Source organism: Sander vitreus, chromosome 15, assembly GCF_031162955.1.
Source record: "Sander vitreus isolate 19-12246 chromosome 15, sanVit1, whole genome shotgun sequence".
Taxonomy (NCBI): Eukaryota; Metazoa; Chordata; class Actinopteri; order Perciformes; family Percidae; genus Sander; species Sander vitreus.
The window spans coordinates 12,852,644-13,141,001 of NC_135869.1; the positions used below are offsets into that span (position 1 = coordinate 12,852,644).

Genomic DNA, 288,358 nt, shown 5'->3' on the forward strand with positions numbered 1-288,358 from the left:
TGGTTTTAATAGATGGTTAGATTTCAGAGTTCTATGCTTTGGTTTTCTGCTTTTGAAAAATTTTGAAATATAATCGTCTATGTTAAATTACAGTGGGTATGAAACACAGTAACTATGGGCAAAATATTGTGAAACTATACATTAATATTGTTTCCTCCAATTATGTGCCACAAGAGGTACTACAATCTGAGGCTGCGACTGCCGATTATTTATATTATCAATTCATTTATTGCTTATTTCTTTAGTCTAAAGAATCAAACAACAAAAATCGCCATCAGTTTCCCAGACCCCCAAATTGGTATCTTTAATCAGACTATAACCTGGTATTTCATTTACAATATAAAACCTAAATAAAATCCTCACGTGTGGTCTTTTTTTATTATAAATTACTCCAAGATAAATGATTAATCGATTATCTAAATGAATCAACTGATCAATTTAACACTACTACAATCAAATTAGTTGTTGCACCTCCTGCATTTTTGATGATCTTATTGATATTAAGTGACAATCAAAAAAAGTATATTAAAATATTACTTTTATTATGAGCAAATTATTACAACGACAACTCAACTTGGTGGTTGGCAAATCGACAAATCGTTAAGCATAAGAAAAGCTTCATGTCACTTTCCTTATACCATGGCACAGATGCATTTAGCTTTCATTAAATAAAAACTTTTTTAAAAGTCATTGACAAGTGTTGGCATACAGGCCAATGACTATAGAAATAAAACTTTTAAAAGGCTGATGACAGCCAAGACAGAATATGTCGATCTCTGATCGTGATCAACATGACGAATAAGTTCAACCTATTATTCTTCAGCTGGGTGAAAGTACACAGCTGATTTTTCTTTTTCTTTTTCTGCTAAATACATGTCGGTATCTGTATGGAGGTCAACATTTTTTGATTTGTCATGAGAGGTGGGACAGAGTTGGATGAGGACGCTTTCTGCACAGGAGATGAGGAGGACAGATGTCAGTCTGCAACCTCTCCAGTGTCCCACTTAGTTTTGGGTTCTTGCCACCACTCAGCCAGGAAGGACTCCTCGTAGTCTCCCATACCATCAAACTCAGCGTCAGGATGCACCGTGTGAGAAGAAGCCATTTCTTCTGGACTTACCACGTCCTTAAAGATAACACAAAACACACACAGTCAACAGCAAGCAAGAATGTGACTATCTTACTTCCATTCTATCTGGCGAAACATACTTTATGCTTTTCCTATCTATAAATCTGTCACTTGTGCAGCCTGTAATTCAGCCTAAACTATCACAGTCCTCCCCAACTCTCAGTTCCAGGCAGTGTGTAGAGATGGGAGGGGTCGACCTGAGTTAAATGGATGTGGCACAGCCTCAGTGGCCAACACCTCCCAGCCACATACCACACGCTGCTGGCGGAAAACACAGCCCCCACCTCCTGCTTTCTCTCCCGCAGCCTTCCTCCCCTCTTTCTCTCCCTTTCATCCTCTGAGACTTTTTTTTTCTTGTGTTGCCATTTCCACAACCTCAACAACAGCTTGCACTTAGTCTGTTAGTTTACTCCTCTAAAGTAAAAGTTTATATCCCCAAACATGCTTTAGAATGTTTGATCAACTTAAATGAGAAGGTGGAATATGCACTTTGGAAAACAAGGGCCCAAACTCCAACTAGATCAGCCAATTTAGTTGTTGTTGTTGAGCCAAGTTAAAGTATCATTTCACAAAAACATATTTTTCTACATACCTACGTAGGGTTGTCTAGTCATGCAGACAGTTTAAGTTTTATCTGCTAAGGGTTTTGAGATGTCTGTCTCTGCCACCACCCCAGCACAATGGTGGATTTTGTGCAGTTAAAAGAAATCTCGAAACCTCGTCTGATGAAATCAGCATAGCAAGATAACGCTACTTGGAGTAAGAAAAAACATGTCTATTTTGATTGAAATGGTCCTTGAATCTGTCTATAATGTATTTTTTCCAACTAGCACATTACATATATAATTATGATATAATCTAGTGTCTTTAAGGACATTTCTATGTGTATAGACTTTGAATGCACTCAACAGTTTTGCCGCTACAACCTGTCTGGTAATACCAGTAGCTTATAGTGGCTAATGTTAGCTGAGGTTTGGGTAGATATTTGTATACACATTACTGAGTCGGTTCACTGACTGTGCTACTGCCACAATGTGTTTTAGCATTTAACGTTATTTTATAATTGTCACTTGTGGCTACAGTGACACTGTTTCAAAAAAGTTACATAGGCTCGCTTTAAAGAAGTTTTTTTTATTAATTTAATTCAAGAAATGTATATTCACAAGAGCTTAATTATTAAAAGGACAATATTATTTGCAAAGAGGGTTAACTAAATGTGACTTCAGCTGGACTTTGCGTCATTGCTGTGCTCACAATTTCACTGTGCTGCCCAAAACCAATGCTTCCTGTAAATTTGCCACCATCTCTGCCTTTCAACAACATAACAACATACCTCATCGTCAGTTTGTAGGTAGTTCAGTGCAAACTCCAGCATCTCTTTCTGCTTGGTTGTCTCGTTAAAGTACCTCAGGGCCTCCTGAAAAACAAAAGTGGCATCAGCTCTTGTGTTGACCTTTTGTTTACTGTTTTTTTTTTTGTCTCTTAGTTTGGAAGCCTTAAAGTGTTTACAGCAGTACCAAATTTATTTGAAGCAGGGGCAGCTTCTGAAGGCAAAGACGTTAACCACACAGAGCTGGTACACTGCAGCTGCTGACAACTCTACACCAAGCTGAAAAGATTGGAAAACAACTCTGCCTTTATGGGAGAACATGGCTTTCTAATTAAATTGAGTTAATGTTCACGCCAAGACCACTTTATGCTATAGATGCTAATGTATAGTTTTCCTGCTTTGGTTTAGTGCAGCCAGTGTGAACTCTTTCTGCTGCCTCTGGTTCACCCACTGAAGTACATAAAGTATAAAAAAAGAACAGTAATGAGGTCTTTGTTTTACTCACGGGCCGAGGCTGAAAGTCCCTTTCCTCGAGTCCCCACTGCTCCCTGTAGAAGCGATAGTACGCTACATTTTGCTGCATCACCTGGTCTTTACTGTCAAACAGGATGTAACTGGCTGCACACGGAGCAGCGTTCTTTACATCATTCACTGTATAGGATCACAAGATAATACATGTTTAAACAGTCTTACACAAATTGCTGTCAAAAGTCTGAATCCAGAGTCTTTGTCATGGTTCTTACATTTATAATAGGAAAACTGGAGGTAGTGATACATAGTGGCTACAAACTTCTCCACAAAGAAGCCTCCAACGCTGGGTGTTAGGTGCTCTTCGCATTTTACCTTACATTTCAGCACATCGGTGTAGAGATCTGAGGGAACAACAAGCATATTATTTTCTTCTCTTAAACACACTGGACTGAAACAGCTCTTGAATTGTTCTCTTCTTACCTGCCAGGGTGGGATAGAAGTCTTTGAACTCTACGATCTCGTATGAGCCCTCACAGCCTGCCAAGCAGAGACTGTATATATCAAAGTACTGCGTGATGGCCTGCTCCATGTTTCGGGCACTGCTGCTGAAGTCACCGTTGTTGTAAAGCGTTACACTCTTCAGGAAAACACTCTGGATAACAAAGAGTTGTGGTTAGAAAAGTTTGAATAGTTTAGCATGAGTTGCACACTGGATAAGGAAGAAGATGTTGATCTACGAACTTCATACGGCTGCTCCTCGTGGTCGATGAGATATTCTTCCACATCAAACAGCGTCTTGTAATAATTCATGTTCTTGGTCAAATAGGGATCATTTGGGTTCTTCTTCAGGAAGGTGTGAGCCGCTGACACAGCCTTCTCCAAGTTGTTAAGCTGAGGAAGAATAGATAGTTTTACAATCAATTCCACAGTGTTTTGGGGGATTTTTTAAATATGAAACACCATCTCTCCCACTTGCATGAAGGGAAACAGCAGCTCCTGTCATTAACGTGACCTCTGATCCCTTTTCTCCAACAACTACTGACAGATGCAGATCACTGATGTCAGAATATGAATTCTTGTGAGTCAGTCAATAGAAAACTAATGGACCTCAGCGCAAATTCTTTCAGGAAGACTTCTAAATAACTTCAGCAACGAAGTCTCTCCTGATTGAAATGTGCTGCTTCTCCCTGTTTAGTTCTGACTCTGGGGACAGAAAGCAGACCTGTCCCGGACGACCTGAGAGGTCTGGGTGGTTCATAATGTAGCTTCAGATCAGAAATGTATTTTGGCCCTAAACCAGTCAGTGCTTTATAACCCAAAAGATGTATTTTGAAATCCATTCTTAAAGGGACAGGAAGCCAGTGTAAAGACTTCCGAACTGGAGTGATGTGATCCACTTTCTTGGTCTTATAAGGTAGTCTTGGCCAAGAATCTAAATGTAATGAACACATAGAGTGTATGTCAAATAGAGTCAGCAAAATCAAAGTCATGTAAATCCTAAAAGCCTGCTTTGTTGATCTGGGTGTTTGATCACCAGACAGAGAGCTTTGATTCACCTTTTAATTCACCAGACAAAACTATAAACTGCTCCAATTTAAAGCTGTCAGTACTTTGATGTGGTGAGTGTAAAATAACACCTTCAGCACCTGAAGGATCACAGCAGTGTTAAAGGGTTTTGTGATGGTGGCTGTTTATTACACACTAATGTAATGAAGGTTGTCTACAATAACATGGAGATTATCTGGAGATCTTTGCACACTTTATGAAACCAAAAATGATTCAAAAATGAGATCAGTAGGCTATTTTAGCCAACGCAAACCTATAGTCCCCATCATCCTGCCTGACAGAGAAGAATAAGGGGATTGTTTCAGGGGGAACACTGGAAGAGACGTGGCACATGCTCAACTACTGCTTGGTCTGCAGGAGGGCGCAAAAAAACAGCAAGGAAACGGTACTGCACTGAGAGAAATTTCCTCTCGGTGAGTCAAACCGAGTCAATCTGCCTCGAAAATCAGACTGCAGATACTTTTGTTGTGCGATTGCGCCCGTTACGCACAGTTATGGTAATGCTAAATCCACATCCTACTGTATGATCCTTATTGTACAATGGAATATGGCCAACTCGCACTTAGCCTATATGTCACCTTATATTACATTTATACAACATCCACTTTGGGAAGTATTTGGTATAACTTCAGAATTTATGGCAAAGGCCTACATTTATTTTGCACTCTAGTTTTGGGCACAATTCGACACATCAAGCACATTTGGTCTCACCTGGTAGTGTGCATACTGTATGTACCGATACGGGACCCTTTTCTCGAAGGTTTCCAATAAATCCCTCTGTGGATAGGAGATGTTAAACACTGGAAAATCTGCCTTGCACTTTTTAAGGCAGGCAGCCCTCAGTAGGATGTGGCGCATGACGCGGAGGGTGCTGTCTGCGAATAGGCTTTCGTTGTCCCGGCTGACGGAGCTGCAGTTGCGGCTACAGAAAACCTCGCTGTCCCGCAGCAGCCGGTGGAGCCGCAGGCTGAGCTCCAGGAACTTGATGCTCTCTGCCCAGTTCTGTGCCCCGTACTGCTCCAGCGCGTAGCTGTAGGCAGAGTCCAGCGGCATGATGTCCTTCTGAGGAAAACTTTTAAAGCTATACTTTTCATACTGAGCCTCCACCAGTGTCGAGATTATAAGAGCCAGACTCAAGCTTTTCAGGAGCATCGTTACCTCCACCGGCTCCAGCAGGAGACTGTTCTTGTTTTGAATAGATCAGGAAACGTCCTTTTCCTTTACCAGGGAATGCTCATGTCTATCTGCACGTAGCGTATGCTGTAAAAGCGCGTCGAGCTAGATGCTGAAAACAAGAACTTCTGATCAGAGATTTCAAAATAAAAGCCCAATGGATCTTCTGGTATTTTTTTTTAAAGTTGAGCCCATTTTCGCCAAATTTCACATATTACTGCCAGCCGTCCTTCAAAGAATGCTGCAGTACATCATGTCTGCAATTATTTCTCGCAAACTTATTGTTTTGAGGTGCAATACAGAGTAGGCTAGTGTGTGTGTGTGTGTGTGTGTGTGTGTGTGTGTGTGTGTGTGTGTGTGTGTGTGTGTGTGTGTGTGTGTGTGTGTATGCTGCATGCATATTTGACAAAACAAACGCACATACAAGCAAGTTGTATGTGTGCAAAAATATTTTTATCAAAATGTAAAAACAAGAGGCTGTCATGTATGCAATGTCTTATAAATAAATATAGAAAGAAATATAGAAGAAAAATATAAGAAGATTAATCAACAAGTTAACTGGTGTCTGCATCTCTAGGGCTGATCAATGCGAATCTTGACAATTACCTTGAAGAAAGAAGTCCGTACTTCTGGTATAAATGGTGATAATTATGGCTTACTTGACACAGACCTCACAGTCTGAGTTTGGACCTCAGAAAAGCGGTCCAGCTTTGCCCGGTGTTTTCCAGGGTCATAACACCCAGTCCCATGAACCAATATTTAAACTTATTAACAGGGATCTGATTTAGTTTTTTAAAATACTTTTGGCTCCTGTTCTTAAACTCTAGGCAGAAGATATATTCATAAAATGACTGAATATAGTTATCTGAAGACATACGATTATTTTCAACTTGGTTACCTACATTCCGAGCAAAGTGACAAGCTGAGACATGGGTGGGTGAGCTACAAAATCAATTTGCATTGACACATCACTTCTAGGCAAATATAACCTCTGAGTCTGCAAAATCTCACATGATTAATGTTATAAGGCTCAGACATATTTTTGTATATATCTGAGTTGGATGGTTATTAGGACCCAGATACTTTTTTATGAGGCAGACAGATGTGTCCGAAAAGTAATTATGTGTGTAATGACTGTTTAAAATAGAATATAAAAACACAGGCAGTAGTAATGCTTGCCATGCGTTACTGTGACGAGAAAGAATAATTTCATATTATGAGGAGGCACGTTATAATTTTCGGCTCATCTCATACGTAAGTGAATTCATGGGGCCAGGCCTCTGGGCCAGGCATTACACGTTTGCAGAATTCCATTTAAAAGTGGGTGGGGGCCCAGGGGCCACTCCTCCTGCTGCTCTCTGGAGTGATGACCCAAGAGATGCGTTAAGCGAGACAGAGAGAGACAGAATAAGGCGGAAGTTTAGTCGATTTCCCATCCAGTATAAAAGCACTAAGTAAATGCATATTTTCTTTTTTACTTAAAGAAATATGTTATGTTGAATATGCATAAAGTACATGCTTGTTTTTCTATTCTATTTGAGTAATGTCAGCTTGTACATCATGGTGACTTTTCTCGAGCTGAAACTTGCTGATTGTTTATGGTGACAGACGATGTGGAGTTTTTTACCTCTGGGTCAGATAACCCATATTCAGAGTCACTTAATACTGTAGGCCTTTTTAGGCAGGATATCTGGAGACTGTTGGTTAATGCATCAACATTTGTCTGATAGGTTGTATTCTATTTCAAAAGCATATGCTGCACCACACTCCTAATAAATGGATCAACTGTGGCCTATGTAAGATCGAAAAAGTTAAGCAGAAAATAGTAATGCACCTTGTTTTTAGACCTCTTAGACTAAATTTTGAATCAAATCGTCTCATCTTTTCCACTTCCAATAATCGCATATGCAACTTGACCCCCTTAAAATAAAGGGTTTTTTTCTTCAGTACTGTGCAAAATTGTGTACATTTCTGGTTTTGCATCTGTCCAAAGTACTATATTGCCCCACCATTTTGCGTCACCTATAAAGTGTATACGTTATATATGAATGTATGTGTTTGTTTGTTTATGTGTTTATTTAAACGTATTTATAAACATTGGAATAGTCAGTTTCTTCATATTGTGTTACGTGAGAAGGCATTTATTTTGTAATCGTAACCGGAAGAGTCTATCTCATTCCAGCTCCACTGTCCCAGACTTCATTCGGTAGGCTACTTACTTCTCTCCACTTCTTCAACCTCATCACCCCTCTGGTAGACGGTCTCTCTCTATTGTTACAACTCTCCAAATGGATCTGACAACATTAACGGTTTTATTTTGCCTTCATGTAACGTTAGTTACTGTGAATTGCAACCCGGGGCCGTTAGAGGATGTAGTTATCGATCGATACGATATACCGAAAATTTGTCCTCGAGAAGTGCAAACAGAAGATTTTATCCGTTATCATTTTAACGGTACCTTCTCTGCAGACGGGAAAAAGTTTGACTCCAGGTGAGGTTACGATACACAATGTAATGTCAGTTAATCAAGAATGCGTTCATTTACAGCTTAAACTAGCCTGTGTGTCTGTCTGCATGTAACGTTAATATAAACACTTGCAGAAATTGTGATTTCAGTTGTAAAATGGTCAACGTGCTTTGAGAATGTCTCAGTAACGTTATTAAGGATCACACTAAAATAAGCATGGAAAGTACAGCTATCAACCATTTTCCTGATGGATTCACAGACAATTAACTACAGCTGAGATAACAATACGTGTCATTCCCCATTTTCAAATTAATTAGTACCACCTCAATGTTTTTATGACAATACATTAGTTATATTTAACAGTGATTTACTATACAACACTTAATTTTAGGTAGATAAAATGTGTTCTTTTTATGGTTTTTAAGGTGGTGGATATTTGTGTTGCCATTCCTCAAATAACCTCCCTAGAATTTCAAAATGAAATATTAAAACACATATTCATAATGAATGAATGGCATCATAATGAAGGGACATAATGACCTTTTGAATAATACTGGTGATGTGGATGGAACATTGGATGCAGACTTTAAAGCACCATAACTTTTTAACGGCCCCATGACATGAGCTTCTAGATTCCATTTTTCACCACAGTCTACAGTTTTGACACTTCTACCTACTTTGGTGGATTCCATTGATTATACACTCTCATCCATCCCTCCCTTTTGTTGTCTACGCAGTCATGACCGAGGCAAAGCCTTCATCAGCCAGGTCGGCTTGGGCAGACTCATCACAGGGATGGACCGCGGTCTTCTGAGCATGTGTGTCAATGAACGCAGGAGGATCACAATCCCCCCACACCTGGCCTATGGAAGCATCGGAACAGGTGCTGATAAACATGAGTAACAGCACTTTGTTGGATACATTATCTGTTCTAGTTTATGCCAATCTGTGTTGTTTGTCCGACAGGTGGTGTGATTCCTCCTGACGCTGTGTTAGTGTATGATGTTCTCATGCTGGACATATGGAACACCCAGGACACGGTCCAGATCCGCACACTCAGCAAACCTGCAAGCTGCAACCGCACCACTGTGGCATCGGATTTCGTCCGTTACCACTATAACGGCACCCTGCTGTCTGGTGCAGCTTTCGGCTCCAGGTGACGTTAGGTTTTAACATTAAGGTATGTCTCATCTATTTCTGTGATTCTCAAGAACTTTTGTCTTTTATTTTAGTCACTCGAAGAATTCAACCTATGACACCTACTTGGGACAGGGCGACCTCATCAAAGGCATGGAAGAGGGTCTTTTGGGCATGTGTGTCGGGGAGAGAAGGATCATCATTGTCCCACCCTTCCTGGCATATGGAGAGACTGGCCAAGGTACAAACTATTAATGTTTAAGATGACTGTGGCTTGTATATAATAATTTCACATAGTTTACATTTCAAACTTTCTGACCTACACAGTTTTTATATTCATTTCTGTTTCCGTAGACTTGGATTTGACCTGTTCAGTGTCAGAATTACTAGAAATCACATATGCTTTCCATTACTGCTGATCATTATCCAAAGTACACTAAGGGCCCTTTCACAACTACCTCGTTTGGTCCGAATTTTTGGACTTTTCAGTTTGGTCCGAACCAAAATTGCAGGTGTGAAACCTCCCCCTGACCAAACAACCGAAATTTGGTCTCGGTCCGGATCAAACTAAACCATGGTCCAGTTTGTTTCAAGTGTGAAAGCTATTTTTGGATTGTTCGGACTTTCAGACCAAATGCAAAAAAGTTCTGGCAGGCTATCGTCGTGTTATAAGACCGGAGAAGCTCTTTTAAGGAGTAGCTCAGTGCTTAGCGTGCACGCAGCGAGTGTGTGGTTGACCACAACATGAGAGTGACAGCGGATGCGCTCTGAGCAGACAGGTGTCAGCATTTGGAGCATTAGCATTAAAGTTGTTACTATAAGTGGTAATGTGTCAGTTTCAGTTTGTCTCTGAATAAATACTGCAGCTCCTCAAGACCAAAGTCAAGTTTGCGTGTCTTGATTCTCAACAACGCAACAAAACAAATCAGCCGCGGTAGCATGGGGAATGCAGGAGTCAGTTGGAAAAAACTCTGACACTAGAGAACGGATACGAGAGGACGGGGAAGCCAAACAAATCAATGTCAAGTATAGGGAGACACAGCCCACGTAGGTGATGACAACGGGAAGTAGGTATGTCACCTAAAGGTCTTTAGTGCGGTGGCATTATTGCGATGTGAAATCTTAACTAACTGGATCAAATGTATACAATGTAAAAAAAACATGCACTTTGGTTCAGACTTAAAGGTGTGAAAATGCCCTAAAAGCAACCGTTGGTTTCTGTTCATATTATTATGGTTTGACAAACAAACGTCATCTATTACAGTGAGCAAGTTGTCTCATTTGCTTTTATTGTTAAGTTACATTATTGTTGCATGGTACCACATTTGAGAGCAAAGACTATTTTGAAAATGCTTCTCTGTAGTTGTGTTTGGGTATATGTGTGAAACTGACATATGCGACAGTATTCATGTTTGATTGTTGTTTCGGTGCACTTATTTTTCATGTCCACGCTTACTGCACTATTATGCAATAATAATGTACATAAAAGTAATGCAAAAAAGGATTGCTAATGTCATACACGAGTCTCTGCAAGTTACTGCAAGGGGGAAAGTTCCATACCACACTAATATGAACAAAAAAAGGTCTGCCTGGGAGGAAGGAAACTAATCTCACGAGTAAAAGTATGCTTTTAGGTAAAGTATATGTGACTGGTATGGACCTGAAACTGTGAGATATAGACACACTGCATGTCCTACTTTTTTCCTCTAACAGGAACTCAGGTCCCTCCTCAGGCTACGCTGGTGTTCCAGGTGCTGCTGGTTGATGTGTTCAACCCTAAGGATGACCTAGTTGTGGAGGTGAAGGAGGTGCCTGAAGGCTGCATCCGCAGGACGGTGACTGGAGATTACATCCGTTACCACTACAACGGTACCTTCCAGGACGGCACAGCATTTGACTCGAGGTAAACCTAAACTTTCTCCATTCTTAGAAAGCAATAAAATGTAAAGCAAAATTACCTGAGTTTAAAGGGATGGTTAGGATTTTAAGTAGGGTTGTATGATGTACTTATTCATAGTCCTTTTACGTCCTTCTACATCCTGCTATGCCATGAAGTACTACAACTACTATTTCTAGTCACTGTTCCATTATCTTTATTGTGACTGTTATTGCCACTATTCATCACACCCCCAACCGGCACCGTCAGACACCGCCTACCAAGCCTGGGTCTGCTGAGGTTTCTTCCTAAAAGGGAGTTTTTCCTCGCCACTGTCGCACTAAATGCTTGCTCTTGGGGGATTTACTAGAATTTTTGGGTCCTTTGTATGTTATAGAGTGTGGTCTAGACCTACTCTATATGTAAAGTGTCTTGAGATAACTCTTGTTATGATTTGATACTATAAATAAAATAAAATTGAATTGAATAGTCAGTTCATTACCTACAGTAGATGGCGGTCAGCACACCCCAAGTTTGGAGAAGCAGACAGAAGTACTGGCACGGAAGCTAAGCAATAAGCAATGTACTGCTGTGCATTGAAATGTGAAATCTATCCATTTCAGTTTAAGTGTACAATATACTTAGCTTATTTTCACCACTTTACCTTGTCTTTAGACAGCCTTTTCGGACAGGGAACGGAAGCCGTTGTATACATCTATGCTCTTTTCAAAGCCACCATACTCCTTTGACGAAAATTGGTATTTTAAAGGGTTAGTTCGGATTAACCAAAGTCACACACACTAACACAAACAAACTAGCTGATCGAGGCAGCAGTAGACCGACATCTCCCGTGATGATTGTTTTGTCAAAAGAGTCGGGTGGGTTTGAAGATAGCATAGATAATGGCTTCAGTTCCCCGTCAGAAAGGGCTGTCTGACAACAAGGTAAAGCCGTGAAAATATTCTAAATATAGCATACACTTAAACTGATATTGATTTTTTTTTAATTTATTTTTTTAGGTGGCTAAAATCCATTTAGCTGCTGCCCCTGTCCACAGCAATACATTGCTTAGCTTTCATGCCGGTACTCCTGCCTGCTTCTGTAAACTGCGGGTCTTCTGGCTGCCATGTACAATAGACATACACTGACTATGGATAAGTACCTCATACAACCCCACTTCAAAAAATCCTTACTATCCCTTTATCACTTCCCTTGACAGCTACAAGCGAAACAGCACCTATAACACTTACATCGGCAAGGGATATGTGATCCAAGGGATGGACAAAGCCCTGCATGGGCTGTGCATAGGAGAGAAGAGAAAGATTACCATCCCTCCTCACATGGCGTATGGCCAAGAAGGAGTTGGTGAGTTTGACACATGAATTGGGAGGATTCAAAAGACACTTGGAATGGACCAACATCTTCTTAGTCTTGTTTATGTGTTAACACTGCCCTGTTTATTTTTTTTCTCCCGCTGTAGGAGACCTCATTCCTAGCTCTGCTGTGCTGATCTTTAACATTCACGTCATTGATTTCCACAACCCCGAAGACCCAGTCGACATTAAATCTACCTACAAGCCTCAGGATTGCAAAGTGACCAGTGAAGCTGACGATTTGATTCAGTATCGTTATAACTGCTCCATGATGGACGGCACCCTGCTGTACTCCTCGTGAGCGCCCTCTGCTACACTGCATCCTCCTCCTCCTGGTTTATGCATGTAATCATTGCTGGCTCCTTGTCTGACAGATTGCAGTGGGCCTAGAACTTCAGATATCATACCATTTTATGTATCCCTGACAACAGCACATATGTCTGCTTGGCTCAAGGTTTTGAAATATGGAAATGTTTTAGTGAGCATTTTAAAAATCCCCATTGTTAAGAGTGGTAACAGTTTATGTGTCCATTTCCAGGGACCATTACGAGTCACCTTCCATCACGACTCTTGGAGCGAATAAGGTGATCCTGGGTTTGGAGAAAGGTTTGAGTGGCATGTGTGTGGGCGAGAGGAGGGAGGTGGTCGTTCCACCACACTGGGGACATGGTGAAAATGGAGGTCAGTCATAGGAACTGCTCGGATTGCATTCTGAACAGACTTTCTTTTTACCCCAAATTATGTTTTCTCTTCTCTGTTTTGGGGTCTCCAGCTGGAGGAGTTCCCAGGAGTGCAGTGCTCTTCTTTGAGCTGGAGTTAGTGGAGCTGCAGAAGGGTGTGCCTGAAGGCTACATGTTTGTGTGGCTGGGAGATGGCCCTGATCCCCTCTTTCCTGCTATGGACCTCAATGGTGACAAAGAGGTACCTCTAGAGGAGGTAAGCAGACAACAAAATAGTTCTCCCTCCTAAATCTTATCTAAACAGCCTGGGTATAAACGTGCATTTAACATCGCGACGCTTTCTCCAGTTTTCAGCCTTCATCATGCTCCAAGTTAAGGAGGGCAAAGGTCGTCTTCTGCCAGGGTTTGATGCCGACACCATCATTAAGGACATGTTTAATAACCAGGACCGCAATGAAGATGGGAAGATTGTTGAATATGAACTGAAACTCAAGGTGGATGACGAGTCTGAACAAGTGAAACGAGATGAGCTATGAAGAGGACTTGTGCAGTACAGGCATGCAGTGGCTGAGGTCATACCGCCATCTTAGCAACTAATGTTTCAGAGATTGAAACATTGTTGAGCCTTTATTTAAGGCAGTCAGACAGTTCACTTTGCTAGATTCTGTTAAAAAATGTGCTGAGGAAACGTGTTTGAAAATGTGAAAGGAAGAAAAATGGCCTCTAGTGAAATTGTGTTCTGTTGAAAATATTTACATTGAACTACCTAAGAAACCATTTGGGCTGGGCCCTACCTTCAGAATATTACTTTATAAAACTAGTAGTCAATGCAGTGCCTCATAAAATTGATGAAAAACCACTGGTTGTACAGTATAATTAGGAGTGGCTAGTTTTTACAATATTATTATTATTATTATTATTATTATTATTATTATTATATATATATATCTCATAGAGAAAATGTATCACAAAAAGAGTGTTGTGGAACGTAAAATAAAATGTTTTATAGTAAAATTAAGACACCTACTTTATTTCTTAAATACTGTTTGTGTACAGACATGTATATGTGAATTAGTTTGGTAGACTTTAATTCAGTGGCCTAAATCTTTCATCAACATTTTATTCATTAAACCATTTGTAATAAAACATTTTATAGTTGGAACATATAATGAGGTAATGAGTTTAGACAAAAGAAGACAAAACAATGCATGACTGACTGTAAATGGCACATTGTCCACAAATGACAAAGGACATCTCTAATATTTTAGTACTTTTGTGTTATTAACCAATTATTAGGTTTTTATGAAACTTTTGTGCGTTGCATTGTGAAACTTTATGAAAATCATACAGTTAAAATGACTGTGAAGGGGTCATGTGGTCATGTGGTTCTGTTTTATATCTCAGTCATTGTGGAGCTTGGCGCAGATGCACTAGCTGCTATGGGTGTAGAAATGTCCTTAAACATCTGTTTGCATATCGATAGTTGCGTCCGCTCCACCACTCATTAGACCTGCTGTCAATGACAAGATGTTAAATGGACGTGGACTCTTACCTCAAAGAGCTTTACAACAAAAGCCAGCACCATGACTTTCTATGACATACTGTACTATACTATGACTTCTTTATGACATTTTTTATAGCATACTATACTATGACTTTTTTATGACATACTATATTAGTTTTTATGGCATACTATACTATGACTTTTTTATGACATACTATACTATGAGATTTTATGAAATTTATTATGACATACTATACTATGACTTTTTTTATGACATTTATTATGGCATCCGATACTATAACTTTTTTAAGACACTAAACTATGGCTTTTTTTGACATACTATACTATGACTTTTTATGAAATTTATTGTGGCGTACTATACTATGACTTTTTTTATGACATTTTTATACCATACTATACTGTGACGTTTTTTTAATGACATCATTACTTATTATTGCATACTAAACTATGACTTTTTTGATGACATACTATACTATGACTCTTTTTTATCATATTATACTATGACTCTTTTTTGTCATACTATACTATGACTGTTTTATTCCTTTTTTTGCATACTATACTATGACAATTTTCGACATACTATACTATGACTTTTTGATCATTTTTTTCGACACACTATGCTATGACTTTTTTACGAAAACATGAACTTTGTGTCATGTCAAGTAGCCTAGCTTGATAAGATAATGGTTGGGAAACAAAAGGTTGATATTTCAAATCTTACGTGTTTGAGGAAGTTTTAAGGATCAAATATACTGAGTGAAAGAGACAAATATGCCAAAATCATAAACTTGTTTGTCAGGTCAGATGTCTTAGAGTAATAAGAGGATGCTTGGAAGACAGAAGGATGAGTGTTTGAATCTTATGTTTGAGCAAGTTTTGAGGTCCAGTATACTTTGTGAAAGAGACAAATATGCCAAAAATATGGCATGGGTGACAGGTCAGGTAGCTTAGTCGGAGAAGAGACTGATTGGTGGACAGAAGGTTGAGTGTTCAAATCCTATATAGCGCACAAAGTTTTGAGGTCCTATACACTGAGTGAAAGAGACGAATATGTCAGAAACTACAATTTTGTGTCTGATCAGATAGCTTAGAGGGATAAGACAATGGCTGGAAAACCAAAGGTTTCCAGTAAGTTTTAAGGTCCCACATACCAAGTGAAAGAGCCAAATGACAAAAACATAAACTAAACATAAAACAAGAAAGATAGTTTAGGGTGATAAGTGAATGACTGGAAGAGTTCAAAACCTCTACGGTGCAATTGCTTTCAAGATGTACATTACAGGAATGAAGAATAATTTACTAAGTCAATGCAATACTATGACTTTTTTATCACTTTTTTCGACATACTATACTATGACTTTTTGTCACTTTTTCCGACATACTATGCTATGACTTTTTCGACATACTATACTATGACTTTTTAATAACTTTTTTCGACATACTATAGTATCACTTTTTTTTTACATTCTATACTATGACTTTTTCTTCACTTTCCTTGACATTCTATACTATGACTTTTTCTTCACTTTCCTTGACATACTATACTATGACTTTTTATCACTTTTTTCGACATAATATACTATAACTTTTTATCACTTCTTTCGACATACTATAATATGACTTTTTTGTCACTATTTTCGACATACTATACTATCACTTTTTTCGACATACTATACTATGACTTTTTATATCACTTCTTTCGACATACTATGCTATGACTTTTTTATCACTATTTTCGACATACTATACTATGACTCTGTGAAAGAGACAAATATGCCAAAAATATGGCTTTTGTGATAAGTCGGGTAGCTTAGCAGGAAAAGAAAATGATTGGTAGACAGGAGCTTGAGTGTTCAAATCCTATATGTCTCTCGAAGTTTTGAGGTATACACTGAGTGAAAGAGACGAATATGTCAAAAACTAACTTTTAAGGTCAAATCAAATAGCTTAGAGGGATAAGAGAATGTTTGGAAAACCAGAGGTTGAGTGTTCAAGTCTCAGTAAGTTTTAAGGTCTGACATACTAAATGACGAAAACATAAACATGTTTGCTAAGAAAGCTAGCTCGGGGTGGTAAGTGAATGACTGGAAGACAGAAAGTTGAGAGTTCAAAACCTTTATTGTGATATTGTTCTCAAGATGTACATCACAGGAATATAGAATACATTTTTATAGACGCGCAATACTCACTTTTTTATCCCTTTTTTCGAGATACTATACTATGACTTTTTTATCACTTTTTTCGACATACTATAATATGACTATTTTATCACTTTTTCTTCACTTTTTTCGACATACTATACCATGATGTTTTTCGACATACTATACTATGACTTTATTTTACATACTATACTATGACTTTTTTTTTCGACATACTATACTATGACTTTTTTCGACATACTATACTATGACTTTTTTTTACATACTATACTATGACTTTTTTTTACATACTATACTATGACTTTTTCTTCACTTTTTTTGACATACTATACTTTGATTTTTTTCGATTTACTATACTATGACTTTATTTTACATACTATACTTTGACTTTTTCTTCACTTTTTTCAACATACTATACCATGATGTTTTTCGACTTACTATACTATGACTTTTTATATCACTTCTTTTGACTTTTTTGACATACTATGTTTTGTATCACTTTATTCGACATACTATACTATGACATTTTTTTGACATACTATACTCTGACTTTTTCTTAATTTTTTTCGACATACTATACTATGACTTTTTCTTCACTTTTTTCGACATACTATACTATGATTTTTTATAACTTTTTTCGACATACTATACTATGACTTTTTTCGACATACTATACTATGACTTTTTTTTACATACTATACTATGACTTTTTCTTCACTTTTTTTGACATACTATACCATGATTTTTTTCGATTTACTATACTATGACTTTTTTGACTACTATGTTTTGTATCACTTTTTTTGACATACTATACTATGACTTTATTTTACATACTATACTTTGACTTTTTCTTCACTTTTTTCAACATACTATACCATGATGTTTTTCGACTTACTATACTATGACTTTTTATATCACTTCTTTCGACTTTTTTGACATACTATGTTTTGTATCACTTTATTCGACATACTATACTATGACATTTTTTTGACATACTATACTCTGACTTTTTCTTCACTTTTTTCAACATACTATACTATGACTTTTTCTTCACTTTTTTTGACATACTATATTATGATTTTTTATAACTTTTTTCGACATACTATACCATGATGTTTTTCAACATACTATACTATGACTTTATTTTACATACTATACTATGACTTTTTCTTCACTTTTTTCGACATACTATACTATGATTTTTTTCGATTTACTATACTATGACTTTTTTGACTACTATGTTTTGTATCACTTTTTTCGACATACTATACTATGACTTTATTTTACATACTATACTTTGACTTTTTCTTCACTTTTTTCAACATACTATACCATGATGTTTTTCGACTTACTATACTATGACTTTTTATATCACTTCTTTCGACTTTTTTGACATACTATGTTTTGTATCACTTTATTCGACATACTATACTATGACATTTTTTTGACATACTATACTCTGACTTTTTCTTCACTTTTTTCAACATACTATACTATGACTTTTTCTTCACTTTTTTGACATACTATATTATGATTTTTTATAACTTTTTTCGACATACTATACCATGATGTTTTTACATACTATACTATGACTTTTTCTTCACTTTTTTCGACATACTATACTATGATTTTTTATAACTTTTTTCGACATACTATAACTTTTTTTGACATACTATACTATGATTTTTTATAACTTTTTTCGACATACTATACCATGATGTTTTTCGACATACTATACTATGACTTTATTTTACATGCTATACTATGACTTTTTCTTCACTTTTCGTGACATACTATACTATAACTTTTTTTCATAGTATACCATGATTTTTTTCGATTTACTATACTATGACTTTTTTGACTACTATGTTTTGTATCACTTTTTTCGACATACTATACTATGACTTTATTTTACATACTATACTTTGACTTTTTCATCACTTTTTTCGACATACTTTTCTTCACTTTTTTCGACATACTATACTATGACTTTTTATCACTTTTTTCGACATACTATACTATAACTTTTTTTCGACATACTATACTATGACTTTTTTTTGACATACTATACTATGACTTTTTATATCACTTCTTTCGACATACTATACTATGACTTTTTATATCACTTCTTTCGACTTTTTTGACATACTATACTGTGACATTTGTATCAGTTTTTTGACATACTAAATTATCACTTTTTTGACATACTATACTATTACTTTTTTATCACTTTATTCGACATACTATACCATGAGTTTTTTCGACATACTATATTACTTTTTTATCACTTTTTTCGATATACTGTACTATCACTTTTTTCGACATACTATACTATAACTTTTTTTTTCGACATACTATACTATGACTTTTTCTTAACTTTTTTTGACATACTATACTATGACTTTTTATATCACTTCTTTCGACATACTATGCTATGACTTTTTATCACTTTTTTCGACATACTATACTATGACTTTTTTATCACTTTTTCGACTTTTTCGACATACTATACTATGACTTTTTTTTGACATACTATACTATGACTTTTTTCTTCACTTTTTTTTGACATACTATACTATGACTTTTTCTATCACTTCTTTCGACATACTATGCTATGACTTTTTATCACTTTTTTCGACATACTATACTATGACTTTTTATATCACTTCTTTCGACTTTTTTGACATACTATACTAGGACTTTTTTTGACATACTATACTAGGACTTTTTCTTCATTTTTTTCGACATACTATACTATGACTTTTTCTTCACTTTTTTCGACATACTATACTATGACTTTTTATCACTTTTTTCGACATACTATACTATAACTTTTTTTCGACATACTATACTGTGACATTTGTATCAGTTTTTTGACATACTAAATTATCACTTTTTGACATACTATACTATTACTTTTTTATCACTTTATTCGACATACTATACCATGAGTTTTTTCGACATACTCTATGACTTTTTTATCACTTTTTTCGATATACTATACTATGACTTTTTATCACTTTTTTCGACATACTATACTATGACTTTTTATATCACTTCTTTTTTTTATATACTATACTATGACTTTTTCTTCACTTCTTTCGACATACTATACTATGACTTTTTCTTCACTTCTTTCGACATACTATACTATGACTTTTTTTATCACTTTTTTCGACATACTATACTATGACTTTTTATATCACTTCTTTCGACTTTTTTGACATACTATACTATGACTTTTTCTTCATTTTTTTCGACATACTATACTATGACTTTTTCTTCATTTTTTTCGACATACTATACTATGACTTTTGCTTCACTTTTTTGACATACTATACTAGGACTTTTTTTGACATAATATACTGTGACATTTGCATCAGTTTTTTGACATACTAAATTATCACTTTTTTGACATACTATACTATGACTTTTTATCACTTTTTTCGACATACTATACTATAACTTTTTTTCGACATACTATACTATGACTTTTTATATCACTTCTTTCGACATACTATGCTATGACTTTTTATCACTTTTTTCGACATACTATACTATGACTTTTTATATCACTTCTTTCGACTTTTTTGACATACTATACTAGGACTTTTTTTGACATACTATACTATGACTTTTTCTTCACTTCTTTCGACATACTATACTATGACTTTTGCTTCACTTTTTTGACATACTATACTATGACTTTTTATATCACTTCTTTCGACTTTTTTGACATACTATACTAGGACTTTTTTTGACATACTATACTATGACTTTTTCTTCACTTCTTTCGACATACTATACTATGACTTTTGCTTCACTTTTTTGACATACTATACTATGACTTTTGCTTCACTTTTTTGACATACTATACTAGGACTTTTTTTGACATAATATACTGTGACATTTGCATCAGTTTTTTGACATACTAAATTATCACTTTTTTGACATACTATACTATTACTTTTTTATCACTTTATTCGACATACTATACCGTGACATTTTTCGACATACTATAATATTACTTTTTTATCACTTTATTCAACATACTATACCGTGAAATTTTTCGACATACTATATTACTTTTTTATCACTTTTTTCGATATATGACTTTTTTTTTTTACATACTATACTATGACTTTTTTATCACTTTTTTCGACATACTATACTATGACTTTTTTTATCGACATACTATGACTTTTGTATCACTTTGACATACTATACTATTACTTTTTTATCACTTTTTCAGTATACTATACTATGACTTTATTATCACTTTTTTCGACATACTTTACTATGACTTTTTTCGATATACTATACTTTGACTTTTTTTTACATACTATTCTATAACTTTTTCAACACACTATGCTAGTGTTCTATAACAATCATCAGAAACTTGCTTATTTTATCATAATTTCATTTCAGACAAGTTGGAACATGAGGTAATAAGTTCTGATAAAAGAAGCCAAAAAGATTCATGAATGACATTTTTATTTTGGATATTGCGTTATTAACCTGTAGTTGTGTTAATATGTAGTTGAGTTTTATGAATTTTTGTTTGTTGCAGTGCAGAAAGTATCAAAACAAATTTCAAAACCATAACGTTAAAATGACTGTGAAGGTGAAATAATGTAAAACACCAGCAGAAATCTGAAAATCCTGTTACTATAATACTAACACTTCTGCGGTAGCAGTTAGTTCTTACCATTAATTCGACCTTTCAGTTACCTCTACCATACTTAAAAACAGTTTTTTTTAAGTATGGTAGACTTTTTTTTATTTTTGTTTACCCATTTATTTTACTCTTAAACACAGGTGTAGATGTCATAGTTCAGCACCTAGCACAGTGGTGTTACACAACAAAAACAATAGTTTTCATAAAAAATACAACATGTACTGTAAGCTTGACAATATGGCCAAAAACTTGGAAGACTTGACAAAGTAAGAAAACATTATATCTTTTAAAAAAACTGTTTTCAGGTTAAAATTAGTGGGAAAGGAGCTTTATTTTAGGAGGCTGGAAATCAGTTTCAAACCAGATACCAAGTCAAGTACTGTCATTTATGTTTTTTCGTTTTTCTTTCCCTTTATCATTACATCCTATGTGAAGACAAATCTTATCTTATCATTTCCCCAAATAAACAAATTAAGAAAACATCCATATCCACACACTCTTTACATGCTGCACAGTAGGTAGATGTTGCAAATATGGCTTTCATCACATACAGTATGGCCCAAAAGCAGTTTAACCATAAACATGAGAGGAAGGCCAATGAACAAAAATATAAAAGGGTGACGTGGTGTACGTGAACTGTGGCTGTCAACTGGATTTGTGAATAGTTTTTTAAAATAATAAATTATCATGAAACATTCTTAGTTGGTTGTAAATATGCCTTCAACTGGCACTTCCTGAGCAGGGGCCTCCTCAACTGATGGCACTGGGGTGTTCAATACCAAATGGCCAATGGTGTTCTTAATTCTCAGTTCAATTATTGCCAGTAAGGTAGAGCATTATAGCATTAGGGACTTCCAAGGTCTCATCTTTTAACAACACAATGTCATATGAGTCCAAGTAAGACTGCTTCCTCTCCTCCACCTGAGAAAAAACAGATGAGTAGTGTATTAAAATGTCAGAATATGACTATTTAACATGGTAAATATTGGGAGTGTACTATAATCTTAGAGGGTAGATGTGAATGTATTGGAGTTCTGACATTCATTTCAGGGCAGCAGGTACTAAATACTATTGTCCAGCAGATAAAGTACAAAGTAGGAAAGAGCGCAAATAAACAAAATATAAACAATAAAAATGATTAGTAAGGTGCAAAAAAATTGTACACAATGTCATGAATGTAAACAGGTTAATGGTAAGTGTCATAAACTAGTTAACGGTATGGAGACATTGTAAAGACCATGAGAGTGTGAGATTGTATTGACCTTGTCATTGAGGAACCCGATCTTGAGAATGTTTTCCATATCCTGCACCCCGTCAGCCATGGTGAGATCTCCCAGAGAGTCTCCCAGCAGTAGCACGTTAGGCCGCGTCCGCAGCTCCTGGAAATGGCCAGTGTTGAACAGCGCACCTTCCCTTTTATTGTAGATGTGGATCAGCTCTCCCTTGAAAGCCCTCAACTCTCCCTGTACCAGCAGATCAAGAATCACATACATCAGTCCAATGCCTGGTGTGGGGATCAAATCATAGTTTGTGGTGTGGCTACTCACAGACTCATCAAAATCCATGTAGTTGGAGAAGACTTTGACGTTGGGGTGGAAGACTCCAGCTTGGCGAATAACCTCTTCCAGGATGTCTCCTATTCCAGCAGAGAAGATGAGCAAAGGGATGCTGTGCTCATACAGGTGGTCAAAGAGGAGCTTGTAGCCTTCTCTGTTTAAAAATATCACAAAAATGTCACAGTATTTTTTTTGTAATATAGTATGTCATAGAAAACGTCATAGTATAGTATGGCATAAAAAAAACTAATAATATAGTATGCCATAACTGTGTCATAAAAAGTCACAAATGTCACAAAATATATCATAAAAATTCACAGTATATATATTTTTTTATAATATAGTATGCCATAAATATTGGTAATGGGCATAAGCCATAGTATAGTATGTCCTAAAAAATGTGATTAAAAAAGTCAAGTATAGTATATGCCACATGTACAGTGTGCAGTTTATGAACCCATGCAAAAGTTGAATAAAAAGAGGAATAAAAAAAATCTTCTTTTGGAAATTGATCTTAATGCCCTAATTAAAAAAATGAGGAAAAATCCAATCTTTAAGGACACCAATTTTCTTTGTGAATGAATAATTTATCGTAAATAAATAAATGTTCTTCCTTAAAATACAGAGGGCATAAGTAAGTACCAATGGGGTGGGCTACTTTCCATAAAATCATCTCTCAATGCAAATCAAACCAGCTATTAGGCTGACTGAAATCAAACCATGCCAATCTCTAGGTATGGTGAAGGGTATGTGATGATGTGGGGCTATTTTAATTCCAAAGGCCAAGGGAACTTTATCAGGATGCATAGTATCCTGGATCCATCAAATAACTGGCCTTTAAAAATAAAAATCTGCCTGCCTCTATGGGAATTTAACATAGTGGTGTACTTACTTATGCCCCCTGTATTTTAAGGAAGAACATGTATTTATTTATTTATGATACATTATTCATTCACAAAGAAAATTGGTGTCCTTAAAGGTTGGATGTTTCCTAATTTTTTTTAATTAAGGCATTAAGATCAATTTCCAAAAGATGATTGTTTTTATTATTCCTCTTTTTAGTCAACTTTAGCATGGGTTCATAAACTTATGAGTGTGTGTGTGTGTGTGTATATATATATATATGTATATATATATATATATATATATATATATATATATATATATATATATAAGTCAAAATATTGTATGCCATAAAATGTCAAAAGAAAATTACATTAAAAATGTCACAATTCATTATATGAAAATTGTATAGTATGTCACCAAATTGTCAAATCAATATTAATACAGTATGTCATAAAAATGAGAAATAAGATTAAAAAAAGCATAGTATTAAATAGATGTTGTAGTCTTCTGACCTCAGCATGGCATCAGACTCCTGCACCACCATGGCCAGCAGGTCTTTCCTAATCTTCTGCTGTACCAGCAGTTCATGAGCTTTAGTCCACCTGTGAGATATAAGTGCAGCACAGTTTTATGAACACATTAAAGTACACAATATCGTATTTTTACTAAAAGCTGTATTAGATACTCACCACTCCACCATAAGGGGCAGCTTTTCTTCTATTGACCGTGAAGAGTCGATCTCTATAGGGTAGTATGTGTTGAGCAGTTCCTTCAGCTGACGGAGCAAGGATAATACTCAGTAAACCAACTGGCTTGTAAACATCTACAAAACGGCTGCATTTCACCCAATTAGAATGGGAGATGATCTTCAGTTTACAACTTGTCAGATTACATCCTAGGGGTTTGGGGATGATGTGTTTCTGTCTATGGTTACAATACTAACAAATTCCAGACAGTCTCTTGAAATTTTAATATTTTTCCTGCAAATAATACCTCAGCAATATGTGGTTTTATGGAAATAAATGCCCTATAAAAACTTACAAAAATGTACTGAGGAAAAAGATTTAATAGCATGAAGACTATAACAAGCACCCTTCACATTTCTGTTACTACTGAACAGATCCAAGTCACAGATCAATGTTCAATCTGTCTGTATGTTTTAATTCTTCATATTGCACACACAGACTGTATATTAATGGACAGCGCATGTGTGACGTCGTAGAGTTTGCCATTACGGGCCATAGACAGTATATAAGAATTGACCAACAGATCCCGTTGCTCTGGACGGAGACCAGTAAAGGCCATTAGAAGCACTTTTCCGGTGATGGCTGAGCGTTACTGCGCAGCCTCCAACTGAGAGAGACGACGTAAATGTGACGTGAGCAACGTGTCTGAAAGTTGTAAGTCTTCTGGTAGCTGTGCCAAGAGAAATCTCAATCATTCCCAATCTTGCAGAGACGGAGAGCGTAGGTATATGTAAGGAGACAACATAGGCACAGGCTAATTATTGCTAACTAAAATGCTAGTTAACATTAGTAATTACAGCTAATGTGAGACGAAACTGCCTGCGTGCTTCTCCTGTACTATACGGTAATTCCTCTACTATGCAACAGTAAGTCGCGTGGTTATGACACAATCTTTAGCCTATTTTTACAAAAACGTCTACTACAGAGCCATAACGTGAGGTACAAGGTAATGGAGCCTTTTATACATTGTCATGTTTTTTTTAGAAATAAACAATGGACAAATAAAGTCTTTAAATGCTTCAGATGTAAAGTTATTAGCATCAAAATGGCGCCATAGGAGGTTCGCGGTCCGAGGAGAAGCTTACCCCCTTATTACAGGCGCAGCCATCGTGGTTACAGATGTGACGATTTTAGACGAGAGGGAGGAGTGAGGGAGGAGCCCTTACAATCTACGTTAAGGCCATTTTACAGTTGTGCGTCAACTCCACGCCGTAGCTACGTCGTCGCTCCTACGGCGTCGTGACCCTTTCGGAGTTCTGTGTCACACTTTCACTGGCAATCACATCATAGCCACGCCCTAAAACACCCCCTGCTTTATCGCCGATTTTAAAATCAACGAGACCATAATTCAAAAAATGAAACATCATTCTGTGTTGCAGAAGACTTTAAACTAGCGATTGAGACCATAAACTCATTATGAAAATGTTTACTGAGGTAATAAATCAAGTGAGAAGTGGGTCACTTTCTCATAGACTTCTACAGAAACCAACCTCCTTTTGCAACCGCACGTGTCGCCCCCTGATGGAACTCAGACAGAATGCAGGTTTATGGCACTTCCGCATTTGCAGCACTTCGCAGTACCGGATGCTTTGTCCATTAATATTAACAGTCTATGATTGCACACTACAGGGAAGACAGACTAAATATGATTGACAGAATGAATGGATAAATAAATGATTCACCAAATTAAATGAAATACTGTGAATGTTTATAGGTAGTCTCCTGCTTAAAATCGGAACATAAACATTTCTAAAACTTTGCAAATAAAAGCATATAAACACGTATCTCACTTGTAAGATCTAAAAAGTTGAACATGCATTATGATGTCTCTGCTGTGGCTTACATGTGGAAAAAAAGACATTGGAAATTTTCTTAGTGGCAATAGTCCTACCAATAAAAAAACGGCTTTGGCAATAAAGTCTCATTCCTACCTCTATTTTGCAGTCATTGGAGATGAGATTGCTGTTGTCAAGGATATCTGAAAATAAAATACACAGACCAAATGACAACAACGTTTAGCTGAAAACCACAAACTACAGTTTAGTGGACTTACTGTGACACGTAGGGCACCTTTTGCCATTGTAAGCAAATCTTGTCAGGGTCATGTCAAAATCTGAGATCACCTGGATGAAAAATAAAAAATAATAAAACATCACTCACACATATTGTTCATATACAAATACTGAAAATACTATAGTGACACTGAAACCTTTCGTAGATCTGGATGTCGTATACCTGCACGGTGTTGGAGCCAGCCTTCACCATGGACTGTAGGATCTCCTGTACCCTCTGAGGGTCCTTCATACACACTGAGGGGTTGGATAACTCTGGAATCTTAGCATTGAAAATACGTGCGAGTGTCAATGCAACTTAGAGAGAAAGTGGGTAATACACCATATCTTAGACGTGCAAAACGCATTGTCCCTTCGGACATCAAACAGTAACGTTAGTCCTGCTGGATAGTTACAGTTATAATATTAATAATCTGTATGGTTTGTTGTAATTTACTGAGACGATACAGCGTTAACGTTAGCTAGCTAGCTAATCTTAGCCATTAGTGGTGAAGCTAACGTTTAGCTAACCTAGGTAGCTAGCTAGTATGCAAGTTTGTAGTTGTAGTGTGCATTACTTGTGGTGCTTGGCATCCCGCTAACAACTTTAATTTGAAAAAAAATATGATTACCATTTCCTTGAAATTGGTTGCCGCTCAGTTAAAAGTTAATAAAGGCGTATAATCATCAGTTGACAAGTGGCGTTACAGGGACAACAAAATCATCTGCTAGAGCAGTGATGCTGCCTTCCGGTACTGTCGAAAGTGTCGGGACTTTTTTAACGTGACAAAACAAAGTGGTAACGGTAGACAGTTACGTTTATTTTTAATGATTATCCCATGTGACGTCTACTCGAGACCATGGATGGAACCGTCTACTCAAAATATGATACAAGTAAAAATAGATGTCATGTATCCTGTGGCCTAAAGCGACTAAACATTTCTTTTCGCCTGATATCGAGCCTATGATAAACACGTAAAGGCAACACCACAACTTCTATGATCCCTGGTGGGATTGTATGTAATCTTCCCCCCAAGGCAAAAGCACTGATAGAAGGTTCCCACCCGTTTTTCTATTTTATACAGTCTATGCTCTCCACCACGGTTTCTCTGCGAGGTGAATGCAGCTATACATTTAAAATGAATAAAACGAATACAAAAGTTATATTTTTCATGAAAGCCAATACCACTGATTACATTACAGTGCGGTCTCCATAGTTTTCTAACCACTGGAGAATGACATTTAACTTTGTAGCTTCTTATTGTAACAGCTAGAACTGTGAGACTAAGCAGTTAACACTAATTCAACAGTCTTATAGTAGATGCAGGTTACATCAAGATTTGTGGGTAGCAACTCCTTTAACTAGTGAAGTCCAACACAGAAATAACCATTTGTTTTACAAAACAACTTTAATTGTAAGTGATGACATTAGCATTTCTTACATCCAATATAAGGTTATGTCAGGCTATCACATGCAAAGCAAATTACATAGCTTATTCCACTTAATATTCGCAGTGATATTTATGTTGGTCATAAAGTGGAAAGGACTGTAATTTCTGCGCTCTGTAACCTTTATAACTTAATAGGTGCTGCATGGACAGCGGAAATTTCTGAATGTCAGTCACAACACATTCTTACAAACAATCCTGTTTGTTTTGCCTATACGTCGGATTCCTTTTCATCTCATTTATAAGTCTCTTAACAGGGAAAGAGGAGACCACAGAACAACATAGCAGATCTGTAATATAAACCCAGCTGGAAGTTAAGTACAATAACACAAGGTGTACAACAAGAAATTTAATGTTGGAAATAAATCTGCAAATAATGATAACATGTTTTTTCAAAGAAAATGAGAACTTACTGACTTGCTGGATGATACAAAGCATTTCCAAAATACAATCACCTTGTTTGATATGAACAAATTAAATAAGCAAAGTCAAAGTGCAGTGGCAATTTATATCCCTAAGCTTCTGTAAGACTTTACAAACAATAAGATGTAAAAAGGTGCAGTTGTAGAAAAGCTCTGATCTGCAAACACAAATCATACACACTCCCGCACTCCCACATATATTTTCAATGTATTTTTCTTGAATGTATGGGAATATACTAAGCAATAGACTGCCAGAGTGCAAAAGAATGGAATGATTGAGCCATTGTCAGTGAGTGGAGCTAAATGCATTTGGCCAAATGTTGAGATAACTCAGAGGAATCATGTTATTACATCTTATCACATCTTTTCAACATCACAGTTCTCGCATAATTTCAACTTGCCAGAAACCTGGAGAAAAAGGTACTAGTTTTCAAGTGTTAGATGAGCAACACAAAAATAAATAATTAAATATACTCTTTTGAAGGGAAACTGCAATCTAGAAGTAAACTAGTCTACAGGATTTTAAGATTCACAGCCTTTCTGAATTAATTCAAATTTAGTTGTTTAGGCTGCACAATAACAAGCAGAGCCATTCTAATATAGCAATTACGATATCAGTTAGAGTTAAGACATTTTGACTGATGTTCTACTTGCATGAAGAGATTGTCACAGTGTTAAAATAGAATGAGACTTCAATAAGCGAGTTGGATTGAATGTAGGAATGCAGTTATTGGTAATGTCACATACTGTAGCCTCCCCAGTAGAGGCATACAATAAAGGAATGTAAAATATCCATATAAATGTTTACATATACAGATTTATACTATTTATATACAAACAGATAAACAGCATCTATACCAACATACTTGACAAAAGGATATTCTGTTGTTTGCTGCTATATAACACTCTTATTCACATGTTTACATTCCCTTATCCCTCCTGGCCTCCTCACAGACCACCAGACACTTCGTCCACACATTTCATGGCTTTCGACATATCAGCCATTAACAGAACAGCATGAGAGCTGATGGCACAGAGTTCATTTTAATGAAATCCAGTATGAGGGCAACAAGAGGGTTAGGGTTGAAGATGGCTGCAATGGAATGGATGCCTGCAGTGTATCCTCGGACAGAGCCGTTTAGTTCTTGGATTAAGCACCGACTTGCTCAGCACTCTATCTGCGACTGGAGCTGCCGGCGTAAAGTGAGCGTGCGCCGGTGAAGCTGCTGCATCTGCTGCATGCGATCTCGCTGGCGGGCCAGGTTCTGGGGCATGGGGTAGCGCTGGCAGCCATACAGGAAACGGTAGGGGATGCGGACATGGCAGGCGGTGGCTCGGCAGCGAGGCTGAGGCATGGGCGGCAGCAACATCCAGCGTTTTCTCTCAGCACAGTAGCGATAAGCCTCCTTGCGGTACTGCTTGTCCACATCATCACTGTTCTTCCAGCCTCCGATGATGAAGACATCCTCATCGAAGTGGCAGATGGCAGCACCCTCGATGCTGGTAACCTCTGGTGGTAGGCTCTCCAGGATCTCATCAGAGATGCGCACACTGATCTTTAGCTTGGCAACCTCATCCCGTTCTGTGTAGCTCTTGGGGCAGCAGGAGGCCGTGTGGTAGAAGTTAGTAGAGGCTACAGCCATCTGGAAGATGCAATAGTTGTCAATAAGGGGCAGGGAGTCAACATCTTGCCACTGGCGGCTCTCTGTGTCATAGCGAGTTGTCACCGTCTTCAGTCCATCATCATTATCTGTATCGACAGGTGTGCGTGCCGTGACGTACACATAGCGGTCCTCCACACTCACTGCCTTCACATCCCGCAGGATTTTGGGTGCAGATTCCAGATTGTGCCACTTGTCCTGCTCAGGCTCATATATACTGACGTCTTTAAAACCTGGACTGAAGTTCCCATGGCCACCAATGCTGTACAATATATCCTTAATACAGGTGAGGCCAAAAGAGTGCTTGCGTGTGGTCAGGTTGCTCACCTGTTCCCAGGTGTTGCGATTAGGATTATAACGTTCCACCGTTTTAGCAAAGCCTGGTTCCATAGAACCGGCTACGTAGACGTGAGACTCTGTGGCAGCGATAGCATGGCCGTCCAGGTGGTTGTGGATGTGCGGCAGGTTGACCCAACGGTCCTCGTAAATGAAGTAGCCCACACACTCACTCAGGTAGTCCCCTCCCTCTGACACACCGCCTACTACCATGATAACGTCCATGTTCTGGCCAAAGCGCGGCTGAAAGGAGGCCATGTGGGAAGACCAGAACTCCATATCAGTTGACTTGAGGTTCTCAAAGCGGATAGCGTGGCCCTCTACTGCCTCCGACACCAGCCGGAGGCAGGCCTCATTTGCGGACACCAGCTGCTCGGTTTTCACCACCCTGGTCAGGTAGGTGGGCTTTATCTGTGGCAGCCTCAGGAGACGGAACAGCTCCTCAAAGTAGCGGCTTCGCTCCCCTGGGTTCTTCTGCACCCACTTGACCACAGCCTCAAAGAGCACCTCTTCAGAATCCACTGTGATCTCTGCATCAGACAGCCAGTCACGAACCAGGTGAAAGGGCAGCGTGTAAAACTCGTCATCCTGGATAACCTTGTGGAAGTTGCGACGGATCATGTCTGCGGCCCGTAGAGCCAGCTGGTCCAAGGTGTACATATGGGCTAGACTGTGCACCGCCACACAGTTGGTCAGGCTCAGCTTCTTCTTAAGGAACTCACCACAGAAATCCTTCAGCTGCACCAGGAGGAACCTAATAGAGCCAACAGAGAAAATACAGTATAGGGTGTCAGATAGAATGAGCAGTTCTTGTAACTAGATAATCGACTACTATTCTGTTTTAACTGGTAGGGGCCAGGCCAGTCTTGTTTTCTGCAAGCAGAGCACAAAACAATACTTTTAGGCAGTCACAAGAGGCCTCATGCTTTTAAAATCTCACTGACACAAAAACAGAAATGTTATATTAAACAGACCATACCTGTCAGCTAGCTCCAGTACTTCATGTACATTGCAGGTGCTAACGCGTATTTCTCCAGTGTACATATACTGAATGACACTCTCCACCGTATCCGGGTCCGGCCCCAGTTCTGAGCTCCATTCCTTCATCTCTACCCGTCCGGACAAGGATTCGGAGAACTGTCCTCCAAGCAGGGGCGTGAAATAATCGGTGGCCGCAGCCAGGACAGACCTGTGAGCTGAAAACTCACAGCTTTGGACGCTCCCACTAGCCGCCCCGCTGCTGAAGGCCAGCGTCACGTCGCAGAACAAGCCCTGCTTCCTCTGCTCGTTCTGCCGCCGAGACAGCTCCGAGCAGTGGGAGGAGGAGGTAAAGTCCTCGGCCTCTTCCGCGTCCCCTTCTCCGGCAAGGACGCTGGGTGTGCTGGTGCCGCTACTACTGCTACTGCTGCTCCTGGCAGAGTCCTCCGGGTTGGGGGCCGCCGCTGCCATTCTGCTGCCGGCGCTGAAGGTGAGCAGTGGTGGGGAATGAGGTAAACTAGTGAAGGAAAGGAGGCGACATACGCAGCCACACATACATGAGTCAAAACAGAGAACGACAACGAAGCGCGTTTCGTATTTGTAGCTTCATACCAGCGACTTAAGGGAGAGCATGGGTCAGTGTAACCATCTTGACAGTTCAGTTTTCTAAATAAAAAAAAAAATGGAAAATTGAATAATTATTTTTTTAATTGCATTGTTCGTCAGATAAAAAAAAGAAGAAAAGATTATATATATATATATATATATATATTTCGTTAATATATATTAACGAACATTTTCGGAAATTACAAAAATGTGGACATGGTTGGATAGAAAAATGGAAAAACAGAAAATCTGAGAGTTTTATTTTTATTTTTGTCTTGGGCTGCCTGAAAGGGCTGTCTATAAGCGCCCAAATCAACTTATGTCTGATTGGCCAGCTGTGGCTGCCAGTCACGCTCATGTTCCAGTGGACCACCGTGGGGCCTCATGTTAGCTTTGTTAATATGTAACCAATGTATTGTAGTGACACATAGTTACAAAGTTGACCCTTTCTTTTTCCCTTAATACCTTAATCTTTTAGTGAGATATTATATTTTCCTTGAATGCCAGTAATCCTTGAATGCAGAAGTGATGAGTGTGCCCGGCCAACCAATCAGACTTAAATTAATTCGGGTGCCCAAGAGCCCGCCCTCTTAGGCAGCCTAAATAGAAATAAAAACTTGTTTTATTAATTTCACATTTTTAACCAACATTACACAAATAGAAAATTATAAATATAAAATCCAAAATGTTATTTAACATTTATCTGACTAAACAAAAATACAATTTTAGAAAAAAACTTCTGTTCAAATTTCTTTCTATTTTTCTTTTTTTTTATATTGAAAATTAAACTGATAACATGGTTTGCTTAAAAAAAATCGTCACAAAGATATCGTTTTGTTATAAATGCAATATTATTCTGAAATCAAACAAAAGGGGTCAGTGTATCTTTTGGTCATTTGATTTTCCTTTCATAAATGGTTATTAAAAAAGAAAAACAAAACGAGTGTTTGATTTTCGTTTTAAAATACAAAATTTTAAATTTAATTACAAAGCGTTTTTTCCTTTTCATGGTCAAAATGGGGTGAGATAAATAAAAAATATGCTTTGATTTTTATTTTATATTTCATTTAACAAAAAATAAAATCACTAGAAAACAGAAATAAAAAAAGGCCAGTTTTTTCATATTCTGAGATTGGATGTTGTCATTGCCAAGGCATCAGCGCCAGTGTACCAGTGTTTCCGGTGTACCCAGGCTAAAATGGCTTTGGATTCCTACTCTGATGTGATTTTAGACCCAAAAGGTACATTTTACGTCAAACTAGATATAACGCAGCAATTATTCAAGGGACATCAATAGCTACATGTGCATAATAATAACAACGGAATTACTATGCACAATGTCTAGGGTATTATTTTACATACTATTATTTGCATTCATAAACAAGCTAAGCACGTACCTTTCTTGTGTCAAAGTGATTGAAGCGTTGGGAAACGACGAATAAGGAACCAACTTCATCTTAGTAAACACAGACAGCTTCACTGACATGCGCAGTGGGTGAAAGGCGTAACCGCGTCTTTGACGTCAGTGGCTGGTTCCCAGTGCAAGCTGAGCTTTGCACATGGTGAGAAACTTGCACCTACACGCATAATGTTTGCTCTGCAGGTTCAGGGAAGGTCGAGCCACTCGAGCAATAAATGCACAGCCTCATACTGTACAACTTAGTATGTATAGACTCGTGTTCCAATCACTGCTGTATATTTTCTGCCTAACGCCTTGTAGCCTGAAATATGAGGCAGAAAAATCACAGGTGTAATTAATAGCAATATTGGTGGCTCTGTGATTAGGTGTGCTAGTAATTAAGTAATTGAGCCAGATGCACAATAGCATGATCTGGCACACCTACATGGAATGCAAACATTATCATGGTATTACACCTGTTTCAAACGTTAAAATGGCAAGAGGCATTTATATTTATGCATGGTTGCAGATTCTACTACACTTTTACACTTCATAAAGTTTGCATAAAGCATGTTTACCTTTAAACAGGTGGAGTGAGTCTAAATTGATAAAGGGTGTGCAGATTTGTTTATCTCAAATTGGAAATAAAACAATTAACCTAACCCTGACATAGCAATTAAACAATTAAATCTAGGCAGATGTTGACTATATATTTCAAAGATAACTCTGCACATACAGATTGTATAACATTAATTGCATTTTATTTTACTCAATTACACAGTTGTCAACATACAACAAATCAGTACAGAGGCACATTCAGTTCACATTGAGTAATAAGCATTGCGACAACACTGGTAAGGTTTCTGGTTGTCCGGAGAACTTTTCTATTTTTGTAACATTCACATAATAGATGACACTAGTGATGGTTGCCACACATTTTCTTTTGGACCTCACATTGTGGGGAAAATGTATAATTTTCTTTTACTTAAAAGACAATTAAAGAGAGTTTTGTCCTGCAATCAGAGTGTAATGATTATGAACAGATTGTCTACAGAAAGTTACTGTCCACTGGATATAAATATAGCAATCTGAAAGGGGTGTCACATTTCCTAAGGTGAGACTTATGCTGTCTGTCTCATACAATTGGTTTTATTCAAATAAAAATAAAAAAAGTCAGTGAGTAATAGATGGAGCAACATGTTCAATATTGGGCATGTAATGAACTTTAAAATCTCTAGTCTAACTGACTGAAAATTCACAATACACATTTAGACATTCATGTGAAAAAATACATTAAGATATTAAATATATCATTGCATTTAACTGCTAAAATTATATGCCATCTTATAGTGCTCATACAGAAATATTGTAATAATAATTCATGTTATTGTTATGGGATTAGTGCATTCATGATAAAAAAAAAAGAAGCTTTCTACTAGCTGAGAGAGAATATTTCCTGGGGACAGCAGCACCTGTCAGGAATTACTCATAAATTGGTCCCTTTCGCCACAGTAAGCAGACTTCATTCACTTGTGTATCAAAAGCATTAAATATAATCAAAACTATAACATTCTTGTATCATTTAATTTCCACTATTAATACACCTATACATAAATAAAGCTCTGATCTACAGTATATTCTCATGTTATAGGCATTATTGCACTACATGTTCACACCTTGTAGCAAGCTCATAATTCTCAAGTGGCACAATGAAGAGAGCTGCACAGAGACACAATAGTCTGTGATACATGCTAGGTTAATACAACAATGATATATGTTTGGGGTAAATAACAGTACTTCACTAGCTATGAGAGTGGTGGTGGTCAGTCGTTGAATAATTCTCTTTTCTCCCTCACCTGATTCATCTTCAAATCTCCCTCAGTCAGACCCCGACGTTTTACTGGAGCTTCACAATTTAGCACGTTTTACTTAAATTCGCAGCACTGACAACTTTCCAAAATTAAAAACATTCTCTTTCTTTTTAATATTTGCAATTTACAGCTATATTAATAGTAACATGTTCCCTATATTACGCCACTGCTTCCGGGTGACAGATCACAGTCTGTGTGAGGAATTGACGGCTGGGGTGAGGGGATTTCGGGGACAGAAGGCTGACACTCTGGTTTAGTCCCTCTGATTACATGGACATATGTTCTGGGAGCACATAGGAGATGTCATCCCAGGGGTGGCGATACAGACCCTGCTTCAGCCTCTTCTGGTCCAGGTAGTGTCCTGAGGAGATATGAAGAGGAAGGGTTGATTGTCATACAAGGTAGAAGTGTTTGCAATCTGGCATACGTTACCGTAGCAGTGTGTCAGCACACAAAAATGACTCACCAATAAATCCCATGCTACGTCCCAGGACAAAGATGCCATTCAGAGCTCCAATTTCCACAAACTCATCAGCTTCATCCCTGCGGTGGGCATGATGGACAACAAGGATAAGAGTTGATGAATTTAAAAAGATGGCTGCACACAATGTAGGCCTTAAGGCTGTTGGCTGCTTCTGCGTCGAATCGACGGCGTACCCACGCAGACCCCTCTGCATCTACGCCGGACCCTACGCCGTAGCCTGACGTGCACCTCTCGAAGCTAATCGCCGTCACTCTCTCACTATCACCCACGCCGGCTCGACGCACACACAAGTATAAACATCAGGCCACTTACGTAGGCTATGGCGAAAGCTCTGCGTGGAGCCACCGCAGAACCATAAAACAGGCTTTATACTACTTATATTATACCTAAACTCAGACATATTGACAATAAGTGAAGTGTAGGCAAACACTTAATTTATAGCAATTTTGGCATTAAGTGGTCATTTTTAGTATGGACAAATACAATGATTCCTTGTAGTCCCAGCATTTCATCCCACCAATTTATTATATGAATGTATAAACGACTACACTTAAGTACGTTTGGCTCTAAATTACTGCAAGGCATTATGGAGTAGAAGCATGAAAACAAAGATCTGAGTTGTCAAACAGCCTTGGATCTCCATTCTCCTGCTACATGGCTTCACCATATAACTGTAACTTGAATGCCCGTTTCTCTATTTTGTCTTAAATATAGTAAAGATGTGTGAGAAACAAGGTGTAAACTGTATAAAGACATTGTAAAGATCGACAGTATTTATTGGCTCACCGTGTAAAGCCACCACAAGTCCTGAGCAAATCCACAAAGGCCACACCAATGAAGCCGTCCACATTCAGAATCAAATTGGGTTTCTAATACAACAAAATCAACACACCGGAATTAGAGGATCATGTCATTTAAAAAATGGAGCACGTCACCGTTTACTAAAGGCTGTGAATGACAGGATGAAGTGATAAATCTTACTTTGGATGTGGTGATCTTCTCTACATCTAGAGCGTAGTCCAGCAGCTGGGTGGAGGGGAAGTGCTGCTTCACAAAGTCCTTCAAGATCTGGACTCTCATGTCTGGATTGTTAATCTGGGGAAGCATTCAATCAATCAATCAGGTTTTCCTCTATCTCTAGTATTTGTCCTTGACATTATATTTTTAGCAGTGTAGTACAGCCCTGTTTTCTGCGTTATTCAATAATAACTCTGATTTAAAAGATCATTCTGCTGCTGTCCGCACTGTATACACACATGCTGAAGATCCATGGTACTCACCGACTTGACTCTGTGTCCAATGCCCATGATCAGCTTGCCATCCTTCTTCATCTTGTTGACAAACTCCATGGGCAGCATGCTGCTGTCAAAAGCCTTGCTGAACTGCTTTGCTGCAGCATCCAGAGCACCTCCAAAGCGGTCACCCTGGAAAAGGAAAAACACATGCTCATGGTGGATTTTTGCAGGTCAGTAAATCAAGTACATGAATCACAGGCTAAGTGTCTTACAATGGTGAGAAGGCCGGAGGTGAGGCTGGAGATGAGATCTTTGCCAGCTCGAGCACAGACAATTGTGTTGTGGGCACCGGAAACAGCAGGGCCATGATCAGCGGTCACCATCAGGCACATCTCAATAAACTGGCAGGCATACCTCGGCAACCTGCACACAAAAGGGGCAAAAAACAATGGTTATGTGGTACAAGGATTTCTCAAGATTTTGTTTACCACAACTCCTGGGTTAAGAGGTTTAAAGGCTGACCTCCTCTGGAACCAGAGAAGCCCTAGAGTTCCTCCCAGGCCTATTTCTGACTTGAAGACCTCAGTGATGGGCATGCCTGCGTAGATGAGCTCCTGACCCCTCTCGTCACAGATGCTGGTCATGAAGGAAGCAGGCTTACGGATCAGACCCAGCTCCTGCAGGGTCAAGAAAAAAGGAAAAACTTTAATGAAGGGCCGGGCAATCAATATTATATCTACATCGACATATGAGGCTAGATATCGTCTTCAATTTTGGATATCGCAATATTGTGATATGCCGTGAAGAAGTGTTTTTTTCCTGATTTTAAAGGCTGCATTACAGTAAAGTGATGTAAATATCTGAACTAACCAGAATTACTAGCCGTTTTATCATTTGCCTTTACCCACTTAGTAATTACATTCATATTACTGATGATTATTTATCAAAACTCTCATTGTGAAAATATTTTGTAAAAGCACCGATAGTCAACCCTAAAATATTGACATTGATGTATTTGGACAAAAATATTGTGATATTTGAATCTTTCCATATCGATAAGCTCAACTTTACTGCGTATATTTGCTGCGATCCATCTGTCTAGTTTTAAAACAATATTATTCGTTTTAGCTTTGTTTTGCACTCATCTGATAGCCAGGAGCTTGATTCAAACTGTTCACAGGCTTACTCACTCGTGCCCAAGAGTAATCCATCGGGACAGTGGGAGGAGGCATCTCTTCAGCTGGCTGAATAACTCCTTTGGCAACAAGGTCATCATAAACAGAACTGCATGGATGACACAGAAGACTCAGGAATCATTATAAAAGAATTTTTTGTCATATGGTATATTTATATGAGCATGTTGAACTGAAGGAATGAATATGACAACGTGCACTGACTTGATGATCTCTCCCAGCTCATCAAAGCTCTTGGGGACGAAGGCACCAGCCTCCTTCAGAGCCAGGTTCTTAGCTACTGCTGTCTCAGAGGCCTGGCTGGCACAAGCTCCTGCATGGCCAAACTGAACCTGAGGAGGGACGGAACAAAAGGTGCAACATGGGTCAGACATTTTATTAAAAATCTCTCATTGTGCAATGCACCAGACTCCACACCTGCCCTCTCACCTCTGAGGAAAACATGGTAGCACAGGTGCCAATACACCAGCACACCACTGGCTTTGTGATCCTGCCCTGTTTGATAGCCTCGCAGATCTTGTACTCCTCTGTGCCTCCAATCTGTGGAAGGCAGAGACAGATTCAGGATGTAGCAAATCAATAAAGCTGCAGGCACCAGTGTGTGTAGATTTGTTCCTCACCTCTCCCAGTACAACAATCATTTTTACTCCAGGAGTATCTTGGTAGCGCAACACATGGTCAGTAAACACAGAGCCTGGGTATCTGCAGAAAAGACCAAAATTAAAAGGCTGATTCAAACCCACATGCTTACATACTTAGACAGATACTACTATACTATAGACAGATAAAAGACCGTTACATACCTGTCCCCACCAATGGCCACACCTTCAAAAACACCGTCAGTGGTGCGCGAGATTATGTTGTTGAGTTCATTGGACATGCCACCTGAGCGAGACACGTAGGCCACACTGCCTGGGCGATAGAGCTTGGAGGCGAGGATGTTATCCAGCATGCCTCCTGTGTTCCCGATCTTAAAACAGCCTGGCTTAATTCCTCCAACCTGGACAAAACACAGACGCAGAGAGTTGCTGGTTTGCTCAGATAAAAGAACAGTCAAATCACTATAAATGTAATGAGAAGTGAAACAAGACTAACGGTTGCTGGTCCAATGATTGTAACACCCTTCTCATCTGCAACCTTGATGATCTTCCTGGTATGGGCTTCAGGGATTCCCTCAGCAATGATGGCAATGGTGTGAATCTGAAAGCAAATGAATAGTAAGGCTCAACTTTATTCCTCAGCTGTTAAGTACCTTGCAGATGGTGCAGTATGATGGTGCAGTATACCTGTGGGTACTGCATAGTCTCCATGGTGCTATCAAAGGCTGAACGCAAAGAGGCAAAGTTGATGAGCACGTCCACATCTGGGTGCTTCTTCATGGCATCACTCATGTTCTTATAGACAGGGATGAGGATCTCTTTATGGCCCCAATAGTACTTCTGTTTGTGGTCTCCACTAAAAGGCAGCCATGCAGAAAAGACATTTGTCAAAACAGTAAAAGGACACAGTTTACTTAAGAGATTTTTTATTACATTAAATTAATTATAATGAATTAAGAGCAATGACATCAGAACAAAGTAAACAAACTAAAGAGGAAGGACAGAGCACACTTACGTGAACGGGTAGACCATGGCTGCGACAGATGGCTCATCTCTGGAGCAGACATAGTCAAAGTCCAGCATGCCCTGTACTGCCCGAGTCTGCATACCCCACACTATAGACTTGGTGTGTTTGCTGAAGAGGTTAGTTGCTTTAGCTACAGGGGAAGGAAAGATACTGAATTAAGTTAAAAATAATAATTATAACACCACTGACATGAGGATTAACAGAGGTCAATGAGGCCTTTTCGGGCGTCAAGATCAATAAAGTCGACAGAAAAACTGGTTCAGCACCATTAAGCTTCTTTTTTTTTAATTAAACATAATTACAGCAAACAAATACACGTTGAGCTTTGGATTAGGTGTGTATGTGTCTGTCTGTATATATCACTACAATGAACTTCCATTTTAATGAGGTTGGATTGCAGAGTCTTCCTGCTGTCCAAAGGGGGAGCTATAATACCTAAACTCAACCATGTTTGATCACAAGGCGTGCACCTATCATGCTGCCCTGCAGTGGACCCATGCATGAAAACACATCAAAGCCTTAGCATTCACGGTACAAAGATTTCCCAGTGCAATGTGTGTGTGTGTGTGTTTTTTTTTTTTGTTTTTTTACCAATGGGAGCTCCAGCTTTGACCTTCTTGGCTGGTGAGCCCTCAAGTCTGGCTCTGTTTTCAGAGAAAGAAGCAGTTCTGCTGGATACTGGGGTCTGGGAATGAAAAAAGAAGAGTCATCTATTTTTATTTTTTATTTATTCTGTTATGCACATTTTGAAAAGGTGTGTGTTAATGAGGACAGCTCTGTTGAGAAAATGATCTGCTTTAACTGTAAAAACTGGCACAACAGTGGTCCTTTATACAGGGTTGTACAGCTTCATAAGAGTAAAATTCAAGCACTTTGACTTTTGTTATTTCAAATATAAAAGTTTTGGTTTACATGAGTGATTATGTAGATGAAACACCAGATTATATTGAAAATCAAGCATTTTTTCAAGGAGTATATTCAAAGTCAAGCATATTCCTAACTTTAACCTTAAGCATTTCCAAACTTTCAAGACTTTGTAGGAACCCTGTTTATATAAGCTTGATGAAACAGCTGGGTAACCTCAAACCTTCAGGTTATTTTATAAGACAATACCTGTATTCAAGTTACACAGTGAGTCTTAGTGTTCTTGATTTGTCATGCCATCGGCCACACAAGTAGAGCTTCGGATGAGCAACTAGATGTAAGTGCTTTAAGCTTTAGAGTGGAAACTTTCATTCAATTCTTAAACAAAAGCTTTAACAAACTCTGGTCATATAATTTGATAATAAAAAATGCATACTTTTTGTTTATGACTTTTGTAATAGTCTTACTTTATCTGTACTATGTTACATTATACTATTATATGGAAGTATAATGTTTAATTTGCCCATGTCATTTTTATATCTACCTCTTCATTTGAAGCAAATAAATGCGTGTATGTGCAGACACACACACTCACTTTTTCTGAAAGCCTACGCACTGCACAGCCCTAATGGCTGCCTCGGGGCAGCTGCAGTGCATTACCGACTGCGGCCACGCAAGTATTTGAGTGAGAGCAGCCCACAATGCTCTGCAATGCTCTTATACAAAAAAGCCATTGGGCTTCTGACAATCCGGTTCACTAAAAGGACGAGACAGTAACTGAAACAGAGGCTGTTGCATGCAAGTCTTCTGCTCACTCTGTCACTAAACTGCAAAGCACTATTGGTGGAGTTGATAATGTAAATTCACTGCACAGTGAGCCAACACCACATCATGACAGCCTATTCGTCTCCGTGGAGTCAGTATGTGTCATACCGATGTGCTGCCACTGGAGTTGAGAAGGAAGTTGGCAGTGTGGGCTGCAACAGGAGGCTGGTTGGGGATTGGCCGGTGGCCCAGTGCCATGCCAACAATGGCAGTCATGTGAGTTTCTGTGCCAAAGACATGGATGGGGATCCCAGTTGTCTTGCCTGTGGAGAGCAGGCAGAAGCAAATTAAGTGCGGTGTATGAAAATCAGCAGTTGCTTGCAGATAAAAATGCACTCATGCCCTCGGAATAAGATAAATATAAATCCGTGTAAAGTACATCATACAACATACCGACTTCTCCCATCACTCTGAGACCTTCCTGGTAGTTGGGGCCTCCACGACGGACAAATATGGTGACCTCATGCTCCTTCAGTGGCACCTGATAGTCTCTGATGGCCCGAACAATCCCCTAGCAAAGACAAGGATCTGCTCAGTGAATAACTTGACATTGAGTAAGTAATATTAAGGCTACTACATAAACAAAAGGCAGGGCAATACTTTACCTTAAATGTTGCTGCAACATTTGTGAAGTTTGCAATGCTTCCCCCAATGATCAAAACCTTTCCTGGAAAACATTATTATAGAAACATAATTTATATATAAAAAAGACCACTTTGAGTACAAAGAAAGTTTGGACAAAACTGTTTTCCTACCATCAGGGTGCTTTTCTCTGGTCATCAGAGACAGAATAGTCTTGGCGTAGTCATAGGTCTGCTGTTCGCTTGGTGCTCCTGAATACTCCCCATAATTGGCCAGCTCGTTGACGCCACCCAGGTCACAGATTGTGTCACTAGGAGAGTTTTATATTAGTCACCCACACAGAGGAAAAAGCAACAGCAACAACAGCTGTGCGTCTTCTATGCCGGGACAGCCATACCAATATTTTAAGAAAAATGAAACGAATCAGCGTCTTAACTTGCATTTACCACTAAATGCACTTTTTTCATCTGCTCTGAATTAATACTGCACTGCAAACAGTCACAACAACTTAAGTGTGCCCAGAGGGAATAATTAGTCATGGCTGATGTACATGTCACGCTTTACACCTCCGACAGACGACACCGCTCATTCCTCCAGACTCTCACTAAAATGTCAACATCTAAGAATCCAATTTAGCAGTCAGCTGAACAGGCAGAATCTGAGCTGCTGCACCATCAGTCTCACTACTGCATTACTAGCATACACTCCTAAAGCTAAACTCATTTATGCGTCGTGTAATTATGTAATGAGGATAAAGTCAGGGGACAATTTAAGCAGCCAGAAGAAAACATCCAATTGAATTATTTTTAGATCCATGGCTACTGGCATCTTATTTATTCAGGCTTTGCTTTATGTAGTCCTGATCTAGCACTGTGACTGGGTACCTGTACACCACTGAGGCACCTCCTCCTGCCACCATGGTCCAGATCCTGCCTCGGGGGTTGAGCAGGGTCAGTTTGAGGCTGGCACCACTCTTGGCATCAAGGTCGGCAATGTAGGCCTCCTGCAAAAGTTAAAGAAAACAGTCGATGAAGAGGTGAGAGACAGGTTATATGAATGCTACAGAAGCAGGTGTGTGTGTGTGTGTGTGTGTGTGTGTGTGTGTGTGTGTGACTGCAGCCTTAATCAGAGCAGGACTTGCACAAGCACCTCTCCATTTGGCCACAATTAATTTCCTGTACTCGCATTGATTTTTAAAGACCTATTAGCTGGAAATATTGTAGAAATGTTCAGAGTGGATGTGATGTGCACCAGTGTTTGTTTGTGACTGTCAGGGCCACAGCTGGTGGCTGAGAGTAAAAAAGCTCCCAATCAAAGGCACCTGCTGTCCCTCATCGCCACTCTAGACTCACAGCAGCCAATTAGACCAGCCCGTCTGGTACACAGACAGTACATCTCAAACCAGCTCCTACGCGCATCAGCCAAACATAGAAAAAAAGTCTTGTATACATATTATTGAGCTCTGTCGTGCAGGTGATTTAGATCACATTGTTCAATAGTAGACACCGAGGGGTTTTAAAAGACAATCAAAAAAACACCACACAAACTCAGATCTTTTCTAACAAAGCATCTCATACAACTCATTACAGTATAGTAAATTACATCAACATATTGAGCTTTTTTCCCCTCTTTGGAGCTATGTAATGCAGACAGATTGGAATCTGGTGGATTGCTAGATCTGTCTTTCCATTCCTCCCTCACCTCAGGATAGGCCTCCCTGCCGAAGGGTGGAGGGAACTCCACATCACCCCACTTGGCCTTGCAGATATAGTCAGCTGTGGCATCGATCTTGGCTGCCATATCCAGCACGTAAACTCCATCTTTTGTGCCCACTGAGAAAAAAGGGAGAAAAAAAAAGTGTCAGGATCTATACTCCTACAAGGTTTACAAACATCCACCCACTGAGTTTCATTATGTTAGCCTGGGAGGACCGTACTTGGACGCAGGTGACCACAACCTTCCTGCTGTCCCTGCAGGAGGTGGAAGGAAAGCATAGATGGGGAGGAGGTTGTATGAAATCAAAGCAGGGACAGCCGGTCTTAGCAGCCCTGCTACATCAACAAAAACAGCTGCCAGAAGGCACAAACTCGTGCCCAATTACTCCATTATAAATACACGCCGCCTCCATCAAACAGGAAGTGCATGCATTATTTAATGGTTTCCTCCCTCAGTGTAAAAAATGGGGCAAAATAAACTTCTGCCTCTTGGTTTTAAGATGATGTTTTATTATGCATTGATGTTTTCATCTCCGATTTCCTTTTGATGTCCCCTTTCCAATTTCATAATCTGACAACATATTTATGAATCTGCGTTGGAATAAAATGTGTATGCTATCGTGATTGCTTGTTCAGACATAAAACATCAATGTACTAGGGATTTAAGAAAAGCAAACAAACAAACAAAAAACAACCTACCTAGTGGATTGATCTCCAGGTATGTGAAGAACAGGTCCTCATACAGGTTGAAGAGCCCAACAATGAAGCTGGCCAGGACCCTGCAGAGAGACAACATTCAACACATGAAACATCTTTGGATCTGTTGCTGCAGCACCAGAATTGACGGTGGATGTAAAACTAATCATGTTACAATATAAAAAGGAGTTATTGTCACGTTACAGCTAAAATAATTAGTTGATTAATCGATCGACAGAAAATCAATTTGTAACTATTTTGATAATTCACTATTCATTTGAGTCACTTTTCAAGCAAAAGTACCAAACATTTGTTGGTATTGGCTTCTTAAATGTGAATATATTCTGCGTCTCTTGTGAGGAATTGAATAGCTTCAGGTTTTGGGCTGTTGGTCAGACAAAACGGCTCTGGGAAATTGTAATATGCATTTTGTCACTATTTTTTTACATTTTGTGGACAAAACAATTGATTAATCGCGAAAATAATTTGTAGGTTGACTATGAACATAATTAGACTAGCTGCAGCCCTTAAGGTTTAGGATCACTGTCACATTAATAGTTAACTGAATGCACAAATGGCGATTTAATCATTTTCTAACTTGCTAAATATTCACAGTATTGAAAAGAGCTCCAAAGCGAACTGTACAAATAGTGTGTATATATATATATATATATATATATATATATATATATGATCTAGCACACACACACACACACACACATTATATATGTATATATATATATATATATATATATATAATTCTGAAATGTGTATATTTTTATACTGCTTATAGGTTTTAGATCAGTGATCTGCAAACCAGATTTCCCAGAACACCAACAGAGTAAAGTTGAAGGTATTTCTTTCTTAATTATAGTGCTCATATTATGCTTTTTGCCTTTTCCCCTTTCCTTTATTGTGTTATGTATCTTTTTGTGCACGTTATAAGTTTACAAAAGGGAAAAAGACCAAAGTCTACCCCAAAGGGACTTACCATCTCCAACAGAAAACACTGTTCACAAACTGCTCCAAACAGCTCTATTGTAGTCCAGCCTTTACTTCCGTGATGAACGTGTGTCACTTTGTAACATGCGTTATAATGCTCGCCTAGCTGCTAGCGTGGCACGCCCTCATACTCTGCTTCTGACTGGCTAGTAGTCCTTACCTAGCTACTGAACATGTGCGACTCCCAACGAAGATGGAACAGAAGTGAGATGTCTCACTCTGTAGCTAAAACAGAGAGCTCAACACACAGGGTGAAAAGAGGAGCTGCAGCAATGTGCAGTACAACAAAAACATGGTAATTTTTTGAAAATTAAACCATGTAAACCTATTTCTGGTACAACATCTAAATACAATTATGAACCAGAAAATAAGCATAATACAGTCAGGTCCATAAATATTGGGACATCGACACAATTCTAATCTTTTTGGCTCTATACACCACCACAATGGAGTTGAAATGAAACGAACAAGATGTGCTTTAACTGCAGACTTTCAACTTTAATTTGAGGGTATTTACATCCAAATCAGGTGAACGGTGTAGGAATTACAACAGTTACAAAAAAGTAATGGGACAGATTAACAATCATAAATCAAACTTTCACTTTTTAATACTTGGTTGCAAATCCTTTGCATTCAATTACAGCCTGAAGTCTGGAACGCATAGACATCACCAGACGCAGGATTTCATCCCTGGTGATGCTCTGCCAGGCCTCTACTGCAACTGTCTTCAGTTCCTGCTTGTTCTTGGGGCATTTTCCCTTCAGTTTTGTCTTCAGCAAGTGAAATGCATGCTCAATCGGATTCAGGTCAGGTGATTGACTTGGCCATTGCATAACATTCCACTTCTTTCCCTTAAAAAACTCTTTGGTTGCTTTCGCAGTATGCTTCGGGTCATTGTCCATCTGCACTGTGAAGCGCCGTCCAATGAGTTCTGAAGCATTTGGCTGAATATGAGCAGATAATATTGTCGAAACACTTCAGAATTCATCCTGCTGCTTTTGTCAGCAGTCACATCATCAATAAATACAAGAGAACCAGTTCCATTGGCAGCCATACATGCCCACGCCATGACACTACCACCACCATACTTCACTGATGAGGTGGTATGCTTTGGATCATGAGCAGTTCCTTTCCTTCTCCATACTCTTCTCTTCCCATCACTCAGGTACAAGTTGATCTTTGTCTCATCTGTCCATAGGATGTTGTTCCAGAAATGTGAAGGCTTTTTTAGATGTTGTTTGGCAAACTCTAATCTGGCCTTCCTGTTTTTTGAGGCTCACCAATGGTTTTACATCTTGTAGTGAACCCTCTGTATTCACTCTGGTGAAGTCTTCTCTTGATTGTTGACTTTGACACACATACACCTACCTCCTGGAGAGTGTTCTTGATCTGGCCAACTGTTGTGAAGGGTGTTTTCTTCACCAGGGAAAGTATTCTTCGGTCATCCACCACAGTTGTTTTTCCCGTGGTCTTCCGGGTCTTTTGGTGTTGCTGAGCTCACCGGTGCGTTCTTTCTTTTTAAGAATGTTCCAAACAGTTGATTTGGCCACACCTAATGTTTTTGCTATCTCTCTGATGGGTTTGTTTAGATTTTTTCAGCCTAATGATGGCTTGCGTCACTGATAGTGACAGCTCTTTGGATCTCATATTGAGAGTTGACAGCAACAGATTCCAAATGCAAATAGCACACTTGAAATGAACTCTGGACCTTTTATCTGCTCATTGTAAATGGGATAATGAGGGAATAACACACACCTGGCCATGGAACAGCTGAGCAGCCAATTGTCCCATTACTTTTGGTCCCTTAAAAAGTGGGAGGCACATATACAAACTGTTGTAATTCCTACACCGTTCACCTGATTTGGATGTAAATACCCTCAAATTAAAGCTGAAAGTCTGCAGTTAAAGCACATCTTGTTCGTTTCATTTCAACTCCATTGTGGTGGTGTATAGAGCCAAAAAGATTAGAATTGTGTCGATGTCCCAATATTTATGGACCTGACTGTATGAGCAGTTTAATACTGGGCTATGGAATACAATGTTCCTGTACAACATATGCCTGGTGATTTAAAAAAGAAATGACAAGGCCATCATACATTATTATATACTAGTAATTATATTATATTTATATCATCTAATTCCCACATAATTCAAACCGTAACAAACTACAGGCAATATCATTGACAAATTATTAAGGTTGAACTGAACAGGAAACAGTCCACCTGTAAATTAGCTGCATTAGAGAAGGAAAAATCTAATTTACTTCTTCCTTAACATGTCAAAACAGAGCAATGAGGAGAGGGGGGTTGCTGGAGGAGGTGGGGGAAGGCAGTATTTTGCTCTCCTGCCTGTCAAGTGTGCCGGCAGCTCTGATCCTTTGTAACCATGTCAGCTTGTTGTCAGGACTCCGACTGGCCTGTGGGGGGAAAACTATGACCAAATCCCTGAGTGACTCAGCTTACTGTGTCTGCTTTTGATTGGAGGGCAGAAAAACTGGCCAAGTGCCACTTTTGTTTTTAATCCAAAATGCGAGGAGAAAAGTGTATGGGGTGAGCTGGGGTTGGCAGAGTGATGTCAGCCAAGACAGTGAGTCTGGCCAGAATCTGCCATCTCCAGAGGACTGCTGGAGTGATAAATAGGAGGGGTTGAGCCACTGTATTGCACCCATCAAAATAAACGGACGTGCTCTGAATGTGGCTGTAGTGTTAAAAAAAAGGCTGGGGGAGGAGGCTGTACAAAGCAAGGCGAAGCAGAGGAGAGTCATTTGTCTAATGGAAATCCTCCGCCCATCTCCACCTGCTCCCCCCACATTTACTGCCAATATTAAAGTGCTTTCTCTCACTTCATTTGTGTGACCCTCTTATTTTCTGGCCTTTTTTTGGATCTTTTTTAGTATAAGTAGTTTAGTGTTGAGCTACCCAAATACATTGGTAGTGAAGTGTATCTAAAAATCTTGAAGAGTGCTTTTGTTTTGAGAGCACAGAGTTACTGCATCAAAATAAAATACCTTTTTTTATTTGTCATTTGATAATCAGTTTGACATGGAAATCTAAACGGCTTGAGCTTTCTGCATGGGCCAAATATGCACCAGGTGCAATCAATCAATATAAAAAAAGAAGATAATTCTATTAAATATTAAGCTTATGAAATGTAATTTCAATTGGGAACATTATCACAGAGCTCTTGGTTTAACTCTAGAGCCTGATTTTGATATATTAGACTCCGTTTATTATTATTTTTTAAAGTGGCCGATCTCCACCTTAGCATACGATGCAAGCAACACAAACACAAACTATAGCACCGAAAATTGCCAGTGCTGAATAAATACATCTCTAACACAGACCCACTATAAGCTTTAAATGGGTTATATTGTATTTGATTCTACATGTATTATATTGTCAATATTGTGTCCACTCCCAGTATTTTTTACTCTCTATCATTGACACAAAGCTAAAGTTTTGCATGCACTACAAATACTTTTTTTTTCTCCATCTAACTCACCCTTTCTTGTCTTTTGGGACGTGAGTCAGCAGCTCTTTCTTCACAGAGTCTTCACTGATCTTTTCATCCACCCCAATTAGCAACTTTTTCGCCTTGGCATCCACATCTCCCACATCCACCCCTCCCTCATGGTGAAACAGCACATAGTCGCCCTCGCGGCTGGCGTAAATGCACACGTAGAACTCCTCCTCCTGAACAATGGGCCGTTAAAATGACACAGACGTCAGTTACAAGTTTACAAGACATTTTTTATTATCACTGCTTCTAGAGTCCCCTTGTAGTAGTGGTGAAGTATAAATAAGGCATGATGAGACGGTAGATTTGTAACGAGTGCTTTACCTGCTTATGGGGGACAAATGGCTCGATGAGGAAGTTCTTGAGAACACCCTTGGCTTTTCCCACCTGAGGATCAACAAAATAATTACCTTAAGAAATGAAATGCTAAGAAGACGATGTATTAGCATTAACTTATTATTAATCATAGATTGTGTGCGTTTCCATATTAATGCATCAGTCCCAACACATATTTTCAGACATTCTTTCATGGACTGGTGGGAGGAGGGGACAAAAGGTATATTAAATCCAAATGATTAAATAGGTAAGTCAATTACCATTTCAAAAGAAAATAAGGAGACAGGTTGAGAAGCAGGAGAAAGAAAATGTCATGTACTACTCTCTGCAAAGCCCCGCTAACACAGCCATAGCTCATTTGGTGAGGCTGTCATCGTTCCTCTGTTAAAGGCCATAAGGCATAAAGTAACCAGGGACCAGCTGAGAGCAGCCAGCCGGAGAGAACAGAACAAAATAATAAAAAGCGCAGAGAGGGAGGTGCCATTTTGAAGTGTGGAAATAAGAAGGATATTGGTGACGGGTGAAAAAAAGAAAAAGAAAGCCTATCTGATTTAAAAACCCACAAGGGGCTCAAGCCAATTCAGATAGATGAACCGACACCTCCATTACTGCCTCAAAGAGGAAAAAAAGAAAAGCCATTCATGTTGGGAATGCAATTTGTGTATGAATGATTCAACTGAACCACTTACTGTGGTAACATGATTATACAAAATATGAAATACTCATTTAATAAAGTGAAGCATTATGGGCAACTGCAGCATAGAATAGCATTGAGCAACTTGTGAATAACACATGGAAAGAAAGGAAATGAAAAAGAAATGTAAAGTGTAAATGGCTGAAGTTATTCACAGCTGCTGGTATCTAGTCTGACTTCCTGACAGAACAACTCTGACGATTTCTCTAAGATAAGCTCAGAAGCCAGCTAAACAGAACAAGTAGACTAGCAGTAATAAGCAGTCAGGTAAGACACTTCTATGCAAGTGGAAACATGCTAGAATACAGCTTTCTAACCCATCATAAGACCAAGATGGCTGCATTAGGTTACAGATTCATTCATACCATACAAGCTGGAACACTGCCCGCAATACAGCTGTAGCCCTATGTATTCCTATATACTGCCACCAGCAGCAGCTGTCAGTTTCATCTCATCTGTGAAGAGATACATCTATGCATTCTCAGTGCTGCAACACACACGCTGACACTCAATGCTTTATGAATCATCCTAGTCTCTCCGTAACGTGCTTCTTGGTTTATGAGGCAAAGCAGCATCTCAGTGGCACAGTGATGTATCTATGTATTGTGGTTATGCTGACTGGATACATGGACTGACTGTATATCCACTAGCGCTTCAGCTGACTGGACTGATTTAGTACCAGCGGACTGATACTGAACCCCTCAGCAATCTGGGCAGCTGTTCAGGGAAACACACATCAGGCAAAACAAAAACACACAAACCAAATGCATCAGTGCAGAACAGGGAAGGGGGGTGAAGGAAAGGGCAACAGAAGGAAGGTCTGACTAAAGCTCTCGGATAATATTGATCGAAGGGGTGTAGAGGGGGTGGGTGAAGGCAATCGGCTAAGAACCAGCAGAGAGGGTGGATGACGTACTGTTGTCTCTTTCATGAAGCGGGACTTCAGCCACTCTCTGACGCCGTTCAGGTCCAGATTGACGCCGACCAGGCCCAGCTTCCCTCGCCTCTTGATCAGCTGGTCCGGCTTCACCACCAGCCTCTGGAGGAGGAAGATAAATAATGGTACATTTTAGCAGGACCAAAAGGTACCTACATTTAGCAAACAAAAAGGTGTTTACAGAGATGATTTCTAAAGCTGATCTGTTGCATCCACATCATGACAGAATATTTATTTGTTGAAAGTAACATGGTAATTAACTCAAACCATTATTAAAATGTAAAACGCTGTTTCACATTTCTGACATTTCACATAGGCCGTTCACTGCTTTCTTTAGATTCAACTAGAGCTGAAACGATTAGTCAATTAAGATTGATCAAGATTGCAAAATTAATCTGCAACCATTTTGATTAAAGATTAATTGTTCAAGTCAAAAATACCCAAAATTCATCAGGTGCAATTATCATATGTGAATGTTTGTTTGCTAGTTTTCTATTATAGTCAACCTAGTGTTTTGGACTCGTGTCCCGACAGAACAAGCAATTTAAAGTTGTCAACTTTGGCTTTAGGAAATTGTGTGATGTGCATGTTTTACTGGTTGTTTTTTTGACAATTTATGGTGCAATTGATTCAGCAATTAATCACAAAAATAAGAAGGCAGATTAAAGAAAAAAAAGATCATTAGTTGCATCATCACAAGACAGGACTCCAGCACGGAAATGTGTTTGATAAATTGCATTGACACAAAATCAATATCATTCAGAGATATCTGGGTTCAGATTCACAAACGATATCACCTGAAAGTTGAGGTGAATGTTATTTAAGTAGGAATCTCTCCCATCTGATGCACAAAATTACATCCAACCCCCACTGACTGAGCCTGCTTCCTCTCTTGCAAGGCAGATAAAGAGAATGATTTATGACAGCGGACCCATTAGTATCTGGATGCTCGCCAGTGAGCAAAGAAAGAGAGGGCCGAGGGTGGAAGTTAATGCAATTTTCTAATCAATTCTACCGCAGCACATATCTCCATGCATCTGCCCACCCCATCTTCCTCGTACCTCCCAGATAAAAACCTTCAGCCAGGAGGGAGACACAGGGGGAGAATGTCATCTTCTCCTTCAAGATGAGTCATGAAGTTATTCAATTAACTTCTATTACAGCCAGTCTATCTGCTAGTGCTTCGCTATGAATAACAGTGAGAGTTGATCTGAAAGCAGGGCGATGCGACTGTCCTGCACCTGGAGAACTGTTTGTGCAAGAAATCGGTCCCTAGCTGAACTCTGACCTCCCTGTTGATAGAGCGAGTGAGAATTGATCTGTTTACCAATAAGGAATGGAAGAGAAAAGAGCATTTTTCTGCCATGTTCTCTTCTGCATTTAAGCTTAATTTCTACCAACAATGTAACTGCTGGATCGCTCTGCTGTCTGAGACCTTGTCTGCCAACCTAAGTCATTTTATTTAATTTTTTATTTATTTTATTGGTTTATTTGATAGGGACCATGCATATTTATGAACACTGTGGTATAAAACACCATGTAAATATACCAGAATTAGTAACAATAACTACTTTTCATCTGCAGTCCCTAGGCAGGTAACATAGAGACAACCAGCAATCATACAGCACTCATTCACTATGCACTAAAAGGTACACATAATGGTGACATATACATTGACAAAACAACAATACATGATGACACATTTTCTCAATAAAGAGGAGATCATTTTCCACAACCTTAAGGAGGATGCGCTTTAGGCATTTATGGGCTATACATTTGTGATATAACAAAGCTAAAGAACATCTTATTCTTTTAAATCTAATTTTGTCATGACTGATTCTTCTGCCTCACCTGTGTGAGCAGCCACGGGTGATCTTGCGCCAGTCGGTCAAAGTCAGTCTCGGCAGTCACGTTGGCATAGCGGAATCTGTTCTGAACAGCTGCCAATGTGCAGATGTGCTTGTAGAGGAACTCCTTTCCCGTCTGTTCGGAGATGGCTTTGGCCGACATGACTGCTTAGGTTAGACTGGCCTAAGAGGAGGGATAGACAGACAGACAGAGAGAGATGGATTGGGAGATACACAGGTGAGCAGTGAGATGGATGAATACAGAAAAGCAGGCATACACAATGGGTAGAGAAAACAAAAACACCATGTTTGGCATCCTCTGCTGTCAGAACAGTCAAGAAATGGTCTGGTAGCCAGGTGAAAGACAGCATTGTAATTTGTATTGTCCATGAACTGCCTGGCATAATGCAGTTAAACTAAACTAAAATCAGATTACATACTAACTGCAGATTCAGGCCTTCTGTCCTTTTGCAGTCAGATTTTTTTAGTTTGCTGAACCCAGAAAGACACAGACAGTGAAGCCAATGAAGCTAAATCCAACACGATTAGCCTCATTTTGTTTGACCTGCACACTAATAAGGTAGAGAGCACTTATTTGCCACTCAAACAATCAGGTTTGAGTGTGCAGAGTGTAGTAACTGGACTCTTACCACCAGTCTACAACTGCAAATAACCTACAGAAGGTTGATGGTCTGATGTGAACAATTAGATAAACAGGGTTAACCCTAACCCTAAGCATAGACAAGAAATTGTTTTTGCAGGGCATGAACTCATGAACACGTGAATGTAAGAATGTGTCGGAAGTAAAGCAAGAAATTCAAGAAATTATCATGTAATAGCATCCATAAATTTTACTGCAAAAGGGAGGAGTTGTGACCTTTACACTTTGGCCACAAGCGTCACTCAATTTTAAAAACCGTGATATTAATCATTTCTCCCTACGAGGACACACCAATACACACAGAACAAAGCCATGTAAAAGGTTAATTCCACCTACGAGAACTTTCATATAAATAATCATATAAAACAAAACGTGAATAAATATTTACAGCTATTTTCTGCCTATATACAGTACAGAGGCTCCTTTATCTTTCTAGAGGATACACATAAGACGCAACATGGAATCATTTTTCTTCAATCACTTGACCAAGATCAAGAAAAACTGGAAAATCAGTTATGTTGGAATTTAGAACTACATCACTTGCAAAGATATGGCGCAGCCTTTAAGAATGCTACTTCACTGAACCTCATCCCTGATGTTTGTCGTTCTCTTTTAACATTTTCAAATTAAACACCATCCTAAAATCTGGCTACTCATTGTTGCCTTGTCGGATCAGCAAGAATATACTGTACATCCTGCAGAAATGCAGCTTTTGACCTGATCCAAAGTGTTTAGGTTTGAATGTACTGGCAAATTTAAACTTACTGCAATGCCATTATAACATGTATATCTGATAGTAAATACCATCTCTCTTAAATCAAACTCTACATTTTCTACGTGGTTCATGAAGCTGAAAGCCCTGATGTTGGCTCAAATAGGACTCCCTCCTCAACACTGCAATTTCTTAAATGGATTAATGGGACTGTCATGGACCTTTTACACTATTGCTCATCGTCCCTGAGTCACCACAGCGCTGGTTCCAGGCCAGGCGAACATTTATTATCCAAAGCTCAGGTTCCATGTATCATCCACATTCTCTGTACAACTGACCTGTCAGAGGTATTACATATCACTGCTTCACATCAGCAATAACAGATAACTGATGATGATGACGCACCATTACATCTAAAAAATATGGGGTGATGGATGGTCAGTGAGGCAAAAAAGATGAAAGTTGTAGCTCCATATTTCCTTTTAACTTGAACACTTAAAACACTGACCAACACAACACCTGCAGGACTTGGGTCATATAGAGAGAAAGGTTTCAGCCAACTGCTCATTCATTTACAAACCGGTTAGACAGGAATGCATTTGATTGGCAAATCCACATACCATTCCAAGAAATCTTTATTATATTATATTATTAAACTTGATCATCATGATGTAGCAGGAGTGCAGGTGTAACGTTAACGTTGGTTGACTAACGTTATCGTTAAGCAGTTCGACTTGTTTTACATGTTTTGTCAGAGAGAGACAGAAAGAAACAGAGAGAGTTAGGGGACACAGTAAAAAAAAGTATTTGCTTATTTTAAAAACGATAAGTAATTTACCTTTTTTCTTCCTTTGGCGGTTCTAGAAGTTTTTTGCGGTTGTGTTATGTGAATTTTCTCGGCAATGTTGCTTCACTCTTGCAGACTGTGGATACCAGAGGTGCCGGCGGAGAGCTTCCTGGGAGTTTTGTCTCCATAGCCCATCTGCCGATAGGCTTGGCTGATGTTTCCTTGCTTCTGATTGGTTCATTCCACACCATGCTCTATTGCTGCCTTCAGGGACACTGGGAAATATGGAAATTAGGAGGTGGGAAGCACACGAACACTGAGGGGCAAATCATATGGGCAAATACTGTAATTCTTATGGGCAAATAAGACAACGTTGTTGCAATCATGTTTGATCAAAAGCACAATCATTTTCCACAAACTTCATGTTTGATTACACACACACACGCGCACGCACGCACGCACGCACGCACACACACACACACACACACACACACACACACACACACACACACAATTACCAATTACGGAGAAAACAGGTCGGATGTTGATTGGCTGATATTGTTCTTTATCTACACAGCAGCCAATGAGTGAATCACTTCATATTGCACACAACCATCGAGTACGGACCTTGAGGTGAATGTAGAGCACCAGTTCATGGTCTTTTACATATCCTTAATTTAAAACTGAGCTAATCCAATACCAGTTATTTTTAGTTTATGTGGAGTGTAATCGCACTTGTCTCTTTTTCAGTCACTTTTTAAATTTGGAACACAATCAGATATTTCTGTAATTCCTAACCAGGGTGCCTCAGGTGATACTTCTGCTGTTGCCAGGGGGGTGTTTAGAAAGATTGTGGAGCAGCTCAACTAATTAAAAAGAAAAATAGAGATTATGATTTGAATTAAAAAAAACAATCAGGAGGTAATGAATACATCGTAGAAATAAACAGCTAAAAATATTGCATAAGTTGCTAAAAGGGCTAGATAAAAGTACAGACTAAACAGTTCCAACAGCAAGCTAAAAGTAATAGATACATGGTTGAAACATCTATCCAGCTTTAATCCAAGTAGTACTGTAGTACGATTTCTGGCCAAACCAACCTAAATATTGACAATTCAATTGTGTGAAAAAGTAACAATATCCACTTTTGTATAATGAATACTGTTTTACATTTGGAACACAATTGGGAATTGATGAAGGGGTACGTGAGGTCATCTGACAGGGCTGTGGGTGTACCTTCGACCAAAAAGAAGATAGGACTTTATTAATCCCTTGGTGAAATTCACAAGCTGCCTAGTACAATACACAAGATGAGTAATAAGTATATTTTGATGCTAATACTTTTGTACTTTTTCAAATTCTGAAATACTTTGACTTCTGTGTACTTCTCCCACTAGTTTTTATATGAACTGTAGTATAAAATGTCTAACCCTTTGTGTCTTTCCAGACAGCAGGAGCAGTATCTGTTGTAGGTTTTGTTGGAACTGTGGCTGTCACTCTAAGATGCAAATGTAATCTGACAATAATTATGTAAAGCACACATGCAGTATGATAGAATTTGTGGATGCTAACCCAATTAAATAATTAGAGCGGTGATGGGCCAGAAATTGTTGAGCACTTTCTCCATCACCAGTTCTTTTTTGGCAACTATACAGTCTATGATACATTTTGTATTCTTACTGTGTCAGATTAAGCAAGGGCAAACTGTAGGGTGATCAGACAAATGGTGCAATCCAGTCTGAGGTACAATGTTTGAAAATGCAGTATTTGAATAGTCCTGAGGCAATTATCCCTGTTGAAGCCAATTCTGACAATGAACAAGAAGCTAGATCAAATCTGAATGAAGAAAAAAAAATAAAAAAATAAAAATAAAAAAAACTTAGCACAGATGTCTTTAGAAACACGACACAAAGGATGAGTACCCTCTGCTGGTTTATATGGTCAACTACAATCACATGCTTTGAGAAAATGAACATATAAACTGTTGCGGTACAGTTTCTGAACACAGAAATTTGCATTACTGGAGCAAAGCATGTTCTTTTTTATTAAGTGTACAAAACAAGTGCAAAAATAGTGATTCATAAGAGCTACACAAAGTAGGAATTGTCCTTCAAAAATTACAGTCACAATAGTCGCAATACATGAAGTGCTGTTCAAGAGAATAAAAGGGAGTAGTCTTGCGCAGTAGAAAAGATTGCAAAACATGAATTTGGATTCACAGCATTAGATAAGTACTAAGTGCAAGCTGCTGAAACAAAATGCCAAATTCATCAGCATTCTCCCTTTCAAACTATGCACAGTGCAAAGATTTTACAAGGAAGGACCTCTATAAATGACAATGATTCTAATACACTTAATCAAACAGATAACTTTGGCCCATATGCTATTGTAACAATTATTTCCTAGACATCGCACACTGAAATGACAGCCAATCTTTTTCACTTACGACTAAGCCAAAAGAAAAACACCAGACACACTTTGTTCTAAGGCGGCAGAGGTACTTTTAGCAGGGCAGAAATGCGTTACTATGTGGATACCGTTAACCTGGGATGCATGCAATGACAAGTACCTATTTTTTTTTTCACATCTGAATACTGAGAGACACGGACATGTATAGAAGAGGAAATCTAAGTTTTTAGATTACTGTTGGGCTGTGGGAGCAGGCTATACTATCATAGTCTAAAACTGCAGCTAACACCTCAGCAAATAGCCAGGTTCTGCAACTCTGGCGCAGATATGTGAAACAAGATAGAACAACGTTGACAACAAGCCTAACTGGATTGAAGGCATCTTGGGTTGTGGTGCAAATAAACAGTAAAAAAGGCACACAGCTTGTGGATTTAGGGTGGCTATAACTGAAACCCTAAACACTGCACAAACACACAAACCTTGCACAGAGTAAGCCTAAGTTTTAATTCACCAGTCATCCCGGCCATACATCCCCATGTTTGCCATTTACAATATGGTGCACTTTTGCTTCTTTTTCTTCTCGGGTTCTTTTTTGGCTGGATCGAGCTCCTTGCGCCCATAGAAGCTGGAGAAGCAGGCTGAGGAGCAGATAGGCTCTCTGAGACTGAGCAGCCACCTTCCTTCTCCGTAATAGGTCAGCGAGCCGAGCTCCATCTCCTCGATGAGCTCCCCCTTATGGCCTTCCTGCTGCAGTGCCAGGATTTCGAGCAGATCCAGACCTGTTTGAACTGGCTCAACACCCTCAGCACATCCTAGAGTAACATGGGCGCGGCTTCCCAGAGGCAGGGAGGCGGACCCTACCTCCTTTTCAGCATCAGCTGGCCACAGCAAAAGCTGCTCCTCTGTGAGGGACACTCTGGCACCAACAGTGCGAGGAGTCACAAAGAGAGCACTCAGTGACAGCTCGAATGCAGAACCATATAAATCTTTAACAGCCTGGAGAGCAGAAAAGTGGAAATGATAAGGAAATCACAAGATTAACTTTAACATCGTCAAACATTACTATGCTAGGATGTTGCTCTTTGACATGTTCACTCAACAATACATGACATAAAATGAAAAGTAATAAATGAACATGCCTACAAACAGATGTAGCCATCAGATCTATATTTATCCAATTACTTACTGCAACATTTTTTTATAAGCACACAATTTAATGACAGGTTTCTTACTGGTTTCTCTGCATACTCTTTGGCACCCTCCGCTTTTCCATAGTCACAGAATTTTGTTGTGCAATGGAGGGTTCCTTTGGCTTCAAAGTACTCCTCCAAATCCACCTCCTTCTCAGCTTTCCCAGTGACTGTAAACACAAGGCAAGATCAGTTACATCTTAGAAATGCCAAAGCTTTTAGACATTAATCTGCTTAAAGACTTAATATTTGTAATACCTTTGCCATAAATGAACATAACTTTAAATACACTCACAGTCAATCAAGTGTTTCTTGAAGGCCTCCAAGGTGTCCAGCGTTTTAAGGAAGTCCATTGCTGTGCACCTAACCTTGTCCTGGATGGAGGAAAGAAGAAACCAGCCAAAGTAAAGAGGAAGGGACACTTCCTCAAGTTGACCTCTCATGGCTTCCAGTTGGGCTTCCTCCAGTCCACGCCTGGTCTTCTTGGTCAGCTGCGCTGGATCTCTGCTCCATTCAGTACGTGGCTCCAAAAAGACCGCAACAAGGTTGTGTTGCTCGGCAATCTCCCCCAGGCGGGCCAGTCGATCCTGGGTGTGGTTGCTGTCATCCACCACCATCAGCACAGAGGACGCGGTTCCTGCACTGCAGCAGGCCACCACAGCCTCATCCAGGGCCTTGTATCCTTCCACCGATGATTCTGGATTCTCTGGCTTTACCCCATGCTCATCAGCACAGATGACAGAGCAGTGGTCTTTGTAGGTATCAGCTATGGCACGTGCCAAGAAGCTTTTACCACTTCCTGGAAGGCCCCTGAGGACAACAAGGGTACGAGAGGTTCGCAGGGCGCCTATGGTCTGCTCTTGTTCCAGGAGAGCAAAGGACAGGGAGCCAGATGCAGGGACTGTTTCCTCTTCCTTTTGAAGCTCAGCATCATTCTTCTCAGATTCGACACTTTCTGCTGCTGCTTCAGTTCCCTTCAGAGTATCAGCATCACCTGATTTTTCTGGTTCAACTTCCTTCTCGTCATCTGCAGGTTCCACACTTTCTATTTCAGCGGATGCCTCCTCCTTTGTAGTCACCGCTTCTGTTGGCTTTTCTTCCACCTCCCCAATAGGCTCAGCTGCAACATCTTTTTCTGCCACTTTCTTTTTGGCAACTTCTTCTGTATCCATTGCAGTCTGCAATTCTGTCTCAGTTTTCACTTGTTGTGACACTTTTTCCTCTTGGCTGGGTGGTTGCGTATCTACTGCCTGCTGCAGCACAGTTGGTTTAGGGATTGTTTGCTCTTCTAGTTCAGCTTGTGGAACTGATTCTGCCAACTTCTCTGGCTTTGGTTTAGGGGCACTCTCGGCCAGAGGTGTTTGCACAGGCAAAGGTTCTGGGTCATTCTTTGGCGCAGGCTGCTGTTTAGGCTGGGCGTTTTCTGGTTCTGTGTCTAAAGCTGCAACTGGGTCAGAGATCTTTTTAGATGACTCATCTGGTTCTGGTGGTGCCACCGCAGGCACTGCCTCCATTTCAGATGTTTCTTTGGGCAAGCTGTCCTCAATCTTCATTTCTGGTTTTTCCTCAGACAGCGTAACATTTTCTGTCACAATCAACTGCTCGGTCTCTTCATCAGCAGCTGGTGGCTTCTCAGGCTCTGTGAATTCCTCTGGTGTCTCCAATTTTGACACAAACTCTTTTTCCATTTCAGTCTCCTCTTGCTGTGGAGTTTCTGACACACCTAAAACCTCGCCACTCTTTTCAGCGTCCATGTCTGGCTAAAAGTCTGACTTTACACACCACCATGTACCTTAAATACATAAATAAAACAAAGAGAGTGTCTATTTAGACCAATGATGACTGAAATTGTTTAAATACAAACAAACTTAAGCAACTTTTGCCCATGTGTCTAAGTTAAATGTGAATGAAATATGTTACTTTTGATAAAATAGGTTCTTTAACCAGCACTATTTAATATAGTCTGACGTACAGGCTTATTTTTACATAATAAATGTGTGAATATGCTCATAAATACTGTCACTTCTGCATGCCACATGCCCTTCTAAGGGCCAAAACCCAAATAGATTTATAAGGACTGTTGTAATTATTTCTCAAACAGGAAGTTACTCAATAACCATGATTTTAGAAAGAGTGGAGTTGTAGGGTGTGGATTTTTTTTATATACACACACAATACATATTTTGGAAGTGCAGGACATGGATACCATAATATACAGTATAATCTGATGCAATCCGATCCAATGACTCTGCAACAACCTTAGCCTATATTGTCAATTTGTGTTCAGTAGTGGTGTTGTACTCTTGTGCACACAGTAGGGGTGGTGTCAACATTTTGGCACTACAGCTTAACTAAATTTCCATTTGTTAAGCACACAAAGACAGTATGCCAGTGATACAGAAACACAAGCATGTATGAAAGCAAAATGCTGTATTTAAAACCTTGTTTTGCTAAATTAACTTCGCCCATCCTTGCCAGTAGACATACTGTATAGACAAAGGGTAGTTAAGAAAACGTGGCATCGCGGAAAAGTGATGACTCCATAGTATTACATTCTCCACCGTGTGGCAGGTTATTTTAAATATCAGTATAAAATGTGTTAGTAAAGGCTGGAGTAAACAGATGTGTGAAACCACATCGTATCATGAGACAGAAGGGGAAGCTCTCACAACGAATGCCAATGTAGCGACAAAGACAAACAAACAGTATTTTTCCAGCTAGGGAATACATAACCGAAACTAAACAGATGCAAATTGGGAATATACACTTTCAGCTGTATTAAACTTGATCTTATTCGATATAAAAAAAAAAAAAAAGCAGTGTACAGTAAATTGCGCAGTGAGCGAGAGGATGATTATTTTTGTGTTTATGGCAAGTTTGGACTAAATACATTACACGAATAAGGATAGTATGAATAAGTGTCAAATACTGCGTCCAAGTGTGCTAAAACGTTGTTTTAAAATAGAGAAAATCGACATTACATTTAATTAACTAGCACAATGTGGCCAGGCGGGGAGTGGCGTGCACCTAACGCTAGCACGCCAGACAAAAACAATTTAGCCTGGCAGCCAGTAAATTTGGCTATAACGTAACCAACTACAGCGCCACGTCTAAACAAGTTTGATGTTTTTCTGGTGATTATAAATCACTGTATGTTATGGAGCAACTTATTTTAGGCTGTTGTGCAAAAAAACAAAAAATATATGGACGAGATGTAGCATCCTGTATGAAGGGCTTTTGTTTGCTAAAAATGCTTACCAGTTACGTTGCAGTGGAGCTGTCGGTAGTGCCGCTGACCACGCGTTTCTTTCTGGATAATGACAAGGCAAAGCTTGGCAGACACATGCACCCGCTTCACTCTTCAAGAAGGAAAACGGAAATTCTCGGGAACGCGCAACTGGGCGGGCCCACGGGCACGCCCCTGAAGACCGGAAGGACGATACTGGAGAAGATTTTTTTTATACACCCCTACCACATATCTTTAAGTTGATTTGTTACCCATTTGTATTTAGCATTTTTAAACCTTTATTTGTATTTTTTTAAGAGCACGAATAAAACATAAAAATAAGGCTACAAAGTTCACAAATAATAAAGATGGGTTTACTGTATGTTTAGGGTTACTCTGACCTCGCCACCTCCTTTTGTAATGTTTTTCCATTTACCACTATTTACCAGTTTTCAGTTCATAGTGCATGTCTATTAATGCTTAATACTATTAGTATTTATACACCTTGAGCTGGTGAGTGATGCCAGTCCTATAACCAAAAGTAGGCCTGGCATACAAAGAGTTTCAAGACCACAGTGGTTTGGATATGCGCACAGCAATGTATCAGTAAAACCTTCCTCAAGATTCATTAAGACTTAAGCTTTGGAACATGACCAAACCCTTCTAATTAAAAGATACACAGTGCTTAGTTTCACATTCATTATCAAACTTTTAGACAAAATGAGGTACAACCAAACAGCAGGCAACGCCCATAAATTGTAGTTCTACTGTCTCTGATCTACACATAAACAATACACTCATTTTAGCATGAACCTTGCAAAGAGGCATTAAACTGTGTGTGTATCACCCCATGTGTGCCTGGTGACAGATGTAATTGAGATGTGGCAAGGGGAAGTTCCCTGCAGCAAGTAGAGCTCTGTATGGGAAACGTTTAAGTTATCAAAAGACAAAAGGACTTCATGGTTGGCAGGTTGCAGTGTGCTTGTCAAAAGTTTGTGATAAGATTCCCCCGCATCTTTGTATATAAGTGACCCATTTTCTAGATAAAAGATGTTTCAGTTATCATAGAATTCTGACAAAAATGCAGCCTCAGAAATGGATTTGGACTGTAATTGAATATATTGGCAATACTTAAAATAAGGATGCAGGTCAGATATTGAGCTTTGAATCACTTCCCCAAATACATGTTTTTTTTTTTTAACTTCAGAGAACAGTATCACTTTGCACAATTCACTACTGCCTATGGTCTATGACACTGTGAGACCAATGCTCTCATTATGAATTTCACAGTATGATTTTATAAAGAACAACCCTGAGATCCAGTGTGTTTCATACTGAACTGTTTTTATTTTGACCTTTGAGAAGTTACTACTCAAGCCTTTGTGCACTAAGACCTATAAGCAGATACTGGGTCTTATTTATTATTATTGAAAAACGTGTTTCTAAGGTTTTCACCAAAATGCATTCATGCATTTTAAGCAGTGTTTGCATTTATAAAAACTCAAATATTTCAGTTAACCGTTTGAGGGAGATGACTTTTATTGGTCTCTTTTGTTCTATTAACTTTTATTTGAAAATTGTTGTCTTCTGTAGGTCTTTTTCTCACTTAGCAGTCTGAATCACAACGTATCACAATGCATCTTGACTGAACATCCTCACTGTGGTAGGTGTTGCTTTGCTTCATCAAGGGCCTGAAAGCAGAATGATAAATGTCAGCAATAAAAAATGTCTTTAAATGGAACTACAAAGATGGCGAAGGGAAAGCTATATGACAACAAAGAGGGAACCTTCTGAATGACATTCATGGCAGAGTCGTCCTCTTGTAGTTGGGCCAGGGTCAAGGCTCTCTCAAAGTGGGAGACACAGGATTCAAAGTTTCCAAGTTTCACTGAGATGAAACAGAAGGGAATTGAGTGATCAGAGATCAGGTCTGTAGTTTGTACAATGACAACAGCACTGAAGCATAAAAAAAAACTTTCCAAATTTCCACCAAATAATCTGACATGTCACAGTAATTGGTTTTGCAAATATTAGAAAAATAAATAATTACATTCTGATTGTGCCACCAAAACATTGGCATTTATCTGCCATTTCTCATCAGCAATTTCATCAGCTGCAGCAACTGAACGGACGCCACAGTCTCGGGCTTCTTCATGGCGATTGAGCTCCAGGTAACACCAACCAATCTCATGAAACAACCAGGTCTTCTCCAAACCACCACGGACCAACGGAATCTTCTTCTCCCAGCTGAATTGAAAATATACAGAGAAAATAAAATGAACATAACTTTAAATACACTCACAGTCAATCAAGTGTTTCTTGAAGGCCTCCAAGGAGTCCAGCGTTTTAAATGCTCGTCAAGAGAGGCGTGACTATACAAGATTACCATCAAAATAACATGCTTAGCAAAGGACGGCAGTATCATATGTTACACAAGTGCAGCTGTTATTCCATTATTTACTTACAACTCAATGGCCTGTGAAAACTGTCCAATTTGAGCATAAACCCGCCCAATGTTGTCCAGAGCCCTGGACATTGCATCTGGGAGTTTGCTGTAAATAAGAAACATTACTGAACATTTGAACTGTTGTTGTATAACACATTCACTCCTATTGTGTACTTTTCTTCAAATTCTCACCACTGTTTAGCGAACTCCAAGTCTTTTTGATGATGGTCTAAAGCTTTGCCTAGGTCTCCCAGCTCGATAAAGGCATTCCCAATACAACTGTGCAGGCTGCCCAAAACCTCTTTCTTATTAGGCACCTCTTTCTCTGACCAGCCCTGCACAATCTTCATGACATCTTCTGCCTTCTTGAGACTACCTTCTGCATTTCCAGATGTCAACTCTACAACAACGAACACACAATAAACATTTGATCAACTAAATAGGACCGGAGTTCAGCCAGAAGCCTGCCTTACCTGCATCAATGTCATCCAGGCTCTTCAGTAGAAACTGAGCAGGATCAGAGGGTGTGCTTGGAAGAGGTTTTTGCTGCATTAGCTTACGCTCTTTTTCCTGTTCAGAGATAGGTTTCTCCTGGTTCCAGAACTCGGTGCAAGTGTCGAGGTATGTGAGGCAGCCCTGAATGACGTCCTGCAATCGTTCCCCACCTTTAGTCTTGCCTTTTACCAAATCTGCAGATCATTGTTTAACAGTTTTAATCACTTTAAAACATCACTGTAGGTGGGTTTAAGGTTTAAATAAATATATTAAACAGTAAGGACTGGTGGAGTAACATAAAGATAACACTACTGTATACTAAATCTGCCAGCGAATGAAAGAAAGAAACAAAAGCACAGTGAGGTGTGTAAAAAATATATATTGTGTGCCCTAATTGAAATACCACAGTACCTTCATCTTTAAGCAGGTTTTCTAGATATTTCTTGTCACTGTAAAACTCTCCCAGCAGCTGTTTGGTTGTCTTCTCACTCTTAGGGGTCTTCAGGGTCTGCTGTTTTTTCTTCGTCGTCAGATGCTGAATAGCAGCAATTGGCTGTGCCCTCTTTACCCGTCAGTCAAGAAACATAATATTGTGCATCAGAAGGGAAGGCCAGGGTTGAACTTTAAATACAAATAACTGTACAATCTAGGAAAGTAATCCTTTGTTACTAAGTCTTTTCCTGGCCAAGATTGTATGTGTACAATTATTCTTACCCCAGCTCTACTTCCAAGTTTTCCTGTTGAATACTGAGTTATTAAAGAGGAACACAACAAAGACTCACCTCCTCATCTTTTTGGAGAAATGAGAGGTCTCCCTTAATCTCCAGTTTTACAAAGGAAGGATCTAGAAGATGCCAGAGAAGAACAAATGGTTTTAGGTGTGAAGAGGATTTTCATATGCTGTGACTACAATTTAGTGTAAGCCACAAAATAGTATTGAATTACTTACTGCCAACAGAGTTTTCTATGGCCTCCTGTGCTTTCTGGATACCCAGTCTGAACTCCTGTATTTGTGGACGTAGCTTTTGTCCTCTGTGGTAAAACACCAGCGCAAATTCAAATTCTCCCATGTAGTACAATGCCTCTGCCTTCTGGTACAAACCCTGAAACGAATCATGAAAAAAAAAATTGCTTATGGGCTTTTATTTTCATATTGTCATAACTGATTTAATGTTCATGAACAAAAAAAACAGTACATAGATTCTATACTTGACATACATTATACTGTACATATAATTTATGTATTTGTTTGTCTTGCCAGTGAAAGGCAAACATTACTGTAACCTGCTGTTGACCTCGAAAAATGACTTGTCTTCTTTGAGTGAAGCCTCTGCATCTTTTAAAGCGTTGTCAGATTGCCCCATCTTCAGGTAACATTTGGCTCGACCAACAAAGCAGGTCTTGTCATCAGGCTTTAAAGTCAGTGCCTAAACAAAGACCAAAAACAAGATATCCCTACATGCTTTTAAAAGACACAAGAACAGTTTCTTTCCACAGGCTGTCACGCTCAGTCATGCACTAAAACATCCACATTCCATTATAGATTATATTTTTTATTATATTATATTAATATTTTTACTTAAAATGCACATTTTTAACATGCACGTCATCATGTACTGACACTGTCAATATAAATCCTACATGCTGTATAGACATGTATACATGCATACTGTACATATCCACCTATTCAATATTTATTACTTTGCACTATTTATATTGTGACCTTACACTTACAGAAACACTTGACTCGTATACAAATATTTAATTTATGTTGCTGGTCAAAAGGGTTTTATATACTGTATCTATATATAACATTATTGTAATTCCAAAATGTTCTGTAGCTATCACAATAGGAGGATGATAAGCTTCAGTTGGTCAGGATAACGTGCCATGCCTAGCTAGCTAGCCATGTAACGTTAACGTTAACCATGCCTAGCTAGGTAGCTAACCTTACTTACCGTTGTGTAGCTGTCTATAGCCTTTTTATACTCTCCTTTAGTGTACAGCCAATCCCCATCGGACATTAAAGTAGAGAATACGCCCGTCGGCCTCTGACCATCGTGAACTCCGTCTGTGTCTGACATTTTATGCAAACTTTTGTGTCATAACGCTTGCAGACTACTCAACTCATCTAAAAAGATTAGCTAGCATCTGCGGTTAACTGGTATCCTAGCAACCACACTAACAAACCAAGAGCGGGAAACAGTGCCATCTTCTGCTAACCCGGCGTAGTACAACCATGGATGTATTAAACAACCATCTCTCAAGTTTAATGCAGCAAAAAATAAATGACCATGTATTTGTTGTTGATTGTAATCAAATACTACTAATATTGATCTCATTAACACTATGCCACTAAAGCAAAAGAAAATAAAGAATTTAGGGGAAACCCAGAGGATGTCAACTTTATTGAAATGGCTGATACTTTTCAAGGATAAAGAGAGGATGATTTCACCATAAGGGCAAAAACAATGAGCAAAGATGAGGACGCTTTTCTTGTCATTAAGTGCACCATGAGAACAACACACTCATCAGGAAGTAACTGAACATACAGGTATCCATCATGCCCTAATTACTTTCTTCCACAATAGCAAACATCATATTTGTTCTATTCTTATGCTTATCTGTTACATTAAGTAAAATTAAGACAGCTTGCATCATATTTAAGGAACATACAGAGTATTATCTATTTCTGCACAATATTTCATGTAGACCAAACAAAACAATTATCTTCCTGAATTTGTGTCAAAGGGATTCTCATAATCAGTGTCTCTTTCAAACTTTTACATAACAGAAAGGTGTCCTCATCTTACATCGATGGTTCCATCAGACAGCAAAATTACAATAAATATACATATCAAAATAAAATAATGGAAAAAAACTATCATCACAAATGAACACTTTACATTCCAGTAAAATGTACAATGCAGCAATCTGTGAATGGCAACATCAAACATAAAACTTTTGAGAAAAAGAGGGAGGGGGACTTTGCTGGCAACAAAGCCAGCACAGCTGTCTCCACTGCCATCTTTCTAATGTGCTTCAGCTGTACTGTACGTGTAGGTATAGGCTCCAGCTGTAAAAAAAAAAAAAAAAAAGTGCTCTTGTTGGCTTATGACAAGGAGGCAGTTTTCAGTGCGAATTCGTAGCAGCCAACTGTCTGTCTGGCACATTCTTCAAAAGGGGAAGGTGCTGCTTGCCAAGTGATTTTCTTCAGAAATCATTAAGCAAGTTATTAATTTTCATGCAGAGAATGCCCCGTCAAGTTGAGACGAGCCAGATGATAGCTTGCTAAATGCTCAGTTGCATCTCAAGAGTTTCCCCAGGATGTCACTTCCTGCATGGATCCCTACAAGCTCTGATACAATAGCTGCACAATCTCTGCTAGCTCAAAAATTCAGAAAATATTTGGAACAGTGTTGCTAGCCATTACTGACTTTAAAGTTTGTTTGATTCTGAAAGGAAGAAAACCAAATCCAAAACCAGTAACACTATCAACTCAGTCTGTGCCGTCTTGGTGTCCTTGCTATACAGGCTTTAAATCATTTGTTGCATGTGGTCATTGGGTAGCATTCATTCAGTCAATGGCATAGACGGGAATCTGACTTGCAATCAGTCATTAAATATGGATGGTGGGTCTGGGGTTGACATTGTTGAAAAGTCCTGATGTAGTAACTGTTTAGGTAGACGAATCCTCCAGTTAACCAAACTGGAAGAAGAAATTTCCTGGTCCAGATGCTAAAACATACAAACAAGTCGATTAGTGATGTTATTGAACGTCACTTTAAATGGCTGACAGTAGAAAAGCATCATTTCTCACAGCTATGTAGTACCTGAGTTACCTTCGAAACTAAAACCCCCTGGGCCTCCAAAGAACGCCTTGAAAATGTTGTTGGCATCAAAATCTGGTGGAGACAAAAGGCAAGTAAGAATCAACATCAAAACAGAGAACTTTCCAGCCAGATTCTCACCATAAAAACAACAGCTGTTTAACAATAAACACGTGGTTCATTAGCTCAGACGTGACTTGTACTTTAATTTGTTCACCCTTAAGACCCCCACCCCCATCCAGGGCTTGCCCAGGTGCTGACCTCCCATGTTCATGCCGTCATCCTCCAGATCCTGACCACTGTCATAGCGAGACTTCTTCTTTGGGTCCGAAAGCACGCTGAAAGCCTCGCCCACCTCCTTAAACTTCTTCTCCTCTTCCTTCTGCAACTCAGGACTAGCTCCGCTGTGACGGTCTGACGGGAAAGGGAGGGGGGGTATAACAGTCATTTGGGTAAGTGTATATACAGTATTACATAAAATCGGACAATGATTGCTTTATTATTTCGGTTTGGTTAAGCACCTGGGTGATGTAACAGCGCCCGTTTGCGGTAAGCTTTCTTGATCTCATCTTCTGTGGCATTCTTATTCACCCCGAGCACTTTGTAGTAATCTTTCCGCTTACTTTTCTTCAACTCCAGCTGGGCATGTTTCAGAAAGTGCTTGTGTTCTAGAGAATAAAGAAGAGACAGGACATGTTATCAAACAATTAAGCATAAGGAGGAAATGTCTGTGCTGAGAGCTGTGTCAGCTCAGCCACGATAGAGGAGTCAGATTCTCACCTTTTGTCTTCTCTGTCTGGTAAACCTTCTCATAATCTCGCACTGCCTCTTCATACTGCTCTGTGTCCATGTAGCTGCAGCACAGTATGCACAAGTCTGTTACTGTTTCTCTACCCAGTTTGAACAGTAAAATATGAGTGCACATAAAGACACTTTCCTCCGTTTGTCCAGGTCTGAAAATCACAGAACCTACGGTCTTCTATTAACAACCAAGTTAGAAAACCTGGGACGTACCACTGTGCTCTCCGTAAATAGGCCTTGATGTAGGTCTCATCCAGTTTAATGGCCTTTGTGCAGTCTTCAATGGCCTGTTCTAGTTTCTTCAGCTTTCGAAAGAAAAAGAAAAAAGTGTCTGCATGCGCGGCGGAGACAGAGACTAGTGGTCTAGTTCTCTTGATGTGACAAAATAAGGTACAATATGGCAAAGATACCAAAACACCTTACACTATCAGATGGACTGAATGACAACTTTGAAAAGTAAATAACTTTGAATAACTAAATGAGGGTGTGTATGTATGTGTGTTATGTACATGGGGTATGTCCTATGCTAATATATCAATGTATGCCTGATTTATCTACCATTATAAAGACTAATTCATAGGTCGTGGTTTTGTCTGACTGTGTTCCTGTCCATTTAACAATCACTTTTTACCTTTTCTCTTCTCTGTATTTTGTTTGTCCCCACCGCAATATTTACTAATCTTATTTACTAATTTATGAATACAAGTATCCTAGCTTGGATAATCACTGAGCAACACATTAGCTAAGATGCTAAGATTCATTTTACAGTTGACCACCCAAAACAACTTGTCAGATGTTGTTGCAACCAATGGCATCTCTCCTGTGCATGTTCCTCACCTTAGAGCCAACAGTGGCCCTATTACAGTACAGCTTGGCATTAGTCTTGATGTTGTTGGGGTCTATTGTTAGTGCCTCAGAGTACAGCTCATAGGCTGCCTCAAAGTTTCCCTCCTTGAACGCCTTGTTCCCCTCCTCCTTCTTGGCTTTTAGTGCTTTGGCATTCTGGAAAGACAATACATAAATACATAAGACAATGTAAAAAAAATAAATAAAAAAAAGCTACTCTACCTTAACAGCAATGTCAATCAGACTTAAATGGATGAGAAAAAAACCACAATGTTGAATCTTCTTGGGCAATTAACACTCGCTTTTAGAGTAAAATGTTTTATTAGACATAAATGTAATGGTCGTATTCATAGGAATTTACTTCTTTTGTTTACATTTTTTATTTATAAAACTCCTATCTACTGAATGACTCACTCTGCATGCGAGCCGAGCCTTGTCGTGGTCAGGTGCCATGCGCAGGGCCTGGACAAAGAACTGGACAGCCTTGTCAATGCAGTCCTCATAGTACAGACAAAGACCACGCACGTACAGTGCATCTGCATTAGTGGAGTCCATTCGCAGAATATCACTAAACAGGATCAAATAATACATATTAATGCTAACAGAGAGCAAAAGATTTATATGCTTCCCTGCAGTGATGGGACAGTTAACAAGCAACTGATGGATCATTAGCAACACACATATTCATAATGTTGTTGGTTTTATTTGCTGTTGACTATTAAAATCACATGCTGGTACACAGTGGTGCAGTCTATATGTTTAATGACAGCTTTTCAATAATGGAAGCTGAGCAGCGGCCAAAGATATTAATTTCCAGCTTTAAATTGTGAGAATGACTCTGATCTCTCTGAAAAAAGAGCAAGCTTCACACAGTTCCCGAAGGAACCCCCCAGAGAATATTTATTTGTAAGGCAAATTAACAAGGTTGGGGGGGGGGGGGTCAATTTAAGGATGTCCCATTTTTCGGGAGCTTTAATTGCAATTTTTTGGAAAAGCTTATACTTCTTAGACCCATGTTTTTAAAATCATCAGGGGTGAAAGCCCACAGCTTTTAGTAATCTGGTATACTTGTATTCACTTAAGAGTCAGCTCAAGAAATTGTAATATAAGAAGTAGTAAACCTGGTGCAGTCAGAGCCTAACATTTATTAACATATTCTGGCTCTATTGCAGTGTCTTACTTTTCAGATCTGTGTATTTTACATTACGTCTCTCAGTTCATATATCATGATTTTCCTGTTTCTACATACCTGGGATACAGGATTACTCATTTGTTGTGTCTAACTGATAAGCATTTCACTAACATGTCATAACGAGAGCTGCATGGCACATGCACACCCCTGTGTGCTATTCTGCTTTCACCCTGCGCTCATTGTGACAAATTCCAATAATGCCAAATAAATAAGTGAATTACCAAGTACTTTGTCAAATATGCTGTCTTACCTGGCTACAGACTGAGCCTCAGGGTAGCGTCCCAGCAGGGCTAAGCACTCTGCCTTCAGTATCTTGAACCTGTGACAGGCTGCGGCAGACTCCAAGGCACGGTCCATGCAAAACACAACCTAGAGACAACCACAAAACACCCGCAGTCTGTGTGTTGCTTGACATTGCTGTTACTGTTGACTGGCATACCACACAATTGAAAAAAAATAATAAGATTGTAACCACTGTGTAGCTTACCATCCTGAAGTCTCTCTTCTCAAATCCAATCTCTGCCATTCGCTCATATTCAAGGACAGAGTCTGCATTCTTCAGCTGAAAGGAATTTGTGGATTTTGTGGAATTCAGTGACAATTTCAAGACATGTAGTAGATTTGTTTATTTACCGCTACCACTGGCCTCTCTTTTGTGCCATGCTTAGTGCTTGTAAAACCAGGTCAATGCAAGCGGCAGTAAGTCTGTGAATAACCTAAGACTTGCCCCCTGGCCTTCTCATTGAGAATTAACAGTAACTCTAGTTGATCTCCCCTTAAACTGTTAAGTATCAGACTTTTTCCACTTTAATTGCACTTGCTTGGCCAAAGTTGATCCGATAGTGGATAGTCATATCCAAGTTGTCAAATCATGCTCTGTCAAACTGAGGCCAACTCACCTCCTGCTGGACCTGGCTGTTGTCAGGCTCCAGCTCCAGAACCCTCTGGAAACAGCGGCTGGCAGCCATAGCATTGCCAAGGGACAGGTGGCACTTGCCCTCTCGCAGATGGCCCTGTGGGTAAAAAACTTACGGTTCACAAACTGCAGTGATAAAGTCCCTCAATTTCCTGGTTGAAAGCAGTTGGGCACTATGTACCAAAAACTGGAAAAAATACTAGCTCTAATTTACACGTTTGTTATAGGACACACCTTTTTCTGCCTTTGGCAACCCACTGAACTACTATAGGGATGTGCTATAGCTTATGTATGGAGGAGCCACATAGCACTGTAAACAAAAAATGTATACATGCATAAAACTGGTCATTCTACAAGTTAAACATGTACATAACTCTGTGATGTAGTAAACAGCTACACTCAAAGATCAAGATCTAAAACCACCTTCCAAGTTAATTATATCTGATGATATTATAAAGCAAATGCTATTTACACAAATTACTGCTAAATCAAACACACATAAGCGACTTTGAGTTCGTGAAAAGCGCTATATAAATTCAATTTATTATTATTATTACATGCCATGTCCCTTCTCTAGTAATTGTCCAGAGCATTCTAGAAAACGTAAGAAATCATGTACCAAAGTATTAGTAGTGGAGGCAGACTGAGTGAAAGGGTATACACAAAACAAAAATAACACTCAGATCAAATTGCACATTGCAGAGTGAAAATGCTCAACAATGTAAGACATTACATGAGTACATGTTCCCCCCTCTACCTTCATGAAGTCGTTATCTAGTCGTACTGCTTGCTGGGAATCCTCTAAAGCCTCTCTGTACCGACACAACATCATTAGCGTGGCTGCCCGGTTTCCATAGTAACTTGCATTCTTTGGACACATGTCTGTATAACAAACAAGTTATTGACATCCTATCAAGGACAGACAGAATTCAAACTTTTATTTCTTATCCAAACAGAAAATCACCATAATCCCATCGACAAACAGGAAGAGTGACTCAAATTATTTAGGGATAATTACCTATGGCCTTGGAGTAATAATTGAATGCTTCTGCATAATCCTTTTTGATATAAAAAGCATTGCCTTGCTCTTTGAAGCCCTCCGCTTCCCTGTGTAAAAGTGGACAAAAAGTCATAAAAAAAGGCGTGTAGTTATAGAAAGAGCAGAACTATACAGGTGTGGATTGTTTAACAGATTACTGAACTTCTTGTCTGAAAAAAAAACAAAAAAAAAAAAACTTTAAAGTGTAAGACCGTTAAGTCTGAGCATCACATTCGTAATCATGTGTAAAGAGAGCACGTCTAGTATTGTGACTGAGTTAGCTAAACATAGAAAGAGCCAAACCAGCAGGGCAGAAGTGCCTACTCCAATCAAACACACAGCTATTTTGTGAAGCTGACAGGGAGCTGAGCCAGGAACATATGACACCATGCTGTGGGCCACTGCCGTTACTTTTTTTGGAAGTCTTTCATGTTTTACATCACGACCACACAGTGAGTGACTGGTGTCATTAACTAGCTAGTCATCCAGATAGTAGCACACTAGGAAAAAAATCACAATCATGTGAAAGCAGTACTCCTGGTAGGTAACGACAGATATATAGATATTGCAGTTCCCGACTGCAACCCAGAAATCCAGCACAGGAGCTAGCTAAGAGGAGGACAGTCAAGCTAAATGCTATCCGGGGCAGAATTTAGCACAACAGCGGTGGCGCGCTAGGTAGCTTTAATAGTGCGAAGTGCGAAGACAATTAATACAGGAAGGACTTTTGATTACACATGCCAGTAAGACGCTTCGTTATAGATGTATTTCTGCCGCTGACAACAAAGCATTACTTTGTTTTACCTTTCTAATTCTTCGTCACTGAGCAGTTCCATGTCAGGGTCCATGTTCACAGCATCACAGTTCTCCGTCGCCATTTTGCCGTCAATGGGGAGGGGCGGGGCCACATACTGCAGTCGTTACGTACACTGTAAACAAGGAAAATAGAAAGAAGGAACAGTCATACGTCACTAGATTTGTGCCATGGGCCATGGGGTGAAGTCCCATCGTATTTGTGTTGTTTTCATCTTTGGGTGAAAAATGCTTCCACATAATAATAACTAACTAACAAATAATGACTTTATAATGAAATCATTTTTTTTTAAATCTAAATGTGTGTTTTTGTTTTCCTTGTTATTGGTCTTCAACAGATCATGTCTCTGTCCAGCAGCTGCAGTCCATGTTTGGTCCAAGATAGCTGCCACATCATGATAAATGACCAAACAGGGCAAGTCCAACACATGACAACAATTAAAAAAAGAGAAATAGATATCACTCATACCTCTCCCTGTTCTGTCTGGTGGTAAGTGTTCAAGAGTGGTTTAGATATTTTTTGGGGCTTTTCCCTTTTATTATGAAGTGACAGTGGATAGACATGAAAGGGGGAAGAGAGATGGAGGATGACACGCAGCAAAGAGCAGCAGGTCGGATTCGAACCCGCGCCGCTTCAAAGGACTCAGCCAACATGGGGCGAACGCTCTTACTGGGTGAGTTAGAGGCCGTGGTCCGCAATTTTTTTAAGGCATATAAAATTTTGCGATTGGCGCCACATCCTGACACTTATAGCAAACATTAAAGCTGGCTAATGTTAGCCCTTCGGGATATTAGTCAGTTATCATTAACAATTTGATGATTGGTTAGTTATTGATAACAAAGCTGCTCTATTACCATGGGAATGCTCTATTACAATAGTAACTATTTTAAATACTACCAGCTTGGCACATAGGCTTGGCAATGGGCTTGGCTCCATTGACGATTGTGATGACTCTTCCTTCTTTAAGTTTCCTGGACTGTAAACAGGAAGTAGTCTCAAGTCCGTTAGGTAAGGAAAGAAGTTCTTATATTAAATCCATGAAGAGAAGCAGTTTTCTTGCCAGTACGAATTCTTCTTATAGCTAATACACATCTAGCTGTAGGTAGCTAATATCAGCGTATATGTTTTTGATGACACGAGTTTTAGTCGGGTCATATTAGCTAGCTACTTGATATGTTATATCGTCGCTCTGTATCTCACCGAAAGCAAATGCTAAGCTATTTCCTAATTTCATGGACTGGAGAAACGTTAGCATACTCAGCTAGCTTAAGTTACTGAAACATACCAGCATGACTAACGTGCGTATATTTTTACTACGGTTTTATATATTCTCTCTACGTTATACATTTTTTATAACTATCACATTTTAGCATTGTTGTTACCTAAAACGCATATGTAGTACAATGCTATGCTATGTACTGACATTGTAACGTATTTTTTGACAGTATTCTATTTGTGTATCTTCTCCGAAAAACAGATTTTATGACCCGAGAGTAAGTCATGGGCAAAAGCTGTAAGGTGGTTGTGTGTGGCCAGGCTGCAGTTGGTAAAACAGCTGTATTGGAACAACTACTGTACGCCAATCATGTTGCAGGTATACCGTTTGCCAGTTCATATATGACTATTTACCTGCTTTTGATGCACTGCATACATAGTATACACTTTGATTGTCAAAATTATGTTACAGATATATTATTTTAATTACAGTATAGATAAATTACAATACATAGTCAACTCGCTCATGAAGATTACACATGACATTTCTTTTCATAAAGCATGTTTTTTGTTGTTGCTTTTTTTGCAGCTGGATATCTTCCTAGTTTCAGAAATTCACCAACCCTAAAACTTAATTAAGTCTGTTACATACATTTGTGAAAGTGTAAACTATTTTGTATTTTCTTTTATTCTATTTTATTTTCTAGGCTTCTGCAACAGTGAAATGCTGCTTTGCTTTCAGTCAGGCATAGGAGCAACCAGAGCTTACATTGAACAGCAGATAGCATAAATGACACACACACACACACACACACACACACACACACACACACACACACACACACACACAATAGCTGACAAATTAGATTTCTGTGAGGTAAAAATGACTGCAGTTTGTAACTCCAGATTAAGACTCTCATGTGTAATGTTAAATCATACAAAGTGTATTTCTATTTGTTTCAAGTAAGGAAATGTAAAAGTGCTCAGTTACAATGTATTAATTACAAGCATTTGTCTTAATACTTACAGTATATAGTATATCAAACCATACGTGCCTGTCTTTGTTTATCAATGGTTAGGTTCAGAGCCCATGGAGACCCTGGAGGATATATACATTGGCTCCATAGAAACTGACCGTGGCACACGAGAGCAGGTGCGCTTCTATGACACCCGCGGACTCCGGGATGGGATGGAGTTTCCTCGACATTACTACACTTTTGCTGATGGCTTTGTACTGGTCTACAGCATTGACAATAAAGAGTCCTTTAAGCGGATGGAGGCCCTCAAGAAGGACATTGACCGTCACAGAGACAAGAAAGAGGTGAGGACTCAACCCATATATGGTTGGGAATAGGGATGTCACAGTACCAAAAATCTAGTAGTCGGTACCGATACCACCAAAAGTACACAATTCTCGATACCAAAGTCAATACCACTGTGTGTAAAAAAGAAAAATAACAATGATACATAAACATTAATTTCTTTATTCAAACATTTTTAGTTTCAACTTTCTGTCACTGTTTTGGTGTGGCATGGAGGGGACAAGGAGAGCATGATTTACATCATACACAGTAGTCTGGAGAAAACGCCCCCAGTCTTCTGGACCCACAGCCCGCTGCTCTGAAGCCTGGCATCACCACACAGCCAGTGGTAACGTCTTTCCTGAGTTCACCTGGAACTCCCAGACAGCAAGCATGTTTAGTTAGTTAGTTTCTCTTTGCTGTTGTTGTTTTTCACATAGAATCGGGCTGGTTAAAGTTAATTTAACCCACGATAGACCTCCGCTAAAACAAGCGTTAAAGCGCTATCGGAGCTAACGGACAACGTCAGAGAAGAAACAGACTTTACTTTGGGTTTGCGAGCTCCAGGTGAAGTCGGGAAAGCCGTTGCTGTAGATGTGATGTTACTGTAAAGCCAGAGGCTGACTGTGGACAAGCCATCACACGGCAACGGAGATGCTAGTTGGCGTTCATCTTCTTCTCCAGCAATTAGCGTCAGACTAAAAACCTTGTAGGCGTATACTGCCCCCCTCATGTCTGGAAGAATTGCAACCCCGGTACCTACGGTACTGTAGTAAAACGAGTACCGTCACATTTTCAGAATTTGGTACCGAAGTACCAGGTCTTTATTTAGAGGGGGCCGACCAATCTAGAGAACCCACAATAGTTTTCTTCAATTCCAAATTATTGGAATGCGATCTGTATATGATTAATTTGAATGTTATGATGTGTTAATGATTCTCTTAAAGTCCCAACAGAGAACCGGCCATAGCTGTTACTATCGCTAATATTGTAGCTGATGTAGTGAAGCACACCGATGTGGACAGAGCTAGACATTACACTGACTTGGGGCTAACCTGATGATCTTGATCCACAGGTGACCATTGTTGTGCTGGGTAACAAGCTGGATAAGCAGGATGAGAGGAGAGTTGACTCTAACATGGCCCAGAACTGGGCGAAGAATGAGAAGGTGCGTCTGTGGGAGGTGTCGGTGGTGGACCGGCGCACACTGATCGAACCCTTTGTCTACCTGGCCAGCAAAATGACCCAGCCACAGAGCAAATCCACTTTCCCTCTCAGCCGCAATAAGAATAAGGGCAGTGGTTCTACAGACAGCTAAATGACCAGACACTGTTGTCATGTTCAAGAGGAAAGCAAAGGGAGAAGAGGTGTGTTAAAGGGAACTTAGTTTTGCTAAAAAAAACTATTTAAATATTATGAAGGATTGAGGTAGTAAGAGTTGGTTAGGAGAGTGTGGAGAAATGGCAGGATGATTGTATGGATATTTAAATACAGTGAGTGCTGTTGGTATTAGTATAGCATCCATATTTGATGTTTTGGTGAAGTACTTCAGTTATACCTGAGTGAAAATCTTTTATCAGAAATTGAAGTGTTTTTGTCATTCCCATTGTATGAGTTTGGATTCAAACTACTCATCCACATTCTTTGTAGTTACTGCTGTTAACATTAGCAGTCACGTTCCGACCTACGTAATGTAGTTCTTAAACTACTGACAATCAACATTTTGATCTCAGTTTATACTTAAACAGTCCAGCGTTTCAAGATATCAGCGTCTCATGGTGCTCACTGTATAGATAAATTAGACATGTTCACACATACACTGGCTACTATTTTATTTACATGTACACTATATATATTCACAGATTGAATCAGAAATGGCAGCAGTTACTCATGTTACCTAATTATTGCATCACACAAATGCTGAATTTCACATTCTTGTAAAATATTTGATAGGTTAAGGTATTTTATTGATACATTATTGATGATGTACAGTAACTACACTGATCTGGAGATTTGTTACACTATATATGTTCTTTGCTGAGATTCACTGTTGGGTGTTGTGCAGTGAATGATTGACATTCCTTACCACATATTGCCTTCTGTACAGGCTTTAGAAATGTAAATATCAGAAAAAGAAAATGTTCAGATGAAAGGTGGTTTCTGCAGGCTCAGGGACTACTTTTTTCTGGTTGTGACACATGAAAGACATAGAGCACTCTATATGATAAAATGTCTTGGCATAAACATGACTCATAATCATTTAGAAGTTGAAGCTGGTATATTTTATACTAAGCTGTAGGATACAGTATTCATTAGCCGACCATTAAACCGTTTTTTTCAGGTTGCAACATGCATAAAAATATGAGCAGCTTTTAATGTTTGTTTATTTGAAATGGGGAAAGTTATTGATATAGTCTTTATTAATTTGTCTGTGCCTCAGGCTATCAACACTATGTATCATATTGCAACTTTTTTTGTAAATGTCAAGCTTTTATGATATTAATATCCATAAAATGTGTTCACTTGATACGTTTTTAACAAATTAAACATTGTTTTCTCTGCCTAACCAGAATTTGTTGTGGTGCTAAAATGAATGACGTAATTAGATACAGCACAACTTTGATTTCATCTTGGTAATTATTAGGCATTTGAAAATGTTAAGGCATCACGAAAGAACATCCGTCAGTTGTGACCTGACCAGGAGGGATTTGGTGAATTGTCGCTGTGACTTGTAACCTCCTGAAATGTGAAGGGCAAGAAACGTTTGGAGTTTAATGACAAAAGAAGTAATAAACCCAACCCCTGACAGTCACTGATTGTCAGTTAATTTACGTTGTAGTACGGCCAGTAGATATCTGATCAGAGCATGAGGAGATCCACGTTGTTTATAGAGTCCATAGTGTCTCTCGGCTTCATTTTAAAGGGAAATATCCATATGTATACAATTCAATAACATTGGGATCTCTGCACTAGGCTGTAACTAATCTGCAGTTACAACAATCTTTAAAGAAGTGGTAGGAACATCTGTAGCAGAGCGCCACACCAGACAACCGCTATTAAAACAGCTATTTTTAATACAATTATTGCAAATACTGATGTAATTAATGTTATTTGTAATAACCACTCTACTATGAGTTGCAAATACTGATATTAATGACGATTTATTGATATTAGCACTGTGATGATACTGTACTAGAACTTTCTTTGGCTCGAGTGTTATGAGAATCACAAGTGTTCACTGCCCTGCAGTGGTCACAGTGAGGAACTGCAACAACAGGGTCATTTAGCAAGTATATGTAAATAAAGATGGACAAAACATTAACAGTAGTATATGTTACATAGCTGTGTATTGTAATGCATTACACAATGCAGGGATATCTTATAATTAAGTGTAATTTATATAGATCAACACTTGTGCTAACATGCCTTTCAATATCATTTTGATACCTTTAAAGAATAACAATAATCACTATAAATACTTATCTGTAATATCCCCACTATTATAACCCACATTGACAATGCAGCAACACTGAACACAGTTTTTGATGACTGTTTGTTCCTTTGGAGGTTGTAATGTAACAAGTCAGTTGTTCATTTAGTTCCTCTGAATACACATTAGGTGTGTTTTGGTAACACTTTTGCCGTGAAAGGATTCAAGGACAGTTCTTTCAAGGAAAAGCAGGTGTTAGCATTTTATTGAAAATGTAGTATGTTATCTCTTTTTCGTTTATTAATGCAGTCCTATGAGACCGAACCAATTTTGTGTTCAGGTATCGATGATGATCTCTGCACTGCAACTCTACTCACTTTGCAATGCACAATCTCAAGAAAATTGGTTGAAAATTGTACAGTTACTAGAACATTAATTCGTTTGGCATTCTACAGTATGTCTATCAATACAATGCAATGTCTTTAATTGTTGCATTGGCTTTCCTATACAACAGTTTGGGAGTGGTAGTTAAAACAATGTGGGAAATGATCTGCCAGTTCCACATGGGCATGTTGACTGGAGAGGTTAATGCAAGATAATGAGAAAACCTTAAGTGGAACATTTATGAAATGATATTACGCTCACCTTAGTTTTCCCAGAGGGTGCTATCATGTACCATCTCATTTCAATCATGTTCTTTTTAATGACTATAGAATAGAGCCAGTGTGCTGATGTTACTTCACTGAAAATGGTTCAGTTATTGTATCACACACTTGGACAATGACAGTACACAGTGGTGTTAATTCTATGCCCCCAAGTTCAAACAGCAAGGAAGACACTCCTTTAAGTTGTCTATACCTTCTCCTGTCAAAGTCTTTCTGTGTAATTTCTCCACGTCTGTATTGACCCACATAAAAAAAAAAAAAAGTGAAATCCAAAATGTGAAATACACACTGCGAGCGTGCCAGAGCGAGGGATCGATTTGTATTTGTCACTTGTGACTGTGATTTATCAACCTTCCTTCAGACTACTCTGACCACAAATGAGAAATTCACACTTGCTCCCCACAGTCACAGGGCAACAGGGCGATGCCCTTGTGATGCTACCAGTAATACCCTTTTACTGTTGCCTGACAGTGTGTCTCATGTCATAACTACAGCTGAGCATCCAGCTCTCCCAGGGACCCATAAAATAGATACTCCCCCCCCACCCTCTTGTTTTTTTGTGAAGCGAAAATAGACTTCATCTTCCTGGAAGCTGCTGCATTGACCCTCTTGTCTCCATCATGAGGCGTCCAATTAACAAAACAATTCCACACAGGAGTGAACACATAAAGTCTAAATGGCAGTGCCACTTATGTTCTCTGTGCTATCAGGCTTTTGTCTGTGGGCTGGAAATACCAACTGCCCTTAAGCCATCAGTTAAGTCAAATGTTAGTTGTCATGCTGACTGACGAGCCTCTGAGACAGATCATTTGTCCTGAAAGCACAGGGTTTAATCTGGGATAAGTCAGGCATTCTGAACTGTGCAAAAAATGTGATCATAGTCATTGCTTTTAGTTTGTGCATTCAGAGAGAAAGTGTTTGAAATCTCTGACATTATCCAGGGGGACATGTTGACACATTCTCTCCCACCAGTCAATAGAAAGTCACAATTTAAACTCAAAGTGACTAAATGAAGACACTTTGGAAGCTGAAAAAGCAAATTCATTTACTCTAACTATCCGTCTCCATCTCTCAGCTTTCTTTGTTTGTTTTTCCTTTACCCTGACATGCAATTTTGCAGCATCAGTGCAGCAGTAATGATGGCTCTGTATTTTACAGTACAGTACTTGCCTGGTGTTTACAGTTTTTCTTGATTGCTTTGACCTGCTTAAAGAAACTGGGATCCATTCAGTTTTCATCATCACTGTCTCAGCAGAGCAGAAGACACCTCTTGCAAATGTGTTAACCCTTTCTCATTGGATTGACACATTTTCCCCACCCTTTTGCCGAACAGTTAACACGGATGTCATTCAAGCAGTCCAAACTCCATTGTTTTAGCTATGGTAACCAAACAGAAAGCATCTGTTCCTAACTATTAGAAACTACTTACATAAGTATGAAATCACTGAAGCACCTGTTTAACACTCCTTCACACAAATTAGCAATCAGTCTGCAGGTCTTAAAGGTGCAGCATCTCTGTTGTTCTTTGCCAACACGGATGGAAGAGGTCTAAGACAGAAGAGACTGAGTTTCAATAGTGGCTATTTCTTATACTTTACAGTAATAGATGTTTATACTTTACTGTAATATATTTTATTTTCTTAATTTCTTATACTCTAATAGATTTTATTTTGGTTTACATGTATTTTGTGTAATATTTACAGTATTTCAGTTTTCAGCCACAGTTTGAAATAAGGATCAATGGAATCAATAAAATTTGCATCAAAGCATTTCTGATTCTGGATCCAAATCTTTGCAAGAAGGCAAGTTTGTCAACAAATGTCACTGGCATGAAAGCTGCGTACAGTAATAGGCTACAATAGCAATGGTGCACTGATTCACACTGAGTGCTGTATTTTGTATTTTGTAGTCCACTGTGTAATGGTTGATTGGAAGAGCTCATACACTTGTTTGCAAGTTGTGTTGTTTGAAGGCAAAATTTGCTTTTGTTGCATATTTTAAATGTTTTGGCACGGTTACAGCCTTTTGCAAACAAAATGTGTCATTTTGACCATGAGTGCCACTGTTTCGGCCTGTGTGTTAACTGTTTTGAAAAATGTGGAGTTTGAGTTGACTGCTGTGTCAAAGCAATCAAGAAAAACTGTAATGTTCTGAAATTGTAATTTCATATTACATGTTACTCATTAAAGGAAGTAATAATGTTTTCATATTCACAATTACAGCATCTACCGTGTAATAATAAGTAGATTGTTGTCTATTATTTGATGTTAATTACTTTTATGCACAAAATAAAAGCTACATAAGTTAATACATATATTGAACAAATACTAAATACATTAAAGTTTGGACATACGTTCATGATACTAAACACAATTACTGTGAGGTTTCTGCTAATTACACCAAATTTTAAATATTAATTGTACTGTAAAATAACGTGCTACTGTTATTTTTGATCAAATGTATATATTTTTTCACTAGACATTATGTTACATTAGAAGTCATGATAGTTAACATACAATGAATAACCTAAATGTGGCACCACAAGAACTGCAATGTCTTTATGCTGTTTCTCCATCTTATAAATCTTTCAGAATTATCCATTTGCTTTCAATTACGCATGCGCACGCGCACACACACACACACACACACACACACACACACACACACAATCCATGTTTATAAGGGGTGACTCTTGAGTAAGGAGCGTTTGCTGCTGACCACCACAACAGGAGATAAGGGTGTTACTCCCTCAATGCAGAGGAGTCAGATAAGCTAATGGATCAATACAGCGGATACACACCAGTGTCACAGGGGCAAGGGCATCGTGTCCTTCTGCCATATCACTGGCTTTAAGTGCTGGGGATCCAATGGCTTCCCTTTGATTGGAACCACAGGAGGTGCCTGGATGCTGTGCTTATCTACGGTTTCCACAAAGGACAGACTGGCGTGATGGCGTGATGGCCTGAGGCGTAGAGGACGACATCAATAAATAATCCAAGGGCTCTCCTTCAAATAAACAAGAAAACTGGAAAATGAATATAGTGCTAACTCAGCTAAATACACATTATCCGGTGAGATACAAAGTCTTTTATCACGCATGAAGATGCTCCTCTGCTCGGTTTCACAGTGTCGAAGTTGGCTTTAGGGAAACGCAACACTGTATCATGTTGGCAAACACACAGCTGCTGTTCAACAATCCAGGATGATTTATTGTTTAGTACCAAATCTTTCTGCATCTGTGGAGACTCATCTGTAGATAAAGGAAATTAGCTGTCCCTAAACCACATTAGCACTCAGGTATATTATTATGTCACTCCTCTGTATGCCACAGGATGCAACAGAGCTCAGACACTTGTTTCCATTTGCTATCACCGTCGTGTCTTGGCTAAACACCAGTCCTGCTGTCACGAAGTTGTTTTCTGAAATGGCTGTGAAATGAGTATCTGTGGGTTGCCACGTGAACAGATGCAGTGAGAGTGTTGCACACTTTTCAGAGTAGCCTGCACTTTCTGCACCTCTTCCTCAGGATCCTGAGTCAAAGTACTGCCTTCTGAGATGTTGCCACGAGAGAGAGAGAGAGAGACACACACACACACACACACACACACATTAAAACCATTCTTTACAAGTTCTAAAAGCTTTATTTTCCAAAATCCATCCTTTGTTCTCTCTATGGTACAGCACTGTAAGTTTTTTGTCAATCCATCCATGCGTACAGTGTTTCCTGCTCTCTAGAGAGCTGTGGAGGGATACCCTGAATGGATGGTCATGTTAGCATTTGCTCAACCTGTCACCCCTGAGAAGGCCTGTCTAATGTGACTTTAGGATAGTGTCCAAAAAGGCCTTGAATAATTCAGTCACCGTCAACAAGGAGAAGAAAAAAAAGCTCATTCAAAAAAAAATTGTTTAAAATATTTTCTCTTGTACTTTAAAAAAACATGTCAGTAAAACCATGTAAATAAACAAAGAAAAAAAAAGAAAGAAAGCAAAGCTTTTTTTACTCTCCCCTGTATGTCGTACAGAGCCTACAATAACATAATCTACTCTCTTCTATGATAGCAGTTCATTATGATACAGATAACAATAACTCTGATACAATCTCTATAGTTACTCTATGATTTCTACATATAATTTGCCTTCTCTAGATTCTTTATTTTAAGAAAGTTTCAGTTCTTTAGGTCAGAGTTCCCACTCAGCGATAAAAACAAACAGTGAAGATTAAAGGCTGGCTGGTTCACTGAGTAGTGTGACTGGGGAGAATCACATCAGTATGGCCTCGCTTACCCAGAAAGACTTGGGGGTCCTTAAACAGAAATGTACATAGAATCAAAGGTTTTGTAGAAGCACTAGTACTCAATGGCAATTACAGGGTTTTTACGACAGATGGCACTGCTGCATCACAGACGACTATACATATTGCACAATGAGAAATGCAAAGGATTTGCTCCATTACTGTAATTTAAGAGTACACAATTTGGTGTGAGTGATGAAGGAAGGAGGATGCGTAAGCTCCGAGTCCTTATGAGACCTTGGCAACAGTTCATTTTGGCAGAGGGAGGGTTGAGTGTCAGTAGATATATCCTTTGTGGTGATAAGGGGGGGGGGGGGGGAGACAGCACACGGGCATGAATAGCAATATGACAGTTAATGATGCACTTGTGACACTTATCCCAAACACTTGTCTCTGATGTAACAATGTTTTGCTCAGTGGAAGTCATTCAAAAGTTCTCCACTAAAAAGTAAAACAGCAATGTCATATGGCGCTGAAGCACCCTCTCCGCAGCACAAGAGCAGCTATAAATGGAACGGCTCAACCCAGAGTCACAACATGTGGAGACGGACCGTAAGCGTCAAGCATCAAGGGCAGCACTGACAGGACAACCCCTTATTTCAAATGACTCTTCACTGACAATTCAGAGTTGGCCCTTGGCTGTGTTGGACCACATAATACATTGTTACAGTTGTGTACAGTATAGAATAGATAAAGTCATTGACACACTGGAAACACATCATAAACATAAACATACTGAATGTATTGCTTTATATAGGAGACTTGTCTTAGTTATGGATGAACCATAATGTGATCATTCTCACCTGATTGTTTTTTTTTCTTCTTTCAAATGAAATTGACATAGGATTGTAAAAACATACACCTAGGGCAAAACAAAGGCAAATATCAACACAATAGTCATTGCTTTTGTAAGTAAATCAGTTTTAAGGTGCTTTTAATGTGGTTGCCATGGCACTGTGCTTTGTTCCCTCCCACGCTGTGCACAGACACTGCAACAGGATGTCAATCAAGAATTGGCTAAGCTCCCCACCCACTGTCATCCAAACTTTCACTGAGCTCTAAAATCCCATCAAGTCTTCAAGCTATCCATTGTGTTTTCATTATGTGTGTAATTGTGAGCGCGTGTGCTGGGAGTCGAGGATTCTTTCCGTGCCCCTCGTCATCATCATCTCATGCTGAGATAACGCCACAGAAAATCAAGGGCAACAGCGAGGTGACAGCGGGGTGAAGGAGGGTGGAAAAGAAAAATAGCAGTCACGAGGGGAAAGAAATAATGGCATTTTGCAAATGTAAGACATCCATGGCTACAAAAAGGTTTTCGTGCCGCTAGCTCGGTAAGAACATAATGTTAAAGTTGCATTGCATGAGTGATGTACTGAAAAAATCATTCTGAAGACAGATTTACAAATTGAAACAAAGTCAAGTTGACATGCTGACCTTTACTGGACCTAATGAGTGCTTAATCCTGGGGATACAGGAAAGGAAAAAATCTTGAGGGCTGTGATTGTGGCTGTGACTCAGAAAGAAGTTTTCATTTGTATGAGTTAAGAGCTCTGGGATAACAGCTAGAGGTGCAAAATGATGCTAACAGGTTTTAATATATGGTCAAACAGTATTTAGTTATAGCTTCACATACCACCCACAGGACTGTTTGATGATATCCTTTAAACTTGATAGTTGAAAACACTGATCACTTAGACCGGCTTGTCCAGCCATACAGGAGGATGCCTCTTGTTCAGCTGCTTTAATGACCTATGATCCACCCACTTTCCATGAAACCCCCAAACCAATAAGTTAAAACGTTTTCAAAGAGCATCAAGTAAAGGGACCTTATTTTGTGGCAACCACACTAAACATACATCTAGTCTACATTTGTTCTCTAATAAATTACACAATAATATCCATAATCCAAACCAGGTTGACCCATGAAATGGCTATAAAAGCGGCCTCTGTGCACCGGTAACTGTCTGGAGGCCTGTCCTGCTCCTTAGGTCATGATAAGGGGAGCAGAAAGAAGGCATGATGGGGGATATTGGCCTTTATGATAGGAACAGCTCTCAGGCCTAATGGCCTCCTGAGCATCAGGACTTGTGCACTCTTTCCATTGTAAATCAGGCGGGCTGCATAGTTCGCGTGTGGCCTTTGTCATGTGGGTCACACTAAAGGAGGGTCTGGGGTTTTGTAAAGGGACAAGGATGGAGCTCAAATGGGAAGTGGATCAAGTCTTTAGTAGGGGGAGAAGATGATGGGTGTGTGTGTGGCCCGCAGTGGCCCCGGGGCAGGCCGAAACAGTGCAGGGCCCAGGAAGGGGGTCTGGATGAAGGTGGTGGTGCCCACTGGGTGGCGCAGAGCCAGTGGGTTAGTTGCCAATGTGCACAGAGTTGGCTGGGTGAGGGGGCTGGGCAGGAAGCCAGTTGTCAAGCTCTTGGTCAGCTGCTTCTGCAAGGCCAGTTTGGTCTGGAGAGGACAGGAGGGGGGACAGTGAGAAGAAAGAGAAGAACACAGTGAGGGCAAACATGCTTCCCAAACTTGTGGCCCTTGTTTGCACACAAGGAGGAATGCATATTTTATACATTGCTCCATACTAAATACCATACACAACTGGATTCCTTATAGCTTGTTGCAACACTTACAGACAGATATACATAACAGGTTAATACTAAGACTATAGTATGGACACACATTAGCTTATTTCAGTCAGGCTTTAGTAAATGACAACCATTTACTTTACAAAATGTTCTTTAAAAGCTACCCTTAATATTACTTAACATAGAAACATGGGGCTGGCTTTGTCCGTCAGTTTGGTAAATACCACAATACCAATGAGCCTCAGCAGCTGCTGCTATAAAGCAGCAAATTCAAAATGCTTCGTCCTTGAATTGAAACAAAACCCAACGTCACAGTTACTCAATTAATCAAAAATGGACCATGAATCAAACGCTGAAATAATTTAAGCTGCAGATTATATTATCAGTTTTCTCAACAGTGTAGTCTTTAGCTTCTTCCTCTTGTTATTTGCACCTGTAACAGAATTGTAAGCTCTGTGAGTGATTGGATGTTTCTTAATAGAAGAACCGTGGGTGTCATGGTTACCTTCTCCCCTGAAATATCTATCAGATACAACGGTAACAGTTCAATGGTAATGGCAGTGCAATTGCAACAGTACACTTAAAAATGTCTGTCACTCTGACCATCCTGTTCTGTTGATTTTAATGGGAATTTCCATTCTACTCTCATTCGATTTCTATGCACGACATTGTCTATGGGAAAACATGTATGGGATTTTTCTTACAGAAACCAGGGGCCCCTGAAATAGCTATATATTGACACCCAGTAAAATTAGTAGCACCTCATGTAAAAATATTACTATCCCTATATATAATACAATATAAAAATGGTTTCTTTATTATCTCTGCTCAGTCCCCTGCCCCGTGGCCAGGCCTAAAGTTATAAATCTGAAGCTCTCCAATCCAACCCCAGACTCGGCCTCTCCTGCCACTGACCTGCGAGGAGAGGGAGGTGAGATTGTACTGGCTGAACGCTTTCTTCATGGCAGACACAGCCACGCCTGCATAGCCACTCCATCTCACGTTCTGTAGGGTGGAGGAGGAGGAGGAGGAGGAGAAGAAGAGATGGGAAGGTGTGTATATGACAGGAGCAGAGAAGTGATTAATCTGGAGTGCTGATTCAGGCTGCTGTTGTCAGAGCTGGTCAGTTGGGGAGAGCAGGACTATTTTAGACCTGTCTCAGGGGTAGGGGACTGACTAAGTACAACAGTGTGCTTAACCTCTATGACAGTACAGGCACACAAGCATGCTGCCTCAACGAGACATAGAAGCCCCTGAACTCAATGTAATGAGATCTGTGAGGGTCAAATCAGTTAACTGTAACTGGAGATAAATTAAAACTGGTGTTTAAAAATGCATTAGTTTACAAGCTAGACTGAAACTATTCCAGTGTTGGCACATGTGTACAGCTTGTTCGAGCATATCTGCTGTAGGAAAAAGGCAATTGTGTTTTGTTTGTCTTCCTTGAGTGTGTGTGCATGAAAATTTGCGTTACAGTGTTTTGTTTGTCTGTGTCTTTATGTTGAGACTTACCGCTAAGCTGGTGCTTGGCTGGCTCTTGCTGTGGGGGGTAAATTTGGGTTTGGGTGGTTTTCCAGCCAGCCTATCCTTGTGCCTTCTGCTATTCATGTGCTGCCGAGACCAGCAGAAATACAATCAACGAGCTAACAAGCATCTGTTGTACCACAGTGGAACAACTTCAAATGTTTTCTGCTGATTAATAATGGATACACATAGAGTATAACTGAAGTGCACAGAAATTACATCACATTACTTTCTACGGCTGCCATGCTATCTCCTTCTCTGGCTGCAGTACTAACAGGCTTATGTCCTTGTGGGATACAGGTTGTTTATTTAAGACTGGTGGAATGCATTTAAGGCTTTAAAGCAGCCTGGGTGCTCACACATGCCAGCATATCCTGTATCTTTTCCACATTCCACTCTAGCATATAGGCAAAGTTTCCAAGACAACCCCTTCACTCAGATGTAGTATTTAATGAACATCAAAAGGGGAGAAATTACATTCCCAACCGGGTTTGATGCCAACGTAACCAGAAAATGAAATACAGAAGGCATTAGTAGCTTGCAATAATGAGTGCCAAATAAATTCCTGCTCACTGAAGAGCTTTGCAGTTAGTTATAGCATCCAATGTTATCTGCCTAATATGGAAAAATAGCTGCTGCTTGAATGTACCCAGCACTTGTGAACCTGCTTTCAATGGCTTCATTCATGTGGCAGTAAATGATAGTGCATCAAGGTGATATTACAAGTCTTTTGGATTATGTAAGGTATTTTAAATCTCATCATCCATATTTATCATTTTAATGAACATCATTTGTGATCACTTTTGTAATTGTAACATTGGAGGTCAGTCTGGTTTAAGTACAAAGTGTAATATCTCTTCATGTGTAAAGTAATTGCTAACTACGTGCAGGCAGTTCTGTTTTCTGATTAATTATGTGGCCACATCATCTGTCTGTGGAGGAGAGGTAATTATATGCAACATTTCTCCACTGCCTGATGTGATTGGACTGGAGTGCTTTTCCCTGCAAAGTCAACAGTACTTCAATGCACTTTTGAACAAAATCCTATCAGGTTTGCAACACTCTCACTTAGTATGCCTTGACAAATCTGCACGACTTCTCATCTTTCATTTTTATACTGCACGGTGCTAACAGTTTAATAAGGTCATAAGTTTGGTATGTTGCCACTGTTTCACAATACACATTTCTGTCCATTTCTCTATCAGATTATACCAGCTATCATCCATTCATTTGTATAAACTCTTATAAAAATGTAACCAGTTTTTCTTTCACAATGGCCAATAAAATCCATAATGTAAGTAGTACATTAAATAGTTAACTAGACATAAATATGCAACATAACCTAAATATTCAGGTTTCTTTTGACACTTACCTGGCTAAGCTGGGTCTCAGAGTTCACAAAAATCTCACACACTTCACACTGATAGTTCTTGCTTGGCACCCCGACACTGCCTTTGCTAGCCAGCCTCTTGCTCTTGCAGCCCGCACGAGCTGCCACCACCTTCCCCCTGCGCCGAGGCAGAACACTGTGACCTTCCAGCATCAGTTTGTGCTTTGTACCTGGTGGAGAGAGTAGATAGCTGGCAGGTTTGTTGCGGTTCACATTATATAATATTACAGGCATTTGTGTGATGCTCAGATGTTCGACCAACCAGTAACAAATGTAAACGCCTTTAATAAAAGCCTTTTACCGCTGTTATGTGCTTCCAGTTGGGAGATGGAGTTGACTGTGACTTTACAGACAGGACAATGGAGGTGAGCCTTGCTCTTCTTGGGGTCCTGGTCCTCATCTGTACGTGGCTCGTCCTTTATGCTGGACGTGTCTGCCTGGCTGCCTGACTCAGTGATGGGGCCCACTGCCTCGATAGTCTCTGGGACTTCAGGGGCACTGGTGTCTGAGGCAGTCTCTGAGAGCTGTGAGGAAGGCGAAATCTGAGGAGGGGAAAGGGTGACCAACTCTACAGAGGAAACCTCGGATACTGGCGTCAGCATAACTGAGTTCCTGGGACTCTCCTCAAGCTTTGCCTCCAGGTTGGCTGGTTCTTGGTCAGACTGAAGACCTGCATAAAGAGGATGAAAGGATAACATCAGCAAACTGTGGTTTGTTTAAACCTGCAATAATTCATTTCTTTTGGCCACTTGGTGGCAGCGGAAACAAGCTGTGAACACAACATTGACATTATCTTTTAAGTTGATATCGGGAACTTGTTAGCAGTTGCTTGTTTACACATCCAGCAGTTATGGAACAACAATATCATTAACTATGTTCAACAGCTAGTCGCTAACTGTGTCTGCCTGCTATTTGGTGCTGAGCAGGTAGTGTACAGTGGGTTTTTAGAGCTTTTTCTCTGAAAACATTCACCTGTTGCAGCTGAAAATGACACTATGACAGCTGTGAGAGTGAATCAAAACACTCGCTCTAAAGTGTGGGTTACGAAAATAATGTAACAACTTATGTAAGTTATTACTTTTTGGTTCAGTAATTAGTGATAATGTAATTACTTTTCAAAAATGTAATGAGTAGTTGATTACATTTTTCAAGTCACTTGTCCAACACTGATTATAAGCTTATTGCAGCTAATATTAACACCAACTGAGCATGATGTCTGAAAGAAATGAGCCTGAATAAATCTCCTTGCATGCTTAATCAGCAAAACACTCTTTAGATTGACTGAACGTCTTAAGTGCAAATATAAAGTCGGCTGAATAATCTCCTAATAACCATTACTCTTTTCATACATTATTGGAACCAACATTAGTGCTTTTCAAGTGCTAGCTTTGTGCCATTTTCTGATATAGTATCAGCCTTTTGTTTTAAACAATGTGGATTAGTGTTGGTTTGGGCAAGTAAATGCCATCAGTTCCCTCCCTCCCTCCCTTCTCCAGTCCATTTCCCTTACTATTCAAATATCAAGTGGACCCGGAGTCTCAGTCAATATAAACAAACCTATCGACTGCCAGGCCTGGGCCGATAAGTCACTGGAGTTCCATTACACATCTCCCCTTCACCCCATTGCCCTCCCGAGGGAGTCACACACTTCACCCCAGAGCACTGTGCGCTACGCTTGCTGAATATCTCCATTTCATTTAGTGCGCTTTATCCCCGCACATACTCACAACCATCCTCTATGCAACTCTGCTCCATTGATTTTCCCTTTTACATCTCAGAGTAAATTCATCATTGGAGATAAGGGTCTTCCTCTCATTCCCGCTTTAAAGAAAGAATAACCTATATAGGAGCAAGACGAGACAGTCCCCTCGCTGTAATGAGAGTGACCCCTGAGGGATTTGAGCTCCTCTGTTGGGGGTTGGGGAGCGGGGTATGATCCTGAGCTTATGTGAAAGACAGGGCCACCTGAGAAGTCTCTGGAGGGGAGTGATATTGATCAATGGATTTAGCAGGAACCTTTCAGAGGAAGACATGGAGGCTGGTAGGAGTCAAAGCCCTCAAAATCCAAAGACCTCATTCGACAAAGAATCATTTTAGCTATCCCTGCTGTGTTCAAGATATCCTCTCATTTTATTTTTTTTAAAGCCCAAACTTTAACAGCTAGAAATCCACCAGTAAATCTTGTACTGAAATTAGTGCTGGAAGTATTAGTCCATTAATCAAGCAGTCAACGGAAAATGTTGATAATCATTTCAGTCATTTATCAAAGCTGAAGTGCCAAACAGGCATTTTACAGACTGGAAAGATGAATTGATTATTTGAAAAACAACCAACATATTAATTGGTAATGGAAATAATTGTCAGTTGGAGCCCTGATGGAAAGCTGTGAAAAGAGTTTTTTGGTCAAACATCCTGTGGGTCTATTAAAAAGTTTGATAAATACCAAGACTGTTCCACCATCTTCCCTAAAAAAAGGCTTGTCTGTCCACTTGTTAGTTGTCCCACTTGCTCTATGATCATCTAGATGATGAGAGAAACTGCCACCAACATTGGCAAACTGTCAGACCAAAGGCCAGCATATTGACAATGCCAGCAGGGCCTCTGTGGGTAGAACTACACAGCAGCAAATTATGGATATTTGGATCAATGTTATGCAGGCAATCATCAGTGTTCTTTAACATGAAAAGAATTAAATCCATGTTTTAACAGTTCAATTAAATCTGACAGACTTTTAGAGTGAAAACACATCTGAAGAGATCTCAATTCAGCACATTGATCCGTTGAGAACTTTAACCACAGCCAAACAGCAAATGAATATGAATGTCGGACTCATTATGCACACGCTCGCATACACATACAGACACCGGGCACTCAGTTTAGCAGGCAAGTGCTGATCCAAGGCAGCCTCAGAACATAAACAACTTCCCGGGGGGAAAATCCTCTCTTTAAATCATCATTACTGCAGCGACAGACAGAGTCCCTGTAAAAACGGTTTCAACAGCGGAGTCAATCAAAGCAGAGGGTGATTGATGCTTGTCACGAGTGATGCAGTCCCTCTGTCTCTGGGCACCAGCAGGCTGCTCTCTCACTTGATCACTTGCTATGTACTCACTCCCTCCTTTATTGATTCGGCACATGGTTAATAAGGATCGATTAGTCCCTTCGTGGGATTAAAAACGTTGTCCCTGCTCTTCCATGTCTATTCCTCCTGTATGTATGAATTGTTGTGGTACCCTATCTGACAAAACAGGTGTGTTATTGGTTGATGATGGCAGACAATGTGGGCATTACCCTCAGACAGCTCCCCACCAGCCTTCAGTTTCATGGCAGACATTACTCATTTCATAGAGTGTTAATTTGGAGCGCTATTCCATTACAGGTTGGCATTGTGGTGCATGCCACCACTGGCTCGCACTGCTGCATTTCAATTTCACATTAGGCCAATCACACAATTGGGCTTATTAAAGAGTGTTCCTGCTCACAAAATTGCCTTGGAACTGTAACATTATTCACAGCATAACAACTATGACTTATCTACTTTCTTTCTCCTCTGACCCCCCTTTCCATCCATGTTCTTTCTCTCTTATTCCTCTCTCTCTCTCTATCTCTCTCTCTCTCTCCTTCATTCATTTCATCTTATCTTTCATTTTCCACTTACCATCTTGTTTCGTCTTCACTGCTGCTTCCCTCTTTCAGAGCTCCCCTTTGCAACAGTGGAATATTAAAATGAGATTTGATGAGAGTGTTATCAGGCTCCCAGTCTTTTGTCCACTTTCTCCTTTCTGAAGGAGACTCTTAGTGCTCAAGGCAAAAAGTGTGCATGTGTGTGTGTGTGTGTGTGCGCGTGCATGTGTGCGTGTGTGTGTCCACATGCACATAAGCATGTCTATAAGGGGGTTGGGGGTAAAGTACAAACTGTCTCCCCCTCCTCCCACCACCTTTATATCTCTTCTCTGATATTCCATCTGGCATCCAAGCGCATTTTGAAATTGTGCTCAGATAGTGATCTTCTGCCGGGGCAAGGGAAGTGGAGGGGAGGATAGAGTTGGAAAGTAGAAGAGAGGGAGGGAAAACTGCTTTCCACTGCCATCACTTTGGATGGATAAATGAAAAGTGTGGACCTAGACCAGTGCAACATGAGAAGGTAATGTGCTCACTCTGTAGTCAAAATGCCATCAAAGCAATTTGTGCTCTCCATGCTAAAGTTGCGGCCAAAAGTCAACATTCGTATTTTGCTGACAGAAAACCAATGCACTCCTCTTTCTTTATCAAAAGTTAAAATGTCTATATTTACACCACCAATGTGAAACCATTTGAACGGTTTGTAAAAGAAGATGAGTGCCTTTGATTTGTTTCAAATTTATTTTGACAGCCCCGCAAATGAAAACTCTTACCACTATTTTTTCTCCCTCTCCACTCTGTGTCGTTTTTTTCATGCTGCACAAATACACCAATTCTGCTTCTACAACTAGCCTCTCTATCTAACCGAGATAGATAGGATAGCAAGGGAATCAGGCAGTGGAAATTAAGAGGCAAGGGGGGTAAAAACGACCCCAGTGAGGCTTTGATTGATCTGTGCAAGCCCCTTTATTTACACAACATCTCACAATCCCACAGCTTCGGAGTCCATAATCTATCGCAATGCACAGGGGACGAGGGCCAGGTCAAAAAGGTTTTAGGGAGTACAATGTGGGTTGAAATTGCTAAATTTTGATTGCACAGAAATACAGAGGGGATAGGAGGGCGATAGGGTGAACTATAAGGTGTACAGAACATGTTAACTTAAAGAGTAACATAATGGAGCAGAGGGAAAGCGAAAACCAAGAGAAAGGAGCCCAGATATGGAGGAGGAAGATGAAAGCTGTCAATGATGTAAAAGTAGGATTGGATTGGTAGTCTCGCTTTGCCAGATCTTCCTCCACAACGATGCAGAGGAAGGTCTGGCTAGTCCACACAGCATTCCGGGATGGGAGAAAAACCTGCTCTGGTTTATTGGCATTTCTTTAAACCAATTACAATCGTCATGGGCGGCACTAAGCGCCCGACAGAGCCAAGATGCTGCTGCAAAATAGCCTCGGGAAGGAACTTATTTTGGTGGAACGTGTACTTTCAAAAGTTGTTTTAGTCGTGCAACAGAAAACTCAGATTGGACAGATGGTCTAGCTAGCTGTCTGGATTTACCCTGCAGAGATCTGAGGAGCAGTTAACCATAGTCCTCAGAAATCGACCAGAGTTTAAAATTCCAACACAAAGAATACGTAAGGTACCGGAAAATCCGGGCGAAAGGACCGTGATCCGGCGGAATTTCCGGCAGCACCGGAGCAATCCCGGAAGTGGAATGTCGTGTATATAGACTGGTGGCGAGGTTTAAAAAGATGAAATTAAGTAGAAGGGGGAACCAAAGCTTTATACAGTGATCATCAAGAGATGCTTTCTGTTTACATACTTGCTCCCTCCACTAAGCTTGTATCCATGAGTGCGGGAAGAACTGCATCGGATGTGGAAATCTTGCTCCTGTCCCGATCTCGTTCCCGGTCTCTTTCCCTTCCTGTGGATGAGGCCTCCCCAGCTCGTCGCTGCCTGTTCTTCTGGGCCTCCATGGCTTTGAGCTTCCGGGTGTGCTTGTGGCCCTTGTAGTGGGCCTCTGCTTGGTTCTGCAGGAAAATGAGAGAAAACCAGGTCAGGAGGGAAAAGCAGAAAGGAGTGACTCAATGCATTATCTGCTGGAAAGACTGAGCCCACGTGCAATAAATGTTAAAATGCACGCCTGTATATTCACTCTATTGCAGGCTTACACAGGATGCAAAGACGAGAGTCTGTTTCCACCTGATAACAGCGCTGGCACATTGGGAGGCCAGAGGTATAATTGCATGTGTAATTTGCAACAAGAGAGAGGATCCCATCTCCACAACTACCCTATTAATGTGCACTGTGAGAGTCAGCCTCTGCATATCCTAGACACGTGGCAACACATACACACATCTGAGCACTCACACAAACCCACAAATACAAATCAGAAGCAAAACACATTCTGACTGACTGTAATGCAGCAATAAACATGTTCACACAAATTATCCTCTGGGTGGATCGAGATTTACCTTCACATTCTCATCATTCTCACGGCCCTGTTCAATCTGGGAACAAAGCCCCTGTTGTCAGAGCAAGCGTGGATACATAGGAATAGCAGAGAAATCAATACAGAGATCAGTCATTAAAAGCTAAAACAATCTCCGGGGATCAGCTCTCATCAGCTCCTGGCCTGGATAGAACATAGTTATAGAGGGGAGGAGCAGAACTAGAACCTGGCTAAATGAGTTCCAAATTAAATCTAAAGTGTGAAAAACTTAAATGTCCCCAAATAACACAAATTATAGAGAATAGTAATATGGACATTTTCATACCCTCAATATTTAAGAGTTAATGGAGGAAGGATTAAGCATAAAATAGCCTTTTTTCCAATAGGTGTATGTTTTGCTATGTGGAGCAAGGCAAGTCTTTCTGCCAAGAATGCAATGCTCCGAGCCCTTATTCAGTTTTAATTCCCCGAGAAATAAATCATGCAAATCCTCAGGGACAAAACAAGTTGAGTAAAGAGACTGGACTTCATTTTGAAGTGCTCCTAAGTGAGGATTAAGTACGCAGAAATTACTAAAAGACCGTTTCAGTAGGAGCAAAATGTGAATTTTTTTCTGATTACCTGAGCGTCAACAATACATATCACGTAAGCAATAAATGCGATTAGTGCTTGTGCTGCGTTAGTGCACGGATACAAGGTTCCAGGCACACATACATGCACCACGACTGCCACCAGTCTTATGTGTTAGTTCTATGTAAACATTAGCAGTCTGGGGATGAAGTTAAACAGGTACACTTCACATTAGCGAGCCTAATGGTGGGATATAGCGAAGACCTATGAATAATGTGGCTGTCAAAGCATCTGTAAAAACAACTCGAATACTTCAGCACATCGTGTGACTGATCTGCTGTGAAAAGGCGTCAGAGATTAGCGTGATGTGACGAATTCAGCCAGCGCCTTCTCTATCACCAGTCTCTCCGTCCAATTCAGTCTCAGTGGAGGCAGAATGACAAGGTGTGAAATGAGCTTTGGTTTTCACATCACCATGCCGGCCAGCAGGATACAGTACTCTTCTAAGGGATTCCTCATTGTCCGGTGATTAAGCAATCCTACGGCTAAAAGTGAACACTGGACTACAGTATATCTGGTGCATAGACATTATGTCTGGTGGGTGTGGAACATGTCCCCCCATAGCTCTGAAATGGCACTGAATCATCTCTCCCAATAATGACTTGCTTGTAGCAAAAATAATAAAAAGGCATAATAAAAATCAAATGGATCTGCCAATTGGTGTGCTTAATTAATTCAACAATCGCTGAGCTGCCTGGTTTGATTGTAGAGGTGCATGTTTCCCCTTAAGTTACTACAAACGTTCAGATTGGTGGTAACAAATATTGCCTTTAATAAATTTGCCAGACACAGTTGTCTCTGTGATATTTGCAGCACTCTGGTATAAATATTTGTAGCTTGATTATGTTCTATGTTATCACAATGTAAAATTTTAAATATGATGAACAAGAAAAAAGACATCAAATAATCTTGCATAATCATCCATGTGCTTTCAATTAAACACACACACAAACAACAGAAGCCCTCCTGTTGCCTTGACCGGAAATTTAAATAAACAACTAAATAAAAAATATGAGTGAAATAACTGATGATCCACATTAGCATGCAAAATGCTGTAATGGCGACACTTCTTCAAACAATTTCATTTCCATTTTTGGACTAAAATAAAGGCATTTTAGTTTCACAGTAGAAAGGCCCAAGGAAACCAGAGGGCACTCAGGTCACTCAGGTGTTCCTCTAGTGTGACATTAAAGGAATAGTTCGCCATTTTGGGAAATATATTTATTCGCTTTCTTGCAGAGAAGTTGGATGAATGTCTCTCATGTCTGTAAAAGTAATTAAAAGCCACAGCCAGCAGCTAGTTAGCAGCAGCTGGGAACAGCTAGTTTAGTCTGTCGAAAGGTAATAATCCCCCTAACAATGGCCTTTTTTACAGTAGAGATTACGCAATACTGCCGTAAAGAAGATCCACCATCATGTCGACTCTGGTTTTTTAGACTGAATCCAACAACGCTGGCATTAATGCCGCCCCAGTGTGTGGTTTTAGATAGAATGCTGGCATTCCGGAAGCAAAAGAAGGGACGTGTAACACAACAGCATTGGCGTCTAGTGTATATGTGTGTAGTCCCGGCATGCCGACTGTCCCTAACAGACATCAATTAGGCTCCGTTACTACCTCTGCTGCCAGCTTAACAGTGGAATAACTCTGTCCCTCCATTCCATGTCCGTATCTTTTATACTGAACAGCGAGGCAGAATAACGGCGAAACATCTCGTTATTAAATCAGTAAAAAAAAAAGACACCTTGTGGTTTTGAGGGGGGTTGTACGCTGGGCTATATTTCGTACAGGTGTAGCAACGTCCTGGACTCCTGGTTACCTGGCAACCTCACAGTGATGACAAGACTCCAAGAAGTTACTTCGTCTGACTAAGAAATAGTCCGGCATACGCCCCCCTGTAAAAGCAGCTTAGTTTCAAAGTGCAGTTAGAAATATTTTGTAACCTTAGGAGAGAGCCAGGCTAGCTTTTTCCCTGTTTTTAGTCTTTGGGCTAAGCTAGGCTAACTGGCTACTGACTCCAGTTTCATATTTAGTATACACATATAAGAGTGTTATTTATCCTATCACTTAACCTAAGAAAGTGAATAAGCGTATTTCTGAAAATGTTGACCACTAGAAGGCAGCAACGACTAGCGTTCCTACCTCTAAGCTACACTGTACAGTATTTTCATGATGTCACAGTGCACTGGCACACCACAGGAGGTCAGCAAAAACAAAATTTTCAGCCAGTGTTAAGTTGCTCTTTAAGGTCAATTTGTGCTATACTGAGCAGCAGAGAAAGCATACTTATTTCCCCTTTGAGCATTATGCATAAGGATAACTTGATTTTTAATATGCAAAGTCTGAGGAGGGAACATGGAAGTGTTAGGAGAGTATTCATGCTCTCAGAGAGACAGATAAAGCTACAGTCAGACCTGTCACTTCTCTTTAATTCGGTGTGCAGAGGCAGGGAATGAGATTTGCTCTAGTGTGTGAGGAGCACGTCTGAGTCTCCTCTCCCCCCTCAGTTTGCTGTCTCCTGTGCCTCAGCCCTTCTTTGAAGATGGAGTCCAAACAAATGTGTGTGCCTGTGTGTGTGTGTGTGTGTGTGTGTGTGTGTGTGTGTGTGTGTGTGTGTGTGTGTGTGTGTGTGTGTGTGTGTGCGAGTGTGTGTGTGTGTGTGTGTTTTATAGCGCCTAGACATTAATGTCTTAAGGCTTTCTGGACTACTGTCTATTTGTTTGTGTGAATATGCATGAAATGTCATGGGATGTTTGTCTGTGTGTTTCTCTGTGTGCATGTGTGTGCTCTAGCGTGCATGTTTGCAAGCATACAGTATGTGTATTTGTGTATGAGTGCGTGTGCTAGGGGTGTTAAGGATGGGAGAAATGGAAAGAGAATCCGAGAATGCTGCTTCCTGCTGGGGCTACTGATTGTTTCTGCTCTTTGCTGATAAATGACAGCTTTCCCTGCTGTCTAATCCCTCAGACAGACAGACAGACAGACAGACAGACAAACAGACAAACAGACACACACACACAGTCAGTGGATGGGCTTTAGTAATTAAAAACAATCTTTTCAAAAAACAACCTTCAAGAAGATAGCACAAGACAAAGAGTTTTGTTTTTCTGAGGCTAGTCTCACTTTTTGAAATAGATTGCTTTTATGTTATAAATCACACAGTCTGGCATGCTGTCTCTTTCTCCTATCGTCCCACAAGCTTTCTATATTTCTCGTAAACACCAAGGCATAAAGCCACTAAAACTTTTCTTACCGTTGAGTTAAAGCGCAGGTGGCAAATGTTGCAGGAGATAATCTGTTTCTTCTTGAGGGGCTGAGGGACACCAAATGTGTGGTTGATCACTGCCTTCTGGACAGGGTCCATCTGAGAGACAGTAAGAAAAGACCAGTGCAAACAATATTAGTGCTGCCTATAAGATTTGATTTTCCCAAATGAGAAATGTTTGTGTAGCAGAACAACTCAGAGGTGAGGTTGTTCCCCAGTAAGACAAGATTAAATCTTTAGTGTGGCCACACTTTTATTAAGTATCCCCTAATACATCAGTAGACAGCACAACATTTCGCCCAAATACTTCCAGCAGCTGCAGTAGAATGTAATGGGGAAATAACTTTAGTTATTCGTGATAAATGGTGTCAGTCCCTCAGGGACAACGTTCATGATTCAACATTTGGCACCAATGTTGAGAGATATATTTAGAAGAGAGACAACCAAATCCTTGTTAGAGGTGAAAGTTGATTAGCTAAAACTAATGCAGTCTAATTCAACAGTCTTGCAATAAACCCTACCTTCATGAAGGTTAAAATTTTGTTTTTGTAGTGCTGCCACAATCTTAAAAAACCCTGCATGGAACCAGAGGGGATGAAGACGATACACTCCTCACATGTTCATCATAGTGATTAAAGATTTAAAAAATAAAAAATAAACTAATAACAAGAAATCAGGGACAAGCAGGGAGTGTCTACCTGTTATAGCTGACGATAAATCTGGCACAAATTAAAAATAGCATGAGGTTGCATGACCCTGTGATGTGACGGGAATGTTTGAGTTTCTCCCTGCAAGGAATGTGTGTGAAACATTTGTAGATGACTTTTCTGACAATAGTGGCTGTTTTGCCTACAGTACATGCATGGAGTAAATAGTAACTTGACCATATTTTTATTTTGTTACTTTTTATAAAAGAGAAAAGCAGAAACGCTTTGGGAGTCATACTGCCACACTCCTTATGATGCGCTAGATGAGGGTAGGGTACATGTCAGTATAAGAGCTAACCACCTGAGAGAGGAGTGGAAAGGCCTACTTTCTACATTTCATCAAACTATACTGCATGACAACTAATTAAGCATTGCTCCTACACTGTCACAACGATCGAATGTTGTGTGACTGTATTAATTACAAATGTAAATATATTCAGGGTGAATGTAATGCTTTTCAACAATAGATGGCTGCCAACTATTTCTACTCTTTTCTGCTTTGTTACAGTGCAAAAGTGAGCAGGTACACAAAGTATACCAGGCACAGGGGAAATCAACAAGTCATGCCAAGTTTAATTAAGTAGCAAGAAGAACTACTACAACAACAGATATATACATAACTTTGAGAAACAAATCCTTGGCCTTGGCATAAAAAGAAAGTCAAACAGTGCTTGACTGCCTAAATATAATCTAAGACCTGAGCTTTAGATGACATATCTATTCAGTAACAGGAAAAATCACCAGTTTATACAGTATATTGACACTCCACATAAAGATGGCCTTGCTTGAGACTCTGAAGCTCTTTTTTGACACAAGTCTGCAGTGTAACAACAATTTCACTGATGATATTACTTATCCCACACAATTTCTTATTGATATATCAAACTGTATTCTATTTAAGATATTTTCTTTTTCAAAATGTTTTACAATAATACTATATTTTTCATTTTCAATCGGCTTTGAACAATACCAATTATTTGCACACAAAAGTAACACCTATGCTACACCCACACAGGTGTTTCCACTTATTCGTCTAATTAGACTTCTTCTCAGGACAGTGGGGGTTTATACGCAATGTTCTTGATCGATATCTTCCTCACTGTTCAGTTGCACCTGTTAAGTTGGGATATGGGCCAACTTTACACTGAGAAGAGGTCTAATCAGCTGGTTAACGGAAAACGTGTCGGTGTGCTGAGCATTGAACTTACATAATTATTTAAGATAAATCTCTTCATGCATCGTTATATGTAAATCCCACTGATAAGAATTTTTTTTGCATGCAACTAGTTTCCATACTTTACCAATTCTCACTTTTGTAGTCATTTCCCTGCTTTCTCTTTCTTGTTTCACTTGCTATTCCCAAAGCAATGGGGGTAGCATGCTTGCTTGAATTTTTATGTCTAGCAACATGATTTAATTTGACTTATATGACAGTAGACTACTCAGTATTGTTTAGTATATTATGTATTTGTGCTGTTGCAACAGTTCCTGTTTCTACTTAACTGAACTGATGGCTCATTGATTGCACCTGTGCCTGCTATATTAAAATGACCTGAAAGCATGACTCTGTAAGCACTGATGAAAGGAAAGGGACTGCTACTGGTTTTAATGTCTGACTTTATTGTGCACCTGAGTACTTTTGTATTATGCAATTAAATTGAAAGGAAAAATATTTTGTTTTCAGATATGTGTCTTTCTGTTGCGGTTTGCTCTTCATTACCTCACAGTAAATGATTATTTTTTGGGCTTTTCCACCTTTATTTGATAGGACAGCTAGGCGAGAAAGGGGGGGAAGACATGCAGGAAATCAGCACAGGTTGGGTTTGAACCCTGGACCTCTGTGTCGAGGAATAAACCTCTCAGTATATATGCGCCTGCTCTACCCACTGAACCAACCCAGCCACGCTCAAAACACTTTTCATTTAGCATGCAGACCTCCAAAATTGGGCTGAGCCAAGACGAGCCCTATGCTGTATTGAGAGAAGTGGGGCTTGATTCACAGTGTCCAGGATAGAAATACTCACAATACTGAAAAAAATGGCTCCTAATATTGTTCTTGCTGATAGAAAAATGAAAACATAATGCAAGTTTAAAGGAGATTTACATCCACCCATAATGCAGGCATTTCTTTAAATTAAAGGATTATTCAGAGATCTGCCCATGATCTTTGCTGCTTTATTAACACTGTTGAGATGGGGCTATCACTGCAATCAATTTGTAATCAGCTGGATTTATATTTCTGCGTCAAGGGGTTACACTTTACCTGTACACGTGCGCCTCCTCAGAAATATAACTACACGTCAGGGCTACTGTACAAGTGACAATGTTGAGGATGAATTGTGATTGGTCAGCTTAAGCTACTTGTGTTTTCTCATTCAAGTTTCTGATGCTTTTAGAAACTGTTGAGAGTGAACACAACATTTCAGTAACACATATTTAGCACAGCCATTACACTGCAGACCTTCTGTTCACCGCGATCACCACTCTGTATGAATTAATACAAGAACACAGCGACGGCACACTGGCAGTCTTCTATATAGTAATGACATGTGGCAAAATGGCGTTATAAGTTACCTGGATGTAGCTCCTGTTCTGTAAGTATGTGTGTAGCCCACCGAAGCCCTGTATCACAAAGTAAATTAAAGAATGTACACACAGTTACTGTGGGGAATATAATTGAAGCATGATACAGCCTGATCATGTACAATATATGCTACTGGTTATCTCAATATGACGCTTAACTATAGATCAAAACCTACACCATAGGTATCTATGGGGGGGGACTCCCATTGACCCCTTGCATAGACTATAAATCCAGCTTTAGCCTTCATGTTTCTCTTCACACAGGCTCTATAGGATAAGTTAGTTTGTTCTTAACACAACTGCATTGCCCTGTTGTTACAAGCCTCGCTACAGCTCGTATTTAAATGCAGTTAGAGTTCATTGTAATCTCAGTTATGTGACTGTCTAATACATTATGAGTCAGTGCAGCTGAGAGGGAAGTGTTTGGAGAGGGTTTTGGGCAGACTAATTCAGCTTTAACGGTCTGTGAATAGACTGCAGACAGTCCCAGGACGGCAAGTAGATTGAAAGCTGAGGCTTCATTAGAAGGTCTGCATGCTACGACGACAGCGGAATTCATTGCGGCACCCTTCAGCATGGTATCACATATAACAATCGTCTTGGATCTCTCCCCAGGCTGGCCCACGGCCTGGCCTAGTCCATTCCTCTGCTTGCTTGGCAGAGGAATGAACTGGGAGAGCATTGTTCTCACACTGAGTTAGACCGCTCACTGGAACCACACTGATGGCACTGCAGACAGCCTGAGCTGCCCAGAGATCAAGAAATGTTGGTGTATTGATGGCAGCAGTGATGGCACACTGCTTTGCTTTCGTTCTGATACACAAGCCTGAACATCAGATTCCTTGGTACCACACAAAGAGCTGTGCCATGTCCAAGGCAATGGCCTCATCTGCAAGAGTGGAGTCCTTTTACTACGGATTCCTCAAGAAGGCCAGGTGTTAGAGGGGAACCTGGCACTGAAACCTCCATGCTGGTGGTATATCTCTCCCTCAGGACTATCTTTGCCTTTGTTGCTTTTTTTTGGCATCCACACGCAACAACATGATTCAACGCTACCTCTGGGAGCAACTGACTTTTCCCTTCACCAGCCAAAGCCTGACCAGTGAAACCTAGCTCTCCCAATCCTGCTGCCCTCTGTCCACCTTAGCAGAGCAGGCTGCACACAGCTATTTGTTTTAGGAACTGAAGAATGTGCCCATTGTCCGTCCGCAGCCATCCTGAACCGACTGCTATAAATGAGTCTTTTGTCCAAGCCCTCGCCATCCTGGTGCAGACAGAACTTATCCTGAGCCGAGTCTGTGATGGGGTTTCATGGTAGGTAGAGAGAAAGAGACACACAGAGAGAGGAGGGGGGAGGGGGGAGGGGGAGGGGGAGAGGGGAGAGGGGGGTGGTGGTGTAAGATAGGACACCAGGGGAACCGGAGGATATTTAGTTTTGGAGACAGGTTCATTCATCTTCCCCCCTGCACACATCCGGGACAACGTGTGCCTTATCAGGGCTTAGAGAACCTGGGGCTCCCGGTTGAATGGACTTTGTGATTAATGCCACAGCTGTGCTGTCAGACTGTGTGTTATGGAGGCTAATCATCTCCTCCGTGGACTGAAGCAACACTGATTTGATGTTATTTCCACAGTTATCATAATTTTTGCATTCTGGTTGCGGTAGATTCCACATCCTGCTGCGAGTTGTATTCTATTTAACAATGACTGAAAAACTAAATATCATTTCAACTTTGTAAGTATGATTTCCTGCTGCATTCATTCTATTGCCCCTTTCTACTGCCATTTTCTTCTGCAATAACTTAATTTTTTTCTAATAAAAGAAGCATGATGTGCACAAGTAAAACAGTGCTTTAAATTCTGTGATATATTTGCTGTGGTTTGCCCCACACATTTTTATCAGACAACATAAAGGCTTGAACAGAGCTATGAGTCACAGACATTGGGTTGAAAATAGAAAGAGCAAGTTTCCCATTGAAACATAAGCACAACACAGACAAAACACTGACCAGAGACCTTCCCTACTGCATCCACCACTAATATAAATACATGAGGTGGTTAGAGGAATAACTGTTTTCCATGCTGCTTTTGCTGCTGGGCATGCTCAATCCTCCAAAGGCCAGTATAGGCCACCCAAAGCAGTGGGCGGCAGAACAAATGAATAAACTTCACTTTTCAAATAGCAGGTTGGAGACCCCCTACATACACATCATACAGCATACGTTTATACACCCCCTCACACATATCCTCCACTGTACGAACCAGCCAGCCAGATATCTGTGTGGCCCTACCTCTCTGCCCCCCCCTTTCTCGCTTGGTTTGAAAAGGTGTAAAGTGTATGCTGAAAGTGAAAGCTCTGGCTTATGTTTCATTTACAGACCACAGAACTGGAGATGGTTTCACAATGTGCGATGAGGGAAGTGAACACACACTCACACCTTCATGCACAGACACACACAGCGTTACACTGGGATCAAAGAAATCCGAAGTGCCTACACACATACACACACACAAAATGACAATGGATATAGCTCTGGTAAGTGAAGAATTAAAGATACAGGCTTTTAATTCCAGGCACTGAGGCAATGTAAGCATCAGAGCCAAGGGGCTTGAAAACCGAACAGTTTTCTGCTGATGTTCGAAACTAAATAATATGAGTCTCATCTGTAGAGATGCTGATACTGAGGTGACAACTGGAATGCTGAGAGGTGAAACACTACTTGAATAACGATTAGCACCCCGAACCTGAGGTAAGGTCTCTGCACAGAGACAGCAGTAGAGTTTATGGGATGAGTACTGGAAGCTAAGGTCTGGCAGAAGAGATAGTGAGATGGTGAATAACATGGTGGCTATCATTGAGGACACAATTCTATAGGCCTGTCTGTCTGTCTTTATACCTTGAAGATTGACACTAAATTTATGAAGCATGTGGAACCCCAACCCATAGAAAAAGGTTGTTCTTGCCCCAGAATACATGTTTTTTAATCAATTTTTCGGTGGTGAAATGAGTCATCTATTCACATGATATTTCTGATGGATCCAATTAGGCACTGTATCATTTACAGGTTATCTTGGCCTGTGCTAGAGACCTTAATGGATGAAATTCCTAGATGTATGTTATCTTATTGCTATTTTCTATGACATCAGGTGGAACGAGCCATTGCACTCACCGTGTTAAAGTTAGGGAAGAGGCTAAGGGGGGAGGATCCATTGAGTCTGAAGGGCAGTAGATTTTTGAGGTCGAGCGGAGGCTGCAGAGGCCGTCCTGGGACGGGAAGGGAAGCCAGGAGGGGGCTGCCCTGGGCCGACGTACCTGGACAACACAAAGAGATAGATGTTAGAAGTTAAGAAACAAAGGAAAACGTTAACATGAGGGACATTTCTGTTCCAGTGTGATTGTGGAACGGCACCGATGGCTTCCAAAAGGTCATGTGCTGTGCTCACAGGAGGCCTGACTTTGATTTATTTGATACCAGAGGCACCATTACACCTCCAGCTGACATCCGACACACATTGCACAGCTTTAATGTGTGTAGTAGTGTGCATGTGCTTGTATCTGGGACAATACAGTGCATGTTTCTGTTTTTATGCAGACAATAGGAGGTGTACGGGCAGTTTTGCTGGAGACTTAATACTCCCATCACCCCAATTGCCCAGACTGATCCCCCAAGGACAAGCCACCTGTCCTCATGTACATACACACACGCACAAAAACACATCATTTAATTACAGATTTATTGGCTGAGGAAAGGTGCCTGTGCGACGGAAAGATGGGAGATATTGAATTTCAAATGGACCAGGGATGAAGAGATTTCTAATTTCCCACTTGGCTGCGTTTCAGTGGACCAGTGTGCTCACCGGTGCACAGGCACTTATCCCAGCACTAGGATCAATCATCGGTGTCAGCTGCAGGTCACCGTGGCCACACCAAAGTATGCCTATCATTTGAGCCCTCCTGCAGCACGCACGCACGCGCGCGCACACACGCACACACACACACACACACACACACACACACACACACACACACACGGTTATACTCTTGTGTGATGCCGCACACCAGAGACAAAAAAAGCAATCACTGACCTTACAACAATACCAGCGGCTTAGAAATAGAGGAGATTGGCCAAAAAAAATAACTTCTTCTGAAGGTAGGGAAGGGAGATAGCCAAGATTTCAGAAACAGATGGTAGGATACAAAAAGGGAAAGAAACACTGGTGTCACAGTGACAAACTGGTAATATATTCATAGCTGGGAGTGCATTGTGTATGGTACTACTCTGTTTAGGTTACCAAGCTATCATGTTGTTAAAATAAAATGACTTTATCACACTCAACACTGAGAATTAGTGTTTAATAAACACTAATTCAAACCAGTTGTGATGCGTATGAAAATCAAATGAAGACAAAGGACTGAAAGAATTAAAGAACTGCATTTTGCTAAGCTAAGGTCAGTGAAAATTCAACACTAATGTCACTAAAAACATGGCAAATTACCAAATCCTGAGGGGAAATCTTCACTGAATCTAAACTGGTTCACAAACACAATCCAATTTTGAACCCAATGACAATGTTTTCATTAACTAATACACTTTGTTAAGGTGTTAAAAAGATCATGGCTTAAAAAAAGCCAACTTAATTATAGTTCTGCGGTCTCCAGCACAGTCTCCTTACAAAAAGCGCACAACTGTCTCACCATTGGCTCTGAACAGAATTCCTAAAAGGACTGGATGAAATGTAGTGCTATTCCACTTATCGTTCACCTAGACTGCTCAAACATGGCAACAAAGCCATTCCAGTCAATAAAATAACAAACAATTTTTTCTCCTGTTTGTTGTGGCATATTGGTAGTGTTTTTTTTCATCTTAGCATTGGTTTCAAGGTTGTGGTATGATGATGATACTTCTGTATGGCCTGTGTGAAGTACAGAACAGAGTGATAGATGGGGGAATCTGTCAGTGTTCTGGCCCGTGGCTTTCTGCGGCTTGGCAGGATTGGCAGCCATGACGCGGGGTGTATGTGGTTGGTGGGTGGGGGGGCTAAAAGACTAAACCTCTGAGCATATGCTCCTCAGTGCTGGGCTCAGGCCTGCTTTTGCCATGTGTGGCTCTCATCTGCTGTCTGTCTGACACCCAGAGAGATGTAGCAAAGTATGGATGTAGCCTACAGACACGTGGGCAGCAGCCAGCGGGGGATCGCTCACACACTCAAAACACATACACATTCACACAGAAAACGAGGAGAAGCTGAGACTTCTCTTGGCAGGGCTATCAGAGGAAAAAAACGAGGCTTGCAGGGTGGACAGTTATCGCTGATAGTGCTTCCCCACCTCTCTCTGTGACTCTCCAGGCAGCTTATTAAATCAGAGGCTGGCTGTTTGCCTATTTGGATGATAACACTGCCATTGAGGCACAGCCCAAATCCAGGCATGTACGACAGCGATCGAAGGAGTGTGCATGCTTGGGTTACATGTACTAGACCAGTATCACATGCACACACACAAACATATACAAACAGAACTGCCTACGCACCTCTGAAAACAAATAGCTCCCAGGGCAAGGGGGATGTCAATAAACACAGTCACATAACACAAACGCGCACACATACACAAAACGGTATAATTTTGTACTTGGCACATATTGTGTGGGATTCCAGTAGGAGTACACTTTAAAGCAAAACAACATACAATTTTCAAGCACATTTCTTGTGTTTTTGTATGTTGGTGTGTGTGTGCAACTGAGGAAGGATGGTTTATTTCAGCCTGCAGCGCCTGATAACCTCCTTCTATCACACTGCGTCCTTTTCCACTCATTTAATGTTGTATGTGTCTGCACATATGTATGTGTTTGCATTCGTATGTGGTTATGTGCACATACAGTATGTTCTTTCTCTCCAGAGTCGTTTGCGTCAAAGCTCAGGTTTATTTACGCCTCGCTTGTGGTCTAGGGTCCAGACAACCACTGACTGACCACTGGTTGAGGCAAGGCCTGAAACAAAATGTCCAGCCTCTCTCTCTCTCTCTCTCTCTCTCTCTCTCTCTCTCTTCCAGATGACTTTGCTAACTGATCTGACTGTCTCTGCCAGTCTTTCCCCAGGCAGGCCTCCTCCTCCTACCATCACAACGCATTCCTCCCTCTCATGACTCACTGGGCTTGGTTACACAACAGCCGCCGTCACATCGCATCTACTCGGATGCGTGTATGTTTGTGTGGTGCATCCGAGCCTTAGAATTCAAACATTGATTTTTCAATTATTTTCTTCTTGCTCATCTAAAAAAAAAAAAAAATGGATTCCAACGTACACAAGCAAACATACTGAGCCTTCCCTCCTCATTCCACTTCCGCTCTCGCAAAATTAGCCATTCAACCTTTTAGTCCTTTAAATGTAATTCTCCTGTCATCACTTCAGTGCTCCCATTTCTGATAAATTGCTGCTGAGTGGCACAGGAAGGAAAAAAGGAGAGGGTCGGGGAGGAAAGAAAACTGCCTTTCTATTTGTGGCCCAGTGTAATTATGTGGGATAGATGCTGGAGTTGGGTGAGTGGATTTCCACCTTCTATTTCCTTCTGCCCTTTTTTGTCTCTCAAAAGACGCTCCACAATTTTGCTTCATACGAACTTGCTTAAAACAAGTGCCATTTTTAGACTGTCCTCCCAAAAAGAACAACAGCATCAGTCGTTTCAGCCAGTGCCCCAATACAACATATATTTACGTTCAAGTGACAAAGCCCTCTAGTTGCCATAGTCGCTATAACGAAAGGAAAGGAGGAAGTAAGGTGCCTCATTGTAGAGCAATAAAGTCCTCATGGAGAGGAGGTCGGGGTTGGGGATGGATGGGTCAACAAAACGTCAGACTAACACGGGAGACGGCTGTTCAATTCTCATTCTTTGAGCTCTGGTCTTTGCTTCAAACTTTAGAACCGGGAAAATATGTCTTTTCTGAAAATATTTTAAAATCTATCACTTAAAAATGCTTCATTTTAGTTGTATTTCTCGTGACCTAGTTTCGTATAAACAAAATACTGCTTGTTGAGGTAAAATAACGTACCGGACTACGCTGACTTTGATTATGCCATTTCCAATAGAGCCTAGCAAAAAAGGAAAGCATAATGAAACCCTTTGTGTAAGAACATTTTAAAAGAATACACCAGAGAAGAGTTGGCTTTGTCTCTGGGATCACTGGGGTAAGAGCAATTGTCTTTTTTCTTCAGTATATAGAGCATTATGCACCACATCTTTACTGCTCAGCTGTGACTACCTTCTGAGTAACATTTGGACTGTCAGTTAGACTTTTGCCATCAGGCCTCTGATCTGATTATCCAGCTGTGATAATGAATATCTGCACATCTAAACATGAATGTATTTAGCAGGGAAATTGCTGACCGGTCAAATGATAAACCCAAGTGCAAGCACAATATGAGCATAATTACTCTGCACCATGTGGATGATTCTTTTGTCAGTTGCCAAGTACACAAAATAACCTCTCTTTTTGATGATGTTTAGCGCAGTCCTCATATGCCAGTATCAAATGTGCATATACTCGAGTCCTGACACGCATACTCAGAGTCATAACACTACGATGCTCATTGTGCATCTGCCACACTGTTGCCACAGTGTTTCACCATCCCCCAGCCACCCCACAAACTTCCTAGCAGCGGCTGCCCTGCCTCTGATGGGACTGGATCTGACAGGGCAGAAGAGCTGACAACTACATCTCTCCGCAAAATAAAGAACTGGAGCCTTTTAGTTATAATAACCCAATAAACACAGGCTTTTCTTTGACCGAGGTATGAAATAACCCAAGACATGCTATGCAAATGTCTGTCTCACACGTGCTGCACCTGGAAATTGGCCTCATGGTGTGTCAGAGTCTCACGGCCATAAGAGGGCATGAAATGACATTGCACTGCGTCTGGATGTCCAAATATACTCCACTGGGAAAGAGAGACAAAGAGGGAGGGAGAGAAAAATGACTCTTAACAGCCAATTAGCTTCCGCTTGATCAGGAGGTGATGTGAGGACCAACGTGGGAACCATTATAGCATGGACGGAGAACATTAACCACAATCAGTTTTAATTAAAGACTGGCGCTTTTTACTCCTCTCCATCCCCTGCCATTTCTCCCTCACTTCTATTCTCCACTCCTCCTTAAATATGATGATAATCTGCAAACCTGAGTTTAATATAGGACGCTACTGGACGGATTACAGTAGATGAAACAGTACAGAGATGATGAAAGAACTTTAATTAGCCCCCCAATTAAGTCAATTTGAGTGGCACAGTTGCATCAAACAGGCAAGAATTATATGCTTTTCTGCAGCTGCAGATAGGATCTCATCATGATGCATACAGCGTTACTCTAAATATGAGACGCAAACCTGGAATGCGGCCAAATAAATGCATGATTCCAGCTGCTTCTGCATTCAAATTTACATTTTTTTAGGCTTTTAAGTCTGCAAGCCACTTTCCTGTTTTGAGAAGAGAAATATAAACTATTCACAAAAGCATGCAATTTAAAATTTCCACAAAGATCCCTTTCATTTTATCCTCCGTCCTTTACCTCTCTCATTTCCTCACCTTCCTTTACAGCTTTTAACGTTTTTTTTTTTTAATAATATTTTCACTCTTTTTTCTGGGTCACCTGACATGCTGTGCTGGCAGCACTGTGACTGTATATTGTGTACTGGAGTGTGTAAGTTGATGACTGTGTGTGCTGCACATGACAGTTTGTATTCCGATGTGCACAGCAGGCAGATACAGTTTATTCAGTAAATATGTGCAAGGAATATTTGAGCAGAACAGAGCTCCAACTTTACCCTGTTTGATGTCTGAACAATTAAGTGTCAGCTTGTCCATGTGAGGGGAGAAGAGCAAGCATGCGAAAAGCTACATGATAAAAGTGTTGTCTGCGATATTTCCAGCAGAGATAGCCTAGTCAAACTCTAATATGGTTATGAAGATTTTTCTTATGGAGGATTATATTTAATCTCAGGACTGTTACTTCCTTTCTGCGAATCTATTCTGCTCTTTAAAAAAATCTCTCATATGTAGTTCTGCCCTTCTTTCTCTTGCTTTTCCCTGGATTGCAGGAGGTGACAGATTGCTCCATGTGGCCTGATTATATGCAAGGCTAAGCACGGTTTGCCCCCTGACTGAAAATAGAGCACTCTCAGGAAGGAAGATGACTTCATAACTTTACTTTCACATGCAGTTTTAGAGGAATTATACAAAGTCAGACACTGAATCTGTTCTGTTGATCTCTCTGTCAACCCAAAAACCCTCACCTGTACTAAGTCAGGCTTCTGCTCTCCTGCTTGCTCGGGTACATTTACATCATCATTTTAGTGCTTCATTAATCACAGAACACAAAATAAGAAGACGTATGAAGTGAGATAAGTATGCAGGAGATTTATAAGCAAAATTTAGCCACCATGTAGCTCTGTTACAGTGTGGATATAGAAGGTATATAGAGGCTAATTTACAGCCAATAAATATGACCTGACATTGAAGTTTAAATATACAGTTATCAATATACAGCCTCTGGCTTCAGCTGTGACGCTTCCTCAACAGAGAAAGATATCAACCTTTGCCTGTGTTACTTGCATTGACAAACAACAATGTTAAAATTAAATTTTAAGAAGTGCCGAACAATGACAGAGGTGAGGTCAACATGACCCTGAAATTACTGTAATTTGTCTTTCTATTATAATGTTACTTTATAATGTTGCTTTTTTAAAAAGATAAGAAATAATTTAACATTTTAACCTCAAACTACTGAAAATATTTCAGCAGTATGTTTGGGTCTACGTCGTTTGGCTCAGTAGTGAGTCGCAGCAGTCCGGCGGTGGTAACAGGACCGTGTGGAGATGCTTCTTCTCCCAGGGAGCGTCTTTAATGAGTTCTGTCAGGCAAGCAGCGAACAGCGCATCGCTACCGAACCCAACCTGAGCAGAGGCAAGGCCCATCTGTCAAGCTGAGACGATAAGCCTAAAGCCATCCAGAAACAAATTGCTCAGCTTCCCCACTGTGAAGCCCTGCAAGGCAGACGACTACGGGCGGGCAACAGAGATGCTGCTGAATCCTGATGCTACACAGGAAAAAGGAGGAGAAGGAACATATCAAACACATTAATCTATGCAGATGGTGCCAATGGCCAGCCATTGCTCTGCAGAAGCAGCAGCTGTACACAGAACTTCAATGTGATGATAAACAACAAAGAAAGAAAAAAAACATCTCTATTTGCTTTCGAGCCTTAGGGTGAGCAGCTTTAATAAGTCACCCACACTTTTCTTAATCTCCTCCCTTTGCTTTACAAAGATAATGACAGCTGTCGGACTTTTCCCTCTAGGTAAAAACAAACTTTTATAATACACTGTTAAAAAGGTGGGAGATGATCAAAGGTAAACTATGACAGTTTAAACATCTGTCTGAGAGAGTCAACGGCATCATCTCCATTTTCATGATCATAACTAGCATCATACCATCTTGCAGTGACATGTGAAAAAACAAACTAATTCAAAGCTGTGCCATGCCCACACATATGCAAAAACCCAGGGCTTGGAATTTTGCAGGATTGACAGGAACTCAGATGAGTTCAGGTTCATTTCCTTAGCAAATTGAGTCATTTGTAGAAGTGACATTAAGTGTGACATAGTTTTTTACATGAATAAATATCGGGCTGGTCAACCAAGCATCACACAGCCGTCATGCCAACTGTGACAAGTCATTATAATCTGATTAGATATGGTGGGCGAGTCGGGCTGGTTGGATCTTTTAGAGGGAGGGATGTGGTGTACGGGAGAAAATAAGCAAGACAGAGGTTGCTTTCTAATTTTAACTCCTCCGCTGATAAGTTGAGAGGAGCAAGAGATGAAAACCCTCACTCATACACCGAGAGGCAAACATAAAGGTGTTTACGAGGCTGTGACGAATGCAAAATGAAAATGAAAGTTGTAGCTGTGCCGAACACAGTGGAACTATCCTCTCCGGAAATTTAGATGAATAGTGTAACACACACACACACACACACACACACACACACACACACAAATGGGTTGAGCGGGAGCTGTAGAGCTGCCACCTTCATCCCACTGGCCCACAAGGGATGAACAAAGAGACAGCAGGCACAGGAGATCCAGGAGGTCTTTGCTTTTGCATGCATGTGTACACACACACACACACACACACACACACACACACACACACACACACACACACACACACACACACACACAGGGGAGAAGCTCTTTACAATTAATGATTCATTTACACAGCTGCAAGTATTCTGAGATTTTTAGTTATCACAGACGAGAACATTCCCTTTATTTATATAAACGACACTAGCAAACTGCTGGCAGAGAGCATTGTACTGAACATTACTTGAGTATTATTACATTAATTGGTATGCAAAGGAGCTCCTGCTAAGCAAGTTGTATTCGCAGCGAGCCAGTAAATTGCCTTCTAGTGCAGATTTGTTTTTGCCATCAAATGGCATGCTGATCATCGACTCCAATTCCACCTGAATTGTTTTTTCACAAAATGTCACTTTCCTCACTCATTCCCTACTTTTAGGTTCTTTGTTTTAGACTTTTCTTATAACACAGCTATTTCGAGTTCCGCTTTCAGGCATAACTCTTCGGCCAATTAAAACTCTTAATGGAAATGTGTACTGGCTATTAAAAAAGGTAAAGCTTTCCTGTTCTTTTTGGGTCCTAGCTGTAGGGCCAAGGATGATTTTTTTTTCTACCTTTTAACATAAAGCAGGGAAGTGGGAGACAGCTCTTATATTATTTGAGGAACAGAAATGCAGTTATATGAGAATTATGGCACAGGAATGTGTCTGGCAATAAAAGTCCTCCAGCTGTGAAGGTTGGCGCGGTGGTAATGCATACATTACCTCCCATTCTCTAATGTAGATAACACCTCAAGGAAAAAAAAACAGTAGCAATTCAAAGATAATTCAATTTTAAAGATAATTTGAACTAGCCACTTATGCTTACAAAATATGATTTATAAATAATCTGTGTTAACTGAAAGCAAACCTGAGAGACAATTTGCTGAAATAATTTAACACTCAAGTGCCCGTGCTCAGGTTAAAAGGTTGGCTGAAGGACAATGCCGATGTTAAAAACCAATTACCCCTTGGTTGCTTTTAAAAATGCCCTGGCACTCAATCAGCAGCAGCCTTGTGAAATAAACGAGCTAATTTTGCCCAACCTGGGCTGTAATTGTTTCAAATCAGCCTCATGCCTCAGCGGCACTGCCAGAATAATTGCTCATGAGTGTGAAGATTAATCTACAGAAGCACATCTGTGGGACTTAATTTACAGGTCGCAGTACCATGCCTTGTGGATTCATTAGGCTCATTTGGATTTCAATCCTGTACAGCATATGCGGCTAAACAAAGGTGAAACAATGGTGGGGAAATGTCAGGAATCAAGCAAACACAATGCACCAACTGCTCAATATTTGTACACAGTCACATGCACACAGTTTCCAACATTTGTGTCAATAAATGCATATAATGTGCAATGACGACAGATGCAGAAAGACCTATGTTCAATAACAGAAGGTGATGTGGGCATGAGTACAGCTGTGAAAAACTGTGGTCCCCAAATAATCGGTTTCTCATCACGTCCACTTCTAAACACTTGTTAATGGAGAAGAAGAGTCAGGTAACAGTCAACACATTTCGTACAAAGGAGAAAAAGTGTCATCGTTTGCCAAACTTTGGCCTCCAATCAAGAATCAAGAAATTAGCGTTTGGATTGTGAGCCACTTGAAGGCTGAGAGAGGACGGGCTGTTCGACAAGCTCTCTGGAGAGAAACAGCTGCAAGCTGCAAATTGGAAAGCCTTTGTGAGAAGCTGCTCTGCCCTTTGTTGTCTTCTTCCTACACTCCTCCTCAAAGTACTGGCATGCAGATGTCTCCTCTCATTCCTCATGTGTAATTAAAAAGATGGAAGAACGGCATAAAGGTATGATTCTATGCACGAGGCATTGTACTGCAGGCGCTACACATGAGCCAGGCAGCCTGCGTGTCTTTAAATAGGAAAACTTCACTACAGCAAAGGATTACACGCATCGCTCCGCAGCTGCCTATTTCCTCGTGCTTCCAAAGCCTTTCCATCATGACACACCAGACACAATAACATAGTTAAAAAAGAAAATGTGACCACCCATGGTGGTGCTATATACCCTCCACTCCAGTTGTAGGGCCCTCCTGCTCTGCCTGGGTACAGAAAAAAAGACATGGGGCTGAGCAGATAAGGGTTCTTATCAGAGCCTGTGCAGGTGTTTGGAGAAGCAAGGCCATAACATAAAGTTACTATTGGCTAGCAGGATTTCACTCAATGTGAAGAGAGTAAGAAAAGAAGTGCACAGGGATGGATGGGTGGCAGTGGGAGTTGTGTGTGTGGTGTGACGGTTGAGCCAGTGGCCAGGATATTATAATTGTGAATCCCCCCCAGAGTGCCGCAGTATAGCACGTCTTAGACACCTGCTGGTGTGGCGATAAGGAGTGAAAAGCAATCACTCTAGCTACCCTGCAGCCCCAACTGGCATCTTGTTGCCTCTCAACCTGCTACTTGGGTATTTATTTAAAATATAACTGGCTTTCTGTTATAGGTCAGCTCCCTCTGCGGACTGTTACCTTAGAGAGGATGGGAAACAAGAGAAGAGAGGAGAGAAGAGGACATTCCAAAGGCCAAGAGAGATGCTCTTTCATTAACAGTTAGTCCAGTTTAGAGTGCATTTGGTCCTACTGTATCAGCACGATACTACTAAAAATGCAAAGCAGTGTGTGTCGCAGAAGTTCCTCGTGCCACTACAGACTGCCATTTCAAACTAACTTTATCACCCACAGAGGTCAAGGACATGCGGTCTGGCTCCGAATGGGTCTTAACACTCTCTACAGAGCATTTCTCATTAGTGTGATTCCATCTGAGGATTATAATGCAAATCCTTGGGATAAATCTTCACTCGTCACAGAGAGACCATCAGCTGTAGCACTCAACCAACGCTGACTCCTGAATTATTCATTTCGTGTTTACAGCAGGCGACAGGTGCGTGACCTCTATGATGAGTGCCCAGGGTGTCTGGGAGAAGTGGTGACAAGGGAACTGGAGGACGGGGGAGGAAGCCTCAGAGGGACAGCGGAGACATGAAGGAGTATGGGGGAGGATTCAGAGGAAACTGCCAATTTGTCAGACTCAGGTGCTCGGTAAGGTTTGGGGCTGCTTTTGCTTTTCATGCTTTTAATTGTAATTCTGTGGCAGCTAATACAGCTTTAGCAGACTTTTAGATATGACTGCATGGAAGGTTTTTTGAAGGGAGAGTAGAGATGCAGTTGCCAGTTTTGGGGGGTGTAGCAGGGGGGAGAAATCAAGTAAGGTGAAATTACTTTCCCCCAAAATGTTAGAGTAAAACCCAGGGTGGCAGGGGGGGTTGGTGAGGTCTGGCAAGCTTGAGCTGCACATCAGCTGAGTGGCATTTACTGTAACCTTTCCCCTGGCTTTTAATAACTGCAGCAGAAACAGCAGAAACACAGATCACTGCGATTCACTGGGGAGCACTGGGAATTGCAAACAGATCTCCCACCGCTCGTAGACACACAAAGCAAATAAACACCCAGAAAGGACCAGGAAGTCGAACATTACCTTGGTTTCACCTCTATATGAAAACTTTAATATCGGTATGAGAGCACAAATGAGATGCAATAGCAGAGAGCTATGGCAGATAAGAAAATAAGAGGAGCACCGCCAAAAGCAAAAGGAACAGGGCGAGATAGATAAATAAAGAGGGTAGAAGCTGGAAATAAGTGGATGTTGTCCAAAAATACAGGCAACCCGTCTGGTTAGTTTAGTTTAACACCAAAGAAATACAAAACTGAATCACAGGAATTCAATCTGGTTCACTCAGCCCAAACAATAGGTGTCTCTGACACCTGATAGCTTAGGAATAAGCCTTCATTTTATTCACACATATGGATGTGGACATCTGCATGAACAAACACACACACACACACACACACACACACACACACACGCACACACACGCACACACACGCACACACACGCACACGCATGCAAAAGCAAACAGGCACAAATGCTCTCTGCAGAATGATGCATGGGTTTCACCTTCAGGCAACTGGGGAAAGAGACAGACATTTCTCCCCTTTGGCAAACTCCTGCTTCAGACAAAATAACAAATGGCTGAATGATATAGTGAGCTGTCCCCTCTGGTTGCAAAGTGGGAATGGAACCACATCTCCGAGACAGCAGCAACAAATGGCCCATCTCTATAACTTCTCTTTCTCTCTCTCCTTCTCTCAGCTGTGCATCCACAGAGACCTTGGCAGACCTCAAAGACAGATTAATCTCGATTGAAAGTTGCTGAAGTGTCCACAAGCATCAAAACATTGCTACTTATCGTGGGAGAGCACAGTGGAGACGATCTAATGAAAATACTGAAAATAAGCTCTGAGGTCATTTGGGATGGACGAACACCCACAAAGTGGGCAGTACTGTAAAGTGCACACAGACTAGATTAAGTCCTCATCATGTGAGATCTTGATTTAACAGACTGTTTGCCATTCTGCCTGTGGTAAGTCTTAGACTGCTCCTGTTGGAACTGCATGAATCTAAGGGTTCCTCCACTCCTACCAGCATGGGCATCACAGTTTTGGCTGCTGAAAGAAACTCTTCCTCTCACATGGACTTCAATTGTCTGGAAAATCATTTGAATGTGGCACTGTAACATTCCTGTTTTACTGAGCAACATTACCTAAACTCTCCATTTGTCAGGGGTCACTAGAAGATAAGTGATGTAAATGATAAGTAGATGTTTATTTTTGAAACACTGCACTTTTAAACATCATACAGGAATTTAGTTGAATAAACTAATCTTTTCTCATTATCTTAATGTGAATATCTGTTTTAATCATTCAAGTTAATCCAACTTAAACATTCCAGTTTTTATTTTAAGATGATTTCAGAACAGCAGGGAAACTTATGTTTTGAAGTTGAACCAGCTTAAAAAGGTTAGTGCTCCAGTACCGTATTGTCGAGCAAGTAAAGTGAATGGAATCATCACTGTTATGTTTGTTTTATCATCTTTCTTTGTTTATTTATATCATGAAAAATGTTTTTAATGAAATCACTGCTGCCAATTTAGATGTTACGTACATTTGATCAAGCCTGTTAATTTGGCTATATTTGTTTAATTTTGACAAATGACATCACGGGGATCAATCCCATATTTATTAGGCAGCATCCAAGGGAGTCCTCTCTATAAAGTTGATGACATAACTCTGGTGTAACTAGAGCTTTGTTGACCTTTGGCTAACATGCTGTAACCCCGTCCGACTGCGCGGGCCTCAGCTAACCCACTCCAGTCTGTCTGCGTCTGTCTGCTGACACAAAGTGGATTTCTCGTTAATCTGGCTAACAGGAGAGCACGCTCTCCACAACAACACTCCAGAGAATAGGACTAATCAAGACATCATGAACATCAAACAGGGAACAATTACCTCTAATAAACTCAGTTTTGTTGATTGACTGAGAGAAAAGAGATGACAACGGCCAACATAGTTATTTGATTGGATTTGATTACACTTGAGTGTTTTGTATAGAATTAGGGAAAAGAAAAAAGAAAAACAGCTCAACAAATGAGAGAAAATATGACCCTGCCATGAGCTAATTCTTTGCAAATGCCCTTACACTTTCTGTGGAACAACGTGCCACGGCATAGTAGTGTGGTTTTTAAAAATTCTGCCTTGTTTCAAGGTAACTGGATTTGTTTCTAAGAGGTACTCAAACAATATAAATCAGTAAAATTGTTCATCCAAAAACTAGGTGATACAGATACATTTGCACAATGCACATATTACGCTACTCAATTTGCACCAGAAGGTAGCTCCCACATTTAATGACAAAAGCCAACAAAAACCAGCACATATGAAATGAGTTTGAGTACCAAAAAGGCACAACGTGGCTGATGGGCTGACAAAAAGGTTTGATTGTAATACAGAACAAATGTTGAATTTTAATGCAGTAATGAGCAAATGGTTTTAACAGGTGGAAGTGTAGCTGGGGAAGTGTACAATTTGCAATCCCTCCTCATTAGTAAGCAAATGAATTCAATCACCTCTCTTTGTTAAGCGGCTTGATAAATCCCTTCAAAGTGGCATGTGGCTTTGACAACAGCAAGCAGCTTTAATAGATGCAGAGCTGCTAATGCATCATTCTCATTGACTCTGCGCTCGCTATTCCGCTAAAATCAAAACCAAGTCAATGAAGTTGGGGCTCCGCAGGAAGCAGTGAGGAGTATTGTTTTTTTTGCGCTGGCTCAAATAGCTTTACAAATTTTATTCAAATGTCCTTTGAGAGAACTGACTCGAGGGACCTCAAGCTTGAGGGTAGGGCAGGAGCTCTAAACGGGCGATGTTGGAAAATGCTATGTGTCTTCCACTGAGGCTAAAAAAAGAGCAGGGGCAGGTCCTTTGGCCCGAAACTACTACAGGAAGAGAGATTTTCACCCATATCTGAGAAAAGCAGTGTAACACCATTACCACCATCTGCTAAACCACTCTGTGCTCCCATAACACAATGTCCAAGACACAGCAGGATGTGTCCACTGGGACTGTAATCAGAGACACACAGAAGCACAAAGACAGTAAGCCAAAGAGACAGAAAATGGGTATTTAGAAGAAAAACTGAGAAAGTGGAGAGCAGACCTCTGCCTGGAGTTTCATTCTGAATGTCTTCAATGACGCTGTGACATTTGCGTCATCAATGGCCAATCAATATATTTGTTGTGTAAGACAGAAGCTGCATTTGGCAACAGCTTACAAACACAGACACAACGTATCTCTCCATGCCTGGCAACAAATCCATTCTGCAGCCTCAATCAATTCGTTAGACAGCCTCTTCTTGAACACATACACACATACATGTACACACACATGAATGAGGCACTGCGATGATTAGCTTGTCCCACTTAATCACTTCCTATTAGAGACACCTGCAAGGTTGCAGTAGTCGTGTGTGATTATGTGTAATCATAGAAATGTCACATTTGAATGATAAGCAGCAGGAGAAGATAGCTTGAAGCACACCATAGAATCATCAGCTATTCTCATGCACAAATATATTAAAAATATTCACACTAGACTTACAAATATGTTTCCTCACATATCATTTTGCAGATGCTATGCAGGCATTTAAATATACACAAGCACCCTCATTGGGGAGGGGGGGGGGGGGGGGGGGGGGGGGGTGTGGGGGGGGCTATCTGCTGTGGATAAAAGACATCCCTTATCAGCTTCTTCATAGAGGAGCTGGGAATGAAGGCATTTACTCATATGAAAGAGGCAGCTTTTGGAGATAAGCCGAGAGAGACGGAGCTCAACTAAGCTTTCAGATTGGACTGGGCCTAGAGAAGGAACAGAGGAGGATGGGAAAAAAACAGAGGATGGGTGGATGGATGGATGGATGGATGGATGGATGGGCGTGTGGATGATGGATGGGTAGATTGTTGATGAAGTGATGGGAATATGGTGCAGGCTCTTATTTGGTGCTGTGTTGTGCTTTGAGGCAGATGTGTGCCTACAGAGGAGAAGTGCTTGGCTTTTGTCTGCCATGGAAGTGCTTACATAAAGCGTATTTTCAGAGGATGTGGGTGTGAAAGCTATTGTGTTGACCCCGGTATTCTGTCTGTGCTGGCGTGCACATGAGTGTCTATACCTTCCGTCTATCCCTGTGCTCGTAGCTGGCCCTGTCTGCACAGCGAGCTGGCACATCTTCTCTGCTGCGCTGGGCTGTGAGCCGCGCTAGAATAACCCACTTCAAAGAGACCCATTGTCACACACTAATGTGGCAAACAGCAGCTAGCGCCACAAAAATCAGCACACACTGAGACTGGATATTCCCTCTGAGATGGAGCAGTAAGGGTGGCGTGGGAGGGGATGAAGAGCAGGGAGAGAGAGAGGTTTGTTCATAAACACACTGCTGTGCCAACATTAATCATGCAGACTCTCATAAAATCATTAGAGCTGATCATTCCCAGTCAGGCTCTCTCCACAACGGCTCAGTACTGACGAAAAGAAGCGAGAATGCCAATTTCTTTAGGAGATGTAAGCCAACACACAATTACACTCAGACACCTTTGTAGTGCAAAACATCAACGTAAAGAAGTGAAACAGCTGAACTTAACAGCAGGTGACTTGAGATGCATTTATGTACAAAGTTTGTACATAGTCGATGTGTTTCATATATAATTGTTTGTGCACCCAAAAACACCCACTTATCAACTCATTTATGTATATTCATATTCTGTTTGTGTGTACTCACTGCAGTGGCATTACACAACGTTATACCACTGATTGCATTTAAATGTATGTCTGTGTGAACAAAAATGCCTGCTATTTGTGTCTGTGATTTTTAATTTGATTTTTCTGTATCATAAGTGTGTTCTTCTGTGCACGAGCTCTGCCAATTTGTACGTCTCCCTGTGTGTGTGTGTGTCTGTTTTTGTACAGAAAATATTTACTATTTAAATTGGAGATTGCGTTTCGTGTGTGTGTGTGTGTGTGTGTGTACACAGGAAATGCAAACCATATGTTGTGGTGACTGCATTTCATATACTATTCATTTGTTGTTCAGGCAGAGCAATTCAGAGCTGAGATCTACTTTTTGTGTATGTTAGTTTACAAAAAAATTATAATTTATGTATTGCGATTTTTCAATTATTTAAACATTTCGTAAAACCCATACAATTTTGACCACATAAATGAGAAGTCTATTCACATATATTATTTAAGAGCGAGGAGAATTTGTGTTTCTCAACTGACTTTTTTCTTTTACTGATGTTTACAACTAATGTAAACAAACATTTTACAGAAAACATAAATAACTTGTTTGGTGTTATTCCATTTTGTTTTTTTAAATAGCTGTTAATCAATTTAAGACATATGAGAAATAACAACTTTTAATTTTGCTGTTTTCTGGTGGTACAGCAGCTCTTTACGTTTAGCTGTTTCGTGGATCGGACATTCATTTCCAGCAACTGTAATTAATCCGGCTAGCGGTTGGCTGTTAAATGCTCATGAGATGGCATGTACAGGCGGAGGTCAGCATCCTGACAGCTAACAAAGAGCTACAGCAAAGACAGCCATTAGAGCTGGATCAGCGAGTCTTATGTTTACACTTACCACCATTTAAACACTAGCTGCATTCTTATTATGCGCATTGGACCCTGGAGTATTGCAGGTTGGTGGTCAGGCCACCAGGTTCTGATGGCTGGAGTTGACTGTAAAATCAATGGCCTTTGTTACTCTCTCAGCTGCTGATCGTCCTCCTGCTTGGAGAGCTGGGGTGGTTATATAGAGAGTCTGGTCTAATGACTTACAAATACACTTGAAACAGAGCGAGAACTGAGAACCACAGGAGAGAATAAGAGGGAGATATCCTTTAAGCTGTATTGCCTTTATGTTTCAATACTCTATTTCTGTCTCAATTTAAAGCTCTCTCTCTCTTTGTCTGCTCTCTTTTTTCTTTATGCGCTCCTTCTCATGCTTCAGTCTGTCGCATTTAATGGCCTTTAACTCTTCTCTCGCTCATTTAAATCAAGGTTGGAGAATGAAGTGGAGGAGGAGTAGCCCACTTCAGTTGAGAGCTGCCTTACCTGCTAAAGACTGATGAATAAACAAACACATACACACACATACAGCCGCGGGGCGATGATGATGGGCTGCTGCTTCCCTTCAAGGTCTCCATCTTTGGCCCAGGGAATGAGAGGCTAAGTGGTAAGGTAATGGTAAGGCTTTGGTGCCGAGTGCAGCGCGGGACCATTTCTCATGTTGTCAGAGCTCCCGCTGGGCCTCACATATGCCTGCAGCTCTCAGCATCCAGAAGCCTTCACTTCACCAGGCGGCCCAATCAAACCCATGCTGTCACTTCAGTGAAATGACTTGAACTGTCACTCACATACGGGCATTTTCCCCATAGGGGGGCCCAGAGGCTGGAAAAGGGTCACATACGAACTGTGAATATAAACGCTGTATGTGAAAAAGAAGACATGTCCTTTCTGTCACAATACAAATCACACACTTACATATTAATAGCCTCCACTACAGAGGGAATACAAGGCTGTGTATGAAAACAAAGAAAAGGATCTCATGAATATCTATGGGCTCAGGGAAAACTGGTACGGAAAAAGGGAATGTTTCAGTGACTTCATTAACTTGTGACCTCTTTGCTGAACTCTGACCTGTCTGAAAGGCGCCTGCAGGTCATGTAGACAGGTCTAATTATTGTCACTGCAGCAGTCCACCCACTTACCCTGCTCTCTAAGCCCTTCTGAATACAATTCACGCACAAAAGTCCACCCTAAAACACTCGAAACACATTTACACACAAAATGTGTAAATGAACAAATGTGTGTGCAAATGAGTTTACCAAAGAGCAGGAAAGAGACAAGAGAAAAGTAGGTAAAAAAACCATAAAAGTAAAATGTCTGTGTTGATGTAAATTCCTGTTTTGGAATCACATCAAGGTCTTCGTTCCATATTTAAAAGAGAACTCCACCGACATAGCATTGCACTTCTGTAACGTTGTGTACAAAATTGATGCAGCAGAATCAGATATATCATCTTTTTTTATTCCATGCTTGTCAAAATTATAAATGACTTGGATGCAGGCACATCTGGCTGTAGATATTTTGAATGTAGAATTATATATTTTTTAAAATATATATTATAAATCTTTCTTATATTCTTTGTGTATATTTTATTTCATGTCTGAAACCATGGTATTTATGCTGCTGCCTGTCTTGGCCAGGACAATCTTGAAAATTAGATTTTTAATCTCAGTGAGTCTTTACCCCTGGTTTAATAAAGGTGGAACTAAAACCTGGCATGAGGAGCGGACTACAGAGGTCTGGAACACTAACTTCTTTCTAACTCCACTCCCCCAGATGTTTTTTCCTTTTTAAACTTGCATGAAATGCATCCGATTCTTTTGTGCAGCTCCCTCTGGAGCCACAAAAGGCTTTATACAACTTTTTTTCTCATGTGCAGGTGTGTAAAATTTATGGAGTTCCCCTTTAACAAAATGCAAACATACAGAAAGAAATATGTCAGAGAACAGTCAGACATTGTTATTTCTCCACAAAAGCCTAAAAAAACAGAGTATGTGCTGCCATAAGACACATTGCATTATGAGTAGAAGGTGTGACTCATACTCGAGTACCAGCACTTCATTACAAAATGACTCCTGGAAAGCACTGAAGATCAGAGCTTGATGATGATATACAACATTGTGAGCTGCCATGAATGGAATCCTCCTTTAAACTCGCTTCACTTCATGGACTGATCTCTACAGGAAAAGATAAAACAAGATCAAAAATAGTGACAAAAGCAAGACTACAAAAATTGAGTTATGGAGTGATAACACACCCCACTCTTCCTGTTTGCTGGAAACAATGGCTGACTGGCACATTGAAATGAAAAAGAGCCACAGAAATACATCGACTACTGCATAAAAGTGGTATGGAACTTCACACGAGTGGCACAACATCAAAGAATGCAGTAAGATGAGAAACAATAAATACGAAATAATATATTATACAGTTAGTATGAGACATTCCTCTCATTCTCACAGGAGTTTCTACTGAGATGATGCAGAGTAATAGGACCTGAGGTAATGAAAAATAAAAAAATAAGACCACATATTTGTCATTCGAGTTTAGGTGTTTGTTGAGCTAATAGAGCACTAGGTTATTTGTCTCTGCTGTGTGTGTGTGTGAGAGAATGTGACAGAGATAAGGTAGAAATGGGTTGAGCGGGAGCTGTAGAGCTGCCACCTTCATCCCACTGGCCCACGAGGGATGAACAAAGAGACAGCAGGCACAGGAGAGCCATCCATCATAATGTCTCATTCCCTCTCACACTTTGCTTTTGCATGCATGTGTACACGTACACACACACACACACACACACACACACACACACACAGTGTCAGTCCAGACAGAAGCCCACAGCTACATTAACCAAAAAGACCAAAGCAAATCACACACTCGAGGAAGAGCTTGTTCGTCTGAGAGGCTGATGGTGCAGATGTGGAGTTGGTGGGAAGTGGACCAAAACCCTCTGTTCAACAGTGCTGCCTTTAAATTAACCCCCTCCTTTACACCCCCTCCACCTGCACAACCACTTCAATCAGCCGGCTCTTGCTCTCTACTGCTTGGGAACCCCTCCAGCCTCTACACATTAAAGCTGGAACCAAGTGGACACAGACATCTCAAGGTCCATGACTGCCTGTTGGGCTATATATAATACTGTATATACTGTACTGTACATATGCTATCTTTATGCCTGTCTACTACCAAGAAACAACACTGCTATTTAATGGGATTCTACTTATTTTCATTAATCTCTCACAGATCTGCTTTCAGGGAGTGGCCAGCCCCCACACAATGGTCTCAGACTGTAACCCTAACCCCATGTAATTAGCCCTGTTCAAGCTTGGGACCCTGTTTAGCGCAGATTACCCCTGCTTCCCATGCATTCCCACCCCCCACCTCAGATCCTGCAGATAAAAAAAGGAGTGGAAGAGGAAGAATGGCACCCACTCCCAGAGGGACAGGCCTGTAATCAGCCCTCCCACAGCCCCACAACCTGTCTCCTGCCTGCATGGGGGGACGGCAGGGGGTCATGGATGGGTGGATGAAGTGAGACAAGGTTGAGCCCACACCACCAGCTCTTTTTCCTCCTCACCTGCAATAGTGAATAGGAACAGAGCCCTGCCTCTCAGAAAGCAGCAACACGGTGAATTATCATGGCGGCCGTCAAGTAACGGCTGTTATCTGGTACTCAGAAGAAGCCGATGCAGCCACAGAGCTCCCCTGTGACCCACCAAGTGGCTTTTAAGATGACATAATGGCAGTGCTGAAATCAGCACAAGACAAAGACCTGAGTAGTTAGGGCTTCACTTGACAGTAGAGCTGCACTTTTACCAGCTGACTGAAAGGGCGAGAGGGATAGATCACTGACATGAGAGGAACAAAGACAACATTTCAGCCAAACACCTCAACGCTGAAGGCTTTGGTGCCCCATGTGCATCCATCCTCACTGGAGGAGGGAATAGGAGGTTGCGTTTAGGAAAAATAAATATCTGGAGAAATGCTAATGTGGCATCCATTTGCATGAGTCATTGGCCCATGCGCCGAAGCCATTTTAAGAGCACCGAGATCTCAAAGCACCCCACAACCTCCCTTAGGAAGATCCATCACATTCACAGGCCTGGTGTATCTTTGTGTGTTTTGAGTATATAACCATTAAACATCCAAGTCAGTAAACAAGACTATCAGCATATTCCTTTTAGATCTTTGTTATAATCGCATCCTTTTTACTTTTACCTTTTCCTCCGTCTTCTATTTCTTCGTCTCTGAAATGTAAGGAAGGACTCAAAGCTCAGTTCACCCAGAAAAAAAGATATGTAAGTATAGTTGCATTTTGGCAGGAGAAAAAAGAAGATTGAGCCATGGCTAATCAGTGTTTCAGGTTAAGCACAGCGGTGCAGGTCCATCCCTCAGCTCAGCCCACACAAAAGAAATGTACACCTTTATTCACAGATATAATCAGAGATGAGATGAAGTTAATTATCCAAATGAAGTAAAGAAGTTCTCTATTCTGGATTTAGTGGGTCTCTTTTCTCTCAAAAGTATCAAATATAATCAAGATTATTTTTTCCATCCTTAAAAACCCTCTTACTTTAATAAGGCAAGGCATGGTAATCAATTGTATTAATAAAAACAAATGAACTAATTGTCTGAAGCCTCTCAAATTTGAAAATAAATGTTTATTGATTATTTTAGAAGCATGTCTGACTATATTATCAAGAAAAGATGCAAACAATATTCGAAAAAAAATAAAAATAAAAATCATTTAGAAACCGCGCTATTCAGTGATCCATGCGCATAACCTCCCATAACCCTGTTTCACACTGTCAAATCAATATTGCTTTACAGATAGCCAATGATTCCAACACAATCAATTTTTAGAAAAACTGTTTTTGCTGATCGAGGTAACCGTTCATTTCCATTTATAGATACCCGGTGACGGTGACATGCAGGTCAGATTTCTGTAGGCTTTTATTTATTTTTTCACATTTTTTTTTAACATTCGGGATGTTTCGGACTTTCTGACTTTTCAGAAGAGACATATTTCACATTATCAATATTATTTTACCAAAGCAATAAGCTTTATTTTTCCAATATAAGAATAAACTGCCAGCTACAGAGGAATGAGGAGGAATAAGGAGGCTGAGGTGTCCGTAACTCCGCACCAGTCAGGACGCACATATTTGGATTTCAGTATCTTATTTGAGCTCCATAGAACTTGATCGATACAGTTCAAATTCTGCAGTGACCATGTGACGTGTAAACGACTACATGACCGAGGCTATTGATAAATTCCACACGATATGCAATCACAAAACTCTCTTTAAACGCGTGCGCGCCAGAATGTATACTTCATCCGTATTTTTAATAGGCTATTCCTGCAACGACTTTCAGTCCGCCTGTTCCTCTTAATACTGTGTTTGAATGTCAGATACTTTATGTGTTTTGGATGACAGAATGAAATGCTTAAAGACAATTTATTTCTAATAGTGCCGCTGCAACATTTCTATAACATCCATGGACCTAAGCCCTGGTTTTTCTGATATCCTTCATAAATGCATCATACGGATTACTAAAGTTAGCGCAGCCACATCACCGCCGGTAAATAGTGGAGTATTTGTTTGTATTGTGTTTAACACTTACCGATCAGCATCGTGCGTCCAGGACCGTATCCGCGTCTCTCCAGCTCGGCGTGTCACCGTGCGTAAAAACCGAAACAATTTTACGCACTTTTATCCCCAGAGAGAGAGGACATGCACGACGCACGTAGTTGTAAAGAGCCTCAGAATCTATCGGTTCCGACTGACTTGTTCCCCTCTCTTGTCACTGTAACATCTATTTCTTTGCGATACTGTATCCTTTTTTCCTCCTCTTTTGGTGACCAATCCCCGAGAAATCTCAGATCCTATCGATGCGCGTTATCCTCAGTTAAATCCTACTGCTCGTGCTGCTTTCCGCTTGGCCTGAAGGAGGCGAGGAATGGGGCTGTTGGAGAGAGCTGGCTGTAATTGCCTGTTCCCTTCTCTCTCTCTCTCTCTCTCTCTCTCTCTCTCTGAGTCCTCTTTCCTTGTCATCTCTTCCACTGTGTAGTCCTACCTCTTTCTCTCTCCTCCTCTCAGTGAGCACGTTTTTTTTTAACTTGACATGAATGCACAGAAGGGGAATGCGCAGAAGGGGATATTATCTGCTATTTTTTTCCACAGTCTTCATACCTGTACAACTTGGCACCACATTAGCCCTCTTGTCAAACTTATCATCTTACAGGTCAGCACCATAACTGATGGTTGAGTCATAGGCCTATGTATGCCCTGCCATGCAGCCAAAGAAGATAGCAGAAAAAGAAAAACACCAGGTGCAGCGGGAAGCTGTGAAAGGCTTCAGGTAGCAGAAGCATGATAGGAGCACTGTAAACATGAAATGAAAGAAAAGAATATTTTTCTGAAACAGGTTTCCATTCGTGCTCTCATAAGGATGATTTGTGTGCACTTGTCAAGGCAGCTACCTTGTGTGCACAGCAGTGTGAGTATGAGCGACAGGAGAGTGACTGCGAGTGATGGTTTCTCACAGGCATCTCTCTTGCCAGTCTGCTCCTCATTTGTGTCTCTTGTTGTCGATGCATAATTTGGTGAAGCTGACACATATTCGGGGATTTGGAATTGGCTCGAGAGCACAGAGAGCCTGCTCGAATTAAATATCTGTTTGTCGAATGGTGTGTGTGTGTGTGTGTGTGTGTGTGTGTGTGTGTGTGTGTGTGTGTGTGTGTGTGTAAGCATAGATAGTGGGCTGAAGAGCCTTGGTGCAATGCTAAGCTGTCCTGGAGCTACGCCAAAGCACATCTCCCAGGGTGCTATCAGGAACTTAATTACAGCATTAAATTGTTCCCTCTCTGCCTCTCTTGTTCACTTCCCCTTTTCTCCCCCTTACTCTTCCTCTCTCTCCCCTTCTTTTCCCTTTTCTCCCCCTTACTCCTCCTCTCTTTCCTCTCTTCAAACTGTATCCATCTAATTTTACACTGTCTTTCTCTGCCTTTATCTCTTGTTGCACTTTTCCCCCTCTCTTGCACTTGCTGGTTTGGCAGAAATGCCTGCTGGTGCTCCTGTGTTCATGTCATCATTGTGGGAAAAGGCCTTTATTGTTCCTGACCACTGTGCAACCAGTCATAATAAAGGTTAATCTGCTGTCGCTATTGTGCTATTAAAGTTGTCTAATTTTATACTTGTATATCAATAACCTAGTCATGATGCTGTTTATCAGTTTGTTGTGGAGTGCTTTTCCACAGGGTTACACTGCAAGTGTAAAAGTGGAGCGTGGAGCAGTGAGGGCTGGTAGAGATCAGATTGCTGATGGAGAGTTCCCCTTAAACATGAAATATTGCCTCTGACAGAGTGTTATGTGGGGTGTGAGCTACCTTTCCCCTCCTAATTCAGGTTTCTGTTTAATCGCATTTCACCGAGACAGCAGTGGACCCAGAAACTCTCCTGGGGCAGAGTGGAGGACACGGGGGCAGCTGGGCTGTCCCACTGCCTCATGCCAACCATCAGCCTGCTGGCTGGCACGCCAAAGCCGGGGCTAATTAGAAACACAGGAATGGCTCCAAGCTTTACATCAGTCAGCCTCATCCAAGATGATTTGTTATAACCCATTTGTTCTATATGTTAAAAGACAGCCACTTCAGTAGAGTAGGAATACATTCTCTCAGTGGTCCATGTTACCTTTGCAACATTATTCATTTTACAACCCTGTCTCGAAGAAATAACATTTGTATACTACTAATTTGCAACAGCAAATATGTTTTGCGTAATACATAATGCAGCTGGGTTACCACAATCTTTCTGTAGCCGTAACCAAAGTGCTTTTGCTGCCTAAACTAAAAGCCACAAGTGGATGTCTCTGGTGTCAGAGTCCTGTACTTTGGATGCCCACCCTGATCCCTATGGCTTACATGCGGTACATAAATGTAGCACTTCCTATTAGGGCTGCAGCTATCGATTATTTTAGTAATCGAGTATTCTACCGATTATTCCATCGATTAATCGAGTAATCGGATAAGAAATACTTTTGTTTTATTGAAGAGCAAAAGCAATAGTTTGGTAAAATTTTTGGAAAAAGCAACATTTTTGTTGCCTACATTGCCTACAATATCATCTCTCAAAAACATATGAAGTGCATTTAAGTGCCATATTACATTGTAAAATTTTTAAAGAAAACATTTTCTGAAATGACAACCTCACACTAAGGCATACATTAAACATACATAAACATGTTGTGCAACTTAACTTTCAGAACTACAAGTTTCAACCTGAGACTGATCTGTATATAGGCCTATATGTAAATATATGTATATGTAAATATTAATAATACTCAATCTATTATATAAATTAAAATAGATTGAGCTCTGTTACACTTATGCTAGTAGATCATTGATCAGCTGTTTCTCCGACGGGATAGTCAACAAGTCGGCTCTTTAGATCAGATTGTGGTCACTGCTACGTATTTTCTTGTCTTTGTTTTTGGTAGTTGGTGTGTTTGGTGTAGTTTCAGCGTCCATACAACTCTGTGATTTACTTTTGTTGGGTCCGCTTCGTGGAATGGATGAGAAATGTTTTCTGTTGAGATGCTGAAGCACTGACGTCGTGCTATTATTGTGGTAAGCTAGTTCGTTTTTTCAGTAGACATTAGGCCTGGCAAACTCGATTCCTTTTAATGATTCGGGTTATTCTGAGTCACTCACTAAACTGATCCGGGTTGTGCGAGTCACTTGAGTCAGTATTGTATGCTACATCCAAGGCGAGCTTTTGATTTGGATAAAATGCCATGTTTTCATTTAGAATCTTTTAATTTTATTTTGGAAAACATATCCATAAATGTAAATGGTCTGAAAGAAAACCAAATATTCATTTAAAAATGACATGAAATTATATTTTGAGACTTTAATAGGACTGACAAATAAGAAAGCCATCCAGACTCTGAACATTCACAATGACTTACAACCTCTTTAATGTAAATTCCATGCGCCCCTTTTTCATGTATGTATGTATGCATTTAATGTTTTCAATGTGTATGTGTATCTGTACTTGAATAATAAAGTTTTTTGAAGACAAAAAAAAACCACGAGTTGTCGGCGAGATGAGCTTACGGACTGTCTGCTCGCCCTAATTGCATTTTAACACACTACATTTATACACCAAACCTACAGTAGGCCTAGCTAGGCTACGTGCAGAACATTTCAACAATGTTATTTCAGAAGTGAAAAGAATGGCTTTTGTTGTGGATTTGCTTTACTCTGAGCTCAAGGAGAGACTTCACTCGCTCGTCTGAATCAGATCCACTCATATAGCCAGCTGATTCGCGCGAAAACTCATGAATCACCGACAACTCATGAATCACCCGACAACTCACGAGCCCTCGTTGACTCGTGAATCCCATGGTCTGTGAGCTTCCGGCTCTGAGTCTGCGGGTCGGGACTGTCTCTCTGCTCACTCAGGCGCTTGAGTTGACTTGTGGAGTTGCTGTTGCCTACGAAATTGTAAGTTATAAAGCTTTTTGCAGTTAAGATGGCTAGCATAGTAGAAGCTAATGTTGCAAGAGGTTTGTGTGTGGCGCAGTTATCATTTTAGATTGAATTGTAGTGGGACTCAACTGAACCGGGTTAATGATACTAGAGACTCGCGATTCGTGAGTCAATTTAAAGACTCGGGTTAAAGATCCGAGTGAATCACGACTCGAACAGGTTTAGTAGACACACTGAACAGAGTTCTCGTTTTAACTACGTTTGAACTGATTCCAAACTTTGGACACTTTCTGTCGTTTTCTCCAGCCTGTCCCTTCTCTTAGCCCTTCACTATTTACGCTCTGGCATGTGCCGCCCGCAGACTTAGCAGAGTCTGGTGTGCGACAATAATAATGATCCGTGTGGAAACACCGCCCGTCAGCAATACAACGTTGGTAACATTGATTTAACGAAGCTTCGAGGCAAATCATTTTGCATCGAGGATTTTTTGTAATCGAATTATTCGAGGAATCGTTTCAGCCCGACTTCCTATACTAGAAAAATGTTGCCAGGGAACATAATCCAGGCATTATTGTGGTACTGCGTTTTGAAATGATATACTTCTTAAAACAACTAAGCAAGTTATTGGAAAAACACGTGAATCACAAAATTAGCTCACCTCACTGCAGATAATCTTTTAAGACTTCATACTAAATCGACTGATTTGCCAACATGCAAAAAACATGATGCAACATACTAGACATGGGCCGGTTACCGTTTTCAAGGTATACCACGGTTTGAAAAAGTCAAGGTTTCAAAACCACTAACATTTTCTGTCATACCGTTCCTAAGGTATGAGTCTTCAAGGAGAGAAACTGCAGTTTAGTAGTCCATCTCCCTGCCAGTGTGCAGTGTGTTTAAAAATAAAATACATTGTGTTTTTTAAATTTTAATTTAATGAATTTTAAAGCTGTAATTGCAATACCGTCAGAATTGTATACCGGCCCATGCCTACAACATAAAGTGCATATCCCGAGCTTGCTCCTTAGGATAATAAATAAAACTGCGATAATTTGACCTTTAAACTGTGTCATGGTAATATATATGATTTTATCATACTTGCTTATTTCAAGTTGCCATGGTGAAAGTACTGTAATGCATGTTAGGTCAGCACAAATAATCTCCAAAATGATTGTTTCTCTTCATGAGTTAGGGGGGAGATGGCAAACACATGACTTTGTTAATGCTAATGGTATTTACTGAGTTGCAGAGAGTCGAGTATCTAGTGATGAGTGATGGACCCTGGAGAGAAGAGAAGGTCAACTTTCACACTCAAGTCTTTCCACAACTCAGTACTTTTATGCTCAGCTAAAGCCCTTTGGATGTCTGCAAATACTAGCATGATTCAATGCTGGATTTCAATACGAGAACTGAAGTGAAACATTTGTGATAAATGTGATGTCTGTTTACATCTTATGTATGATTTGGGAATGGGAAGGTAAGGTGGAAACTACAAGATGAGGTGAGCGGCTTGTAATCATCATGCAGTGTGCACGTTCACTGTTGCGTGCCGGCGCTGTCACCACAGTGGGCCGGGTTGGTTTGGGGTGGATGGGCTGTGGGTCGGGTGGGGGTATAGATGGGTGGGAGAGTGGCGGGGGGTGCTGCGGGACAGCGTGACAGTGAGACTTGAGGGGAGGAAGGAAGTGGAAGCGTGAAATATGGAGATAGCTGCTGTCACCTGAGAAAATGACAGTGCTGTGTAAGTTTAATACCATGCAACATCGTTTTAGCAGTGGCATCTGGGCATTTCAACACCCACCTCCCCTCCCTCTTTTGCCTACATTCCCCTCACATACCCCAACTTGCATCAGTCATTAACAGATGGCAACAAACCCCCCAGAAATCCTCTCTCTGGTACTGATGTAAAGTTCATCTGGCAGTCTCTCAAGAGCAGCCTGATCAATACCTGTCAAGGCGCGACAGCCTCCTAATGTCCACCTTTTTCTTTTCTAATATGCGGCGGGAAATCAAGAGCGTGAAAAGAGTGACACAGCTGTTTTTGATGAGCTGGTGCTTACGAGAGTGTGGGAATGTGGGTGTGGGAGTTGTGTGATATACTGAACAAGACATGCTGTGGCCACTCCTCTGTGTTAATGGATATTGATGCACAGCTATAGATTCTCTTTTTTATTCTGATGGCCACATCAGAAGTCATCTTCTGTAAAAAAATAAATAAATAAATAAATAGCAGGACAGTTCACAGTATGCGTTTGTGGTGTTCACCATAAATACAACAAAATATTCAACATGCACACAGCCAGGCTTTATGAGCTTCTGCTTCATAGGAACTTCTGACAAATGCAAATGTGTTTGGAAATGGGGTTTTCTGATCCCAACCACAAGCTGGGATGTAATGAGTGACAGGCAAATTTATGAACAAGCAAAGAGGAAAGCTAGCCCTGCCTCTTTCTCTGCTATTCCAAGCCACCGGCCTCCTCAAATTAGAGCTGGAGCTGCCGCTGCCAACCTGCTGCTGAGGCCTGACTAGGTAATGACTGGCAGCAGCACATAAGGCAAAGAGCCATCTATCTTTCTCCCTGACTCCCCCGCTTCCTCTCTCTCTCTAAACTAACAATTTTCCTTTCTCGCTCTGTCAGTTCCCCCCTCTCTTAAGTAACAGCTTTCAGTCTCCCTCTTTTTTCTCTAAACCATAAGCTCTTGCTTTTTCTCCCTCTGTTACATAACATTTTCATCTAAAGTAAACTCTGGACATTTTTCCTTCTCTTTATCACACTCTCTTCTTTTTGAAAATCTGGCACTAAGCTCTCACTCTCTAAATTGACACCTTTCTATATCCCTCTCTCTCAGTCACTTCAGTAATTTGTTTACTTCATTGGCATATTTTTTTCCACTTCACTATCTTTCACTAGACCAAAATCTCTCCGTCTCCCCACACTATTCACACCCTCTTTCTCTGACAAACAAACAAATGAATTGAAAAGCATTGTGAGGGAACGCCCTCGGAGCATAACGACTTGGCTGTCTACCTGACTGAGTGACAGAGAGACTAACTAAGTAACAGAAAGACTGACAGGAGGTTAGAGGAGGACTGGGAGGGTTGACTGCAGCTAAAGTAATCTGAAGATGGATGGACAAAAAAAGACAGTTGCTGATGGGTTACAGTGTAAGATGCCCAGTCATGTAAAAGCACCTGAAGGCAACAGCGTGTGTTTTAGATGATTAGCTTCTTGGTCAACTTGCACATGAGAATATTATTCTTTTATCCCTGAAAGACTCTGTAGCAACAAGCATTATTTCAAAAGAGATACGAAAAATAAATAAAAGTAAGAGTTTGCTTCACCCTTGTGTATCATTAAGATTGGCTTTACATCCTAATTGATTGATTGTTGTTCCTTTAAATATATTTTTTTTCTGGGCGCCTGACTAGCTCACCTGGTAGAACAGGCGCCCATATATCGAGGTTTACTCCTTGACACAGTGGCCGCGGGTTCGACTCCGACCTGTGGCCCTTTACTGCAGGTCAGTCTCTCTCTCCTTTTGTGTCTTCAGCTGTCCTGTATAAATAAAGGCCTAAAATGCCCACTATATATATATATATATATATATATATATATATTTCCTTCTTTTTTTTTCTTTTCTTCTGATCTTAGGAATTTACCTGATGAAGGTCTAAGACCGGGACTTTCTCTAAGCTTTTGATCTGCTACTTTTGATCATATCCTACGCACCAAAAAACATTTATTAACAAGTTATGACTGAAACATTTACAACTCAGGTGTATCTTCCTCCTTTGTCTTTTTAGATAGCTCACTCTAATAATTCACTCACATCTGGAGTTCTAAATTTTGCAGTAATAAGTAAATACATGTATTTTGGTTTTGCTGCTCTGCAGCTCTTTTACAGAACTCAAGTGGTGATGTGACTGATGAATTAAAGAGCTGGATAAAAACACAAGCAAGATATGCTGGAGGACATTTTTAACAACCTGGTAACTCAAATATTATTCTTACAAATGGCTTATACTTGATCTATAAAGCAGCAATAAATAATTAATGAGGCCATATTATTGTAAGTAATAACTATACATGATTATACATGTTTTGCTTATGAGTAAGATTTTGTATGTACAGATAACATAAGGTTTTGATTCACCAGGTTTCCCCTGTTAACATAAGACGTGATTGTTGTGGGCGATGGCTGGCAGACTGGATGCAGCCAACATTCCCTGTGCAGTAAACTGTTCCAAAAATAACCCTGACTACAGTAGATATGTTGAGCTGATAATATTTGAAATTCTTGAACTAATGCACTTAAAACCACTAACATCTGACTGTTACTAAAAGGTCTTCTTATTGCAGATGATGTCATCACCTGGTGTCACTTGACACATTGTGTTTCTTTAAAAAATGGAGCAGATAGTGTCAAATACCTCGATTATGCAAGTTAACCCCAGAGCTGGGAGATGCTGTCATCTTAGCATGACACTGCAGAGGAGCGGTGTGTGTGTGTGTGTGTGTGTGTGTGTGTGTGTGTGTGTGTGTGTGTGTGTGTGAGTGAGTGAGAGAGAGAGAGAGAGAGAGAGTTGTCCTTGTAAGCTCTGCCACCTGCACATTCCTCATCTCATCAGAACATGGGAGAGGACGCCCCATTTAGCATCACTGTCACATATGGTTTCACAGACAGCCAAACACAAGAAGAGACAGAGTGAAAGTGTGTGTGTGTGTGTGTGTGTGTGTGTGTGTGTGTGTGTGTGTGTGTGTGTGTGTGTGTGTGTGTGAGTGAGAGAGAGAGAGGGAGAGAAAGAGAGTTGTAAGGAGGGGAAGACGGTTTCCCTAACATCAATAAATCATCACTGTGTTTCGTTGCCTTGGTTGGATTCACAGGATGATGGAGGAGATCGGGATGAGGAGGATGTGAGGGAGAGCAAAACAGATCAGCTGGAGAGGGGAAACTGTGGGCTGAGGGGAACGAAAGGCAGGTGGGAATCGTAATGTCTGCTTCGTGCTTCAAGTGGAATAGAAAACACAAGAGCGTCTGCAGTCATACTGACGTAACTGCTGCCAAGAATAACTGGACACTTTGGCTGAATGGAAGATTTGTGTGAAAGCTCATGGACACAATTAAATATTGTAACGTGAAAATGTCTGCACGTATTTGGTTTTATGCTGAACTTGACCCCCTCATGTGCTTTGCCATCTGTGAAAGGCTTGCAGAAATAACAACTCACTGCTGTTGTCTTCCTTGGAAGGTTATGGTACATAACTGTAACACATTATGAGTATTCCAAGGCAGAGGTTCTTTTATAGGCTGTTATTCACAGTGTCCAACACAGTGATGTCTTTTTTTTAAACTAAGACAGTTTGCCATGAAATCTGTTATGGATATTCATTGTCCCATACTTTGACCCTTTCCAATGCCCTGGTGTCTCAATAACCAACACTTTGGCCCATGACAATGTATCTTGAAAAAAAGTAAAAGGATTTCTATGAAATCTGCTGCATGTTCCCCAGATGATGAATCATTATGGGTCAGGTGACCCCTGACCTTTTGGAATCTCTCAGGACTTATGTCAGCTTTCCACACATTTAAACATTAAGGTCAAATTAGTCTCACATTGTGGACCATCTCCACAGCACTGCGGAGTAAGGCCTGGCTACTCAACACATACATTTTGGGATAGGAGAAAAAAAACACTCTGGGTTGTTTGCATTTCTTTAAACCAATCACAATGGTCTTGGGCGGTGCTAATCTCCAGATGCAGCAACGGTACATAGCAATCCCCACCAGTCGGTCCCAAAATGTCCCAGTTAGATAGTAAATGCCATAAAAACATTTTTGTAAATCTTTACAACCATTCACAGAAAGAACTAAGCAGGCCTGCCTTGTTGCACGATCCAAATGTTCTTCAAAATTTGCAATTTTATAGCTTGCTTGTTCGAGGTTTGTTGTTGTTTCCCGAAGCGAACAGAGTTTAAGAACGACAACACACGGAGAGTGTAAAGCGAGGGACATCCGGCATGGAAATGTACTTCCGTTGATCCAGACTAAGATCAAATATACAGATTTCAAATCAGGCAAAATTGTATCACAACATTCAGGTTCCAAAATGATAACCCATTTTGATTTTAATGACCCAATGGCTTTTTCTTTGTCCACTCTTCAATGGCAAATGTTTTGCCCAAGAATAGCATCAAGAGTCCTGCTGTAGATAAGCACGGCACAGTTTTTGAGTTAAAGCTCATTGCCTGCTTCCACTTGTTGATATCACAACTGCAACAAGAGACCGATGCATCGTACGTGATCAGATGGATTATTTAATTATTCCCTAACAGTAACTTTGTTTATATTCTTTCATTTACCTTTTGATATGAGTGATTACTTGAATTTGAGATTATTCTGCAGTCGCTGCATTTATGCTGTTTCATTTCCTTGTGATAGAGAGCGTGGTGAGCAGGAGGTTTGAATTGAAACATAAGAAAGAATCTGAAAGGGAATAGTGTTACATTTTAGCCTTGTAATGCATTTTTGTTACTGTAGGGTTCAGACTATCTTGGCATACATTCATGAGCATTTCTTAAAGGCAGAAATGGACAACTGATTTGCTGTGTATTGTCAGGTCGATGTAGAGCTCCTGTGTGAGTTATTTGGAAAATACGGGAAAGATTAAAGTGACAACAGCAGTGTTGGGAAGGATACTTTCAAAACGTATTCCGTTACAGAATACAGAATACATGCCCAAAAATGTAATTTGTAACGTATTCCGTTACGTTACTCAATCTGAGTAACGTATTCTGAATACTTGGATTACTTCCACATTGAATTGCATTTTATAAGTGTAGGAATGCGGCCATCACATACAGCTTACTAAACAGGCCTATTCTGGTGTGTTCTTCTGTTCCAACTGGCTGAATGTGTACCTGAACAAGCAGATAGATTTTTGTATTTGTAGTTCCGAACTGCATACTACAAAAATCTAACCGCAGTCTAAGCTACCACGAGCTAATTTTAGCTAATGTTAGCCAGCATCAAACGGGGCTAGTCTTTCAACGGCTCTGGGGCTAGAAAATGTAGGAGAATGTAAAGTTGCATGTCAACTATAAAATAGCAAGGTGTTTTAATTTAATTAATTTGGACGCTGAAAGGAGGTTGGTTGCTGGCAAGCAGAGGTTGCACTGCACAGTTATATTTTGTTCTCCCTGTTCTTTCTTTAATGTGAAATGCTGTTTGAATTTCCAAGATAGAAACGCATTTCTGCCCTGGCTCTGTTGTGCCGGTTCCGGCTCCATCTCTACCTCTATCAGTGATCACGCAAATAGCTAATTTTTTAGTTTTCATATTGGGGCTTCTGGGAAATGCATGCAGTTGCGAGAGTGAATAAACCCGTGAAACAGAGAAGTATCAGCATGTAATCCATTGATTTCAATCTAAATACCAACTATTTAAATTGTAACTGTAATGGAATACAGTTACTCATAATTTGTATTCTGAATACGTAACGCTGGTACATGTACGCCATTACTCCCCAACACTGGACAACAGCCAAGTTGACTGACATTGAATAAATGATCATCTTCTGCTTTAGTGCTCTACTATAACAGACAAACATTGCATTGCTCTTATTTATTATCAGTGGAGTGTCTTGGGGCTGTACAACACATATACGACTGTGTTTGCAGGGTTACTCGTGTTCACACATACTGATGAGAGTACCCTGGTCTATGAAGTAATAAAAAGAACAGAAAAAAACTACATAAATGTCTACACATGCTTTCAAATGTTCCAGCTTTTATTGCTTTAAGGCTACAAATGAAAAACATTAACCATTTCTTTCACTTTTAATTTGGATATGATAATGAGTAAAATCAAGGTAGAAACAAAGGCTAATCATTTCTGATAATACACGTTGATTCAGTATACATTATCTAAATATAAAGACTGGATATATTTAAGCACAGCACTCATAAAAATATTTTTACAGTTTGGTGGTATTCACCTTGAAGAGCTTGTCTTTGGGTCCAATAAATAATACAACAAGGCAGTGGATGTGAGCGTGCTTGTTGACTCAGATAAAGGGAAGCAGAGTCATTGCAGTGGCAGAATGCTGCTTTGTACACTAAAGATAAGGCTATTCAGAGTTGAAAGCAAGGTCTTTCACATAATACATGTGGCTAGTGACCGTCCTCACAATCAGCAAGGTCAACTTAGCATTTATCTAAAGTGAAGGTAAGGAAGACAATACATGAGGTATCTTAAACACTAAACTATGACAGCTAAACCACTTGTGGGCGCATTTGTTTACCATTTGTATTTGTTTAATGAAAGGATAAGCGTTACATTGGCATGGTTTGCATGTGCAGTTTTTTTTAACAAGGCTTGTGCTTTAGAGGAGAATCCGTGCAAATATTGTACACTTGAAACCGCCACAGAGACACATTACGGCTGTAGTGTGGTTACTGTGTTCTACACATCAAAAATGACAGAAAAAACAGAGTACTACAAAGAAGCAAAGAAGCTCTCTGGCATTCTCCATCAGATTTACACAATGTGGCAGTATGGAAGCAGACCGTCAGAGAAGGAAAAAGAGGCATAGGGAGGAGAAACAGCTATGATTTGAGATGCAGTTCAATCTTAAGGGACGAGAGGGGATATTGAAGGTGAGAGGGGAAAGAAATCCACTGAGAGGTATGCACTGAGCCACGGATGGCCTAGTGGAAACACTGGGGTTTCGCTCTTCCCTGGAAATATGACAGCGTCTGACGCACCTGATGTTCCAGGCCTGGAAAATCTGTAAAAGAAAGGGGCCATAAATGTGAAGCCCCACCCGGCCCATAACCTCACTCTGCCCCGTTTGTGAAGGCCTGCTGGGAGAAATTACTCTGGAGAAAATAAGGCCCTACTGTAAATCACTTAATCTTCCTTTATCAATCCTTCAGCAATCTAACTATGTTGGACTGTAATTGTCAGAATGTGATGTTCTTTTATTTGACACTAATTTGTGAAAAATTTACAGACAGTGATATTCTTTTACTTGCACTATACAGTATATCTTGTTTAAATGTATGTAAAATTGAATGTTTGGTATTTTATGTATATGTTGTGATTGTTGTATGTGGACCCCAGGAAGAGTAGCTGCTACATTGTTAGTAGCTAATGGGGATCCAAATAAAGGACAAAGGAATAAGGAATAATCACGTACAGGTTAGGCACCTTGATAAAAATAATGATTTTGGTTTGGCATATTACGTTTTGAGATCAAATTTAATTCAATAACACATATATAAAAAAAATATGAATCACTTAATTGAACAGTTAATCAGACCAGCTGCATCAGGTATACCAAGAAAAAACAATTTTCATACAGTATTTTGTGTATGAAAAGCAGTTTGAAAAAGGTCTGGTCTTGTATTAAACTATTTTAATTTTCTTAATATTTCTTTTTTTGCATAAAATATTGCCTGCATTCACCAAACAAAGTATTGGCTAAATATAACTTATTGAGTTAATAATAGACTAAATTACTTTTTAAACTCTCTTCTTGTAGTGGAGGCTGCTCTCTGTGTCTATACCATAATCAGGTTGGACCCACCTGTGTGTATTTGTGTCCATGTTTGTGTCTGTGTTCATGTTTGGTTGTGGCAACTAAAGCATGTGGAGTTACAGAAAATGGCATGATCCTAAAGGTCTAGAACCAGGTATGCTAAGATTCATTTCACTGCCATTCAACTGGAAGAAATATCACAGCAGTCGTGGCCTGCACCCAATGTCACTGTGTGTGTGTGTCTGTCTGTCTGTCTGTCTGTGTGCGTGCCAAGGTGTTGTGCGTCTTGTCTGTGCTGTGCCAGGCGGGGCTGTGGTTTTTGCCTCTGCTATTGTGAGGACGCATCACCATGCTGCCATCCTGTTTTTCCCATCACATCCACCACCCACCCCCAACCCCCACCCTCCTGACTGCCCACTCGCCCCTGCATGCCGGGTCACATGGTTGCTGTGGGGCGGTTTCACGTTCTATCATTTCCCGTGGCTGACTGTCGGGGTGGATCAGGGTGCCACACAAGTCTAATGCTGACAAGCTGAGACAGCTCCGCTCTGACTGGGAGGGGTTTACTGGACCGAGCACAATCTGCAAACACCATCCTCTACTCCACAAACACACACACACTCACAGACACACACACACACACACACACACACACACACACACTGTAAAGAACAATCCACATAGCAACAGTGTGTAAGCATCACTGTGCAAACCCCGTGTGTATGCATGCATAACGGTGTCACTACAGTATGTAAGTATGAGTCCTACCACAGGGCATAATAGCGAATTATAAAGCTGGCTGTATTTTTTGTGGTAAAAGTTATGAATTATGACTGTTATTACAAACATTATTATTTGATAATTGTAGGCAAAACCAGTAAAAGCACAAGTCATTTTTAATGTTTGGATGGTGTAGACTGTCTAGTCGCCTTGCTACAGGTAAAAAAATAGACAAAATATGACCGACTATCACTATGGACAGCACAAGGCCCACTAGCAGATAAACACAAATCAAATATATCAGAGGAAGGACAAATAAATAAATAAACTATAGAGGCACAAAGGCATAGACATTGAGAGGCAGTGAGAGAATGAGCTGTGTCACTGGAATTTAGCCGAGGCTGCTTCAAATTGCGATGTGGATTAGAGGATGCAATGGCCTGTTATCTGGACTATGTCACATCTTTCACCTGCACACCATCTGTGTGTGTGTGTGTGTGTGTGTGTGTGTAACTGTGAGCATGTGTGTGTGCATGCTGACGTGGACCTGCGTGTGTGTGTGTGTGTGTGTGTGTGTGTGTGTGTGTGTGTGTGTGTGTGTGTGCACATGTAAACTCATCATCAAGAAGATCCAGGACTGACGCACGCCTGGGGTGTGTGCACGCGCGGAGACAGACATGGTTATATATGATAAAATGCTTGTTAAAATGAGGTAAAGAGCGGGGGCCGACGAGAAGACACAGAATAAGAAACTGTTTGACAGAAACAGGCTAACAGTGTGGAGAGGAAGAAAGCGCAGGAGAGACTGACAAACAGAAGAGTACGAATAATAGATAGAGGCAGTGGCAGGGAGTCGATGTGATGGCGAGACAATAGACAGATAGACAAGCTCTGTCAGGGGGCGGGGGATGATGAGCAGGCACAGGGAAAAGGCACCTTTTTGTTCAAAGTAGCAAAACGGAGCGTCTGAAGCCCTCTTGCCCTTACAGCTCTCTCCCACTCGCAGCACACTATATATGTAAATACTCAACTCACTTTAATATAATCTATAATGCCATCAAACCCTACCATTATTAATTCACTATTATTGATTAATTGGTTTGAAGAGAGGGCAGTAAGATGTTGGAGTGTTTATATTGATTAGTTTTCACTCTTTCTGTCCTCTTAGAGCCTTTCGCGCCCTCAGGCTGTGGACTGAAGGAGGGATGGTGGCATTTTACACAACTAAATGCTTCCATTTACATGATGGGTATCAAATGAAGTAGGAAAGAAAGGTATCAAATGAAGTATGAATGGTTTTGGTATCACTTTAAGGGTACTGGAATTGGTGCTGATATATACTCATATAGGGACATGTACATAGGATTGTCCAATGCTAACCATAGCATTTAAATAGCCTAAGCCAGAGATCTTCAACAGGAGGTCCGCGACCCCTAGGGGGTCCTCAGAGTCATTGCAGGGGGGGGCGGCACCATATTGTGTTCTTTTTTCCCAAAAAATTAAAATAGGTCTGAAAATATTCATTGATTCCATGAACATGAATCCAACATATTATTAGCAAAGATAAATCGGCCTATTCATAAAAAAACAACAACCTCAACAACATTAATGATAGGCTTACTGGCCTGTAGGTAAGGTAGCCACTATGGTAGCCACAGATACAGAAGAGAGGGCAGTATCCACACGTGTGTTTGAGATAAAACATGATGATATATGAATATGTAAATAATAATTATTTTAATAGCTTAGTATTGTAGGGCACCATGAAAAGGTATGTGTAAAGGCTTTAGGCCAACCTACACATTATTGTAAGACTAGTTTACCATGCAACTTAATTTCATACAATATGTAGTAGAGGGGTCCCAGCTTGTCTCTCTTTATGGTTAGGGGTCCTTGGCCTAAAAAACGTTGAAGACCCCTGGCCTAAGCTATAGAGATGGGCCTCGATACTGTTCAAATACATACAACTCAATAGGAAAACACACACACACACACACACACACACACACACACACACACACACACAGAACAATGCAAATCACAAATAATGAAAGTATAAAAATAGGGTAATTTGGGGAGGAAATTTCTCTTTCCCCTTCCTGCCCATACTTGGTCTCTATGAAAGGATATTCACAACAACGTTTTCAGATGGGGATATATCAGACAAAATCAAATCAATAATACATGGCTTATGTGTACTTATTTGGAGGGCTTTGACCTGGAAGTGTTTGTGAACTCAGAGTGTACACACTGTGCATATTTTATTAAAGTATTGATGTTTTATAAATTAAAAGATAGTCCGTGCTGTATATTGTGAAAAACAGTGCACTGAGAGTGTAGAGAGTGACCGGTTGGCCTGAGGGAGATTGGGAGGCAAGGAGAGATTAAAACTGCATCTCTCCACCAACTTCTCAGGCTCATTGCTCAGCGCCGCTTCAGTTATGAAGCATGAGATGAAGGCACGGTGACCAGTGGCCTCTTCTGATGAGTGTCTGATAAATCTGACTGGTGGGAAATGAACGGTGCAGCATGACACAGCGAGTCGCAGTGACACACTGTACATGCCACAATCACCACACTGCAGCGTGGCATCTGCCAGCCATTTAAATGCGGCTCTTGACAAGCCGGGATGGAAGAGGAAACAGGAAAAGACGCATTTCTGAGAAATGACTCAAAATAATTTTCATGGCAATGTTCGAGAAGGGAGAGAAATAGTGGTAAGGGAGAGCAAAAACTGTGGGTATGATAGTGTGTCATGACATGAAGCTTTCTTCCTCTTTTAATCCAAAAAACTGACCAATTCCTGGGTAAAGCAGAACCAAACAGATCAGCCAGTGCAGGGCTTGGCAGGAATGTCACAGGAACACGACCATTTTGGCAGGTATATTCTCAGTGGGGAATAACATGGGGAGGGGGAAGTGGGATTTGTGTATCCCAGGGGGAAGTCAAGGAGGCTTGGGACGTTGTTGCCATGCTCCTGTGAGATTTCCACTGTGTATTCTGGGATTGTGCCCTTCCTGTGTGCCTCTCACATCCCTACAGGGTGCCAAGGCCATTATCGACCTTTGTGTGTGTGTGTGTGTGTGTGTGTGTGTGTGTGTGTGTGTGTGTGTGTGTGTGTCTCCCAGACGTTCAGAGCTATTGTTGGCCTGTCTTTAGTACCAATTTTCTGATAGATTACTCTGGAAAGCGCCACAACAAACAAGACCATGATTTGAAAGAGATTATTCATGCTGCTTTATTTTTCATGGGATTCTAATCCAGGGATTTATTAGTATGTCTGTTTCTCTGACCAGGGAAATGGTTTATTACCTGGAAAACAAGGACGAGAGAAACATGTTATATTCATGAACAACACACTACCGAACCTTGACACGGCCTTCAATGCATTGGTCGGGATAATAATGCTCAATTTACTTTGCACTTGAGAGCCCAATCTTAATACAAATGTCCATCCTGGCACTGAACCCATAACGTATAGGCTCTCTGTGCCATAAGAGATCTGGGAAGTATATTGATAATAGGAAGAATTTGGTAGGAAAAATGAAATCAGGTTTTATATGCTGGATAAGAGAAAGGATAAGAGGTGGTTTCAGACCTCTTTTGCTGTGGTGTAAGTTCTCTGACAGGATAGAAGGGATTGACTCTGAGTTAATAAAACACACACACACACACACACACACACACACACACACACACACACACATATATGGAAACATAGGCTTTGCTGGCTAATCCAGGCTAGCTCCAGCAGGCCTATAGGGGGCTAGTCTAATCCTGTTATCAGGCCCAACAGATGCTGTTGACAGAACAATAAGCAGGGGGCCAGTATGGCAGCGCGGCCCAGAGGAGGTCATGAGCCAAACTCAGCACAGCAGCAGCAGGATCGCTGGCTGGCTGGAGCGAGCTTGACTTACCACTGGTCACACACACTGGTTCTCACAGGCTGAACGCTTTACTGCGACAGCCGTTCACTGTGATTTGTTTCCTGGTATGCAAATCCCATTTTGCTTTGTCTGCACTGTCAGAGGGTGCAGAGTACGACACATCTAAAGCTGGGAACTGACCTGAAGAATACTAAAAAATATATATTGAGCCCAGGCGTTCCACACATAACCACCAACACAGATGTTTTTTTATTCTGGATGGTGGGAAAGGTAAATACATTGAATAAATCATGGAGACTACAAAGGTCTGCATAGGTAATCCTCCAAAATCTGGCAAAACATTAATTTTTTAGTACCTAACCAAAATAGAAATATACGTTTGCTGATTTACACTGCATATTAAGGGTGACGAAACTAAGGAAAAATGCAAATTAAGGTGTAATGCTGCATGGGAGTGATATGTGCAAGAAGTTTGTAACTGCAAAGGGCTGAAGGTCAGTGAACTGTGAGACCAAGGTAAACCTCACCTCAGCAGTTTTTCTGCACTGGAACCCAGATCAAATGGATTAGAAAGCAATTCTCTCACAATTGGCACACACTGCATTTTCAGTTTTCAGGCTTTTTATGTTATTTCTCCTGCTCCTCAGTGAAAAAAATGGTCACAATTCCAGACTTAACTCTGACAGGCACATTCAAACTGGAACAACTGGCGACAACTGGTCTAGAGGGCAAAATATTTGAATCTTTGGACATTACACTGTTTGATTTATGTTCCAACTGTCAACTGCAACAGGGTCAGACCACATACTTAATTCCCACATGGTGCAATTAGTCATGACATCCAAATCTAGCCATTATTAGGCCAAAAGTCCTAATATTTCCACTTTGGAACAGCAACACTTATGTAGTTTTGTGAAAAAGTTATGTACCTTTTACACTAGTTTGGGTTTCTTGGTGTTTTAATAAAGCTGTGATGTGCTGTGTGTGTGTGTGTGTGTGTGTGTGTGTGTGTGTGTGTGTGTGTGTGTGGCAGTGGTTTCTTCCAGATCATCCAAAAGAAAGGGACTACCTGGGGCTGCTAGGTCAACTTCCAGCTAAGGATAGTTTCTTCTGCACACCGATGGCTTACTACAGACAAGGTAATGCCTCAATAGACAGATACAGTATAGTATGGCAAGCACACACACACACACACACACACACACACACACACACACACCCCTGTGATTGACATGTATTATAGCCAATAGCAAAGAGAGGTGACACACATATTCACTCACAGCATGCAAGCCAGTCATGCATGAGAGCAGAAATAACAATGACGTTGGCTGTGATGATGAGAAAGTGTTTTCCTCCTCTCTCACTGACTTTCTGGTTTGTGTCCCAGTTTAACTAAATCCCATTAAAAAGGCTTTCATCTCACTGCACTTCATTACTGGCATAAATGCTGCGGCTCACCCCAGAGAGGCAGGGATTAGACGAGACAAGCTCATCTAAAATGTTACGCTCTCGAACCCCAGCAGCTTTTAAAAAAAAATAAATAAAGACACTCACTTTAAGCGCAGAAGGTGTCATGAAGGTCAGGCTTGTTGTGTTATGTATAGACTTGCGTGTAGATGCCCTTGCACATTGGCCAACAAGGAACTGTATTTCAACAGCAGCGGTTGTGTACATTTCCTGTAAAAACGAGCATGGGCAGACTAACATCCCAAGAAAATTTTAACAAATTCAGAGAGAGACAGGAGAGAGAGAGAGAGAGAGGGGGGAATAAAGAGGAGCCTTACAGGTATGAGCAGGGAAAGAGAGAAGAGAAAAGACAGCGAGGAGGGAGCTTGGTATTGTGTGTGTATATGATTGGATGCGATGGTTCAGAGGCTTTCACACGCATTTAAGAATGCTTATTTTAAGCAGAGCCCAAGCTGGGCTAATCTTTACTGCTCGCCTGAATGAGGGTGCTGATTAAAAGCTAATTATACGCTACAGATTTGGCCTCTGGTGAAGACTGCACTGATTTGATACAGCTTGGACTCCGGCCTGGGTGCATGCCTGTGGGCTTCAGCTCCAGATAGCCATGCGTGTGTCTACAAATCAGAGGGGAACAAGGCGTCAGCATGCATGATGGATGCTGTGAGCTTTGTGTTTATAGCAGCGGTGGAATGAAGCAAGTCCATTTACAAATACAATTTGAAGGTACTTGATCATTACCATTGTCTGGCACAGTATACTTCTACCCTATTATATTTCAGAGGGAAGTATTTTGTTTATATTTCACAACAATTGTCTGACAGCTTTAGTTAATAGTTACTTTGCAGATTAATACAAAAAACAGCTGCAACATTAAAATGCCTCTTGCATGTTTAAGCATCAGTAATAATTATCCAATAATATAATATGATAATATAACTCAACATTGGTTAGTCTAATGCATTATGAGTACATTTACTTTTGACGCTCCAAATATATTTAGCTGTTAATACATCTATCTTTGTAAATTGTCATTCTGTTTCTCGTTATTTTACTGATCGACAGTTGGCAGTGATACTGCACAAAGGAATCTACTAATGCCCCAACACTGAAGAAAAAGACTGCTAGCTTGCGAACATGGATGTAAACCACGCACATCTTAAAATAAACTTTAAAAAAAATCAGCTTTGCATATGTTTTATGAGGAAGGAAATGCATTCAACATGTTTTTTAGACCTCAAGGACACACAATGGTGAGAAACTGAATGTAAACATGACTTTGTTTGCTTACAAGAAAACACAGTTCACCTTTAAGTAAGATTTTGAGTGCACTTTTGCTTGTAATGGACAATTCATTTTTACTTAAAGTGGCTATATTTAACTTTCAGTTTGTGTTGATTCTAGCGGCCGTTTTGGACAAAAGTGGTAGTGTTTTTACCACACCTGCTGTCGTAAAGGTCTTTTCTTTACGGTGCTTTATTGCTCACTGTAGATTACCGAGTTATCATGTTTGTGTTGATGATTCCTAAAATTGTTCCCTTGACATATATTATTAAATATTTTTGCATCTTGCCTTTTTTCAGCCTCTTTGAAGCTTTGTTTGTGGTCTCATGCAATTTTGAAAACTTATTTGTCAAATTGTTGATTGCCAGTCCTCCCACAGAGGACAATGCTGCTTTTGAGCTTTTAACCTATAATGACACAGTGTTGCTACACAATATTTCTTTTTAATGAAGTTAGTATTTTATTGTCTATCTTTTTGGTAGTATTAATAGTAATACATTAATACTTTTGTATTAGGTCATGATGGTTATATATCTTTTTTTAAGTGTCTTAGTTGACAGTAACAGCATACTGTATGTGCATCCAAAGTTTCTTTTGCAGTCACGTCATGTCCCTCATTAATTCTGAATAGTTCAACATCGGAGTTATTTTACTGTGTGATTGGCTTTGTCTTTCATCCATCTCTATATGAACGCTTCCAGAGCCTCTTTTCCTTCCTCTCCTTAAGTTCATTCCACTACTCAATCACGCAGACAGGAGGGGGTTAACAGAAAATAGAGTGAATCATTCGCTGCCTGTTAGCATCTCGTCTTTGACATCGTTAGTCCCCCGGCATGGCAATGTTCCCCGCCTATGACCCTCCCGCAGGAACTAACCCCGGTGCCACACCACAACAACACACACAGAAAACAACATGTCTCACAGCCAATTGCCTACAGGATGTCTTACAGTCCTTGGCTATTTATGTCTCGAGCAGTGACACAGTCAGTTTGTTCAACTGCTTATTTTCTTACCAAGACTGCACTAGTCACAGCGAGCATTTCAATAAAAGCAGCACATAAAAATGCATTAGCTTTTTAGCAGCTGCACAACAGAGATTTGCGTTTTCTTTATGAGCTGAGGAATAAAGTCTGATGTTGATGAGGGTCAAAAAGTGGTTTTATTTCAACCCACATCTTGAGTTTTAATTGTCCAGTGAGTAGCAGATTAAAAAAAGCAGTTTCCCTTGTATCTAAAGGTGTTGTAATATTAACCGTAGCCAGTTTTAAATCAGCTTCTACTGTTGATCTAAAGACAGAGGAGCAACAGCCTGCAGCTTCTCAGGCGTCTTGTCAACAATAGAGAGGACAACTGTACATGCTCACCTTCATGTCAAGGACAAGCTCCTTCACAGCTAGATCACACCTGGTCACTGCTTGCATGTTTGTGTCTGAGTTTGTGTGTGTGTGTGTGTGTGTGTGTGTGTGTGTGTGTGTGTGTGGGGAGAAAAGGGAGACGGCGAGTTGTTTGAGAGCTAGTGTATGACTGGAGGCATCTTGACAACTCCAACCTTCCCTCTCTAACTCCCATTACTTTCTATCTCTCCTCCCCATTTCCTCCTCCACCTTCCTTGCCTGTCTTTATTATTAGTGGCAGCTAGAGGCAGTGGACCGGAAAATTCCCATCGAGAAACAAACCCACATCTGCATATTACAGCCCTGTTTCACATCTGCCATGACCGAATAAATTAATACATGAATAACAATGAAAATCATGAGTTGCCTCACTCGCTCTCTAAATGTCATTGTGTGTGTGTGTGTGTGTGTGTGTGTGTGTTTGCATGTTTGTGTGTGAGAGTCAGGAGGAGCTGTAGTTTCTCTTTTGGCCATGCTCACCAGAGAGCGTATTTGCATAAAACCTCTAAGAACTGGCATACCTACTACAGTACAGCAGCACAAGATGTCAGGTGGGCAATGAATGTTGGGACACAAACAGGTTCAAATTCAGTCCTGTCCTTAGAAACATCACATCCTGTGCCGTGATTTAGATCATTAGGCATTAAATCCGAAATCTGCCAGGAAAGTTTGTTGAGTGTTTTCCCCTTTTAATCACTCTTGTTGCTTCCTGTGCACTTGATTAAGTGCATTTTATTATTTTCCATATTAGATTTGGAATAACTTAAGCATAAACATTTTTTGTCCATTTTTATTATTTACTTAAATATTTATTAGTATTATATTTATTTTTTTAAGAGGTTTTTGGGGGTTTCCTTCTCCAAATTAGTTGTGGTTAGGATATTAGGTGTTGTATGTTGAAGAGATTGAGAAATTATCTGAGAGAAATTAAATAAATAAAAAGATATTGACTGCTTTAATTCATTTTATTATAATTAAATCTTTCCTCTTAGTTGTGTTCCTAAATCCAACTTTTTATTCTGCTACACATACATATCTGCTCTGTAAATCACATTTCCTGTGTTTTCCTTTGAGAAAAAAGGGATGGCAGCCCCCATCTTTGCATTAATTTGTAGGAATACAATTAGTTCTCCATCTACGTAGATAGTTACTATACAAGAGCCACAGACTATGAACAACAATCCACATTAGCCATCCTGCTAAAGTATCCTTCTTATTTAACTCACAAACATGACACACATCTTGTCAAACAAACATTCACTAGAGAAAGGTGCACTGCTAACGTCAGCTGCAGCACATCAACCAGCATTTAAACGTTGCTTCAGTCCGTTTAGATGCTGGTGTGGTGCTTCAATACCACTAACAAACAAACACAGACATGGACACGCCTCTCCAGCAGGCTGAGAGGAACATTTCTGATTTCCAAAAATACCTGATTTTCCTTTTCTTTAATAACAGAAAAAAATATTTACAGTAAATTAAAAAACAGAATTTAAATGCTGTTCTAATCCATATGTTTTCCTTATGTAAAGCACTTTGAGTTGCCCCTGTGTTTAAACAGTGTATTACAAATAAAACTGCCTATTCTTTTAACTAACATCAGTTTAAATTTACTAATATTTACAGTAATATGACAAATTTTCTTAAAACTATTTGTTAGACATGCATTTGGCTTCCCCACTGCATTGCATGCCTATGTACCCAACAGCATAAACAGTTAACACTTATTTAGGTATGTGATATCATGTGATTCAGTTTGAGTTTTGGTACAAACACAGAAAATATGGTTGTTTGTCACTGTAAAATAAAGGCACGTGAATGTGAGTGTGTTTTCCTTTGCCGGTGTAGGCGAAAAGCTTCTGTCAACGACACCAGTGAGATGTCTATTTCTGTGTTTGTTAGTGCACCATACGTGCCCTCCTCCCACTTTCATTCTCATCCCATTCCACCTTTTTTACATCTGTTTACTAAAGCTTGTCTGCTTCAGTTTTGTGTGACAGAGCGAGGGTCTCTGGAGGTCCACACACTAGCAAATGCTCCGACACTGTCAGACTACTTTGCTGCTGATTCCACTCATTCAATGTGATACAAGGGTTCTCATGAGATTAGATCAAATTACTAAACATGATGCTCCAACATCCCAAAGCTGACAGTCAAAAAACTCAGTGACCCTCTGCAGAGCTGGTTCTGGCATCCCATAGTGCATTCCGTTGGCAAGGCACTGATGTGAAGGATAGGAGGTAGGTCTGAACTTTGGGGAACTGTGAGGCAGAGCAAACTTTCAGGGGCCATATATCATGTGTCCATTAGCGGACAGCTCTGCCTCGCTCGGTAAATGACAGTGTTTGTCTATGTCTGCTTCTAGCTTGCGCTTTCTCACACACCCACCACTCTCTCTATTCAAGCCAGCCTCTCAATCTCCTTTCTAATCTTAAACCCTTCTCGCTATCTCACCGATGTGATCCTTCCACTTTTAGAACTTCCTTCTTCCTCTCTCCCTTATCTGCTTCATCACTTTCTATCTCCTCTTAATTCCTGCCTACCTTCTCCCTCTTTTAAACTCCATCCCTGTCCCTGGATACAGCTGGTAATAAGTCACTCTGCTCATTTTGCCCTTCTAAAGGCCTGTAATGATGGGCATCAGAGGATGGCTAAGGTGGAGGCGAGATGAGGTGGGGTTAAAAGGACTCGCCTGTGCCCAGAAAGAAAGCCTTTCATGGGCCTTTTTACAATGAGCCACTGGGAGAAGAGGGCAAAATTGGCCAAGAGAGAAAGAGAGTAAAAGAGAAAGAGAGGCTCATCAGGTAACATTGAATCTTTGTTGTTTTTATATCAAATGTACACTATATCTACTGATGTTCAGTGTGTGTTGGAGGAAGAGAAAAATGTCATTTTTTCTATGACGTACACACCTACACTGAACACTTTTGTGCCAATAAAAAGTCCAATAAGTAAAACTCTATTTGCTGATTGAGAATAAAAAAGGACACAGTGAGAGAGAATGAACGCAACAGTGAGTGAGATAGACAGGGTCGTGCTAGATGACCAAATTGACAAAATACTGCTGAAACTGAATGATATTTTCTGACATTTAGCAAACTGGCAAACCGTTCAATTCATTTAGCAGATATGTCTGCGGCAGCTGTGGCAATATGGGTTTGTGTATCAGACAGGCGAGATAAGGGTCATAGTGAGATTCGTTTGGCCTTATCCACAGACAGAGCTGGTCGACCTGTCAGAACCCGGGTAAACACAGACATCGGATGATTTCTCAGAGATGCGCCCCTCTCCCCGTGGCCTTATAAGCGCCGCTCCTCATGTTTCTCGCTCCACTGGGCCCTATGTGTCGACCCCGTATGCCTGTCGACCTTTTTCCAGAGTTTGAACTGCCGTCACACAGAGGGGTGCACCCTGGGGCGAAGCACAGAGGAGGGAGATAGAAGGACAGCGAATGGGGGGATCAGAGGTGGAAGGGTAGGAACAAAGTGCAGTACTCCACAGCCAAATTGCATTTCAATGCCAACACCAGGAAAAGACAAGAAAGGGTTTTTTAAAGGTTTTTTTTACAAAAATGATTTAGAATGGTTTGGGAGTATGGTCAACTCAGGCAGATAGAAAATAGGTCACTGCAATCTCCTATACATCTTCATCGTGATTTAAATTTTATGTACATGTTCCCATTCATTTAAAGCATATTTTGTTATTATAATAGTTTTAATCATTTACTATTGTTTGTGTAGTTTTAATATTTTCCAAAATGACAGAGAGGAAGCAAGTATTTTCTGCAATTAGACATAGAAATAATTTCACTCTGCTGGGGAAATAAATAGGAAAACGGCAAGGCAGCACAAAAATACAACGCAATTGTGCAAATGCTTTCAAGCAGAAAATCCTAGCTTTTAATCCAATTCCTCACGCTTTATTAAAACAGAGCCAGAGAGATAGAGTCAGACAGGGACCATGATGAAGAGACTAACCATGAAGAGGAGGCTCACATTACACAACCATACACACACACAAACAACAAAAATCAAACAAACAATCAAAGGAATATGAGATATGGAGAACGATGTAAAAAACAAACAAACGTAAATGCTCTCTCCCTCCTCCTCTCGCTTTCTGGTCTCACAGAAAACACATCCACACATGACACATTTATGCTTCCTCACAAAGCTAAGGAAGATTAACACAACCAAAATATAAACAACCACATACAGGCATACAGTGGCCATAATTAACAATGCTTATTATGAAGGATTAAGGCCTGTCTCCCTCTGAGGACTGGGCTCCTTGCTTCACATTGGTGAGTCAGAGGAAGTACGAGGCATCCCGCTATTCCAACTGAGAACTGCAACACTGGAGGAGAGAGGAAGTAAATGGGGTTTCATGCTCATATAGATCATCACACATGTGCCTACTAGTTAACAACAGTGTCAAAATATAAAATCTGTAGGAATGTGGATGATATAAAAGCCATGCTTGCAATAACACATTCAACAATCAAACTTCACAGACATAGCTTCGTGAAAGAAGGGATGGAAATAAAGAAGCCTGAATACAAACACACCACAAGTCCTTTAAAGTGTATTGTGTTATACATACATGTCTCTGTGCACGTTAGGATGCACTGCAGCTTCACATCACACATAGGACGCACTGACATGGATCGTTCTGGGAGGGTGAAATATAATGATAAAAGGAATAGCATTCCTCTCTGCAATTCGAACTTGAGCTCAGATTGTGAGCAAGACTCAAACAATGAGTCACCCATATCACCTGGGCTCTTCTCCTTGTATTTCTATAACAACTAATGAGAATTACAAAGGTCTTCAATACTGCAAAGTTTCTCAGCGCTTGAGTTGGAAGGATTTTTTTTTTTTATTAGTGAGGAAATTATGCAAGTGATGTAAACGCATTGAACACAAATAAATCTGTAAAATATCTCTCCATCAATAGTTTTTGCTGTGGTTGAAAAGTGTCTATGGCATTGAAATATTGCAAGCACTGTGATTATTTTTCTTTTTGGACAGGATGAAATATAGCCAGCATTAGCAGCCGCACAAGAACCATGACAACGTAAAACATTGCTTATGGATTTGTTTTGTTTTTTCTTAAGTAGCTTTATTCTGTCTTGAGGAAATCTATTTGCTTCAGCCTATAGTTGATGGAAAAACACCCACATTTTGTTAGATTTTTTTCTCCTTTGGCCACACCTTAACCATTCCATTAAAGAAGCAACAATGTTGTTTTAACATTAATATATCATTGCCTTCTTGATTTTAAAATGCTTGTATAAAAAAAAGACTGGCACAGTGAATTTTTAATATCACTCGTTATGAAACATTAGGATTAAAAAAAACGGGCATAAACTGCGTAACACCTAACGTCACATTGTCACCCAAACACCTGGACTTCTTCTTTCCATCGTGATTTGTCAGCAAGCTTCAGTACATATTACTCTTCATGATAACACAGTGAAATCACTTAATCAGTGGCACATTCGTCTTTTAGTGGGACTGGTTCCGCCACATGTCCAGCATCCATGCCAGAAGGAGGGAGAGATGATAAAAAGGGAGAGGGAAGAGGGGAGACAAGAGAGAGAGAAAAAAGAGCCTGAACCCACTGTCAGCTCAGTGAAGCAGAGAGGGAAGGAAACGCACGCCGACATGGAGACGATTCGCTTGGAGTAACGCACACATACACACACACTGATTCAAATAAAAAATATTATATTCTTTATTCATGAAATCTATAAACCTATAAAGATCCATAAGGCACAGATGCCTTACTGTACATATGGTACATATGTGGGCTGACATAAACACAAAGGCACCGAAGCATATATTTATTTATGTTTCCACAGCACAAGTTATAGCCTCTGCAGCATTTAAGAATTCTAAAAATAGCTGATCCAGACATGCAGGATGCACACATACGCACATTCACAAACACACACACACACACACACACACACACACACACACACACACACAAGATAAACTGTGGTGGAGCTGAGGACACAGCAGGGCTGGCTGCCTGAGGGAGTCAGCAGAAGGTGAGCAGAGATAAGGCTGTGTGATTGTGACTGCATGTCAGAAAGAATCTGCACACCACAACAGTCAGCATGCCCTGCGCCACACGCACACACACGCACGCACGCACGCACACATTTATTAACATGTTCCATGCTTGCCACTCTGCTGCACCTACAGTAAGCAACTCAAAGAGCTAGTAACAACAAAGGCAGCATGACAAACAATTAGCATCGCTCATGTCTAATAGTTGCACTTGAACACACAGCAAAGACCAGAGCTGACACCAATCCAACAAGTTTGTTCTGAACTTCAGTGAGATGAAATAACTGATTACAGTTTGTAATCCAAAAAGAAAACCCAAAGACTGAGCCTAGAGGAGGCAAAAACTAAACAAAGTAGCCCACCATTTTACCACCACTGTGAATCTGGAACTGGAAACGTTTTTGCTTTGCTTTGAACTGATATGGTCAGTCTGTAGTCTTTTGTTTGTGGAACAAAACAAAAGGTGGAGTTGAAAATGAAGGAGTTACTGCATGAAATCGCAACAATCACTGATTCGCTAGGCTGAACAGCCAGTCTGACAGCTCCATCTCACCGGCTGCCTCTGCTGTAGACTGAACATGTTGAATCAGGTAAACAGCCACTGATAAGGGCCGATTAAATCCAACAGAGCCAGGGCCTAATGCTGTGGATTGTGTGTGGGTGCATATGTGTGTGTGTGTGTGTGTGTGTGTGTGTGTGTGTGTGTGTGTGTGTGTGTGTGTGTGTGTGTGTGTGTGTGAATGAATGAATACATACATAATTGTGTCTTGTGAAAATGATAACACACCTTTTCAAGGTTTGTATGTTATTATTTTTCATAGACAAAACATGCATGCATCCATGCAGACACACATGCACATATAAAGACAAATACATCCATCCATTTTCCCATAGACCCATAAGCATTCAAACCCTCAGACATACTAGTCTCATGGGTGTTTTCTGGGTGAAGAAGTTCTCACCAAAAAGTAGGACTAAGCACTTTGTGTTTCAATGTTGAAACCCAATTTTCAGCTCAGAATGAGCAGAATTATTTTGTGCTGATCTCAGGCTGTGACCGCACTAATGGAGATTAATCTGAAAACACTGTTACTGTTAAACGTTTTCTGTCAACAATTGCATTTTCTGAACAAATTTAAAAGTGTTAATGCCCACATTGACAAAAATGTTTAAATGTTCTCTTTGTTTTCCTCTTCTTGCTTTACAAACAACTAAATGCTACATTGACACTTTTGACAATCGCTGTTGATGACATGTTCCTCTCCTCTGTGATCTGCATCCATAGAGCCATGTATTGTTATTGACATATTTTTTATGTCTATTGTCAGATGAAGCACGACTAAAATAGTGATTTGATCGACTGTCATAACAGCTGCAAAACAAATTCCTTAGGTGCTGCATATAAATCAACATTTCATACGCAGACAAATATATCAATGACAAAACCTGGATTTAGCAATCATAGGAAGAATCATTGGCAACAGAAGATAGCCTCTTAACATTACTGCAAATTTGATGTTAAATATGTTGGACATGTGTGTGAGAAGTTCGTCATATGTCAATCAAATGTCAGCATGTTCAAAAATCTCTGTTTTTCATGTCTTCACAACAAGATGACAGTGTGATCTTTAGCACATGAATTAAAGTGTTATTACTTACTGTAATTCAGTAATTCCTTCTACTAAGAAAACAGTGAAACAGTGTAAGAACAGTCACATCCCATCCATCTTTTGCAAGGACATAGATACAAAGAGAGACTCAGATCCACTGATTAATCATTATCTTTTAAACTACTCAGTGTCATAAAAATTTAAAAAAGAAAAGAAAAGAGTTTCTCGATTGTAAACAAAGAGGTTGGAAACCCACACTGTCTTTCTCAATGGGTATGACAGTTGTAATATAATAGCTTCCCAACAAGGAAATCCATAAAAAATACTAAGAAAAGTGCTAATTAAAAATAATAAAACAGACTAACACAGCCAATTTTGAACAAAGAACACTAAACTGTATAAAGCAAAGTAACCAAAAGTGACAACAAAATGATGTAAATGTTACTTCCAGATCTGCTTCCCCCTACAAACACTGACAAATTAATGTATGTAAAAAGTATGTAATGAGTTATAATCAATTTAGGAGAAAAATAATGTACGTTTTATTATGCAACTGTTAAAGTAGCACTACAATGGGTTTTACAAATAGAGCTCCCTACTGCATTTGTCAGACATCAGCTACAGGTAATTTCACCATTAAAAAATTGACTTAATGGCTTTATCCATTATTAATTCACAGAACAGTTTTGCTCTTTTAAGACCTGCTTCAGATGCTACAAAAGATAGATATAAATGATGTGAGTATCATAGAAACGGCTCCCTGCTGTTGTCACCTGAGCAGCTATGTTGGAGCAGTTGGTGGTTAAGTGCCATGCTCAAGGGTACATTGACTCTAAATGTAACCGTTGAAATCATTCTGGATTCCACATTCATCCGTAAAAGAAATTATAACAAACAATTGCAATTAGAGGGGTTTGATCTCATCAATATATAACTGGCTTGCATCTGGCTCTAAATAAACATCGATAACCAGACTTGAGACATGGAGGGCTGACTTAAAAGAGGACATTTTGGAAAATGATTAGAAGGAGACCTGTGACGCATCTCAGAAACAAATAGCAAACACTAATTTAAAGCTACTCCAATATAAATGGCTGATGCAGACATACACGACTCCTGTCAAATTAAATACAACAGTAATTTACCTGACCTTTGTTTTAAATGCAATGAGGCAAAAGGAACATTTATGCACTGTGTCTGTGTCAAAATTTAAACATTTTTAAATAAAAACTTCTAATTGACTACTAATAACTTCTAATTAAAAGTTCTAATTGCAATACAAATTCAATAAAAACATTGTTAAAAAAAAAAAGTAACCGTTGAACAAATCTACTTCCTTCAGCATCAGGCCAGTGTTACCTCAGAAATATCTTTTCAATTTAACCATTTAGATCTACTGCTGGGAAGAGATTATTTCACTTGCTTTGAAAGATTTTTACCCGGATGTCCCAGAATGCCTTTTTCAGATAGTACTGGTTCAAATACTGTGAAGCCCTTTCAGAAACATAGACTAAAGACGCACATAAATGCACAGATATAAACACACATGCATCCAACCAAATGATCTACCAAACCCTGTTGGTTGTTAGTCAAGTCAAGTCAATTTATCTATAGAGCACATTTAAAACCAACCTAGGCTGAACAAAGTGCTGTACAAAGTTATATTATGTTATAAAAAAAAAGGAACACAATAAAAATATAGACACAATGAACATCATACAAACAACACACTTCTATACAAATGTCCCTAAAATAAATCATACGCCAAAGAATAAAAATGTGTTTTAAGACAAGACTCAAAGATTTCGGCAGTAGAGGAAGACCTAATATGAATGGGAAGTTTGTTCCAGAGTCTCGGGGCCACAACAGAGAAGGCACGATCACCCTTTGTTTTCATCCGAGACTGTGGAATATCTAAAAGGAACTGATTAGACGATCTGAGGTTCCTGCAGGAGTGATGTAGGGTAAGGAGATCAGCAATATATAAATGGTCCATGTAATGCCTTAAAAACAAGTAACATTATCTTAAAATCGATTCTATATTTGACCAGTAAACATTGAAGAGAAGCCAATATCGAGGAGATATGATCCCTCCTTCTGGTACCAGTCAACAATCTAGCAGCCGCATTCTGGACGAGCTGCAGGCGTGATAAAGATGATTGGCAAATCCCAGAATATCAGTAGTCAATACAAGACAAAATAAGAGCAAAAAAAGCAACAGAACTAATTTGTTTGTTAAACTTTAATGCTGATTCAAAGATGAAACCTAGATTTCTGGCAAAAGGGCGCACACTTGTGGCTAAAGTCCCCACATTTTTCGAAAGGTCGTCAACTGAATTTGGGGGGCCAAACAACATGACTTCCGTCTTACTCTCATTAAGTTGGAGAAAGTTGTTAGCTATCCAGCACTTAATGTCTTTCAGGCAGTGAAAAGGCAGGTACAGCTGTCTGTCATCAGCATAACAGTGATAAGATATGTTATGTTTGAGAATAGAAAGAGAATAAAATTGGCCCTAAAATCGAACCTTGAGGTACACCGCATGTAATCGCTGCCGAAGAGGAGGAGATATATCCAATTTCAACAGAAAAGGTTCTATTTTTTAAATAAGAATTGAACCACTAGTGGCCGGGTTGGTTCAGTGGTAGAGCAGGCGCACATATACTGAGAGGTTTATGCCTCGACGCAGAGGTCCAGGGATCGACTCTGACCTGTGACAATTTCCTGCATGTCTTCCCTCTCTTTCTCCCCTTTCTCACCTAGCTGTCCTGTCAAAAATTAAAAGCGGAAAAGCCCCAAAAAAAAAGAAAAAAGAATTGAACCACTATAGAGCAAGAGCCTGGATCCCTACCCTTTGCTAAAGGCGATCCAACAAGATGTCATGATCAACAGTGTAAATTGCAGCACTAAGGTCCAGCAAGAGTAAGATAGCACAATTTCCTCCGTCACCAAACAGCAATGAATCATTTAGCACTTTAAGAAGTGCTGTTGCTGTGCTATGGTGTACTCTGAAACCAGACTGAAAATTGTCCAATACATAATTTTCACTTAAAAATGAAGAGAGCTGACCAAGAACAACCTCCAAAATCTTTGACATAAACAATAATTTAGAAATAGGCCTAAAGCTCAAAAATCAGTAGGGTCAAGGTTGTTTTTTTTAATTAGAGGCTGAACCACAGCATGTTTAAAGCTAGATGGGACTGTGCCATTCATAAGAGAGCTATTTATTACAGACAAGAGGCTGGGACCAATAGTATCAAATACCTCTTTCAAAAGACGAGAGGGGACAATATCTGAAGATGAATAAGTAGGTTTCATGTGTGATACAATATCCAACAATGCTGACAGGGCCACAGGCACAAAACAATTCAGAGAAGCAGGGCATAGGATTGATTTAGAAGGGTCATGATCAGTAGGTGAAATACAAGATCTGATAGTGTCAACCTTGTTGATAAAAAAGCTCAAAAATTGTTCCGGAATTTCAAACGTAGCATCAGGGAGTGCAATAGCATGATTTAGTGCCGTATTTATTGCACTAAACCAAATTTTAGGGCTATGTGCATTTTTAGCTATGATATCAGAAAAATGCTTTGCTTTAGATGCATTGACAAGGCGTTGGTAGGATACCTGGTGATCTCTCAGTATCTCATAAGACACTTGAAGTTTATCTTTTTTTCCCATTTCCTCTCTGCTTTTCTACACTTTTGTCTAAGGGCACGAGTCTCACTGTTAAGCCAAGGTTGGGCTTTGACTTTGGGTCGCTTCAGTTTAAAAGGGGCAATAATATCAAGAACATCTGTGACAGTGGTATTAAACCGAGTAACTAGCTCATCTGTAGACAGAGAGGCGGAGGTTATATCTGTATGGCTAGCAAAAGGACAAGCTATGAAAGCATCAGAAAATTGCCTAGCAGTGGACGGGTTCAGTGCTCGGATGTAGCGATCTGGCAAGCAAGGTTTAGGTAATGGATTAGAAAGTCTAGATCATGTGATAGAAAGAAGTCATTTAAAATTAATGTTTTGTTCGAAAGTGATTCCACATTCAACAATGCAAATTTGATAGGGATTGTATCCACAGCCCGCGCTGATCCTATTCGATCATTTGAACCGTCAAGGCAACGGAGATTACCATAGTTGACTCCTCGTCTTCTGCGGCCAGGGGAGTGATGATGTCCTCGGATGTTTGTAATTCTTGTGGGAATGACAATGGAGGTGGGGGCATAAAAATGGATTGCCCTGTTGGACTGAGGACCAGTTCCCTGACTTGTGTAGGGTTTGTTCTTAAGTGAGTCATGCTCTAACATTAGACAAGCTCCGTGATGATTGGAGCAGCTCATGAGGTGAGTGTTTATAGAAGGTGACAAGGGAGAGTAGGTAGTAACTGACAAGGGGGGCCTGCAGGGGGAGCTCTCAAGGGTAACGTATGCTTCTACTGCTGTAGAGGAAGAGGGGTGTAACTGGGGCATGTGCTTGTGCACTGTGCGCAAGATGTAAACAGTCAGTCACATGTCTGAGTCTGGAGCCTGAGTCTGTTGACAGTGTGCATCTCTGTAGGCCATGTGATTGGTAATTTTGGACAGATGTCTTTTAGCTCCGAAACCTGCCATGCTGAGACACAATCAACTGTGACCCCTCAGTCTTCAGTCGACCTGGGCAATTTGAGCTTAAACTGGGTTTCCAAATTGTTAATCCTGTGCTCTTTTTTTTTTTTTTACAGGGGTACGTGAACTTATTGCCTGTCTGTCCAACTTCACTCCAGCCGCATCACTCCCAGGAACACAACCATCAAACGCAACCAGCACTTAATTAACTTCTCACTTGCTGACTTCACTCAGCTCTGCTACACTTGTGTGTGTGTGTGTGTGTGTGTGTGTGTGTGTGTGTGTGTGTGTGTGTGTGTGTGTGTGTGTGTGTGTGTGTGTGTGTGTCCTGAGCCCGAGGCTTTGTCTGAACACATTTTAGCAAATAGAATTGAATTTGTTAAACTTCTATTGAATACACATAGGGGGGGCACACAGAGGTTAGTGACAGATGTGTGGGATTCTGTAAATCTGACTGGCCCTATTGTGCTAGACAAGGTTACAAAAGCCAGAGGCAGAGCACTTAATCTCATGTTCTGCATTTACATCTTATTTTGCAAAAATAAACAAACATCGTAATCAGTCGAGCAGCGCTCCAGGCCTACCTGTGTTACTTGGCATCTTGCCATTGCTGATCTGCTTGAGTCTCTTCTGGTGGGATTTGCCATTGTAGTGGATCTGGGCCTGTGCGGCTGAGTTGAGTTGGATGTTGCAGACCTCACACAATGTGTAGCTCCGCTGCTTTCTCTCCCTTTTTGGTCTGCAGAGTACAGAAGGCAGGGCGTCCCCTGGTGACTGCTCATCTGGTACTGCACCCTCATCCTGGGTGTCACAGCAAGGCTCGCCGTCCATCTGCAGTCGGAGCCCAGCGCCAAACCCTCTCCTGTCCAGCTCAGTGTTTGGCAGAGCTGATGGGCTGAATGGACGTTTCATACCTGTGATAGAAGAAGAGGATAGGATGAATACAAAAGGATGGAAAACGTTGTGAACAGGAGGAAAGACAAATATCGTTTAGAGGTTCACTTTACAGCTCAAGTGTCAGACCACTCCATGCTCAAAACTTTTTTCAGTGTACACATGACTCATGATGCTCCCTCCCTTTCTGAAGTGCCCCAGTGTTAGCATGTGCAACACCGCATGGAACAGAGTGAGGACGTGTGGCCTGTCTCCTGTGGATGGAGGTATAATTTTCCCCAGTCTAGCATGGCCTGGCTCACCCAGCATACAAAGCCAGCCTGTTAAAACCTGATAGCCACAGAGGACATGGGCAAAAATACCCCTGGTCCCAAAGCTTCGTCGAGAAGTGTGTGGAATCTGAGCTCGTTCATGTCTGATGTAAGTCGTGCTTGTCAGCACACTCAGAACAAAGTGAAACCCGCACTGTATACAAACACTCATGAAGACATCAGGAAACGAAAGACAGACTGGGCACAAATGTGTACATGATCACACTGTACAGTAGGGTGTCCAAGCGGTGGAGGTCCTGGGGTGCAATGACGCACCACTTGGGGGAGACAGAGTGCTGCAGTGTGGCTCTCTGAGGACCAGTGAGGGCCCTCTGTCAAGCTGCTTCACTTATGATGACTGCATGCCTGGTTGCTGTTTGCCAAAATCCTGCAGCAGTAGCTGCACTGCCTCTCTGAAGGATCTCAGCCAAGCAGTGCCTGAATCAGATCAGCAAACAGGAAAACAACTGTGAGTCTAGGGCTCTGATGATGTCTGCTGACAATGTTCAAACTAGAACGACAGAATTATGGATACAACAGCAACTGCATAAAATATACAAGTATGTGGGAGCTTAACACTTCTACCATCTCCTGTGTTTGTACAACTAGCTGTACATACGTTAATGTACTTGTGAAAACTAGAGGCAGGCCGATATTAGGCATTTTCCAAATTATCGGTATCAACATTTGAAATGGCCGATAAATGAATATTTAAAATATAAAATAAAAACGGACGAAACACCCTTCACCCATGTTATGGTTAGTGAGTGTTGGCGTTGCATAGTTTGTCCACCAGAGGGCACTCTACAATGTCCTTGTTGGCAACACTTGTGTTTAACCCTTTAAGTTATATATCTTAAGTTTGTATTTTTATACATTTTATTTATCAGAACTTTTATATATTTTGAACAAGTTTATTTTTAAACTGCATTATCATATTATTTTAGTGAGGACTCATAAATAACTACAAATAACTAATGTTGGGGAAATCTGTTAATGTTTTGTTATGCGTTTCTGGATTATTATTTTTTAAATATATGTCGGCCGATATATTGGAATATCGGATTTTTAAATCACCAAATATTTGTAACGATATCAGCCTTAAAAATCCTTTATCGGTCAGGCTCTAGTGAAAACCTGTATATACAGTATTGGGGGTTAGCAGGAGAGCAGGAAAGTGATATTGAAAGAGACAAACAAGCAAAGTGACTAAAAAGGCTGCTGCTCGAAAACTGCAGTTTTTCCATGGAGGGCTTTGTGGTCAGAGAAGAAGCCTTCCCAGGATAGACAGAGGGAAGACTTTTTTTTGTTTCATATGCAGCTACTGTCTCTATAAATAAATTAAAAGGTAGGTCTACAGTAGCTCTGTGAAGGATTGAGACATCACCATTGGAAAAAGTCCCTGAAATACACCCAGCTGTGCGTTTCTGCTGCAGGCTTTTTGCCTCCGCCTCAAGTTATTTATGTAAACACTACAAAAAAAGTAAAGTCTATGATGCATACATACCTACATGCATGAAAAATCTCTCTCACACACACAGAGCTCAAAAACACATTAGGGCAAGCAGCCTCCATGAAAGCTGCTATTCATGTTGTCAATCTGGGAGCACTCAAGAGGCTCCATCAGATGTTTTCTCAAAAGCTTTGAGCAATGTTGCTCTCTGGCACTGAATGAAAAAAATCTCTGTGGTCCTTAACCACGCAACCTCCTCACACTCCTGCCAAACTACTCAGCTAGCCACCCAAATTAGCATGGTTGTAAAAACAAAACCTTCAATGAAGAACTGCAGAACTTAACATACAGAGCATATTACATCCCGCTGTCCTCCATCACCATATATATATATATATATATATATATATATATATATATATATATATATATATATATATATATATATATATATATATATATATATCCGACTATTAGATGATCTCAAAGATCACTTGTGCTTTTTATGATAAATAGCAGTCCAATGTCTAGCCTACAAAAGTCGGTCTGAACCTCATGCCTGTTATTTTGTGATACATTTTAGCCTTCTGCAGCAATGGCATAAGCATGACTGTTACCATAGAGACCAGTCTAGCACACATCTGACAAAATACCCTAACAGTAAAAGCAGTACATTTAGCATTGGGTGCTTTGGTGTAAATAAAGCTTACCTTAGAGATTCACTGGATATTTACACTATCTGCATTTTGAATGGGAGTTGCATTGTTATAGAGCAACATGAAAGCCTTTTTTTTTTTTTTTTTATTAACTTTTTCAATCCATTGGTAAAGCAGACAGATTAACAAATCTTCACTTTTGTAAAGGCCCTAAAAAACAGTTTCCCAATCAGCTTTTTATGAGTGAATGGGTCCTTGCGCTATTTTCTGCCAATGTTGGGACCATTTGGTTATTTCACTTAGCAACACTTAATCTGAATCTGATGACACTTCGAGGGCTGTTTGGTCACTGATAATCAAATGTGATCAAACACACCCACAGAAGCCTGATGAAACAGTTCAGGTGAGATTTTGCGTGTTAAATAAAACCTAAAGATGTTTTTGTAACTTAAATTTTTGCTTTAGTGATTTTGAATATTTAATGTTATTAAAAAATACTTAAGATTTTGAGTCATCTTCATGGCTTCAGCTCAAATGCAAATATTAAAAATCAACTCACACTCACCTAACCTCATAATACGTTGTTTTTTTGCATTATGTTATGTATACAATGGATGCCATGTCTGACGCCGTTTCTCTGTGTCCCGCACTTCACTCTAAAGTGTCTGGTACCTGGAGAGTGAACGGGACAAGCTACTTTTGTGTACAGTGGCTGTGAATCCAAAATGACCAAAGGGTTTTTACGGCTTTTACCTGTGTGTATGTGGTTGAACCGATTAGCCTGCAGAGACTTTAAAGACTCTTCCAGCTCTAGGTAAAAGCTGTGTGAGACAAGAGCTCATGCTGTGTCTGCACACAGAGATCTGTAGGCTGACGCAGGGCAGGAGATTGTCAGGGGGTAACCCTGGGGGAGGACAACGAGGGCAGGAGGCTCTGCCAGCCTTGCCATGTCTGCTGTTTCCCCTGTCTGATGTGCCCCTCCTCCGCCTACACCCCACACCATCCTCCCTTGGCACATGGGAACCATCAATCACTGCTGTGATCTTGCTGAAAGACCCAGGCTCACCCAGCATAGCAGCTCAGCAATAAAAACTCTATTTATGATCTTGTGTCTGCTGCTCACTGATCCTGAAATACTATAGCACTTTCCCCAGCTCAAACCAGCTCTAACCACCGACCCACCACGACGAAGACCCCCACCAATCCACTGTGGCCACAGTTGGCATGGGAGGCGTAGGCTCTTCCTGGTGCAGACAGAAACTGGCCTCCAGATGGACCAGAGCAAACACTACAGGCATGTTAGCAGCTCCTAAATCACACTGATGAGAGGGGGACACCGACAACAAGTGCAAGCCAATGGGACACAGCGGTTCTCACACAGGTCACATACAATACAAAATGTCATGCGTGCATACACACATGCTTATGTACAGTTACCGGCACAGTTGCAAACATAACTTGCCCTCAGATTCTGTAAACAATGGGGTGAGCAATTCAGCAAACATGCCCAAATAAACAGAGACATTTAGACTTGACTAAATACAACCTCTGCTGCCTAGAACACATGGACTGACCTCAGCAACATAAACAAACAAAATTAAAAATCCTATCAAGCCGACAAGCAGCCAGAACACACATTCATATCCTGTATACACTGCCTCAGAGGAGATAAACACATACACGTGTGAAGGAAAAGGTAGTCAGAGGAAAAAGACCCCTGACTAAAGAGTTGGATGCAAAAATGTCAATAGTTAGCATTTCTCACTATTAAGCAGACTAACAGTGATGGCTGTAAGAAAAATGACTGCAGATGAGGATATTCCGTTTCCATATCTGACATGTATCAGGTGGATATGGACTTATTTTTCCTGACAATAAACCAGAGCTTGAGGCACTTCACTACATCAGGTCAGTAATGGCCGAGAGATAGAAAGAGACATATGGAAAAGTGAGCACAAAGGTGCTTGTATAACTGGCATCATCAAAGTATCATTACTGTCATCATCAACTCTGTATTGTCATTACTACAACTATAGAACGGGCCCGAGGTCTTTATAGCTCCATGTCTTTGTGACCAGTATATCAGTCTTGATTATGTAAAGCCCAGGCTACAGTTCTCTAATGAGTGTAATTATACAGGAATCAGTTCTGTGCTTATTGAAAAAGAAGTGCAGCTGTTTTGGGAGTCAAAGTGTTTGCAGTCCCCATCACCCCCAGCACCAGCCCGAGAGTAAATAAAAAGCAATGGCACATAAATTGATGTGTTTTCTCTAATCTTTGTTTGCAGCAGTCCTTTGTCAACAAACAGAGATGGCATTTGTACACAGTGTGTGTATGTGTGTGTTTACTTGTATGCATGTGTTTGCTTGTGCGTGAGAGTGTGTCAGTGTGTCCTAGCAAAAAAAAAATTTCACTGGTGGGAAATTTATACAGCATCACACTGATCCTATCACTGAGGCTGTATTTGAGGCATTGTGTGTACGTGAGTGTGGGTGCTCTTGCATATGTGTGTACGCTGGTGCAGGTTAGTACAAACATCAGCCAGAGGGTATTAGAAAAGATAAAAGAAAGGAATTTAGAGCAAAAAAGAGAAAGAGATAGGCAAGATAGAAGGGGGACTTCTGATTAAAGAAAGGGCAGCCTGTGTAAAGAAACCAATTTTACATGTCAGAACAACGGGTACAATGACCATTTCTCGTCCATATCTGTTCCATCAAATCCAAATGCCTTTATGGAAAATATGCAAAAGGTTAAACATTTTAAGGATAATTTTGAATCACTCACACTGGATCACTTACATCACTCATTAGTTTTATAAGTATTTTTTCATGGCAATCCCTCCAAAAGTTTAAATTTTTTTCACTCTGGACATATTTAACTTAAATTTAGTCTACTATAGTGGTCTGCGACATATACTGTAGGTTTCTTTACTACAGTATATTAGACAAAGGATAAAAAGGATTGCATATTATTAGTACAGATGTAAAACATTTTATCCAACATTTCAGTCATAGGTGCATAATTCAACTTCTAAAAAGCCCTTGTCAAAACATTTGATAACTAAAGTATTTTTGCATTGAGATTCAAAGTAATTAGTTCATTTTTTCCTTTGACTATTGTCTTGTTGCTCAGCATCTCACAAGCGCATTGTCTCTCTCTACTATCTTATATTACATACTTCATTGGACTTCCATTCCTAGATGCCAAAAAAAACAGATATTACAATTTGCAAAAGGCTCACAACCACTACACCGAATAGGCTGACTCTATCCAATGTGGCCCTTTTCATTTTTCAACCACAAAAAAACAGTCCAGGCCAGTTTTTGCACTACTATTCAAACATCCGTCTGCCAAGCGTGCTAAAGTTAGCCCAGGAAAACAGGCCCATATTCGCCTTGTTCACATTTCACCACAAACTCAACTGGGGAACTGCCCAATAGGAGTAACCACATACACTGGGAGAGGTTCCATACAACACTAGATATACTTAGACACAGACAAACCCAGGCTCAGCCACAGTCACAACACACACACACACACACACACACGAAGGGACACAGTCTTTAGTCTGCAGGCCAAACATTTTGGTCCAAAGGCCTATTTAAGAGGTGTTAGTTGTGTGTGCTTTTAACCTCTTGTCAGTTTCTGCCTGCTGAACAAGTTACGCGGTATGGTCAGCAATATTTGCAAGATGTGTCCCAGCCAGGAATAATTCCAATTAATTTCTTAATGAGTGGTCGCCTATATCCCAGGAGGCATCTGCTGGCTGAGGTCTTAAACAAAAAGCTGGCAGTTTGAGAGCCATGTCGGTGGTGCTTGGCATATGCCGAGGTATTCTGATGACCAGATTCAGAAGATGCATTAAGGACATTTGCCACCGCTGACTTAAGCATGCTCAGAGAATCATTCTGAATTATTGGTACCGACTCGCACTGGTTTCCCTTCACTACCTTTTACTCTAACTGAAGACACAAAAAATTCAGTCCACCATCCCAGAGGAAAGTCTTTACGCTAGTTTCATTTTAACTATAAATTTACAGCCAGCTGTATCAAGATACAGACAGTGTTGTGAGCTCTGTCAGATGCCTGGGGAATGGGATTAATTCAGAGCTGACAGGACATGGTTTTTGCAGGGAGAGTAGATGGATTTTTGCTTTTAGATAAGAGACTCTAACCCTGCATATATAATTAAAAGTGATAAAACAGGCTCTGTAAGAGTGATGTGCCTCTATCAACTCATCTCCTTCTCTAAACACCAATGCAATTATTGTCTATTACGCGCCAATAGTTTTGTTTAGAGCTCTGACACTAATGGTTAACGATGTAATATTCCCACACAGCTTGTGTGACAAACAGGTATGGGATACATTCTGCAGACAACAGAGAGGCAGCCCTAGCCTTGATAGCATGACTGATGGAGATGGGAGGAAATAGATTGCCTTCAGGACAGAAAAGAGGAGGAAGAGGGATAGAAGTTGGGCACAGATGCAGCACTGTTTTTTATACTCGCATTAAAAAAAACTTCTTAAGGAACTTCATTCTCTGCTTGCACATTCCTGCACGCACAACACACAGGATTATCACACAAAAGACAAACATACACACACACACTCCTCCCTCCATGTAAACATCTTATCCCACTAATATGTTTTAAAGTGGGCATATGATTCTAACTCAATGAATAAAAGTACACCACAGTGAATCAGCTGGCACCTGCGGCTAGGAACAGCCTCTGGGAGCAGCAGACATCCCCTCACACAGCCTCTCATGTACAGTAAAACTGAGGAAACCATGATGTTTTAACCACACACTTGGACAAGAATGACCTAAACATATTCAGACACCTCAGGTGGGAAAGAGAGGGAGGGAACGTCAAGGATCCCTGCTGCCATGACATTTACATAGCCATGTTTGTCTTTTCCAGCAGCACATCGCTTCACGTCAGTGCTCTGCTTTAAATCTGTCACTGCACGTTTAAAACTGCCATTGTGATGCATTATAGTGCAAACTGCGGTACCTTAAAGGCTTATGGTGTTATGTCACATTTTGAAAATGATCTTCAAAGTATCGGTTGAAGTATGCTGGTTAGGACTTAACATGTTTGTGCTTACAGTACATTTCGTTTAACTTTAATAAAATAGCCTTCCAGATTTGAAAAGGAGAACATCTGTTCCTTTAATTGCAAAGGACACTTTGGAAATAACAATTTCTTTTCTTTCTTTGTAATTTGATTTATTGTTATTATAATTTGTTTTCGCTTTAAACATGTTTACATGAATAGGATCAAACCCAGTGAGGCCTCAACAGGTACTGTATTTTATAAAAATTAACTTGAAAAAAATATATTTTTAATTCTAAAATGTGACACATTGATGATGCTGCTTAAACTTATATAATTATAAATGTATACTTTATCTTTCCTTATAAATGTATACTTTATCTTTCCTTATAGTGTTTTGGAATATTCCATACAATGCTGTCTGTCTTAAAAGTTAATCGTCCATAGAAATATATTTTTCACTCCCATTTTAATTCTATTTAAAAGAATCTCTATACTGTAAAGATAACACACAGACACGCACAAAGAGGCACAAAGGCCTGCTTGTTATTTAAATCCAAATGTCCCTGCCACAGGAAATCAGATGTCTACTTTGATATCATCATAACATCACTGTTAACAATGAAGGTGACTGTGAACAGAGGTGCCTGCTATATGCATAGATTGTATATTGTGTTAACTCTGAAATGTCATGTTAATTAACCCTTTGCTTTGATTTTTCTTTTATATTTTCACTAATCATCGAGCATGTGTGATAATGTAGTACACATTGAGTGCTGTGACATTTTGAATGACTGATTTTTGCCCTTATGTTTTGGTCTATTATCCATTATCATGAGAACGCCTTAGTGAACACACACATGAAACAAACATCATCAAACCTGCCAACCCGTTTCCCCTTAACAGGTCAGAGAGCAGCACACAGTGACACAGTTGCTACATCACTCCTCCTCCTCCTCCTCATGCTGCAACATTGAACACACACTTTCAGAATGGGAGAGTAAGATGTGGCACGATGACACTGACATTTTTTCCTCATATGTCCTGCCCAATTAAAAGGCAAAAAACTTCCACTAGATTTTGCGCTGGCAGATCAAACCCATCTCATGTATTTTCTACTCACTGAATCTACCTGATGACACCTTCAAGAGAGGAGGCGCATCCGTTGATGCCGATGCTGTATACAAGCACTTTTAATGAGCTGCTTCTTTTCATCGGTGTGGCGTATCTGGGCCCGACTGGGGAGAGTTGTAATTACTGCGAGGATTTGATTGCATTAGCCTCATTCTTACCTGTCCTTAATGACATTAGTTCTGTAGGAGGAAATTCATTAGACACAGAGAGCTGAGTCGGTCTCCCTCACATGCGGTTAGACACACTGACAAATTGCCTGCTCCATGGTAAGCAAATGTAATTTAGTGAGGGATGGTATTTAAGCAACAAGCACACAAACAGTGGAGCAACTTCGACTCAAAGCATCTGGCAACAGGAAAGAAAGCGAAATGGCTGTCTGAACATAGTGGAGCTGTGATTTCAAATGAGATATACTACATAAAACAAAACATACAGTATGCACATTTCCACAGACAATATGACAGATAAGCGCCATCGGTGCTGCAGAAAGTTGTCTCAGAGGAAAGACCAAAGGCAGGGTTGTCCCAATAAAGGGAGATAAAGAGCACAACTGCTGCTGCTGCTGAAACGCTGTTTCAGCATGTGGGTGAGTGAGTGTGATTCGCATGTCTACCTGTGTGTATGTGTGTTTGTGTGTGTGTGTGTGTGTGTGTGTGTGTGTGTGTGTGTGTGTGTGTGTATGTGTATATATATATAAATATAAGAGTGGGTATCCAACCGTATTATCCAGGGATCAACTATGGTGTTGATGCTGGCATGCAAGCTGTCCTTGCCAATAAGCTGCCCCTGCAGCCATCAGTCCCCGTCGCACTCCCAGTGCCAGCTCTGACAAGAAGAAGGATTACTTGCCCAGAACTGAGAGTACTTATTTATGTTGCCATGCTACTCACAGGGACACACAATGAAGAAAAATAAGTTATTAGTGGGGAGGCGATATGTATATAGATGCTGGGAAGATGAGTACAGTGACTAAAAGTAGCACAAGAAGAATAGTAAAGAGAGTAGGTTTAACATAGTATGCTTTATGTACACTGCAAAAAATCCCTTCTTCATGCAAGCAAAATATTGTGTAATCCAGATCAACTGCTAGTAGACATTTCAACAAAATAAAATAAAGTACTTTTTTGGTCAATTGCTAGCAGCAAGTTGAAAACACAACATCTCCATATTAACTTACAGAGTTGATATGGCAAACAATTATGTATAGACATCTAGTATCCACAGCAAGATAAGCATTCATTTGGAGTCATGTTTCTGGCCAGCTGATGAATGTATGTTCAGTATTAATTGCTGAAAGAATATCTGGCTAATTAGCTGCTAAATGCTCCACTATTTACAGCTAGTTCAACACTGGGTTGAAGAGAGCAGAGTTGCAGACCAGAAAACCAAAACAATGAGCCTTAATGAGTCTCAAAATAGGGCTTGCTCACTTGTATTGTTTAGATCTGTTTCAAGTCAACCATATTTTAAATGTAACAATACGATTATATATAATCTCACTCTAGTTTTTTAAAACAAAGATTGTGCCTTTAACAAGTTCAACAAAATACAATACAATGCTGTGTTATCACTGGCATACTTTAACCTTAAAAAAGGTTTAATAATGCAAATAGTGCTTAAAATGATTATTAACCTACATAGGATTTAATCATGTTAAAATAAGACATTATGAGTTTCTTGAATTGCCTTTTTTTGTAATTAACAGTTTCCAGTTCCCGGTCCACAATTCCTGGACTTTATCACAGGACCATAGGACATGAAGTAATTGGCCGTCCTCTGTCTTACATTTCCAACAATTTGTTGTGACTTTCAGATCAATTCTAAACAATCTGGAGGGAGTCCAATAGAAGCGATGCGTAATCTTGAACTGATTTAATTGACTTTTTGCAGTCTAACTAGGGGAGAGAACATCAGGTGAAAGGAGAACAATGCTGTAAAAAGAATGGTGAATAAAAAGGTAGTGACGCATACAGTCCCTACTGTATATCACCATGCATCCCACCCACCACGAAGACACACACGACTCACAGACCATATGAACACCCCTGCTGACGCATAATAATGTTTGTCTGTAGCTCTTTGGCTTTACCATGTCTGCATCTCTGATTTCATCTAATTTGATCTGATCTAAGTATAATCTTCACAGCTAATCCATTTAGTTGAAGTATTACCATTTTATGCAAGGAGTTAAATGACCAGACATCCTTTCAAAAACACAATTTGTTTCATTTCTGTGCCGTCATGAGTGGGTGTCACACATTTTGGAACTGCATATGCTACCCTGTGTATCCCCTGCATATGTATGACAGAGATTATAATCAGGTCTAAGGTTGTATGTGAGCAAGTGATTGAGCCTGTGCTCATAATGTGCCAATCAGAGCGAGGCTGCACTTGGTTGCCCCTGCAGAGACTACGAAAGTAAAGGCAGTGATGACGAGCAGTGGGAGTGAGGGTGTAGGATGAATGGCATCAGGCACGCTCCTGCAATCTGCGTTCCATCCATGCCAAATGTTTGATGAGGAAGTGTATCTGCTTTTTTACCCCTCTGACAGAACGACTACAGACTGATTCTGTGTTTGGATGCTTTCCAAAAAAGGTCCACAAACACGAGTTGACGAGCTAAAGTGGGCCAGCAAAACAGACAAATGAATAGACACATTCCCGGTCATAAATCAGCTTTCAGTAACATCTGTGTGTTTTCCTGATCACATGCAATCTTTTAGCGCACAGAAACATGACTAGTCTGGTGGACACTGTAGTTGCGCCATGATTGATGAAGTGTAATTTCAACACACAGATTTCCGTGCACACAAAGTAAACACACCAGACACTTTGTTCAAGTCCTTCTGGTGACGTCTTTAAATAAACAAAACTGTCATGTTGTCGTAAAAGACAAACTAGTCTGACCTTTGAACTATGTAGGCCAAATAATGTAAGATGCCCCTCAACATTCCTCCTTGCACTGTGACCAGATCCATCTCTGAACAGCTAAATATCATGTCTGACTCTTCACTTGGTGCAGCACACACTAACCTTATTCAGGCCTGACTTTGAGCATGTTGCCAATTTTCTGTCTAATGTGAGAAGGTCAAGGGACCTGTCAAGATTGGGGTCAGAGTAGGCTCATGAGGAAAAACTTTGCAGCATGTCTGTGTGTAATGAAATGATGTAGTGTGAAAAGCACCAGCTGTATTTCTACACAACAACACGCACATATACACGCATCCTTCCCCCTCCCTCTTCGCAATTGCTGGCACATCTTCCCCTTTTTTTCTATCAGCATGTAAAAGACCCAGAGGAGAAAGTGTGTGTGTGTGTGTGTGCGCGTGTGTGTGTGTGTGTGTGTGTGTGTGTGTGTGTGTGTGTGTTTGTGTGTGTGTATAAAAAGGGCTTGTGTGAGAAAGCACACATTTGCATGATTGTGTACGATGTGTAATAGTGCGTCGTCAATTGCTCTCACAGGAAGTGAAGTGAATCAATCAGGTTGCCACTCACAATTACCGGGCTATTAATAACAAAACAGTCCGCTGTGGCCTCCACAACAGCCATAACCGCCGCAATGACTCCAGTAGGAAAATAGTTTTATCACCATATCAATTATTCAGCACTTGGCACTAAACAGAATGTGCATGCTCTGTTTGAGTGTACAGACAATTCACTGTTGGTTATGTATATGTTTCCTAATGTATTTCTGGGATAACAGCTAGGATCAGGGGGCCTCTCCATCACTGTCTTAGTGGTAGTGACAGAGCCAACTGGTGCTCACGATGAACCACAGCAGAGGAATAAACTTACTAAGAGCTATTTAGAAGCAGAGGATCAACTTGCAGGAGCTGAGAAAAGAGGTGTTTAAAGTGAGGGCACAAATATACCAGACCTACTGTACATGAAATGCTTCAGAGAGAAGTGGGGTGTAGACAATAGGCCCTTGGAGATGGGTAATGGTTAAACACTCAAATATTCAAAATGTTTGCTGAATTTCCGGTCCCCGAAGTGGAACGTCTAATGACTAATGATTTATCAATAAAAACTGAAACAATGAGGTGCCAATACCAAAAATACTGTAACAGAACATATGACCAGACCATCACAACTTTGGCACTACAGACAGTAACAAATTGTAATGGAATACATATTCTAAGTAACCTCTCCAACCTGGTTGGTTACCAGATGTTTAACAAACCAGTAGGTCAGTGTGACACAATGATGAGCTGCTGTTGTTGTTCCACTATGGCCACAGGATACGCTCTTAGAATTGTGTGATGGATCAGTGGATACAGTGATGACAAGTGAGAATGTCACTGGGTGTCACAGCAGCACTATACTTAGGTGCTGTGTGATATATGGCTGTACATTCACTCTGGATGTTGGCCTTGGCTTGGATCAAGCTTGGACGAGTGCAACTTAAAATCAGCAGCAGCCACCAGCTAAACTCTGATTAACTTCTGGCCCCGTACTGGGAGACAGTCACTCCCGCTGTCCAGTTTGTTTTAATAAATTTTTGGGGTTTTGCTGGAAAACAATTCAATTTGTTTGATCTAACTCTGACTGCACAAGCTTGCTGCCCCAATGGTCACACAGAGAAAAAGATAGACAGTAAAAAAAAAAATCATTCTAGCAAACACAGAGATAAGAGAACGATGCCTCACTGCCAGAGCTCAATCTCACTCCCTGGGACAACCGCAAACCCTGGAGCTTAAACCCTGCAGGCCACCTGGCAGGGGATTATCAACTATTGTCGGACTGATACTGTATATGTTTGCCTTTTATATAATATCAAACAATGATGTGCTTGAGCTGCTTTACGGAGGAAGAGAGCAAAGATTGAGAAATTCAAGCCAACACAATCCCTCAGGAAAACCAGAGCTGTTTTAACAGCATCCCGTTTCTTACTTTTTGGGATTAGTTAATCATGAAGTCTATATCATCCATCCCACAATATTTCTGTCTGGAGAGGAATACAACAGCATCTTATTAGTCAGCATGTGTGGGCAGATAGTTTTGAAAGCTGATAAAAAGTCAACGAAATAAAGGTCTGGCGTGAGTCTTTCGGCCCTCCAGATGTTTGCACAGAAAATTCAGCACGAGTTTATGACAGCATCCTCCACACCTCTGCTGGTCCAAATGAAAAGGGATCCAACAATGTATCCACCTGCTGTAAAGGCTCCTTTTTTAATTAGCTTCTCCATCAACGTCATCAGCAAATATGTTTGTGTTAACAGCCTAAGGCCATTCCAGGTGGATTCTTTCAAGCCACGGCCCCTTTTCATATTTGGGGCAGCCACGGTAGACACCGAGACAACATAGAAATGCGATGAAACTGGTTTGCAAAAGAACACTTGCCACTGACTTCTTACTGGCTGATAGGGTCTCCACACATTTTACTTAAAACTGAGAACAGCAGAGGAATGGGAATATTGCCATTAGTAAGATTCTGGCAGACACACACACTGTGTTTACCGGTGTTTTAAGCTCCCAACGCACTAGGATTAGGCAATGGTTATGGTTAGGGTTAGTGTTAAGGTTAAGGTTAGGGTTAGGTGCCTTGAAGTCAACGGTCGCAGCGCTGCCTGGAAGGAGACGTTGGGGGCTTAAAACACCATCGAGCCACACACTGTACTGCTTATGTATGTCTTTTGAACAAATGCAGCTTGAATGATGACAAATTACATTTTGATTGACATCTATAATGATTTATTTAAGATGTAATATATAGTAAGTATTGCTTACGGTTTGTAAACACACAGCGCTCAAAGTTGGTCCCTCCTCCACGGCTCAGAGCCAGAAAGAGAGAGAGAGAGAGAGAGAGAGCAGGGGTGGTCGAGCGAGCTAGAGAGTAAATGAAGACAAGGAGTGCCGACCAAAGCCGTGAATCAGAGGAATAAAACCTTACTTTCTGATTGTTTTCAACAAGACAGTTATGTTCTAAAGCACAAATAAACACACCCACATTGTCAGATAATGAGTGAATGCAGAGCTTCATCCTGTCTGTGTTTGTGTGTCGGTTAAACTTGTGCGTTGGTGTGAGACACTGAGCGGCGAAGCAGCGGTTGGGAATGAGAATGGGCTGCACAACCTGCATGCTGTTATTGGCTGTTATTGGTTACACACCAACATGGGGCTTAAAGGCTCTTTGCTGACGCCCATGGTAAATGGTAAATAGTGAATGGACTGCATTTATATAGCACCTTTCTACCTTACTGGACAAAGCGCTTTAAAATTAGCCGCTCATTCACACACACACATTCATACAACCAAGTCGAGCTACCATGCTAGGCGTTGGCCTGCCCACCGGGAGCAACTTGGGGTTCAGTGTCTTGCTCAAGGACACACTGACAGGACGAGCCGGAGATCGAACCACCAACCTTGTGATTAAACAACGACCCGCTCTACTAATGCCCCACACTCTTTTCACAAAATAAGAAAAGAGAAACTACAGGCAAAGGGCCAGGAGCTCTGCAGATACAGACACAACCACACACGTCTGGTGGGTCATAAGTGATGATTGAGAGAGATTATTTTTGTATTAGTCTATACAATGTTTTTTTAGTAAAATACTGCCTATTATTTCTTTAATTAACTGATGGATTACACACTCTTGTCTTTAGAATCTCCTGTATTATTATGTGCTGCAAGATCTTAGTCAAACAAGAGACCTGAGTGACTACAGAAGCAACAACATCCATACAGCCAAAGAAATGTCTTAAATCACCACTTCAGAATAATCCACTTATCTGCTGTCCATCCATGTGCTCATTATGTTCCAAACACTCACTGACTAAATACACTACTTGCCTGACTCACAGCCTTCACTCTATTTAGTAGTGTCTTTAATTAGAAAAATATCAGTATTCATATTCATCAGTAGTAACCATAAAATAGATCACAGCGAGGACAGGAAAAGGTTATGGTGTGTGACTATTGATACACAACTAGCACAGTAATGATTATGATGGCTGTGGCTGTCAAAATAATCACAATGATGATGATGTATAGGACAGCGGTGAAAAAGGTACACTCAGCACCTCTGTGAGTGAAAAGATGTTCACCATTAACTATCTGGCTCACAAACAATATGTCCATAGACAGGGAGCACACACTAATTCCTTAACCAATTATGCCATCAGGAACTCAATTAGCTATTATCCCAGGTAGGAGAATGGTGGCCATTACAACCTATTTTGCACAACAAATAACAACAGCAGAGGAGAGAAATTAAATCACTTTTCCAACACCAAACAGATTGTCAGCCGAAAATAAGAGTGGCTCTGATTGTGTCTCTTTGTCACTGAGAGACTTAGATGGCGAGGAAAAAAGGAGAGATGGGAGAAGAGAGAAAGACATAAATGAGCGAGAGAAAAATGAAGAAACGAGGGCTTGTCCCGACACGAGATGAGACAGAAATGAGATGCCATTGTACAGTGGTCCAGGACTGATGAGCACCTTTGATTGGCTGTGGCAGATGCTGAACACACACAAACACACACACGCACACACACACAGAGGGCTAATGATGCGTGAAAGAGAATTACCCCTCTTCTCCACAGAGGACAGTCATTCTGCTTGTCGCATGGACAACACTTATTTCAAATGACCCCACTATCTATTCATGAGGCATCTGTATGTGTGTGCGAGTGTGTTCAGTTCTTTGTGCTCATATCTGCCTTGATGCATCTCTAGGGTGATCAACACACACACACACACACACACACACACACACACACACACACACACACACACAGTCTTGGCTTGTGAAAATAAATCATTTAGACATTTATTTATCCAAGGACAGCATTGTTGCTTTTTTTTCCAGCAACTCCCTGCTTCTGTATAGTTACACAGATTCTTATTAAAAGGGTACTTTCAACCAAATCACAAAAACCTGTAGAGCCCACATGCCTCTAACATTTTTCTTTTTCAAGTTTATTGGCATGCAGTTAGCTTTTCAGATATCTGTCACCAGTGTTGGGGAGTAACGGAATACATGTACCGGCGTTACGTATTCAGAATACAAATTATGAGTAACTGTATTCCGTTACAGTTACAATTTAAATAGCTGGTATTTAGAATACAGTTACATTGTTCAATCAAATCAATGGATTACATGACGATACTTCTCTGTTTCACGGGTTTATTCACTCTCGCAACTCCATGCATTTCCCAGAAGCCCCAATATGAAAACGAAAAAATTAGCTATTTGCGTGATCAATGATAGAGGTAGAGATGGAGCCGGAACCGGCACAACAGAGCCAGGGCAGGAATGCGTTTCTATCTTGGAAATTCAAACAGCATTTCAGATTAAAGAAAGAGAAGAGAGAACGAAATATAACTGTGCAGTGCAGTGCAACTTCTGCTTGCCAGCAACCAACTTCCTTTCAGCGTCCAAATTACTCCACCTCCAACCTGAAGAAGCATCTTAAAGTAAGTTATTTTTAGCCAAGGGTAGTTTTACTGGTCACCTTGCTATTTTATAGTTGACATGCGACTTTACATTTTCCTACATGCTGATTTACTAGCCCCAGAGCCGTTGAAAGACTAGCCCCGTTTGACATGTTAGCTAACGTTAGCTAAAATTAGCTCATGGTAGTTTAGACTGCGGTTAGATTTTTGTAGTATGAAATACAAAAATCTATCTGCTTGTTTAGGTACACATTCAGCCAGTTGGAACAGAAGAACACACCAGAATATGTGATGGAACACGTTACAAATTACATTTTTGGACATGTATTCTGTATTCTGTAACGGAATACGTTTTGAAAGTATCCTTCCCAACACTGTCTGTCACTAAGATTGCTGCCTCCACCCTAATGAATTTGTTGAAATCTGGTTTGTGGGGCGAAAAACATTGAAAATGCTACTTACATTTTAAGTTAAATCTCCATATAGTAACAGCATTCCTACTGAAAAAAGGTTTTTTTCTCTATTACTACAAAACTGTTTACATTTCAGTGTGTGGATCTTTTTCAGAGTGACCAAGACAATGGGCCTTACTGAAGAAGAACCACTCGTAGAAATAGATTCGTTCTTAAGTGGTTTGATTTAAGAATCAAACTAGTGATCAGATTATAATGCCTTAATCTGAATGCATTTTGAGTTAAACTATGATGCCAAAATCAAGTAAAATAAAGAATATAATGAAAATAACAGTAATGTAAATGTATTATTTAGTTCACCATATCATCATCATGGCTTTCTAATTAGCAGTTTACATTATTACATTTATAACAGTTTTTTATTGGTCTATTTTGGTATGGCAGCTTATAGATTTCTGTAGATGGGAGTAAAATTGTCTCACTCCTGACAGCTGCCTCAGGGTCTTTATGCAGGACACAGTCTTAGATCATGAGATTTGCACCCTAAAGTGTAACGTCTCTTACAGTTTAATATTCTCTCATCCGTTTGAGTGACTGTCTCAGCCCCTTGACCTACTCCCATCCAAGTTATGTGCTGCTTAGCTTTAGTTTAGAATCTAACTTTAAACCATTGACCTTTATTTCTGTCCCTGTATGCTGCTCTGATAACACAACGCCATTTTCTTTCAGTTTTTATCAGTTTCATGTTCCTAATACGACAACTGACACTGCTAAACTCTGTTGATCTTCTGTTTTCCCACTCCAGGATTTGAAGCTCTGCTTCATGAAGTTTGGGTGAACCGACATTTAAGACAAGTACAATCACAGTCTTCTGCTGTCAGATACAGCAACACTTGAGAAGCTAAGAATTCAGAGCTTTGCTTCATTTACTTTCCTTACTCACACCTTCCAGGCACAAACCCAGTTTTTGAAGGGTTGAAACATTTCACCTTTGCCTCATCCATTGAGGGGATTTCAATACTCTCCCTGCAGATTACTTAACCATCTGTTAATCATGATAATAATGTAACCTTGACCACCTGGCAGAGAGGCAATAAGCAACAAGAGGGGGGATGTGGGCGTCAGAGGGATTTTTTTTAAACTTTGCTTTGTTAGAGAGGGTTAAGAGGTTGTATAAGAAATGAGTGACAGGAAAGGGGTAAAAACAACTCTCCCAAAGTCAGTTTAATGTGTGATGGGTGGGTAAACTGTCCCTGAGATACTGATCTATTGCTTTGCTAGCAAGACTATATTCATCCAGGCCGCATGTGGCTCAGAGGGGACAAACACGTTGATTACATGTCGCTCAAAAAACACCAAGGGGATGCCTCAAGCCCATCAGATCTTTTTTTCTTCTTTTCTTACTCCCTCCATCCCTCCACACATCAGTTATGTTACTGCTCTGGTTATTTAATGTGTCTGTTCAGGAGAGCCTGAGATGAAGTCACTCCCAGGGCAAAGAAACTTGACAGTGATGTGGATGTGTTTGCAATTAGGATTTTGCTCATGTGTGGAGAGAGTGTGTGGTTCACACTAGGGCACATGCTGGCACGTGGACGAAAACGGCACACACTTAAAGCCTGCGGGTGACTCTTCCAAGCAAAGGGCGGTGGATTACAGGCCAGTAGGGGGCTTAGCATGTAATTCAAACCATTTTCCATCACATTTGTACTCAATTGAGGTCTAATCCAACCTGATTAACATACCAGTCAATGGGGAGGGCACCTGCTGTTCTGACTGGGCCATCAGTGTGGAGGGATGATCAGAAACAAAACAGTGACCAACACAAGTGTAAATTATTATTGTTCATTGGGATCCCCATTCGTTGTTTCCCTGGCAACAGCTGCTCCTCCTGGGGTCTACTGTCATCATACTCTAGCCTACATGTGTCATTTGTTACACCAGCAGATATCAAACAATTGTAAGAGATAAAAGACAGAGCCTTTATTTAAGACACTTTTCTATGTCCACTTTTCTACATCTGTGCCTCGTAGATGCTCAACACCTCCACACTGTCAAACTAAAGCCCTGCAGCTAAGCGTTTTCTGGTGGATTATTCTGGTTTTAGTACACACACACACACACACACACACACACACACACACACACACACACACACAGTTATTACAGTCTGAGAATGTGGCAGAATCAGAAATCAAAGACTGTGAGCCTGCTGACATACCTGGATGAGCCTAAATGTATTAGGAAACTGTTTTGATTATATGAATGGAATGACTTTCTGGGAGATTGGTCAAAGCTTCCCAGGCAGACATACTCCAATATGTCTCTAAGGGTTCCGCTTACTTTTCATCTTCAGTATGGAGGCTTAGGGCTTCAGCTGGGGCTGCGTGAACCCAGTCAGCTAATAGTCCTTTCATATAATGGGAGATGGCAACAATAAAAAAGGTCAAAAGGCAATTGCTTGTATTATGGCAGGAATCTGGAGTGGCACTAGCTGTAACAACCTGCCAAGCACAACAGACAATGGCATTTAGACATGAATGTGTCTGGAAAATGTGGTGTACTTGTTAATAAAGAGAACTTTATAGTCTGTAGTAGTTTTCCCTGTTAGTGGTGGAAACCGCCATCCCCATGTTGAATTCAAATTGCATACTTACGCATAAAGAGTTCACAGCAAACTATGCATGCATATAATCCAGTGTTACAACCTTTTATCTCATATCAACTGTTGACTATTTATTCTCCTACAGTCAAATCTGAGGCGGAAATCATGTGTCACTTTCCTGATTCAAATCATTTCATTTAGTTTAGCTCAATGTATTTACAACAAAACATGGGTACATTTGCAAATGTCCCTCATTTAATAGATGTTCAACAGATTATCTGTGATCAGACAGAAACCTGTGTCATTTCAACAACACGAACAAGAACTTGACTAACCAATACCATTTTAAAAGTCATTTGATTCCTTATATATACAGAATATGGCCTGAAGCATTTAAATATACAGCCTGACAAAACAAGCATTTCTAGGCTAGCAAGGTCTCTACCACTGATAACACATCTGAGTCATGCATGGGTCAGACACACAACCTTATGTTGTTTTCTGGTACATTCAGAGCTCTCACATTATATTGTCCTTCCCCAACAGTGATGAGAGCAGCTCGCTGCGTCACACACACTGGCAGGCTTAAGAGCTGATATGACTGAAGATTGGCTTGTGCAGAAGAGGCAGAGAAAAAGACTTGAAGTGTGGTGCTGGGTGGGGTGTTGGATATTTCTTGTCCTTAATTAATAAATAATAGTGATGTCACATGCGAATGAGTCAGTCTGATGGGTCACAGGGTTAAGTTACAGCTCGCAGAATCACGGTAAAATGTGGGAGGCAACGATTTGGGACAGTAGGACGAAAAAAATCTAATTATTCTTTTATCTTAAGACATAAGATGGATCCATCTGACCTGGAGGGGGGCAGAAAGGTGTTTTATACTATTAGGAGTTGTTACATCAAGAACACAAAAAAAGATTCCTTGTGGGCATAGATTTGTTAATTTGCAGACAGGCGTGTAGTTTGAAACTAAGCTTAATTTGTTTGTTTTTTTACGTTTAGGCTTTTTGATTGCAATGACAATGTCTCAATACTGAGTGCTACCAATGAGAATGCTATTAAAACAATATAACCTAGACATATTTTCATTTCACTTTTAGAACAATTTTAACCCTGACTCCTAGACGTACTTTCACCTGGTAATTAACAGCAACTACTGCAATTTAGTGCATAATTCACTTTAGTAGGTGTAAATATAAACTTTATCTTATTTATTGAGCGCAGGAGCCCCAGTCTTTTGTGGTGGGCAGAACATGCAAGTGAATAGAGGTCACTGTGTCAGAGCTGGAAGATGGCCACCCATCCACACTGCTGGTCCCAACCCCCTGGGAGAACTCAGGGCAGCGAGCTTGTTCTCCCACAATAATTCTCCTCTTAAAGCCTCCTGCTCCTTTTTCAAATTAGACAGAAACACTCCACCGAATCAACCCACGCTTGAATGACAAAAGAAAGTGCTCTAAAACCCACCTACAGTACCCCAAGTTGTTATCTACCTCAAGGGAGTCAGAACTTTCATAAATCTTGAATTTTTTCCCAGAGGAGTTTGGAAAAAGCCATACTACTTAGCATAAATACTGCAATTTTGAAATATAACGCATGCGTTTTGGGAGAGCAGCTACAGATTCAAATCGATTAAACCAGAGACATTTTTTGTGTATTCACACTATACCCACTGCTGTATGGTGCCCCAAAGATGTGATGCAATTCTGCTGGAAGGATTTAACAACAACCAAATTAAAAGATATGGAGTGAGAAGTTGTGAAGTAGCTGGGAACTTTTACAACAAACACTACTGAAATACTGTGTACAAAGTTTACACAGATGGTGTGGTTAATAGGGTCACACACCTTTCTGTATAACCCCCCCCACACACACACACACACACACACACACACACACACACACGGCAAGGCAGCTTTTGACATTATACTCATATGTTAAAGCTGTTTTTCATACTTTTATGAACATAATGTTGGGATTGATGCAGTTTGGTTACTCTCCTGAATTTATTTCCATGATATATTCTCGCAAATTATGTATTTGGAGGGTTTAAAGCAAATGTAATAGTGCAGTTTTAAGTAATGCTAAAGGTTTATGTTCATGAAAAATTGAAAATATTCCAAGTCACTAGTGAAGAATACACATTCGTTCTGTTCTCAACCTCAAAAGAAAACTTGTTCCAACTTATTTTTTACTAACAACATATTTAATGGTTCTAATTATGTGATAAAGGTCTTCAAATAATGCTCAAAATTACTTTCAACTGTAGCTTAATTGGTTTTTCTTCAAACACTGAACTGCTTTTTTTGATTATAAAAACACAATCAAGGTGTTTAATTACACTGTGGTTTAATAGTGTGAATTATCCCATTCACACTTTCATACATTCACACAAACAGTGAGGTGTTTAAATATGCAAATGACAGGGAGGATAGGAATATATACAGTAAAGGCTCAATGAGACAAACTATACAGAGCACCAACAACATAGTGACAACATGAAACCATCTAGTACTCAGAACAAACAAAACTGCAGCTACATCCTCTGAGCCTGCTGTTCAAGATAAAACGATTCCAAGACACAGTAAGTACCGAACAACAGCAATCACCAACTTAGGAAAGACAACAACTAGGCTGCAACATTTGTCAAGATTCAAACCCAATCAAGCCCAACAAAAACGACTCTCCCCTGCATGAAGAAAGGCTTTTGAAATAGCATCAACATGCGCCTTCATTATCCTCTGCCTAATGAAAAACACAAAAATACAAGAGGCACGCAGACAATACTCAGTACATCAACATCATATTCACCCTCACAGCACTCTAAAACACATTGGTGTTAAATCAGGGCACTCTCCGAAAATGGACATAAGGGACAGTGAAGTGCAGCCCCTCCCTAATGTGTTTGTTTTTTGCTGGAGGTGGCGGGGAGAGGGCTCTGAAATTCACCCATGCATGCAAGGCCAGTCTGTGTAATTTAAAGGCTCACTTGTTTAATAAGCTAGGTCTTAATTTGTTCATACAGCCCACATTCAAAAAGGGGAAGAGGAAGCAGGGGGAACATTCAATCACCAACGAAAAGATAAAAGTGAGTGTGTGAAACCTTAAGGCAGAACGTATTTTAACAAGATTCCTTCACAAAACTCAGTAGATTGGTGTAAAAATCCTGTATTGCATTTTCACTGTGAGGATTTGAGTGAATAACTATGTCACACATCATCTTATGCATGTCTTATTACTTATGCACCTCTGTGTCATTTACCTGGACACACACTACTGTACACTGTGCAGTTTGAAATGGAGGCAGGGATCACTCAACAATAGAAAAACAATCAATTTCAGAGAGAAGTTTGACATTTACATTACAAATAAAGCTGCCTATTCGACTGCTTTTATGGTATACATTGTGGTGGAACATAATCCTCCACAAATCTCTCTCTGGAACTAGCAAACATTTCCTCTGGGAATTATTAACAAATTGCTGAAGTCAAACACAATCTTGCACCTCCTGAGCCAACATTTCACAAGTGTGGGAGCAAAAATAGAACAACTAATCCAACAGACTGTTGAGAAAGCAAAAGTCTTGTCCTGTGATCTTTTGGAAAGGAATAAAGCGGAGGTCAAATACAACACTGTCAGGGTCTGGGTGGGGACAGTTACTGTCATAAAAACCCTCTGTTCACTTTCCGCCTCCTCTTAACCAAAAATCACTGGCCTAATTTGCTTTTTAGTTAGCACTCAACACAGCAATTAGACCTGACTAATATTAGAAGTGCTTAACAGAGAGAGAGCTACAGAGACTGAAAGAGAAATCACAGGAAATGTATGACTAGGTAGCAACATGACTGGAGTTGACACTTGAGATGAAGTGTATTGCAGTGTGCAGCATGGGTAGCCACACAAATGTGCACAGGCAGACAAACGCACTTAGGTTTGGCTCCCAGGAGGCACTGTAGTGAAAAGATGTTTCAGCTCTCGTCTGAATGAAACATACAGTATTTCCCTTTAAGGACAAAGAACAATGTCCCCCTCTCTGTTCATATAGATCACCCACACCCGTTCCCGTGATCACATCACTCCCGTCCTTCAGAACCTCCACTGGCTCCCTGTTTCCCAACACATCCAGTTTAAAGTCCTCCTCCTCACCCACAAAGCCCTCCATAACCAGGCTCCTTCCTACCTCACAGACCTGCTCCACCGCCACAATCCCCCCTGTAACCTCCGCTCCTCTGACGCAAACCTCCTCTCCCCACCACTCAGGACTGAGCACCGTACCTGGGGTGACAGAGCTTTCACCATTGCAGCCCCCTCCCTCTGGAACGTCCTACCCATACACATCTGTGACTGTACTGACCTGGAAACATTCAAAACACACCTCTTCAGATTAGCTTTCCACATAAAATCTTACATTTCTCATCTGATAGTTACTGGTTTTATTGTTTTTAATTGCTTTTAATATGCTTGTTTTGGTGTGTGTTGGTTTTATTATCTGTTTTTAATGTGCTATATGTGCTGGGTTAACTGTAAAGTGTCTTTGAATACCATGTAAAGCGCTATATAAATAAAATGTATTATTAATTATTATTATTATTATTATTATTATTATTATTATTATTATTATATATAGCTTGTCAAACAGCATGAAGCGTGCATGAGATCAACCAAACCCCGAGTCCAGCCGGGTAAATGCCTCAGCTGGCCACAGAGATAATCATTACACTCATTAGGATTCCACTGTGCCGCTTTCAAATCATTGAGCACCCCATGCCATTAGAGCAAAACTGTCATGCTGGAGGCATGGCCAAGCTTTGTGGGCCAGCCACCCAGCTGGGATAAATTACTTCACAAGCCTCATACCTTTGGTGATCCCCTGATGTCTCATCTAGAACCACTAGCAGGTCAAAGATTACACTTATTCTGTGAAATATATCAACATCCACTTCATCTATACACATTCATGGTTCCCAGAGGAAGAATCCTACTGACTTTGGCAATCCCTTGACTCTTGCACCACCATAGGTTGACATATGTGGCTTTGGGTGAAGAAATGGCTCAAAAACTATTGGATGGATTGCCATTCAATCTGGTACACACATTCATCTCCCCTCAGGAATAATTGTTATAACTATGGTGATCCCTTAACGTTTAACATATCGCCACCACCTGGTCAAAATTTCAGTTTAAAGCAGTTTTAATGAACACATTTTACTCATTAATTTGGGGATTCAACAAGTAACATGATTTAATATATTTATTTTTTGTTATTATTCTTTATTTTAATCGAATGACTTGAAACTTGGTGAACAGACCCAATAGTCCATTGGATTAAAACCCATCTGTGTGTGCGACACTAATGCTGCTTACCCACTGCTAGTACCAGCTCTACTTGGCTCGGCCACGGTGCCCCCATCCTCCATTTTCCATTGCAGATTTAGTACCGCCGCATGCGTAAGGCGAGCGTGGCTGTCGTCATAGCGACGCCACAGGAAACTGCCGTGACGTAACGCGACACATACACACAGAGCGTCGAAGGTGCGTTGTTTTTGTTTCTCGGCATGTGGCTGTTGCCACAGCCAGAAGACAAATTTTGTTTCTAAAGAAACTGGAAGCAGCAAAAAAAAAAAAAACACCGCTGGCTAAACTATTTAAAAATGGCAGGTTTGTTGAGGACACCCCCGTCTGCAATGATGACGCAGTGATTAGTGACAATTCTCGCCGACCAATCAGTAATCTGCAGGTTTTCACGTCACCTTTTGGTATCGCCTGAGCTCGCTTGGAACCTCGACTGAGGTGATACTAAAAAAAGTACCTGTTGGCAGGTACCAGGGACTTTTTTCATAATGGAAAACCAAAAAAGTTGAGGCGAGTCAAGCATGTACAATTTAATGGGAAAATGCCATAAGTGTGAAGGTCAAAGTTAAACCATGAAGTAGCTCTGCAAAACATGTATGTGGTTTTTGATATACACGTTTGTTCAGTGAATCATTTTTAACATTAGCTTTTGGTTTCAGTTAAAAATGCTTTAGATAATGTTTCGGGGGGGATTGAGGATTTGTTTACAACCTGCCTGCCTGTCTAGCTGCTCATGTTGCTTTCCAAGAATTTTAATTAAATTGGTTGAACATGTTTTTTTGTTGTTGTCTGCATTCAGACAAATCCCTGAATTGTAGCTGCCACATGTTTTAGTTCTTTGCAATAAAATGCAGACATATATTTGGGGGCAACTGTAATCTCTTAGTTGTTTTTACATTACTATTCAGGATGTGAATATGACAACACCATCCCTCATTTCCATAATACTGCCGATAAGGGAGGTGGCTGGTAACATCCACAAGAAGAACATGAAAGTTTTTTACATCCTGACTGAATACTGTAGCAAAAGCAGCTTCTGATAATCACAATGAATGCGCTGAATGGTGTTCCACCTACAGCTGGTTGGTGGAGCCGAGGCTGACAGCACTTTACTGAGCATGTGTAGGCTGCCAGCTTTGTAGCAATTGTGACATTAAATACATTTTTATACATCTTTTGTCTAATTCATTAGTTTTTCCTCCCTCACACCCTGTCTGTCTTTAACATAGGAATTGCGGAAAAAAACACAAACATGTCACACACACAAACACACACACAAAACAATCAAGTGCACTAGGCATAGAATAGACACTAGGCAGAGAAAAGGAATGAACCCTCAGAACTGCTGAAATAGCACTGCAGGCTGAATGATAGGACAGCCACACCATGAAAAAAAAAAAGGATGTAGAGTGAAAGCGAGAAATAATGCAGTGTTCAATGGTTTATGCTCTCTTCGTTGTTCTATTTTTCTGGAGAAAGCTTTCTGCATGATAATAAACTCTGCCTTCACATAGCGGCACCCGCTTTTCCCCGTTTTTTCATTGTGTACCAATCAACTGTATGTTTTGTGTAGGTCTGTATTCTGTCTAACCGCTGTGCCCCACCACCTCTTTCTCCCTGCCCTCCGTCCTCTCTTCCTCACGGCGTCCTTGTTTCTGTCTCTGGGTGATGAGTCAGGGAGCAGCGAGGGGTCCAAGATATTTGCATCGGTACCTCGCCTCATTTCCTTTCCTAATGGGAGACATGGGAGCAAGGCAGCAGACAGAAGTGGGGGCTGTGGGACAGGGGGACGAATAGGTGGGTGGGTGGAGGGATTTGACTGAGCAAGAGACAGACAGATGGAGAAAGAGAGATGCTACATACTAAAAGGACTGAATGATGGAATGTGTTCAAGTAGGCTGGTGGGCACTGGAGAACACATTAGCATTAAAACAGCAAACAACCAGAAATGCAAATGATGCACTTTTCCATGAGTGAGCCATTTGTGACCTAAGTGTGTTGATTAAATCCACTGTGATTCATTGTTGCTCGCATGTGACTTGATCGATCTAGACTCCTCCTCCTCCTCCTCCTCAAGATGCTAGAGCTCACTGATTCATCCATTCTGCTAGTACTGCAATATTGGTACTTCTACATGTGTACTTGTGTGTTCAGGCATGTGTGGTCGTGTTTTTTGCGCCTTTTGGTGGTGGGCAGTCAAGCACTGCTCACTGGTTCACTCCAGTAGAGGAGAGGCCTACACATTATCCCCATGACAACACTACACCTGCTTGACAATATGAGCACCTCTACTTATCTAAGTCGTTAGGCAGGCCGCCACCAATGCATTACCCATTATCAGATGGTGCATAACAAGCAGCTAGACCCTCACAGAAAAATATGCACAAAAAACAACAAAGCAATACAAGCACATTCTGAGACAAACAGAAGAGTGTGTTGACAATTCAAAATCTAAAGACCCACATGGCAGCTAATGGTAGTGAGACAATAAAACAGCAAAACGGACGCAATTGCTCCCAATCCCTGCCTGTCTTCTCTAATGCTTTGGGACTATCACCCAGCTGCAGGAGGGGATTTGGACCTGGAGCATCCCTGCTTGCCATCCATCTGGTACTGCAGAGCTGGGAATGGATTCAGTGTATGTGTGCTTCTGTTTGCAGCAGTGGACGATTGCATGCCAGGCCCCTGGGCTGGCACCACTCTCTGCAGAACCTAATGCTAGCATTATTGCTCTCCAAGGGAAATGGGGTTTCTGTCCCAGCACAGATGTGCAGGCTACAGGCTGGGGGGGTTGAAAAAAGCAGTTGCCAACTATGGAAGTTTTCACTGAGGGTAAAGCCTAGGGTAAGAGTTTAGAGGAAGGAAGGGAGGAACTGTACACACAAGGAAACAAACATCCGTCACAGGCTTCTGCTTTGTCACTGCATTACGAGAAATACAAGCACCTTCTTTCCAATAGCTAAGCACTGCAGCAGCCTAGGACTGAAAACTGAAATCCACATTCACCCCATAGATCCCTGTTACTGAGTACTCCAGCAATTTGGTATTGTACTTCCGTAAACACATGGCTTTTCGCCAACACATTGTATAACTAGTTATTTTCGAGCAGAACCCGGCCCTTAGATCCTCTTTACCTGGTAAATGCCCATTTAAACTCCTTACCACCAGTTTGTAAAATACCGGTAGGCTTTCCGTTAGAATGTATTCAATCCCTAGCTGACATGGAGTGATTTTCTTTTCCCCTTTACTAGTCTATATCACAAATGGTACCCTTGAGTTGTGTGTCAGTCATCAGGTGAGAACCAAAAAAACTCATGTTTGAGGTTGCACTCCAACTCCCTTAAAAGCTGATAATGGCAATTGCGATTGCAGCACCACGCTTGTTCCTGTTTAAAACGTCCGTCTCCTCGGCCCTTCTTTAATTGGGATTGACATTTAAATGAAGTAGTTAATGTGTGCCAAGGACAGAGTATGCCGTGTTAACAATTAAAATGGGGCATGCCAGAGCTATTTTGAGTGCATGTTGTGGGAGAAAGAATAGGGCATACTCTATTAGTCAGAAACCAGAGCGTTTCCCTGAAGTGGGCCAAGGTCAGAGCCACTCCTCCGTTTCTAGGCTAGCTGCTCATCATCCAGGCACTTCAAAACCCTGACTAAAGTCATTAACATAAACACCAACCTGGGAGAATGCTTTTAGCATACAAAAAGTGGCCATCAAGGATGTTCTGTCATTTATGTAACACCTCTCTAGGCATGTAGAAAAGCAAGGGCTAGCAGGCTTCCAGGGGAGCTGAGAAGTACCCTCAGGGCCCATTACTCATCTCTTTTGAAGATAGGCTTCCTCTCACTTCTTGCTCAATCTCTCTCTCCGATATAAAGCTCTGTAGGTCCAAGCTGTGAGGAAGACTTGGGCTCACAGGTAGAGAGGAAGCTGGATCAACTTGGCTGGAGCTTTTGGGCTTGGGAGATCACAGAGAAGACAAGAACAACTGGCTAGAAAGCAGGAGGTATACGTGTCTCAAAGGCATATGTGTGGACAGGAGGGAAACAGGATGGTGTATAGAGAGGGCCATGCCAGAGGGAGGTGGAGGAGGAAGTTGAATACAGAAATACAGAGCTCCAATGTGTGTCCTTCCCACCAATCCGTCATCCCTCTGAAGGCTCAGTGTGCCCCTGTGTCCTGGGCCAGAGGGGGAACAGGGCTCCTCTCTGTGTTTTCCGTCCCTTGCGAGGGGTCAGTCTCCCTGCTGTCAGCTTTCACTGTGTGCTTTTGGGGTTAGATGTGAGCCCAGGCCACAGGGCTGTGTGTTCATGTGCCACATAAAAGTTTACAGTAAAGGAGGAGTACCTTGATATAGGCTGTGAAGTGGGCAGGCTAGCGAGATCCAGCAGAGGCAATGACTGAGCGCAGTGTTAAGAATTAAACAAATTCTTTGCACTTGTTTCCATCGTGCTGTCAAGAGGATTTTAAGAAAACATATGAAATGCTGTAACAAAATAGCGTTCCTGTATGCTCAAATGGCTGTTTTGCTAAAATTCAGGAAGAAGAAAAATGAATAGCGTCTGAGGAGAACTGGTAGGCATCAGCAAGCTGATATTGTCCTTTCGTAGTAACGAAAAGTGGCAATATACTGGAATTGATAGTCAAATTATGCCATCAGGCATGGGCTTTCATCAAAATGTATTTCTAAAAAACTTTTAAAAATTTCAAATTAAATGTGAAGCACTGTGTTTATATCAGCTGGAGTAATGTAAATGTACTCAAGGATGTAACAAGACTACATAATTAAGCGAGCACCTGTAACTCTGCGACATGGCATTCAATATTAGATGAGAAGATACCGGTAATATAAAGCTACTTCTGGCAGCCAGCACAAAGACTGGAAACAAGGGAAAACAGCTAGCCTAGCGCCACACTAAGGTAACAAAATACTCCAAATAGTAGCTCTAAAGTTCATGAATTAACACGTTGTATCTTGTTTGTTTAATTTATACAAAAAAAAGGGTAAAAACAAAAAGTCGCCTTTTTTTATGGGGGTTATGTGCCGGACTATTGCAGGAGGGAAGAGCCAGGCTAGCGGTTTTCCTTGTTCCCAGTCATATTGCAACTGGCTTCTATAGCTCTCCACCAGAGAGCAAATAAATGCATCTCCAAAAATGTCAAACTAAATGCACTTAAATGCAGGTATTAGAATATATGAATAAATAAATATAAGGTAGCATTATAATAAGTCACATTTAATACTTTTGGCATACATTTATTTTACATTTGTATATTTTCTTCTATCAAGCTACTTAAAATATTGAATGCACTATATTGGTTCGAGGATTTTATGGATTTGTCAAACCTGTGAGTAATCAGCCCTGATTACTTTTCAGGCCTGTGCTCACTCAAATAACCCAGAGGAGGGCTTAAATAAAACCCTGTGATTTACCAATGTCACATAGCCAGCTATGAATAGGAGATTGACATTTACATTTTTACCACCTCAATGAAGGTGGACAAAGATATTTCATTGGGATCTAATGTATGAAAACCAAGCTACAGTTATGCCATACAAAAGTCCATAAGTCTACAAATATGTTTTCTGTATATATGAGGGTAAAAGAGAAAGTAAGACCACGAGAGATGATCAGCAGCCCTCAGGTTCTCTTGTTCAGATGTTCCCTGTCTTTTCTCTCTGCCATAAAAAAACATTAGCAGAGCCCAGAGCGAGTGTGTTCTCTTTTAGTACAGCGATCTAGCTATTGATTTCCTACAGATTTTTGTGGTTCAATTTGGCTTTAAAGAAGAGTGCCTTGTTTTGATTCTTGCCTTGTTTGTTAGAACAGAGTCACTGAGGCATCACTGGGCTGCAGATCCTGTACTACCCAGTTCATACTATTGGGAGAATTAAGCTCCCCTTAGATTGTTCGGTATTCTGTATGTCCATCCACCAACTGTAACAACTAAAAAAGAAGAAAGAACTTGTATACGAGTACATAAAGTCTTTTAAAATAATGTTTGTGTAAATATATTACACATGTTACATAAAGCATACAAAACATAATCATGCAATTAACATTTGATGGTTCATGTGAAACATCTCCAATACACTGACAACAAAAAGCATTGAGTGAGACATTTCTGTTAAAAGCCAGCCTGGTTCAAGGTTGCCAAATTATGTCCATTATTGTAAAGAAACACATCTTTTTAAAGTCTGTCCAAAGGTGCAGCAGACAGGTATTGGTGCAAAGCAGATGTGGTCTATCTGAAAGCATTTTCTAATACGATATTGTTGTTTCAGGGAGCTTTTAAAGTAAGTATCTGTAATTGACTCTCTGTCCTCTCTCTCTCTCTCCCCAAGCTTTGGCTGAACAAACTGTGTGTGGCTCTTCTAGAGAGCAGGTATATCCATTCCTCCCCTCTTTATCTTTTGCTGTGCCCCCTCTCTGACAGCACTGTCGTTACAATTGTTAACCCAACCCAGGCAGCCCGTTTTGTCAGCAAAAATGCTCCCAGGAGCAGAGCCCTGAAAGACGTCCCTTCTTCTATTTACAGAGAGGAAAAAAATATATGGTTCAATTATAGAGTCTGTCAGGCCAGTATGAGTTTGTGATGGCCTGAACTGAGCTGAGGGGAGATAAAATCAACCTATGTAGTGGAGCTCTTTGGTTCGGCTTTTGCTGCGTCATTCACACAACACCGCTTTGTTTAAAACTCAGATTGGCAAACACAAAGACAAATTGACACAATTCAAATTTGACTGAAAAGTGTGCACTGAATCAGTGGTAGAAGCAGTCTTATTCAACTTTGCCAGTCAACTCAGGATATGCCAGATGTACTGCAGATGCACTGACTCACCAAACAGGTAAGAAAATGGAGAGAGACACAGTGAATCAATGCAGTTAACAGAAGTGATTTAGTGGATCAGTGAGTCGATGTGTGAGTTAGCTGAGTTGAGCTGATGTCTCGGCGGCTGCAGGGCTAAGAGGGAGTTTAAACTGGAGGAAGTGAAGTTAATGTGGGATCTTGAGGAGTAGAGAGCTGCCCTTGCTTACTTCACCCACTCTCAGCCCACCAGTTTGACACTGATAAGAGGCCCCAAGCAGAGTGCAAAGGCACATAACCCACACACACTCATGCAACACAGAAATGAAAACCACATCAGCTATAAATGAGAGGAGGAAGATACCGCAGGAAAAAAAGCACACACACAGATGGCACTAACTGAAAGCTGTGAAAAAATACTGAGACTGTAGAAAGAATAAACAAGGTCAGTTTCCTAAAGCTGCTTAACAGACATATGGTAAGAGGGTGATAATCTGACTTTTAATCAAAGGCCAGGCCACCACTGATAGGTTTGCTAAGCCCCAGTTCAGTGTGAGGAGGTGGCAGAGCTGAATGAAAGAGGGCAGCTGTGATATCAGCAATTCCGAGTCAGCCGCTACGTCAATAGTGGCATTGCATGCCTATCTTCAGCATCACCAACTCTATCAGGCTATCTGGGGTGACCTGAGCCTCACCCAACAATATCCAGCCCCCTCTTCTCACAGCTGGCATAGTTCAATAAGATAAACAGTAAAACAACAGTGTGTGCCTCAGATCCAGCCGTCCAGACGGTGGAGGTTTTTGTGATCAGCATGGATTAGATGTCTTTTCAGCCTGATCAATAAGAGATGGAGGTGGGGGGGTTGGTGGCTGGGTTTGGTGGAGGAAGCTTTGGTACCACCTCCTGCGGGTTGTAATGACACCGATTGCTGATATCTGGAGCTGCAGGAGGCAGAAGAGGAGCCGTTCGCTGCGTAGGAGATAAAACAGATGCTGCTCCGAAAGGACGGCTGCATGAATGTATGCTGAAAACCACAGAAGCGCGTGCACACACACACACACACACACACACACACAGTATGGAGATGTCACGCTTGAGTTAAAAAGATTATTTTTGAATTTATTTTGCCTGGTCAAATTAATTATGTAACAGATTTGTTGAGCATTACCCTCCCCTGACCTCACTGAGTTTTAATATGAAGACAAGGGTCAAGTGCAATGCAAGTGTGAGAAAATCACACATCGGCTTTACTGACAGGTACGAAGCATTTCTGCGAAACAACGAGCTCTTCACAATTGTTTTTTTTAAAGATAATTTTTTGGGCATTCTCAGCCTTTATTTCATTAGGACAGCTGAAGACATGAAAGGGGAGAGAGAGGGGGGGAATGAATGCAGCAAAGGGCCGCAGGTCGGAGCCGAACCCGGGCCCGCTGCATCGAGGAGTAAACCCCTACACATGGACGCCCGCTCCACCAACTGAGCTATCCAGGCGCCCAATTATGTAGTTTTAGAAGAAATACTTGAGATAAGGAGCTGTTAATATTTTGAACTTGGAGGAAAAAAAATAATTAGGGACCCTTTAACAATATGTCATCAATAATACACATTGGAACCACAATTGTGACTGTGATAGAAAGATGAGACTCACAGGTACAGACAGGTACAAGTTAGTAAGTCCGATAGCAGAATGTAAAATAGATGACACAGTTGATCTGTGGGGTGCCTGTCTTATCTGATGGCTGATTGTGTTACATATTCATCATTTGCTATTATTTTACATTTAGGCTGTAGGCTGCAACAGCTGTGACAGCAAAATGTCTTCGGCCTGCAGTTGAAAAATTGTCTTTTCAGATCTTCAAAACCATCTTCACCACTTACACATTTATGCTACAGTAGGCCACAATATTTATTTCTATTCCAAGCTTTATCTTTGTACTTCCAGTGAGATCAAAGTCCTATTTCAGAGGGCAGAAACAGTAATACAATATAGGAGTACATCTAGATTTTGACAAGAATCCTCGGAAACAATAACCTCCGATGTGGAGAAAATTACTGAGCTACTGTAGCACTTCACTACAGGAAAAATACCAGATGTTTAGGCCAAAGATAAAGTAAGGACAAATTGTGCTAAAATGTACAATATCATTCAAAAGCTTTTAGAGTGCAGGGTGATTCTTAAATTTAGCCTCAGAATAATCCCTGGCAGCTAAATATATTTTACTTAAACTAATGCATTTCCTTCATTCAGATTTAGCAAACAAACTAAAAAATATAGCCTGTGATGAGTGATTATTTTTCACTTCAGCTCTGCCTGGCATTTCACACTGAAAAGTGTCCTCAAACCTTCACTTAACACGTACCTCCTTATGAATCGCCTTCATGACTTTTGCTATCATAATCCTAGCAGTGGAAAGCCTGGAAAATGATGAGGACAAGAGCTCAACACACACCGTCTAAGACTGAGAAACTAGTCTTCTCAGCTATAAATAATCTTGACACAGTAAACTCTCCCTTCTTTCAATATTGATGACTATTATGCCCTTGAGCAAGGCAATTAACCCACGACAGCTCCGACAGCAGAGCTCCACTGAAAGATTGTGGTTGTGCTGGGCAGCTACCATGTGTGAATTTGTGTTACTGAATGAATGAGTGTATGTGAAGCTGGGCGTTGTTGAAAAAAGCCATGTGTAAAAAAATACTTCCATAAATAAATGTAAAAGTCGATACCAGATACCACACACACACACAGTACTGCACACAACATCTGCATATTCATGAAAGCAATCTACAACTGCATGTTTCTGATCAAATGATTTTAGCCGCCACCCTTCCTGCTGAGTGCAGTTGGACCCGAACAAGCGGTCTATTTAGCACTTGTTGTTGTTGTGCGGAGTATTTGGGGAGGTTTACCTGGCCGAACACAGTGAGCCAGTGTTTAACCCCAGAGCGCAGTCATTCACAAGCAGCATAAATGCACCACTGTGTGTCTGCATGTGTTTGTGTAAATGAATGCGCGGCTCCAACACTGGGGCCACTGTCAGTGTGAGTCATTACACGTGCGAGTGTGTATATATCTAAGGCTCATGGCAATGAGGCAGACTTCTGGTCCTCTCTGCTTAACAACGAATCAAAATGAGATCAAATGAAGCTTAATACAGTATGTAAATGTGCCACTGAAGACGAGCAGCCCTCTGCTTCTACTGTAGGTGCAAAACCTGATACTCCCCTTCCAACAGCCACTCCCTTTTCTCCTCTGCTCTAACTTCTGACTGTTATGGCGTTTTTCCATTACATGGTACCTACTCGCCTTTTTTGTTTTTCGATTATGAAAAAAAGTACCTGGTTTTAGATAACAGGTACCTTTTTTAGTATCACCTCGTTCAAGGTTCCAAGCAAGCTGAGGCGATACCAAAAGGTGACATGAAAACCTCAGACTACTGATTGGTCGGAGAGAATCGTCACTAATCACTGCGTCATCATTGCTAGCGACAGACAGGGGTGTCCTGAACAAACCCACCATTTTTAAATAGTTTAGCCAGCCACATGCCGAGAGTCAAAAACAACACACCTTCGGCATTCTGTGTCTGTGTCGCGTTAGGTCACGGGAGTTTCCTGCGGCGGCGCTATGACGACCAGCCACGCTCGCCTCACGCATGAGGCGGTACTAAATCTGCAATGGAAAATGGAGGATGGGGCATTATATCACCTCCTGTTTGGGCACAGGGCTCAAAGGGTAGTGCTGGGCGTTATACCGGTATTAATTTCCCGTATGATATGAATTTCATATAACGTAATACCAGTGCATTGCCGCAGAGAGCGCTACGGCCGAAGTAATCTACGAGTTAATTGAAAACGGGAGCCCTGTTAAATGCGTACCCTTCTCACTCATGGTAGTAACTTTATAACACAACAATTAATAACCCACAGCTAACTCTCTTTAACAGGATAAAACACCATAGCACACAACAATTTGTGACTTAAAGAATTTCTAACACTAATAATTTTACATTTACAAATTTACACCGCCGGACGGCATGTTGGGTAACATTATAGCTGCTAGCTAGCCAGGTAGCATAATAGTCTGTTAAGCTGGGAGAGGCTCCAGTCGCTACTGCACATTCAAGAACAGAGAAGAAAGTTAGAGGATGAAGAAAGACCGGAGATACACCAGAACAACGTATGCTCAAGAGAGGAGCTCTGTTGTTCCGAAGATTTTGGTTTCTAAAATATCAGACATAATTTAGCCACTGTTGTTGCCCGTCGCTGTAACATTACTTGGTTGCGCTAACGTTACTTGGGCGTGCTAACGTTAAAGACATATCACTTCAAGCATGCAACGGAGCAACGTTATGAACGCAATAACAATCCACCTACGGTCCCGCTACAGACCGTTGAAAGACGGGTTCAGAGCAATGATTAAAACACTGGATTTAAGATGTCTTGCCTCGCTGAAATCATAGACAGTATATAAGAATGGACCAATAGATCCCGTTGCTCTGGACGGAGACCAGTGAAGGCCATTAGAAGCACTTTTCCGGTGAGCGCTGAGCGTTACTGTGCAGCCTCCAACTGAGAGAGACGACATAAATGTGACGTGAGCAACCTGTCTGAAAGTTGGAAGTCTTCTGGTAGCTGTGCCAAGAGAAATCTCAATCATTCCCAATCTTGCAGAGACGGAGAGCGTAGGTATATGTAAGGAGATAACATGGACACAGGCTAATTATTGCTAACTAAAATGCTAGTTAACATTAGTAATTAAATGTAAACAGCTAATGTAAGTCGAAACTGCCTGCGAGCTTCTCCTGTACTATACAGTAATTCCTCTACTATGCGACAGTAAGTCGCATGGTTATGACACAATCGTTAGCCTATTTTTACAAAAACGTCTACTATGGAGCCATAACGTGAGGTACAAGGTAATGGAGCCTTTTATACATTGTCGTGTTTCTTTAGAAATAAACAATGGACAAATAAAGTCTTTAAACGCTTCAAATGTAAAGTTATTCGCTGTCAAAGTGACGTCAAAATGAATGGCAGTCAATGGAATGCTAACGTCGGGTGATTGCTTTGTAGCATCAAAATGGCGCCATAGGAGTTTCAAGCTCTGAAGCGAAGCTTACCCCCTTGGCTGAAATACGTCCGCCAACCTACTAACATTATTCAAAGACCAAAGGAGGCTGACAGCGAAACTACTTTCAGTCGCCCACTTTTCTACAACAACTTAATTTACCTGTGGCCAAGGTAGTGTTTATACAACTATCTTACAACTATTTTGTTTTGAAAGGGAAACAATGTTAAAGTTGTTTGTATGTGTATTCGATTTAAGTTTATTTTACTACTTTGCAGTAACTCACGAGTCATCGAGGACTCATGAGTTTAGTCCCATGGTCTGCGAGCTTGCAATGTTTCCGGCTCTGAGTCTGCGGGTCGGGAAGTTCCTATAACCTGTCTCGGACTGTCTCTCTGCTCACTCAGTCGCTTGACTTGATTTGTATCGTTGTCATTGCCTACGAAATTGTAAGTTATAAAGCTTTTGGCAGCTAAGATGGCTAGGACTAGTGGTAGCTAATTTTGCAAGAGGTTTGTGTGTGGCGCTGTTATCATTTTAGATTGAATTGTAGTAGGACAGCGTTTCAGCTGAGCGTGCGCATGGGACTGATACAGACAGACAGGCTCATTCTATCATCATGCTTGCATTGTTTTGAATTCGGACACTATAGTGGTCATAAAATATACACGCATGAATCGCAACTTGTTAATCAAGAGTATTTTGTTAGAATCAAAAATGAATAGCCTACAATAATCATATCAATCATGAAACCTTAATAAAATCCTTTAATAAAAAGTGCTTATGCACATGAGGAGACAGGCTTATCATTTCTGACAATCCATCACTATTCTTTATGTTGTAAGGAAATATGAATGACAGAAATGACAGAACAATGTCTATGGTTGCAAAAAACCTAGAAGGCGATACCTGTATTGCCAAACTCGAGGTCTCAAAACGGCAGTCCACAAACCATTGGGTGACCTCACAGATACTACGTCCACTATTTTTACAGTCTATGATATAGTTATTATGAAGAAATAGCTAGCTAATTCTTGGTCATATAAACCGTGAATTCAGCAAATTCAGTGCCTCATATCTTTTTTCCAAGTTACAGTTGTCACAATATTTGGGACCCGCATGAACGAGTTTCCATGGGAATGCAGCTGTCAAGGCTTTTGTCATACGAAAGTGACAGTGGTTTCATCTAGTTTCTAAAAATGATAGACACAACCTGGCATCCCCAGCGTCAGCAGAGTCACTTCACCAGCTCCCCCCTAAGGAGCAGGCAGCCTCTGAGTCTATCCCCGGGCTGTGCACCTCCGGTCGGCCATGCCAGTCTGCCAGGCAGGGGGCTAAAGTATCGCATTGGGAAAAAGGGCAGCCTGCATGCCCAGAGGCAGGCTTTGTGCAGCTGTCAGAATTGGTGCCCCCCACCCAGTCCAACCCCCACTCTATCTCTCCCACCTCAAGCTTCCCACAGGGCACCAACCCAGGCCAGCGGAGCGACTCAGGGGTTGAAGGGTACCACCGCTCTGTTGCTCCTTCAGCGATAAAGAGACAGCATGGCTAGAAGAGCCAGTGCTCATGGCTTTTTTCCTTTTTAATTTTACCTGCACAGCTTGTTACTTCCCCTGTCACTCCTCACCCAACCCCTGGAGAGTGGAAAAGGAATGTATAATTTATCAAGCTTGCTTTTAAAGTCATTTGTGTTACAACATCTTAATTAATAGCAAATGTGGGAATTTTTTGGCACTTTTGATTTATCCTCAGCCTCCCCCAGAGGACATGTTTAACAAAATAAAATGCTGTATAAATAGGTATAGCTTTTGATAAAGTACATTGCACAACATTTTAAGAAATCATTGTGAACCTGTGATTTTAGAGAGCACATCCCACGTACAAATGTTAAATGCATGAGAATCTGAATGTTTTTGTTTCATTTAAAAAATAATTTCTGATGTACAGGGCTGCTCTGCCTGGCCCTGACAGGACAGTGATGTCCTCCAGTGCCAAGCTTCCCCCAGCTAATTGGGAATTAACTGTGTTTGTATTGGCAATTGGAAATGCGACCAGCAAGTGCGTCACAGTTTTAGCACGAAACGTCCAACTGAAGGTCAATGTGCTACTCTGACTGTTTTCAGCATAGGATTGAATCAATGATGTCAGTCACACACAGAGTGAGAGAGAGAACAAGAGAGGTCAACAAAGTGTACCAATTCAGTCTTGGGCCTTGCAGGCTCCAGCTGTGTGTGTTGCACAGTGTGAGCTTGCTGGTCACCTTGGCTCAGTGTGTGATGATACCATAGAAAACAGCAGTAAGGAGGAGGATCAAAAAGAGGTCAAAGCAAAATAGCGAGAGGCCACTTGAACAGCAGACGAGCAAAACCACAGAGAAAATGATACGGTGAGCAGCAACATCAGAGCAAGTGGCTGACAGAAAAAAACTGCAAAATTATGAAAAAATAGACAAAAAGGATTCTGCAAACATACATTGTTAAATGTGTTTACATATGATGCCTTGCACATGCATATATTTACCAATAAAGTCTTGACCAAGAGTGGCAGTAAGCACTGAAGCATGCTTAGAATACAGATACATAGTCATTTGTGTGTATACATGATGTTGTGTGTGTGTGAGCCAAGGGCCAGTCTGGTAGCCAAGCAACCTGACCCTGACCTGTTGGAGATGAGAAAAAGGCTGGAGGCCCTGAGATGAAGAAAAAGAGTTCTTGTCAAGACACCAAGAGGGAGATGTTCTGCTTCACCCCGCATTGTTGTCATCAGGGTGTCACTGTAAACCACCCAGCGTTACGTCTGTGAAGACTCTTACACTCCGCCTGTCAGAAACAGTTTACACTTACCTACATCAACATATGTGGATGTGTGGATGCTTCTCTCTCGAAGTTCCCAAATGATGCCCTCTCACTCTCTTTGTTCTTATCTCACCTTTCTTTCTCAACTCTCTCTTTACGCAAGGATGGGTTTAATGTTTATATTTCCTCCTTCATGTGAGGTGCACTCCAACGCCGGCTTTTCCACAAAGTAACACTAACAATCTCTGATAACCATCTAAAAAAAAAAAAGAACCAATCCTTGGATATCCCCAAGAGGACATAATGTGGCAAGTGGCCTCAGAGTGAACCCTTTAATATCTAATATTAATGCTTTCTGTCCAATGACCCTGTGAGATGAATAAGTGTCTTTAGCATTGAGCACTACAAGGAGCATGAAGCCACTTTAATGCATTTAGCTGGGGCATGTTTCACCACCAGCTTCCTGAGGTGGAAGTAAACACGGTATCCACCTCAAACAACACATAGTGACAGACATGCTGTTTGTCTCTTGCCACTCGATTCAGCGCTGCCAACAACAATAAAAAACTAAGCAATACTCCTAAAACAAACACACATACCACTTACATCTCCTCAGGGTGTAAAGGCATGCAAAACTAAAAGTTCATACTGTGGTTTTTAGTTACATATGTTTAGTTAGTTAACTGAACTTAGTTGAATAACAACAAGGGCACTCGGAGAGCGCAGACCTCCGCCTGGGCATGCCCTATCTCCCAATGTAATATGCAATGTAAACTTTCCCAGTCAGGAACTAGTTTTTCCCAAGACCCCATGAGTGCAGCCCTATCTTGCAATGTTAACAAAAGAAACAAATTATTTGTGTATCCACTCCAAAATGTAATGGGTTCTTCCTTGGCCAATGTTACACCCTTCCACCAAGTTTCATGAAAATCGTCCCAGTAGTTTTTCAATAATTCTGCTGATGGTCAAATAAACAAACAAACGGACAAACGGACAAAACAAACCGAAAATGTAACCTCCTTGGTGGAGGTAATTAGTTCAAAGTTGCTGGCTCATAAGTTATGTATATTTTCCTCAAACTACAATAAGTAAGTTCTGTGGACAGAACCTTCCTTTAACTGTCAAGCAATGCATGTTGGTGTGCTAATATGCTGATCACAAATACACTTTTACCTGGACCAATTCAACTCATCAGTTTTGAAATGGGTCTGAAAATGAAAACATTTTAGGTTGAATGAACTTGAAATGAACTTATGTATTTTCATTAAGTTAATGATAAAAGATTTGTTGATTCCACTACATTCTTGTATGATGTTTTATAGTGTGTGCATGTAGTCATCTCCACAAACTAGCAGGAGGATAAGGGTGTGGGTGGGATTTTGTGGAATATTGGGGTGGTTAAAATGAAGAATTGTAGCTATAATTAGGGTACATATATTTGTTAAATGTTTCAGTTTACATGATAATCCCTTTAACCCACTCTCCATCGGTGCCAACACTTCATTTTCTCTCACACACAAACGGACTTCCTAAAGGAACTGAAATGGTTCCTTCAGTCAAACAGTCAACTCAAACTCATTAATATTATACATACGTCCAATATTATTGAGAAACAGCATTAAAGTGAATGTGTATAGCAGAGTAAATGCATAATTAAACTATTTGACCACACCTTGTCTTGCACTGCCAGACCTATCTTCACAGTGCTGTGGAGATAGGTCTGGCTTCACCACAGATACATTCTGGGATAGGAGAAAAAAAAACTCTGGGTTGTTTGCATTTCTTTAAACCAGTTACTATCATCTTGGGCGGCGCTAAGCTCCGGCTGCAGCGACGGTGCCTCTGCAAAATGGTCTCGAGAAGGAACTTGTTTTGGTGGAACATTTGCACCTCGCAAAAGAAAACGCCACGTAAAATGTTAAATGAAGTTAACTGTTCACACAATACAGTAGTGTGAGATATTTAAATTAGCTGGATACATGGTGAAACGTAATTTGCTCAACCAGTGTATTGCCGTGTGTACTTTGTCCATAGCAATCCCAACCAATCTGTCCCAAAACGTCCCAGTTACATAGTAAAAGCAAGAAGTACCAAGCAGGCCTGCCTTGTTGCATGATCCACATTTTCTTCGAAACTTGCCAATTTCAGCGTGTAGCTTGCTAGCCTATTAACTCAAAGTTTGTAGTTGTTTCCCGAAGCGAACAGAGTTTGAGAACGGCAACACAGAAAGAGCGGAAGGTAAGGGACATCCGGCGCGTAAGCCACGACTGGAATGTCAGGCAATTTTCCTGGAAATGTACTTCTGTTGATCCAGACTAGATCTCACCCAATTTCAAGTTATAGTTTGAACTTAAGTTCTAGGAGGCTTTGAGGTAGTGTGAGACAGGCAATTCTCCAGTCAGGAAGCAGCGAGACACTTGATCACTTTTGTAGTCACAAGTACTTGTTTTCCCCAGTGGTGGCAAAACATGTGCAAGGTTAGCCTTTTTGTTTACAGTACATCCAATTAGTAACTGGCAAACATTACAACTATGTGGCTGTTTTATATTTATGTTTATGCCAATGATAAATCCAAAGAAAAAATACCTGACAGCTACACTAAGAGCTCCCCGTTGTGAAGAATCTGAAGTCTGCTAAACAAACATTTTTGTGAAACGCGTTTGTGAGCTTGTTCCACGTGTTTTGCACCTAAAATAGGGCACTTCATCAGAATATGCTCAGTAACAAAAGGAAATGTGTACAGTGTCAGTATCAGTAACTTCACGCTGTGCACATGTGAGATAACATTAGAGGGAGACTCAAGCACTTCAGGCTCTCTAGGAGAAGGTCAAAATGCTGTTATCATCTACTGCACAGGGAGTGTTATGGTTTCTCAGTAACAACACAAACAGGGGATCTATATGAAAAGAGATTTTTTTTTGCCTTCTCATTTGTGTTCACCATAACGATGCAGCTGGCTTAACCTAACTAGTATGGTTTTAGGTAACAGCCAACAACTGACACATTGCCAAGGTTTTCTAAATGGAATTTTCCCTTTAAAATGTATACTACGCATGTCCACACAGACTGTTATTACTGTACTGTATTCCTGAAACCAAAAGGTCCTCTACCAAATGGCTCATGACAAATACAGTGCCATAAAACACCATATCTTCTTGCTCTACCTCCTTTATTCACTGTAAAAACTCTCAAATGCCAAACTCGCTCTATCTAAAGATAAAAAAAAAAAAACACAGTAAAAAATAACAATGACTGTGAGAAACATATTGCACACTTTATCATACCAGCAAGACAGATTGCAGCATTTATCAACTAGGGCCATTCAGTGGGAGAAGCCAGCTCTAAAAAGGTGCTGTCCATAAATAAAGTCTATACAGAGCATGACGTCAATTTCTCTAAATCTACACACTGATATTCCACTTGATTTATCAGACCTCTTACTTGTTACAACAACTACTGAGCACAAAGATTGCAACAAAAGAGGTGTTCAGTAGAAAATGCAATTTTAATTCAAGTGACAGTTTCACACGCCCCATTTTGACCCGGCTCACTTTAGGATGGACTGATTCCAACATCTGTACACCAACATACCCTTCGCTCTCTCTGTACAGTGGTGATTATAGAATGCACTTTTGTAATCAGAGCACTGCCAGCGCCGATGAAATAGACATGTCAAACTTCAAGAATTCCTCCAAGCAGAAAGCTGTTAAATCATGTTATTATTGGCCCCAGTAGACTCAGATTCCGTGTATGTGTATGTGTGTGTGTGTGTGTGTGTGTGTGTGTGTGTAGAAGTGATGTTCAACGTGAAAAAACATATTCTACGGTTTATGTCTCAGGATCTTGCATGCAGTTAAATTTTGTGCCACTTTAAAAAGGCAATGATCCCTGAATGTCTTCCCCCTCTCTCTCCCATTTCTCACCTAGCTGTCCTGTCAAAAATGAAAGGTGGAAAAGCCCCAAAAAATAATCTTAAAAAAAAAAAAAGGTAACAAAAACACCCAGTAAGAGCGTGCACGCCATGTTGGCTGAGTCCTGCAGCGGCGCGGGTTCGAATCCGACCTGCTGCACTTTGCTGCGTCTCCCATCTCTCTCCCCCTTTCCTGTCTAGCCACTGTTACTGTACAATAAAGGGAAAAGCCCCAAAAAAAATATCTTAAAAAAAAAAAGAATGTTTAAGTTTGTATAAGAAAACGGTAGGCTATTACAGTGATATCCCTTTAAAAGTAAAGTGAATATTGTATTTTCTATAATTACCCAAAATGTAACATCAATAGGCTGCAGTACAGAGCAGAAGGTGCACGAGGAGGTTGAACTCATTGACAATTTTCTGTGGAAAATACTATTAAGTAAGATCATAAATCTGGATGGGGCATAATGTTGGGTACAGAGGAGGATGGAGTACATGAGTGAAGCAAATGTTGCCAATATCGATCCACAGCCGACTATAAATACGAATAGTTGTCTACTTCATTTTTGGTTAGAAGGCTACAAACGAGGGACCAAAATAATTCCTTAAATACATGTTGCACTGACATAGCATCCCCACTTAAAGGCATAATGGTGATCTTTGTATTTTCTCCCACTGTCGCATATTTTATGGTTTGATTTTTAATAGATTTATTTATGAGTTATATTAGTTGAGTAGGCTAACATCTTACTTTAATCACTCACAAAAAAGTATTTTTCCTACGGGACAAGTGTGAAGAAAGGCGTATGACGCCTGGTGCTGCCGATGCGCAATTACGCATAACGTCTAAAATCCATGGTCTTTATCCAGAACATACACGCAGTTATTCCAGCAAAAGCGATGAGCGAAATACAACTTTGCCACACCACATGCTCAATTTACTCCTCTCTTTCAAAACTGTGCACCTGAAACTATCGCATCGAGATCCATTTCAAAAAAACTTTTGCAGAGACAGCACTCTTCCTCACGTGTGACAATACAAGAAGACAGGAGAGCGCATTGTCTTACCGGTCCCGTTCCGTTTCCGACTTTCCCGGTGCTCGTCCGTGCCCAGCAACTGTGGAAACAGATTGGTACAGACTGGCTGCCAACGCAAAAAATCCCAGAGCTGTCCAGGACAGCGGTTTTGTCAAGTCAGACACCGTTGTGCATGCTGAGGCAGGAAGTGCCTTTAACAACAAAAGGCATAAATGTGTTTGCACTGTCAGAGAAGCTGTCATACTACAGCTGTTAATTTGAATGGACTTTTTGAAATGGAAAAAATGCCTTGAAACGGTTTGAGCTTCTCTTGCATGTTTCAGTCGAGATTAAGCTTAAAGTAGGCCTACTGTATATTTAGCATTGGGCAACAAACCCTCTTTAATCGGCTTAAAGAAGAACAAACATGTTAAAAGAAAATTTAAACAATAGCTCAACACTTAAGTGATGTATAGGCCTATTTCATTTTTATTGTCGAGTTTACTTTATAACACAAGAGCCATAAATCAAAATTAGTTTTATTTTGAAATACATGACCGGATGTCTGGTGCGACTCCAGTCCAGCAGCATATCAAATATAAATTGTTCTTTACACTTTACTGACTGGCTGTTACCAATATTTATATCATAACCTTTTCTACAATAAAAGGATATACAACGTGGCAAAACTGGTTCATTTTATTTCACAAGCCCCCGCCCCCTCTTCTCTACCCAAACATGTTTTATGTGGATTTATTGTTTTTTGTGTCATACCACTCACTTTAATATGATGTAATATGACTTCACTAATATTTTCCATCAAAAATAAGAGACTGAACAAACCATGCCATGGGCATTTAGTGAGTGTTAATTCATTTTATTATATAAGAATACAAAATCAATCCACTAATTAAATGTGTTTTATAGTGGACATTCATGTGACTGCACCTCACAGTTAATAATTATTAGCAGCACAACAGTGGACCCCGTACTGTAGTGGCATGTCGATGTGCCTTGTAAGTGAATACTATTGGTAAAATCTAATGTGACAGACGGTGTTTAAGTGATGGGGTTGTGCTGGCAGATTTGAACAGTTTGAGACTCCAAAATAGTTACAGCAGGAACAATAAACATCCCACAGTGCCAGCCTTGTTCTCGTCATCCAAGAAAAACATTTTTTGCTGATGATGTGATTTAAATACTCGTCAGTTTTAGGGCCTTTTTATACTTAATTTGTTCCATTAAATTCTATTTAATCTACATACATGATTAACAGAAAGGCCAATTGCCCTGATTATAGTGTGCTGGGGCCCTTTACAGTGGTGTGTCAAAGAACAGGTTGTCACCAGTGAGGTGATGGATACTCTTGGCTCTCCTCTTTATGAGCTCTAGATATGTCCTTCTTTATGCAAATATGCTGGCACTCAAACAAGCAGTCATCATAAAAATAACCCAAAGTCAAGAACATGGGGACCACAGTGAATGAAACACAACCCAATTGTCTCTTCCAACACCAGCCATGCACCTCTGACTAAGATGCCTTAAAAGTCTTCAATCCATTAATGTAGATTTTTATCATTTGCATGGTGGTATTCAGCCTTTAAAGAATGAAACCAACCAGAAGCATGGCCCCTATCTTGTCTTTTTCCTAATCCATTTAGTTTCCCAAGCACCAGTACTAGTCCTCTCCGCCTGAACACTGAGCCCCTGGTACTGGCTAAAGGGCAGGATGTAAGCCAGATTCAGAGCCTTATGAGGTATCTGATTGCTCACTGTCCAAACCATGCACGCCATCAAACCAGCAAGCACCTGCTTCACACAGTGTTTCAGACCGCACTGTTGGTGCAACTTGCCCTTTCAGTGCTGACAGTGCTGATTATAGACTGCTTATAGTGGTAAATAAAGGAGGAGGGTAAACTGTGACCTTTGTCCAGTGGTCTTCATAAAGGAACAACCTCTAATTTAAATAGAAGTCCTAAAAACAGAAGCATTAAATTATGCCCGTTTTCACTTAAGGAAAAGTTCAACATTTTGGGAAATACATTTATTTCTTTTCTTACTAGGAGTTAGATGAGAAGACTCTTGTGTCTGTATGGTAAATATGAAACTGCAGCACAGCCAGCAAAGTTAGCTTAGCACAAAGACTGGAACTGGGGTAGTCCCGCTTTGCCAGACCCTGCTCCAAAGTGTGCTGAAGGAGAGTCTGGCTACTCCACATAGCATTCGGGAATGGGAGGAAAATGTGCTCTGGTTTAATGGCATTTCTTTAAACCAATCAGCATTGTCATGGGTGGTGCTAAACTCTGCACAGAGCCGCTGCAAAATAGTCTTGCGAGAGAAAACTCAGATTGAACCTGCAGACCTGTCTAAACCTGACAGATAGTCTAGCTAGCTGTCTCAATTTACCGTGCAGAGATCTGAGGAGCAGTCAACAATAGTCCTCATAAATCCACCGAATTTAAAATTCCAATCCAAAGAATGCGGAAGGAATACATGCAGCCGGCGGAATTTCCTGCAGCACCGGAGCAATCGCGGAAGTGGAACGCGAAGAATATAGACTATAAACAGGGAAACCACTAAACAGGGCTTTGCGCTGCAAAGGTAACAAAATGCGCCTACCAGCACCTCCAAAGCTCACTTATCACATATTTTCTCGGGCCTCGGCTGCTCCAGTCATTCCTGCTGTGGTGGCGCTGCGGCAGCTGCCCGGCTGCACATTTGGAAGTCTATCGGTAACTATAACAGACAGTGTGCGAGTCTAATGATGGAAAGCCAAAAAAGAAAGGGGAAAGGTGGAGCTGAGAAGGTCAGACCTGGCCGCTGAGCTGGCGTCTTTCTCCCGTTGCGTCCCTCTGTCTCTCCTACCTACACCAGCCCCCGCACCCTGTACCTTCTCCCTTTTCTACCTGCCTGCACACGGTTAGTGTTGCCAACTTAGCAACTTTGTCGCTAGATTTAGTGACTTTTCAGACACCATAGGTCTTGTTGTTTCCGGCCGCAGCCATTTTATCAGTCAAAAACAATCGATTTCCGAATGCAACATAACAGGGAGGAGAGTAAAGACGGAAAGCTCCTAAAGCTTAGTTCCATATAAATGCACAGATTATTTCTTGTTTTGTCGTTATTGAAAAACAATATTGACCTCGTAGTTGAAAAAGGAGCCTCATATGGAGTCCGGTCATTCACATTCGGATATCGACTCATTTGACTGCCGAGGTGGTAGCGGCCGGAAACAACAAGACCTATGGTGAGTTGTTCAAAACCTTTTTTAGTAAACTCTGGGTACACAAACAATGTTGTCAATGCTTTCGTGAAGGTGTAGAGCCCCTGGTGATACTTGGAGCAAAGTTTCATGTTGTGTCGAGCCTTCTTAGTGTTTTAAAAATAGCTATTTTGAGGCTAGCATAAAAGTGCCCCTAGCACTCCATTCAAAAGGCCATTTGACAGAAAAACGAGAATAGGGTAAATCTTAAAAGTGGCGTTTCCGTCCTAAATATGCTTTTAAATGAAAGTTTGACTCGGGTATAATCACAAAAAGACCCTAGGTTGCATTTTGGCGAGAGTTGCGCTTTAATAAGCATATTTACAAAAATAATAAATTACTGATTTAAAATTACTGATTTAAAATTCCATATTACAATATAACTTAAATTATGTACATCATAAAGTTCTGTAATTCATTTTTATATCAGAACAAAAAATGAACGCTATTCTATAAGCTAAGACAACTGATTTATTCTTATTAAATGGATTTGGCCTGGACTTCTGCTTATGCTTCTGGTTACTGTATCTGCAGGCAAACATTTATTCTCTCCTCTCCTATTGAATAAATCGCCACTAGGTCTGAAGAACTGTACAGTAAATCTATAAATCTTGACAGGCCTCTATAGCCTCTTAAACTCCCACTGTTCAAAAACCTGTCCATGCATCAACCTGGTTTCCACAGCAACCAAAGTGGCAAGCTGTGTCCATCCAAAGTGAACTTTAAAAACCCATCTTTAAATGGAGCCTTTGATGGACTGAGTGAGTGCAGTCTGAAACAAGCAAAACAAAAAGGAGGGCGGGTGAAGGAACAATGGCACTTCAGGCAGTTGATTTAGATTAGGTTTAGGTTTTAGAACATAAAGGAATTTGTTTTGGTGTTGTTGGTGCACGTCACACATTCTTTAGATGGAATATTAAACAATATAAGTATAGGTACAAACAATATAAGTATAGGTATATTTACACAGTATGTATTAAGTAAAAAAAAATAAAAAATAAATAAATAATAAAGCGCAAAGAGCATTACAGCAGAGAGAGAACAGTGGCATGAAGGTGGAGAGTCACAGAGGGTGATGGGGGCAGGTGGGGCTGGGTTCTTCCTGAAGTCCACAACCATCTCCACTGTCTTTAGAGCGTTGAGCGTCAACATAGTGATGCGTTTTCACTGGAAGCATGCGGTATTGACTTAGAGACTATTTTACAGAGGTGTAAAAAGGACTGATAGAGAGCTTCGTCACACCTGAAGCTCAATAGCCAATGAGATGTGCTGGACTACCAGAGGAACAGTAGGCCCCGTCCTGGTTGTCATCCAGGGAGAGGAAGTGAAGAGGGTGGACTCGTACCTTGGGGGTCCAAATAAAAAATTAAAGCTGCAAGCAGCGATGGACGGGCCCTCACGCCTCTGCGCGCGTCGGGGTTACTGGCGGACGCCGCTCCTTGCGAACGTGCATTTGCGCAGCACTCAGACACTGCAAATCATCACCAATGAAAAGGGAACTCCCTGCTGTGTTCAATGATACCTCACACAAGACTCTACCTTAGATGGGTCAGCATTTATGAAAGGAGGCGTGGCTTTAACATAGGGGGTGGGCCAAACCATCACCAATGAAGAAGGAACACTCTGCTGAGTTCAATGACACCTCACACAAGACTCTATCTTAAACGGTTCAAATGTTATGAAAGGGGGCATGACCTGAGTATGTGGGTGTGGTTAAAGTATAGGGGGCGGCTCAGTATCACATGTCGACCACACATTATAAGTTTCATGTAAATCGGATGATGTTTGTCATATAAGGCGCATTTCCTGTTGCCAGCGGGGGGCGCTATGACCAAAAGTAAATTTCGGCCTGTAGACGTCCTCAGACCCAGACCCTTGTCAATCGTGAGAAATTTCGGGCAGATACGACAACGTACACTCAAGTTACAACAACTTCTCTGTTCATCGCTAAACACTCAAAATGGCCACCACGCCACGCCCACACCGTTTGACGAAAAGTTTTTCTTTTAATAACTTTTCATCTTTAAGGTGTTGAGATGGTACAGACCAAATTTGAAGTCCACCGGATGAAATCTCTAGGAGGAGTTCGTTAAAGTATAGCACCTTGACTTTTAGGCCTACTTCCTGTTGCCACTATGACTTTAAGTAAATATCGGCCTTTATTTGTCCTCAGGGTTGGACTCTTATGAATTCTGAAAAGTTTCGAGCCAATTGGACAATGTACACTCAAGTTACACCCACTTCCTGTTTTGATGGCGAAACGCACAAAATGGCCTCCCCGCCACGGCCATGCCCTATGACGAAAAGTTTTTCTTTTAACAACTTTTCATCTTTAATGTCTTAAGATGGCACAGACCAAATTTGAAGTTGATCGGATAAAATCTCTAGGAGGAGTTCGTTAAAGTACGACATGTGGAAATGGCTCCAATGACGTTTTTTGTACATCTTGACATGTTACATATGTGTACCCACTTTCGTGAGTCTACGTTAAACGCACTGCAGGGGCATAATTTTTTTTAACTTTGTAGGGGGCCCTAGTGAGCCATTTTTGTGCGCCTATTCCCGAAACCCTTAAAATACGTACATTTTCACCAGACTTGATGCGACCGCCAATTTTGGTGAGTTTTTTAATATGTTAAGCCCCTCAAAAAGCCAATTCATTTGCAGAAAATAATTCCTTCAGCGCTCGGGCCCTAATAAAAAACTGGTGTGGACTCTCAACACCAAAGCCCTCTACAGGAAGGGACAGACTGTTCTCCCTTAGAAGACTCAGATCCTTCAGTATGTGCAACAGACTGTATTAGCCACTGTTCTCCGGGGCGGTGTGCTGGGGTGGTGGCATCAAGGCTTAGAGGTCAGCAATCTCAACAATGGGTGGGTGGGTGATCAGGTTGGAAATAGACAGTGTGGAGGCAGTGCAGAGAGAAGGACAAGGGACCACATCAAAGCCATCTTGGATAAACCTTCTCACCCTCTCTACAACAAGCTGTGCATGGCCAATCTTGTGATAAAGCACAAAGTTGTAGACATGACAGTAGACAATGCTTCAAATACAGATGTTGCTGCAAAGAAGCTACAAATTCTAAAATGTGGATGCACCGCAAATACACCACACTCAACCTCCCCACACCGTATGGGTTGTAGCTGCTGTGGTAGTGGGCTAATCACACGGGACATTAAAATCGAATTGCAGTGACTGGCTGCGATCATTTGACTGGAGAAGTTTCAATGGGTTATTTCATTTAGATTTAAGATTTCCTCTGGATTTTTATTCATGTTCACCATCCATAACATCTGTCTCTCTCCAACACAGTATGTAGCTCTAAAAAGGCTGTAAATGTATGTGTGATTATGTAAAACACATAATGCATATAAAATGTGTAGATTTACACTGAGTTTTTTTAGGTATTAGAAATATAAACAATCTCCAGTTGCAGAGCTTATTTATACATGCGTCTTAAAGCTTAAGTCCACTCTGGAATCATTTCACGCTGTGTTGTGTGCTTTCTTTAGACAGTGTCAAAAGGTGGATTTTTCCTCTTCATCATGAAGTCCTTGCTTTCACAGACTGGTTTTACACATTCAATCTTGTATCTTCTAAATAAAAAGCATTTCTCAGTAGTAATAGTTTTGTATAAGTGCCACTTTAATGTGATTGTTGCATACCAGGCTTCTGCATTGAAAAGACACTGAGCTCCCTGTGAAATAAGTCATGGATTTAATGTGTCCCTGTATAAAAGAAATGGGAGGCCACTTAAAATCCCATAACCCACTGCAACATCAGTTACGGTTTACTTGTGCTCTTTCTCCAGAGTAAGGGCACGCTGCTGCCCCGTTTATGGTCACTTGCCCTTGGCGTTGGTTTTAATTAGAAGAGTCCAGTGGGATTAGCATAGAGCTAATTATGTTGGCTGATAATTAAGGCACTAATGGCAAAAAGGCTAGTACAAATGAGTTTGCAGCACACTGACTTAGGTAAGAGGATAAAAGGCGTAAAAACAAACAAATTTCAGTGGAGAAGACACTGTGTTATTTTCCTCAGACAGTTATTGGCTTCCTGGAGGTGAAAATGCTTAATAATCTGCACCACAGACACTGTCAGTCAGACTTCGGTTGTCCATCTAGGCTCAATCAATTTTCTAGATGCCTGCAGTGGGACAGATTGATATGTGACTGACAGTTACCAAATGGAGAATCACTGCTAAAGATGCAGAGGGGTAAGCCGTTGCTTTGATGTGAGAGAAGTGCAGCATAACAAAAATGGATCAATCTACATATTGTTAGTTATAATGACATAATATATATTGGGCCGATCTTGCATTTTATTAATCATCAAATATTGGTCTAGTGGTGGTTTCAATACAAAGAGCTTCACCTTTTCTTGATAGTATATGTGAAAATATTAATCTCAAGGGATTGTCATGAAGAAAAAAGATTGACAGACGACAGTAGATTTTTCTGAAATGTCACATGATGAATTTGTGATGTTGCTCAAACTCCATGTTTTGCAATGAGAGCAACTGAATTACCGTGATTAAATATTGGAAGACTTTGGATTAACACACACACACACACACACACACACACACACACACACACACACACACACACACACACACACACACACACACACACACACACACACACACAGGTCCCATTGTGAAATTACTCTTAAGTATTTCTTTCAGTATTTGTTTCTTGATTAGGTTTTATTCACCTGGCATATTGCAAATCACAGGGATATTAATATTAGGGTATTAAATGACAACCTCAAGATACTGCAGTAGAGTAACTGCAGCCATATGCTAACAGCACCCTTAGCCTAACTGTCTTGTGTGATTTATAACTTGGCAGTTAACCTCCCAGTGCTGCTGGTGACTTTCATGGCATTTTTCCTAGTGAGGGAGACACAGCACTCGCAGAGGAACAAAGCCTCCCAACTCTCACACTATCACTACACGTTATCAGATTTCTATTCCACAGGGAGGACAAGGAAGCAAAAGCTATACATATTAATACGCAGAAATGCCTATCCACACTTTTTACACAAGCCTGCTGCTTATTTAAGCCACTGTGAGTATACCAGGAAGCTCACCCTCTGGCATGTAAAGCTTATATGTGAGCATATTTCTATGTGCAACCTCTAAAAATAGTTTATTGTACAAAGCCAATTAAACTGTTTAAATGCAGCTCTTATCTTCTGGGTCTTGGCAATGACCCTGCATGAGAGTCCAGAAAAGCACTTTACTCAGTAGAGGCTGGGGCTTTTTTACTCTTGAACCTACATTATAGAGGATAGCCTACCAGGTCTCAACAGGATTAATCGTCAAAGCGACGTGCGGGAGCCATCTATACAGAGGGGAATTGAAATTCAAAAGTCTTAGCCTTTCCTGAAAAACAATATACAATAAAATGTATATCTTTTTGCTCCATCTTTAAGTCTATGGTTAGATACCCGTCTATTGATTTCAACAAGATGAAATAAATGTATTTCAATAAGACAGTAAATGGTCATTCTTGATATTTCATATTTTGCCCGCCTAAACTCATTGTTATAGGGCTTTAAATAAACCAAAGCTTGGCTTCAAAGGAAGTGAGTGAATCACCAAATGAAATATATCTATCCCTGTATAGCCTTAGTCTACTGAATGAGAAGTATGCAGTGAATGGTAGAATGAAATTAATAAAGACTTGAGTAATAGTGGACATATTGATATCTCATTCTCACCCATATCAGCACATCTTGGCCTATTCAAAAGTAATGAAACAGTCAAAGCTCATGAACCCGCAGTCTCACTTAATTACACGGCAGAGACAGAGGGACCGATTTACAGGAAAGAAAGTGCATAGATAAGTTGAATACATTTGTGTCTCTTTGCCAAGTTTCTCATTATGGTGACATTGCTATGCTATGAAAGAAAGACATACAAGAAAAATAATATTCTAGCACTCCTGGCCCAGGAAAGGAGTCATTTGTAGGAAATGAGGCTAGTCATAATCATGGTCTAAAAGCTGCATCTACTGATATAATCTGTCCTCATTTGGCTACACAGGCACATAGAAATCATTTATTTTCTTCCACAGTTTCTCTTGAATTCTGTCTATCTGATGATCACCTGATAAGTTCTACCGGCAACGTAGTAACATTTCTTATCAGGAAACTGTGATTTGCAAAAATATATCAGGAGAGGAAAGGTGTGGGAGATAGACAGCCTATGGAACAGCAAAGAGCCCCCTACAGGCTTAATTCAAAACATTTTACACGATTATAATATTTTTGTTCTGGTGTCCCATTTTTGTCTTTTGCTTTTTTAATGCCTGCGTGGGTCTGTGCTTGGATTTCCTCCCACAGTCTGAAGACATGCAGGTCCAATAAGGTGGAACCTCTAAACTGGTTGTGAGTATGAAACGGTTTGTCGATGTGGTGATCTTGTGATGGACTTGCAACCTGCCCAAGGTGCCTTGTTTTTTCTATAGATGGCAATGTCGGTCTGTCTGTTGGACGCTCGGTCTACTGCTTCGGTACAGACTGAGATAATTATTATATGGATTGCCTTGAATTTCTTATTACTGACATGTATGCTCCCCAGAGGATGAATCCTATTGATTTTGGTAATCCTCTGACTTCTCATCTAGCACCATCTACATTTCAATTAGTACTTTGGTTTATGAGCAAATACTTGAAAACTAATAACATCCCCATCAGCCTGTATTTTGTGTACTCTGTGCTAATTAGCAAATGTTAGCAAGCTAACACGCTAAACTTAGATGGTGAACATAGTAAACATTATACTTGCTTAACATCAGCATGTTACCATTGTCACTGTGAGCATATTAGCATTTAGCTCAAATCATGACTGTGCATAAGTACAGCCTCACAGAGCTGTTAACGTGTCTGTAGACTGCAGGTATGGCAAGTTTGTGGAACTTAAAATACTTCAACAATAAACAGTATAGCTCTATATAAAGATAATTCAATATAACCTATCCTTCTAAGTTGATTTATTTTGTTGAAAACCAAACTAAAAATCCCATATATGATATGGTTTTATTTTTGTTTTCTTTCTTCATTTTAGTTAGACAAGTAACCGATGGAGATACCCGGTTGTATTCAGTTGTTCACTCACAATAATAGGGAAGAGGACACATTATGATGCACATTATCATGTCAAATCTATTGAAGACTAAAATATTAACTAGCGCTGCTGTGCGTGGCCATTATGGTTTAAGCATGCATAATTTCTGTCATGCCACATCAGCACAGACGCTTTAGGGCTGAGTGATTTGGTTTGATAGCAGTGCTTAAGAGGTACAACAAGGTGTAAAGCTGTTAGGAAAAGGCGGAAATATGTTGTTTATTGAACTTTACTCTTGTAGATTAGATGCAAGTGTTTTGTTAACCCTGCACAACATTACCCTTCCTTATTCCCTTTCTTGATTTTTCTACCTGTCATTCTGTGTAAAGCAGTGTATTTCCTCTAATATCTCTGCATGACCTCCAAAGAATTTCTGTCTATTTCTGTCCATCTTTATTTCCTTCTCCCCATCTCTTTTCTCAAATTCAGTCTCCAATCATTTTCAACTCTCCCATGCAATCACTTCACCTGCTTTCTGCCCCACTGCTCGCTCTGCCTCTCCCCCTCCCATTCCTTTAATCGTTCTGTTTTCTACTGAAGGTTACTCTTGCCTGCAGGGCTATGAAAATGTCAGAAAGGCCCACTCCATTTTCAGCTACGTAAATAGCCATTTCCCGCCAGAGCAAACCCACTTTCCCAGGTCTGACCTGCCATGTTGCACATCACACTTCCCACCTCTTTCTCTACACTACCTGAGCAAAATAGTGAGGGGAAAATGAATTGCCCTCCTTCATTGCTTATCTGTCATTTTTGTATAACGGACTGCCAGTTCCATCGTTCTCTATATTCATCACCCTCTTCTCTGTTTAAAACAACCTAGACTCATGAGGAAGAAGCTCAGCTACATAAATTCAAAATCAACTGATCCCATTCCTGCAGTGATCAGCCATCTCACTAGAAATACCCATATGTGTTGTGATTAAAACCTTGTTTTGAGAAAAATATTAATTAGGACAGAAACTACATCTAATCCATTTGTAAAATAGGCCAATGAAATATACTACCTATAGCTCCCGACAACAAGAGGAGTCTTTAGTATTTACAGCCTCTGATGGACAACTAAACTTCTATTAATCACGTCATGGAACATGGTTGAAAATATTCAAATTTATTCACAAAAATATGCAACAGCCATGTTGAAATAAAATGCTAGCTCCACTTTTCAGGACTCACAAAAGAGCAGAAATGGACTTATTAACCTAGCCTAAAACCACTTTGTACTCCCCATCCTGAAACAGCTTTTCCCGTACTGTCATCATAATTTATCAGCACAGGAAGAAAAGTGGGAAAGCATGTGTTCATTGACAGACACGGAGAAAGCACTTACAGTGTTGAGGAGAATGGCAGAGAAAGGAAGCTTTTCACCCTTCTTCAAGTCACAGACAGATTTAAATCAAATTTTGCTTCCATTAACACTTTATTCTTAACACTGGAGGGACAAATGCTCTTTTACAGCTGAGCGAGTGGGTTTTGTGTAATTTTTTAAAGGTTTTCTCTAAATTAGAATAGAAGAGCTTTAGATGCAGTGGTGAGAGGCAGCATGGGCTTGGAAAGTCTGTTTAGCAACAACAAAAAGGCAAGCTCCCGCAGGTCATGCAAGGCTTGTTCATTTCCGTGTGTCATGTCCAAGAAAACCCCGCCGTGCTGCGCATCACTCCCGTCCTCCACCTCTTCTCCCCTTTAACAACACTCCCCTGATCTTCCCTTTCAATTTCCTGCAGCTCTGCAAGACAATGGAGAGCTACATCAAAGGGCTGCATGATGGGTTTAATAGCTTACATCAGCAAAGAAAGAAAGAAAGAAAGAAGAATCACGATACATTACAATTCATACACAATTATTGTTAAACAGTATTTCGACAACTCATAATCCTTCATTGCACTTGCGACAGAGGTTATATTTACTTTGAGATTTCCTTTTGAAAAAGTAAAAGAAAGGCTTGAGACTGAAGAGTGGAAAGCAGTTTTAAAGGGATTGGTCCATTTCTTCAGGCAACTAAATGTAATGTATACAGGTATGGTATGACACCTTATTGACAAATTGCCCTCTACACATAACACAAGTGTCAAGACGCTATAGTAAATAATGAAAATATCATTTCTCATGGTCTTGTATATTTTCCTCACACTGACAAGACATTGATTCACGCCACAGCCTAACCACAGGTTTTGCGCTGAATGTGACACATACGTGTGCACACAGACGTGTGATAGAGAAGAAATAACAGGGAAATTATGCCCCGAAACATAATTGAATGGTCCAGATATAAAATTACTTCTACATCCATTCAGGCTAATTTACCTTGGTTTACTCAGTGTTGTTCCTCTCTTAACAATGGATATGGCTGTCAGTCTGTCAGTGCACTCCCACTGCGACTGAAAATGACTTTCAACAGCTTGATTGAATTAATTGGATTGACTGTTGGGCAGAGGGAGATAGATAGACCATTAGCTATTGAAACGGAAAAGATTGACAAGTACGTTGTTTCTCAGGAATAATTGAGAGGGAGGACTGCGGCTGGAGGGAGAGTGAGGGGTACACAAAGAAAGCAGGCCTCCGATGAGGACAAAAGAATAGATTTTTTGCAAAAATTAGCCTGCTTTGTTTCCCTTTCTTGGCAGGAGTCAGATGTTTTGCTGTGCTCCATCTTGTGAAGCATGACTTCCTTTCCTCCTTAGACACAAAACCTATCATTTGGACATTTGTGGATAAACGAGAGAAAAGCAGCTTTACCAAAGACAGGAATAGATATTTTGAGGGGGGGGTGGCAGCATGAAAAGTACTCAGCGTGGAAACATGCTTTTTGCGTGATGTTCTGTATATTCAGTGTATGATTAGTTTCATGACAATATCCAAAGCCAAGAAAAACAACATAAACAAAGACGAAGGCTTGAACAATGTTGCTAAATGCTATTGTATCTATTCATGATGCACCAAAGGAAGAGCAAAGAGACTAGTGAGACTGTGGATGAGCAGGAGCAGCGTGGATGCCATGCTACCATATCGTTGCTTGTGTGAGGGTAGCTCGGAGGACAGGGCAGTGGCAGAGGCATGGAGCTCATTCTAATTGGATCTGTCAAAACTCACCACCCGTTAATGTAGTGCCTCTATTAGGCAAAGCTGCAGTCCATGACCTGCAGCTTTCAGAGTTTGATCGATGGCTCCATTTGTTATTTTGCTGCCGTTGTTGTTGATGATGATGATGATGATGATGATGATGATGATGATGATGATGATGATGATGATGATGTCGATAGAAATTTTTGAAACAACTGGTTTAAAATTTCATTTGGCAGTAGACAAAAATATTTTGCTGGCTAAATTGAAAAACTATGGCTAGCATATTTTACAATTTCTAAGTTAGCGTACTAGAATATTAAGCTAATGTTAAAACTGTCCCTGGCTGACTTTTACATTTTTCCAGCTGACTCCTATAAAGGGCCCTTCTCGTTGAGAAAATGTCTTTTAGGATGAGGATTAACTAGTGTATATAAACATAACACTATGGTACATTATGAGTTTGGCTGGGGTTGCCAGAGTGTAAACTTGTCCAAATCCAATAGAGCAATACAGAGAAGCGAACGTTATCCTTATATATAACCCTTATTCTTTCCGCTGCAACCCCAGAGGTGTGAAACAGACAAAAATATATAAAAAGTACAACAAGTATAACAAGTACAACGCTTTAGTGCTTAAATCAGTCTCTGTTGTAGTATATCTGTATACAAAAGCACAATTAAATGGCTTTGACATGCATACAGTCTGCGGGACTCCCTTCAATGAGAATCTATATCTCTCATATTTAGTCGTATTGGTCAGTAGGCGGTGCTTTAATATGCGTTGCTTTATTCTGTTATTTCGAACATAACCTCTGGAGCAGGTCAGGTGTGCAGCTATACCGGCAACATCTACCAGAGCCGCATATTTTATATAAGAAGAGGAAATTATAATTCTACATAAATATGAATAACACAGACACGGTTTTACAGGCAAAACGCAATACAGTCGCTGCTTCCTAAAACAGGAAGGAAAGCTGGCAAAAAAAATAGCCGACGCTGTAGATGCATAAATCACAACGCTTATCAATATCACTTCCTCATCAGTCAGGACCAAGATCTGACCATAATTACACTTGTGCACTTTCCATAAACTGTCGTTGCTTTAGCCTAGTATTTCAGTTGCAGCCCTGGCAGTGGGAAGCCATCGTGAGAGCAAATAAAATATATAAAAACAAAATTCAAACTGATGTGCGGACTGGCAACACACGGCTCAAGAAGCCGAGCCGGTATGTAATTCCCTCCCATTACAATCTATATATTTCATAAATATACCCATCAGGGAATGCTAACGGGGTCGGTCTCTAAATGTTTTAACTTTTATGTGCGCACCCCTTTCTCCCTCTCCCTCTCTCTCTCTCTCTCTCCGCGCACCGAGCTCCGCCTGATCGGTGACGCCATTATCAATCGAGTATTGATTGGTCAGTAGGCGGTGCTTTTACACCGGTTGATCTCTGATCTCCAATTTAGCCTGCTCCCGACCAGGTTAGGCGTTCAGCATAAGTTACCAGGGCGATTGAACCCGATCACAAGTGATCCACCTTCGTGGTACAGAAAACCCTGGGTTGAACCTGAAGTTAGCTCGTTAACGCCAAATCTCGCTTCGTAGTGCAGGCCTCTGGTCCCAGGGTGAAAAAAATTGGAAAACGCCGCATACTTGCGTATCGATGATGTCATCGCCACACCCCTCGACCTCTAGCCTTCGACCTCTTATCCCGCGACGACGTCTCATAACAACAACAACAACGGCGGACTACATGCTTATGTTCCTGCTGGAGAAGATATTGAGCCATTTTCGTCGTCTTCTTCTTGTGTTTGGTTTCTTCTTCTACTGTCTGTATACAGCGTGCAAGCTTTATGCGCATGCTCCACCTCATCTTTTCTGTTTTTGGTGAATTTCTGTAGCAGAAACAGTGCCATCTATAGGCCTGGAATATGAAGTAGCGTGTTGAGTCATTTACAAATGGATCTGTTTGGACGCAAATATTCTTGACACGATGCCAGGGAAGACGGGGGAAAAAAAGATTGTTTTGGTACGTGTGGACGTGGCCTCAGTACAATCCTCACCCCCTACACTGCGGAGGAACACTACACTGTCGAGTGGGGTGTCGAGTAAGCTAATAAAATGCTCCTTGGCCTTGGATGTTATGCATGGTTAGGTTGCTGCAGTAAGATAGTTAACTGGACATGCTAATGTTTGCATCTTAAGTTGGAGCAGATAAACACTGTTCAATCCATTTCTTACACTTTTGATCTTGTGTTTTTGATTTTGGAAATACTTTACAAAAAACACCAGCCTCCAAATCCTTTAAATGCCATGTATGTGAAGAAATCCAAAGCTCCACAGGCCTGCTGTGCCTGGTTACGGTTGCTACGCTATGATTGGACAACCACTATCTGGGGAGGGGTTCAGCCTTCAGCTAACTCTTATCACATGAACCAAAATTTAAAACAACCATTTTACACTCACACCCAGTAATGTCTGTAAATGAGCCACCTGAATGTTGCCACCCATAAAGGTGAAATAAATTTTGTTTGTGTTGCTTAAATGACTGAAAATGACACCTTAAAAACAGCTTTCCAGATGCAATGTCCGGTTATTCAGAATAATCTACAGACATTGCTGCGAACACCTCTAGTATTTTGTATTCATTTTCTGACTTGGCCTAGTGTTGCTGCCCTTTCTAACAGTAATTCTGGTAAGCTCGGGAAATGAACACAAAACCTATATACCCAAAATATAAAATGTAAGTACCATAACAGGTTAGCAGTAGCCTCCATTCTCCTTTGACTGGCTCAGATGGGGAAAGGGGATCGATACCTCACTGTGCCAGAGCCTCATAAATCTGCAGAAATCTTTTTATGCTATATGAGCCCTCTACTTACCTCTGGCTCCAGCTGGAACACAGAAACTAGGCTTTTTCTAGGTTTGACTGTGCTGCTTGGTGATTGAAACAGGGTTTATCAATGGGTTCTTCCAACTCTGGGAGTCGGTCTTGTGTCCTGGCAAGGTTACGGATGATGAACGGCTTCACTTTTGCACAGACGTGTTCCCCCTTCAGGACATATGCTGCTGTTCCTCCTCTCTAATTTAACCTCCCACTTTCTACCCTCTATGAAGGTATTCATAGCGCTCCTTATTCTCCCTTCTATAATCAACATTTTTTTTTCCCTTTTAGTGCCCCCCTCGTATTTTCATCATTTCTCTCTGTCAGCTGCATAATTTTTTGAAAGACCTTTAAAGGCTGCTGTAGTCATGTTTTAAAGTTTACTCATTCTTTTAATTTCAAAATTTGGTACTGGAAATAACAGACTTTGCATGTCTAAACCTTAACTGCTTCATACTAGTGAGGTTTTCATGGCATAATTGATACCCTCAGCACCGACCTCGGGGATAGCCTGTATTAGTCAAATGCTTTTGGGTTCCTCTTGCGTGTGCAATTGTTTCAGCAAATGAAAAGCTCCCCTGGACTTGCCTTGAGAATAAGGACTCTCCCAGATGTCACACACTGCCTTTCTCAGACTAACAACTATATACACATTTACATCGTATGCACTCATCCACAGTTACAGCAAGCGAACATGGTTTGGATACAGTGTCTTGTCTGCAACTAACAATTATTTCTGTTACTGGTTAATCTAACAAGTAATTTTCCAATTAATCATTTAGTCTGTAAAAAGTAAAATAGTGAACAGAAAATAGTAAAACATTGCATGTTTTTAGAAGTAAGGTCTTTAAATTATTATTTTTTGTCCAACAATATAAACTCAAAATACATTATATTCAATTCACAATAGATACAAAACATGATTAACTTGATAAATTACTTAAAGGAATACTTCTACCCAAAAATGACTGTTTGTATATCAATTACTCACAAAGTGTTGCCCTCAATTTGTGAAGAAACTTTGTTTTTGTCACATGCCTCCACGGTGAGATGAGAATCAACAAAGTCTTAATGCATTGAAGTAATAGGGGACCGAATTTAACAGCAAACTGTATCAAAACCTTTGTTTACAAACAACTTGTGCAGTATAATACAAGTCTTGCAACTAGCAATTATTTTTATTATTGTTTAAACTGCCAACTGTTTTCTTGATTAAATCAGTTAGGCTAATCATTGTCAGAAAATAGTCACAATTCCCCAGAGCCCAAGGCAATGACTTGAAATTACTTGTTTTGTGCGACCAGGAGTCCAAAGCCCAAAGATATGTTTCAGCATAGTTGATTAAATAATGATTTATTAATATCTGTCGATCACCTGATTGTTTCTGCTTAATATTACATTTGTTTTGGTCAATTTATTATTACGCTTGTTTTGTTTACCACCACCACCACTTTCTCTTGGTCAAAGTAAAAGACTTCTCAGTTGATTTGAATTCATTCTGTTAACCTCACATCCGTCACACATACATGCAAACAAGGCCGCACTCAATCATCATCCTCCAGTGGTCAGCGTAGAGAAGGGTAAATAAAAAACTGTGAGCTGTCATACAAGTCCACAATAATCCCCACCAGCCTGAATGACTCAACATGGATTAATAACAGGGATTAGAGTGACACAAACTGCAGTCAATGGCAGAGACAGAGAAAGGGGGACAGAAAGACACATTTATTTTAGTCCAAACCAAACCAACCTACACGCACAGACACACACACTTACAATAAATAACTGAAGCACTATGATTACTAAAGAACATAACTCTGTCAACAGTGTCTACTTCTCCCAGGCATTTTGATGTGAGCGCTTATATATTTATACTGCTGATATGTCATAATGTTTTATGGAATAAAACAGTGCGCTGCACTTGTTTTGGGTTTTAACAGTGAATTCGTTTGCCAGTGAAACAGCTGAATAATGTCCAGGGGAGTCAAAGATCCTTATAGAACTTATTGGGAGTTCACCCTTGAGTTTAGACTCTAATAATCTAGCAGGGTGTTCTGTCAAAAGGAAGAAAGGGACAAGATAGTGAGGAGCAGACTAAAGCCTAGCCATAAAGTGGCAGACAGCAAAGACCAGTGCCTCTTTTGTCTGCTCTATAATAAAGCATGAAATAGGCTGGGGTAACTCTCGCCCCGGCACCAACACCAAAGATCCAGTCCACTTCAGAGAGGGACATCCTCAATCAAAGGAAACGTGTGATTACAAAGATATACCCTTTGCGTACTAGAATTGCTTTCATGTTGCCCTAAAAATACACACAAACATGTTTTCAAGCATCTGGGCAATAAAAAGGAACGCACCATGAAATTAAAATATAGAAAGGAATGTTGTGTGTAAAATCTAAAATACTTTGAATTAATGTGGTAGCTTTTTGATGGTAGCCAAGACACAACTGCCCCAAAAGAGGACAAATAACATTACAAAACAGAGACGTCAAAGATACCCACCCTCCCTCCAAACCACACAGGCTGGGCGGCAGTTTGATGACCACTTTGAACTACAAATAAGGCACAGATGACATAACAACATACAGGACAATGCAAATGTCATCACCTATCTTGTCACTAAAAGTAACACGATCCACGGCTGTCGCCAAGAGAATAGAGACTGTGAAGTCCTATCGCCTCGACAAGAGGGCCGACAAGCAACACAGAGCTCTCAGACAACACGGGCAGCTGGCTGACAAGCAGACCGGTCCCAGAGGAAATCTACGGACCGGCTCACTGTACTGCATGATATATTTGTGTCTGTCTGTCATTGTTCTGTGTCCTGGACTCAGACACGCTGTAATAACTTCCAGTTCCACTCTGCAGAATTAGCTCAGATCTTTATAGTTTGAATAAAATATCATATTGCAACATCTCGGTCACCTTGAAAATGAATTGATTCATCATCAGCACCAAAGACAATCCCCGACAAGTGTGTCGACTACACAATCAGGAAGCAAATGTTATGTGTGTTAAAAAGTTGAGTGTGTCGCTGTGTGACACTGGCCTGACAGGTGTGACTTCTGTCTGCAGCCAGGAAATTGACCTCGTGATGGGCTTTGTAGTCCACTCCTATAAATGTTAGCATACTAATTTTATGCACAGAATTTACTTTTTTTTGGTGGATTATTCACTGGTCTGAGAAACGTTATGTTTTAGGCAGAGGCAGATGAGTAGGCTATGAGCGTTTAACAATCTGAAATCAAAACAACACTACAAAGCGCTTCACCATGTTCAATCCAACAGGAAACCTGAGTTTGACAGACTGTCATTAACACACCTGGTAGACCCTGAGTGACCACTGCTAATGCGTCACTGATTCAACACTCGCCAGGAATGGAGAAAACAAAAACACGTCAGTAGGTCTATGTTTCTCTCTTACGTGTGTGTATATTTGAGGATTATAATAACATTAAGGAAGACAAGTAACCCTACAGCTATAAAAGTTAAACGTGTAGCTAAGCTGCCAATTTGCAGTTCATTTGGAAATACTCACCTGGTGCTACCAAACGTCCACAATGGCTCTGCCAAGCGGCGCCGCATCATGAACTAAAAGCTCAGTTTGAAATGTTGAGTTTAAATTCCCACTGGATATATCCTGTTCTGTTATGAAAATCCAGCCAACTGGATATGTCTCTGGTTTATAGGTCTCTGCTGTCTTTCTTGCATAGTTGAGCCATAGATTGATAAAATATCAACCCTACACGCACAGGTCCTCAGGTCAGGCCTAGTCTCCATTAGCCAACATGTAGCTAATTAGCTAATGACCTGTCAGTCACACATTAAAGGCGACACCCGGATTCATATTGGAGCTTTCCTGTTTGTGATGAAATCATTTAAAACCGAACTTGACCTGAAAAAAGAAATAACATTTAAGTAAAAAAGGTATTTTACTTACCATTATTTTCATTATCAACGAATCTGCTGATTATTTTCCCGATTACTAGATAATCACTTAATAGTAAAATGTTAGAAAATAGTGCTAATGAAAATCATATATTCACAATGTGACATTCAGATTGCTTATGTTTAAAACCCAAAGATATTCAATTTACTCATAGTATATGACAAAGTACCAAATACTCATTGAAGAAGCTGGAACAAGCAAGGTTTTGGAAGTTTTGCTTGAAAAATGACAATCCTTTATCAAAATAATTATTTTCTGTTTATCAACTAGTTCATTATTTGACTAATCATTTCAGCTCTGATTAACCGTTTTAGCACCAACACAGTTAACGTCTGAGTTTCCATAGCTCTAATTTTGTTTAAACATGCCCCAAAAGGTAGGGATTAGGGAATCCCTATTGCTTCTGTTAAAACATGAAGAAAAGCTCCATCTTGCTTTCACACTTTCAATGAAATAGGAATTGGACAAAGCCATGTTACGATTTAGCAAATTGTGTAAGTTGCCTCGTATATTGGAATTTTTAGACATTGTGTCCGTAGATGAATAAAATCCTAAATTACGCCAGTCTCAAGCTGTAAAACGTGCTTCCCCTCACCAAACCTAGGAATTTTGAAACAGACTCATATGGCAGGCCTACATATTAAATGGGACATGTACAGACAGACAGATGTGTATGTCCTAGATACCAATGACAAGAACCCTAAATGTGAGTAGCATCACCTAAATTTACACACACGCGCCATCATCCTTTGCTCAACTACTCCAAGCTGCTCGCCAAGCTAATTGCAATTAAGATGCATGGGGTGTTGAGCTGTGAAGTAAAAGGAAGTAATCAGTGTTGATTATAGAGCCTGAGTCTGATCAGAGTAAATCATACACTGTACGACTCCTCTCCGCCTGCCTGAATCTGAATCCGGCATGACACCGGAACAGAGCCTGTTTTAGTGTGATTACGTCCATGACAGCACTACTGACTCCAGCTCTGCCAGATTTGAAAGGATTACGGCTCATGTGACACAGTGAGGGTGACCTAATCATTTCTTGCCGAGAGATACACATAAAGATGGGATGTGGGTCAAAAGTAAATCTACCCAATACAGCTGCCAGCCTGGAATTAATGGTTTCCTGGCCAGTTGCTTTAATTTCATAATCTGGGTTTGTTTTGGAAACTGCTCATTATAGCTAAAGCTGTTTTGCTGTATAGCAAGTTTGATGCATGTATGTAAACACTGGAGCAAAAATGAAGCTCTAAATAGTTTCAGCAGAGACAGTTTACTGCGATTAGCTGGCTAATTCTGTCTTTTGGGGGATTGCTAAAATCAAGCTGTGAAGATTCTGAGAAACTTAAATTATTATGCAATAAAATGTATCTTTGAAGCCAGTGTGTTAAATGATCATTTGCAAGTCTAATACATCTGTACCTCTATGTAGACTGTGTAGATGATGTTAAATGATCCAAGCTGAAATACATAACCCTTTATTGATCCAGTGATGCAGAAGCAGCATAGTGAGCTGCAGCAGTCAAAATATTTCACATCATAACATTTTAAAAGGCTCTTGCAGACATTGTGGTTTCAGGAATCTTTTTCAGCACATACAATGCTTCTACCTAAACATACATAAACTGTTTCATAAAACAAACCACCGTTTGCATCAGAACTAATGCATGAAAATGCTGTGTTCCCTTTACTGTCAACTGAGTAGGCCTACACTTTTTCTTTTTCAGATGTCACGTACAGACATCTGTAGGCTGTAACCAACCATCTTGTAGTGGCGAAGTAGTAAAGTAGTTTGGGGACACCGTGCCTTGCTCAAGGGTAAATCAGCTAAGTTTGGTGAGTGTGAAGAGAGAGTTACACATTTCTCTTCCTCAACCTTATTATTACAGCAAGTCTGAGATAGAGAAATTGTGTCCGACTTGATTGGCTAACCAACACTGACACCTAGTGGTTAACTGCAAATATAATTACAAAAGATCTGTTAGGCATTTTCAAGAGAAGTTTTTATTTAAATTGTATTTCCATTTAGTTTGTTTATTTATATTGGCCATAATTATGTCATAAAATAGTATACAGCAACAAAATAAAATAAACCAAAATAAAAGTGGCTATATCCTTTAAAATGCTTAAATAATTACATTATTTGAGATTAGTACTTACACAATAACGGCATACTGCAGACACAGTAGTATGTACATACTGCGGAAATTTAGTTGCCAATTAAAAACGTTTTAAAATAGCTAAAAGAGAGTTCATGAGAAATCCTCTTCATGATGACATGTCAAATGTTCATGATGGTTAAGGTTCATTTTACAGCAGAGTTCATTGTATGCCTTGTTTCTGTGCTTGACTTGAGAAGAAGCACAGGAAATGCACACAAACACATGCAAAGGGAGTTAGGACCTTAGGCATAAACAAAGCGGTCATGCTAATTTCAAGCATGATCGATGTGTAAAAGGGGTTTTAGCACACTGCTGCCTCACTGGCCCGGCAGCACAAATAAACGCAAGCATGTAAGGAATTAATCGTTTAAAACCTTGTGTTCCTATTTAAACACCTTTAACAATACAATGATGTTCACTTTAAATGAGCACAGATAATCTAACGAATCACCAAAAGAATGAAATGGAAAAACAGATACAAATGTACATGTGAAGTTGGGGGAAACCTCACACAGAGCTCTCAATCGAAGAGGTCGGGGAAGTTGTCTTCGCAGTATTCTGTAAAGCTGAAGTCCTCAACAGTGAAAGGGACATCCTTCCACTTCTTTACAGTCATCCTGCCTTGAGGAGTTTCCAGGGCCAAGTTCTTAATCTTAAGATTGGGTAGCAGGGCAACCTCCTTGTACTTCATCTCATATCCCCAGTCCTGTGAATTGGAAAAAAAGAATAAAACTCACGCCCCAACATGAGCACCAACATCAGCTCTGTTGATGAGCTGCCTTTAGCAGGCCAGTCTTTTTTTAAATTATATTTGGCAGACGGCCCACTGTACCTTGTTGCAGTTGCTGCAACTGATTGTACACCCGGGCTCCCAGTCCTCAAAGCTCCTTTCTAGCACAACCTGCACACCGACTTTGTAGTGTCTCCTGAGAGCAAACATAAGCAACGATTAGGCCGGTAAAGATCTTTTGTAAAGACTTGAGCCTTAATATACTTTTGCATTTACTCTTATGTGACAAAGAGTTCAACTCACTTAAAGTCAGGATTGACGTTGACAAAGTGCTGATTGTCAAGAAGTTTAATGTCACTGCCAGAGGCCACAGACTTGAAACAGTTTCGACACAAGAGCTGGACACTAGCAGCAGTGTTGCGACTCTTTTTCTCTACTTTGCGGCTCTCTGCAATTTTCCTGCAAATAACTGCCTCCGTTTGTAGTTCAGTTATCTGGAGACAAAGAAAGACAAAAGGTCAGAAACGGAGAGCAGTGAGAGTAAAGGATGAAGATGGACAGAGTGCCGCACCCTCCTCACCTTTTTGCGAAACTCTCTGAGGCTCATTTCCTGGACCTTAGCAATGGCTTTTCCTGTCAGCTCTTCCAGATATTCATTGGTGAGCTCCCTCTGCACTTCCCGCCCCCCTTTCTGGGCGACCACTGAATACTTGCTGTCTTTCGCTCGGGCACGTCCGCTGGCCTGCTGCTGGGCAATCTCATTTGTAAGCAGCCCATAGCGTACCACCAGGTTGCATTCAGGGATGTCAAGGCCTTCTTCAGCCACACTGGTGGAGATCAGGAGGTTGAGAGTACCTTGGCGGAAATTGCGGATCGTGTCCGCCTGCTCATTCTGCAAGAAAAAGGTAAGGTCATACACAACAGAAACCTATCTACAAATAAGTTGTTACTGAATTGGGATGATTTAAAGCTCATAGATTGTATATAAACACACCTGCGTCATGTAAGTGCTACCATTGCCAGACCCAGTGAGGAAGTCTGCCTTGATGCCAGCTTCCTGTAAGGCTTTATTGTTGAGGACCCAGTCCTTTAGGCAGTGGATGCTTTTACGGGTTTTGCTGAAGAGGATCCCCTTTGATTTCACATTTGGACTAAACTGTTGTAGCAGAGTGCTCTCAAGTTTGCCCATCTTCGGGTTCTCATAGCGAGAATCTCTTGCCAGTTTCTGCAGCTCCACCTGATTCTCTGTGTAAAAAGATATTAATTATTGCTTGCATGGTGGGGAATTTTAAGCTTAACATAAATAAACAAATCATGTGCATACAACATATGGATTCCTACCTTGGAAAAGTCCCACCAGGAAGAAGTCTGTTCCATAAATTGCTGTGGTGAACTTGTTGATGTAGAACTCCTCTAGGGAGCGATAAGCATCCATCATTCGCAGGGTGTCATTGATGAGCAGGGCATCATTGTACTGTCTGAGGTGGAGTGCACATTGTGCTAGCAGTCTGTTGTCCTGTCTTACTCCTGATCCAAATATACACAAATTATGTACGTACATCAACTAGGGCTGCAACTAACGATTATTTTCATAGTCGATTAATCTGTCGATTATTTTCTCGATTAATCGATTAGTTGTTTGATCTATAAAAATGTCAAAACATGATGAAAAATGTGGATCAGTGTTTCCCAAAGCCTAAGATGACATCTTCAAATGTCTTGTTTTGTCCAAAACTCAAAGATATTCAGTTTACTGTCACAAAGGAGAGAAGAAACTAGAAGATATTCACATTTAACAAGCTGGAATCAGAGAAATCCTTTTTTTATAAAAAATGACTCAAACGATTAATCGATTATCAGAATAGTTGGTGATTAATAGTTGACAACTAATCGATTAATCGATTCATCGTTGCACCTCTAACATCAACGGAAGCATTGCTTTCTCTAGACATTTCATTTACATTTAATTTGCCTCAAATGTGTTCTCCTAGCCATCACAACTGAACACTACATGCCATTACAGGATCAAAAAATAAAATGGGTTCTTACCACGCTGCTCTAGTACCACCACATCGGCCTCATACTCTTGTGTGCCACACTCTCTCAGTCTGACGTCTGGAGGAAGGTCCATGTACTCATGGATCATCTGCATCATGCCCTTTAGATGATCCCCGAATGGATCCTAAAAGAATTATTTTTTTTGTGATTGTATGACTATATGTAGACTTTTAATGTGATTATAACATCTTTCAAATTGTTTTTAAAGTTTTTGTTTGTTAAAATTTAAATCAAAATCAATGCAGGTTATATTGCTTGCTTTCAGCCCATTTATCTCAATGTCGTCAGGTCAGTTGGGGTTTAACAGTAATTACCGGGATGCATTACTGTCTACCACAGCATCTGTTTTTATTTGGAAATTCTTCAAAATTCTACAAATATTAGTTTTCATATTTTTAAAGGTGAGATTTTTTTTTTTGCTAACCTGAAGCCTTTTCTCCACAATGTCAAAACTCTTGAGTGGTCTGGGTACTTTCTCTTTCAGCTCGGAGACATAGTTTTTTGTTGAAACTATGGCGGAGTCCAGATTGGAACAAATCTGAGAGAGAGAAAAGATGATGAGGAAACGACTTGTGGGAGATCCGACAAACTAGCTCATTTTAGTGACAAATTCAGTAAAACCCCAGAGGGAATAAGTAAACTCTGACCTGCAGTACATGCCCCACAGCCTTTTCCAGGGTCCTCCCGCCCCCCGTCCCCGGTGATGCAGTGAGACCGAGGATCTGTGGCAATGGTTGTTCTCCTTTCAACTTTTTCTCCACGTAGCACGCCATCACCTGGTTGTAGACTGAGTCCTTGTGGGTGTGGTGACACTCATCAATTATCAGTAGAGTAATATCTGTAAGCAACCATGGATGCATCATGTGTACAATCTCTATATGTGACTCAATAAGAAAACCTATCACACGTGAATTGACCTTGCCATCACAGCATTATAATCATGGATGTATAAGCTCACTTTCACTGACCTGAGAGCTCAACATGTTTGTTTTCCTCCGTGTTAGTCAGAGCATTGTACAAGATCTGTGCTGTGCAGATGACCACATCTTTTTCCCGTACCACTCGCCCAAAAAAGTCCTTCTCCTCACTCTCTCCACTGACTGCCACCAGGGCGTAGTCATGGCCCAGGTGAGGCATGAACTCTTTCTTGTAATGTTGGTCTACAAGGTGAACCTACAGTATAAAATACATTAAACACATTGTATTATGCAACATTGGTAGTAAACAAATATCCCGTCTTTTTATTAGTATTATGATAATGATTCTGTCCTGTGCATTCTTTGTACCTTGTTTACCAGGACCACCACCTTAGCCCGTGGCGTGGTCTCCAGGTGTTTTTTGGCCACATACACAGCAGCTCGGGTCTTTCCACCTCCCGTCGGCAGCCAAATGATTACGTTCTCTCTCCGAAGAGCCCTTTCAACCACTTCCTCCTGGTATGCACGCAGTTGAAAGTCTGCCATCCAACTCATCATACAATTGCTCCTGTTTGAGAACACATTAGAATTACATGGAATTATAATATTGTAGAAATATGAAGAAATAAAGGGACACTAGATCATAGCAGTACATCAAAACTGTGATCATTAACACCATAAAGGCTGACTAGATCAGAGTAAATATGCTAAGAGAAAACAAGCATTCTGACAGACACGCATGTTGAATCATTGCATGATAAAGCTGTTAAAAAGTCAGCCAACTCACCAGTCGGCTGTGTGGTGTTTTCAGCTTCTCCTTGTCCACTACCACCACACAGTGTGGGTGCTGGGGTTTTAAATTATGTTGATCAGCTGTGTGACTCGGAGAGAGGAAAACGAAAGTAAAAGCCCTTTGAACTTAGACAAAGGGCCCTACTGAGGGGGGCTCCGGAGGAACAGCAGCTAGCTTCCATTATGCAGTGACAGGGGAAGCCTAAACTACACTGACATAAGATAGGTCTATCACAACCCCTTTCATAAAGCCATGTCTAAGCCTATATTTATATCTTATCTATATCTATATCTATGTATATACTCTATTAGTGGCTTACAGCTGAGGGTTTTTTGTAGAGGGTGTTGAAAACGTCCTGAGCTTTGCATGAACCTTAACTGGGCCCTACTTGTTCAAAAACAAAACCTATGTTGCTTGCAGGAAATCCCTGTTGCTGTTTTAACTTGTATAACTGGAACTTTTTTGCAACTTTTTGAATTAAGTTGCAAGTCATTGTTGCTTGGGTAGTAAATCTTAAAGTCCACTCACATTTGGAATTTGAGTGAAGCTGTGTAAACGTACAGATATGCAGCATTGACTTTATCCAATTAGCTGACACTTTGGCAATACCACCTTTTCAGAGTGATAAAGTAATGAAGAATAACATTGTGTAAATAACTCCTGGAGCAACCAGATGCACACAAATCTGAAATATCAATAACCTGAATACAAGTTCAGAAGTTACATATTAATACATAACAATAAATATAATATTCAAATATTCCTATCTCTATAGAAGAAGAAATACATACTAAGTATACATTCTGGGCATGATGGCCCTTACACAAGGAGAATCACAGGATCAATGGAAAAGTATAAATAGAAAATAAGCACAAGGTCATATGGCACAAATCTGCCTGTATATAAACATATGTGTGAAAATAACAGGATAATTAGGAAAAAGTGGGATAAATGTACTACATTCAAAACAATACATATAATACATTCTGGGGTTATCACTACTCATGTCGAATTACAGGACCTATAGAAAAATTCACCATGTGTACGTGTACAGTATTTCTTTAAAAGGACCCCCATTAGCTGATGCCAATGTCACCAGCTAGTCTTACTGTTCACGTGATTCACATGCAGACAGCATGTCTTAACATTTACTATGTGGTTTTATTTCCTGTTACGATCAGCTGTGAGACTGAGATGCAGAGAAACGCAAGTAAAATTTTTCTGCACTCCACAGAATGGCCCTACTGAGAAACAGCTGGTCTCCACTTTGCAGTGACAGGGGAGGGAAGCCTGAACTACACTGGCAAGTCTAGCCATCTATAATCTTATATTTATCTCAAACTATATGTGTGGCTTACAGTTGGTTTTATTGAAACTAAAAAGGGAGAGCCCACCGCAAACAGGTTTTGCATACAATACGTCAGGAAAACGAAACCTAAAGCCTACTGCTACGAACTCAGAGGTACAGGAGAAGTAGCCGACTTTCTGATCAACTCTTTAACCCGTGTGTTGTCTTCCCGTCAACCTTTTCGACGCCTTTTTTTCAGTTTGTTTTTGCTTTTTCCAACGTTTTAAATTGTTACATTTTTCTTCTACACATTTTCAGCGCTTATTTATACGTCCCATATTTTCTGATATAAAACAAAAATTGAAAACAGGTCAATGTGACCCGAAGTCAACACTAGGGTTAAAAAGGTACAAAATATTCCCTGACAGTTTAAGGGACAAAGTTGTACCAATTAAGCCTTAATCCAACGTGGTTACTCAACTACTTACTAAAAGGCAGATAAGGGACACATTTGCAAGGTAGTTACTCAGTGATTTCTTCCCCAAATTAAGTATAGTTTCAAAATGTCCAACATAAATGTAGCATCTAGTTAATGTAAATACTTAGTTTATTTAGTAAATTAGTGTGTGCATTTGCAAGCTTACTCAGTGGTGAACAGCCTGGACAGATACAATTTGGCATACAAAAAATTTAAGAAATAACTAAGATATTAAATTCAATATTTTGTCTTTATTGTTCTACTTATTTTTGTCTACGCTGTGACAGCCATAATCTTATTGGATATTGTGGCAGTATCATGTGAAGTCACAAGTGTAAAGTTGTCTCGCAGGTCTTTCATTTCTGAAATCCCCGACTTAATTCAGTTCTGGCTGCAGTCCAAGTCAAGTGACTCAAGTTCACACCCTTAGTTATATATATATATAAACTTTAATGTCATGAACAATATTACAGTTACAGTAAATGGCATTTATACCATGACTAGAGACAGTAGCCATGCTTAAAACGGTGGAACGTTCACTCAGACTGACGTTTTTAAGGAAATCTGAAATGCAGCATAGGTAGATTGAGGGAGAACGCAATAGACAACCCTGAATAATGCAACACTGACATCACTTCAGTAATTCAAAGCTAGTCATGATTCAAGTACAAAACACACACACACACACACACACACACACACACACACACACAGTGAATGGAACATTCAACAAGCAGGCTCAACCAGCATTGGACAGTTAACGTCCTATAAAAAGAAAAGGATGCGTCTCAGGAAGCACTCCGTTGACCGCTGAACAAACATTACAATGTTTGTAACACTGTAAAAAAAAATATGAACCTGCCATAACAGTGGCTAAGAGTTGGGTGTTTTTTATGAATTGAAATTGTAAACAGTCCACCATGCATTGACACCCACTACAGCTTGTGTACAGTGTGATAAATAGTTATCTTCTCCAGAAAATCACTATGAAGACTGCTGGTTAGCTTCCCCCACCACCATGTTTAGACTGTATCAACAAACTATCCAGTAAACCTGGACCACAACTAAGAAATGTGGCTGTACTCTAAATAGACTACTTAGCATGTGTGTGTGGAAGTGACTGTACTGCAGAGTCTAGCAACAGAACAAACAATGCCAACAACTACAGTATCATCTGCAGACATGGTAAAAGCTATACTAATGTGCGACCTCATCCTGAATGGTTTGGAATAAAACCCTGCCAGTGGAAAATGTACAAACAGTATATCATATTTACTGTACAAATAAGCATCTACTATGTTGTCAACATAAAAATGAGTGTTTTCTTGAAGGCAACGGTTGGGGAAATTTTGTTTAGTGCTAAACAAATATTTGATACCCAGTCCATCACTAGCAGTGTCTTAAACTACTCAAGAGTAGCGTTGCAACAAACATTTATTATCGGTTCATCTGCAATGTTTTTGATCAATTGTTTAGAATAAGGAAGAATGCTGAAAATAATGTTATTACCTATATGATAATTTGCTCTTTTCTGACTAACCAGCAATGTTAGGTATTTGCACTCCATTAACGACTTGTAACAATTTGGTTACATTTTTCACCAATTGACGGATCAAATAATTTCAAGACTACCCAAGAGTAATGCCCATCTTTCAGCGCCAAGTGTTTTAAGGACTTCACCCCTATCTTTATACCCATGAAGACGGATGGGATGTTCAAGTGTCTGTCAGTAATGGAAGGCAACGTGGCTTTAGGTCCCAAGGTCCAGTTTGTTGTAAAAGAACTCTACACTACATAAATGTTTCCTCGAGTGACGAGTTTTAAGCAAATTGGAATGAACAAATGTCATTAAACGTGACAAAACCAGGTCAATTGTACTATAAATAATGGTGGAAAGTGTGGCATTGTTATAACTTGGACCTATAACTTTGGTACACTTAATGAGACATGGATATGCAGAGTATTGAGATTCCCATTTCCCATTGTGAGTACTGGGAAAGAGAAAATGACAACATAAAGGGGAAAAGTAATGCCATTTTGACACTTTGTAATGCTCAACTTGATCAAATATTTCCAAACAACGCTCCGTCCGACAATTCCCTTGTAAAATGTCATGTACATACCATTCATTAACTCGGATATGACAATAGCTAGCAATGTTGTCCCATCTTGGTGTGTGAAAGTCGCCCCTCGTCTGTTCAGAAATCTGTAAATAATTCTGTTGCCAAATTCATTTCTCGATCAGGCCTCCATCTTTTAATTTGAAGTAGAAGAACTTCTCCAAGGTGTTGGCACTCTTGCAGTACTCGCTGTCTGGAGGGTTGTACTCGCGACAGTTGGTGATGATTCGCTGCAGGTCGGCAATGAAAAGCTTCTTGGTCACATAGTATCTATTCTTCAGTCTCTCTGTCATGGTCTTAAGGTCTGTGGGGAGAAAACGAGGAGAGAACAATCAATGTTAAAATGAATATCTGGTGTGACAAACAGGAACTAAATCTAATCAGGAAGAAGAAACACTGCTGTATAATCAAAGATGCTCGCTCGCTCACCGATGGGAAAGCGGATGATCTCGTAGTAATCTGGAGCCTCTGATTTTTTCACTGGTTCCATGAAGGGCCACGCATCAGGGTGAGTCTGTTGAAGAGATAGAAGTCCAGGTTAGTTTACATCCTGTAGGTGTGTGTGTTGTCTTTTGGGTTCCTGGCTTCGTGTCAACAGGTGACCCTTACCTTTATCTGGGCCAGGAGGTTCTTCAACATGTTGTATAACACGTCAGGATCCTTCACCTCTTTCCTGCAAAACGTAGAATGATAAATATGTAAAATATTGACTGTAGAATTAACATCGCTTAGGTGTCTTAACGAGGGGAGTCATTGTAATCAGGGAAAACTGTGGACTTTAAACCTTAACCTGTTAACTGCAAAGTGTCACAGACACAAATAGTAAAGCTATCATGTGAAGAATTTGTAAATGTCTTTTTTGGCGCTCCCCAGTGGTAGTATCAAAATACACACTGTGGCAGACTGCAACAGCCCACAGGTTGCCTTCCACAGCACCGGATTATTACATCAGCAAGAACACGCGCATCTAAACACTACAACATTGATTTAAATACAGTTTACAATCACTTTGGCACTAATTTCAGAACCTTGACATCATTTTTCAAAACTCTAGACACAAAACTCACAACCAATGATCAAAATGCACATTTTTCAATTGCTTGGATACAATACACAAACCAAAGATCATTTGTTCATTAACAAAGATCACCTGTTCAATATGACACAACTTAACATCAAAGTACTATTATTTCAAAAGGGAATTCACACATTACATTTCAGATATATAGATATATCTATCTATATAGATATATCTCTCTATCTATATACATACATACACACACACACACGTACCACATTGGTCTGTAGTATTCTCTCTACTACTGCAGTACTTTTACAGGGATTTATTTATATGTAGTACCATAATCAAACATGTATCACCTATTTTGTACTAAAATATTTAATGATTGTACGAACAATAACAGTGAAACTATGGGTAGCTTGTGTGTGGGTGATCTAAAGTAACATTTCAATGGTATTTCACAATAAATTTGTTTTTTTAACCAATGATTGTGCAAGTGCAATATTTCTTTAGAGATATGAATGCACAATGCAATGTTTTGAACATTGGATAGCCTGTGTTACAAGTGATGACCGTTTTGAGTCTAGAGTTTTGAAAAATGACATCAAGGTTCTGAAATTAGTAGCAAAGTGATTGTAAAAAAACTATTATATGCTAAAAGCTTACCCTTTGTCCTTGCTACTGGGTTTCCAGCCGGTCTCTCCTAGAAGAAGAAAAAAATAAATAAAATAAGGACGTGAATACTGATAAAACTGACTTTTGAAAATATTTTTTCATTGTACACAAATCAGACACTCACTTATGCCTGGAATGCTCTCCACCGGAATCTGTCGTACTCCCTCTTTAAAGCAGGTGAGACCTGGGTAAACCTTCCTGATCTGGCTCTGTTTCCTCTCAATCAGCTTCTTAATAATCTGTTTTGACATTTACGATTATGTGATTATTAAAAATACAAAGATTTACAGCAGAAAACATGTTTTGGCTTAAATTATCACAGCCTCACATACCTCCTTCTGTCTTTTAATGATATGAGAGAGCTCAGTATAGGGGATTCTCGGGTTCAGCTCACACTCCATGAGGGTCGCTCCCTCGTAGTCTTTGATGTATCCAAGGTATCGACTCTTCGGCACTTTGATGTCTTTGGAAAAGCCCTGCGAGGAAATAAGAAATTACTAAAAGCACAAGGTGGAGCGAGAGGACTGGGAGCAGAGCAGATGCACAGGTCATGCCTGCAGTACCTGCTTCTTGAAGTAGCCAATGGCGTACTCATCAGCGTAAGTGAGGAAATAGAGGATGTTGTGTTTGATGTGGTACTCCTTCAGGTGGTTCATTAGATGGGTACCGTAGCCCTTACATTAAAAAAAGAGATGAGAGAAAAGAATGTCAAAAATGTGTTTGTTACAAAAGGCATCTCAACACTTCTACTAAAAAACTATTAGGATATAGTATTTATGAGCCAGGCAATCTAAATGCAGAAGAGGTGAGGTGTCATAGTATTAAGGCATAAATCATGATGAAAAATTAAAGCACTAAAAGGAAAAGTTGGTGATTGTCATTATTGTTACAAAGAGTCAGTATGGTGCACCGTGGCTACTTTTGAGAATGTTTTTTAGGTATCTCTGACTACCACGTGCAGGAAGTCTCTCTTTTATAACAATTTCATACCTGAAGCAAAAGAAGCTACTACAAATTAAACAGTGTTGACAAGCACCTTGTTGGACCGCCACAACTCTCAAGAGAGTAAATAGTTATTATGTACCTTAACTTGCTCATTGGATGTGACGGCACAGAAGACAATCTCCGTGAAGCCCTGAGTGGGAAACATCCTAAAACAGATGCCTCCAATGACGCGGCCATCTTTGATGAGGGCTAGGGTCTTGTGCTTCCTGTGAATGTTTGGAGACATCAGGACAGTGCACAGGCATCTGATGGTGAGGTGTGGTACGAGAACATTTACTTACGGGTCAAACACCAGTCGTGTGATGTACTCTTTGGGCATGCGAGGTAATTGATGAGAGAAGACATTCTGCAGGCCCACCAGCCACATCAGGATCTTCTTGTTAGACTTCTGGGAAAGTGAGTTTCCAATGACGTGGAACTCTATGATTCCCCGCCTCTCCTCTAGCCTGGCAGTCTCATCACGGGCAGCGTTTGGCGTCAGCAGATTAGTCTAGTAATATAAAGATACAAACTGTGAGTACTACAGTCGAAATGTGTAAAAATAAGGGAAGATAAAATAAGACCTTTGCCCGACTTACCTCTGGTCCAAGCATAGCAGCAGGGTCAGTGATTGTCATCATGACTTCATTGACCAGCTCCATAGGAATATCTCCCATCACACGGATCCGCTTGGCATCCTCCAGGGTCAGTGCCTCCGGAAGTTTACGCTTCTCTCCTGAACAGACGACGACATTACTCAGCTCAAAGCAAGGAGAGGAGACCGCTAACAATGACCTTTGAGCCATCAGAGGGTTTTGTTAATCATAACCCCATGTTTGTTGTTTGTTAGGGTTTATTACTATCATCAACCAGTAACGTATGCACGTCATAGAAGTGTGTTGGGTGCTTTACAACGGCTTTCAATGGTACACAATACTCCATTAAGTCTTTTAAATGCATGAGGTGTTTGTGAGGTATCACTGTAGCTTCCGAGAGTCTGCTCGAGAGGTCACGGAAAACCAAAGAAGCAGAGCTGACAGACCTGTGATGGGCTCTGTGCCTCCAGTGTCCACGCTGGCCAGAGAGGAGATGCTGCTCAGACCTTTGGGCAGAGCGGGGGAGCCGGACACTGCAGCAGGACTGATCACTGCAATGGAGAGATGCCCACGTACAGGTAATTCATTACAAACCCTACAACAGGAACAGTGACAGCAGCGACATACATTTACTATCATACCTACAATAGAACAGTCCTTTGACAACGAGTTTATGTTTGCAACCTTTGTCTAATAAATAAGTAAAAAAAAAGCAACAAAGCTAAACCATTATAAACAGTATTCAGCAGTATTAAAAAATATTAAAATAGTGCAAAAAGCTCATATAAGTATATTTATATTATGTACCTATCTATACTTTTGAATGACTAACTTATTATACCACCTCAATTAGGATTTTGGAGTTGCACGACTGGCCTCATTATTTCTGCACATTTTTATTTGCACTATGCACAAATCACGTATATGACCAATGATATTGTCCTGTTTATAGCTTATAAATGCCATTTCTTTGTGTTATCCGTTCTTTATCCGTTTACCCCGTTTCTTCATATGCTGGATTGTGAATTCTCCTCTGGGGGTGAATAAAGTGTTATCCTTTTACTCTAAAACTGAAGAAATTTTATAATGGGATGATTTTGCATTGATATAAACCTCACCGGTCGGATGTCCCAGCTGTGTGCCGTCAGAGGCGGGCATGGTGAAGTCGGACTCCCAGATTGGTGAATTCTCACCATAGATTTCCTCCTCCAGCATGGACAAGAACCTGATGTCATTCAGCATAAAAAAGTTATTTCAAATGCAAATATTAACAGGAGCTGATAGCTGCAGGGGAAGCAAAACAAAGCTGAAGCACCGTGGCCATGAGAGCAGAGCTACAGTAATGAATAAATCGTCTTTTTTTTTTTTTTTTACATGACTGAATTTAAAGTTCACCAAATACGTTTAATCTCTACAGACTGGTTGATAGAAGACTTAATTGTGGGTATTATCAAAAGAGACCTGTTTTTTTTGTGCTACGGAATCCAACTGCAGGTTTTTCTTTCTACATTAGGACTATATTCCCCATCTTTCAAAATGATTAATAAGCATTTTTACAACTTTATGTCACAAAATAAGTCTGTGGCTTTGATATAATTAAATTATAGAGCATGACCTTTTATCTAAGGATTTATGCTGCTTGGTTAATGCTTATTGTGCTCAGGTGCCTGAATGCAAATCCACAATAACCTTGTCTAGCAGTGCAGTGATGAGCTTTTTTTTAAGCTAATATACAAATATCTTGTGAAAAGGGATACTTCATTGAATCAAAAATATTTTCCAGCTTTCATTGAAGCTCTTAGAAAGACTATTTCAAGAGAGTCTGCTTACTTGGGAAAGTGTGTGAGGATGAGTGTGCGTTTTTCTGGTAGCAGTTTGTCCTTCTCCACTCTGAACTTCTCCAGAAGCTGGCGTCGGGTCACAGTGAAGATGGATTTGAGCAAACTGCGGCCGAACACGTGAGTGGTTTCATAGCGCGGCAGGCTGTCGTTACTCTGGGGCACGTGGCAGTAGCACAGCCACCTGGGAGTCGTAAGGAAAACACTGCTATTGTACAGACTGATATCAGCATCAAACACAGAAATCTAACAAGTAAAAGCATTTACCTGCTTTCTTTAACAACAACACACCCACACACCTGGTGTAGTCCACTTTGTATGCTGTCCCATCGTCTTTCTGAGTGCGCTGGCGATACTGTGTTGGTGTCTCCAGCTTCCAGTAATTTAGGCACAAGAGGAACATCTTTGACAGCTCAAACATGGTCTGCCTTTCCTTTGGTGCTAGGTGGCTGAATTTATACTGAACAAAATTCAAAACCCCCTTTGGAGGAAAAGGAAACAAAATATCAAGAAAAAGAGGCAGAGTAAGATGACCAGGTTGTGCACACAGGACACCACCTACTGTCAAAAATCAATACAATACTACAGGATACACAAGGACAGAAAGCACAAGAAACAAGCAGGTCTATCTTCAGAGGCCGGCAGTATAATCCTGTGGCTTTTGCAGCTACTGATAAACATCAGGAACTGACCTGAAGATGGTTTTAGTTTAGTTCACCTGCTCGATGTTGGGCTTTTCAAAGGGTGGACTTCCGAGCGATCCCTCCACGACTGGCTGGCTCATCTGCAGGATGCATTTCCTCAGCAGCTAAGGGAAATAGGGTAGAAAAGAACAACAGTGTGGATTGTTTAATGTTAAAATGGGCAAAATAATATATCATGCACATGGCTCACATTTATTGGTAGGTCTGTTTTAGGGCTGCACAATAGTTTTTTTTTTTTTTTAAATCAGCATTGCAATATCAACTGGCACAATATGCATATCGCAAATGACACTCCAAGATTTTTTGTGTTGGTTGAAAGAAAATATCAGCAGAATACTGCACTTTATAATACAACTGTCACTTTTTCTTAGTGCTGCCCTTTATGTTCAATTCAAAGTTCATTTTGTTCAGTAAAAGAAAGTCGGAAATGATTTCCTTGTATTTGTTTTAAATTCAACGAGCAATTTGTTGTACTTCAGCAGAATACTAAAAAGCAGCAGAACTGACAACACTTTAATATGTGTTTATTTATCGCAAGTTATATCATTATCGCAATAGTCAACAATGTTATCGAATATCGCACATTTTCCTCATATCGTGCCGCCCTAGTCTGTTTTACCTGATGTGAGATCCACTTTGGCTTACCTTGAATAGGTAGAAGTAGACCTGTTTGGTGTCAGTGTCCTCCTCTTTGTGTACAGACATGAACAGGTTCTCCACGTCCACCACCATCCCCAACAACCGATTTATCTCATCCTCAGACACATTCTCCAAGTGGGACACATGATCAGCTGTAAGCAAAGCATTAAGTAAAAACAAAAGTCAAAGTACAAACATACAAGGTGTCAAACAACATTGTGAATCAAAAGTCCCTGGAATATAGCTGTATTTTATATTGGGAGAAACTAAGGCTGGGGTGTATAACGTTTTGTGGAGGTTGGTTAGTTTGTACCCAGAGCATGTCCACAGCTGCGGCACGGCTCGCTCAGGCTGGCTGCTTGCTGTTGCAGGTCCATACGTGTGGCTGAGGGTGGGTTTGGGTTTTTCCATCCATTGCACTTGCATGTGTCACTAGCCTGAGAATAAGCACAATATGCTGAACACACCAAATAAAGCGACTTAAACAGTAACTCAACTGCTGTTTTTGTACGTCAATGAATGACTAAACAGTTAACATTAATGCTTTCATCAAAGATTTAATGTGAATAATGCAAGTGTCCGGGAGGCTAGCTAGCTAGCTACAAAAGTTAACAATTACGTTAGGTCATTTGTTTATGTTTTTGTTTGCGGTGCCTTGGCCGTGCTACCATTTCCCACCCCACATACACTAATGCTAATACTACCCGAGGAGTGCTTTGTTGTGGTGAACTTTGGCTAGCTAAGCTAGCTACCTTGCATGCGGAGAATACGCCAAGTTTCTCAAGCTTTTTCGCCCGTGGGAAAGCTCGGACTTGGGCTTTCTTCTGGCTTGCACGTTGTTGCTGGCTAAGTCCCGGTCTAGCCGGGTCACTATTCGCAGATCCGGAGCCTGTCGCAGCAGTACTGGAACCAGCTGACCCAGAAGACTGGACTTGGAGAAGCCGGGGTTGCAAGGCCTGCGCCGCCGGGTCCGACATGTCCACGCTGCTAAACTGCTCTTCCTCTGCTCCCGTTTACCTCATATGCTGCATTCAAGTGCTGTCGGCAAAAAGATAATTTACAAGGACCGCACGCAGCAATGTTTCGAAATGGAAATACTATTTTGAGATGTCCCCATTAAAACAGAGGTCTTAAGAACATATACATAAAGTATACAAAGACTACAAAGTGATTTTACGCTTGAAACAGACTTTTCACAGTATCACTCAACCTTTCAATGTACAAATAACTCCAAGATGTTTTGGCTTAAACATCCCCAAATGACGTGACCACTACGAAAGAGGCGTCGTTATGTACATCTACATAGAGCGTTATCATCCATATAGCTTCATATTCACGTAATCACTGCAGTCTACACCTATGCCTAATTTCAAAGTTTTATTTTGAATATAATCCCCGGAAGTTTCTCTGTGCTATTATGTCTGCTTTGATTCTCGTATGTACGTGTAGATCATGGTTGTCTTAGATAAACTACTTTATGATTTTATCTGGAGGGAAAAGTCCCATTATCTAAGGAAAGAAGTTAGAGGCAGTAAAAAACAAGGAGATCTGGAGGTTCTGGACTTTAATATATTGAATAATACCTTTAAAATTCAATGGATTATAGAATTTCTGCAGTCAAGAATCCCAACAGTATCTGGAATGCTTTTCCTGCATACTTGTTTAAATCTATTGGTGGCATACATTTATTTTTTAAATGTAATTATTCTGTTGACAAAATCCTGATTACATTAGCTAACTTTCACAAGCTGGCCCTTTAGCCTGGACACTAGTATACAACCAAAACTCCAGTCCTCATAGATACTTTATCTGGAATAATACAGACATTGTGTACACAAATAAATAGCTCATGGTTAGTTGGGCATCTCTTAAATAAGAATGGTAGGCCTATGTTACTGTCATATTCAGAATTCCTTCAAATATTCAAGATTTAAACCACACCTATACAGAATATGCCATCATTTGTTATGCTATTCCTGCAGGTTCTCTTCCATTTTTAAGAAATGTGAATTTCACATAGGAAAACATATGTGTAACATTGTTACAGAAGGAATTGATATTGACAATAAGTCGTGCATTAACACACAATATTAGGAATGTTTTGGTCTGTACCATACTTTCTATTGTGAGTGGGCATGTGAGCATGAACTATTCTTGACAAATCTTTTATTAATAATAAGGTAAAAGAATTAAGACATTGCATCAAATTTACCCCGCCAAAGAAGTGCCAAACCCTGCTTCAATCGATTTACTGTTGAACTGTCAAGTATTGCACCTCACCTTCTGTTTTTTTATTCTTATATGTTAAGTGAGTGTTGTACTTTGAGAGCTTAACCGGAGTCAAATTCCTTGTTTGTTTGCGCAAACCTGGCCAATAAAGCTGATTCTGATTCTGAACAGAAGGCACTCAGTCGCTCGTTGGCTCGAGGCTATTTAAAATCATGAGCGTTCACTGCCCTCCAATGGTCAAAGTTATAAACTGCAACATATTACATTCGTAAAGTTAGCGTCTATGCAGGCATAATGCCATGCTACGGTGCTACCACTTTCGGTTTTACGTTTTCAAAATAAGGTGACCATTCGAAGCAATTGGGAAAACAAACTAAAATGATCATACAATGATCGTGCTATTTCTTTTGCGGTTACCGTCACAGATTACAGCTATATCATTTTATATAAAAATTATATCGATATTCATTCTGATTGATATTATTTAGACGTACAGTCAATAAGCATGTTATGTCATGTAATAATGTCATGTTTATTTTTATTAATATGAAGCGCTAACGTTACTATATGGATTTCAATATACAGCCTTGCAATAAATATGACCTTATTACTTACCAGTAGACAGAATATTAGAAACACACGCAGTCACTCTCGCTCTTTGTTGTGTGTCAGTATGGCTTGAATAGATCTGCGGTTGTAGGCTACCTATGGGTTGTACACATAACTGTTGTATTTGAATATTCAAGTGCACTTGAAGGCAACACGCCTTGCCTGCGGTGATTATCAGTAATGTAGTCTGTTGACAGTGTTTTTTCCCCACTCTGGTTAAGCCAATATAAATAAACATGATCCAAAAAAAGATAATGGAAGCAAATGTTCCACTGGTGGTTGTTACTAGTTGTAATAAAGAAAAAGAAAATATTCAGTCATCAATTTTGGAATATGGTGAAATGATTAAACAGGCATACATAAAAGATACCATCCCCTTGTTTATTGGTAAAATCATTTTTTCTTCATCTTTCTCTACCCATGAACCCACCACCTAACAGCCGTGGCTGCTGTGCAGGTACTGTTGTGCTAGTTGTAGATGCCATAACAGGATGGCATTACAGTTGAAAACAATCCCTCCCTGATATGAAGAACAGAAACAAAGACAGAAACGGAGGCTGACGATAACACCTTCATTCATAAAGATGATGAGACAGAACCAGTGCATTTAATACCATAGATCTTCAGAAACAAAAATTAAGACAACAAAAAATCCATCACAAAATAATTAAGGTTGACAAAACATTATGTAGAGATTGGGAAGATATTGTTTCGACAACTACTGATTGATTATAAACTTGAAAAGTCTGATACAAATACAGCAATTTGTCAATACACAGCTGTGGTTTTGGTCAAGCAAACAAATCTTGCTTTATGTCATTGTACACTGAAAAACAATACATTCATGTTAAAATTACTTATGGGTGACAATTTTTATAAAGTACTGTTTACTGTATATGGTTTGATAACATAGATGGATGATTGTAAAACCTAAAGGCTTTATAAATCACACCGAACAGCCTGTCAAAAGAAGTTGAAGTAATAATAATAATAATAATAGTGATAACATAAAGTAATAATTCAATCTACACAGCTCTATCAAGAAGGAAATATATCTCCTTTCCTGATCTCCTGTTACAAACCTCGTCTCTTCATCTTTTCCACGAACCAGGAAGAAGACAGAAAAGTGAAGGGTGATGGAAATACTTAAGAAATGTATGGTGCATGGGAGAGCAGGGGTCAGAAGATGAAAGGACAAGGCCAATGAGCCTGGTTATATTCCTTCCTGTTGCTTTCATTTTATTTCCTTTACACAAATACAGAAAGAAAAGGTGAGCAAGAAGGCCCTATTAAGTGCCATTGGTAATGACTGATTTTTTTTTTCCTTCTTCCATGAATGGGAGTCCCCCCCGCTCCCTCAAAGGTGACGTCAAGTGTCCATCATCAATAGAGAGGTCATGGATTGGCAAGTCCTGGGTTTAAAACATGATTCTGTAAATAAGCCTGTGGGTAGATTTCTTGGGTCTGTTGGTTGGTTCAACCGTCGGAGGGGTCTAGCATTTTACTGGCCAGTGGACTCGCTTGCCAAACAGTTAATTGGTGCAGTGTTGCTCATAGGGTGGTTGGTCCGACCACGGGTTCGGTTTGACCAATGGGGGCATTGTTTGACAGCTGGCTAATATCTGGTGTGGTTGATCGAAGCTTGAGATTGGTTGGATCAGCTGTCTCGTTGTGTTGGTTAGTTCCCGCCCCCACAGCACTGGCCACTTCTGCCCTGCGGTGCAGCTTCCTGCAGGTCCACGCCGCCTCTGGTTCGTCCACCAGTGGCCGGTCCACCCTGAGGCTCGTTCTTGGGAAGCTTTTTGGCTGTTTGGGGTCAAAAGCATAATTAATTAATTTCTGAACTACGAGCAACATGGCAAAAAAAAAATATACTCCTTTCCTTATCGATTATTCTGCCAATTATATTCTCAATATTTTTGCCTGTAAAATGTAAGAAAATACTGAAAGTAAATTCATTACACGTCTTGTTTTATTTGCCCCCAAGCTAAAAACACAAATATATTTAGTCTACTGTATTGCAGGACAAACAGCAAATTTGCACGTTTGACAATCTGGAACCATTAAACGTTTGTCATTTTTACCTGAGAAATAATTTAAACAGATTTGAATTAGAAACAGAAAATTAATCGGTAACCATTTTGATACTCGATAAGTCATTTCAGTAATTTTTTAAGCAAACACTCTGGTTCTAGTGTCTGAAATGTGAGGATATGTTGTTTTTTTTCTGGTCTTGCATTACAGTTAAGTGAATTTCTTTGGGTTTTGGACTGATGATCAGAAAATATAAAAGGTATTTGAAGATGCCATCTTGAGCTCTGAGAAATGACATTCCTGATATTTATGAACAGTAGGATTAATAAATGAATCAAGAAAATAATCGGCAGATTAATCAATGATGAAAATAATCGTTAGTTGCAGCCCTAGAGTTTTTTTGTGCAAACATTAACTGATTATCAAGATAGCTGCATATCTTTTTTCAATTGATGGCCTAACAGACCAATTGTTGCAGGATTACAGGAGAGTAAAATGTGTCGAACACTTACCTATAGCCATAAAAATCTCATTGACATTCATAGCAGTCTTGGCTGAAGTCTCCATGAAAAGCAAACTGTTGTCATCTGCATATGCTTGTGCTTCCTAAAGAAAGAAATACAACATAGCAACCGACAAATTGACATCTTATATTATTTCTTCAAGTTTGAATTAAAGAATTGTAAACTTCAATATAAATCCCTCTTTACCTGGAAATCTATGGCTCTCTTGTTGGCCAGGTCTGCTTTGTTTCCTGCCAGTGCAATAACAATATTCGGGCTGGCTTGTCGCTGAAGCTCCTTCACCCAGTTCTTTGCACGTGTGAATGTATCCTTTAAAAAAAAACATGAGACACTATGCTTTTAAACTTTAAATCCCTGATGCAAGTATTACATGTTACATATGAATGTAAGAGTTAAAAGAGCAAAGGTCTGGAGCTTTCTCTTGAATTAACAATCATCAACCCAAACTGGAAGACAAGGGTCGGCAAACAAATGACATGAGACTGTCTCGGCTGATCCTGTCCCGTTACCGTCCATGTTACTTACTGTGTTGGTGATATCGTAGACCACGATGGCGGCCTGGGCTCCCCTGTAGTACATTGGTGCCAAGCTGTGATACCGTTCCTGTCCTGCAGTGTCCCAGATCTCAAACTTGACCGTTGTATCATCCAGACATACCGTCTGTGTGAGGAAGGCAGCTGGAAAGAATATATAACATAAGAAAGAATACTAGAGCAGAAAAATCACAATTTACAGGGCTGAAGTGTAATATTTAAAAACTTCAACATGCAGTGATTAAGACCACGATGAAACAAGGAGGAACGTTACTCTGGAATTCGAAAGAGACAAAACTAAACTGAATTCAGGGAGTTATGGTGCTATATCAACCATCGACAAATGGGCAAGATTGTTTAGCAGCATTATTAGTTTGGCTGAAACAGAAACAACTTAACCCCTTCAGAACTGACTGGAACTACAAATCACAGCATGATTAAGAAAACATGCCAGGAAGGGGAAATAATACAGTGTCATGGAAATACACAAACGAGAAAAAAGTATCGTGTGTACAGTAAAAACGTACTGTAGCACATACCGAGCACTGCAGGCCCAACTCGCTTACTCAGCCGACTGTCACATGAGGAAACTTAGCCCCCACTTGCACATACTTTAAAGCTTTGTAATCTTTGACCAGGAATGCAGCTGACCGCAAGACTCCGTAGAACAGAAAACATGCTGACTCGTTGCGAGTCTTAAGTTGGTGTAAGCACTGAGCATCCTGTGCCCACATCCTACGACCACATTACTCATAAGTTGTAGGAAACATGGAGAAATGTTGGTTTGACGTAAAACGAAAAAGAAATGACACAAAAAATAAGACTCTTCAGAGTGTTGAGGCTGTGGGAGGCCAGTGGGAAAGATATGAGTAATGAAATAATGAACAACAAGCCCAGTCTCAGAAGTGGAAGAAGCTCCAGTGGAAACCTGTCAGTTGTTTTTCCAGCTGGATGGAGGATTTGCACTTCACATACCAGTTAAAAGTTTACTTCTGTGTAGCCCTCAAGCTCTAGCCCCTACTATGTAGAAAAAAACAACACATTTAGACTGCCTTCACACACATGCATGCGGTCGTCAGGCGCTCCAGTGATAACGAAACTCTTCCCATTCATTTTGAATGGGGGTACTGCGTTTAGGCTGTGGCGTTTGGGGGATGCGAGGGGGAGCCGAAAAAAACTGCAGCGAAAAGGTGAGACAGATTTAATTTTTGGAGAAACACAACCCGCTAGTGCTGCCGCGATTAGTCGACTTAGTCGACCATTAAAATAAGTCAACGGCAATTTTTTTAGTCGACTGCCTATTTATTTTTGGTCTCCCGACTCAAACGGCTCGCTGTTATTCACCTCCACACCGGTCTGTGTGCGCCCTGCTGGTTAATCTGCTCTCCTTTTTCTTCCCCCTCCACTGCTTTGATTTAAAAAATGGCAGAGGCTGGTAAAAGAGTGGTCTGTAACTTCGCTGTACGAGTTGAGCAGAGGCTGCACAGTTTGACCAGCGGGCAGCAGCGCGGCCGCGGCACACCAGGCCGCCGGATGGTGTTGCTAAGAATTTGCAACGTATAACTATTATCAGACCGGCCCTCGCAGCCTCAAAACACTACCGGCCCACCAGGAAAAGTCCTGACTCTGCCTCTGAACGTAAGTATATGATTATTAATGAAACGGCGAGTAAGTCTGTACTGTTTATTAACTCATGACAAGTACAATGACTGTCTTTGGATGTTAAACAGGCTACTTAGACTTTTGCAGTAATCTTTTAAACCCCGCCATGGACACAAGTGTAAACGCGAGCAGCTACACACTGCCTTTTTGTTTCTGTTGTGTCAGCTGCGTGGAGTTTTGTCTTTACACACCAGAAAGATGTCTGACGCGGCGCTGCTGCTGCTAGCCTTGTCTGTACACATGTATGTTTCTTGATTTACTACACTCAAGCAGTAGTATACTTCATGTTAAACATCAATATATACTGATTTGATTACAGCAAAGACAACGTCGGTAGTATTGACAGCAAAATAGGCTACAGAATATTTTGTTCTGTATTGACAGGTGCAATATTTGAAAATCGATAATTCGGGTCCAAGCACGAAAGTGCGAAGGAACCTATTGTTTGCCATCAGATTATTTTTCCGAGTCCTTCATCGCATTTTTGAGGGGGTTAGATTGCACGAAAACTCACAAAAATTTGCACATGTCACAACTGGTGAAAATAGCAACAATTCAAAATTACTCATATGCACCACTAGGTGGCGCTATTGCAAAAAAAAAAAAAAAAAAAAAACACGTTTGGCTCTTTAACTCCCAAGCCGTACATCACACATTCAAAAACCATATATCTTTGCGTTCCCTGGATCCAACTGAATCTCCTGATATAGGCCACGCCCATTTCCGCCTAGACTTTCATGCGTGAAAAATCTCGATTTATCAAAAACCTACTTTGCCGAACTCCTCCTAGACCGTGCAACGGATCTGCACGAAACTTGGCAGGTAGCATCTCCAGACGGACCTGACAAAAAGTTATCCAAAGAATTTTTATAGGATATAAAGTGCACATATTACGCACAAACAAATTTGTATAGCTAAGTATGAAAACGCCAACTTTGCCATATCTCGACCAAAATTATTGCTATCAACGCAAAACTTAAGATTCTTGTTTGCCATGACTCTCTGGAGATGCCCCACACATTTTACGAAAATTGGCTAATAGGGGGCGCTACAAGTACATAAAGTTTATAGCTCATGAACGGCTCATCTGAGTTTTACAAAATGTTAAGGGTACCATTTAGGGCCACTCATGAGGCCACCCCTACAGTAAGGTACCGATTGGTCAAAGTGGGCATGGCCTATGGGACCCTAACTGGTTTTAGCCATTGGGCACATTTTTGACGGCCTCAATATATACGAAAACTCACAAAAACACCTGGGAGCTTTGCGAGACTGTACAGCGATTTGGCCCAAACCTGTAAGTGGGCTCCATAGCGCCCCCTAATGCCTGGAAGGCCTTAACTTGGACATAGTTGCTCCGATCTTCACCATATTTAATACCCATATTGCTCTAATCATTGCCGACACATTCCCCATTTACCTTCATTACCTGTCTAAACAAGAAGTTGCGTTATCTTGGCAACAATTATTCCGATTGCCCCGAAACTTGAAAAGGTTGTTCATCATAGCCGCTTTAGCATCTGTGCCAAACTTGGCGTCAATCGGCCATTAGATGGCGTTGTTTTAATTTTATTTAATTAATCAGCAAAATATTGATATATGGGAAACCTACTCGCTAACGCCGTTTTCATTTTTTAAATTAATTAGCAAATTGGCTTTGAGTGAAACCTACTTTTTTTTTTTAACTCCTCCTAGAGCGTGAGTCCCATCTGCACAGAAATGTACACGTAGACTCGGTGGACCCTCATGACAAAAAGTTATCAAAAGAATTGTGATAGCTAACACAATGCGCAAGTTACAGAGGACCAACTTCCAGGGGCTGTCGAAACAGGAAGTTGCGTATCTTACCAAGATTTATTCCGATTGACACCAAACATAGGGGCTTGAGCATCCATGCCAAATTTAGAGTGAATCAGCCATTAGATGGCGCTGTTAGAAATTTTTTTTTTATTAATTAGCCACATCGCGATATATGGGAAACATACTTTGTCTAACTCCTCCTGGGCCGTGAGTCCAATCTGCACAAAAACTTGGATATAGACTCGGTGGACCCTCGTGACTAAAAGTTATCAAAATAATTTTGATAGCTAAAACAATGAGCAAGTTATGGAGGAACAACTTCCTGTAGGTGGCTGTTAAAACATGAACGGTTGTATCTTGGCAAAAGTTATTCCGATTTACATGAAACTTAGAATGTGTGGTTTACATGTGATGTTGCGTTTGCCAGTACCCCCGACTGCTTTGTTGTTTATGGCACAAGTGACAGTTTATGTTTTGGCCCTTCAGTTGAGTTAAAAATAAAATGGACGAAATAACAAACACTTGTTTTGTTTTTTTAATTAGTTGTTAAGATTAGTCGACTAATCGAAAAACATTCACACAGCCGCACAAACCTTGAATTGACAAATCGCTGGATCACTTTCTCTGGTCTGAATGGGCACTTAACCCCACCACTTTGCAAAATGTCAAATTTACAGACTTCAATAGTCTTGCTTTAAAATGTAACAATACTGTTTCACCAGCTTCGCTGAGCTGCAGGAGGTCCAGGAAATCCCCATTGTCTCAATTCCTTCCTGTTTCAAATAACTTGACTCCTCTTAGTCAAATTACTTGAAACAGAGGACTCCATTTTCAGCTCATGTCCAAAAACATTAAATGTGTTTCTGCAAAATCAACACAGCTGTCTGCCATGTATGAGGAGCTTGGTGGCTCATGGGAGAGAGGTAATCAGTTGCAAATAACTGGTTCTGCCACTCCTCCTCCTGCACAGGCAACAGAAAAGACCAAGACCAACAAGCAAGCAAGCAGTTCCTCTGCACTGGCAGGAACATGTTTTTTTCTGATTCAGCCTTCATGTTATGCTGACATGTTGAAAATATTTGTGAGTACAAGATAGAGAGATTCTATACAGCCACATGATGCATTTATGACGATGATAGATTAGAAAAAAAATTGAAATTAATATGCACGTTCTGTAATTTAAGTTAAGTTGGAAATCATTTCATCGATTATTTCCATCAATCCCTCTGAGCTGCAGCTACAGCTGAAGAGATGTACAGCTACGATGCCATTAAAGCTTGACGGAGAGCAGGAACAACTCTGGGAATCACAAAACCCTCACCTCCAATGGTGCTCTCCTGGTACTCGTGGAACTGGCCTTTAACAAAGCGCAGCACCAAGCTCGACTTTCCCACCGCCGATTCCCCCAACAGCACTAGCTTAAACTGGCAGATCTTATTGCTTGCTGCAGTGCCGTTGGTCCGTGCTGGTCCGCCTCGCCCCGCCATAGCGCTGTGTTGAAAATCGGGAGAAAGATGAAGAAGCCGGGAGAAGAGGGAGGAAGTCTGGTTGGCTTCAGGCTTGGTGCAGGGGCTGGTGAGGCTGAGCTATACGGGGGGGGGGGGGGGGGGGGGGGGGGGGGAAGGTAAGTTCAGTTCAGGCAGCTAGATGAGCCAGAGGAAGAGAAGTCCTCACCAGTGGGAGCTGGAAGACACAAAATATTCAGTATGTAAGGCTTTACTCTAAACAGAAATGTTATCTGCTAAATATTAAGGCCAGTGTTTTTAATTTAAGTTGCCAATAAGAAAATATATATGCACTAAATCTTTTGTTTTGGTCAAGAATACCATCAGGCAATTTAGAGTTTAGGTTGTTGACATAGAAACATGCATCACCCTGGGGCTGGGCCTCCAGATAAAGAGGTTTTTATTTAACCATGCTTAGTATACACAAGCGCTGGAGGAGAACACTTATTTGAAACGGTCTTCTCATCATGCTCCCACATGTACATGGTGCACTAACGTCATGGAATAAAATTCTTACTTTTGTTTTAATGCAGCATAACTGCTTAAAGGAATACACAGGATGAATAAACACATTTTAAAATAAATAAAATATATAATGTATAATACATACAATACTAATATACAAATAAAAAGTGGATCAGGAGAATTGATGGTGCAAATATACAGAAGTAGGTGTAGATTATGTAAAACCTAAATTGAAGAAATTAAAAACAAACCATAGAAATTAGTACAAGTCTTGCCCAAAGACTCCCAAGGATCAGATCAGCCCTTTTGTTCCTGTGAGTCATCTCTTAACAGATATCTGGCCACAGTTTGAAGCCATGACTATAAAGTGTTAAGATCTTTGTAGCCGTTTCCATGTAGCGATACTAAAACCAGATAATGAAACTAACAATCAGCAGTCAAAAATAAAATATTTTTAACACTGCAACTTCCTGGGACCACATTTTGTTTTGCAAGCAAGTGGCATTAATACAATGTTAACTATATCTTGTTGTGGATTTTAGACAGTTTACAATCGTACTACGAGAAACCTATAACACAGAGGTTGACTTTAAAGTTTTAAAAGTATTTCATCCAGCCTAATATGGCCCAAATAAGCCAGACAACTTCACGTGATAAACAGCATACGAAGAGAGTAAAATTAACCAACGATTTATTCTCTTGACTTTGGCCTGCTTTGCATATTTGAAACCCTGCCTAATCTTTTTTTTCAGTTGGGTGATACACATGAGGTCAGCCAGCTTCTGCTTGGTCAAAGGACAGGAAACATAACTCAGCCAAAAGCAGGAAGTGAAGATTGCAGAAGACATTTTACTGCTGAGCACATTAAAACTTGGGATAGCCTCAGCTTTGTCACTGGGATAACTTAATGCAGAAACACAATGCGAACTGAAGACAAGGAGGTGGTTAGACTACGTCGAGAATAAGGAAAACGTCAAAAGTAATAACGTCACTGCTGATAGTCTTTACAGTTTGGTTGTGCTAGGCTTTTTTTCTCAGCTGGTTGCTGAGCCAGACTTAAGCCTCAGCATGTGACAGGAGATCATGGCTCTGACCATAAAATATTCACAACTGGCATGCTTCATTTGACAGAGTACCAACCATACTACATAGGTTCATTATAGAAACACATTTCTGCTGTGCAGGTCTACTAAACTAATGCTGCAAAACCTACTGGTAGATTACCAGTAGGTTTTGCAGCATTAGTTTAATTTCAGAAATCATTGTCACAGAGCATTATGGGATATAAAAATAAATTTAAAAAAATACACGTTTCCCTTTTCCTCAAATGTAAGAATAAGTCACATGTGAAATATTCTCTAATTTCAGCATGTTATCAAATCGGTTTACTATTGATATAGATTTTAGGAAGGCTGCATGGTAGTACACCTGTATGCAACTACAGCAGACTCATAAGCAGAGCACTTAAGGTCTCACTGAACTCTTTAAACAGCAGACACACACTATCACAAGGCCTGAAAGAGAAGAGGGAATCCTTCACAGCGAAAGCAGAGTTGGAGAAGGAATAAAGGCACTCTGTTCGCTGGGTCAAACAGACGGTCTGTCCTCGTTTGATCACAAGCAGCATGGACCGTGAGCTCGCACCTGTGCAAAATCCTCACAAGAGAAGGAGAGGGTAATGGACTGGGTTTGTGGAAACAGACGTACATAACACACCTAAAATCTAGCCTGATTGCTTTTCTTTTGCTAACAGAGAAGGTGCAGAAGAATAACATTTTGGGAACAATAAGATGGAATTCAAGTCATGCATGCTTTCGTGTTTTCTTTTGTAAAAAAGTAAGCCTCCATCGCACATTGACAATTTTTACAAATTGTAAATTTTGTTGGCTATATGAAACTACTGATTTGGAAGGTTTGGGTGAGACAGGTGGATAGCTCTATATTAACAGGCCTTAGGAATAGGTTTTGTTATAGAGCACAGGTACTACATATGTAGGACTTCTTTTTTCAGTTTTGGTAAAAATACTGTGCTGCAGCCATTCACACGAGGAATACGGTGAAGGAAGGTTTCAAAGACATAAAGAGTAGCCAATGCAAAACAGACCTGTGTGTGTCCTGGGCTGAAGATTTGTTATTGCTACCAACAGAAACTATTTATAGGAAAATAAACAATTACTGTGTCTAATTCTATACCCACAGTCTTCTTCCTACTAATTGATGTTGTAGTAACTGTTAAGTGCCAAAACTGTAGCATCAATGCCAAAGGTAGAAGAGGCTGTCTAGCTTGCAATCAGAGGCTCTTTGTTGCACTGAGACAGTCCTGTACACATCTTAAGCTGCCTGCGACGGATGCTTTGAAGGCATCCCTAATGGGCTCTGAAGACTTCCACGGGGAAGTGGGTCAAAGAGAGAGACAGTGGCACATGGGTCAGCGAAAGGGGGAGGAGAAAATGCAGGAGAAAGGGGCAAACAGGGACAGCCTGTGAAATATTCATAGTGGCCTCGTGTATGCTCTGCTGCCAGAATGATACCCAAGCACTTAGCAGGGATTGCAGTACATTGATCACCTAAATATGAGCATGTTTGCAAAAATGAAATACCTGTATAGATACACAGAACTTATGGCGGTGTTATTCAAATGCAAAACCTGTACTAAAGACTATAAAAACGACAAATTAATTGCTGTTCTCTATGAAAGCATACACTCCCACAATCAAATAATGATTCCCTTTCTGTGTTGTGTTATAGCATGTGGCAGTGGTATTAATCATTGATGATAGCAATAAAGTAATGTCATACTTCTCAGTAACAGATACAATTCATGTTCAAACATGCATACAATTCATGTTCAAACATGCATTGTACTACAAACTTCAGCAAAATGGTTAGGTCTGACTTTTAGTAAACAGTTTCCTAGAGTGTTTTTATGACTTCCAGTTTCGAAGAAAAGAAACATTTTATATGGCATTTGTATATTCAGTCTGAAACTGGTGTGCTTCGAATATTTAGACAAAGTTTGGATTCTTCTTTTCATCCTCAGCATGAACATGGAAGTTCATATGCAGTTTTCAATCAACAGCACTAGATTAGACAAGGCCTCAGTTTTTGCAATAGTTAAAGAGGAAGGAAAATACCTAGTTAAATTTGTTTCCACTGCAGGCCATGCAATTTAAAATCTATTACATGATACGTTTTATGCAAGAAACTTAGCAAGTGATTACAGAAAATAAACAAAATACTTTGCAGTAAACTTAACAGTGTGCCAACATGTAAGGAAATAATCTGAACTCGATGACACATAACATTTAGTAGTCAAACAACCTTGCGGCTGGCGTCACTGTACCAGTTTCAAGAACACAAGCAGGCTCACTTCATTCGAAGGGTGGGGTTCTGGAAGAACTGGTGGTGTCTGATATGAGGAGCTGCATCACCAGCCTCCTTATGTCTACTATGCCAAATGGTCAGACTCTAGCCTGGAAGTAGCACATTTCCATACAGGGAGGCCATGTATTCTACGTAAGCAAGTTCAGGTTTCTAATAAAGAATGGCTTTGGAAACAGTGACAGGGAAACTGGGGACATAACACAGGAAGAGCAAACATGATACTCATCACTAGCAGTTAGCAAGGCCAATAGGAAATCACAGGCATTTCCTTTCCCCGTGACTTATGTGTGAAAAGCTCCATACCCAAGCAGAAAAATATAGCTATCCATAGGTCCAGCTAAAATCTGCACCTCCCTGAAATCACAGTAAAACATTAAAAACTAATACATTTAAAAACATTTACTCACTAACAAAAAAATAAGTACCATGTCACATAATTGCTCACCATATGATTCATTAATCTTACAGTATAGGCTATAGTCTTGCTTTTTCTAAACATGGCATTTAAAAAAGACAAAAGGAAATTCTCCTTTCATGCATTAAAATCTAAGTGCAATCTAGTTTTAATTCAAATAAAAGTCGATCTTAACCCATGCATGCATTTTAAGATATGGCCTTTGTCCCCTTCATGTTTCCCCCCCTCCCCAAGTAGTTTTTGGTGAATCATAAAAAAAAACGGTGCTTCAAAATTTGCTCCTTTCTGCAGATATAAAAAATGTAGGTTGTGGCCTAGTTGATGGCAGCTCATCACCACCGGCTTAAATACACATACTCCTACCATAATACACTTTAGGAAATTACAACACATTAACTCACCAGTACTGACCTACAACTTTAGAAGGTGCTGAAACATAGCCTGGGTAAAAGCCAGGCATTTCCTAAATAAACCCAAATAATATGATGGGGAGTGGGGGGGGGGAGTCACAGTCATTCTTTCATGGCTGGTATGTCAAGATGTGTCACCACTTTAGAAGGACAAGGTCCATATGCCATAAACCTAATAAGAGCTCAAGAAAGTAACTGCAATTCCCTTTTCTGTCTCAAATGTCCAAGCTATGTTCCCCTTATTCAGCCACAAACAGGAGCTACAAAGATACATGCATGCGTGAATATATTTGCTGTTAAATGTAAGGAGACACACCTGCAGACACACAGACAATAGCATGTAACACAAATGCTGTCAGCAGTAACGACATCTTTATGACACTTAATGGGTGAATATACAATCTATGAGAGAAACTGTGAACCCTATTAACTACCTTAATGAGTCATTAAGTTAAAGATTAATTGATGTACACTGAAAATGCATTGAACAGCATTTTAAAAGAGAGTTAAAAACTATCAAACCATCGTTCTTAAAAGTTGTAGATCTACTTGAGGAAAACAAGTGGCTTGACAGTTATCTGCGACTAGCTTTAGCTACGGTAACCCGTAGTAAAGTTAGACTGATTCGCTGTTTGATGTATAAAAAGTATATATATTTATATTATCAACTACTGTAACGTAGCTAGCTAGCTAACCAAAATGTGCACCGTAACTATGATGAATGGTAAGGGTAAGATATAGTCATGGAAATCAAATGGATATAGCTAGTTAACGTTAGCTATGATCTCCGGTCAAAAATAATGCGACCGCCTTCAATAACAGTAGCTAGCATAACACCGACTGCTAACTTACTAAGGTCAACTAGCTAACATCAGAAGTGACATTATTGCATGCTTAGCACTAGCTTGCTAGCCTGAATTGTTGCCAAAAAAACTAATGCTTAACTCTGGAAATTAAAACTTGCATTCCGAAAAGCGTTAGCAAGGTTAGCGGCTATAGCCGGGCTGTCGAAAACGTCATTAGACAACTTTCTAGTTCACGGCCCGGCGTCGTCAGCTGTTTGACATTTGACTTGGTATTGTGTCTGCTGCTGGGATAAACACATGTTATGACATATGTTTGCTTCTTAGCAAATGTTCGTGCCAAGCCTTTTTGGACATGGTATGTGGTCTCCCAGGGCTAGAAACTCGTAGCCTCTCTCTCTCGATCCTGTCTGATGGACATGTCGACTGAACCCGGACTTGGCTGAACGGTTGACCAAAATGTGACAGAGCGTGTCTAAATACGGTGAACAGCTAACTAGTCGACGAAGAAGTCTAACATGCGTTAACTGTTCCTCTTTACCCCCATATTATATCATTTTAAGTTGTTTGACTTACAATACTTTTTCTTCTTTCGCTGGTCTCATCGGCGGTGTCCGTCTTCTGGTTCTGGCCTTTCCTTCCGGTTAGCGATTTTTCCGGGAACGTCCCACTTTTTGTCAGCGGCTGTCTGACCAATGACAAAAGCAGTCTACACAAGACACCACTTCTGCAGTACAGAGGAGGCGTGCAGACTGTCTTCATTTCAGATTTACAAATATTGCAAGTCATCAATTTGCTGTGAATGCTTAATTTTAATATAATCAATAATCACATTTATGTTTAAAATTGAAAATAAAATCTAAACACTGCAAATAGTATAAAGTAAGTATAAATAAGTTTAAAGTTAAAATTTGAATACAGTGGTGGAACGTAGCCTAACTAAGTAGGCTTACACATTTCAAGTACTGCACTACTACATTTTGGAGACAAATATTGTACTTTTTACCTTGCTATGTATTTGCCAACATTAGCTACTGGTTACTTTGCAGATTCAGTGGTGGGTGATGATTTCCAGAAACCAGGTGTTGTGAGAAGCCACAGTCAGCTAATCTCTTTATTTTAACTCAAATCCTGTTTAGATCTCCAAAGCTATAATTTGTTTCTTGTACAAAAAGACTTAACTCAACCAAAAAACACAAAAATTCTATATTCTTTTTTGACCCTTTTTTGACAGAACGGCCCGTTCTGTTTGTTTGTCTGTTTGTTTGATTGTTTGCTTGCTTGTTTGTTTTTACAGATGGCACTATAATGCTACTGTGTACATCAGAATGATAGCTAACATGCCCATTCAGGTCAGAATGTCATGTTAAGTGCTACAGGGTTAGTTATAGCAGGTCTGTATGCAGTGTGTTACCCTGATGCTCTTGTGTCGACCATAAGTGTATGGCACACTGGGGAGGGGTTTCAGTGTGATTGAGTTTCATTATTGTTAATCATTATTAACATGGGCAAAAAGATGTAGAAGTATCAGAAATGTCACTCGCCCAGGAATCATGAGGCCAAGGCTTGAAACTTTGGCAATGAAACACATGGCAAATCTCTGGAGTGCTGTAAAAAATATGCAACATTGGGATTTTCTCCATCAACTGTACAGTTTTACTCATTTCTTTTTATCTCAGTTTCAAGGTGAACAATCAGATGAGTATCATATTCAGGTTTGTTCCTCTGTGCTGTGTGTGATAAAATGTCAGCCTTTTGTAGTTGTAACCACCTGTCACCATTGAGTGGCGCTGCATGCCCATGACTCATAACTTGCATCTCAAGCCACTGATGACAGCGGTGAAAATATGTACAGCATATCTCCCTTGAGCTAATGCTTTTCAGTGTACCTGATAACTTGCTTTTATAAATATCCAGATGTCCCTGTATTGAATGCTGAAAAGAGAGTGTGTGGTGCATGTCTTGCCATTATCATATACAAAACATGAATACACAAATAATTTACAAAATGTTTTATTCAGTTGTGGCAGTAGGGTTTCAGCAGTAGTTTGTGCATTTGGGCAGGGAAGATTTTAATTGGCGGAAACTTAATCTTTATCCTACAGTAACACAACAAAATACCTGGGTCATCAGTGTGGGCTTTGTATTCCCTCCACGTCCAAGAGAGGTGGTTGAACTTCTACATTTGGAGTACTGATGCTCGTATCTTGAGATTCAATACTGTCTGTCCTCTCTTGATAAAGTGAAGCTCTACAGTCTCTGTCTGTTACCTGACCCAGAAGAGAAGATGCAAGGTCCTGTGTTAGGTGGATAGGGCTATATCCTACTGGGTCATTTTGCCTGAGGGCATTGATAGAGCACTGATGGCTCTGGTTGTGCCCTATGCATGTTGAAGTATGGACTGCTGAAGGGGTGAGAGAGCTGAAGGTAGTGTGATACTGCGGCTGGCCTGTGTAAATGATGGAGGAATGGATGGGTGTCTGGGAGTTGGTGTGATTATGTGTGGGATCAGAGTTAGTTTGAATGCTCAGAGATGGATGGGAGTAGCCGGAATTAACTGGGGAACACACAGGGTGAGAGTTGCTCATTGTGGGAATAGAGGTGTTGTATGGCACCTGGGGGGCCTGACAAATCACTGGGAAGCTACTGAAGGCAGAACTGAGGCCCAGGAGGGATGGACCACCATGCGGGTGGGTCATGTAGGGGGAGTTTGGTGTTGTTCTGGATACTTGGAAGGGGCACTGGCTCTGTAACCTATGGGCTGTGGCCCCGTCTCTGTCAGAGCAGCACAGGTGTAAACAGGATGGCACAGGGCTTGAAGAGTGCAGCAAGGTGGGGCTTCTGCCCTGGGAGGGCATGCCACTGCAGCCCCAAACATTTCTGGTAGGGTGGCTAATTGATTCATGATGGGGGTGCAGACCGGTGGCAATATTTAAAGGGGCATGGGGCTGGGTCACACTAGGACTGGGAACCATCTGTATGCCACAAGAGTATGAGGAGTCTGGAAGGGCATGGAGAATGGCCACATGAGACTGCAGGAAATGCATTATGTCATGGAGCTCCTTGGCCAGGTTGGATACTTCTTGGTTCAAGTTGCTCACCTAAGAAGACAAAGAACAGTTGGCTCCTGGGAATATCCGCCTTTTAATAATTATAACTCCTAAATGACAAAAAGCAGTGATCAACTTGGAGGAAAATGATAAAAGCAGTTACAATTACAGTATCTTTAACACTGTCACCCAAATGATGTAACCCAAAAATGAATGCACTGATATAGCCATCTAATTTATATTTCCCATTTTTATCTTACTGAGTTGGGTCTAAAGCTTCTTTCAGACCAAGTAGTTACAGGAACGTAGTGATAGGAACAGTCCACTTCTAAACAGTTCTGCTAACTACTCTCCCCCAAAACCGGTTTTCCCATTTGCATTCGCACTGGCCAAGTGGCCATAGGAACTGGTAGGAGGGGTAAGGGAATGACGCAATCACGGCAACGGTCTTTATAGCGTCGCCACATACAACAACAAACCAGCATGGAGGAGGCCATAGGAATGTTCCTGTTGTGCCTTGCCGGGATCCTCATAACGGAGTTCGAATGGCTGCATTTAAAGACTAGGCTGGAGTACTTAACAGAGAAACACAAAAGACGAAGGCTCCAGCGTAATATGATCCTAATTAATATGATGGAAGAAGATAGAAGAGTAGAGCGCAACAGGCAAACGAAACGATGGGTAAGTTTAACTAGCATTTGCCGCTTTCCGACACTGCAGGGATTTTTGCAGTTCCTAGAACATAAAATTCCTAGAACCTTTTTTTTCTCGTGTTCCGACTGGACCAATTTGGGAATTTTTAAGTCCCTCTGGCCGCAGTTCCTGTAACTCTTTCAGCTCCTACTTCAGGGCAGGGTCTTTTCCCTTTTCAGCATATGAACCTAGGTCAACGAGGGTCGGGTTTCCGGTACAGACAGAACACCAACGGGACAATTTTAACAATTTTCGCCATCTTATTCATCACTAATTTCACTTCTGACAACGTTTTAGGCGAGAAATTAACTGTTTAGATTTCGAATATCGGCAGTCTTGCGAAAATTGATGCCGAATTTACAATTTGCTTCAAAGTTTTTGGAGTTGAGAAGCTCCATGAAGTGAGGCGACAGCCAGCAGGCGACAGCAAGCAGGCGCCTGCCGGAGCCGCTAGCTCGTCGCTCGGCCAGTCATGCTCAATGACCCCGAGGTAAGCTGGAGGTCTCTCAGACCGGTCTCGTAAATAAGAGGCTTTTATTCCGCCGTTGACGGTTCGTTTGTTTAAATATCACAACACATGTCCATCATAAGATTAACCGGAACCTGTGATTAACTGTCTTTTCGGAAATAAACTCCACAAGCGTGTCCTGCGGCTGACCGGCCATCACACACACACACACACACACACACACACACACACACACACACACACACACACACACACACACACACACACACACACACACACACACACACACACACACACACACACATGTCCACAGCGCAGCAGGCAGCGGCGGGGGAGAGAGAGATACTCATTTCTCTTCGGGAGACTTTGTTTAAATTATGACAAATATGCTATATATACATTAGATTTAGTATTTAGTTCATACTTCTTTTGGTGTATTTGTTTTCTGATTTTAACGCTATAAAGACCGTTGCCGTGCTTGCATCACTCCCTTACCCCTCCTACCAGTTCCTATGGCCACTTGGCCAGTGCGAATGCAAACGGAAAAAATGGTTTTGGGGGAGAGTAGTTAGTAGATCTGTTTAGAAGTGGGCTTTTCCTATAACTACGTTCCTGTAACTACTTAGTCGGAAAGCGGCTGTTAACAATTAGCTGGTTGAATGCGTGATGTTTGTCTTATGAGTTAGCATACATAGGCAAATTGCAACAGACAGTGAAGAATATGTACTGTTTGTGTTTCAGACGTTGCTAGGTCACTAAGGGTTCGCGGAAAAGGGAAAAGGGAAAAGGGAAAAGGGAAAAGACCCTGCCCTGAAGTAGGAGCTCAAAGAGTTACAGGAACTGCAGTCAGAGGAACTTAATAATCCCCAAATTAGTCCAGTCGGAACACAAGAAAAAAAGGGTTCTAGGAACGTTATGTTCTAGGAACTGCAAAAATCCCTATGGTTGGAAAGGGACTTAATATTGACCATACCTCTTTGTTCAGTTTGCTGATGTTCTGTCTCACTTCCTCTGTCTCCAGAAGCAGGTTAGCACTCACTTGGAATCGGTCTGAAAAAGGATGAAAAACAATACAGCTGATCTAAGATAACCCTCTACATGCAGTATGTACTATGGCATCTAATGAGTAGGTACTGTTTGAATATAGAGAAACAAAATGAGTTACAAAGTGGCATTCCTGTGTTGATTCAACCATGCATAATTTAGAGTTAAGTATTTTTTTCCTGAAAAGTGTTTTCAATCAAGATCTTTGCTGTCCTAATCCAATATAGTTCATTTTTCATCCATTGTGCAGCTTGCAGAGATTTTACCTGTTACATTAGTCTTTGTCTCGCTCGGCTCTACATTAAATTGAAATGCGTGACCATTGTCCTCAATTCCATCCACGACCCTATCAGAGACACAAATCATTGTTACATAATGTTAAATAGATGCAAAAATGATTACTGAATGTTATTGGGGTTAAGCAGGATGAACAGGTTACCTGGGGCTAAGGTTCAGTGGACTAACACAAGGCAAGGATGGCATGAGTAGATTGGCCGGTCGATTGTTTAAGCCTGGGTCACTGGTAAGACTGGGCAAAGGAGAAGGAGAGAGCTTCTGATTGGCGATTGGCTGAGGAGAGGGACTCTTGCCTCTACCGTCCTGAACAGGTGACCGACCAATGTGGAGTGCATTGATGTGGTGGAACTCCTCTCCTAACAGGCTGCTGAGGCAGGGCTGACGAACTGGGCTGCCTATTCCATGTAACAAAGGCAGTCTCCTCTGCTGAGAGTGTCTCAGGTCTTCTTCACGTTCATCATCATCTGCCTCAACAATATAAGGTAGTTTATGGCCCATAGAAGCATGACGCTGAGGAGACAATGGATGTAAAATTAGTTTTCTTTGATTTGTGAAAATGAATGGAAGCTGCAAGAGTTTGTTTGTTTTGACGATATACTCATGTCAGTGTACAATTAGGGATTAAACATAACGTAGCGGCGCATCCCATTTAATGTAAGAAATTAATACTGTCTGTCCAATTTAATTTCTGGTGTCAAATATGGTAAATAATACATATTTACATGTACAGACAGTGCTGAATCAAAATAGTCCAATTGTATCAGAATGCACGCTAGCGAGCAAGTTAAGTTTCTTTTGGGGCAAATAATATATTGTGTGCACAGAAACCTGAATTAACGAATGTAGCAAAGCCTTCTTTGCCTCTTATTATAAAAGTGTTGTCTTATTGATTTGTACAGTGACATACAGGCTTATTGAAGACTCATTTTGTTAAATTGTTCACTCATTTTTAGCTTAAAGTTAAATCTCTTGAGAACCTAATTGGTCTTGTCTGTATAGTCCACATATAAGCTTCCACTTAGCAGCATCATATCCATCCTCATATCTACGGTGGCCGACAGGGGCAAACGCCCTGCAACTTAAGAAAACACATGCAAATAGACAAAACACAAGCAAATTAAGAAAACAACTTCATAAATTTGACAACACATGCGCAGCATTCAGCAAACGCACTGCAAATACACACAACACAACCAAATACATAAACGCGCTGCAAATATGAAACGATGCAAAAAGAAAAGCACACAAACCCAGAAAACAAATGCAACAAAAAAACGCAGCATCCAGATTACACAACGGAAGTTCTCCAGACCTCTAGAGGGAGCAGCTAGTGGAACAGCTTGATTTTCGACCCCACGGGGAGAGAGCGCTCTGCCTTTTTATTAGAGTCGGGTATGGCTGCAGCATGGAGAACTCCATAGACTGTATATTAAATTCATATTATTATTAATAACATAATATATTAATAATATAAAGTCTATGCTCCCGTCTCATGCCCTCCTGGCTGGTGATGTCCCCGAGCTTCGGCTTTTCAAAATAAAAGCTTGCGTCTGGTCCGCTATGTGTTTGTACTTTGGTGTTTTGGATGTTTGTGAACTAAACAGTATGGCAATCATGCTAATGAATACAATAATATTTTCAGCAGATGTCTTACTTACAACACGTTGGAGTTAGCAAAGCAGTTTTGTGTTTATATGTGCCAGCGGGATTTATTCAGTTTGATAAATCCCATGGTAAATTGGCTGGTTTACTAAACAGGGAGGGACTAGAAATCCTGTCTGTTGTTTGTATTTCAAGAGCGAATTGCTCCACAATATGAATACAGATTGATCACTTATTTTGTTGGTAACTGTTGTTGTATAATCATAATATTACACTTGAGGAGGCCTATACTTCAGTAAGGCGCTTTTCGGACCTCGAAATTAAACCTTCTCATGTAATATGGCTTAAACAAACGTCAACATTAAACGCTGATGCAGTTTTAAATGTTTTATTACCACGAGTTTACAGACGTCTCTGCTGATTGAGTATCACCTGTGACCTGAGCCGAGTCACACCCACCAAACGAGAGAAAACATATCTCAAACATATCTCAAACATAGACTTTATGTATTTGGTTGTGTTGTGTGTATTTGCAGCGCGTTTGCTGAATGCTGCACATGTGTTGTCAAGTTGTTTTCTTAATTTGCTTGTGTTTTGTCTATTTGCGTGTGTTTTCTTAAGTTTCAGGGCGTTTGCCCCTGTCGGCCACCGTACATATCAGCTATGTATAAGAATTCAGGCAGTTAAAATGCCATTTTCCACATTAACCACAACAGTTCTGCGTTTTTAGAAGAGCACTCTAATGCCTTAAGATGTAAACACATAGTGTTGTAATCGACTGCCAGATGTTTCAAGCAGATGAAGGGTGAAGTAATTACCTTAGTGAGGTGCACATACAGTACCTGAGACAGCCCTGAAGACCATGAAAGCTTTGTTGCTCCCTAGAGGTATTGAAGTCAAAATTAACAAGGTATTACACACACATTCTATATTTGGTTGCAAAGTATTAATGAGCAGACAAAATAAACACAGGTACATTGAAATTTCTGTCTGTCTCTGCAGTGTTTCCCCCTCTTTAAATGTGATAGCAAATCTCTTACATCAGCTTCACTGCCCTCTCTCAAGTTGTAGGTAAGGTTGTGGTGGATGTCAGAACTGAACCGGCTGCTGTACTCCGGGTACAGCTCAAGGACCTCCCTCAAAGCCCGAATACTGATGTACTGCAAGTCACAGTAGGTCAGCGCCTTTACGTCTGCATTGGTCTTGATCACCTGGTCATGTTCCGGGAGATCAGCCCCAATAAGGTCACCTTTGCCTGTAGGCATTGTCGATTAATACAGAGGGGTTATAACAAGGTGCAACACATCAGAAAGGTGCAGAATGAATAAGAGAGGAAATGGTGTACACTTGGTGCACACTGACCCAGGATGGCAAGCACCATGCCATCTTTCAGAACCTCCAAGGAGCCAGAGCAGACAAAATAGTTGGCTTGTAGGGCATCTCCATGGCGTATAAGATATTCCCCAGGGGCACAAAAAGAGGTCTTGATGTGCAGGGAAAGGGAGCGCAGACACCCTCTGCTGGCTCGCTCAAATACAGGCAGCTGCAGGATGTCTTTGTTCAGGTGCATGGCAATATCAGCTCGCAGTTCATCTGGGAAGTCATGCAGCAGCTAAGAAAGGACATGAAAAGATAAGTCTTCACTCACCACGGATCTGCTACAGTGCTTCAGGACATACAAAATAGCCCCACATCTCTAAGTGATCTACGTGTCTCTTTATATTGATGTGCTTCCCTACACTACCAACTGACTAAATACTTTTACACAAAACTATAACACACAAACTTCCATGAAAAAGATGAAAAGCATTACTTCAAAAGAGCAACAGAAATTTCGAAAAATTATTTTATTTGGTTGTGTTTTTATACACTGTTAGGCTATGTATTTATTTCTAAGCTCCAATAGGGAATGCCTTTATTTTAACACTAAATCAACAATACTCCATGAAATGTAGCAGTGTCACTAGTTGAATCAAAAACGCTAACTTCTTGTCTACACTGGCCGCATAGTGAAAGCAACACGTCAGCAGGACAACAGTAGTAGATGGGGCTAACTGTCAGTATCACACTGGATCTGTTCAAGTGTTTTGGCTTTATAGCCAATACACCTGTGGTTAACTGTTTAAATTCAAAGAAAATACAGTTGAAGCCTAACTAGATGCTTCAAGATGTAGACAGCTGACAGCTGCATTAGTTAAAGTTGAAGTGCATCTGTTCTGTCAAACGTATGTGACGGACAACTGAAAACATGACTGGAAGACATTGGTTGTAGACAAGGTGCAGGAATGAGCAACCAACTCTGCAGCTTTATGCAGAGTTTAGCCACTTTCAGCTCATAGTTTTAGTTGTTCAGTCCACACATCAACTGTATGATTAAATCTCGTAGCCAGCTGAGGTTGCTCTTTGCATCTAGCAAGCTAAAGACCCAGATATTCTAGTCAAGAGGAGGGAGGGTCCAAACCAGAGCTACCGCCAAACGCATGTGACTACACCAGGTCCCCGGAAACGAAACTATACTCATGTTGCTCTATTTATGTCTCTCTCTCTCCTAAAAAAATCACATGATGTAGCTCCAAAGGGGGCTCTATGTTAAAATACTCATAGACTTCTCCTCGGAATTAGAAAAAAGGCACAGATTGTTGTTTTAAAGGTTTATGCACTCACATGACCTACCAAGCTGCTCATTAAAAACAGACACAAGGTGTTAAAGCCAGCATGTTCTCAATATCAGTGGCTGTCTGTTACCTTCAACAGTGAATTAATTATCCACAGATGGTGGGAGTGAGGGTGTTAATAAGTATTCTTTCTATTTCAACTCATACTCTTAAGTAATTATAGGAAACCTCTCCTAGATTGGTTCTGGCATTTGTTACTGAAGTTCTATTTGCAACAAAGTGCCGTCTACATAAGGAAATGGAATAAGACACCAGAGAATTTGAGGTGACCCACATTTTAAGGGTGACATTTCTGAATGTAGACTCTAGCACCCACACCAAAATGTATTTTCTCTTCATGAAAAAGACATTTGCAGCCCACACATTCAAAAGTTCACATATTGTACAGTTACTTATGAAAAGAGACAAGCAGAAAAACACTTCTTATTAGGGCTAAAATGTTCAATCACAGGCAAGTGGTTGCTAATTCTTGATTCCTTACCCACCTCATTGGCATTGATGCCATTGTTGACAGACCAGGTGGACTGAAAGTACTCCAGCATCCTCTGCTTTAACAGCTGAGGCAGCCGATGCACACGGATGAAGTCCTTGAGATCCTTCATTCGGGTGTGGTAGAGAGAGCGCCGTGAGTACATGCGCTGGATGATGGCTGTCACGTTGCCGAAGACCACTGCGTGCATCAGGGCTAGAAGTGGGAGAGGGAGTAACATGATGATATACTCACAGCATTTCTCATAATTCTGGCAATTTTCTGTGACACCAGTAAACTCACCACCCATGAGCATAATGCAGATGGAGAAGATTTTCTCGGCGTCTGTATTGGCACACACGTTGCCAAAACCGACACTGGTGAGGCTACTGAGGGTGAAGTAGAGAGAGGCGATGTAGGCGCTAGTGATGGAGGGACCACCCATGGTGTGATTGATGTATGGTGTGTCCAGACGCTTTCCCAACTCCTGAAGCCAGCCTGGTGGACAAGGTCAGAAGAAGGTTGTATAAGACTGTAAGGGCCTTAGGTGACTAAACTAACAAGTCTGCTTTAATAGATGACCCTTTCTCCTTTGGTAGGTGATATAATGTAGAATGATATAATGCATGACTGGTGATATAATGGATTTAGTGTGTGACCTGAACTTCCTCCAGGCTGAGAGGAGACAAGCATGACTAGAGATGTACAGTACTGGCCCTTTGGGGTTGCCAAGAGAGACACTAAAAATGTCTCAGCAAAGCTTAATGAGTGAGAAAGAAGAACATTATACTCTTGATTTAGTGGTGTTGGAGCTGTCAAACACTCACAATGTGCTCACCTATGTCCCAGGTAATGGGGTCACTGCTTTCTATCTCCTTGCGTCCAATGACATACCAGACACAAGCCATCCAGTGAGCCAGCAGAGCAAACACAGACATGAGCAGGGTCAGGACCACAGCGCTGTACTGGGAGTAGCGATCCAGTTTCTGTAACAGGCGCAGCAGACGCAGCAGACGAAGCGTCTTCAACAAGTGCACCAGCGAGGTCTAGGCGAGTAGAGACAGAGAGAGAGAGCAGAACATACATACAAGTTGGAAGTTGTATCACTTCTTTAAAACTATTTCTACACATGCAGTTTTAACCCACACATGTTCTATTAGATAGATTTGTTGTTATAACCTGTGACCCATCCTATTTTTTCTTCTTCATTTAGAGTATTTTAATAGTCTCTATTGTGAAGTGCTTGCTCTGAATTTAATGTTGCTATTAGCAGGAAAGTTGTTATCCAGAGTCAATTTCAACAAAACCAAGACATAGAGTAGTTTGAGGTCAGGCAAGTTTATTTGTATAGCACATTTACATAAGACAGAAAGGTATTAAGAAAAGATAAAAAAGAAACACAAGGACAACATAAAACGACACATAAACAGAATTTTAAGGAGAGTCAAACTAAATAAAATAGAAGATCAAAATAAACTAAAACACAATAAGACAAACAATAGAATACAAATTACAGTCCAGTGCAAGATATGAATACATAGAACAGAATAAATACTTTAATTAGCGCAGTGCAATGGCCAACAGAAAGGTTTTAAGCCCTGATAAAGAGATGTCTTTGTGAGAGGTCTGCGCCAAAGTAAAACTTATCTTTGAGAAATACTAGTATTTTTCTTGAGAATAAACTGAAGCGAGTAGACAAATGAGAATGCTTAGTGAAGTGGTTGAAGAGAGATAATCATCTCTAGTCCAATGTTCTAGGGGAACAGCACTACTAAAACTTAGTGGTCTGTCTAAGTTAGTGTTAGTGGACAGAGACAGGAAAGTATAAAACCTGGGGGCACACTGTACTTCGAGAAATGTAAAACAATAATCTTACCACTGTGATGTTGAAAGCATAGAGAAGGTCAAAGGGCAACGCTGCGATCAGATCCACAAAGAACCAAGTGGTGCAGTAATGGAGGTAAATGGAGCGGGCGTCGTACACTACCTGACCTGACTGACTCACATAGGTTGTACGGAAATTCAGAATAATATCTGAAAAGGAGAGAAGTACAGGAAAGGTATCACATAACAGAAAAAAAGAAAATAAATGTTTTTTTATAATTGCATTATAGATTTAGGTCTAAGCTGGGCAGATTGGTAGTTTATTCAGACTATAGCTCAGGTACATACAAAAATAATTCAAGTAAATGAATTAATAATAAATACTTCACAATTATAAAACTGGTTATTCATTTGTTCAGCTTACTAGGGAAAAGACTAAAGTGTAAGTAATTAGTTCGCAATACGCCTATTAGCTAATCTTAAAATAATAGCTGCAGTAACTAGGGCCGCACGATATGAGGAAAATATCTCATTGCGATTATTTTGACTGATATTGCGATTGCGATGTGATTGCTGATATTGGAGGGAATGCTCATTTTTGTATAATTATTCTCATTTTATTTAATAAATATTAAAATTAAAAATTAAAATGATTATAGTGTACATTTTTGTGAGTATCTGTACCAAACAACAGTTTGTTTTCTTTAATCTGTAGGATACGATTTGTAGGCTGGGACGTCTCTGCAGCACCACAATACTTCATTCAGAATGGTTTGACACATATTTTGCCTTTAACAAATATTGCGCCCCCCCCTGCGATTTGGATATTGCACTATTCCATATTGCGATTTCGATAAAATTGCGATTAATTGTGCAGCCCTAGTAGTAACTATTACAGATGCAAACATTACAAAACATTCTAAAAAAATTGCTGCAAGAGGTGAGATGATGTCATTTTTAGTACATATGTTGTGCCAGTTGTTAATTATTTGAAAGTAATTATTCATTTGAAAAAAAGCTCTACATTGATGATTAAAAAACACATTAAATTGCAGGCTAAAATGGACATTAGCAGTATTTCCTAGCAATCATATGACCAAAGTATTGCAATACATCAAATTATATTACGGTTTCACTTGATACACTCAAAAGACAAGTTCTTCTTTCATTTATTGCAATGAGATTGGTTAGATAGTGTTCATGAATTTAAATGAAGCTGGTTCAGGGACAAGCATTTGTAGTAGTTCTCCACTGTAAATGGTTTACTTTTACAAAAAGACAAGAACAGCATGTGACTCCAGGTGAGCAAAATGTTTCCCCAGACAAACTTGTTGAGAAAGAGGGAGTCAGAGAGCCTCATGACTGATGTTCTTTCACATTTCATTTGAAAGGAAAAGTGGGACGAAGTGAGAGAAATCTTATTATGATTTGTAACCTGGGGCAACAGAGACACCCTGAGTGGGCGAGGAAAGGAAGGGGGGGGGAAGTCGGGGGTTAACCATTGCCAGGGAAACCACTGCAGCTGCACCAGGAAATATGGTTGTTCTTACTTTAAACTGAACATTGTTGTCTCTCTTCATAACAATGCTTTGCTTTAACAGGTTGGTTGTGCAGCATGCAGTCAGTGCAGGAGATGTTACTTCAAAATGATAGTGGTACAAGCTACCAATTATGTTACACAAAGATGTTTGAACACAATTGCCTACTATCTGGAGAAAGACGTGACTGCAAGCATACAATGATAACGGAAATGTTTTAATCAAATACATCATACCAAGTATGAAGAGCATCTCCACTGCTATGTCACTGGTGCTGCGACTGACAAGTGAATGATAGTCGCTGCCCTCATCATGACTGACAAAGCAGATGTCATAAGGCACAGCGACAGCAACGTAGAAGGTCGCCAGTAGAATTAGCCAGTCCCACAAGGCCTTGGAGATGCTGTAGTGTAGCAGGATGAAACGTGACTTCTTAACAGCTGCCACCTTGTACTCAGGTAGAGACGGTTTCTGAAATACATTCTGAAAGACAAGGGCACATATAAATCACATAAAAATCATGAAAGCATCATGAAATTAAACTCTGTGAAAAATGGAAGGTATGAGATTTGAATCTGCACTGCTCTCGTTTACATCCCAGCGCCGTAGTTCTGAATCAACAGTTGGAGAGAACTTACTTAACAAAAGTGCTTGGATTATATGCCACGGCCACCTTGAACCCTGATGTATAATGAGTTCTTTGGATAAATGAAACCAAAATGTAAAAAATTTAAAAATTACAAATAATGTGCATTTTCTTCAGCGCCAACTGAGGTAGTGCTAGCATTAATGAGCTCAGCAAAAAACCACTGAGGGTATCCAGTACACCTGCCTATTATCACTCATCATTATCACCATAACATTTTTAAATACATGTTGAATAGGATTTAATTAACAATAGGCTTGCTGATTGGACAGCAGGGGTTTGAAGAGAGCAGATGTGTTTATTCTGAGGAAAGGAATTTTTGAAATATTGAGATTAATGAGCTTATGACCCAGGGGTTTGCACTCACATTGGTCAGATTCTTCTTGCCCCTCTTGGTGAACAGATTGGTAAGGTTGTGCAGAATAGTCCGCCCCCCTTCTTGAGCTTGAGAAAAGTGCAATCGATTGCTTTTCCTGCTCTGGTGAGCAGCCTCTGACACAGCTGTGAGCAAAACCACAATAGTCACTGTAACTGTAACACTGTAAATGCCGTATTCCATTTAGCTTTGAATTTTATAAATGAATGTAACAGCATGTCTTTTGAAGATGAAATTAAAATGGGACATTTTAAAGCTAGGAAATGCATGTAGCCAGGCCTCACCGTCTCCTTGGCTGCAGTGATGGCTTTTCCCATATGATTCACTGACGTCTTTAAAGGACAAGAGGAACAGCACCACCTCACCTTTCTCATTTTTGATTGGCACAATATCCAGGAGGCACGAAAATGGATTTCCTGTGGATATTAAACAAGTTATTACACTGAAATTACCCACAACAATACAGCTAGACATTTCTTCCCCCTAACATGATGATTGGATTTCTATTAACACTGGAATAACAATTTTTTTTTCATTCTTGTAGCTAACCTCTCCTTACTCCCTTCTGTGTGCTTTCTTTAAAAAACTGTGGTCACAGTGAAAGAAAGGACAGGAAGATGGTTTACATTTCATCATCACCAATTCTCTAATACTTTTAGGTTAGGTTTTAATACAATATTAAAACGTGTGTTTCAGAGTGCATGGCCAACTCAACATCTGGGTGATCATGTGCCTATGATCCTCACCATTTTTCCTATAGAAGCAGACTTCTCCCTGGTACGCCTGCTGGCACTCCAGAGCTTTGACTACCTGTTGGATTACACTCTCATAGGTCTCGGCTCCATGCAGGAAGCTGCAGGTACATGTTTTCTGCATCACCTCAGTCCGAACAAAGCCGGTCAGCTCACAAAACCCGTCAGAGCAGTATACAATTGGGTAGCCATGACGACCCTGAGCATTTCCCAGTAGGAAGTTACTGTCTGCAAGGGAAGAAATAAAGGTTGAAGATAAAGCTACTGTGTAGAGGAATAGAAAAGACTGATTGAACAGGCAATATTTTGGGCTTTTCTTACTGCACAGCTGTAGCTCTGAAAAAACAAGACATTCAGAGATGGCGACCAGGTTGTGTTCCCGTTCCCCTCTTCCTATACATACTTCACTCCAGATTTGATTTGTTTGTTGTTGCACCAACAGAAAACAACTTTTTTTTCTTTTACTGAGTCATTCTGTCTGCATTCAGCTCAGAGCCCTTAAATAGTCTAGTGTATCAGAGAGTGCTTTGAAGTAAGCTGGTGTGTATGAAGTCTAAGGATATATGCAAGGCTCCAGCTGGCTCCATGGCTCCAAGGCTTTGACCCTTAATTAGCAGGTGGAGCATGTTTTCATCCTGCCTTTCGGATTTTACACACGTATATTTTAAAAGATCCATCCATTTTCTGTTGCTTATCTGGGGCCTTGTCACGGTGGCAGCTGGCTAATAAGCAAGGTCTACCCCGAGGTCTCCTACCAGTTGAACTTGCTCCAGAAACCTCCAAAGTAAGGCGCCCAGAGGGGCATCCTGATCAGATGCCAGGAACACCTCACCTGGCTCCTTTCGACACAAGAACAAATACATTTGAAGAGAATCCTTGCAAATCACTCCCAAACCGCTTTAGAGAGTTGATTTAACATAATGATGATTTTTGGGGATGCAGTTTGTGGTGCTGTTGAATTGTATTGCGTTATACCGACAGGTGTTTTAATAATTATGTCCTTTTATGTCAATGAGTTTAGGCTAAATAACGGGAACACAGTCAGGACTGGTGAGTAGTAATGGTCAAATGAAGCTTCGCGAACCACTTTCTTTATTTTCTGAGTTCACTAGATGGCGCTCTCTGTTCAACAAAGGGTTGAAAACACACTGAGTTTCCATTCCTTTAACTTTTTCTTTGAACAGAGAGCCATCTAGTGAGCTCAGAAAATAAAGACAGTGGTTCACGAAGCTTCATTTGACCATCACTACTGGTCAGAACTATATTAAGTTTTTGTGATCACCAGCCAACATGGCTAGTAGATTTTTAAAGTTACCAGCCAATCAGATTTTCCACTAGCCACTGTTTTTTCCTAACTAACTTTACTTTAACTTTAGCTCCTCTGGTTTGTTTCTCGCCGTTGCGTTCGTCTTCTCCGTTTCAGCGTAGCTCGCAATCGATACCACACAGGCTAGGCACGTAGCCAAGGGTTGTACAACACATCAGGACATGGTGTTCATGGGAAATGTAGGATTAGTACTACAAGCAGTGTTGCCAGATAAATATTACGTTTCCAAGCCAAACACACACAAAACTACCCAAATTTCTTGCCAGAAAACAGACCAATCTGGCAACAATGAGTCAAACTGCAGATTCAAACAGACGCAGTGATTGACATTCATCACTGGCCAAATTGGCTAGTAACTTTACAATGTTACTAGCCAAAGTTAATTTTTACCCACATTTGGCAGATTGGCGGATGTTAATTTAAAGCCCTGTATACAGTCCAACATCACCACTAACTATCTTCTAAAATGACCATAAAGGCAACACCTATCTAAAACAATAAAAAAAAAAACCTGAACATTAGAACCTTCGGGTATGATTGCAGAACTTTTGTATAAGACATTAGTTTTATCCATATGCATATGCATGCACATTATAAACCTGAGACTCCAAGAAGTGACTGGTCCTCCTGACCCAGAAATAGCATATAACTCCCTGTACTTTTGTACAGATTTAACAAACAATGGGCCTACAAAGTATCAATGAGTAACACTTTAATGAAGTGTTGGTAGGCAGATTTTGATGCCTTTAGACAGAGACAGTGTTGCTGTTTATTCCCAGTTTCATTCTTACACCCTTACAGTTATATTTTCTTAGCACAATAGCAAAAATGTGAATGTCTGAAAAACAATTCCCTTAAGATGTTCTACACACATTTGCAAGTAGGCCTATATTTTTTGTGACACTCTTATTTTGAAATATGTCTTTAACAGTACTTGGGAATTATTTTAAGTTATATTGCTTGTTACTGCTAAGATGACGTTTCTTTGTACTTTGTTGATTTAAAAAGCTGTTTTTACTCCGAAGATTGATTCCTTATTCTGGCAATATAAAAAAAAAAAAACTACATAGACCTGTATTTCTCTTTCTAACTCAGATGAGAAGCATATTTTAACTAAAATTTTAATATTCAGTTATTACATAACACATGCTCACATAAGGCAAGAGAGAGAATACTTCTCTGTCTAAAATATGCTTTCATGTCTGTGGAATAATTGTGGCGCTGTCCAGCTTTGTCAATTCAGACAGATACTTGAAAATGAAAGCATTATTTAAAAAAATATAGTTGCTAACTGCTGGAACATTGAATCTTAGGGCAGGAAGTATAGATAATGAAACTGCAACTAGACAACTGAATTTAATCGGCAAGCTGTTTTATGTCTCTTTTGTAATAAAACACAGAATAGTTATATATCAAAGAGTTTCTTCAGATTCATTTATTAGAAGGGCTGTGACAGACTGCTATGTGAATAGAAAGAATTTACCTAGAAATCACAAGGTCAAGCATGACACCATATGTATGTTGTGTGAGTAATCTACTTCATGACAAGCTACCATCTGCTTAAAAAAACCGTAGAGCTTGGAAATAAAGAAGCCGGCCTGATTTAATACATTCTTTATAAGCTGCAGAATGTTTTAAATATGGGGCTGTGCACTCCAGGGTTTAAGAGAAATTAAAGCAAAATATCATTATGATTTACTGACTAATGCATGTCTGCTTTCACTCATCTCCACATAACCCTAAATATCCCTTCAATATTTAGACAGATGAACCGAGTCCACTTAATGGTGTCTTCTTTCATTGTTTGTTCAGTTCTCTCTGAATGCAAGCTGATTCAATTTCAACATGTTCAACAGCAAAACACTATAATGATGAACACTGAACAACACGCTTCCATTTTGTTGCGACTCTCCTGCTACCATTACACCATGTGCCCTATGCATGGCACAAAAACACCAAAAGGATATGGAAAAACAATAAACAAGATCAAGAAAATACCATCATATCTTGCAACAGTCTGCCCTGCCACAAACATAGAAGTGTTTTAAGGTTTAATGTTGTAGAAGAACAGGTGAGAAACTAAGCAAAGACAACACTGAACACCTGTACTGCAGCCAGTTTTAACAAGAAAGATGCTTTGTTATCTCCCTACAGCTAGGAAAGTAAACACTGACTGATAATATCACATGCAGCTGCTGTAGATTCACCTGATCTAATTTCTATTATTTTTAAACCAGAAAATAATTAGCGAGCAGGCAGCATGGAGGGGGTGTTAACAAGTGTTTGTTCCAAAGAGGAAAAGACATGTAATTAGTAATGTGTGGATATTCTCTACCTGATAAGTGTGCAGTTTATCTCGCATGAAACTAAATTAAGATCTGTGCATGCTCTTGTTGCCATGGCAATTTGTGTCGAAAAAATGAAACATATGCCAATGCTGCAATTTGCATCTACAGGGTTACCAAGACACTGTGCCCCATGAAACACAGATGAACCCAAAAGGAATCAATATTGGCCTTGCTCTGATTCATACTCAACACATGTAACGGATTTGATTGACTCTAATTGCTAAAGTGCTTATGAATGAGTGAGGATTTACTAAAATTACTCTAAAACTGAAGCCCTCAACCCCTTGATCAGATATTCTTAAATCACGTGATCACTTACACTCATCAATTTTATCAATATTGATGCAAATCAGTCAGATTTCTGTCTCGATTGTAATCTTCACGAGCAAATGTATATCTTGGTCAAATCCCTTACTGCCAGTTGTCAAATCCTGTCTCTAAAATCAAACTCTTCCACTTTCCTCTATGTCTTCCCTCTCCTCAGCCTGTTTCTATGGCTTCATGTTACTCAAGAGAATAGTATGGCTCAATCAATGCCCGAATGGCCAAATAATTGTTTAGATGTGAAACTTACAGTCATTTCTTGTCAGTAAATGTTAATATCAAAGCTTAGATAGAAAATCAGTGCATGTTGTGAATCATTTAATCAAAGTTTTTATTCATTGCTATATCAAAAACTCTACTTGGCATTCACCAACAACATTTGCCTTTTTAAGTTAAATTTCAGTCTCTCAAACACAATGACTCATATCGTTAAGAGTCATTGTGTTTTCCTTAATTATCCATTATGGCACTTGTGAGGAGGAGAAACATGTCACTTCAACACCTACCCAGGCAATTAAGAGAAGAGACTGTGGACAAGAAGGGATAAAAAAAAAAAAGCTACAGTACGGCTTTCTATGGCTGGTACAGTACTACTATATCACTGAAACAATTATAAAATCCAGATCTATGATCCTCTTGACCCTGCAGTCCACAAAGTAAAAATATTATATTGTAATTATATATGCATATACATATATTACATGATATCATAAATGTTATAAACCATCAATTCAATTATGTATTTAGCTGACATTAATTACTTATATTTGGAGGTAGCGATTGATTAAATGAGGGAGTATTTTTTTTTGGCTGAGCAAGACCGGTGATATTTAATTAAAGTCCCTTGGCCTCTGCACTATTCATTTTACTGTAACTCATTTCCCTGCAAATATCAGGGCCATGTGAATACCACCTCAGTTTCCCTGAGACTATTCTCAATTGACATTCCCACTGTGGATAGTGGTAGTATTTGTTCTGCATACAGACATGAGTTGAAATAAGTTCCCCCGCCTTGTCTTCAAAGAGATGTCATCATCGCACAAAAAGGCTTTCCATTACACCGAGACGGATTCAAGGCAATTTTTCAGATTGAATCAGGCTCTGATCATCTCTTGTCAGTTGGCCCGTTTACTGTACCTCCCGCTCATTTACTTGGTCAGTCCGCCCACTTGCACATCTGATACAGAGGTACTATGGCAGCTAAGATTGAGAAAATGTCTGCCGTGTGTGTGTGTGTGTGTGTGTGTGTGTGTGTGTGTGTGTGTGTGTGTGTGTGTGTGTGTGTGTGTGTGTGTGTGTGTGTGTGTGTGTGTGTGTGTGTGTGTGTGATAGGGAGATACAGACAGAGATAGTGTAATCACACTGAATTTGTGAATTTGTCAAGTTGTAAAGGACATGGACAGTCTGACCCATACACACTCTGTCACACCTTTACATCGTGTTCTGAAGAGAGCTGACTTTCTACTCTGTTTATTCTGAGGCATGGTGCACACTAACAGAGTTGGACTGGGAGGGCGGGAACAAACATAAAACAACCAGGGTCAACATTAATGGACGGTGGGTGAACATCATTACTGTCGAAGCATGAAAATAAACAACTAATGTCTAATTGTTGGACTTTATTTTCATTATGCAATAGCACAGACACGTGCACTGTTTGTGGGGGTGTAGGTATAGTATATATATTACAAATGCAGCATGCTCTGGACAAAAAGGTTGTGTGTAAAACACTGTACAAAACAAGGAGATTCTCCAAATAGGAAAATACTATTGCTATCTGGGAGGTTCAGAGTGGCAACACAAGAGCAAAAGAACAAAATTGCAGATGTTTTTTTAAGGTTGAATTTACATTTGAGAAATTATTGAAAGTACTGTGATGCATAATGTTGCATATTTTCATTTGAACACAATAACTGTAGGAATAATAATAAATGCATTTTTTTAAGTAAAGCATTGTTTCTTCAACAGTAATGTTTATTTACAAATTGCAATTTATAGCAGTATAATTCTGTAATTGTTGTTAATTTCCTTTAAGTATTCTTTAATGTGCTTGCTGGCAGAATCACATTATTTATTATGAGTGACACTGTGTTGAACCACATCTGTTCCTGATTGAGACATCTATTTTCAGCAGTGTCAAAAAGCCAATTTTCACCAAACACTTCCATTTGCCTCATTTGTGCGGAGCTTCCATTTTGTTGCGACTCTCCTGCTACCATTACACCATGTGCCCTATGCATGGCACAAAAACACCAAAAGGATATGGAAAAACAATAAACAAGATCAAGAACATACCAACATATCTTGCAACAGTCTGCCCTGCCACAAACATAGAACCTAAGTGTTTTAAGGTTTAATGTTGCAGAAGAACAGGTGAGAAACATGTGACTTGCTGAAAACATACAGACATTTCTATAGACAATTATTTGTTTGGTAGATTCAAATTGAAGATGACGAACATAAGTCTTTAATATTGCCGTTGTAAGTGCTGTTAAATATGTGCTGTTTATGACGCATAATTAATGCAAAATTCATATTACATTTATAGTTTATCTCATACAGTAAATAAATAGGAAATGTGTTTAATGTAAAGGTTAAAATGAATGTGATGTAATAGTTAAAGATGTTAGTCCATTGTGTTTTTTGTTCCTTTTGGAACTAAAGTTCTCTGTTGTGGTTTCCACTGTTGCGGAATTTGTTAATGGAGCAAGGGAACTCTAACGTGAGCACATGTCACGGCGCTCTGCTAATTAAGTTAACAGAGTTACACTGTTGTAGAAGGCTAAGGTGAACAGTAAAGGATTTTCAAAGGATTTAAGAACCTCTTTTCAGGACAAGCAGCCAACGAGGTATTTTATCTTACATGTGAAGCTTTATTTATATTCACGCTAAGTGCAATTTGTATTTTTATTTTCTTCGGTAACAAATAATAAATTTGACATGCTTACTATGTTCATTCACATATAGTTCTCATGGCGTGACATGGATGCATTAAGGACCGAAGAGCAAAGCAATACACGCCCATTTCAGAGAACCAACCTGTGTCTGTGTTGTCGTGAAGAGAGCTACAGCCGTTAAAGGATTCACTTAACAATTTGTTGTTGTTTTAAAGAAAGACCTTGACTGAAAAATGCATGAACTTCAACAGTGAAATATCTTAATAAGCAACAAGTGGCTCTTCAGTTCCAATACATCATCCTAAACTGCACTGACCATCTCCATTTCTAGTTCTGGTTTACTGTCACAACTTGCAGTCTTATAATTGGATCTCACCACCGTTGGACACTTTTGTCGACAGCAGTGTTTTTCAGTGTCAATCACAATCCTAAACTAGGTTACAAAAATGCCAAAGGCTAAACTCCTAAAAGCTTAACTGGTAGAGTGGCAGCCTCAAAACTGAGAGGAATCTATTTTCAGATGTCACAATTTTAATTTAATAATATGTGTCTCTAGGGAAAAAGTTTGAAACACATGGACTGCAGTATTGTAATGGTACTGAATGCCCAGAGAATCAGCACAACTAGTCATCAGATGTACACAACCAAAAAAGGATGTACTGAATGTCATGTTTGTCCCACAAATTACATTTAAACTGCAATGTAGTAATTATTTACCTTGACAAGTCATAAAGGTAAAGTCATAAAGGCATAAATATTCAAAGACAACTGTAGAGTATCAGGGAAATCTCTTCTATAAAATATACTTACGAGTGCCATCAAAGTGGGTTGCAATGGTGTCCAAGAAGGTGTTTTGTGGAGCAAGGAGGCCCTTCATCACAGGCATCTTGTACTAGATCAGGAGAAGGTTGCAGACTCTCAGACAGAAGTTTCCAGTAGTTCCTCACCATTCCCCAAAGAGGACATAAAAGAAAAACACGGTGCCTCTCCCTGGGTTCACTTCTAACTTTTCCACAATGCTCTGGAGTGCAAATTGCTCCTTTTCTATATTGTTGAGAGGAAACCACTGACTTGCATTATTTCTTCTTCTGAAGATACCACGGAGGTGTTCTCTAAAGCTTCTCTCTCAGTATTGAGTCAGGAGCTTTCAGGGTTCAGTTGCGCATCCCTCTGCTCTCAACACTGCTCCAGCATCACAGCGAACTCCACTCACCATGGTTTCTGCCATTTCCGAGACCACTACCTCTCTCTCTCTCTCGCTCTCTCTCTCTCTTTCCCTCCCTCTGTCTCTCATACAAAAGCCTGAACCATCCCCTTTCAACACACAGTGAATTTATTAGTTGTCTCTCTCGCCTTCTCTCTCTTTCTCTTACAAAACCTCCTACATGTACATTTCACTCCCCAGAGAAGTTATTAGAAATCACTTTTTTTCTCTATCTGCTCTCTCTTTCTCACTCTCTCTACCTCTGTGTCTTTTCTGAAACGACAAGATTGAAGTTGTTGATAATTATCTGTTGTATAACTGTGAAACAAAAAAAGTGTTGGTTGCTGTGGATATTCTACAACATAGAGGACAAGACAACAACATGGTGGTCAGAGGTTAGGTTGAATAAAGAGCTGCACTGGATGATGCTTCACTGTTTGGTTCAAGGACACTACATTACCTCTGCTGCCAAGCATGATATCTGTCGACAGCTTGAAGGATCTGCATCACCATATCTGAATCACATTTTATTTGATGCCTATGCTGTAGGCTACATAAACAAACACCCACATACATAGTCACTGTAACACATGGAGTATAAGTCAAAGTACGCGCACACTCACACACTCACACACGCACGCACGTGCACACACACACACACACACACACACACACACACACACACACACACACACAAACGGCATTTCTAAATAACAACACATACTGGTTTGTATAGCATCATTGCCAATTACCAGTTTCCTCCAGATTTCATGTGGAGAGTAAAGCTGTTGTGCACATTATGAAGACCTGACATTTCATTAATGCATAGGTTATTAAAATCTACACTTCCATGAAAAGGTCAAAAACACGTAAATCAATTAGTTAGTTAGTTAAAAAAAAAAGAAATTGGTTATATACTGATCCACACTAGTCTTTTTGTCATATAAAA

At 40.3% G+C, this 288,358-nt stretch overlaps 14 protein-coding genes across 23 annotated transcripts; 2 read left to right on the top strand and 12 right to left on the bottom strand.

The window, feature by feature from the left end:
* Positions 1-521: 521 nt before the first annotated feature.
* p3h4 (prolyl 3-hydroxylase family member 4 (inactive)) lies at positions 522-5,770 on the bottom strand. Of its 2 annotated transcripts, none has more exons than XM_078270170.1 (7): positions 5,208-5,769; positions 3,672-3,821; positions 3,411-3,582; positions 3,203-3,331; positions 2,965-3,110; positions 2,463-2,546; positions 522-1,126 (listed from the first exon to the last, which is right to left on the bottom strand). In XM_078270170.1, the coding sequence occupies exons 1-7, from the start codon at positions 5,646-5,648 to the stop codon at positions 977-979; spliced, it is 1,272 nt and encodes a 423-aa protein (XP_078126296.1). In that variant the 5' UTR covers positions 5,649-5,769; the 3' UTR covers positions 522-976. The 2 variants fall into 2 exon arrangements, with proteins under 2 accessions (XP_078126296.1, XP_078126297.1); XM_078270171.1 differs by lacking the exon at positions 522-1,126 and adding an exon at positions 2,647-2,738 and having other exon boundaries at positions 5,208-5,770.
* Positions 5,771-7,867: 2,097 nt separating this feature from the next.
* Positions 7,868-14,220, top strand: LOC144530488 (peptidyl-prolyl cis-trans isomerase FKBP10-like). Its single transcript, XM_078270071.1, has 10 exons — positions 7,868-8,160; positions 8,874-9,019; positions 9,103-9,292; positions 9,369-9,514; positions 10,987-11,176; positions 12,369-12,514; positions 12,630-12,819; positions 13,061-13,203; positions 13,295-13,458; positions 13,550-14,220. The coding sequence occupies exons 1-10, from the start codon at positions 7,958-7,960 to the stop codon at positions 13,736-13,738; spliced, it is 1,707 nt and encodes a 568-aa protein (XP_078126197.1). The 5' UTR covers positions 7,868-7,957; the 3' UTR covers positions 13,739-14,220.
* Positions 14,221-21,363: 7,143 nt separating this feature from the next.
* LOC144530372 (cytosolic 5'-nucleotidase 3-like) lies at positions 21,364-27,719 on the bottom strand. Its single transcript, XM_078269918.1, has 9 exons — positions 27,396-27,719; positions 26,948-27,046; positions 26,766-26,835; positions 26,644-26,690; positions 24,656-24,741; positions 24,479-24,568; positions 23,112-23,274; positions 22,827-23,027; positions 21,364-22,485 (listed from the first exon to the last, which is right to left on the bottom strand). The coding sequence occupies exons 1-9, from the start codon at positions 27,396-27,398 to the stop codon at positions 22,375-22,377; spliced, it is 870 nt and encodes a 289-aa protein (XP_078126044.1). The 5' UTR covers positions 27,399-27,719; the 3' UTR covers positions 21,364-22,374.
* An 826-nt stretch (positions 27,720-28,545) lies between these two features.
* Positions 28,546-32,196, bottom strand: LOC144530225 (kelch-like protein 11). Its single transcript, XM_078269708.1, has 2 exons — positions 31,610-32,196; positions 28,546-31,384 (listed from the first exon to the last, which is right to left on the bottom strand). The coding sequence occupies exons 1-2, from the start codon at positions 32,161-32,163 to the stop codon at positions 29,800-29,802; spliced, it is 2,139 nt and encodes a 712-aa protein (XP_078125834.1). The 5' UTR covers positions 32,164-32,196; the 3' UTR covers positions 28,546-29,799.
* Positions 32,197-34,358: 2,162 nt separating this feature from the next.
* aclya (ATP citrate lyase a) lies at positions 34,359-55,390 on the bottom strand. The gene is made up of 28 exons (XM_078269598.1): positions 55,248-55,390; positions 53,041-53,220; positions 51,169-51,291; positions 49,547-49,609; positions 49,208-49,398; positions 44,708-44,787; positions 43,995-44,125; positions 43,178-43,296; positions 42,467-42,603; positions 42,317-42,378; positions 42,105-42,222; positions 41,820-41,974; positions 40,614-40,707; positions 40,011-40,152; positions 39,683-39,851; positions 39,492-39,596; positions 39,200-39,396; positions 39,017-39,098; positions 38,826-38,936; positions 38,601-38,728; positions 38,394-38,487; positions 37,726-37,880; positions 37,476-37,626; positions 37,249-37,392; positions 36,950-37,063; positions 36,755-36,837; positions 35,951-36,027; positions 34,359-35,845 (listed from the first exon to the last, which is right to left on the bottom strand). The coding sequence occupies exons 2-28, from the start codon at positions 53,197-53,199 to the stop codon at positions 35,751-35,753; spliced, it is 3,279 nt and encodes a 1,092-aa protein (XP_078125724.1). The 5' UTR covers positions 53,200-53,220; positions 55,248-55,390; the 3' UTR covers positions 34,359-35,750.
* Positions 55,391-57,217: 1,827 nt separating this feature from the next.
* Positions 57,218-62,162, bottom strand: cnp (2'',3''-cyclic nucleotide 3'' phosphodiesterase). Its single transcript, XM_078269156.1, has 4 exons — positions 62,054-62,162; positions 59,091-60,587; positions 58,838-58,965; positions 57,218-58,601 (listed from the first exon to the last, which is right to left on the bottom strand). Exons 2-4 carry the CDS (start codon positions 60,547-60,549, stop codon positions 58,152-58,154), a joined length of 2,037 nt encoding a protein of 678 aa, XP_078125282.1. The 5' UTR covers positions 60,550-60,587; positions 62,054-62,162; the 3' UTR covers positions 57,218-58,151.
* A 1,220-nt stretch (positions 62,163-63,382) lies between these two features.
* odad4 (outer dynein arm docking complex subunit 4) lies at positions 63,383-67,046 on the bottom strand. Its single transcript, XM_078269620.1, has 11 exons — positions 66,921-67,046; positions 66,258-66,389; positions 65,912-66,065; positions 65,745-65,806; positions 65,374-65,524; positions 64,941-65,156; positions 64,660-64,867; positions 64,487-64,573; positions 64,072-64,268; positions 63,809-63,909; positions 63,383-63,712 (listed from the first exon to the last, which is right to left on the bottom strand). Exons 1-11 carry the CDS (start codon positions 67,044-67,046, stop codon positions 63,677-63,679), a joined length of 1,470 nt encoding a protein of 489 aa, XP_078125746.1. The 3' UTR covers positions 63,383-63,676.
* Positions 67,047-67,351: 305 nt separating this feature from the next.
* dnajc7 (DnaJ (Hsp40) homolog, subfamily C, member 7) lies at positions 67,352-74,498 on the bottom strand. 3 transcript variants are annotated; one of them, XM_078268936.1, is made up of 14 exons: positions 74,391-74,498; positions 73,566-73,654; positions 73,305-73,429; positions 72,531-72,644; positions 72,119-72,193; positions 71,882-72,000; positions 70,854-71,007; positions 70,431-70,595; positions 69,807-69,898; positions 69,573-69,646; positions 69,314-69,460; positions 69,054-69,206; positions 68,805-68,867; positions 67,352-68,700 (listed from the first exon to the last, which is right to left on the bottom strand). In XM_078268936.1, the coding sequence occupies exons 1-14, from the start codon at positions 74,462-74,464 to the stop codon at positions 68,663-68,665; spliced, it is 1,482 nt and encodes a 493-aa protein (XP_078125062.1). In that variant the 5' UTR covers positions 74,465-74,498; the 3' UTR covers positions 67,352-68,662. The 3 variants fall into 3 exon arrangements, with proteins under 3 accessions (XP_078125062.1, XP_078125061.1, XP_078125063.1); XM_078268935.1 differs by having other exon boundaries at positions 68,796-68,867; XM_078268937.1 differs by lacking the exon at positions 74,391-74,498 and having other exon boundaries at positions 68,796-68,867; positions 73,305-73,456; positions 73,566-73,647.
* An 868-nt stretch (positions 74,499-75,366) lies between these two features.
* On the top strand, positions 75,367-79,488 carry nkiras2 (NFKB inhibitor interacting Ras-like 2). 4 transcript variants are annotated; one of them, XM_078268939.1, is made up of 4 exons: positions 75,367-75,408; positions 75,878-75,994; positions 76,695-76,936; positions 77,992-79,488. In XM_078268939.1, exons 2-4 carry the CDS (start codon positions 75,901-75,903, stop codon positions 78,232-78,234), a joined length of 579 nt encoding a protein of 192 aa, XP_078125065.1. In that variant the 5' UTR covers positions 75,367-75,408; positions 75,878-75,900; the 3' UTR covers positions 78,235-79,488. The 4 variants fall into 4 exon arrangements, with proteins under 4 accessions (XP_078125065.1, XP_078125064.1, XP_078125067.1 ...); XM_078268938.1 differs by having other exon boundaries at positions 75,390-75,462; XM_078268941.1 differs by lacking the exon at positions 75,367-75,408 and adding an exon at positions 75,429-75,498.
* Positions 79,489-84,645: 5,157 nt separating this feature from the next.
* Positions 84,646-210,333, bottom strand: znf385c (zinc finger protein 385C). 3 transcript variants are annotated; one of them, XM_078269974.1, is made up of 11 exons: positions 210,258-210,333; positions 164,909-165,238; positions 107,234-107,376; positions 104,055-104,102; positions 100,762-100,872; positions 96,251-96,458; positions 91,106-91,474; positions 90,787-90,974; positions 89,403-89,501; positions 88,806-88,895; positions 84,646-87,759 (listed from the first exon to the last, which is right to left on the bottom strand). In XM_078269974.1, the coding sequence occupies exons 2-11, from the start codon at positions 165,234-165,236 to the stop codon at positions 87,529-87,531; spliced, it is 1,815 nt and encodes a 604-aa protein (XP_078126100.1). In that variant the 5' UTR covers positions 165,237-165,238; positions 210,258-210,333; the 3' UTR covers positions 84,646-87,528. The 3 variants fall into 3 exon arrangements, with proteins under 3 accessions (XP_078126100.1, XP_078126101.1, XP_078126103.1); XM_078269975.1 differs by lacking the exon at positions 104,055-104,102; XM_078269977.1 differs by lacking the exons at positions 164,909-165,238; positions 210,258-210,333 and adding an exon at positions 129,882-130,246.
* A 21,627-nt stretch (positions 210,334-231,960) lies between these two features.
* dhx58 (DEXH (Asp-Glu-X-His) box polypeptide 58) lies at positions 231,961-237,261 on the bottom strand. The gene is made up of 12 exons (XM_078269013.1): positions 237,153-237,261; positions 236,735-236,933; positions 236,417-236,621; positions 236,096-236,286; positions 235,873-235,986; positions 235,440-235,572; positions 234,732-234,917; positions 234,385-234,635; positions 233,971-234,282; positions 233,694-233,884; positions 233,493-233,586; positions 231,961-233,366 (listed from the first exon to the last, which is right to left on the bottom strand). Exons 2-12 carry the CDS (start codon positions 236,921-236,923, stop codon positions 233,181-233,183), a joined length of 2,052 nt encoding a protein of 683 aa, XP_078125139.1. The 5' UTR covers positions 236,924-236,933; positions 237,153-237,261; the 3' UTR covers positions 231,961-233,180.
* A 3,362-nt stretch (positions 237,262-240,623) lies between these two features.
* On the bottom strand, positions 240,624-248,539 carry kat2a (K(lysine) acetyltransferase 2A). The gene is made up of 18 exons (XM_078269012.1): positions 248,254-248,539; positions 247,815-247,938; positions 247,508-247,653; positions 246,877-246,966; positions 246,458-246,639; positions 246,151-246,342; positions 245,439-245,545; positions 244,767-244,871; positions 244,324-244,460; positions 244,027-244,235; positions 243,825-243,951; positions 243,304-243,414; positions 243,073-243,216; positions 242,865-242,979; positions 242,732-242,768; positions 241,654-241,717; positions 241,474-241,558; positions 240,624-241,348 (listed from the first exon to the last, which is right to left on the bottom strand). Exons 1-18 carry the CDS (start codon positions 248,476-248,478, stop codon positions 241,155-241,157), a joined length of 2,394 nt encoding a protein of 797 aa, XP_078125138.1. The 5' UTR covers positions 248,479-248,539; the 3' UTR covers positions 240,624-241,154.
* A 2,358-nt stretch (positions 248,540-250,897) lies between these two features.
* On the bottom strand, positions 250,898-264,558 carry rab5c (RAB5C, member RAS oncogene family). 2 transcript variants are annotated; one of them, XM_078269014.1, is made up of 6 exons: positions 264,451-264,558; positions 258,214-258,575; positions 253,423-253,574; positions 253,084-253,206; positions 252,886-252,979; positions 250,898-252,145 (listed from the first exon to the last, which is right to left on the bottom strand). In XM_078269014.1, the coding sequence occupies exons 2-6, from the start codon at positions 258,377-258,379 to the stop codon at positions 252,018-252,020; spliced, it is 663 nt and encodes a 220-aa protein (XP_078125140.1). In that variant the 5' UTR covers positions 258,380-258,575; positions 264,451-264,558; the 3' UTR covers positions 250,898-252,017. The 2 variants fall into 2 exon arrangements, with proteins under 2 accessions (XP_078125140.1, XP_078125141.1); XM_078269015.1 differs by having other exon boundaries at positions 258,214-258,478; positions 264,451-264,529.
* Positions 264,559-266,003: 1,445 nt separating this feature from the next.
* Positions 266,004-287,091, bottom strand: kcnh4a (potassium voltage-gated channel, subfamily H (eag-related), member 4a). Its single transcript, XM_078269556.1, has 16 exons — positions 287,016-287,091; positions 279,304-279,537; positions 278,842-278,973; positions 278,549-278,682; positions 277,772-278,018; positions 276,050-276,207; positions 275,012-275,219; positions 274,477-274,671; positions 274,190-274,389; positions 272,392-272,641; positions 272,070-272,284; positions 271,872-271,910; positions 269,570-269,937; positions 269,397-269,476; positions 269,060-269,136; positions 266,004-266,975 (listed from the first exon to the last, which is right to left on the bottom strand). Exons 1-16 carry the CDS (start codon positions 287,089-287,091, stop codon positions 266,004-266,006), a joined length of 3,585 nt encoding a protein of 1,194 aa, XP_078125682.1.
* Positions 287,092-288,358: the final 1,267 nt, after the last annotated feature.

Bases quoted from the DNA above. Each gene is read 5' to 3' on its own strand.
- p3h4 (XM_078270170.1), bottom strand. From the start codon at position 5,648: ATGCTCCTGAAAAGCTTGAGTCTGGCTCTTATAATCTCGACACTGGTG. The intron at 2,547-2,964 runs GTGAGTAAAACA...TTTGTTTTTCAG, and splicing joins GGGACTTTCAGCCTCGGCCC to GAGGCCCTGAGGTACTTTAA. The intron at 1,127-2,462 runs GTATGTTGTTAT...GTTATCTTTAAG, and splicing joins ACCTACAAACTGACGATGAG to GACGTGGTAAGTCCAGAAGA.
- LOC144530488 (XM_078270071.1), top strand. From the start codon at position 7,958: ATGGATCTGACAACATTAACGGTTTTATTTTGCCTTCATGTAACGTTA. The intron at 9,293-9,368 runs GTGACGTTAGGT...CTTTTATTTTAG, and splicing joins GGTGCAGCTTTCGGCTCCAG to TCACTCGAAGAATTCAACCT. The intron at 11,177-12,368 runs GTAAACCTAAAC...TTCCCTTGACAG, and splicing joins GGCACAGCATTTGACTCGAG to CTACAAGCGAAACAGCACCT.
- LOC144530372 (XM_078269918.1), bottom strand. The intron at 26,836-26,947 runs GTATACGACATC...TTTTTCATCCAG, and splicing joins CTGGCTCCAACACCGTGCAG to GTGATCTCAGATTTTGACAT. The intron at 23,028-23,111 runs GTGAGTAGCCAC...CTGCTGGTACAG, and splicing joins ACATGGATTTTGATGAGTCT to GGAGAGTTGAGGGCTTTCAA.
- LOC144530225 (XM_078269708.1), bottom strand. From the start codon at position 32,163: ATGTGTGGCTGCGTATGTCGCCTCCTTTCCTTCACTAGTTTACCTCAT. The intron at 31,385-31,609 runs GTATGGTCTGTT...TGGCTCTATTAG, and splicing joins GTACTGGAGCTAGCTGACAG to GTTCCTCCTGGTGCAGCTGA.
- aclya (XM_078269598.1), bottom strand. From the start codon at position 53,199: ATGTCGGCCAAAGCCATCTCCGAACAGACGGGAAAGGAGTTCCTCTAC. The intron at 39,099-39,199 runs GTATGTAACGGT...TCTTTTCTGCAG, and splicing joins GTGGCCATTGGTGGGGACAG to ATACCCAGGCTCTGTGTTTA. The intron at 37,393-37,475 runs GTAAGACACTTA...TTCCTTTTCCAG, and splicing joins CCTCCGGCCTTCTCACCATT to GGTGACCGCTTTGGAGGTGC.
- cnp (XM_078269156.1), bottom strand. From the start codon at position 60,549: ATGGACGCTGAAAAGAGTGGCGAGGTTTTAGGTGTGTCAGAAACTCCA. The intron at 58,966-59,090 runs GTGAGTGTATTT...TTGTGTTTACAG, and splicing joins CAAGAAACACTTGATTGACT to TCACTGGGAAAGCTGAGAAG. The intron at 58,602-58,837 runs GTAAGAAACCTG...TCTGCTCTCCAG, and splicing joins AAGAGTATGCAGAGAAACCA to GCTGTTAAAGATTTATATGG.
- odad4 (XM_078269620.1), bottom strand. From the start codon at position 67,046: ATGTCAGACACAGACGGAGTTCACGATGGTCAGAGGCCGACGGGCGTA. The intron at 65,525-65,744 runs GTGAGTCTTTGT...TGACGGGTAAAG, and splicing joins TTCTCCAAAAAGATGAGGAG to AGGGCACAGCCAATTGCTGC. The intron at 65,157-65,373 runs GTACTGTGGTAT...AATGATCTGCAG, and splicing joins AAACCTGCTTAAAGATGAAG to ATTTGGTAAAAGGCAAGACT.
- dnajc7 (XM_078268935.1), bottom strand. From the start codon at position 74,464: ATGGCGACGGAGAACTGTGATGCTGTGAACATGGACCCTGACATGGAA. The intron at 73,430-73,565 runs GTAATTATCCCT...TTTGTTATACAG, and splicing joins TTATTACTCCAAGGCCATAG to ACATGTGTCCAAAGAATGCA. The intron at 69,207-69,313 runs GTGCTTAACCAA...CTTTCCCGTCAG, and splicing joins GGCGCTGTTACATCACCCAG to ACCGTCACAGCGGAGCTAGT.
- nkiras2 (XM_078268939.1), top strand. From the start codon at position 75,901: ATGGGCAAAAGCTGTAAGGTGGTTGTGTGTGGCCAGGCTGCAGTTGGT. The intron at 75,995-76,694 runs GTATACCGTTTG...ATCAATGGTTAG, and splicing joins GTACGCCAATCATGTTGCAG to GTTCAGAGCCCATGGAGACC. The intron at 76,937-77,991 runs GTGAGGACTCAA...CTTGATCCACAG, and splicing joins GTCACAGAGACAAGAAAGAG to GTGACCATTGTTGTGCTGGG.
- znf385c (XM_078269974.1), bottom strand. From the start codon at position 165,236: ATGAAACGTCCATTCAGCCCATCAGCTCTGCCAAACACTGAGCTGGAC. The intron at 104,103-107,233 runs GTGAGTGCAATG...TTTGTGATACAG, and splicing joins TCTTCCCTAACTTTAACACG to GGCTTCGGTGGGCTACACAC. The intron at 91,475-96,250 runs GTATGTAAACAG...CTCTTTATGCAG, and splicing joins AAGCTTAGTGGAGGGAGCAA to GTCTTCAGTCTGACCAAGAA.
- dhx58 (XM_078269013.1), bottom strand. From the start codon at position 236,923: ATGATGAGTTGGATGGCAGACTTTCAACTGCGTGCATACCAGGAGGAA. The intron at 235,987-236,095 runs GTCAGAGTTTAC...TCTCTCTCTCAG, and splicing joins CTGTGGGGCATGTACTGCAG to ATTTGTTCCAATCTGGACTC. The intron at 233,885-233,970 runs GTGAGGAGGGTG...CTTTGTCTCCAG, and splicing joins TCAGAGAGTTTCGCAAAAAG to ATAACTGAACTACAAACGGA.
- kat2a (XM_078269012.1), bottom strand. From the start codon at position 248,478: ATGTCGGACCCGGCGGCGCAGGCCTTGCAACCCCGGCTTCTCCAAGTC. The intron at 246,640-246,876 runs GTGAACTAAACT...TTTCCTCCAAAG, and splicing joins AAAAGCCCAACATCGAGCAG to GGGGTTTTGAATTTTGTTCA. The intron at 241,349-241,473 runs GTGAGCGAGCGA...TTCTCCCCACAG, and splicing joins GATCATCCGCTTTCCCATCG to ACCTTAAGACCATGACAGAG.
- rab5c (XM_078269014.1), bottom strand. From the start codon at position 258,379: ATGGCGGGGCGAGGCGGACCAGCACGGACCAACGGCACTGCAGCAAGC. The intron at 253,575-258,213 runs GTGAGGGTTTTG...TATTCTTTCCAG, and splicing joins CCAGGAGAGCACCATTGGAG to CTGCCTTCCTCACACAGACG. The intron at 252,980-253,083 runs GTAAAGAGGGAT...TTCTTTCTTTAG, and splicing joins AGAGAGCCATAGATTTCCAG to GAAGCACAAGCATATGCAGA.
- kcnh4a (XM_078269556.1), bottom strand. From the start codon at position 287,091: ATGCCTGTGATGAAGGGCCTCCTTGCTCCACAAAACACCTTCTTGGAC. The intron at 274,672-275,011 runs GTGAGCACATTG...CTTGTCCACCAG, and splicing joins CCCCATTACCTGGGACATAG to GCTGGCTTCAGGAGTTGGGA. The intron at 272,642-274,189 runs GTGGGTAAGGAA...GTCCTTTCTTAG, and splicing joins ATGGCATCAATGCCAATGAG to CTGCTGCATGACTTCCCAGA.